The sequence below is a fragment of the Buteo buteo genome, chromosome Z (assembly GCF_964188355.1).
Source record: "Buteo buteo chromosome Z, bButBut1.hap1.1, whole genome shotgun sequence".
Classification (NCBI taxonomy): domain Eukaryota; kingdom Metazoa; phylum Chordata; class Aves; order Accipitriformes; family Accipitridae; genus Buteo; species Buteo buteo.
Genome location: NC_134204.1, coordinates 70059866 through 70348223, shown reverse-complemented (window position 1 = coordinate 70348223; position 288358 = coordinate 70059866). Strand labels below are relative to the sequence as shown.

The 288358-nt window shown below is 39.6% G+C and overlaps 5 protein-coding genes across 28 annotated transcripts; 4 read left to right on the top strand and 1 right to left on the bottom strand.

The window, feature by feature from the left end:
* Nucleotides 1-4511: 4511 nt before the first annotated feature.
* ATG12 (autophagy related 12) lies at nucleotides 4512-7371 on the bottom strand. The gene is made up of 4 exons (XM_075020466.1): nucleotides 7154-7371; nucleotides 6857-6993; nucleotides 5317-5379; nucleotides 4512-4945 (listed from the first exon to the last, which is right to left on the bottom strand). Exons 1-4 carry the CDS (start codon nucleotides 7326-7328, stop codon nucleotides 4886-4888), a joined length of 435 nt encoding a protein of 144 aa, XP_074876567.1. The 5' UTR covers nucleotides 7329-7371; the 3' UTR covers nucleotides 4512-4885.
* An 83-nt stretch (nucleotides 7372-7454) lies between these two features.
* AP3S1 (adaptor related protein complex 3 subunit sigma 1) lies at nucleotides 7455-54594 on the top strand. Of its 9 annotated transcripts, none has more exons than XR_012648956.1 (7): nucleotides 7455-7725; nucleotides 11067-11158; nucleotides 13710-13821; nucleotides 21788-21859; nucleotides 22513-22612; nucleotides 27753-27912; nucleotides 30535-30738. XR_012648956.1 is itself a non-coding variant. In XM_075020460.1 (7 exons), exons 1-6 carry the CDS (start codon nucleotides 7657-7659, stop codon nucleotides 42412-42414), a joined length of 582 nt encoding a protein of 193 aa, XP_074876561.1. In that variant the 5' UTR covers nucleotides 7487-7656; the 3' UTR covers nucleotides 42415-42428; nucleotides 54122-54594. The 9 variants fall into 9 exon arrangements, 7 of the variants coding, with proteins under 7 accessions (XP_074876566.1, XP_074876563.1, XP_074876561.1 ...); XR_012648955.1 differs by having other exon boundaries at nucleotides 30473-30738; XM_075020460.1 differs by lacking the exons at nucleotides 22513-22612; nucleotides 27753-27912; nucleotides 30535-30738 and adding exons at nucleotides 32858-32965; nucleotides 42286-42428; nucleotides 54122-54594 and having other exon boundaries at nucleotides 7487-7725.
* Nucleotides 54595-79132: 24538 nt separating this feature from the next.
* LVRN (laeverin) lies at nucleotides 79133-129929 on the top strand. 5 transcript variants are annotated; one of them, XM_075020285.1, is made up of 20 exons: nucleotides 79133-79826; nucleotides 87609-87751; nucleotides 88958-89097; nucleotides 91360-91486; nucleotides 93713-93867; nucleotides 95241-95354; nucleotides 107483-107626; nucleotides 107943-108008; nucleotides 108144-108209; nucleotides 109820-109989; nucleotides 111403-111479; nucleotides 114448-114587; nucleotides 116075-116130; nucleotides 117177-117330; nucleotides 118295-118343; nucleotides 119095-119173; nucleotides 123918-124088; nucleotides 126224-126364; nucleotides 127611-127686; nucleotides 129181-129929. In XM_075020285.1, exons 1-20 carry the CDS (start codon nucleotides 79189-79191, stop codon nucleotides 129325-129327), a joined length of 2853 nt encoding a protein of 950 aa, XP_074876386.1. In that variant the 5' UTR covers nucleotides 79133-79188; the 3' UTR covers nucleotides 129328-129929. The 5 variants fall into 5 exon arrangements, with proteins under 5 accessions (XP_074876386.1, XP_074876385.1, XP_074876387.1 ...); XM_075020284.1 differs by having other exon boundaries at nucleotides 118249-118343; nucleotides 119066-119173; XM_075020289.1 differs by lacking the exon at nucleotides 79133-79826 and adding an exon at nucleotides 80503-80766 and having other exon boundaries at nucleotides 118249-118343; nucleotides 119066-119173.
* Nucleotides 129930-138634: 8705 nt separating this feature from the next.
* ARL14EPL (ARF like GTPase 14 effector protein like) lies at nucleotides 138635-146494 on the top strand. The gene is made up of 5 exons (XM_075021095.1): nucleotides 138635-138724; nucleotides 140182-140263; nucleotides 144210-144329; nucleotides 145774-145913; nucleotides 146272-146494. The coding sequence occupies exons 1-5, from the start codon at nucleotides 138696-138698 to the stop codon at nucleotides 146492-146494; spliced, it is 594 nt and encodes a 197-aa protein (XP_074877196.1). The 5' UTR covers nucleotides 138635-138695.
* Nucleotides 146495-153981: 7487 nt separating this feature from the next.
* On the top strand, nucleotides 153982-281963 carry COMMD10 (COMM domain containing 10). 12 transcript variants are annotated; one of them, XR_012648859.1, is made up of 9 exons: nucleotides 153991-154658; nucleotides 154806-154896; nucleotides 157221-157331; nucleotides 159109-159264; nucleotides 178863-178973; nucleotides 204657-204702; nucleotides 207398-207651; nucleotides 267995-268054; nucleotides 268692-269164. XR_012648859.1 is itself a non-coding variant. In XM_075019722.1 (7 exons), exons 1-7 carry the CDS (start codon nucleotides 154627-154629, stop codon nucleotides 207115-207117), a joined length of 606 nt encoding a protein of 201 aa, XP_074875823.1. In that variant the 5' UTR covers nucleotides 153988-154626; the 3' UTR covers nucleotides 207118-207390. The 12 variants fall into 12 exon arrangements, 6 of the variants coding, with proteins under 6 accessions (XP_074875826.1, XP_074875821.1, XP_074875822.1 ...); XR_012648860.1 differs by having other exon boundaries at nucleotides 207398-207666; XR_012648861.1 differs by lacking the exons at nucleotides 204657-204702; nucleotides 207398-207651 and adding an exon at nucleotides 258768-258848 and having other exon boundaries at nucleotides 153993-154658.
* Nucleotides 281964-288358: the final 6395 nt, after the last annotated feature.

The following is a 288358-nucleotide window of genomic DNA, read 5'->3' as shown; positions in this document are numbered from 1 at the left end:
TTTTACAGAATCTAACTATTGGTAGGCATTCAGAGCAAGCATGTATGTGATGATTACATGGAGGTAAAGCTGGAGAACCATCCAAAAAGATTTCTGAGATTGCTCCTGAAGTTCAAAGAGGGACAATGTTTTTCTCCCCAAAGTTTAATTCTTCTCAATGTGCATGCAACAGATTAAATCTCACCCAATATTGGGACTGTGTGTCTACTAACAAATACCCAAGGACTGCCCTCGGGCAGAGGGGCCAACCTGGAAAGAACTGTTTACATCCACATTATTTACCTTTTAACCTCCAGAACAGGCTGGTCACGTCCGAAGTGCCCACCAGAAATGGTACCTTGCCAACTCCGGAATTGTGCACAGGCCAAAATCTGTGCCAGCAACTGTTCTACCAACTAACTGTACAGAGGACTGAGCAGCAGTGCCCCACAAAGGCATTACTGAGTCTAGTGACACAGATGTAGTACAACCAGCTTAATGTTAAGCTTTTAACATAGTTATTTTGGTTTCTCTCTAGTCAATAATGTGATTCATTCAAACTTTCTTAACCACCTATTTTAGGATGAAAAAACCTCTAAACAAGTTTTTGACTCTCTAGATATTTTGGCATTAAGTCAAAAGTTTTCTGACTAAAATACAGTAAGATGCACCTGGCATCACGTGGCATTATGGCTATCAAAACAAGTGCAAAGTAGGGACAAGAAAATATGTAGAATTTTATGGTGTTTAGCCTTGGGAGCATATGATGCTAGAAAAGCTGAAGCGTGGTCTCTGCAAATAAGAACAAACACATTAAACATGCTTTCTTGTCAAGTATTTTTCTTCTCTTGATGATCCAATACAAAACAAGACTGAAAACACTTTGTTTTTTAATGCACATGGCATTTTATACAAGCTTGTAATAGAGTCATAATCATCACGAAAAACCCAGACTTAAAGGCATTTTCCCCCCTTTTTTGTCTCATCTCCAAGCATGAAGATGTTGTAGTACGGTTATGACTTGAGTAACCTTCGTACAACACCCCTGAAGAGTACTGAAGACTTCAGGACAGTCAAGAACAGTGTAAACCACAAGCAGAATTTGACCTGCAAAATGAGCATGAACAGTAAAATGGATAAACAGAAGCTGCTTTAGAGTTGAGAAGGAGTTTGCAGAATGGATGTGTGAATTCCCCCCCTTCCCCGCTCTCCCCTTGAATTTACTGTAGATCAGCAAGTTATGTTGTGGGGATAATTAACACAGACACGTCTTCTGTTAACACCTTAGCAGTAGTTCTTCAAGACGTAAAAGTAAAGATTACATTTGCTCAATATGCACATAGGTGACATGACTATGTATTTTATCATTTCACTCGAGGTAACTTCAGTTTTGCTTAATTCCTTTGTGTTTTCCTTGTACTTTTAAGACTAGTTCAAGCTACAAATTAGAAATTTAGAATTAACGCTAGTCTCTAAACCATTATCTGAGTAAGAGTTCATATAAATACTGCCTTCTGGTTCAGAGTGTTTGAACTTGGTGACTGTTACTTTGAAAATAGGATAACTGAATTTTGCATAGCACTGTTTTTCTGTATCAGGATGTTGTGAAGTACCAAGTCTTTCATAAAACCAGTATAATATTTTTCCTTTCCAATACTTATCTTTATTTCTCAATCTTTAAAAATTAGTTTGTTTTACTGATTTTTTTCAATTTGCCTGTTCTGTTAATTCAATTACATAAAAGCAAGTTAATGAAATTATATTACAAATATTGGTAGCTTAGTACCGTAGCATCTTTGGGTGGAACTTCTAAATAAGTCTACATTTTTTTTGGTCTTGTACAAGTCTCACAGACTTGCCCAAAAGGTCAGCCCTTACTTTCACATCCTTTTTCCTCCCACTGTAGCAAATGAAGTCACTTAAAACTATACAGTCAACACTTTTGCTCAAGGCATACTGAATACCAAGAACATATTTCAGGTTCTACTTAAGCTTCTGATGTTTTCAATTTACTGGAATTATTCTTTTTAAAGAGGTAAGTACACATATTTTAAAGCATTTCAGGATCATCTATGATTTTAGATGCTGTAACTGTCACTTCTTAAAATATGAGATTTAACATGTCTTTCGCAACCTTTGTCTTTTGCAAATTCTACAAGCAACATGCTGCTAATAACTTAATTGTTCACCTGATACATTATCTACTTGACACATTTGCAGTCTAATCTGTTATTTAAGAATAGGCACAAGGAAAAGTTTCTGCCACTTAAAACAGTCACACCCTGATTCCAGATAGAGACCCCACGGTCCTTAAGGAGTTACCAGAGATAAACAAGCACTGACTACCTCCCTGATGCAAGAAAGTGGAAAACTACAGGGAAAAGTGGCAAAAAGGAGGACTCTCTGTGAAGAAGGTACAGAAGCCTCATGGGGGAATTAGTAGAATTGGAGCTGGCAGTCATTAAAAGGAAAGGAACAGAATAAAGGCAGCCACTCAGAGCATTCAGGAAACAGAAAGCAAGAGCTGGATCAGGTAAGTAGTAACTGTATACTGGTAAACTAGGACCCAAGAAATATGGGGAAATATGGAGAAAAATTAAGAACAGAAAAATGCTGGAACAAACAGTAATAAATAAATAAATATTGTTTGAGGAACAAGCTGAATCTTAAATAAATGAATAATTCAAATCTGCATGAGTAAGTTATCCAAGTTCAGAAATGCATGTGGTGAATAAAAGAAATCTAAACCATTACTGTGGGTTTTACCTTATTGGACTATTATCTTTGAAGGGATCAAGGCAAACATTTTTATTTTTTTTTTCAACTTCAGAGGATAAAAATTATCTGTAGATTCAACATGAAGGACAACCTTCTACCATTAGCTGGCAAGACACAATGACCTACAGTTCTCCTTCACCTCGAGATCCTAGTGGGTTTTTATTGTCTGTTTTTTTTTTTTTAAAACAAAACACAAAACCCCCCAAAAGACACATACACACACAAACCAGCCTTCTTGCATCACTTTTGAAGAGCACATTTCCAGTACAGCAGTAGCTTCATTTGTTAAGATCAAATGAGGTGAAAGGCACCAATAGAACATTCTTTAAAGAGAGACAGACTAGTAGCTTATCTTAGGTAAACATACTGCCACACAGAAGAGCAAACTACTTATATTTGTAAGGGCAGTAAGTGGACATATTACAAAAAAGACTGGGGGGGGGGGGGGAAGGTAGGAAAAACTATGCAAATACCTTTGTCGTTGTGTACCCTCTAGTGGCTGTGCGAGGTTACGCTGGCCTCACAGTAACCGAGCAAGCAATTTCCTCAAGAAGACAGAATGCTTACCTCTGCAATAGTTCTCTTAAATAGACAAAAATTCATGAGATCAGGGTTCCGAGCAGGCAAAAGTATGGATTATGTTAAGTGTTTAAGTTTACAACCAATTCTGCCTTGTTAGCTTAATCCAATGAAGCCAGGTTTTCCACTTAAAAAGCGGTAAAATATATCAAGCTATTCACATAGCAAACATTCAGGGCATGTGCCTGTGTTACTGTGCCATATATGCAGGCTGCATGCAAACTGCAGCAACACCATTAAGTCAAGCTGAGTATTAGTTCTCCAGAAGTTGTCTAAGGGTAGAAACAATGTGATACACAGGTTGCACAGACCACGTAAGAGCCACTTATACATGAAACAGCAACTAACGGCTTAAGAGTATCATACAAGAGTGCTTTAAACTAGAACAGGCTGTTATGCCTCCATGTGCTGAAGAAGTGGATTACGTCAAGGACCAAAACTGTCATCCAGCGCAAGAACAGTCTGCAACTGAAAAGCTAACATTTAATTTAGTTCAGCTTAAACAAATACAAAAGACTGTACTACAGACATTTAAGATAAACCCACAACCCCCCCTACACCCTCCCCTCCAATAAATAAAAGCAAAGGTCAGTATCCTAGTCAGGGTACCAAGTCCTCTCCAGGACGAAAAAAAAAATAAATCCTCATTATGTTACGACTTAGCAAAAAGAAATCAAGTGCATTCTATTTTGTTGATGGAACATGCAGCTGGTGAAATAGGAAAATAACAGCAGCCAGGAGAATATATAGAGTAGGTTTTTAGCACCTCATGTCTATTTCTTCATTAACTGAAGATCCAACAGCTAGTTGCATCATTCAACTAATGATGCTAGTCATTAAACAGAAATGCCAGAAAAAAACCACCCTGGCAACTGCTGAAGTGTTCAGTCTTCAACAAATCACTACACAATTTGGGAAAGAGGAAAGTATTTGAGGCCTATCATTATGCTGTGCCATATAAATGAGGTACTTATGCTACCATCACAATGAAGGCACAGGGTGAAGTAATTAGATTATGTACCAATACTACATATTAATTATGAGAAAAAATCAAAATACTGTCTTGAAATGACATGAGATAATAATGCATATTCAAGTTGAAGACTTCACAAAGAATAGAATGCACATAACAGATGTACAGCATGTCAGCAGTAAACTGAATACCAGGCTACATGTACAATAAACATCCCTTTTAATAAAAAGGAACTTTTATCTTCAGTACAGCACATAGAGCGACAGAGCTGTCCTGTCAGTCCTCCAGACAACTATGAAATAATTTCCCTTCAGATACAGCAACTGAGAACTCAGCAACAAGAGAGCTCACTCTACTCTACAGATGGCAGGTGCAGATTTTTTCCTGTACTTCAGAAAAAAGCTACATGATCAGATAGCCTAGGCAGCTCTTCTTTTATGTTGTTCACCTGCATAATTTTTATAAGTGTACAATCATAAGCAGAAATGCAAAAATCCTTCTTCCTGTGTGGTTACAAGTTGAGTTCAAGAAGTTAGCCCCTTTTCCATTTTTGAAAACAACTGTATTGCTTGTCATTCATCCCCATGCCTGAGTTTTGCAATAATGCAGTACAAGCTTGCCATCACTTCCAAAACACTGCAAGAAAAAAAGAAACCAAAACAACAGCTGTTAAGATTATTCATGGGCTAGCACATACATGAAGCAAAACAAAGAAAAAAGCCCCCTGCCAGATAACTGGGTCATGGAATACTGTTATGGATGACAAAGCTCTCCATCATAACGGAGGCATGACAATGTACTGCATGTAAAGGGATGCATTTCCAGAGATTGTACGAAGTCATGTCTCTCTAAATCATATTCATACAGATCTGTGAATATCAACTACATTACATTTAATGCAAGATATTACCAGCATAGTTAGGGGCAGTAACAGAGTTCAAGTGCCAGAATTGTACTGACAAATCCTGGTAAGCACATTTGGAAAGGATATTTAAGATGAAAATCACCTCATAGAGGGTCCCAACTTCCTGGTCTGGAGATGGAGCAAAAGACTGGTTTACATATATGAACTGCAAGAAAAGAAAACAGAAGATGGGAGATCTCCCATAGATCTCATAGATCACATAGAAGAAACACTCTGCAGCCAGAGGTGGGTAAATACACTCTCTGTTCACGATTTATAATCTTTACAGTTCATAACAAAATACCACAAATTATTATTTTCACTTCCATGTGGAGGGGCAATATGACTTCCATGAGTCACCTCTGACTGGCCAACCAGACCAAGCCAAAGCAAGCATGTGGACTTCCTTCTCCTGCAAATCAACCCATTAGTCTCCCATACAGCAGCACAATGTGAACTCACTGGTTTTGTTACTGCTCTTATTCCAAGTATCCAAACCATTCCCGCTATTCTAAACTTGCTCAACTAGAACAGCCATCACAGAAATTAGAATTTTGTTCTTTTTTGAAGTCATCCTTCTCACTTCCTGCTCCAAATGTATATACGCATATAGTAGCTAGTCCATAACATCAGAGGGCCTTGGGATCTGCAGTGCTAGGTGGCAACGTGTAGTAGAGTATCGTGCTATTGCCAAAGAAGAGTTACAAAATTCCTAGGGCTCTGTTTCTGTAAATACCTGAATTATTGCTCTTCTTTGAGATATTAAGCCTTGGGAAAAAAGAAACCCTTCATGATTTCCAGGTGAAAGAGATGGCTAGCGAAACTGTTTGTGCCAGTATGCTTAAACAATAGCCTCCAGACCAAGAACAGATGGATTTCATCTATGCTTCAGCTACACATTTGACTATTTTGATGAGTCTAGCTGTAACGTTATATCTTGACTGAAAGCTTTGAAGTGTATGGATGTTAAGAGTTTACTGCTAATTGCAAATTAGTACAATCATATTTCGGAATCTGTTCCAGCTCTTCCAATGTTATCAGAAGGCCACGTGGGCTTCACAGGAAGGAACATGTAAACAATACTGGTAATGTGCTGCCAAACTGCGAACGTTTCCAAGCTACCCATTTTAAAGCAGAAATCAGTCCCATGACAGTAGTTAAACTGTTTGAGAAGTAAATTCTGAAGGAAACAGACACCAATATTCAGAAAGTCAACCCCAAACACTTTAGACTTTTTCCCAAATACTCCTTCCGTATACCTGACTTCTACAGTTACACTGTGCGTATGAACTTTTCACTGCAGTGCATCGCTGCACAACGTGCACACAGCTCTGCACATCCGCATCAGACAAGAAGAAACCGAGACACTGCAAAAAGGCCGAAGGTGGGAGCTGAGCACCCAAGCATACCCATGCCGCACCGCTACAGCTCATCTCAACGTTATGCTGCGGTGTGTACTTCGAAGAGTTTTGCTGGTGCCAAGTTTCCTGCTAAAAGCCGCAGTCTAGACTCAAGACAGTCTCCCTGCAAGGCGTGACAGCTTGGGCCCCGGGTGAGCACAGCCCCCCGGCACGGCTGGCTCCTGGCCACCCCCGCCACACGCCGGGACAGGCCAGGCCGGGCCGCCAGGTGCCTGCCCCTACCAGCTGCTCGGAGGCCATCAGCTTGAGGAACTTCTTGATGAAGTCAGCAAGGCTCTGGATGGTCCGGGTCCGCTCCACGGCCCACTTCTTGGTCTTCATGATGGGGGTGTCAGCCACGGCCCTCAGCAGGATGTCAACTGCGGGGCAGGGGCAGGCGTTAACGCCGCTGGCGGCGGACGCGCCCCCCCGCTCCCTCATTGGCCGGACCCCCTCCCGCTCCCACCGCCGACTGGCCAGGGCACCTGCCCGTCACCGCACAGGCCCGCCCGCCCCGACGGTGACTTCTCGCCCCATTACTTTTCTTTTTCGTGTCGCCGGCGGGGTCCTCGGTGCCCGGGGAGCCGGCCGGAGGTGGGACCGCGTCAACAGCCCCCGCTGCAGCTGCAGCTCCGGCTTCCGGGGCTTCCTCCCCGCCTTCGCTTCGGCCCTTGATTTGAGGCGAGGCAGGCGGCTGCTCCTCCGCTTCTGCCATTGCTGGTCCCGGAGCGGCGGAAGTGACGCCAGGCGAGGCCGCGAGGCCAGGCGTTTTGTCCCTTGCGGGACGCCGCCTTCCCGTCAGGTGACGGGGAGGGGCGCGTCACGTGCGGCAGAAGCCGTTCCGCCGCTAACGGCCGCGGGTCGCCGGTGACGTGGTGCGCGTGACCCGCTGCCGCCGCCCCGAGAGCGAGGGGGGGAAGGGCGGGGAGGAGGAAGAGGAGGAGGAGGAGAAGGAGAAGGGGAAGGGGCGCAGCGCAGCGAGCCCGGCGGCCGCCGCCGCCCGCCGCCGCCGCCGCTCCCCCCCCTCCCCCCCCGCCACCACCATGATCAAAGCCATCCTCATCTTCAACAACCACGGCAAGCCGCGGCTCTCCAAGTTCTACCAGCGCTATGTACGGGCGGGCCGGGGCCGCGCGGGGCCTGCTTGCCGGGGCCGGGGCTGGGGCGGGCGCCGGGGGAAGGGAAGGGAGGGGAAGGGAAGGGAAGGGAGGGAAGGGCGGCCGTCCTCCTGGGGCGGCGGGTGTCCTCGGGACCGGCGGTTGCGGGGTGAGGCTGTGGGGGTTGGTAGGCTTTGAGGCGGCGGCGTGGGCCGAGGGCGTGGGAGAATGGAGGGTGCCGGGACCTGGTGAGGGCCGTCAGTCGGGGAAACGAGATTTCGAAGAACGCCGTTTTCCTAGCTAGCGTCGTTTTCACCGGCATTCGTCCTTTGGTAGTACTGAGGGTGAAGGAGGGGAGTCTCGTTCCGCGGCGGAGTCGGCTCTCTGAGCCTACCTGTGGAAGCGCTACTGTAAGCTCTGCCGTGCTTTCCAGCCCGACTCTCGGCGTCTCTGTGTAGTGCTGCGTGCCTCCGTGCTGGGGCAGAGGTGTTGGAAGTGGGAAGATGAGTTTTATGGGACTCCCAGGTCCAGTAGGCAGAGCCTTTTCCTTTGGAAACTTTCAGAGTACTGTAAGAGTACGGTTGAGGTGAAAAAGAAATGTAATGAAACAGAAAGGTATGTTCTTTTATGCGGGGGAAGGCAAGAAGCAGAGCAGCTCTGAAAGTGCAGCACAAGCACTTGGTCTGAATGAGGAGAAAGCGCAGCCACGGGGAGTTAAGAAACAATGTGGAAACAGTTGATTTAGTTCAAGGCTAAGAGATTTTAAGGTAGTGTTCTGACCACGTATTGTGTTTCCTAGCAAATTGGCTCAGCTCAGGTTGGGGTGGTGTTGGGCATTAAAACACAAGAAAACAAGTGATGCTTCCCAGAATTATGTAAATAAAATAATCACCTTCAGTAGTGCTATTACTTACTTGGATTTGTGGCCACTTACTTGCAATTCTGGCTATTACAGAAGTCATTTAACTTTGTCAGAAGGGACATATCTTACTTCTACATCTTGGAGCAGAAATGATGACTGTGACACTTTAGTTTGCACTGTCAGGCTTTTAATTAAAGGGTGTAACTGATACAGGTCATTGCTGTGGAAGACTGAATTTGATCCCTTCTCCTTAGAAAGGCAATAGTGGGAAATTCTAGTACAGGTGTTTGAACCTGTTTTCTTTTTTCTCATCAGTGCTGGCTTACCAAGCAGATGTCTTTTGTCTAGCATTTCTAATTTAAAAATTAAAATGGAATATTCTCACCTACACATACTGATAAGCGTTCCCTTTGTGTGCATCCCCACTCTGTTCTTGATCCATTGCAGAACTACAGTAACTTACTAACAAAGTTTCTTTTTTTTTTTTTTTTTTTTTTTACCTGTCACTGTGGAGGTAACAATTAAATAGGTAGATGAAAGACTTTGGAAAGGTATACAAAACTTGCATTAATGTGAAACACTTAACTTCCATTCTCATTTTCCATTCAAATGTAATTATCTTTTTGTGTTTTCTGTTACTGTTGTGTAATCAAAGTCCTGGGAGGGAGAAGCAGAGGAAGGAGAGGAGTGAATGGCAGGAGGTTACCAGATTTTTCTTGCCAGCTCCATTCTGCTCTACTACTTTCATAACTGGAATTAGAACAAATAAATCTTCAATGCTGAAAGTAGGGTAATACATCTGTATACAGAACACCTTGAAATTTTGAAAATGGAATAGCAAATGAAATTAAGAAATTATGTGATGAGGTGATTTCCCTAAAGCTTTGTGGTGCACAGAAACAGATGCAATTGTCTTGATTATCTTTTTGTGTGTGACTTCAATAAAACAGGTTTATTTGTGGACTTTCTGAAACTTTCACAGACATTTAATACCAATTGAACCAGTACTGAGGCAAATCTCAATTTTTTTTCTACAGATGGAATTATCTTCTGCTTTCTAGAGAGATTAGTTTGGTCGCATCTGTGAAAGGGGTATTTGTTTGCTTTGTGATACCAGAACTTAAAAAAATGTGTAACTTTTTTCCTTGATATATGTATGAGAATGGGAAGTGTTTCTACTGCATAAAATGAAGTTAATAATCTTTTGTAATAACTCATGGCAATTAAATAGGAGGACATACATGCTGTGGTTTTATGTTTCAGAATATAGACCTGTGGCCATAATTTCAAAGTTAAAAATAAGTTTCTGAACAACTTTGTCACTAAGGGCAGATTCTGAAAACAAAGGTTTTTTTAATACTCAGTATCTCAGTTTCTTAAGGAAAAAAGAAACATTGTCTCTTTCCTGCTGCCATAGAAAATATAGGGGAAGTAATGGAGATCACTGCAGTGGAGTAAGGCAGGCACAATTTAAGGAACACCAACTATAGAAACAGAGGAACCTGCACTTCATTGCTCTGTGTTTTATGGAGCAATTTACTTCTGCTGGAGATTTTTGCTGATGTCTTTGTGGATTCCAGAGGTTGGTTGTAAAATAATACATGAATTGAAGGTGATGCATGCAAACCACACGGATGCCAGGCTTTGTTTGCTTAGCAGTCACGCAGGGTACTACACTGTTCTAGCTGAAATCGCTTTTAAGGTACATGGCCCAGTTTTGCTCAGAGTGTTTGTTCATATAATGGTTTAAAATGCTGACTTACACGCTTTGGCAGGGATGGGGGCTATTTATACTTGATAGCTTCAGGGTTCTGTGCTATAAAACAAATGCAGGATTTTAGGAATTGTATTTAAATTTTTTGACTGTGGAAATACAGGCTTGTTAAAAATGAGTCCACTCTTACAGAAGGGTAGCAAAAGCAAGTGTGCAGGAATGATGGAGTCGCAGTGGGGACTCAAGAAGAGTCAAGCAAATTAAAACTTGGAAGTATTCTTTCCTTCTAGCAGATTAGTAACTTAATGGCTTAGGAGAACCTGTTGCTTATGATGCCAATATGTGTTATGTTTTTTTTTAGCTACCCCACCCCTTCACGCTTTTGAGAATTTTTCCCTCTTGTTCGTGGGTGAAAATAGTTTCAAAGCATGTCCGTAGCTGTTGAGGCTACGGTGGAGATACAAAAAATTCATAATACTTGAAGACTTCCTGTTTGCTTGAAGAAACTATTTTTACATTTTTTTAGCAGTTTCTTAAATACAATCACTTTTTTCACAGTTGTTTCTTAGTAATGTATTCTGCAACTTAACTTGTAAAAATGTCTTTTTGTGTTGAAATGACAAAAACAATATGCAGCTTGTTAATTGGCAGATTTAAGGCTTCAGAAGTAGACAGTTTGAGGGTGCTGATGTACTTTGTGTTCTATTTATTAGCTCTGTGTGCTATGCATTGTTAATTAATCCATTTCCGCTTGATAGCAAAATATGTTTTCTTTCATAGAGTGAAGATACGCAGCAACAAATTATCAGAGAAACTTTCCATTTAGTATCAAAACGTGATGAAAATGTCTGTAATTTCCTAGAAGGAGGATTGTAAGTATCAAGTTTGAAATAAATGCCCAATACTTACTGGCTAGCAAATATCACTACTGCTGATTGTAATATAACTGTTTTTACAGCTGTAATGTAAATGCCATGTCACTTGAGACATTTTAATACACAAAGAATATTATCATGTTGCACCAGGTATACATATTCTTTACAAACTGAAGCATGCATATATGTATCAAAATGATTTAGGCAATAAAACTTATTCTTTCTAGTGCTGTAACTGACAGAGAGCCATATCTGATGCTATATTTGTTTCAGACACAAGTTGGGGAAGAAACAGGCAGATGATACCTAACCGGTTTCCCTATAATCAAGCTAAAGATTTCTAGTGTCATTTGAAGAGGTATTGGCATTTGCATACCCACTGAGAAAATTAAAATATTTTGTAGCTGGTGTTTTGGCTTGAGCTCCTAAAATTTGAGTGGACAGCCTCTGATAGTAGGATTTCTCAGCCTTATTGTCAGGGTTCAGGCTTGCTATATGAACTAGGAAGGAAAAAGTAAGTTTTTAATGCGCTAACTAATGCAATGTCAACCAAGATTTTTTTATTAATATAGGTAGAGCAAGGTGGAAGGAAAGCCAGACGTGTCTTCTGTCTCTAGAAGACACACACAAAATATTCCTTCTTGAATCGTCTTGGTTGGTTTTTTAATGTGGTCTTGCTTTAGTTGAAGAGAAGAAATTCTGAAATGGAGAACTGTTTTATTTTGAGATATTAGTCATCAAGAGTAAGTAGTTACAAAGCCACCTTATAGGAAAAGGAGTCATAATTGATGGAGTAAGATCTTGATCTCCAGTTTAAACACAGATGTTGTCATAGCCTGTTAAATACCGTAATTATGGAAATTTCTAATTACTGCAAGTTAGTATGTTAATGCCTAAATTTTCTGTATGCAGAGACAGTTAAATGCTTAGCTGTACTGTGTCAGCTATGATGTCTTCTTTCTGATCAAGATGATTCCTGATTTTTTTATTTCATTATTTTTTAAACTAAAATTGTTCTATTCCAACTACTCAACTGGTGATTCTGTTGTTAGGTTCGTGGAGATGATTTCAAGCTGGAAACATGCTGGCTTGAATTCTGTAAGTGAAAGAAGCCATTTGGAGCCTTTTAGAAAAATCACAGCTGTGTAACAGAAAGAAACTAAGGCAGAGGACACAATTCTGGCTTTCCTCCTACTGCTCAATTCCAGAGTTACCATTTCAATATGTTTTTCCAGAGTTACCATTTCAATATATTTTTCCAGAGTTACCATTTCAATATATTTTTTTCAGGTGTGGGTGGTTTTTGTTTTTTTTTTTTAAGGACAGGGATCACTTTATAGTTTGCAGTTTACCCCAAAGGCCTCAACAGTTTATATATACTAACTCTGTACTAAAGTATTTGAAAGAATTGGGTAAATAAAGCACAAAAAAGGAAACTTTAATTGCCATTTCTTTCCACTTTCACATCTGTTTGTAATATTTTTGTCTCGTACCTCTTAACTGTATTTCCCGTTCCTCAGGATCAATTCCCCCTCCCCCCACCCAAGCATTAATGCAAAGCAATGTGCTTAAGCAAAAGAGACCTAAAAGATTTCTTGTTCTTTTTATTTATTGATGTATTCTCTCCCTATGATAGAGGCAGAAACTAAAGGGATGAGTTATGATACACCAAACAGGTGATTCAGTCCTAGTACAGAATTAAGGGAGAATTATGATGTTCATAGCCATGTAGCTTCAGGCTACAAAATATTTTCATTTTGATTTGAGCAGGCCTCCTACTGCTCAAAGCAGATATCAATGATCTGAAGAACATCTCTTCTTATGATTTATGTACCTTCTTTGGGAGGGCTATAGTAGAAGAGTGGAAGTAAATACCTGTTTAGACCTCCTCTCTTGCTCAGTAACTTGATGATCAGTGAGTCCATAAAAATATAATTGCTCCTGTGACTTTAACATTGCATCGTAAACTATTGCTTGTCATACAGTCTTATTTCTCAAGATACCAAACATTTTGTAGCACAAGAGTGTTACATGTTCTTGGGAATTAAGTGCAACATAAACCCAATTCAGGGCTTTTTCTGTAATCCAAATGCCAGTCTGCATTATAGTTTTCTTTTTCTGTTGATGCTCCTCTGAGAAGGGCAGGGAAGGATTCATAGGCATACACTCTGTTAATCTGTAAAGCAGATTAATCCCTGTACAGTCCCCACTAGTCTGTAATGGAAGTACTTTTAATACCCATTTTTTGGTGAAACTAAATGATCTGTTTGAATTGATTTTAATAAAAAGGTGCATCTGTTGATGTAATTGTTATCCGTATGGATAACAACAACTGTGCTTGTGTGGTAAATGTAACTTGGGCTGTCTTGGTACTTAGTTTTCTTCCATTGTAATTATATCACAAAATAAAAGTTGTGATATAGTTAGATTTAGGAAAGCTCCAGCCAGCCATTAACAATAGGCCTCCTATTAACTGAAATAACTGTGAGGATTTGCCCAGCTTATCCTGAGATGCTAACTAAGTTTTCCTGTTTTCTTTCCTGGTTAGATTAATAGGTGGATCTGATAACAAACTAATTTACCGACATTATGCCACCTTGTATTTTGTCTTCTGTGTGGATTCTTCAGAAAGTGAGCTTGGCATTTTAGACCTCATACAAGTAAGTTTTTTTGCTGCTTTGTTTTTTTTTTAATAAGTGGAATTCTACTTCTAAGTACCTTAGAACTTCGATATTTAGCTGTATCTTTTTCTGTAATACTTAGAAGCGAAGGTGGCTTTCATACTGTGAACAATGCCCAAAGTGCTGAGTATTAGTTTTAGATTGCTTGCAGTTTTCTGGACTGTCTTTGAAAAAGTTGTTTCCCAAGTTGATGAGAAAGTAAGGAAACAGTTCGTTTGGAACATACTGAACAATCAGCAGCTATTCTTTTTGCTGCAGCTTTTCAAGGCCTTGTTTTGGCTGCAGGTAAAAATGGCGCAGTTCAAACATTCGCTAGGCAAGTTTAGATTGTGAGAACCTTGACACATAAAGCTCTGTGTGTGTGTGTATACACACATAGATACACATATATATTCACTACAAATATAAAATGGATTAACACATCCAAAACCTCTTTGAATGAAACTTGCCTTGTTGCTTGTGAGCCTTTGGTCAGATATGCCTTAGAAAATGAGTGCAGATGCCGCCCTAGGCATGTCTTCTGCAACGGGGGGTGGGGTGGGTGGGAAGAGGTGAGGAGAAAGAGAGCCGGTACAGGTTCTTTGTGGATCTCGGTAAGAAAGGCTCGACAACAAAATGGCTTAGTATGATAACTGTTTGATAAAACCGAGTAGGGAGAGGAATCTAGACAGTAAATCTTACACCACTTCAGATGCTGGGCATCTTGTGTTCATGCAGCATCCAATGGAGCCCAAGTGGATTTTCACGTGGTGCACTGTGCAGAGCAGATCCTGTCCATGGAGTGGGGCTCTCCCTTTTTTGGACCTTTGAGTTACTATATAATTTCCTCACAAGAAGACAACTCTGTTCCTAAAGGATGTTCTTATGAGGACTTCTTGCTGTGCTTTGAAGTACAGAGAAGGCCATGCAGGTGGTGTAATCACTGGTACGGAGTGGGAGCTGCCTGCAGGCTCCTCTGTTACAGTGAGCTGCCTCAGTTTGTCCTGCAGCCAAAGAATTTGTGCAGCACAGTGCAGGGCTGTGCCTGCTCAGGTTATGTTGTGTGGATTACTAACTCCTAAACATGCAACAGTCTCTTGGTCAGGATCGAACCATTCCACTCCTTGATCCATCCACAGTTCACATATCCCAAAGACATTGTAAGTCATAGATTACATTAAGAAGATAGAAGCTTGTCAAGCCTAGTAGAGCAGACGTGGCCTGTTCAAGATCACTAACTCCTCAAATACGTTGTCTTCTGCACGGCTGCCAATACAGCATGTATGATTTAAACTGTTAAATATGTCTGTATCAACTCAGCAACAAAAATAATTTCTGTATTACAAACACTTATGTCAAGAGAACTCTGGCTACACCAGTGATTTTCAACTTAAAATTTGCACATAAACAATTTCACTGAGGATTGTTAGTATAGTCAGATGTGACAAAAAATAGTTTTGCACCATGAAGTGACGTATGTCATTACATAAAATGGGTCTCATATATATGTGTGTGTGTATGATTCACTTACTGTTAAGCCTTTCAAAAGCTTGCGCATCAAGAGAATTGATTTATTACATAAGTAAAATCTGTGGTAACCTGAGACATGAGCCTGTATCTATATATTATTTCACTGCAGAAAGCACTGTGAGCCTTAAAGGTTCAGTTCCCTGCAGACCTTTCTTGGAGCTGAATAGCTTCTCATAGTCACCTATTGGTGTTCAGAACTGCTGTTCAGTGTTTAGTGCTCTTCTGGACAGTAGATACAAATTGTATTTCCAAGTGGCTGTGTGGGTAGCAGGGAAGGAAACTTTTTTTCTAGATTTTTATATCATCTTTGGTCATAGAAACATTCTGCAATATGTGAACTGTGCAAGTTACTGAGTGAGGTATACAATGGCCTTACCTGTTTTTAGCAGTTTGTTGTACAGAGTTGCTTAGTTACTTGTTGCATAGTGTGTCTTCTTACTTGGAAGTGCTAAAATATTTATAAACTGAGAAAAGAAGCATATTAATATTTCATGTGACTTAGGGATATTTTTCAGATAAAGTGGATATTATAATATCTTATATTTAATCAGATAATAAGGATGGGAAAGACTATCTAGGTCAATTGTCTGACCTGTTACATTTTGCAGGGCCACTATGCAAGTTCAGCTAAGATTTTATTCATTATGGTATATTAAAAATGTAACATCAGTAGCTTCTAGTTATTTCCAGTTACACAGTGTAACCTAAATTTTACTTTAAGATGTTGAAGCAAATTGCTTGAGCTTACTACTACCTACATTTATTTAGCCCTCAAACTCTCTGAATCAGGGATATACTAAACTTTTCTCTAAATTGTGTTGCTTCTTGTGCCAGAAGTACTTCGATGGATTTCAATCTCTCAGTTTTTATATTTCACATCTTTTCCCTTACACCCTGGTGTTTAATTACATGCCAGTATAATTACTTGAAGGAAGCAGAAATAGTAGAAATGCTATTTCTATTTCTAGAAATGCTTTACTTTTTTCTGACCCATATGATTTTGAGTATAAATACAGTCTCACCACAGTACCTGCAGCTGTTCAGTATTCTCATTCTCTAGATCATTGTAATTCAACCATTTAATCATAGCAGAAAGTATACAGAGATTAATTAAACATTTTTCATTTCCAGTCTAGCTCACAAGGAAGATCTGTTTAATCCTCTTAGCAATAGCAATCAGAATTAAATGTATCTTACATTGGAAAACACCCTCAGAAAGTTTATTATTACATCTCAACCCCAAGTGCAATTCAGGCTGGCAGTATATAGACATACATCTACTCAAGCAAATAAGCTTTGTCTGTTTTTTATTGAGAAGTGTTGAACTGTCTTCATACATCTTTGTTTACTATAGTTCAGAGACAACACGGGTAACAGCCATCTGGAGTTTGTTATGAATCATACATATACTGAATTGTTAAAAAAGTAGTTGTGTAGAGGGCCAGTTTATGATCTCATGAAAATAAACTGGTGAAATGAACCTAGAACTCAGTCTAGCACTTAAAGGTTTTCTGTCTTGTAAACTATATAAATCTATAGTGGATTAGATTATATATGGCAGTCTGCAGTTCTTTTCTGCATAAAGTTTTTGTTGTAATAGATAAGATACTGCTGTGAAGGCCACTTAGATCACCATTAAGTCAGAGCTGTTTCACAGGTAAGTATTCTTGGCTCAGGCCTAATGAATACACTGCATGTGTTACAAATCGCAGACTCTGCCTCAGATTTCATACTGTGTTCAAACTAGACGTGTTTGAACTCCTCAGGCAAATTCATACTGTTAATTTTTGTCTGTTTTCTTTTTTTTTAATACAAACACAAGATTCTATTTATTGTTTTTTTATTAATTGGATGGGAGATAGGTCAGCATCGGTGCTACACTTGGTAGGTTTTGTAGTCTTTTGGATTCAGTGTGAATTATCTCACGAGTTGTAGCTATTTCAGACTCTTCTCATTAGCCTGTGAAGTGTAAGGCTATAGCGCATGGAAATAAAGTATGTCATGAAATATAAATAGCTGTAGACTGCCATGAGGAGAAATTGAGTGACATTTACAATGGTACCTAACTGTCTTACGAGCCTAAAAGCCTATGTCAACTCTAAGCATTTTTGAGGATTTTAGCCCATTGCTGTACTTCCAAGACATGTTGACTAAGTAAGCAGCTAAATCTGTGAGATCAATCTTTCATGAAAAGTTGCGTATAGGCTTACAAGGTAATGTTGTTCAGTAAGATGCATATGGGAAATGCAGTGCAGTTCATGAAAGATGTTTTTCTCAGTTCCTAAAGATAAATGATCCTGACCAGAGATGCTTTTATGCTAATTAAATAAAAAAAGAAGAGGCATATGACTGGTATACCTGTTTTGGCAGAAAAATCCCTAACTAGTTCTCAGTTAACATGATTAATTTATTTTAGAGTTGGGTGGAAAGTAAAGGGCAGGAATTAAGAACAAAAAGAACATTTTGACCTAAAAAGCCTTATTGGTAATGCATTAAGCCTATAGGTAGGTCTGCTTGAAAGACCTAACACACTTCTGTTTTGACTAATCAGCAGGACTTGTACAGTCTTTCCCTTACACTGTTACCTTGGCATTCTCTGTATAATCTATGAGTAGTTTAAAAAAAAAATTATTGAAAGAAAACTGGGATGTCAGTGTAAGTGTGGGAAAACACAGCAGCTGCTCCAAGGATTTCCCAATTAGAAAGGCTGTGTAAACACTATTTGATTTCATGTGCTTGCAGTCATATGTGAACAATGACTTAGAGCAGAAGAGAAACCAGTCTTGTGTATGGAGAACTGGCTATATGATCGGACTGTTATGTTCTAAACTAGTTGGAGTCTCAAGTAGCATTTGAACTGTCAAAAGCAGTGAAGGAGAGGACTCTCCATGGGCAGATTAAATTAATTCTGTCTTGAGGTTTACCATTGCTGTTTAGCCTAGGAAGAAGGATGCAATATTCTTGATATGAGTAGCTCCTGTTGGTTTTACTTCATTTATTGTACCTGCTTTTGTTAGTATTTGACATTATCTAGCATCAGATGCATTTAATTGATAGGTGTTCTGATTTTTCTGCTAGCCTTGCTATCTTCCCAATATTAATGTATATTTTATTCCTTTGTTGTCTTGTTTGCCTAATTAAAAAATGAGCCCTTTGGGGTAAAGGTGGTATTTTATGTTTGAAATATTACCGAGTATAGGAAGCTCCTGGCTTGTGTATATCCAATAACAATATGGTATTTTCATTCATGTACTTTACTCTCCAGGTGTGTATCTGGCTTTATTAAAGCATATTTACTACAAAAGAAAGGTGTGGGTTCTTCCCCCCCCTTTTTTTTTCTGTTTACTTGCATGGAGATGTGCATAGTTTTTTCTTTAAATATAAAAGATAATGATTTCAAAAATGAAGCACAAGGGGGAGCTAGTAATTCATTGTGCATGCATCTTTATATTCCTGCTATTTGACTCATTTATTTATGTTTATTTTCCAAGAACTTCACAAGGTGCTTTTGAACTGATGTGTGGTGTGTTTGTGTCCCGAAATAATTGGCGTGTTTTCTCTTCTGATTATTTTGATCTACAAGTCTGCAACATCTGAAGTAATTACTGAAGTACATAAATTCTAGCACTGCTTGCCATAGTGTGCAATTCATTTGACTCTCAAGTAAAATTATGATGAAAATGGCTCTAATTTTATTTGAAGGCATCTTAAAATAGGTCAAAGAATATTAGTCTAAAAAAATCTAGTTTACCTTGTAGACTAATGCTTTTAAAGACCAGTTATTTGTAGTAGACGTATACCTTGTCAGTGCTGGCATTACTCTTGAGTGAACTCTTCATCATGAATGGAAGATTGAAGAACTTTCTGTAGTTTCCATAAGAAATCCTTAGCCGGTGAAAAATCTCTCTGAAGAATACTCAGTGCCAGCTGATTTCCCTTAGGTTAAAAAATGCTTGCTTTGTATTACTGGTCATGCATTGCAAGCAGAGATCTGTGAGTTCAGTCTGTGGTGGTGTCACCATGTAATGGGTAAAGGTTTAAAAGTAACCGTTGTAACTGTGAATCAAGTGTTGTTGCAGGAGAAACCCTAGTTACTGGAAGAAGGTCACAGAAATAAAACTTCTGTGTTGTCGATGTGTGGGCATACATATGGCTACTAAATACACATATCTGTGGGGGCCTTTTTGGAAGATTTTTGAGTTTTAGTTTTTAACGTGTTCCTTTGTTTTCCAAGGAACTAGGTGGATGTCAAAGTCAGAGTATGTAAATTTGTGTGCAAACTTGGTGATGTATATGTGGAATATCTTCTTTTCTTTCAAAAATAGTGTCAAACTGTTAGCTCTTGTAACTGAAACCTTTGGATAAAGGTTACGTTTACACTCTATTTCCAATCTTCTTCCTGCAGCTAATACCAAACAGCACTGTCCTTGTAACCGCATTCTCCTAAGGTACAAGGAAAGTAAGAGAATGTCTGTGGTCATTTGTCTTGCTGCACATAGTTGTGAACTGTGTAATTCGTTCTGCTTAACATACAAGTTTTATGTTTGCTCGCATCCCTTCTTTATAGTACGTGTTATTATCACAACAAATTAACAAATACTTGAAGGAAAAAAAAAGATGTGGTTCACTTAGCTTCAGTATAATTTAACAGAAGCATATTCATTTACTTAGTTAACTGTTGTCAGTGAACCTTACTGTCTTGAGTCTGCCTGTGAAAATGCTCTATGTTCCTAGTTTAAGTTATGAATTGGTATTTGGTGTTAAAGTATAATCCTTGTTCTAAATGCATGGAACATCAGTTAGGTGTAGTTTGACTTTAAAATGGAGATTGATAATACTAGTAATAGCAACAGCAGAGTGTGATCCTCTTTATGGTGTAAGCAGGATCTGAGACTGGGGATTCAGATGTAAAAGTAATCTTTCTTGATATGCAAGGTAGACAACTGGAAATGGCCGATGTCAAGCAGACCTGTTTCACTGGGTCTGTAGACATAAATATGTATCTATAGAAGCAGCCCTTTTATCAACTTTATTTTTGTCAGCAGAACATGGCTTCTCATTCCTGTTTTTCTGGGCCTAGGTAGTCTGAAATCTGGTTCCTCTCAAAGACTAAGATGGGATTAATAAACTGTGTTGAAAAGAGAGAGAATCAAAACCAGGTGTTTGACTTCTTCCATATTGCTGCTATAAGGTTTGAGTTTAGAATTGCAAAAAAAAATTTAGATACAGTGACAATATTAAATGCATATTGTGACAAAACGGCCTTGAAACATATAAAAACTGAGATTAAAATTTCCCACAAGTTGCAGCTTATTTACTAGTCATTAATAAATAATCAGTAAATTCTTACAGAAATTCTTTTTAATTTTGAGGACCCTAAGCTCTCAAACTCAAGCATGTGTTTAACTTACAGGTCTTGACACATCTCATCTAGGTCAGTAGGAGTTATCCCTTGCATAAAGGGAACTGTGTTTATACCTCTCTAACACTGGATGGAGTCTTTGTTAGCACTCGCCACAAGCGCATAATGATTGGCATTCAGGAGCTTCGGGAGTGCAAGTACAATAATCTTTTCATTGTCTGGCCTAATTGGGGGCTGTGATGCTCTTAGGTTTCCAAAACTGGCTAACACAAGGAGGGAGGAATCTGTTACAGAAGTACCCAAAGCAGGGTAACGTGCTGTCCTTATCCAGCAGACATCATCAGTGGCTGGACTTCAGCAGCTGCTTGGATTTTTCTGCTTTGTGCACTTACATTCTAGATTCAGGGAGGGGTTATTTGCCTGGGTACAAACTGCTGGACTTTTCTAAATTTTATGTGGTGGTATGCCTGACAGGATAAGCAGGTGTGATATTAAGACAGCTACCTCTTTCCTTGGTCCATCCTGAATTCAGCAGGTCTAAACCAGGTGAAAACTGCTGTACTGTTACTGGAAGCCGTAATGCTGACAAACTTGCATGATGCTGACAGTTTGCATTGCACATGTGTCTCTGTGTGTCAAAGTTAACAGTCATCTGGTTAACTGGGAGATGCCTGCAATGTAGTAGTTTTTAAAAATAGTAATAATAATGAAGAAAACTAGCTGATTTTTTGCTTAGTAATTGGGTTCTAATGAAATGGAAGACTTTGAATCACGGCTGAGAAAATTGTAGCATAGATGATGTTACTGTTTTTTCAAGATGCAGCTATTGTTTAAAACTGTGTGACTTTTTAGCAGAGTTATAACATAAACTGACTTGTGCATACAGTTTTGCCCTCTACAGATAACATACTGTTGGCATAACAATGTTAACCACATAATTTCTATAGATGCTTTTAATGCCTTAAAATCTGCCCAGTGTTTATTTTCTGTATTTGCTTTTGTTAAACCTCACACCTAATGGAACTACTGAGTTTCTGATAAAGCTTGACCTCTGGCTTTTTTTCCTCTTTGCAGGTATTTGTGGAAACACTAGACAAATGTTTTGAAAATGTCTGTGAACTGGATTTAATTTTCCATGTAGACAAGGTACTGTGGTGAGCTCCTGTAATATTTCTTGTCAACTAAAATGTTTGGTTCAACTGATACTTGGTATTAAACTCTGCAGTGATTCTACTTTTATTGTCAGTGAAATCCAGACAGTTTCTATCAACATTATTTTTAAGACTTGAAGGCTATGGTGGAACATGTCTTTCTGAGCAAAAATAAAATAATGTGGGAGATTTGCATAGTGTTATTGCACATATAATTGTCAAATTGGAGACGTGAATATTCTCAGAGTAGGACTTAGTTTTGAGAAATAATTTGTTCTATTTTGTTTATTGTTAGGTGTTACATTACTCAGAACTGAAATTGTTACAGGATTTTCCAGTTAAGGCTGGCAGTTGCTTTTCAAATGCTATGATTATGTAATTTAAATGCTGTGTGGTTCTTTCTCTTCTAAATCTCAAACAGACATTATGTCTTTTTTCAAACATTTAGAGACAGTCTTGTTTGAATATTCCTGGCTATCAGGAACAAGTGTTTTATTAATCTAGTTTTGAGAAATGCTATTACTGTAGTAATCTGTCATTTAGAAGGACATTGGCACCTCTTCGTGTAATACCTAAAATGCTGAGAATTAAATACACAGAATTTATTCCTTCAGTTGCATTTTGTGCCTACTGTTGTTTTCTGTGCAGTCACCGTTCCCCATCTGTGAACATCTTTTTGCCATGACAGCAAACTATGCCAAGGAAAATAAGACAAAAATCACTGAAGGTGGACTAAAAATAGTAACAAGTTAAGTATCTGAAATAACCATTTGGAACTGACTTGGTTTGTTTCAAAATCAGGAAGTTCTTTTGGAAGAAACATTTGTACCTTGACCAGACAGTGACATGCAAATGACGTTGAGTAGGTGTTTGAACTGATTCCCTGCTCATGACAAGTGGTTAGGATTTCTAGCCTGACTGGAACATGTTGGCTGTTTCCAGAATGGCAAAGTACAAAGGAATTTGAGTGGTTTATATATTGGCTTCTGAGCTTGAAGAACCCAATTACTGTAACTGTTTTGTGGCAAGGAGTTTGATCTTTATCTTTAGCTGCAGAATACTTGCGCTGCTATGCAGTCCAAGCTGTTGCTCTGTAGCATGTTTCATTCAGTAGCATTCCTTAGCATAAGTAGTCTTACACTTCACAGGAGAAACATCTTCCTGATAAAATGTTGAGAACTGGGGTGCTTTAAAATGTTAAATTTCTGAAGAATGTTTTACTTTGTTTTGGGTATGAGATGGTATTTTCTTCTTGAAAACTATTTGTCAAAGGGAAGCCAAGATTTAAGTGTTTCATTTGATTTACTAAAAAACTGCATGAGAATCCCATTAAATGTTTAGGCTAGAACTTTCAAACTGAGGAAAATGTGAGCCCTAAATACTAATTAGATATTTTAGCAAAAGTTACCCATTTCTAAAGTAAAAGATAAGTGAAACCTTGTGTTAAAAATTTTTTTGAACATGGTACTAATCGGTGCAGTGATTTTTAACTTGAGCATAAGTCGACAAAAGAATACAATACAGAAAGCTGAACTTCTGCAGTAATGCAAAGCTACTACCAGCAGTACAGTAGTATTAGTTGTGCAGTTGTGACTGATCTGATGTCATCTCCATTCTTTTTTTTTCTTTTTCTCCAGTGTAATTGGTTTGTAAGAATTACTTTATACCATAACAGAGGATCAAAACATTTGATTTGGTACAGTTTAAGTTCATTAGTAGTGTAGATCTATCAGAAAAAAACAGTATCTATGAGAATGAAGTTACAGCATTAAATTCTCTTTAAACTGCTGATAAGGTCACCTTGTCAAGAAGCAAAATGCGTTGAGGCTTCTGAGTTAAAACACATCAACTTTCTTTTGTCAGATATTTGTGGCCTGGCTTGTTAATGGATTTCAAGTGTGCAGTAGGGAAAACCAGCAACTGCTGCTGGATGTTTGGTCTAGACAGAATCTTAGTTATAGTGGATGCTTACATGTGGGACCTGTTTGGGGTGAAACACTTCAAATATTTGTATTTTGAGAGGTCTGGTGTTGAGAAAAGTGGGGATTGGCTAATTAATTTGGATGAGAGTTGATCTGTGTCTTCAGTTCTCGATGGAATTGTGGAAGGTGACTTTCTTCCAATCATCTTGCTTGAACTACCTAAAAAACAAGAAATACCTTTCGTGTAAAAAATGATGTAGCATGTAAAAGAGTTAAACTATGTAATCTCAACAGCTGTTGCCTCTTTAGTAGCATTTTATGTGGCATTTCTATAAGGAAACATTTACCTTCATCAGGCTGCCATCATTATACTGGACCCAGTGATGGCTTATAGTAACCTGCAGGCAAGAGAGATGCTTATTCAAGAATGGTATTGGTATAGTACTAAGAATTAACTTGGAGAATGGAATATAGGTGGGAATGAGATAGTATTTCTTAAGTGCTGTAGCAGATGAGGACTTGGGGTGTTGGGGAGTGTAGTTTGTACAGGAGAGAATTGGCCTGCTTTTTTACAGATCAGCTGTATTAAAACCAAACAAACTTAACTTGCTATATCTGGAGCAAAATGTTTTCCAGAGGAGGAGGTTTATTTCAGTCCTGTACTGATTCCTACACTGAGTCCAGGAGTGTAATGCTTTCTGATGGAAAAGATGTCACAGAAAGCTATCATGAGGATCTTTTACAACTAAAATACTAGAATACATTCAGTTGGGGATGTAAGGAAATACTTTTATTTTTCTGCAAGTTTTTGGTGCCTATTGAAATACCCCTGGGAGTATCATGATCTCTTCCAAGAGTTTATTATCTGACCAGAACAGTGAACCCTCCAGAATCAGATTGCAGCTTGAAGACAAGAAAATGTTGCCAAATTTTCCTGGGAGAGTTTTTTCTTGATGCATTCCTTCTCCACATTGTTAAAGCATGCATTCATGCTTTTAGACAGTGCATGGAACAGAAGTAGGAAGCACTCTTATTGATTTTTGTAAAAACACCTGAAAATTATTATTACAAAAGGCCACTTCAGATTTTGAAAAGTTGATGTTCTCAACAGTCTGATTTCTTTTAGGATATAAATGTAGGAGCTGTATTCCGTGTGCCTTCAGTCTTAAACACTACTTTGAATACACTGTTGAAGTGTATTTTGCAATTCATTGCCATTCTATGCTTTTTTAATTCAGAAAATTTTTTGTTTCTTTAGGAAAATAATTAGTGAAATTTTTAGTTAGAAAAAAATAGAGGAAATAATGTGCATTTATTAATTTAAAATTTATTTGCAATGAAAAATGAAAAAAATAGTTAATATTAAAAATTTATGTCTTGCTCCTGCTTATATCTGGGCAAACTTTTGCTAGTACTGTTTTGTTCTTACAGTGTATTTAAGAGAAGGGAGTAAATGGATTACAATATTTATGTAACATTATAGGTCATAGTAATGATTTCCTTTCATTAAAGACTAACAAGTAAAATTAATTGTATTCTGTTATTTAGAAAATCATCCCTTTAGAAGAAAAATGGGGCAAGACAAAAAAAATGGTTAAGTTACTGTGTCAATTCATGCTTTATAAACATTTTTAAATACTGTGTGTTAGACTTGTATATTGCTTTCTAAAAGTAGGAAAAAAATACAGAGAAAGGTAAGAAGCATGATCCAAGGTATGGAACAGCTTGCATAGAAGAAGTTGTTAAATATTCAAGATACTGGAGGCAGAGAAGTAAGAAGTATGTAGAAAAAAAGTGTTGAAGGGTCTCAAGAAAATGAACAACTGTGTTTCTCAGAAATAAAGAATAGTGGGATATCAGATAAAATTTCAGGAAGTAATTTTGAAACAAAGAAGACACAGTTTTCATGACTGATAATTATGGAATGCCATTTTTCCATTTTATCATAGATACCAAGAATATTATAAATAGGTTCAAAAGTGATTAGAGATATTAACCAAGGGAAAATCTGACAGGGGCTATAAAATACAATAATATAGCAAGAAACAGCAAACTATCTGTGTTTCAAGAATCCGTAAGTTGGATTTGGAAGCAGAGAACTTATATCAGGATAAATAGTACTCTCAGATTTCTTGCATAATTTTTTAAGTGTCAACTGGTGAATTTTTGAAACCAGATAATAAACTAGGTGGATTTAATAAAGTTTTTTAATTGTGCTTAGGCATAAGTAGAAATTGTAACTTTCATGTTTTTTAAAGTAACTTGCATGATGGAAAGGTAAATACTATAGTGTACATCTTCTGTAATGTGAAACACTGAACATGAAATACTGAAACAACTGCTCAGCAGTAATTCATGGTGCTTTGATTTGTACTGTATACTTACTAGAGAACTTTCTGAGAGCAAAATGATAATTAAGCAATCCTTTAAAACACCAACATCTAGAGTAATGAAATAGTTTCTTTACAACTAAAAAGATTAAGGAAGGTATTTTCTTAATGTTTTGATGTAGAATACTAAGACTTCCTCTGTGGGCTAGTGTACTTTAGAAGAAAAAAAATTTCCTGCTGTTCTTTCTGTCTGTAAAGCCTATTGTATTATTTGTAAATCTGCCTATACAGTCTCGATTATGAGCAATTTTATTTGTGAGAAGCTGTATTCAGAATTGTATTCATTCTCCTTCTTCATTGCATCCATCGTAATAAGGATAATGGTAATAACTGCCAATGGATATTGATGCCAGTCATACAAGTATACTGCTGTTCTGTACAGTTATGGCGTCAGTGCTACAGCTGGCCAGAAACCTGAAGTTTGTGTTCTGCCCTTTTTTAACTGCAGACAGTGCTCCCTTGTCAATTACTTCTTAATCTGTAGCTTGCTGGCATGTTGCAAACTTCTTTCAGAACTTACACTGGGGGGAATTTATGCATTGGTAAGATGTACTCTTTGAACCTGTAAATCAAATTAATTCTCTGGGCATCATGCAGTGGTTGCCTTGTTCCATTGTGTTTGGACTACAACCTCACTTTTATAATCAGTGGTTTATGTGCTGAAGAAGCCTTTTTTTTTTTCTCCCCCCCCTTTTTAATTTATAAAACAGTAAAACCGTTGAGCCTTTTTGTTCTTAGAATCACAGAATAATTTACACTGGAAGGGACATCTGAAGGTCATGTGATCTAGTTCCTCTGCTCAAGCTTGGCCACTTCTTGAATTTGTCTGCCTTCGTATTACACAAAATGCATCAGATAGGTCATATCATAGAGTCGTTCCCTGAACTGTCATACATAATGTGCACTTATTGTAGAGACCTTGCAGTACTACTGTTTTAAGGTGATGTTACCAACTGGGCCTCTTACTGGCATCTATTAAGCAATATCTCTGCATATTCTGCCAAGTTGGAAAAAAAACCCCAACAAGCTGAAACCAACCAACCAACCAAAACTCCCCTAAACCAAACCCAGTCCACAGGCATTTGTTCGTGCTTTTGGTGTTTTAAAACCCTATGCAAAGATGCTACTGATGTGCTGTGCATTCATAGTTGAAGGCATGTGTCATTAAGTTATTTTCAGTGATGTCCAGTATCTCTTTCAATCCAGGTGATGATAGAGAACATTAATATTAATGATGCTGTTTTCTAAAACTTGGAGATTTGTTTGGACACCTGTATAACTGCCTGTGATCCTTCCACAGTTATTCTTTAAAATATTTATTACACTTGAGAAGTAGTAAGTGTTAGTATGTTCCTGAGCAATTTCATAGTCTGGCTTTTATGAGGTTGGCTGATGCAAAACCATTGTATTCAGAAATGCAATGAATCGATCTTTCTTAATTTCATATATGTATGTATACATGGGTTTTTTTCTTTCCTATTCATATATATATGTGTATATATACAGACACTTTTGGTACAATTCATATGGTGACATATGCATTACACTTAAATTGTTCTTAATTCTCTGCCTCTAGATTTTTCCAGAAATTTGGATTACCTGCCTGTAATGGATAGAGCAAGTTTCTGGCTCTGAAGCATTTGTTTTTACCAGTGAAACTCTCTCCACATCATGAAGTACCATATTTTTACTACAGATCATAAGATAATTCAATTATAGACCTCAGGAGGTGCCAGGTACAAGACACTGCTCCCAGCAGGGTCAGCCATGGGGTCAGGGTGGAAGCGAGCCTGCACAGCCCCCGGACATCCTCTGGCACTACTCCCCTGTCCTCCTGGGGAAAGCTTTCCTTACAGCTGGTCCCAGCCTCTCCCGTCCCTTGCCCCCTCCCACATGCCCTGCTGAGAAGAGCCCTGCTCCCTGACAGCCCATCGTAGGCACTGGGGGCTGCTGTTAGGTGCCCTCAAGCCCCTGCTTGTCCAGGCTGAACCAGCCTTGGTGCTCCAGCCTCTCTGCCCAGGACAAATGTACTAGCCCCAACCATTTTGGTGGCCCTCTGCTGAACTCACTCCAATTTATTGATGTCTGTCTTGCGCTTGGAGGCAGGGTTGATCTGCTTGAGGGTAGGAAGACTCTACAGAGGGATCTAGACAGGCTGGATCGATGGGCTGAGGCCAACTGTATGAGGTTCAACAAGGCCAAGTGCCAGGTCCTGCACTTGGGTCACAACAACCCCATGTGGCGCTACAGGCTTGGGGAAGAGTGGCTGGAAAGCTGCCCAGCAGAGAAAGACCTGGGGGTGCTGGTTGACAGCCGGCTGAATATGAGCCAGCAGTGTGCCCAGGTGGCCAAGAAGGCCAACGTCATCCTGGCCTGTTGTATTGGTTTTATGTGGCAAGGTTTTGGTAGCGGGGGGGGTTACAGGGGTGGCTTCTGTAAGAAGCTGCTGGAAGCTTCCCCTGTGTTCGAGAGAGAGCGAGCCCATACCAGTCGGCTCTGAGACGGACCCGCCGCCGGCCAAGGCCGAGCCAATCAGTGATAGTGGTAACGCCTCTGTGATAACATTTTTAAGAAGGGAAAAAAGTTGGGAGAGTGAGAAACAGCCGCTGGAGAGAGGAGTGAGAACATGTAAGAGAAACAAGCCTGCGGACACCAAGGTCAGTGAAGAAGGAGGGGGAGGAGATGCTCCAGGCGCCGGAGCGAAGATTCCCCTGCAGCCCGTGGTGAAGACCCTGGTGAGGCAGGCTGTCCCCCTGCAGTCCAGGGAGGTCCACGGTGGAGCAGATATCCACCTGCAGCCCGTGGAGGACCCCACGCCGGAGCAGGTGCGTTCCCGAAGGAGGCTGTGACCCCGTGGGAACCCTGCGCTGGAGCAGGTTCCTGGCAGGACCTGCGGATCTGCGGAGAGAGGAGCCCGTGGAGCAGGTTTTCTGGCAGGACTTGTGACCCCGTGGGGGACCCGCGCTGGAGCAGGGTGCTCCTGAAGGACTGCACACCGTGGAAAGGACCCATGCTGGAGCAGTTCGTGAAGAACTGCAGCCCGTGGGAATGGCCCACGTTGGAGAAGTTCGTGGAGGACTGACCCCGTGGGTGGGACCCCACGCTGGAGCGGGGGAAGAGTGTGATCAGCCCTCACCCTGAGGAGGTGAAGCGGCAGAAAATAACGTGTGATGACCGTAAACCCCATCCCTGTCCCCCTTGTGCCGCTGGGGGGGTTTGGTGGAGAAATCCGGGAGTGAAGTTGTGCCCGGGAAGAAGGGAGGGGTGGTGGGAAGGTGTTCTGAGATTTCGTTTTATTTCTCATTACCTTACTCTGGCTGATTTGTAATAAATTGAGTTAATTTTCCCTAAGCTGAGTCTGTTTTGCCCGTGACGGTAATTAGTGAATGATCTCTCCTGTCCTTATCTCGACCCGCAAGTTTTTGTTATATTTTTCTCTCCCCTGTCCAGCTGAGGATGGGGGAGTGATAGAACGGCTCTGGTGGGCACCTGGCGTTTAGCCAGGGTCAACCCATCACACCTGTATCAGAAATAGTGTGGCCAGCAGGAGCAGGGAGGTGATCGTCCCCCTGTACTCAGCACTGGTGAGGCCGCACCTCGAGTGTTGTGTTCAGTTTTGGGCCCCTCACTACAGGAAAGACATGGAGGTGCTGGAGCGTGTCCAGAGAAGGGCAACCAAGTTGGTTAAGGGCCTGGAGCACAAGTCTTATGAGGGAGTTGGGGTTGTTTAGCCTGGAGAAAAGGAGGCTGAGGGGAGACCTTATTGCTCTCTACAGCTACCTGAAGGGGGCTGTAGTGAGGTGGGTGCTGGTCTCTTCTGTCAGGTGGCATGGTTAATGGTTGGACTCGATGATCTTGAAGGTCTTTTCCAACATAAATGATTCTATGATTCTATTCTATATGTTTACTGTGTCAGTAATACTAGAGAAAAAAAATAGTCTGAGTGGTGTTGACAGGACTGTAATTGCTTACCTTTACTTATTAGGGGGAAAAAATTGCTACCAAAACTGGCATAATTTAATTACATTTCTTTTTAAATGCACCTTGTAATCTGTCTCGGAGAAAGCAAAACACCTACGAAAACCTAACCAGTCACTCAATTTCTTCAGTCATTTTGGTGTAGGTTTCATGTGGTGTTCAGCCTGTTACCTTAGACCTTTAGCATCTCAGTATTTCGTATCAGTAAGCTGTTAGAGATTACCTGAGAAAAGTTTGGGTGGGTTTTTTTGTTGTTTTTTTTTTTTTTTTTTTTTTGTAAAATCATCACTCATTATTTTTTGTTTTATTTTAAAACAGAAATGAATAATCTGTAAAGATCAAGACCTGCTCTTTTACATTCTTTTCTTCTGTGCTACTAGACTTCCACGGCTTGTTCTCTGAAGTTCTCTGGTGAATAAGAGTGAAATAAGCAGGAACTTACTGAGGTGTCATTTCTTGCCTCTTCAGTCAGAAATATGTATGGATTATTCCTGTGCTTTAAAAGCAAGGCCAAGTTCTAGAATGTACCAAGTTTTCAAGAATGTTAAGAAGAAATGGAACTAAATTCATTTTCTTCTCCAGGATGTAGGTTGGAATTTAATGTTTCATGTAATTATCAATGCAGTTTCAGGTATGCTCCACAAATTAAAATGTGTTCTTCAACAATGGAAATTTGCTTTTGACTTCAAAGTGAATAGTTTCTGAATTTTGGGGCTGTTCATTGAGGCTGAAGTTACAGCTAGAATTTCTTCCTTGACGTCACCAGCTCTGCCAATAAGAGCAAAATGAGAAATACTCCCCTAAAATCTGGAGGTGGTGACTGCAGTTGCTGTTTTGGAGCCAGGTGCATTTTTAGAAAGAAAATAAAACCCAAATCTATAATCTGCAGTAGCAAGTGATGGTATTTGCACTCTTATGCTGTATTTTTATTGAGAGATGGGAAAGAACCACTTCATAATAAATGCTCAGATTAGATAAGACTAGCCAGAAAATTTTCCACTTGTGTAGGGAGCCATGAATTATTTATTAGTCCTTCTATAAGTCTTTATAATGCCCATCCAGAAAATAGGAAAGGAAAAACCCTAAATTTCATAGCATGTGAAAAATACTTGCTTTAGTAAATTCTTGATAAAATAAAATAGAACCAAAATCACCACATAAATACTGTATTATGAAGACCTTTGTAGTTTTTATGTTTTGTTTTTGGTGGCTATGCATATTGTAATAGCTACAAACTGTTTCCTTATGCTATAAGTGAAAACAAGTTTTCAGTAAAAAGAGGTGAATATTGGCGATGTCTTTCAATGCATTTGGATTGTTGGTGTAGATTAAAATAATTTTCAATTACCATGTTTTTATCTTTTTTTTTTTTTCTGATTGTGATGCTAAAAAGCTTTTAAATTCACCTAATAACAAGCCAGGATAATTAATTATTCGGCACCACTTTTATATTATGCTTTTTAGCTTGCTATGTTACGAGGGGACATACATATGCCAGGAGTAAGGAGTGGCTCAGTAAGGATTGTTAATCTTTCCTCTAAGTGTTTGATTCTTAAAGCTCTACTCAGCAGCAATAGGCAGAGAGGAAGAGGTGTTTTCAGCCCGTTTAAACACATTGATTGTAAGTTTCTACTGAAATGTACTAATGATTTATCAAGGAAACAACTCTTCAATTTTGTTTTTGAAGTATGGCACAAAAACGGGAAGTGTGGTGGTTTTTGATAAACTACTTGCAACTCATTTTCAGAATTGTTTGATTTAGAGATTTACCTCTATCCTTGATGCACAGGGAGATTGCAAGAATATCCAAAATAATAGCAGAATTATGCTTTAAAGTATCAGACTGTACCATGTGTTTATTTCAGAAAAGTAATAAAATGTTCCTTGTCTTCAGAATTATAAGGGGATTAAAATATTATACATTACATAGTAACTCTGGATTTTTACTAGAAAGTATGTGGAAGCATGCCTTCTAAAAAAAAAAAAATAAGTCTTTAGATACAGTGCAAATACAGACTCTGAAGCAGAGATTTGTGAACCAGGGCTTGCAACCCCAAATCAGGGTTGCAGGGAAGAGGGATATTTAGACATGCCCATTTCATTAATGTCTGCAGCTGGCTTATGTCGTCCTTCAGTTTGAGTCCTAGCTGTCAATCTTAGTACTAGATGCTGAAGACCCCCTGTTTACGCTGTAGCTCAGGTATGGGTCAGCTCAGGTTATGTTAATTCTACTTCTAAGCCTAGCCTTGGTACCCATGGTGGGTGAGCATCACTATGTCTCTCTTCCTTCATTGCTATAGCCCAAAGTAGTTTTTGCACATCTATTTGTGAGCAATTTGTTTAATCTTGTAGAACCTGTTCCTTAGAGGTGTTGCTACTATTGATGCTAATTAGAAGTCTTGTCCGTAGTCCTTGAATAGAAAATAGGTACTGAAAGAAAGATCAATGTGGAAGTTTCTTCTAGCATTGATAAGCAAAGTGGTATAGCTGATGAGTTTGTAACGGAACTATGAGCAAAGAAGGTACTGGAGAAATGAACATCAAGTTATGAGCTTTGTTCCCAAAAGATTTTAAATAAATTGCTGACATTAATCAAGTGACTTACTGAATATATGTGTTCCTGTATTGAGGAATCTAGATATCATCTGTCCAGATGCGTGTAGGAAGTTTTGCATTTTAAAATTTTCTTTTGGTCTCTTTTAGGTCCATAATATATTGGCCGAAATGGTCATGGGTGGAATGGTTTTGGAGACCAACATGAATGAAATTGTGACTCAGATTGATGCTCAAAATAAACTGGAGAAATCTGAGGTAAGAGTGACATACCGTGTAGCTTCTAAACTAAAAACATGGTTGTAGTAAATGCATGCTATCTAATGCTGTTTGTCCTTCAGCAGCAAACTATATACAGCTTCTTGCTTATAAAGCTAAAAATTGACAATGTATCATTAGGTTAGGATGTCGTACCTTACATCATAAGTAATAATTGCTTAGAGTCACTGCTAATTAGTTTTTGCTTTTTGTATCTGATAGCATTGTGCACCATTGCTATTGAGATACTTCTGTAGTTCTCTAAGTTTCTCTTGTAGAAAGTCTTTTATTTCCAGTGTATTTATTATGCTGGACTAGTGACACTTAATAACACTTAAATGAAATGAGATAAAGAACCAAAGTGTGTATACAAAGACTACATATTCCTGTCTGCTAGTATGTTTCTAGCACCTGAAATAAATTGCAGCATATTTAGTGTCACAGTAATAATGCAACACAAAATAATTAATTGGACTGAAATGGTCTAGATAGAATTAAAATCCCAATTTTAGACACTTTAAATACAAATTCTGCCATTTTTGAAATCTGAACATTTGGTCTTCAGCTGAGTAGATTCGAGTGAGAAAATTGTTTTGTATATGCCCATAACAGTCTAAGTGAGGGACACTCATGTAAGTTGTGGAAATCCCTTTTCAATTCAACAATTTTTGAATTTGTGTTTAGGAAAGAAACTTTCTAACTAAAAGGATTTTAGAATTACTTTAGCTATCACATAGTACGTTACTGTTCCTTTAACATCACCAGACATGCCTTGTAAGCAAAATACTACTAGTACATCTTAGCTGAGTCTGTGATTGGTTCTTCCTGATGAGAGTAATTTCACAGAAGAACACATCATCTGATTTTGGAAGTGTAATATTCAAATTTCTAAACAAACCCTTGCTTAAATTGGAGACTGTTCCTAAAGTTGAACTCAGCTGAGTAGCTTGAAATATTGTAGGTGGCATAAATATGAACTAAATGACATTTTAGGAGAAGACCCAAAGGACTTACTAGTTTTAACTTAAGTGCAACAGAGAGAAATAAATTGTTCAGCTTTTTTGTGGTACAATGTATACTATTCTCCTAATTCTGCTATCTCACACTGCACCACCTCAGAGTCTTTTAATACATTTAGTGTCCAATTTGCACAATTTCCAAACTGTATCCAAGAACAGGACAACACTGTGTGAAAAACAGGAAAAAGCTAGGTACAATATGATGCAGTGCATAGCAATATACATCCAGAAGGATTCTATTGTAGATTATGAAGATGTTCAGAATGTTCATTTTAACATTTTTCTCAAACTCAGAATGAGCCATTGATCACAGAGATTAATATTTGGAATTATTGACATAAATTTTACTATATTTGAATAACTTCTGTATACATACATTTTTCTTTATTTGATGGAAAACTAACATAGTGTCCCAAAAGATGAACTTACTAAGCAGCAATGTTCTACTGTGTATTATGTGCGTATCAGTTTTACCTAAAAGTGTTTAATTAAGGTATTTATTCTTAATTATGTGAATTCTGTTACCAAATCAACTGTAGACCAGTCTCTGACTAGTCATCCTAAACATATGGATTCAATGCAGCTGAATTGCAGCCCAGCTGCAATACTTCCTGTTTTCTATTATTCATCAGTAAGTCATTCTTTCTTTTAAGATGCTTTTAGTATAAAAATAGGTGGTAGAAGATATAAAAAACATGTAGAGCTCAGAGCACGTGCAAGGCAAATAGTAACTTGTTCCTTTACATTCAGCAATGAATTATAGAAGGTAAAGAAGTAGCAGTGATAAATTAAAACACTTGGTGACTGGGATGGAGTAGAACATTTCACAGTCTGCTCACCACAAATGCTTTTTTTTTTTGTTAGTTCAGTGACTGTTTCTTTTCAAATTTAACAGTTACTGTAATGCTGAGATACTTCACAATACCTGGTAAATATTTCCTCAGATCATTAATCATTTGTTTCATGTATATCTACAGAAATTTCCTGATTGCTATTTCTTTTCCTTTTGTCTTTTTGATCAAGATTGTAAATCTTTCAACATGTCTTTCCTGAACATGTATTTTCAAGACACACGCAAATCCAGCTCATGTAAATCAAAATCAGTAATATCTTAATAATATTTCTGAATGCTGGTCACTAAGAAATCAAAACTAGTGGATCTTCTTAGTTCCTTTAACTTAAAAAAATTAATTATTTTTAAAATTTAGAAATTATTGGTATAGTCTGTAGTTCATAGGACTACCACCTATGCCACAGCACTCTTGTTTTAGTCTATTTGGCTTGTTAGACTCCTGTCATAGTTCTTGCATCCATAAAATAGCTGCTTTAAGGTTAAATTGCCTTTTCTTTTATAGCTGAAATGATGAAGCTAATGAAGTTGTAACTGAGCTACATTTTCAGAAGTATTTTAAATTTTGTATTGTGCCCACCTGGCTTCCCTAATATACAAAATTTAGCCATTTGACATCAGCTATTTATTTAAGTACATATTAAGTTTTTAAACAGGCTTTCAGTTAGAATTTAGTGAAGAAGATCAAATTTATTTATTAAATTCTGAAATATCTGAGCAAATTTACCAACTCAAAGAATTTGTTAATGCTTTCAACAGAGATTAATTATTTAAACGACTATGAGGAAGTCCCTAGCTTTGATTTCTGATTCAGCTCTTACATTGCTTGGTTGGGCTACAAAGGAAATTCTATTTCTACCCTGAGAAATGTTGTCTTAAATGCATTTCCCTACCTTTCAGTTTAGTGTTTATGTGTGAATGGATTTCTGGTCAATCCTCCTAAAGCCAAAGGATCATTGTCATTAAGGGAGGGAATTTTTGGGAAAGGGGTCATTGGGATTTTATCCAGAGCCTCTGGAAGTATTGTAGGTAAACCTGGGCTACCTCTTCTCTATTTGGAGTGTTCAACTGCGTGTGATTTAGACTTTTAAGTTGGACCTCATTTTTTCCGAACCTCCTGATCTTTTCTAGCTCTTTCCATTCTTCTCTCTTACAGACCTTTATCTTTCAGTCTCCCAGACAGGACAGGTAGACAAAGGTATTGCTGACTTTTAGAAAAAATGTACTTTTAACAAAAAGGGAAAGCAAAATGATGTCAAAGGCAATAAATTATGTAGGCCAGACTCAAAAATTATGTGTAAAAATACCCATACTAGTCCTTGTAGCCTACTTTTTGTGCTAGTTTCTTCCTGTAGTTCCCTCATCTTTTTATTGGCTATAGTGTATTTTACTAGCTTTCCATTGACATCATATTTTTTATTTTATTTCTCTTCCTGCATTTTAGAATTTAACTTTTCTTTGTATCATTGTTTAAGAAACAAAGGAGTATGAACCTGTATGAATATTAACAAAAAAACCTGCAAAACTAATCTGAATAAAAATTGAACACACAGATAACAAAATATGATGTGGTCACATAATAGAAATAGCTTCCTTATTGGGAGAATTTTGTACCTAATAATCTAAAATAGGTAATATGAACTCTTTTGCTTCACCATTTAGTATTTCCAAATGAGAACAAAGAACTTTTACCTGCTTGCAAAGAGAAGTTTCAGAATAAGTTTCAGGTGAACAAAACATTAAAAAAACTCCCATCAAAACCAACAGACTCAAATAGTTTTATACATACAGAATAAATTTATCAATGCAATTTGTAAAGATGATGTAGAAGTACCAAAGTTGATCTTTCGACCTTATGTATATCAAACATAAAATGAGAACGGCTGTCAGCATGTACTCAACTTCAGATGTACGTTTGCTGAATCACTGGATTTTGCTTTAAGATATCTTGGTAACTGCAGTCACTGAACATGAATATTAACAAGGAACTGAAAAAGGAGGAGGAAAATGTATGTTTGAAGTTCAGTTTATGGTTGTTGTCCCCCATCATTTGCTGTTTGAAACATTTAGTTCAGCTCAACAGTTTGAATGTCAGTCAATGTTAATAGCAGTACTTCAAAATTCATTTCCACTCATTTTAAGTATCTGTGTATTCAAACTGCAGGTATTTTAAACAGCTGGAATCTTAAGCAGATGAAGTTTATTTAATTTATTAATAGCTTTGCTCTTAAATTCTTACATGATCTTTCTAGTATAAAGTAATTTAATACCTTTAAGATTTAACAAATATAATTCTGTAATTGGATTTAATAGCACTAAGTTGTAAAGCATTAGCTAAAAATATTTTTGGGTAGTATGAAAGATTTTACCTAAATTTGAAGTATGCTATAGCACAGGAAGAAAATCAAGCAAATGACCTTCCTCTGCCTAATATGTCAACACTTACAACATGTAATCTGTATTTCATTGCAATAGTAGGGAGCTTGATTTCAGGTTTGGTTGTGGTTTTGGGGGTTTGGGTTTTTTTGTTTTTATTGTTTTTTTTTACTTGTGCAAAACTACTTTTCTTTTTCTCTGTTCTGCTCACACATATTCTGTTTTTATTTTTGGGTCTGGCAATGAAAAACAAATAAACAAATAATTAATCATTCTCATCCATTACTCTCTTTGTGATTCAAGTGCTTAAAATTTCTAAGAGTATGTCTTAAGTCTTCTTATCTGTTTGGCCTCATTTTGATATACTTGCAGACTTCATTTTGTTTTTTCTCTAATTATGTTCATTTATTTAACTTCATAAGCAGGCGACATGATCATTCCTTTATATTATGTATTGCATCCTTTCATGATTTCATAACGCTGCTGCTTTGAAATCATACTTGTTCTGGAAAGAAGCACTGGTATGAAACACCAGCAGCAGAGAGGTCCTAGTACCTCCAAAATATCTGGAAAAGGGTGGCTTATTTTGCAAAGCGTTAGCCTTCATTATTTTGTTTTCCAGTAGGCTGTATATTTTTATATGTTTATTTTAGTCATAGCTAGCTTTGTGTAGAGTTGTTTGGGATGGTGGTTTGAATCTTTTTTTTTTTCCTATTTGTCTGTGCAAACTACATTTGTGATGTGCAATAATTTTTCCAAATGATCTGAATTTCATTTTAAAGAGTAAAACAATGTTTCTGGGATCACTTTCATATAGAGTTATCAGTGGGGCATTATGAGAAAGGGTGATGTTAAGAATGAAAATAATTGATTCCTATAGTGATAAATAATGACCTAAGTAAACTAACAGCAGCTCATATTTCTCACTTGATAGACTAGGACCAGTAGAATAAAAGTTCTGTTATTAAATGTTTATTTCAGTCTTTAAAATAGCATTATTGTTTTGCATAAGTGGCATTGCTCTTTCACTCTAAAAGTACATGAACATGTTTGCAAGCATTTTTTACAGTAACTGAACCTAAAATTTTAATATACAGTGTTTCAACTTTAAAGTACAACCTTCAATAACAAATGAAATTGAGAATACAAAGCAGCTGTGGCAAAAATGTGGTGTATTGGCTTATTGTAGTACCAGCTGTATGCTATTCCTGTTGTATTTCTGAAATTTCATTAATATGTCTTAAGTTTCATTTTCACTTGCTTAAGTCATTTGCTCGCTGTGACAGACAATTCATCAGTCACTGCATGTTTAAAGCTTGCTACGTGTTTTGTTTTTTTTCAAGTGAAACAGTTTTTTCTTTGCACCTCACCAACTTACCTGCTGAATTATTTTGATAAAAAGGGCAGTTGAAACTTGTCCAGTTCAGTGTTACAGTGATGGCTCTTTTAATCAGGTACCTCTATAAAACTACTTAAAAGCATATTGGGCTGGAAGTACTTCTTGAAGTACTTTTGTTTTGGTAAATAGAGTTTGTTTTCTGTAAAAGAAATGGTAAATAAATGGAAGGACTGCATACTAGTTCACTGTTTGACATGCTGAAAAGGAGTGCTAAGGCATTCAGATATAATAGTGTTTAAAATAATGTATTAGTTACCCAGTTCGGGAGTTTAAGTACTTCTCAGTCATTTTATCCATTAAACATTTTTTTCATGAACTGTTTGCTCTTTCTTAGAAATACTGTATGACTGTATTGTGCTTGATAGGGTTGACATTAATCATGATAAATAGCATTCTGCTATGCATATGGTGTATACATTGAATTACAAACCTACTCACTTAATGTAGAGAATTACAGGAGAAGAGAATGTAATAGTTTGAAAACCTCTACTCCAGCATATGATAGCGAAAGACAATCTCACTGGCAAAAAAAGAGGTAATCTGAAATTCGCAGTACTTTTGTCAGGGATATTTGCTGATTCTCATCCAGAATGGTCCTCATGAAATGTGACTTGAAAGTCATGACTGTATAGGGGGGTGGAAGGGTCATGTCAACTGTGGTATTTTAAATAATTCTCAATTGTGTCTCCATTGTATCCTATGCCATTGGGGCGGGAGGCAGGGACTGTAAGTCTGTGTAAAGAGGATAGCTGCAGGTAGGTAAAAATAATGACCAGTTATACTAAAACTTTTATTTGTCCATTAAGAATAATTAACTTTCATTAAACTAGGGCAAGGAATCTCCATCCTAGTCACCTAGAAGGCATCTCTCTTTTGAATTGCCAGCCATGCCTGTTTGTGTGGACCATGTCCATCACTTACAATATTTTTCTGGTTTCCCATTGTTTCAGTTACAAATTGTATAATTCATTGCTTTTGTTACTACTTTATTAGTATTTTCATCTTCTCTATGGAAAACAGTTTACATTGCCCCACTTCTGGTTTTGCTTAAAGAATTTTTCTCCAGTTACTGAGTATAGAATTTCAAGGATAGAACCAAATAAAAAGGAAATGCATTTATTGTTTTATCTGATAAAACTTCACTGGTATTTACCTCCTGATTTCAAATTAGTATTTCCAAGTTCTCAAATATAAAAGGACAGTGTTGAGTAGCTTCATTATCTTCTGCACTGTTTTTTAATAAATAGCAAGAAATTGCAGTGTCTAATACTGCTCCTTTAAGATACTGCAGATTCAGGGGTGCAGATTTTGGATACTTGCATTTCTTAATATTACTAGAGTTAGGTCCAGATTTTCCCCTTCATGAAAGTATTGCAGTTGAAACAGCCTCTGAAGTGAATGACCTGATACACTGGGTGATGTTAAAGGAAACCAAGGAAAAAGAGGCTTTGAAAATACTTTTTTTGTACCTTTTTAGTTATACTTAGTCCGTACTTCTGAGAACCAATACTTTGGATGGTGTCAGGGCCAAACTGAGAGCAAATTATTTGGTTGCATTAGAGATATAAGATCTCCTGAGCTTTCTCCTCTACCCCCACATGCCCTTCCCAACTTTGGCATGTCTCGTATATAAGTGTTTGGAAGGGGGATGTTATAACAGATGACTCATGGCTTTCTGGTCTCTGTTCCTGGTATTGGGAATCCTCCTGTGACTAAAATCTAGGAATTTATGATGCTATAGCCTTTCCACGTGATATAAAAGAGTTAGTTCAAAATTGGAAACTTTAATTGTTTTTGACTATGGGTTATGTTTTTGAAGCGAAAAGAACAGTAGGTAGGATTTCGAGTGGAAATCTTACTTTAATTTGTCCGTACATTTATTTCTTATAAGAGAGCAGTAAAAGGGATAAAATATTTTTTTGGATAGCCTTCAAAAAGTAGAGTTGTTATCTGAGAAGTATATGAAGTGTCTGTCTCCTTTTGTACAATAGTGCAGGTGGACACCACGAAGTCAGGTGTACTCCTCAGTATTTATAATTGCAACGAATTTCAGTGAAAATCAAGAATCTGAAAAGGTTATGCTTTGGGCAGTAGTCACCTACCAACACTATTTAATAATCAAATGTGACAAATTTTTCCAGACTTTTTTCTTTTGTTTTGCTGTATTTCTTGCTCAGAATTATTTTATCTGCAAATGCACTGGTTTCCTCAGTCTTTGACACTCTTATTTATGAAAGATCTTTCATTTCTACCAGTTTAGTCTTTTGTTTAACCAGTTCTTAGCATGTTGCTTTGTTTCTTGTGGAATGCTCCTTTTTACTGGGCCTACAAGATGCCACAGTCTAAAACTGTAGTAGTTCTGAAAAATCACTTTGTGGTTTTTATTCTTTATAAGTATTTTTAATCCTACTTTTAAAACATCAAAGAGTTAATTTTTTTACATATTCCCAGAATTTGGAATATAATGTCTTTTTCTGCAATTAAGAGCTCTGTTTTTAAAATCTTCTAGGCTTTTTGGTTTTTTCCCCAGCAAGAACAAAAATTATTTTTACACTTTTGTGGCAAGCCTGAAGTAAAACCACACAGCTAATTCTAAATACACATAGAGTCTGAACTTTTAGGAGAAACATTTCCGTACTTAAAATGAATAGTACCTTTTCTACACAGCATCAAATACAGTAATAACTTAATTATTGGCCTTTTTTTAATAGTCCTTGTGATACTAAGGTTTTGAAGAGGTATGCTTCAGAAGCAATAAGGAAGGATCAGGTTCTCTATGTCTTCTGATCTCTGAACTGTCAATCTTGGTTAGCATTTCAGTAATATGCCCTAGTGTGTAAACCCAGCAGTTATTTTATTTAAAAGGCAGAACTGAATGGAAGTCAGTGATGAACTTACTTGTATATCGTAAAACTTGCATATTTATACAGAAAGGCTCTGACTTTAAATGAAGAGAGACTACATACAATAGGTCTTTAATACAAAATAAGTACTTCAGTGTTTAATTTCGCATAACAAGGTTATTATATAATGTTCCGTGTGCCCTGGGGACTACAAATATGTTAGCATATAATTAGATACTGTGGGACAACAGATTACTCCAGTTGGTCTATATAAATGATCTCTCTGCATGCTCTTTATCATCCACAAATGCAAGGTATTTATCCTTTTCATTTTAGGCTAAGCCACCTTGAAAAACCTTTTTTAAATACGCATTCATTTAGATAAGTAATATGGTTCAACTGACATTCAGTAGCTTGTTACTTTGAGGTTACATATTCTGAACCTATAACCAGTGTTAGTCAGCTGTGAACCATGTGAACTTTTAGAATAGGTAAGAGACAAAGACAGCACATTGGACTTCAAATTCCTCAAGATTGTTTTATAACCTATACATTACACATGCTTGGATAAGCCTCCTATTCCTCCCTGCATACTTTTCCATCAAGTTGACATTACATGTCTTACCATATTAAAAAGGAATGTGTGAACTGTTTTCTCCTTCTGGTTTAATATTTTCAAATAACCCATTTCATTCCAAACACAACTACCATCTGGTCTTTCTGATTGTGTAACCATGGAAATACTTGAAAAGTTAGTTGTCTGTGTATATTGCTAGTTAATCTTTTTGTGATCAGCTTTGCCTGACTTGCATTTTTCCTCACTTTATATACAGGCTGGTTTAGCAGGAGCTCCAGCCCGGGCTGTTTCAGCTGTAAAGAATATGAATCTGCCAGAGATCCCAAGAAATATTAATATTGGTGACATCAGTATAAAAGTGCCAAACCTGCCCTCTTTTAAATAACATGGCTACTCCAGGTAAAACCAAGGAAGAAATGTAATAGAGATTTACTGCATAATTGTTTACTAAATAAATGACATGTCTAACTTTTACTATTTGGATAAGACTCAAGGTACTGTATAGACATAAGTTGAAAAATCAGTGTGTGGGGTTGAATGTTGCTTTTGTCTTGTTTGTGAAATTAAAGGAAATGGGTAGTTCCGGTGTGATTTCTAAATTACATTCCTATGCCCTTGTAAGGCATATCACTGTGTCTCGGCTGCTGCAGTATTTTGGGAAAGTATTAAAGACGTTATTTACTTTGTATAACCTAAAATGCTGAGGTTTTTTGTATATTCACTAAGGTCTATAATTAGTGCATTCCTTAACTACTTCTGCTGTTTGTCATGATTATTTAAGACTTCAGTGCAAATGTTGCATGAAAACATTAAACTCTTATTTTGTTTAAATAAAATCATAACAACCTGGACTTCTAAATACCTGTTTTTCTGAAATCTACTCTTTGCAATAAATCATGTTATTTCCTATTCATGGAGCCAAGTGACTATATATAAATAATGTTGTAGCAAGCATTAATGTTGTAGTTTAATCTCTGAAGGAATTACATGGGGATATTGTGTTGAACATATTGGCTCTTTACACTTCTCACAACAGCTCTTCATTATTATTCAGAAGGAAAAACTGCCTTTACTGAAGACCCAATGACTTCTGTTTACATGTTGGTGTTGAGAAGATACTTACACAATCTGATAGACTTTCCCTGATGGTCTGACTTTGTTTTGGGAAAAAGGGTCTCTGCAATTTCTGTGTGTTGTGACGAGTACAGAATCGGCTGAGGAGGTTGGGCAGCTCAGAATTGTAAATGTGAGTGTATCAAGTAATGTGATAAAGAAAGGCACTCTGGAAAGATAAATGAGGGTACTTTAATAGGGCCTCTGTGCCTGGTGACGTTTGTGATTCTCTACTTCGAGAATTAGATTTATGAGATACTTAGTATTGTCAAGACCTCAGAAAATCTAAGTGCTATCACCTCTGTGTAAGTTGCTCAGCTCTTAAACTCTTTTGTGATTTAAAAAAAAATAAAGGGGGGTAGTGATTGTTTTTTATAATCATGCTTTTAAGCTCTGTGTGATGTACAAGTCTGTTTAAATGAATAATAAAACTATCATTGGGATATTTAAGAATTTCTGTAAAGTTTTCTTCTCCAAACAAGTATGCAGTTAATACTGTATATGAAAATACAGTGATACTGGATCAAGGATAACACATTTCAGGGCTAGTCTGAGAGGTCCTGCGTTACTTCAGGAATTTGGTTTTGATGTAAACCAAGCATTCTTTTCCTTTGAGTTGAATGTTAAGACATACCCCATAAGATAAACTTCGAGTCACATCACGTTCTCTGTTTCATCCATGGTAACTATCAGTGGTGCCTTTTGAGACCATTTGAGAGAGAAAAAAAGAAAGAGAAATTACTTTTGAAGTAGAAAATCTGATACAGTCCAAGGAATTTTAATGTATTTATTAAGGGGGGAGGTAAGAAATTTCATGTATATTGTTCATATTACATTTAATAACCATCAAGTAACACTATTTTATAAATGCTTTTGAAAACAGGATTGTTCTCTCCATACCTCTTGAAAAGAATATTTATTCTTCCAAATTAATTTTCTTTGGTTAAGGTTTCAGGAAACTTGAGGTAGGGTTTAAGTAGAAAACTGCAGCTTTCTCATTTCCTTCCACTGAAAAGAGAATGAAATGTGCAGCATTTTTTTTCCTTATGGAGTATTCTTTAGTATTCCCAAATTAGACAGCTTAGTACAAATCTGCAACTGTTATAATTTCACCTGCCTTTGCCAACTTTTGTTTTTCTGCTTAATGCATAGACCATGTGACATTCAAACTAAAGATGTTGCAAATTTTCCGCATTGTTCCCCCGTGAGGATTTAGTTAGTGCTGCTGCCGAAGGATAAATAGGAAATTTTGAAACATTTGGTACTCTGACCTACAGAGAGTTCCTCTGGCTATTTGTGAAAGAAGTTCACAATTTCAGAAATTCTTCCAGCTCCTCTATTTTTGTCTCACTTTTTTTTGTCTAGTTCACGTTCAGATTTGTAAGCTTATGTAGTTAAAAGATTTTTCATTCCTTGCAGAGAAATCTTTTCTGGGTTTATTTGAATCGAACATTTTTCCAAATCGTTAGAGAAGATATGTCTGAGATGCATCTTGATGTGAAGCATATTTCAGATTAATTTCTCATCTCTTATCTGTCAGTAACCAAACTTTCATTAACTTCAGTGAACCTAGATCTTGGCTCTTAAAAATTACGTGACTATTTTAAAGCTTTTTTTTTTAAAGTTTTGTGTTTTGCATTACTATTGTTTATACTGCCATTTTCCTACCTGACAACATGACTTGTGCTGGAAAAGATTCTCTGAACAGCTTTTCCATAGACACCAGACTTTTGAAGAAGCTTCTCTGTTTTTGACTGGTCAGCAAATATTTAATGCAAGGCTGTGACTAACAACTGGAGCTTCCTTACTCAGAAAATCTTTGGATGGGAAGAAATTCTTTATCAGACTTTCACAGTAAAATTGTACTCCTTTCAAAACAAATTCTCTCTCACACAGAAGAGGTACCGTACAGAAAGCCTGAATAGTAGTATTTTTTTCTTAAATAAAAACAGATGGTATGACAATGTGGGCTTCCTCAGGGTAGCTGAACCTATTTGCCACCCCTTTGCCAGAGGAGTGTCTTTAGTTTGCCTGGGGAGATAGTATTCTCTTACCATGTCATTTGACCCTGCCAGGCCTTAAACTAAAACCAGTCAGAGGAAGATGGGGTACTTGATTGATAGAAGTGACAGAAATGGTATTCTTACTCTTGACCTTCTAGGGCTTACCTTGTGTTGCAGACATTCAGAGGTTTTATACAGTGCCAATCTGCTTGTATTCATCACCTTCATGAGAATGATGTGCCTTTTGAATTCTTTGTCCTATTTCACCAGTGTCCTCTTAACTACTGCTTAGGATTTAAAATGAAAATAAGCTGTGGGCTGTAAATTATTAAACTCCTGAATATAATTTAAATGTTTTTAATGCTTTTGTAACTGCAAAACCCCCCACCTTAACATATATATATATATCTGTGTGTACATATATTTATATATAACATCAGTCTTGTGCGCTAGCTGTTGTTGAAAAGGAGAAGAGGTCATCCTTCAGCTGCAGAAGCCAGGCAACTAATTTGCAATACTCCACCTCCATATGGCCTGCCTTTTAAGTGATCATCACAATGCCAGCATGTGTAAATGAATCACTGAAAGCCATTTTTCCTAATTCTGGGCATTTCTTAGAACTGCAAATAAAACATTATTAAACAGTAGCTGAGACTGTTTGGTACTTACGGTATCTGACACAACACCTCATGTTGGTTTCCCACATGAGGTTTTCTTTTCTATTCAGTTCAGTTTCTCTGCTAGTGAAATTCTCTGGGGAGAAACCTTTTCATGTGATCATAGCAATTTAACTGTAGTAAGTATTATCTGTACTACTCTTTGATAGTCCTTGATAAATCATGCACAGAGATAACTTTAAGGAAACTTTGTAACATTAATAATACAAATTAGTAATTAAGCCTCCAGGATGTCTGAACTAATTTTTTTCCTGCATTTCCGTACACCTCCTGTTTATCTATTGTCAGAAAGTCCCTGTATCACAGGTGGTTACTTGTCTCAATATTCCACAAGATAAGTATTTTCCACATTTATTTGTATTCTGGGGATGCAGGGTGAAGTGCCCTCAGAAAGCACGTTTGAGGCTTGGGTGTAGTGGCAGTTCAGATTGCTTATCTCCAAACTCTGTCTCCCTCTATGAATTATGCCTTTTAAATTCAGAGATATTTATTGTGAAACTTAGTAATGAGGAGAAGATTAGTTCTGATTAGCCCCTGAGAGCAACTGCTAGTTCTGGCAAGTAATTTTTTTTTTTGTCTTTGAGAAGAAAAATTCTTTTCTGGGGTAGAGACTCCCTCTCAAGTATTGAGAAGAAAGGTGTTGGAAGCATATGCCTTTCAGGAGCCAAAGACTTTCTCTGAAGGCCCATGTGGAGCAGAGAGATTATTTTCTTCCTTCTTGCAAGATGGATTCTTCTAAAGAAGTGGAGAAAGGGCAGAAAGGATAAAAGTTCCACAGAGTGACTGGGTATTCCCAGCTGCCTCCATAGGCTTGAAATGGACCAGCTAGTTTTCCCACTGGGGCAGGGGCAATGAGTACTACTGAAAAAATCTTTTGACTCTTTGTCACTAAAAGAGAAGAATCTCATGTTAGAATCAGCTGAGAATGCTGTCTGCAGTATTGACAGCCCAGACAGTACAAGTACTGTGTCAATGCACTCACCTCTCATCCCTGAATAGTGAATCACTGTTTTGAATATATTTTGGGAAGAGGGAGTATTTTAGAACATTACAAGTGTATCAAAATTCCTCCTCTTAAACAGATGTTGCTGCTCTGATTTATTCTGCTTGACAGGAATGGGTGGAGGAAAGTGTCCCTTGTTGCAAGGGAGAAACAGGTTCAAGCCAGAAACTCAAACTGACACTGCCTTCCTGTGAGCACATTTGACCTTTTCTTTCTAATAGCACATTCCAATAAAAGCTAAAATTAGTCCTGAGTTTTATTTAGGCCTATCCTGACAGCAGAATGGGAACTTGCTAATGTTCTAAGGGTTACCTTATAAAGCCCCTTGGTACTGAATTACAGCATATGCAGGGCATAAAATACTGAAGGAACTGGAAATTAAAATGTCACAAATCAAATCATTGTCTGTTCAGGTCTGTTAAAGAAAAACAGACCCTAAGTCTTGCACAAAATACATTTCTCAACTTCTGCACAGTGTTCATGATTTTACTAGGAGCAAGGAAAGCAGCCAGGTACTGCCAAAAATGACTAAAGGTGAACAGTTAATTTCACAGAAGGGTAATCTTTCGTTACTTACTTTTATGATTATCATAACAAATTGTAAATCACTCTTCCTCTTTTCAGTTAAGGAAATGATCTGTCCTTTTGGTGTTCAGTGTTTACCCCAAAATGCTTACTGAGCTCAGGTCATGTTATTACCTCTGTTCCATGCATGGAATGGCAAAGGTAGTCACACTGCAATGTCAGCTTAGCAGCCACATTTCTTGTCTGCAGAAATTTTGGCCTTGTGGTGCATTAGGAGTGCTGTGACAGTGTGGTCTGACCAGGGAGGAACCAGAGGTCGAGTCATCCCCTTTTTGCACAGACTGAATATACCTGTGGCTGGAGTGCTAGAGGCATTTGAGTTGATCCATCATCCATATTGAAAGGCAGAGTGACAGGCACACTTGTGCCATATTCCACTGCTTTTCTGCCCAGTTTAGCTCTTCTGAAACTCAGCAGCACGCACAGGCTCCACGTGTCCCTTTCTGGGCTGGCTCTGCTGTCCAGCCAGCCAACAGGACTGCACCAGGAGTGGAGCAAATCCCCCTCCAGATCGTCTCTGAACATGTCACCACAGCTGAAGCTAAAACCAGGCCTGTAATGATGACTCTGAGCTGCTTTGGATGGATGAGTGTATCCCTGTTTTCTTTCAGCTTTCATGGTCCAATCCATGGGCCCTGTTGTACGATTTTCAGCACTCAGCCAGCAGAGTTGCTGTGGGACATAAGTTGAACTTCAGAAGCTGTCTTCAGATGTTTGCAGGGTACCTGCATGACCCATTGTGTACGGCGGAATACCTGTATGATCGGTACTCTGTGTGCATCTAAGAAACTTTTGCCTTTGGTGTAGCCATGTTAAGTTACACCCACATCTCCACCAAAGGTCCATCCCAACAAATTTGACCAATCTGCAAAAGTGCATAGAGAGAAGCAGAACTGGAATGGACTCTGCATTCCAGATAGCCTTTACAATAATTTGTTGTGCTAATGTGTGTCAGGACAGCAAAGAACTTTCATGATTCAAACACCCATCCCGTTCCCAGGTGAGGTGCCGTTTTGACGTCAGAAATTGTTTGGGTCACCCTAGGACAGAACTCATAGTTCTGTTCCTCCCTGAGACACCCTGGCATCTCATGTGTCATAGACTCGCCTGCCTATGTCTCTGTTGCAGTCTGCTTCACCAGGGAGGGCTGTCTGTCTGTCATTCTTTTGTGTCTTTTCAGGACAGGTATCATCACAGATACCTCCAGCAAAGTCCAGCAGGGCATATTCTGGCTGCCGTCCCTCTGCAAGGTGTTGTGCACTCATTCAAGTTGTGTTTGCCCAGGTGATATATAGAATATGTTGCTATATAGAAATATGTTAATACAGGCATCTGCATCCTGGTTCAGGTTTCCCCTGCTCACTTAAGGACAGATATGTTAGGGACAAACCCTTATATAGAACTGCATGGTGGAGTCGTGGTGCAAGCGAAGGAGGGAGAAAGTTAGTATGAGAGCCTCTTGCCAGAGGGTAACATTTGAGTTTGTAGTATAGGACTGGTTGTCTGAGGAAGCCTCATGAGGTGTTACAGTTCTCCTAGGTGGTATGAGGCTCCACAAAAGGCCTGAACTGCAGCTCTCCAGCAAGAGGTGCTGTCGCTCAGATGATCTTCAGGAAAAAAACAAGAGCAGGTAGGAACAGCCTGAACTTCTACAATTTCAAGTCACCCAGGAAATAGTCACTGTAGCAAGGTAAGAAGTAGTTAGCACTCATCCTTTTCCTCCTGGCATCATCGCAACAGATTGCAAAAGCTTAGAAGTGTCAGCCCATTAAATGAGACCCTGTGGCTGTGGAAATTTCAGTTCTTAGGAATCTGTTACGGCCCATTTAAGTCATTAAATGCCACTCTAGTATCTTCTTAGTTTAAGTTAGATTGCAGTTTACTAAAACACTCATATCCAAGCATTGTGGATCAGCACAACCAAATTACAGCTGTCCTGGCTGTGTCCCCTCCCAGCTTCTTGTGCACCCCCAGCCTGCTGCTGAAGGCACAGCGTGAGAAAAGGCCTTGATGTTGTGTAAGCAGTGCTCATCAATAGCTGAAACATGGTGTGCTACCTACACTGTTTTGGTCATAAATCTGAAACATAGCACCATATGAGCTACTGTGAAGAAAATTAACTTTAGCCCAACCAAAACCAAGAAAATAGTAAGACAGGTAGTAGGATGAAGGAAGAGAAGGTGGAAAGGTACAAACACAATAGGGCTTGCATCATGCATGAAGTTGTTACTGTAAATTCATTCTTTCATAAGTATGTATGATGAAGGGCTTCCTGCTAAATCTCACTTAGGTTTCCCAGGAGGGAAATATTCAGGAGAGGGCTTGGGTGAAGAGATACTGGTAGTTTGCAGAGCAGCTTAAAAAGAATGCTGCCCAAAATAAAAGCCAGAAGGAAAATAAAGGATGAGGAAGGTTATAAAAGAAGGAACGAAACAGGTTATTTTATAACCCAGGGATAAAAGTATGACAGAGTTGTGAAATAATTTATTAGGTTAACTGATATATATAGGAAAATGGACAAGCCTTTGCAAAACGAGATCTTTTTCAGGTAAAGAGAAAGGGAGCAAGCTTTAAACTGCTTGTAAAATATGTGTGTTTTTTCTGACAGTTGCTGGTTGGTCTAATTTTACTTTTATGACAAACATTTCTCTAAAGCTGGCATGAGTGATGAGGAAGCAGTAAGAGAAAGGCACAAGAAGGGAGCAAATGGATTTGCATATGAGAAAAGAGAAAACTTGCTGTTTCTTAGTAAGTGCTACATAATCTTAAAAGTTTGCAAACAAGCAATTACTTATACCATGTTTGTGCACTTTCTGATGCTTCATGCATCACTCATGCACCCTCCTAGCAGTACTACCTATTAAGTAAATGATAGCCTAAATGGAGAGGAACGTTGGATTTCTTCAGCGTGTATGTTAATTTCAGTGCCAAGAGTTAGATTCCCAAGTGGTATTTTCTTTTAAGATTTCTCTCCTATCCACCGAAAGGATGAACAGTATTCCAAAGTCACTTAAGTTTGCTTGGTATCCAGTTTTTTAAGTTTTTAGATATTATTTGATTTCTAACAACTGAAAATTAAAAGCATACAGGCAATGCAAAGTCTCTTGATCAAAAACAACAGCAAAAATAACAGGTTGTTTCATACTTTAGAGGTGTATTTAGCAATTCAGCTATTACGTGTTCCTCTCTGAGTTTGACTGTAATGGTGTATAACATCCACTCACTGATGGGCACTGTGGCAGTCATACCTGTTCTTAGAAGGACACGCTTGTGGAATTTCAAATGCCTCTCCTTGTCATTCCCACTGGCCTTCCTCATAATTTTTTAGCAATGAAATTCCAAATAGCAGTTCAAATATGTTGGAAAGATCGCACCATTTGAAAGGGCTAGAATTGCTAATGGAGATGAGAAGGGTTATAAGTGAGTTTTCAGAGTGAAGGCACACACTTTCTCCCAGGTTGATCCTGTGGATTTTATCTCCATTAGCTGGAGATGGCACCATTTGCACCAAGCCTGGATTCATTAGAAGAGCTAAGCAAACTGCAGTCTCCAATGAGCCCTGCAATGCACAGTGTATGTGTGTCTGTCTGCTTCATGTGGTTCAGTCATGCAATTGCTCTTCCTTCCCTTTTCTTTCCAGTTCGGATGGGGACTGTGCGGAGCCCCAGGATGCTCAGAGGCCTACGAGGGCCGAGGATGTGCTGCTGTGGCTTCAGGCTGCAGACCCACCCCACAGTGGATGGCAAAAACAGAGCTGTGTCTGGACAGTAATAGGGAGGATGAATCCAGGATGTTTCAAGTTAGGGAGAACAGTAAAGAAGAGAGAGACAGTCCATCACCAGAAGATGTGCTGCCAGTGGCTTTCCACTTATTTAGTCTTTTTATTACATTCAAACATTGTGCCGAAGGTTTGGGCGTTTCAGTGACTAATGACCAAACAAAGACCGGTTCAGCACACAGTTTCAGCACAGGGCCAGTGCAAATGAATTATAGTATGATTTTATGTTGTCCTCAAGTTAATTATTACACCATATGTTTCCTTTGCCTTGACAAAATTGTTCACCTTTCCCCTCCCTAGAGTTTCTGGGTTTCAGTATAAAAAAAAATAATCTATCCCCTCCTTCAGAGTTTTTGTAGAGATCTTATTCTTTGTAAAGATTTAGCAGGTGAGAGTTTTGGGGAGGCAGTTCCAGTGGAGGATTTGTTTATAGGAGGTCTGATGGACAGCTGGGGCTCACAGCTTCATATTTAGGCAGATCCTCTAATCCACTGGCTCACAGCACACACAGGGAGCTGCAGACTTCCACTTTAGCTGGAGAGGCAACAGTAATGCCATTTTTTCTGCTTGAGGGGCCATATTGCTTCCTTGCTTGCAATCAGGCAAGAATCTGTTTTTGACAAAATCCATTAATTTAATGGACTCAAAGGAAAGAAATAGAAAACTTTGGGATGGGAGTAGAAACTGAAAAAGGGAGTTTCTTGGCAAGGAGAGAATGGGAGTTGAGGACAGTGAGGGAAAAACAGTTTGAGAGAGGGGTGGTGGAGAAAGTCATGGGAAGGAGGACAGGCACATGGAGGGCATATGAAGAAATATCTGAAGAAAAAACAGAAGGATGACTCACAAATGTAGGGTGGGAGAGTAAGAATCAAGACACTACTGGAAGACTCTGCTGCACAGGGTGAAGTTTGCTGGAGGACTGCCTGATGAGAAAATCAGGAAGGGCTGTGACTTTGCTGCAGAAGCATTTGACTGGATAAAAATTATGGATCCTATCAAGCCACTGGGGAGGACTATGGGGGCAATTTTCTCTTCAGACTGCTCTGGAATGTCTTCTCCAGGTGGACAGACTTTTCTACCATAAATGAAATCTTAATATCAAAACTACATTTATTCTGTGAACACAGTAATTGCTCCAGAATAAAATCAATTTTATCCATGCCAGAGAATTTGCATGAGTTATGCTAGTGTATTTGCCAAAGTGTACAGGTCCAAATGACAGCTATAAAACTTCTTGGTCTTGGAATGAATACATAAAAGTTGTGTTGTTTTTATTAAGGCATTGTTTTAGTATAAACTTACAGTTAAGTGGTATTGCATGTGCCTTTCTGGTTGTGGAATTGTTTGGGTGGAGGGACTAGCAGAAAGAAGAATGTGAATCAAGGATGGGATCTGGGGGTTATTGCTGATCCTTATGGAGGAAAATGGGGTCAGAGATCTACTGGAAATTTGTTAACTTGTGAAATTTCTAAGCTTATGTGCTGGAGTGGGCTCAGGAGGGAGATTAGATAGATAGATAGATAGATAGATAAAACTACAATAATTTCTTTTCCTACTACTTCTCTAAACTCTTTTTCTAACCACGAAAAAGTGCTTTGTCCAAGCTGAATAAACCATAGCTGTACTTACATGAGAGTTTGCTGAGATGACCATGCAGCGTAGACATGTTCTACCATTATGTGGCAACTGAGGAATAATCACAACTGTCATAATTAAACTAAATTTATCATGGTGTCTCTGCAGTTTAAAACAACTCAGCCCCCAAAAAACAGATACGCACACAAAATTTCCAATTTAGGTAACCTCTGTTCTCTTTCCTGTATTTTCTTAATGAACAGAATCTTACAGAAGTTAAGCAATCAGGAAGTTAGAGTTGTAGCTGTATAAAGTGCACGTCTAATCTGAAAAATCATATGCCCCTAATGAAGAAGTAATAGCCTGCAAAATGTAGATCCATAAGAGGTTGTGAAGACCATCATACTTGAATCCATTTTGAAGTTTGTGTACTGTTTAAATCTGTTCTCTTTTCTGTCCCTTTTATTATGAGGATAGCCCTGAGAAGTAGGTTTTTAAATGTTTTTGAGCTTGAGATGGTCTGAGTAGGTGTGACTGGGATGTTTTCAGATCTGCTTACGTAGTATTACACTTAAGATCCACCACACACAGCACTCATACCACTTGGCACAACCAGCAAAGAGGCTGTGTTACTTGTTTGTGTAGCGCTTATGCAGTGACAGTATAAATGTCCCCATATAAAGGAGATTAAGGATTGTGACCTAAACTGTCCTGGCTGTGATGATGGACTTAATGCTGCTTAGTGATCAGCTGTGCTTGGGGAAAGGAAGAGGGGCAAGCACACTGTTTTTGAAAAGGTTGACAGACTTCAGGCACACAAAAGTATCCTATTAATTCACACTCTACTGTGACTCACTGATATAATTAGAAACACACTGTGTTTATTTGTATTCATAAAACTAATGAGCTTAACTCACTCCTCCTTTAGGAATATTGAGATCCATCTTGTGTTCCAGTGGATCACAGAGGATAGCATTTTCATACTCAACACCACTGTTAATTTAGAAATGTCGTAATTCCCTACCACATAGTAATTCCCGAATGCAACCACTCATAAATCAATCCAGAGCAGCTTGTTTATCTTGGGAGAGAGAGATCAATTCAGCAGGTTAGGAATTTTGCAAAATAAGGGGTTTGGAAAATGGTGATTAGATGTGACCACAGATGTTAATGAGTGAATCAAAGTTGATAGGAATTTTTGCTGAGGGTGTTCACTACATGCAATTTTTGCTTCAAACCAAAGGAGCTCCCAAAGCAATATCACTGCATGGACTGCTGATGCTCTCCAGTCAAATAGTAGTTCCAATAACAAAATGTTATTCTCTACTCTGAGCTTCTCATTCTCTGTTTCTTTGCAGGAAATCTTGAAGGATCTTGGTTTTCTCCCTGAATGGAAAAGGAACAATTTTCAAAGTTTAAAAAGTTTCCAGACACTCCTCCTAACCACCTCTGAACTGTAGTTGTCTTAAGTTACCATATATTTAAATTTTACTAGCAAAACTTACAAAATACCTGCCAAGTCATATTCAATAAAGGTGATGTACAATTTTCCTAGTGAAACACAAGTATGGGAATTAAGGTAAAATACTGTATCATGAAGACCTGGATCATGAGGAGGTTAGTGGGGTTCAGCAAGACAGGATATTTCAAATGTAGCCATTTTGAATGATCAGTCTGAATTAAACTCATGTAAGAAAATCATGTACGATAAACAAATTTTCACTATTAGGTCCTGGTCATAAGAAGGTTTATGCCAACATGCAGTGCAGGTTTTTTTCCTCCTTTGTATGTTATCATTTAGAAAATAAAGGTACATTTTTTCAAGTTTTCACTTTTCAGAATTGTTTCAAGGTTTTGTTACTGAGACTGTTTATGTTGGATGTCAGTACATTCCTTATCTTATAAATACGTGATTTTGAAATGCAATACATTACAGTGCTTGCTTTAGTGTAATACACTAGTCCACCATAAAAACAGTTTCTTCCCCCAAGATCCAAACAAACAAAATATGTTCTTTATTTACTTCATGGGTTTAACCACAAGAAATTTGACCTTCACTTATTTTGCATGTTTTTTCTCCATTTGAAAACATACAACATCCAATACATCAATCTATCTTGTATTAAAACCACTATAAAAATTATTGTTTCAGTATGTAACATTTCAAACTAATACAAGTGGAGCATTTTTATTTTCTGTATAATGCAATAGCAAAAATCTAATTTTTCAAAAGATAGAGAAGATTCTTAATTTCAAGTGGCAGTTAATGTTATACAGGGAGAAAGGTGTCTTTGTTTATGGTTACCATTATTTGTATATATAAAACATTATATCTTTACATCATTCTTCATATCCCTCCAGCTTAATATAGGTTATGAAGGTTGTAGGGAGAGGTTACAAACCAGGTTATACAATCTGCAGATTTTCTTCCTTAGTCTTTGGTACCAGGAAATAGTGGGATCAGGAAATCCAGAGCACTGACCATAAAGAATGTAGGTTTCAAAAAAATCATGCTAGCTTTAACAAAATACAGAGTTGAACTTTTCAGCAGTGCCAACCATTCAGGATTCCACACAGACTCAATGGGAGCCATCAGTCTGTATAGCTGCACTTTGGGAAGGAAACCAACAAACCTGCAAATTTCTGATACTAAGCAGTACTGATCAAACAAGCTTCCTTAACATCCTTGCACCTCAGTGCGTAGCATTGTGACAGGAACAATGGAAACTGAAAGCTAGATTTTGCTGTGAAGCTAGACCAGCTTTATTTAACTGAGTATTTATTTAGCTGGACTAAGGGGTTGTGCAAGTTTCATAAAGTGTCCTGAAAGTAGGATGGGGGGCTGAACCCTGTGATCAAATATGCCAGTGTTGCTCCATTCATTTTTGTACTCTTTTGTATTCTTTTGGGACTTCTGTAATTCTGGAAGCGTCTTAGATGTTACAATTTGCACAAACTCCTCTAAAGAGTGCAAAGATTAGCAAAGACTGGCAAAGAATGATCTAAACAAATCTGTCTGTCTCCCCAGGGTAACCTCAATGACAAGCTCAGCATCATTGAGAAACCACAGGCCATATCAAACAAATTATAACATTCCTAAGTGGTTCAAAATATGGCTGTGTGTGGAAAGACAGGAAGGTCCGTGAGGCGATGTTTAAAAGGCATTTGAACAACTAACTACTATTGCCAGAAGCCTAGGTTCATAAAGCAACTTTGAGCCTCTGTTTTTGGTGTTCGTTTTTTCTAAGTAGCAGTTTCTGTTTCCAGATAGTAAAGTCCTCAGAGAAGTAATCTAAATTAAAGTTCTCTCTTCACACAGAAAAAATCCCTGCCTATAATCTGCCCAGGTGTAGATGAATGTAGTAACAAGAGGCTCTGCCTTAATATAAGGAATTGCAGGTCTCTGTCTACCTACTTATGTGAATTGGCTTCCAGAGTCCAGAAAAAACCAAAATATTGAACAAGATTTAAAACAAGAAAAAAGGATTGGAGTGCCTTTCTGCTGCCTAGATTTCAGAGCCCAGCGTCCTCTCCAGTGGGTTCGGAGAGCTAGGCTTCTGAGAGTCTGTCCACCAAAGCAGGGTAACGCATGGGAAGACAATCTCTAGAGGTGCTGAGGAGAGAAATGAAGGTTAAGTGTTGGAAAAAGCCCAACAACCGATATGCGGTAGGATGTGTCTTCCTGAGCATATCATGTGCTCAAGTATACCCTTGTTAACCACTCAATGACAAGGTGCCAACATGCATGACATCAAAACAGGTGATTCTGGAAGGTGTTGCATACCCTGAAGCTCCCACTGACCTGGTGCTTTTCAGGGTTCACTAAGCACTAGAGCATCCTGACTTGGGATTTGGTCCATTGCCAAGCTGATCGGCAGTTGTGAAGGCAAACAAAACACAGGTTGGTTGGAGTGTCAAATGAGTACATGGGATTTTGAGAAGGGTAAAGCTGTACTAATATTTCTAGTCCTAAATTAATCTGAATAAATCTAAAACAATTTATCCTAACTGCAAGGGGAATGCGGACAGCTGCATGATAGTCTATTATTTCCTGTTAAATAGAGGTAAACGAATGACTGCAAAAGGGAGAAATTATCTGCCTGAGGTTTTTTAAGGGTGGAGAGACAGTTATGTGTTGCAACAGGGACATTTTTCCAGCTGAAGCCTTCCTTATTTGGAACCTGTAAATGTATTTGTCTCCTCCTTTCCACACAGCTGGACATGTGCGTTGTCTCCTGGAATTGGAATGACCACCTGTTCTATCCAGACAGTTTTAGCCAAGCATTACTTTTGAGCAGCAGTATCCCATGACACCTTCATCTAATGCATAACAACTAGAAAAAGAGAACACATATTAGAATGCAGCTCCTAAATATTTGCTGAGTTCAGAAGATGCTATTGGAATAGTTATGTTCCATATACTTGCTGAAACATGGTAAGTAAACCATAAGGGAGGACAAGTTATTCCACGAGCAGCAGAACTAATGAAGCCCGATTTCCTTTAAATCTGTATGCTCTGTCACCCAACACCTCTCCCTGCAATAAGCCAGTTTCCCTTCCAGTTTCCCATGAGATATTAATCCCAGTAACTTGAGATCTTCCTGTGCTAGCAGTGTTTCCTGTTCAGCACTTGCCTCCATGTTCTTGCCTATTTTTTCCCTGCCCTGTGTTTCTGAGGTAAGGGGAGAAACACAAGCTAGAGTTAGGAATGAGCTAATGAGCTAGGCAGTGCCATATGCTGGGGGGTCAGCTGTTGCATATGGGATAAGTGGCCTGCCACTCCATGCCAAAGGCAACAGGGAATAGCTGTTTCCCCAGCTTTGCCCTCAGAAAGAGTACTGGATTTTGTTTTCTCTCTATATAGATATGTAACATCTGGGTAATTAAATATCTTTGAGATGTCTAGTTTTGCCACACAGGCTGAAATGGATCAACAGGTTCAAAAGTGAGAAGAAGGAAGACTGAAAAAGCTTTCTTCCTTGGACAGGTATGCTGGTAATACTAGTAAGAATATCTGCCATTTAGCATTGATAGGCATAGCATATGCTATTTGAGACACTCACATGGCATGTAATGATTGTAGTATAGAAAACCAGATAAATAAATGTGGCTGGATGCCAGGTGCCCACCAAAGCCGCTCTATCACTCCCCCTCCTCAGCTGGACAGGGGAGAGAAAAAAATATAACAAAGAGCTTGTGGGTTGAGATAAGGACAGGAGAGATCATTCACCAGTTACCGTCACGGGCAAAACAGATTCAATGTGGGGAAAATTAACTCAATTTATTACAAATCAACCAGAGTAAGGTAGTGAGAAATAAACCCAAATCTCAGAACACCTTCCCTCCACCCCTCCCTTCTTCCCGGGCACAACTTCACTCCTGGATTTCGCTACCAGCCCCCCCCCAGCGGCACAGGGGGACGGGGATGGGGTTTACGGTCATCACACGTTATTTTCTGCCGCTTCATCCTCCTCAGGGGGAGGGCTCCTCACACTCTTCCCCTGCTCCAGCATGGGGTCCCACCCACGGGAGACAGTCCTCCAGGAACTTCTCCAACGTGGGTCCTTCCCACGGGCTGCAGTTCTTCACAAACTGCTCCAGCATGGGTCCTTTCCACGGCGTGCAGTCCTTCAGGAGCACACTGCTCCAGCGTGGGTCCCCCACGGGGTCACAAGTCCTGCCAGAAAACCTGCTCCAACGTGGGCTCCTCTCTCCACAGATCCGCAGGTCCTGCCAGGAGCCTGCTCCAGCGTGGGCTTCCCATGGGGTCACAGCCTCCTTCGGGAACGCACCTGCTCCAGTGTGCGGTACTCCCCGGGCTGCAGGTGGAGATCTGCTCCCCCGTGGTCCTCCCTGGGCTGCAGGGGGACAGCCTGCCTCACCAGGGTCTTCCCCACGGGCTGCAGGGGAATCTCTGCTCCGGCACCTGGAGCATCTCCTCCCCCTCCTTCTTCACTGACCTGGGGGTCTGCAGGATTGTTTCTCTTACATGTTCTCACTCCTCTCTCTGGCTGCTGTTTCCCGCCTGTCCCAACTTTTTCTCTTCTTAAAAATCTTATCCCAGAGGTGTTACCACTATCGCTGATGGGCTCGGCCTTGGCCGGCAACGGGTCCGTCTTAGAGCCGGCTGGTATGGGCCCTCTCTCGAACACAGGGGAAGCTTCCAGCAGCTTCTCACAGAAGCCACCCCTGTAACACCCCCCCCCCCCCCCCCAGCTACCAAAACGTTGCCACACAAACCAATACAATAAAAAAATGAGTAATCTACTAGAGTTGGGTAATTGAATGGGTAGGAAGTTTAGCATAAAAGCCAACAGGCTGCCCTCTCATGCTATTGAGCTGTTGGGTTCATTTGTAAATTAGTAAATGGAGTTAGTGTCTGCTCTTAGTTCCTTAGTCTTAACTACGTGATGTATAAAGAATAAAATTCAAGCTCTACAGATCCTTTTCTTGAAGTTTTTGCCCTCTTTAATAGAGTAACCAAAACTATCTCTGACTTCCCAGATGAGTTATTATTTAGGATTGGATAAATGTATTTAGTGTTTGGAAAGTTTTATTTGTTTTCCATCACCCAGTCATGCCAACTGTATTCTAATAAATAAACATTGGTATATGCAGTCTTTCAAAAAAAATTCTAATTGTGTTTATGGGGGTTGTGATGTCATAACCACACTGTGTATGCTATTATCATGAGATCTTCATCTACAGAGGAAAAAGAGAAGAGGGCTTTAACCCTTACATGAATACTAATCCTGATTATTCTTGTATGAATTTATTTCCTCCCATTCTCTGTAATTTTTGCTATGGATCTTCATATGAGAAAATGGTTTATTTGCAGTCCTTTCTACTATTTCTTGGTAGGATTTAAAATTTTACTCCTATGTTTTATATAATCCACATCACTGTAAGTGATGCAACCTGGTCACTCTCAAGAGGTCTTTCATGTTGATTACACTGGGAGAGCTTTCTTCGTGTGGCTAGGGCAATTATATTCAAGCCTCAAGAAACAATAATGTATGCTTTAAAAAGTGGCTATTTTAACTGGATCAAAAGTATAAGCTATTCAGTACAAGTAAAGACCATGTAATGGAAACATAAAAGTAACTAACTTGAAAAATCCAAAATTATATATGCAGTTGTTACAGCTCACAAAATAACTTTTAATAATTGCTGTTACAGCAGTTACAGATAAAATATGTTTCTGCTTCAGTCACTTGTTTATGACAAAGTTACTTAACTGACAGGCCTTTGCCATCAGAGGAGTTCAAAATTACAGAGAATTAAGTATCTATCTATCTGTCATCTACCTATTTATTGTGGAGAGAATTAAGTATCTATTTCAACTAAGATACTCAATTCATTCTCTGAATAAGACTACAGCAAAATCCACTACTCTGTACAGTTGAAAAATTCTGATCACTTTTTCTAAGGCTCAAACCCTCCATTTTCTGCCCTTCTCTTTCCTTTTGTACCAAACTCTTTCTGTTTGGCAAATGGATGGACCATCCATGTCCATTGTACCATTTCAATAACCTGTAGTATTTGTTGCCTCTACTCATTATTACCTTGACTTACTTGCCTGGAGAGGGGCAGCAGCTTGCTCTGTCTGTGTCATAAGATGCTCTTCAGAACTGGATAGATTTTACCATAACACATGACATTATTCCTTTATAAGGTCTCCTCCTAGGTTTTGTCATTTGTATGTGACAGATTGCCAGATTGCCCATCAGTCTGAGGATCTGTGCTGCCTGATTGTGCCAGAGTGTCTCATGCGTCTTGTCTCCAGTCTTGGGAAGATTCAGCCTTAGCAAACCATTAAAAAGTGCAAGAGTGAGGCAGGTAAGCTGCAAGAAAAGGTGGAAATGAAAAGGGGCTCCTGAGAGGATATAAGGAGACAGATACAGTATAGAAAGCATGACAGGGTAATTCAGGACAACAACCCTGTGCTGCTCCTCAGTTTTTTATAAGACCTGGAGCATGCCAATACACCTTCAGAACAGTATCTCTGCTTTTCCATGACCCCAGAGCACAGAAAAGAGTTGCTGGCCTGTGAAATACAGTGTGCCATATAACTGTATAGCTTAGCTATGTTTTGCGGGGTTTGGCTTGATTGGTTACTGAGTAACAATAACAGAACGTAAATCTGGGACTAAGCTTTCTCTCCAAGGCTCTACTCCCGTGATTTCCTGTCTGCAAAACCTCCTGCTGCCTCTGACCACAGTCTTACTCTCACCTATCAAATCCAGATGAATTAACTGTAGGATCACTGAACTCAAAGGGACCTCTTGTCTTTCCTGGTATTACAAATGAATGAATCTGATTATTACATCAGCCGTTTTACCAGAGCAATTTTTAGGTGCTTTTCTGAATCTTACATCTGTCTTGTGATGTCCATTTTAAGCAACACCAAATTAATATGTAGCGAGCCGAATGGTGGGCCCCCTTCTGATGCTCCTATGGCAGTATATGCTGTAAAATCTTTCTGAGAAGTTTGGGCATGCAGATGGTTTATTTAAGTATAACTAAGACTAGGGTAAAGTATTCTCTGTTAAACAGCCTAAGATGATAAATGCTAAAGTGGTAAAATGCTAGGTCTGGGGCCAAGTGTCTCCAAACACATGGTAAAGTCAGAATTGTGTCTCCACTGACTCCTATGTTTTTCTTACCATGTGCTGGCAAAGAGTCTGTGGTTGTTTCAGCATATCCTGTCTCTTGATCAAAAGCAAAAGCTTGCTATGGCCTATACATTGTGCAGAAGTCCTCCCAATCATTCCATAAATCCTTTACATTTTTTTCACAGGCAGATGGTTTACATTTACATTCTCTGTTATATCTGCATTGGGATAAAGTCTTTTATCTCACAGTGACTTCAACTGAAAAATAAACACCCATCCATTACACCCTGTTTCTTCAGTCAAGAAAGATTCTGTAAAATGCTTTCTCAGCTTATTACCTTTGCCTTAGAAATCTTAGGACTATATAAGCCTCATTGACATGAAGTATTCATTATAGACTCTGTAACAGCATACAGTAAGTTAAGAATCAAGGATAATTTATGTGAAATTCCAACAGTGCTTCCCACCTCAAAGGTGGAGGATGGTATTTTTTCTTGACTTTTCTGGGCTCAGGAGAAATATCAATACTGATGTGGCTGAGAAAAAGGTGATTTGGTTCCTTTTCCATCTGCTCCTCTGAGAATGCTTTAGTTTTACATTATTGTAACTGACAAGTGTCTTCTTCAGCCAATGCTCCCTAGAAGAAGTGGGTGTAACTCGCGTGCAAGTCATTAATTCGTTAATTCAACAGAGTCTAAACACGAAGTTTAGAAGGAAAAGTCATATCACTTGCACTAATTTGGCCTCATCCTAATATTCCTGATAAGAGTCCAGTTTTGTTATGCTAACCCAGGGTTCACTCTGGCTTGTCAGCCCGCAGATGTCTAGTTTTTAAGTGGGAAGAGTACCATGCCATGTGGTCACTCAGAGAGTGATACTGTACAGGCATTGACAATGTTTACATGGACTTTAGAAAAGCAAATAATTCATTAAATATGAATGGAAAGGGCACAATCAACACTTTATCATTGCTTCCCTTCTTCCTCTCTCTATATTTCCTCTTTAAGGTGATGGGGGGGGGGGGGGGTGTCATATTCTTTCCCATTGCTCTCACAGACCATAACATTGGCTCAGCACGGGAGGGGGAGAAGTGCTGCATGAGGGCAGGAATAAAAAAATAGTCAAGACTGAAAGAGGACGGGAAACTTTAAAACCAGTGTTGCAACTCAAAAGATGAAATTGCACCCTCCTTGATACCACAGAGATAAAGATTTGCAAACATACCAAAAGTTACGTGGTGGCATTCTTGCCTGTATATATCACATCCCCAGAAAGCACAGAGCTGGATGCTGCAATAAATCCAACTGGTGAAAAATTTCAGCATTTCTACATATTTTTCATTTCACTTCAGTTGAAGTGTTTTGTCTGAACTTTAAACGGTTCACTTCGAACTTAGAGCTTTGCAGATATGTTTTTATTCCTTATTTTTATGGTAGATATTTTTAAGTTATCATTGTATTATATCTGTTCATAATTACTTTTGTTATTAGAATTACTGTAGGTATTTTAGTAATAAGTATATTAAATTTTATTCAGTAAATTAGTTATGGAGGTTAGGAAATTATATTCAGGTATTTCATTGTTCACTGTTTCATAATTCATATTAAAAAAGAGAATACAAAGAAAATGACTGTATAAAATTAAAATGTGAACAATTTAAAATACACTTAAAAATTAAAATAGCTTTGCAAGTATACAGTCCAATACTTTTGAAATGGTTTACTTCATATTAACTCAAAGCGTCATTTTCATATTTTTCACTGAAATTAAAGTTTTCTGTTTGCTGCTGGAGATAGATACATATTCTACCACTGCTGTGTAACAAGATTGGCCTTTGTAGGTGTGCTAATAGCTGTACCTATGAACTTCTGTCTACAGTTGGCAAGAGTAAAGCTAAGGATTCAACCTTGAGCATGCCATCTCAGTATTGAGAGGCTCTTGAAGAGTAAGCAAAAAACCAATAGAATAAAAAAAAAAAAATTAAAAAAAAAAAGAAGAAAAAGCTGCCATATTAGCATGCCAGATGCAAGCCCCTGGTATTATTTTGCTACTTACAGCCTGTATCACTGAGTTATTTTGTACTTACTTATTTTGCTGGAACCTAGCAAGCTCTCCACTTGCACAGCTTTTCTTCATTTCACCACATGATCCCCGTGGATTGCATGGTCAAGATGTGATTTCTGAGGCTATTGGAGGGGGTGGTCCTTTCTGCATGATAGGAGGCTTAGTTAGCTCTATGTGTGCATTTTCTGGTACTGCAGTCATTTTGTTGTGGTAATCAATTTTACACAAAAGAGAAAAGGTAAGATACTTTTGGAAGCAACCACAAAGACTTTCTAGGTTAACTAGAAATGAGTGTGTTTGCACAAAGTTTTTAGCATAAAAGATGTAAGAGTGGACCTTTACTAATTTCTCTTTTGGTTTTGAGGCAACAATCTTTCTACACATATTAAACCATGTAAATAAGTGAAGCAGATGTTCAGAATTTCCTCTCTCTCTTTTTTTTTTTTTTACCCCTCCTGTTGGATATCTATTGTTCCAGTTCTCTGATTGTTTGGACCATTCCTGGAATTCTTGGTTTTAAGTTAAAAATTCCAAAAATGTTGTCTTGCTGCTTGTCTGCCTCTTTCTTTTGCAATTGCAAACAAAAGTGCTTTGCTAGCAGTATTTACAATATGGAATAAGAGAATCTTTAAATGACTGTAACCAGCTGTGTATGTTCACATTCAATGTTTTTCTTTTAAATAATCAAGTGTGTGCAAAAGATGTGGCATTTTGTAAAGGTATCCTGAGATCTATTTCAGGATCAGCCAGCAGAAAAGTAATAATGGATATATACCTAGAGCAGTGCAATGCTAAACTTTTAAAAAGGGTTCTCAGAAATTTTTTTCTCTCTCAGTTGGCAAGATCTATGACATTCCCTGTTTAGAGATACAGGAAACCCTCCTTTTACCTATAAAATTAATACTTTGCAATTCCTTCATCCCGTATTTCTCTCCAATTCCAAATTTGTCACTCAGTTCCTACCACAGTACCTCTTTCCCCTTCTGCTAATTTCAGGAAAGGACCTTTGTTTGGCACAACAGTCATGGCAATGGCAAGTGTTGGTGTGACAAACCACTGTACCAACCATGCCAGTTACCCTCAGATTTCTGCATGTGAGTCATTTGTGTGTGATTAGATACTGGGTTTGTGGCAGGTTTAATGGTAGATGAGGCAATAGACTTGTTTTGGTTCCTGAGTCCTGCTGGTTGCTTCAGGCTGCTGGTGAGTATCATTATTTCACAACTGCTGGAAATCTATCATTTATGAATGATAAAGATTTTGAGTTGCTTTTCAGTACTGAGTATATAAGCAACACTCTAATGAGAGTTCATGCAAGGAAAACTAACGGCTGTGCAAGTGGAAGATGTCTCCTAGATGGACTTTAAACTTGGCCCTGTCTTCCCTGTGCTGTGATAGCAACTGGTCCATTGAGCTGTGAGTTGCTGCGGTAGTGGGGAACCTACCTGATACAAACCACTCTGATGGTAGTAAGGGATACAGCATGGCAACAGAGATGGCAACAACAATAAACACAGCTGTTGGGCAAAAGTCAGCTTGGTTGCAGTTTCAGAAGAACAGTCATTATGTTAAAATGAAGTCACCATTCCCCATGGTGAAGTCTTTCATTCTTGCCTATTATGATCACACCACTTTGCTTAGGGATGACACAATGAATTTGGGGAGAGTACTGAGATAATTCTTGGGATGCACTCCAAGCTTCATTATTTCTGCTGCATACTACCCACAACAAAGAACCATTAAGATATTTGAAGCAATCCTGGATTGTCATTGTATGATACAATAAAATATGTTTATGCAACTGAAGTATCTATTATGTGAGTGAAGGAATCATAGAATCATTTAGGCTGGAAAAGACCTGTAAGATCATTGAGTCCAACCATCAACCATGCCCCCTAAACCGTGTCCTGAAGTGCCTTGTCTACACACTTTTTGAATACCTCGAGGGATAGTGACTCAACCACTTCCCTGGGCAGCCCGTTCCAATGCCTGACAACCCTCTCAGTAAAGAAATTTTTCCTAATATCCAATCTAAACCTCCTCTGCCACAACCTGGGGCCATTTCCTCTCATCCTATTGCTTGTTACTTGGGAAAAGAGACCAATACCCACCTTGCTACAACCTCCTTCCAGGTGGTTGTAGAGAGCAATAAGGTCTCCCCTCAGCCTCCTTTTCTCCAGGCTAAACAGCCCCAGCTCCCTCAGCCGCTCCTCATAAGACTTGTGCTCCAGGCCCCTCACCAACTTGGTTGCCCTTCTCTGGACACGCTCCAGCACCTCCATGTCTTTCCTGTAGTGAGGGGCCCAAAACTGAACACAGTGGCCTCACCAGTGCCAAGTACAAGGGGGATGATCACTTCCCTGCTCCTGCTGGCCACACTATTTCTGATACAGGCCAGGATGCTCTTGGCCTTCTTGGCCACCTGGGCACACTGCTGGCTCATATTCAGCCGGCTGTCAACCAGCACCCCCAGGTCTTTCTCTGCTGGGCAGCTTTCCAGCCACTCTTCCCCAAGCCTGCAGCATTGCATGGGGTTGTCATGACCCAAGAGTAGGACCCAGCACTGAGCCTTGTTGAATCTCATACAATTGGCCTTGGCCCATAGATCCAGCCTGTCCAGATCCCTCTGTAGAGCCTTCGCCCCCTCAAGCAGATCAACACTCCCTCCCAACTTGGTGTCAGCTGCAAACTTACTGAGGGTACATTCAATCCCCTCGTCCAGACCACTGATAGAGACATTAAAGAGAACCGGCCCCAGTACTGAGCCCTGGGGAACACCACTTGTGACTGGCCGCCAACTGGATTTAACTCTGTTCACCACCACTCTTTGGGCCCAGCCATCCAGCCAGTTTTTATGTAGTGAAGAGTACACCTGTCCAAGCCATGAGCAGGCATTTTCTCCAGGAAAACACTGTGGGAAATGGTGTCAAAGGCTTTACTAAAGTCCGGGTAGACAACAGCCACAGCCCTTCCCTCATCCACTAGGCGGGTCACCTGGTCATAGAAGGAGATCAGGTTGGTCAAGCAGGACCTGCCTTTCATGAACCCATGCTGGCTGGGCCTGATCCCCTGCACATGCCATATGAGTGCACTCAAGATGAACCACTCCATAATGCTCCCTGGTACCGAGGTCAGGCTGAAAGGCCTGTAGTTCCGTGGATCCTCCCTCTGACCCTTCTTGTAGATGGGCGTTGCATTGGCAAGTCTCCAGTTGTCTGGGACCTCCCCTGTTGACCAGGATTGCTGATAAATGATGGAGAGTGGCTTGGCAAGCTCCTCCACCAGCTCCCTCAGTACTCTTGGATGGATCCCATCTGGTCCCATAAACTTGTGAGTGTCCAGGTGGCCTAGCATGTCATTAACTGCTTCCTCCTGGATTATGGGGGGTATATTCTGCTCTCCGTCCCTGTCTTCCAGCTCAGGGGGCTGAGTACCCTGAGGATAATTGGTCTCACTATTGAAGACTGAGGCAAAGAAGGCATCAAGTACCTCAGCCTTTTCCTCATCTCTGGTGGTAATGTTCCCCTCTGTATCCCTTATTGGGAAGGAGAAAAATGATTAAGCAGTAGAACAAAAGTGGCATGCTACCAGGGATTTGGCTCACTTGCTTTTTTTTAAAATACAATTGTGTTAACTAAACTTTGAAAATATTTCCAGTTTGAGAAATAAAAACCATCAAAGTGAATATATGCAGTTGTCCTATTCAGAGACAGAGTCCTGTATGGCTGCATTTGGTTGAACAAATTTGTGTGGGATATTTCCCCTAGTAGTCTCTCGAAAAATTACCCACTGTCTGAGAAGATTCTCTAGCAATAGGATTGATCCCATAATATACTGAATGTGAACAGAGAGAAGTAAAGAAACTGAGAATGGTGTAAAACACTGTAACTTGGTGTGTATTACCATTCAAACAGAATTATTAAGGGGAAACTTAATTACCAGGGGGAAAGAAAGTGACGTCTATCAGGAGAGGTAGCTCCTGAAGGTGTAATGGACCAGGTAAGATGAGGGCAGATCTTTCTTTGGAAGGCGTATTGTCCACTATGCTCTACGTTGCTTTTTCAGTTTGACATCTTTCTGGCCCAGAGAGATGGGTACACCCATATAATGCCATATTAATTGTATTGCTGTCTATACTTGTTTCCTGACTAGTCTGCACCCACTCTGTATCTTATGACAGCATTGGCCAAGGATTACGGCCCCGACACTTGTGGAAAGAACACAGCTGATGCGAGGACTCCTTTTTGCCCTTTGTGTTTCCCAAATCCAAACGAGGACAAGATGTTACGTTTCAACATTTGAGATTTCTATGTCTTTTGAAATGAGACTGGAAAGATTATTGTAAAGGGTTGGGTTCTAATGTATTATTGTTCATATCCACTTTAAGAAAATACAGACAGAACAACAAAAATATGAAAAGGGGAATAAGGATGAAGGAGAATAGAGCCAGATTTGGCAGAAGGGTCAAAGGTTGCACTTGGGGTTATTAATATTTTGCAAAGTCAGCCATCCTGGGAATTGAAGAAACATCTGTAATGGCTACTCCACATTGTATGATACTAGTAAACAAACCCAGAGACAAGAAACTGGAGTTTTTCAGATCATGGCTCATGAATCATGTTATCATGATCTTTCAGCTCCACCTATGAGTTTTGTGACTCACAAAGATCTGCTCACACAAACACAGAGCAGATGGTGCCTTTGAAGAGTTCATAATGAGCTGTCTGCCTAAACGAATTTTCAGGGCCTAACCCCAGGGTTAGCAACACACAAAAGTGAGCAGAGAGAAAAGAGTTGTGGACAAAAGGGATGCATAAAACACAAAGTGATTATTTTTGACCAGTGCTTTTTCATCCTTTACAGAATCCATACTCTTTTTGCATATCAGTATAGAGCAGAAATTAATCTGATGGAATAAATGGGATATATGTCTAAATGAATACAAGACAAGAAAGGTAATACTCTCTGTTCGATGTAGTGAGATGTCTCAGCTTTTGCCTGTGCAATGTTTGGGGAAAACATTTGCTGAATATCCTTTTATGTAATCCATGCAAAATAGGTGTGTCCCAACTACATGTTGTGGGTCATCTTCACTTTGTAATATGTTATCTCCAGTTTGATCAAGATGCAGAGAAAGCAATGGGAGTATCAGCAAAATATGAGTGATGTTATTCTACACAGTGGTCTCCAAAACTTTGCTGCAGTAGAAGGCCAGCACTGGTGTCACTTTTTGTGAGCCCTAGAATGACATTCTTGCTTTCCACAATTCATGCCAAAATTATTCTGTGTTTTTGTATTTTCACTTTTCTTGTCACTTATTCCTCTGCATTTTGAAACGTCTTGATTTATGGAAACATACCCCATCGAAGCTCAAGGTAGCTGTAAACTCAAGATGTTGTTGAGATGTGAAGCCACCTACTTTTTATGCTGAGATTCATCTTTGTGCATCAACCACAGCAGGAAAAAAGCCTTTGCTGTGAAGTGTCTTTACACCAAGTGTTTATTTACACCAAGACGCTATCAGCTGAAGTAGAGTATGGAACAGGAGCCATCTGAAAGGGAAAGAGAACGCTTTGTTATATTACACAAATAAACACTTCAGAGTTCACATTTTATTGGCACAGGCAATATTTTGAGCACATGGTGAGGGAAGAAGTCATGCAAAGAGGGACTGAGGGAATATTAAATGGATGGATTGAGGGGGTGCTTGAAATGGGTAATCAAAACCAGAAGGGTTTGATACTTCAGAAAAGGAACACTACAAAGCATAGACTGTTCATCCTGGACATCATTTGGAGAGGCCATGAAATGGGTGTGGGGCTGGTAATAAAAACTGAGCTTACTTGAGAAGCTTCCAATAGCTTCCTATGAGGTCCCCAGAACAAAAGTTATTTTAAAATTCCTTTTTGTAAGTGAGCCCATGATAATCCTGGTATAGTTATGTTGGACATCTGCTTGGGCTTTGAGGTTTATCTCCAGGGTCAGCTTCAGGGGGTAGGACATAGATCTTATGGGATTCAGGTTTTAAGTTCTGGTTAAAATTGCAGTTGTGTTTGTAGGGTTACTTCATTCCCAACAGGAGTGACCCCAGGGAAGAAAATAAGACCCGTTTGTAATGTTAGGGGCAGGAACTGAAAATGTGTGCATATGTCCAACTGTTATCCATTATTGTTCTTACGCAAGAGCCCTTTCTTCTGTTACAGCACTGGAGCCTCCCCTGGAAAGGCCTCCATCCATTTTCGTCATTTTGCTGGGTACTTCTCTAGATCTAGGCATAACAGTGATGCTGTTGAGACAGGATGTGATCCCCTCCTTTCCCAAAACCATAAGGAAATATATGATCTGTGCAGTGGTCACTCCAGAACCAGGTGTGACTGATGTAAGGCCAAGAGTGATATCTGATGCTAGCAATAAATCCTTGAAAAAGAGGGAGATATGGTGGCATGGTGGTATTTAAAGATGGACATGACACTGAGTCAGTATGATACCAGAGCAGTAAAAGAAGTATAGTGAACCAAAGAAGTTCTTCAAGATATGAATGAAACCAGTTTGGGACAGCTGTGGGAAAAATGCCTTAAGGACTAAAGTTCATGAAGAATACAGCAAACATTTTTCTCTCCAAGTAACTGAGTGGATTATATAATTTCCCAGAAGTCACTAGCTGACAGTGTAAGAAATAATATTGGTATGTGATGTAGACAAGCTGTAAGAGAAGGACAGGTACCTTATCTGGTTTGCTGTTGAACAGCTTCTCTTTCTCCATGCTGAGTCCAACAATGCAATTTTCTAAAACCTGTCTGACTGGCTTACTGCATGAGGTCCAGTCACCACTAGCAGATCATCCCAAAGGCTTGCCAGATGGTGGGGTGGGAAGAATCCCGGAGCCACCCTTCTTCCAAGTGGCTAGCACTACAAAACTATGCTCTTCCCCAGTGTCAGCACTGAGCTCTTCATAGCCTGAAGCTTTGAACGCTTTCCCACAATGTACTTGCTTTTTCCTTGCTATTTCTTTTGGTTTATCTGCCTGCTAGACTTCCCTCTCTTCTTGCCTGGCAGCTAGATTTTCTAATTTCAGAGTGAAGTGTGTGGCCAGCAGCCCATTTCTGTACTTCACTGGCATAATTTTTTCTGTTTTCAGAACAAACTAATAACATATGTTGTATGCACCCAAACTTTCTCAGGTTGAACTTGCCTTAGTCTTTGGTCACTTCTTCTTTGTTGTTGTTGTTGTTGTTGTTCTGTTTTGGTTTGTTTGTTTGTTTGTTTGTTTGTTTGTTTTTGGTGGGAGGACTCTGCTTCTGTCATCCCTGTAGCAGACATGAAAAATTTGGGATCCTCCTTTTTGTGACATGTCTCTCTGTCCCTCATAGAGATTTGATAATGTGATGCTGCAAGTTGATTATAAATGGCACAGGTTCCCCATCTTGACTTTCTAGTAAAACTGTAGTATTCCTGCAGCTAGACTCTAATCAGTCAGAAACTATCCCCTGAATAAACTAGTGATACAACCTGCTGCTTTCTAAGCCCTGTGACTTCCTACCATTTCTCCTCACCTGCCATCAGCTGGGAGTTTTCTCACTGATCTTCATATCACCATCTCCATCTTCCTCAGAAATGCATCCTGACTGTGTTCTCCTAATGCCTTTCCAGTATCACCTCGGAAACCACCACAGCACATTTAGGAGTCAGTGGCATGGATCAGCCTGCAGTCCCAGCTCTGCAAAAAAGAAAGATCAGAAATATTTCCCCAACCCTATTGTTGCCACCGAGCAATGCCTCTGAGGCATCTACTATATAATTAGTCCTGCAAGAAGCTCTGCCTTTTGTAACTATAGTTTTTAGAACACAGACAAATGCACAGAAGTGGTTTTTTTATTAATAGAAGGAGCCATTCAGAGGCTGATCCACATCCTTTACTCTGTTATGATCTTTTCTGCACTGAAGACAGGGTCTAGTAGCCAGCAGCATTATTGTTTTACACACATAAATTTTAGGTGAAAACTTTATTCCTATCCTATCGTAAGTAGGGATGTCCCATTTCCATATCCTATTCTATGTCACATTCGCTGTAGGAAACTGATTTGTACAACAGCACAGGGTACATCCCCTTCCCAGGTCTATCTATGCAAAAGATTTATGATTTATATTTTGTAATTCATGCATTGTGAAACAATTCCATGACTTCTGTCACATATAGGTTTTCTTGTGCCATGTTGCATGCCACCAAGTACAGACATTTGCCAAAAATACTGAAATTATTTGCCAGCCAATCATACAGACTTCAGCAGAGATCTTCCTCTTTTTTGTCTGAATGGATCAGAGTGTTTAGGGATCAGGTGAGATCAGATTTAGGGTTTGCAAGAGCAAACCTGGTGAGTAGGAACAGAGAGCTGCGATGGGATTGCAGGCTACACCAAGAGAAGAATGCTAAACAAACAGGCACGGTGCTCTGAGATGCAAGAACAACTTGGGGTTGAACATACTAAAGGGTTAAACTGGAGACCTGTTTTATTCCATTTATAAATCAGGCTCAAGCCTTAGTATGTTTCTGCCAAAGGTCTTCCAGAAAGAGGCCCTGGAAAACAGGCTGTCTAGATTCTGTAGGGATACACTGTGCTCTGGCCAATTTGATCACAAGTTGACACGTAGCCACATTCTGCAGTGAAGCACAGGTTTGTTGGAAAAATAAGGATTCAAGGAGTGTTTTGTGAACTTCTTCAAGAAGTGTATCTTGCAAAATATAATACCCAGATTCTGCCAATAAAGAATACCTGTAAGCTTTAAAGCTGTTGAAGTCTTGGGTGTTTAGTTCTCTGACAGCATGTGAATTCGTACCAATAATTTTCAGGGGTTCTGTAGTCTGACTGGTTTAATGAAGATTTTAATAGGAAGAAAAACCAGTGAGGAAGCAATTGTCCTCATTTCTCAGTAATTTTGGAAAATTTGGCACATCACAAAATGTAGCAAACATCTTGAAAACATTTAAAAACAATCTTTCAGTACCTGAAGTGTATATTTTTTTTTTTTATGATGATGATGATCATGATCCAGTGGTGCTTGCTGTAGGTGTGCAATCATAACACTTTGTTGCAGAGCTAACTCTCAGCACAGAAAAAGCAGGTAGTTTCCTAGGACACTGGGACAAGAAAGGTTAAGTTGAGGTATACAGATAGGGTAGCCCAAAAGGAGTGGATCTGTAAGGCAAAGCAGTTGTTACAGAGGACCTAGTCCTCAAAGCATATGCATTTCCAGGGAGTTAACTTCAGATTAGCTGTGGTGTGCAGGACCTCTCTCTTCTGGTGTCCTGGACTGAATGCCCATCACTCTTTGGAGCGCATGAGGTGCACCAGGAGACCAGTTTCAAAAGTTCTGACAAAGACTGAACATTGCCCACTGTTGCAGACAGCCAGGCTGGCTGACACCTGTCTAATGTGGATAAAGAGGTTATTTCCAGCAGGATCAGCCATTGCTCTCTCTTCTGCTATCCTCCTCATAGTAACAGGAAAGCAAGACAGATGCTTTAAGGTTCTGCTTATTTCCCTTTCAGCTCCCTGTGCAGCTCTAGGGCTGAAGTAAGCTTCATGATGCATTTCCTACACTTGGCTGTTCCAATCTCAGGCTTGCATACCATCCAAGAGACCTACTTGCAACAGAAGCAGATGAGATGAGAGGAGACACGTGTCCTTGGTCCAACTCCATTGGTCTAACTCCATGGGTGAGAAATAGTTTACAGTATCTCAATATGTCAGTTCTTCAAAATTTAACTTCCTATTCGTCCTAGAGAGCTGATAAATCTCAGTATGACTAGCACTCGGGACAAATACCACATTCCTGCTTCATTTCAGTGAAGCTGCCAGAAAAATACTGGGCATCTGAAAGCTTGTAAAACACTTAATAAAAAGGGCCAACAACTTCTAATATACCCACATTCATCATATTAAGCAGTATCAACCTACTGACATTTAATGCCATTTAAAAAACTTGCAAGTTATTTCTGGTCAAATGTTTGCTCACTTCCATACAGAAGACTGAAAATGTTGGCATATTTGAAGAAAAGCTGATACCTATTCAAGTTGTTTTTAAGTGCAGTAACAATCAGAAATCATTCAACAAAAGTTAAATGCCATCTGGAACAAAGTTTCACATGCTGCAAATGATTCATGCATCCACTCATCTTTTTCTTTTTAAATCCTTAATATTTTTTTTTTTCAAAGCTTCATTCCAATTAAGAGTGCATGGTTACATGTATTTTTCTTGCTAAGCAAACTGGTGAAAAAGTGATATACTTCTTTCCCACATATCCTCAGTTGCAAGACTTGGTTATCAGTCCTATAATTGCCTGCCACAGCTTAGAAGCCAACTGATAGAGTTACCAACTATACACAAAAATTACTGATAAAACCGCAGCCTCCTTACTTCCTGCTTTGGTGTAATTTTTATCTCCTGCTCATATTCTGGATAGTGTTTTTCACGTCTGCTGTAGTTACTTTTTGGTTACTTTCCATACTGTTCTGTGGATCTCCTCCTGTCCCTTGGAGATGCTTTCCTGACCTGACCCTCAGAGGAGGTTGCTCTCCCAGGTATCACACACCTTCAGACAGGGCTGCAGGCCTCTCTTGCTCCTTTGAGCACCCTGAGCTGTTTGGAGGGAGTCCTCTCCAGCTCTGAGCACAACTCTGCTCATTGGACACATAGGTCATTTTGTTAACACACAGTTTTATGGTTCATCACTACCCCATTTTACGCATACCATTTAGGGATTGTTCTGTTGTCCTCCACAAGTGGAAGTACCCAAAGAAATCACTAGGTTTTGCTGTCTTTGCTGTCTTTTCTTCATTGGTGAGAATTGTTGCTACTACCCACCATTTGCTGTGTAGATCCAAACCATCAGATTGGTACGTAGCTCCATGGAGGCAGTCAGCGAGGCCCTGGTAAAAAGTTCACAGCTGGTCCATCATATGAGAACAGAATTTGCAAACAAATTTTTGCATGGTTTGGTAGTCTGCACTACAGAGGATTATCAGTGGCCTGCTGGTCCAAACCACGAAGGAACATCTTTTAATTAAAGCAGGAGTGAAAAATTACTTCAATTACAGTATCAGACATCATTACCAATAATGGCAACATTTCAAGCATGCTTCCCTACATACAATTTTTTAATTAGATGCATGACTTTCTATGGTGAAAGCACTTTCTTTGCTTACATAGTGACCACCATGCAACGACATGTCACTCCAAACTGTTAATCTGAGTTTTCAATGTCATGTTTTTTGATGATACTCCAATGCTTGGTCAAATTTGACCCTTTTAAATTGCAAGTCTCCACGTTGCCTTTCTGTACTGTCCTGTACTGGCCAGTTAAGACAATCTTGTCAACACAAATATAGATCCACACTCAGTTGCTACTGTGCCAGCTTATAAACCTTATATGCACTGACAGATAAGGTGTGGGAGTGTACAAAATACAGGGAGTGTACAAAATCTCTTTAGGACAGAAACATTGAAACAGAGGTTTTGGAGGTGTTTTTTTTTTTATCGTTAGTGAAAGGAAACCTCGTTCTTTCAAGTCTAATTCCAGTTACTTGGTAACTAGTATCACCTGTGTTGACTTTGATATTGAAGATACATACTCCATGAAGGACGACATAAAGTGTTCATCCTGAGCCTGCAGGAAAGCTGAGGACTTCTTTGACATGTCCAGTAAGAAGTTATGGTCCTCAACTGCTCATGCTTGGCTCATGTATTGTACTTATTTGCAGCTATGCTAACTACGCATGTCCACCTATAGCTCACACTTCTTAATTCAGATGGCTGGGAAGCCTGAAATATTCACTAAATCAGACCTCCAGAGCAATAGTAAAAGTTGTGACTTCAGATCTCCTATGGAATATACTTCCAGCAGTTACGTTTTCAGCTCTGATAGATTATTGGCTCTGTTAAAGAATGAGAAAAAATGATGCAGAGCAAATTACAGCTCATAAAATGAGCAGACCAAGTTAAAAAAAAAAAAAAAAAAAAAAAGGGACTTCACAGATCCCTCATGCCTAGACAGACCATTGGTCTGACTTTGTAAATACAGAAAAAATCAGGCACCTCTCCAAAATCTGAAAAGGAAACAAGATCTACAGTTCTGCTAAAAACAAAGTTTCCGGAGTGCTGATGACCCCCAACTCCCACTGCTGGAATTGCCATACATGCCATCACTCAGAACTACTCAAATTAGGTTGCACAAATCACTAATAATGCGATTTAGTGAAGCATCTTTCAGCCTAACAATTACTTCACATTGCTTAAACACATGATTATCCTTTTTTCTTAGCATTCAGTATATATGATATATGGTGATATCACAGTATTTTTTATGAAAACAATACTATTAACCTGAAAATCTTGATGAACTTTAAGAATGGGTCATTTTAATATTTTGCTAACTGAAATTACATGTTGAATATCCCAGCCAGCTGCCACATGAAGTGTTGTTTACCTTACTGCACCTTAAAGGATAATAGATCCCGTGCTGTCATATGTGACCTTTCTCTGTTGTTTAAAATTTGGTGGACACCGACAGGACTTTGAACAGTTAGTGAGCATGGCACAGACCCCTTCATCTGGAACAAGATTGTTAAGTTTGTCAAATGCTTTGGTGTCCTTCAGAGTAACAGAGCTGTCTGACTTCCTTTATAACAGGTGATTTGTTTCTACCTTCAGATGTGTACTAGAGGCTTCTGCTGACTTAAATACAAGCCTACTTTTTCCATCCAAGGTCAGGATCTGGGCTGAGCTGTGGCCTGAACAAAAGACTGTGCCTGACATGCTGTAGTCAGAGTGCCAGTCCGGGCCTAGGACCTCCTGCAGCTTTGGCTTCAGAAGTGTGTTGTTCAGACATCTTAACTCCACAAATAAGTTCAGCAGGATGGTGAACTCTAATATATGCAACAGAAGCTACTCACAAGTTTTGTACTGCATGCAAAGTATTTTCCCATTTCAAACACGTCAGTGTGTGTGATCCCACCAGGACGGGAATCCAGAGTCATGGACTGGTAAAAGCCTTCACCTATCAGTTGCTTTATAAGGTAACTGTTACAAATTATTTGGGAGGAAAAGGTAGTTAAACAGCACTTCTTAAAATATTTATTGTAAGTCGTAACTATTGTGTTTTTATTATGTGTTGAGGAAAGGAGCAGGTTTGAATTCCCCACTGCAAACAAGAGAAAATAAAGTACAGTTTATGGATATGCACTGTAAACTTTAAAACATATCCTGCACCATTAAGAAGGCCAACCTTCTGGTAGGGTCTGCACTACTTACTGGCTTATTACTGAGCAGTTCTGCTTGTTTTCACAGACATGGGAATAAATGCCTCACAGTTTTGATTTTGCCTGTGTCTTGTTTTGAGGAGGTGATTAATGAGCATGGTTCTACTGAACAATGTCAAGGGTGTATAAAAAACATTTGGAAATCAGGGCCTTGAAACCCTCCATAATCTTCTATGACATCTGGGCTCTTGGCTTAGAAATACTGGTGCACTTCTGTGATTTCTTCCCGTTACCTCCTTTTTTGCAGCACTGTCTTTCCTGATCTTTGTGGGAGCTCTTGATCATTCATCTTACCCAGTCTCTGTAGTGTGTCAGCACTCCTGTGGGATGGAGCAACTCTGCGGACTGGCACAACAAACTGCTTCCCAAAGTTACCCTTACAATATGAGGGAAAAGATACTTTCCTAAACAATTGAAATCATTTTCTGTGAAATCTTTTAAGTGACATGCAGAAGGTCAAACTTGTTTAAAGGCAGTCAGTTCAGGGCTGCTGTGTGGCTCCAGGTCCAGCAATCTCCCAGAAGTTTGTTGGAGATTGTTGTAAAGTCTTAATATTAGAGAAATACAATGAATGTTGCAGAACATGCTAGGAGAATAGGAAGAAGCTGATGATGTGCACGATGAAGAGTAAAGGTATGTGAAGCATGTGCAAGGACAGAAGGGTGAAAAGATGATGGGTTGTGTGGAAAGAGTACAGAGGCCTGAACTGAAGAAACAGAAACAGGTCCCAGGGCATGGGTGGGGAAGACTGGGGTAAATGAGAACAAAATGCGAAAACTAGCACAGAAACAGAAACATACAAGTCAAACTGTGTGAAAGAAAACAGCAGAAGATGGGCCAGTGCCAGAAGACAGCCTGTTGGGAAGCTAATGGGTAACAGCAGCAAAGGCATTGGGGCAGGCAGCAGATTAGGTGAGAAGAGTGGGGGAGCCCACAACCAGCAGGACCTGCTGGCAGAGGGGATCCCCTCCACCCCTCAAGTGACCAGAAAACAACAGATTATGGTCTTCTGCTGGAACCAGACACTTTCTTTGTTCAGTGGCTCCAAGCTATTTTCTAGACCTGTAACAGCCACCCCTGCTGTGCCCAGCATGAGGAAAGCAATAGCTGTATTCTGTACAGGACCACGAAAAGGTCTCTTTCTCAATTAACAAATAAATTAGCAGGAGGCATAACCTTTAGTATTAAGCCATTGAGGTGAATTTACTTCAGTCAGTTTAGCTTTAACTCTGGCAACAAAACAGACTAATATCTAATCCAATGCCTCGATTTTGCAAAAAAGAGCTCTCTAGAGTTGAGGGTGGCTGTTGTGTGAAATATAAGCCCAAGGGACATGACTTGGGTTCAGTGCGGGGAGGGGTGAGGGGGGAAGTGAATTTAAAAAACAAAGGAGGGGGAGAACCTGCTTGTAATCCAGATTAAAAACTGTCAGGGGCAATGGCATGGCAAGGGCCACTGTTCCTGGCTACTGCTCCTGTTAACGCATGGCTCATTGTGATTTGAAAGAGGAGCTGCAACTGAGCAAAACCAACAGGCAAGTTTCACACGGTGACAAAGGTTTAATTTTGCAATCTGGCTGGCAATCCGGCCTCAGTTTGGCACACCCTTTAAGTACGTGTTTAACTGGGAACACGGGATTAATCCTATGGATTGTAATGGGGTTAACTATGCACATAGAGCGCGGTGATGTTTATAGCCTCGAGTGAACTAGTCAGGGAAGTGAGGCTCTAAACGAGGACAGGAGGATGTATCAGAAACCCACTTTCGTCGTGCTTTTTTTATGTGCCAAGGATCCTTCAGACTCGACGGCTTTCCCCCACATCTTTCAACACGTAGATTTCCCTCAAGAGCCGACCCGCTCCAACTACGACTCTGCACGCTGCCAAGCAGCGAACCCCCGTTTTCTCATCCTTTCTCTTGCCATCCCTTACGGCGGTGAAAAAGCACGAATACCCGAGGGTTTGTTGCCTTCCCTTTCTCCGGCCTCCGCTCCCGCCGGGGCGCGGGGATCCCCCAGCTCCGGCCCGACGGCCGGCCCGACGGGCAGCGCCGCGATCGCTCATCCCCCGGCGGTCCTCGGGCGCGGAGCCCCCCCAGCACCCCCGCCCCCCGCCCCGGGCTTTAGGAGCCGCTGCTCAGCTGCCTGCCGCCGCGTCCCCCCGCGGGGCTGCTCCCTTCAGCCCGGGGGGCGGCTGCTCCCCCGCCGCCACGCTGCCTCCGCCCGCCGCGAGGGGGCCGGGGGCCGCCGGGCGGCCCACCCCGCCGGAGCAGCCCTCCCGGCGGCGGCTTCCCCGGCGCGGGGAGGGACCCATCTCCCCTATGCCGGCCCGGCCCGGCCCGGCCCTGCCCTCAGACGCGCTCACTCCGCCGCGCCGCCGCCCGCTAAGGAGCTGCGCGGCGCGGGCCGGCGGGCGGCGCAGAGCGGCGGGGATGTGCGGCCGCGGCGGCCGCGGGCTGTACGTGGGGCGGAGGGCCGCCGCCCTGCTGGCCGCGCTGCTGCTGGCGCTGCTGGCCGCGCTGCTGGCGCTCGCCGCCCTCTACGGGCGCTGCCGGCAGGAGGCGCCGCCGCCGCCGCCCCCCGCCTCGCCCGCCGGCCCCGGCCCCGGCCCCGGCCCCGGCCCCGGCCCCGGCCCCGGCCCCTCCGCCGCCGCCGCCGCCCCGCCGGCGCCCGGCCTCGGCCGCCGCCTGCCTCGCCACCTCGTGCCGCTCCACTACGACCTGGAGCTGTGGCCGCGGGTGCGGCCGGGCCAGGCGGGGCCCTTCGCCTTCACCGGGCAGGTGAACATCACGGTGCGCTGCCGGCGGGACACGGACGCGGCGGTGCTGCACAGCTCCGGGCTGCGGAGCCGCGGGGCCGCCGCCGTGCGCGGCCCCCTGCCCGAGCCGGGCGCCGCCGTGGAGGTGGCGGGGCTGCGGCAGGAGGCGGCGGGCGAGGTGGCGGTGCTGGAGCTGCGCGGCCGGCTGCGGGCCGGGCGCCGCTACGTGCTGCAGCTGGGCTTCCAGGGCCGGCTGGAGGAGGACCTCGACGGGCTCTTCCTCACCCGCTACGCCGACCAGGGAAGGAGCAGGTAGGCGGCGGCGGCCGCCCCGGGGACCCCCCGCGCCCCTCCGCCGACGGGCGCCGGAGGCCCGCCGGCCCCGCGGCGGCCTCACGCGTGGCGTGGAGGCGTCGGACGCGGCGTCGGGAGCTGCTGCGTCTCCGCGGAGAGCGTGTCGGGCGGTCCCCGGGCAGGGCGGCACTTGGGGGAGCGGCTCGCCGCCTTGGGCGGCGGGAGGGAGGGCTGCCCGGGGCGGGGGGAGCCCCTCGGCGCGGTCCGCACCCGTTCGCCAGGGGCACGTCGCGGGCTGCGAAGAGAGCTCGTCGGAAATGGGGGTCCGTGCTCCGTGATGGTGGCTCTCCTCTCCGGAGAGCGCCGGCGAGGCTGCCCTGGCTTTCCTTCAGCAGCTGCCTTGATCCGCGCCAGCGGCTGGCGGCGGCGGCTCGGGAAGACCATGCTGAGGTGGTCTGCGGAGACCTCCATGCTTGCAGGGGCTGGTGAGGGGCCGCTGTGCCGGAGTTAGTCCGGGAGGGCTCACTGGGCGTCTGTCAGACAGAGATCTGTCGTCGGCAGAGGAAAGAGCCTATCTCAGCTGGCCAAGCGACGTTTTCTGGACGGTGTCAAGCCTCTCTTTCCGTGCCGTTGAGTGGCAGCGAGGGCTCAGACAGGACCTGCGCCCGGTTCCTGGGAGCCACCGTCTGCCTCGGAGCCTTCATCCCGGCGCCACGCGCACCTGTGCCGCGCCGACCGCTGACCCCATGTCCGCTGCCTGTGTCTGTGGGGAGCACGTCTTTATCTAGAGCCCAGGATTTCAGATGCGTGTTTGGGCATGAGTTTAGAGACGTCGACCCCATGCAGTTTCAGGAGTGTGATGGAGTGGGATGGGTGGCCCCTTTAGACAGCTGGACTTTGTAGGTGCTGTTGCACATGAAGTTGTCGGGCTGTCATCAACCAACCAATCTTTTCCTTAGTAAGTGCTGTTAGGATCCTTTTCTTTTTTTGTTTTCTTTTGAACTGCAAAATCGGCACTGGGGCATTGTGAACTCGTCAGGCAGTCAATCTTCTAAAACATATTTTCGCCCTTAAAAACAATGGTTGGTTGTTTATTTTTTAATTGGGAATCTTCTCATGGGGAATTGCATTATAAACTTCTGGATGTGAAACTTGCTAAAGAAAAGTAAAACTAAAGATTATGGTTTAAATAGTTCCAGTGGAAGACAAGTTTCTCAAAATAGGTGTTTAAAGAAGAGGCAGATAAATTGCTTATTTTAAAGTAATTTAGTTTTTAATAATTAAAGATGTAGTGAATTGCTGGGGATCAGCAGTCAGTGAGTCGAAAGGAAAACTAGAGTTAAAATTCAAGTGTTCTTGGCTCCCAGCCTACCGATGAGTCCACTAAAGTAAACGGTATCTCAGCAGTCCATAGATTTCTTGTTCAAGCAGGTAATATTCAGTAGGAATAATATGAAAGCACAAAATTAAGTTAATAGTTTTTATTGAAATGATGGAGGACTCTGTAGTTTTTCTGCAACAAGTTGGCTTTTCAGCTGCCAGCTCTTACATCAGTCTTCACTGATACCGTTGTCTGCCACATCTGGAAAATTTAACTTAGGCAGACTTTTTTTTTTTTATTAAGAAAAAGAGGTAAGTTGGTTAGCCTTAGAGAAAAATGAAGTATGGTAATAAGTATTTTTAGGAAATATATTCTGTTTCTCTTCAGTTGCTATTTCTTCATTCACTGATTGTCATTCATGGGATTATTTGTGCAACTTTTGAGTTAAGGAAAATCTAGAACGCTGTGCTTAATTTACATAGTTTAAAAAAAGTCCAAATAAGTAAGAAAGGAACAAGCACTTAATTACTTAATACTCTATCAGTGTGCTTTCCAATGCTGTATTAGTTCAGTCAAGTCCTGTCTCAGAAACACTGAATTAGACTATGACATTTTTTGACTCAGTCTGTGTAAAACTCAGAGGATCAAAAAAAAAAAAAAAAGCTATTGTCAGCTGTGCTGCCACAGTAGAAAATAAGAAAAAAATGTTTTTAAATCATTAAATTAATGATTTCAGTTCAGTTTCCCATTGTTTATAGGATTTGTGACAATTGTTCCATTTCATTCTTAGCTCATCATAAAGCACTAATGAAATGTGAGACCACAGTCTGGTTAAAGAGATGCTAGTGGTGTTCAGACACTAAAATAAATCAGAGGAAATCCACTGATTGCAGATATAATGTATTGTTTTGGTTACTTGTTGCTGCCTACATTCCTGATATTCTTGAACGGATTTTGCTTATCTTTTCTGCTTTAAAAGGGTTTTCTCTGGATCGAGAGTATGCAACAGTATCTTGTTATTTTTTCCTTCACTAAAAATTAAGTCACCACCTTACCAGACATTTCCTAATCTGATGGGGTCCAGTTACACTGAAGGGATTTTGCCTTCCTCTTTTTTTTTGGAGGGCATGTGTTTTGAGGGATATAGTCTGTAAACTCTAGCAAGCTGTTAATGATGTAAAAAGTTGGATTCTAATGGATTATATAGATCAGGAGCAATTTAAAAACATTCAGTGCCCTTCAGCTGTTGGTGTGAAGCCCGTTACTATTCTGCGAGGAAATCGCAATCTCCAGCAGACTGTCCTGTAGCTCTTTTAAAGTGTCTTGTACCTGGCTCTGGCAGACTTTCAGGGTCTGATTCCTGAGCAGCCTTCTGACTGCAGCACCTAACTTAAACTATCAGCTGTAACAGACAATGTGCCGTTTATCTGTGGTCATGCAGACTCCTGTATTTCTTGCATGCACTAGAAGTCTTAGTGCTTTTTGTAATTTGTGCATATGGAACCACTAGAGACCTCTCGTTTCAGAAGAGTTCAAGCAGAGAAGGGCAAGGTTTCAGTAGACAGATCCTAAAGGGAAGCGAAGTCCTTGAAATGTTTGTTCCATCTGGGCGTTGGCACCAGCTTTTTTCTTGGTCAGATATCCCCATTGCTCTCGGCAGGTTGGCAGAATTAGCTAGCTGACACAAAGTACTGTTCCCTGTCCTCTCTCCAAGTTGGAGCTGGAGCACACTGGCAAGGTGGTGTGGGAAAGCTGTTCGCAGAGACAGCTATTTTCAGAAGTGTTAACCTCACCTCCGTGGAAAACAGAAGAAACCAAAGCGCAAACTTCACTAAATTTCCAGCACGGAAGTTGTTATCAGTTTGATCATTGATGACTGCATATGTTTTTACTGTTGTTGACAATTTGTACTACCCACCTGATCAGGTCTTACACACAAAAGAAAACTGAAAAATGGGAGCACTCTTTATGGATAGTGCACAGCCCATATCTGCAGTGCTTGCGAGAGCAGAGGAAGTAAAAAAGGAGGATGCTCCCACTTCACTAGCACTAAGTATTTGAAGGCTTTCCTGTTGAAATAGAGAATCTGTATTCTGCATATAGCTGGGAGAGTCCATGCCAGGATCTGGGTAGGCGGAAAAACCTTTGCCCTCCTTCTCTAGCAGCGCTGGCTCAAACAAACATATACGATGCAGGAGGTTTGTGGTAGCATCATTCTGCATACAGATCTTACACTGCTGTGAATGAGCTCATGTGTACTACTCCAGGGTCAGAGGATCCCCATGGAGTGTACTATAAAATGCAGGCTCTATGTCACTGTTCACATCAGTGTTTCAGAATCCTTTCAGAATTTTGCTCGGTAGCCATTCTGCACATGTCCTCTGCAACTTCTATGAAATACTTGATTGCATAGGGCTGGTATTAACAGGCATCCCAAAATGTAATCAAACACAGTATTTGTGCTGATTTTTATCAGTTGCTTCTGCACCAATTACTAGAATGAGGACAGAGGGGATTAGAACAGCATCGGTGCAGTTAATTTTGCCTCAGAGCAGGGGATCTGAAGTTCTTAGCTCTGTTTTATATCAATGTGTGGGTAAGACCATCAAAGGCATAGGACAGAGATCTGAGCAAATAACAGGTTTGGTGTTTTCTTGGGCTGCATCTTAGTATTGAGCACCATTCACCTAAAAAAGGGACCAGGTGCTGGGGACAGCTGCTGCACAGAACAGGATTCTGCTCACTGTAAAACTCCCTTACTTTGAGCCACTTCAGGGTTTGTGTTACAGTTTAATTCTTACGTATTTTAAAAATGGAAGAAATCAGATATAAAAGATGTTAACACAAAAACCCGTTATGCTATCAGTATGACAAATAACATTATTTTAATGAAAAGGCATTTTTAGAAGAATAACCTTTTTTTGCATCAGCATAAAACATTTCTTCTACAATTATGCTGGGTTTTTATCAGGTTAAACAGTCTCCACTGGATGTTCATGTACTATACAGGATACATTCCTGATTTTCCTTTTCTTGTTTTTAGACACTGAAAAAAAAAAGAACCCATGTAATATAAATTGTCAAAGATTTAGGCTAAGATATCCTGTTATCTGTTTGTTTCTCATTATTTAAAAGTATTGTGGCTTTTATTTTGTTTTACTAGGGGAAGGAGGCATTATATGATACTTACGAAAAAAGAAAATGAAATCTATCCACAAAAGTGTAGGCTTAAGAGAGGAATTTATTTGTCTGCTTAGGCAATGTTAGGCTTTTTAAAACAATAATTTCCTTTGGGGTAATTTGTTTTGTGAAAAAAGTTTGCTAGTAATTCAGTTCATGCTAATACCTTCACCTTAAAAAAAACCCCAGCAAACAAAACCAAGAAAAAAGCCCCAACAATGACTCATTTTGACAAATGATATGAGGTAATGTGTGTTTGAAACACCAGTTATTTGTGTATCATGCATGAAACATTCCCATTTTTCTTTTTTATTTGGAGTCCTGCTGAAAAATAACACTTAATCTGTCCTCATATTTCTTTTTTATCATGATGCTTTTGCCTAATATATGCTGTTTTGTATTCTGGAACAAGAATGTCTTGTGGGCAAATTTGCTAAGTGTCTGCATCAGTTTCTGCTGGTGCAGAGCCTCCTGAGGCAGTAATTGCACTGGTGTGGGGGAACTTGCAGTCGTGGGGTTGCTCAGTGTTTCCTAGAATGAAGCTGCAAGTGATTGCATAACTGAATGCGCAAAAACATACTTTGCACGGGTGGAAGGAGATAAGAGTATTTTCAGTGATTAATTCGCTCAATGAAGTAGCCTGTCACTTTTGCTGCTCCTGTGCAACCCTGGCAGAAGTTTAAGTCACTTTTCTGTCATTGGACAGGGTAAAGGAGGAGAGGAGGTGATACTTCTGTCTCAGGTGGAGCTTCAGCTGCATTCAGCAAGGCAGCTGGTGGCTGGCACAGCACACACTTGACCCTTCAGGGAATCAGGTCCATAAAGAAAATCTTCCTGCACTGACAGTCAAGAAGTCAAATACACTGTGTTGCTCTCTCTCTAGCTGTTCCCCACTTCAAAATAGATGTCATGGTCCTGAAAGTCGCTGTGCATCAGCATGTGTTCAACATGGGTTCTTTTAAATGTCATAAATTGTGTTACAGTACAGCATTAGATATGTCTGTTAAATGCAAAATATACCATGTTTTGAGAGTATAGTGCTTTTACAGGGTCGTTCTGTTGATATTAACTCAGTTTTCCAACATCAGCAATGAGGATGACGTAGCGTAGATGAGCTGCTGATGCTTTCAGCACTGGGTTGATTAGATCAGCTTTGAGCAGTGTTAGATAGCACAGCTATTAAAGTGGCAACAGCCAAACATCCTTCAAAAGAAGAGGGCTCCTGGAGGCCTGGCCGTGGCAACTGGGTGGAAAGCATTGTTGACTTTTGTCAATGGAAGCAGGAAGCTAATGACTCTGTTCCTTGGGTTGAATGGCACACAATGCAGTATGTCTTCTGCAAAGTGATGTAAATATCAATGGAAAGCTAATCCATTCATTTCAGGTCCCAAGAAAAGGGAATCTTAAAACATGCAACCTTAGGTTTCAGACATGGTTCAGTTTGTGGTGGGTTGACCCTGGCTGGGCACCAGGTGCCCACCAAAGCTGCTCTATCACTCCGCCTCCTCAGCTGGACAGGGGGGAGAAAATACAACAAAAGGCTTGTGGGTCAAGATAAGGACAGTTTAATAAAGTGAAGGCAAAGTTTGCATGCGAAAGCAAAGAAAAACAAATGACGTTATTCTCTACTTCCCATCAGCAGGCGATGTCTAGCTACATCCCAGGAAGCAGGGCTTCAGTATGTGTAGTAGTTGCTCCAGAAGACAAAAATGTCCCCCTTCCATCTCCCTTTACTTAGCTTTTATATCTGAGCTGACGTCATATGGTATGGAATATCTGTTTGGTTAGTTTAAGTCAGCTGTCCTGGCTATGTCCCCTCCCAAGATCTTGCCCAGCCCCAGCCTGCTGTTGAGGGGGGCAAAAAAGTTGGAGAGACAGCCTTGATGCTGTGGCAGCAGTGCTGGCTGCTACTTGGCTGACAGGTATGGAGCTTTGAGAACCACTGCGTGTGTATTTTTTATAATTCCTGGTAAAGATGCCCTAATGTGAACAGCCCAGATGTACAGCTCTTCTTTGAAACTTTGGCCGTTGGACACAGTGATTTATCTTTTGATTCCAGCCAGTGTTTGTCACAGAACAGTCAGAGATCACTCAGACAGATCTGATCTAGTAGTTATTTTATTGAGTTCTAATCAGGACTTTTAGGCACGTAAAATATTTAATAAGTACAGATGGATTGGCGGTCAATACTCTACTATTGACTACACTTCAAGTTAGTATGGGGTACAAAGATTACCACGTAAGCTTACTATACATATCTTAAATGTTACATGCATGCAAAAAATGTCACTTACCAACCCATCGATGTCTGGTGTTAGGTAAGGGATCTCTCAGCCTTGAGGGGTAACCTTGAGAAGCATCCCTACTCAAGGGGACATCAATGCTGTGCAGCCACCTGCTATGGAGGGAGAACTCAATGGACCCTGATGGCTGCAGATATTTATAGTGTAAAGCTGTTGATTTGTAGTCGGATCTTCTGCTGTTAGTGCAGTTTCAGACACTTATCAGCCCAGTCTCAGCCAAACCTGTTTTTTGGGTTTGGTGCTGAGTTCTCACCGATAGCCTCACACAATAGGATTAACTTCGGTTAGGCATACTGGCTGAGCATCTGCTTGGACCAAAGTTCAGTTAGTTCAAACAGGAGGAGTACATCTGTCACAGTGTGTCATGGAGATCTGCCCCAGGTGAGGCAAGGCTCCATAGCATAAGGTAGAAAAGGATCCTTTTGAATATTTTCCTGGGCTTGCCGGTGCACTGGGACAGCGCTGGTGCTGCTTTCGCTTGGGTTCTTCTCTACGTGATTTGACAGGAGTGTGCAAGTGCATGTATACCCAGTTACCTAACAGTTACAATTTTTTATTAAAATGTACTGTTAAAGTAAGAGTGCATGAATTAGAGTGAGGAGCAGGTGTACGGAGAGATCCTAATTATGAAATTAAAGTTGGACATTGTATCACTTTTGAGCACTGGCCTGCTGCCTGCAAAACTTTAATCAACTCCATCTTAATAAACAAACTAGAAAAGCTCAAGTATTTAAAATATGATATCTGGAAAAGGCCTGTGAGGAAAAAAAAACCCCAACCTAATTAAAAAAGACTGATTTTCTCTAGAAGCATCCAAACTGTCTGTTGGGCATGGGGATTTAATCATGGCTTTAAATAATAAAAAAACCTTTTCCAAATCTGCATACCTATGTGATTCACTTCTTGCTTTTTCTGATTTGGTGTTTTTATGCACTATATATTGATTTTGATCAGCTGTAGCATGCTGGATTAATCTTACTTGTATTTTTAATACAGTATGGTGATTGCCTCCCAACTGGAACCAACATATGCCAGGACAGTTTACCCATGTTTTGATGAACCTGCCATGAAGGCCACATTTAATATCAGAATTGTCCATGACCCAAGCTATGTGGCTCTTTCCAACATGCCTGCTATTGGTAGGTAAACAGCAAGTAGACTTAAGTTTTTTTTTCCCCTTGAATTGCTTTTAAAAAGGCTGTAATTTATCTAAACAGACTGTATCATCCAATACAGCAGTCCATGTACTAATGCCTTGAAAATGCACAAAAAATCTGTGTGTGTGAACTTAAAAATTTGGAGACAGTTATTAATAATTAATGTCTCTGATGGCAATAATTCTGTAGTTTTGTCAGTTGCTGTGTGCTCTCCTGTGGGTGCTGGACTTGTGGTTGCGCAGGGTTTGATTCCTAACATTTACTGCTTAGTCAGCATGTCTGTCTTACTGCGTGACATCTGCTTAAAACAAAATGGCAGTCCCAGTATGCAAAGCCTGTAATTGTGGTATTAAGGGATTCCTTTCATTCTAAGTAGATTTTAAGACATATGTACAACATACGAAAAATTGTTTTACCAGACAGAGACCCTATAGCCTCCTGTGTATGTGCAGAATAAGAAATAGAGGACTGTAAGGCTCTAGACATACTCCTCCCATCCCTTGCTGGCATCTTGTGTGGGATGCAGGTGGCGTATAAAATTCAAAAAAAATTCCATAAATTAGTATTCCTACAGAAATCTGTTGGATTACTTGCCTCTTTCTTAATGGCTTTTTTTCTGCAGTTCAGTGCCATGAATCTTTTTTTTTCACCTAAATAATTTTCAGCCAGTAAAAGGAATTTTTATGAGATTTGCAGGGAAGCTAAGTAACTTAGGAATTATAGTAGATTGGCTCTCTGTGAGAATCACTTGAAGCATTTTCCTCCCCTGAGAATCTTGTCCATGTCCCCCGTATTTAGAAGGAAAGTATCTGATTAAGTATTTCATAATTCTCGGGCACACGTGACCTATCTTTGAATCATAATAGATCATACATTTTAGAGATATGCAACATGGGATAAATTGTCCACAGTTTGCCCATATCCTGAAACTGATGCAGTTTGATATGGTTCCAAGACTTCAGTTAGGAAGCTCAAGAGTGGATTTTTAGTGTTTGCATGGAAGGTCATGACTCAGATACGTGGCAGTAGCAACGAGTCTGGCTGCTTGCCTTCTACCAGAAACATATGAAGTTAGTGCAGAAACACAGTATATTGAAGAGAGGTGTAAAAAAACATGCAGAAAACACAAAATTCCTTGTTTGTTATGGAAGAGCAATGGTTTGAATATGTCTTTGATATTTTTTCTAGATGTATCTGAAATGAAGGATGAAAATGGAAGCCTGTGGGCTGTTACCACATTTAACACTTCGCTGAAAATGTCAACTTACTTGACTGCTTTTGTGATTTGTGATTTTGATTATGTCACCAGAACTGAGCGGGGAAACGAGGTAAATAGGGGGCTGCATAGCATATTATAGCAGTTTACAACAGAAGTTGGCTCTGTGGTGCATTGTGCTTCAGAAGATATCACAGACATTAACTGTGCTTTCCGTTCCAAACCTATTTGCTTATGTGGCAAAACTACTAACATTTATCCTGCAGATATTTCTGTGGAAAGCTTTCCTTTAGGACAATTAGTTTATTGTCCTGTCCTGTTTCATACAAGTTCACAAGTAGGTATGGGCTCTGTATCTTAAAACTTTAGGAGCAGCTACACTGCAGAAAGTACTGGTCATAATTCAGGGTCTTCTTATCTTCTTAGCAGTCTTAGTTGGAATAAATAGCCATTTCCGCTGCTGTGACAAACCCACTGAAGTTCAGTGCCTTGTTCTTCAAGGCCCTTTGGAGAGCAGCATCATGACATCAATAGGACCAATACTGTACTCCAAGCATTTTGAATACTAGTATTTTAACCTTTTATTCTGCATGGACATATATTTTAGCCTCCAAAAGTGACTATTTTGTGTTTGAAGCTTATTCATCAGTGAATATTTAGTTTTTCTCTTACACTACAATGGCCAAAGCTTCTTGAGGGAAGCTGTAAAAAAATATACTCCAGTGGCGCCAGTTGTTCCACTTTCCTTCTTACGCTGAAAGTCAACAGGGAAAAGATGTATCAAGTTGTTCCAAAATGAATAGTAGACTGAAGCATAAAGCTATTAAGGGTAGCATATACTTGCTCTCCTTAATAAATGAGAGCACAATGTTAGCTTCATGGTTACTTCACTGTCATCCTCCTGGGGAAAGGTGGGACAAGGTGGGAGGACAGTGCAGAGGTGACCTAGGAAGCACAATATTAGCTCCTTTTTAAAGTGAAGATTGGATTTGGTATGTCATTATCTGTATAGAACATGCTGGATGCTTACAGCTTTGACTGTGTTGTCTTTTTCCTTGGGCTGATGTGTACTGACAGGAGTCAGCAAAGCAAAGCATTCAAATGAGCGTTATTCAGAGGGAAGAGGCACCACCTGTGTTCTGTGAGATAGAGGGGAGAGGGTGTTTTGCCCTTTGGTTTCAGACAGAGATGCTCAATTTACACCTCCACAGTATTTGTGTGAGCATGTTAGAGTAGAATAAATAGAATAGAATAGAATAGAATAGAATGATTAAGTTTGGAAAAGACCTCTAAGATCATCAAGTCCAACCGTCAACCCAACACCACCATGTTCATTGTGTCTGTTTTGTGATTTCTGGTAAGTAATTTACAACCTGAAACACAGGTATTATAACTCAAAGCTTATACTAGGATTAGGATTTTAAGTCTGCCCATTGTGTTTACGTTTTGCAAAATGAAGTGATCTGGTCTTTGAATTTCCTCTGAAGCCTTGGCTGAAAAGAGGGGCTCAGAGGCTGAGGGTACTCTGTTGATTGAATATGCTTTATTTTTTCCCTTTTAAATTAAATCCTGATGCTTCCCAACTGTGCTCTCGGGGTTTGGCTGTGCAGCTACTTGTGAGACCAAATGTATTGCATTTAGATGCAAGAAATGTGGGAGTTCTGAGCTGCTAGGCACCTGGAGGGGTCTCACATCCAGAGATACATGATAGAGACAGAAACCTTTTCTCAGTCTACTCCATCACCTTGGACAAGCAGCTGCCCTTTTCAGTACTGCGTCAAAGGAAATGGGCACGTCAGCGGGAAGCTTTGCTTGCTGCTTCTGTCTCCGTTACTTGGAAGTACAGATGTCATCTGCTGAGATGACATCTGCTTTCTCCAGCAGCAGTGAGAGGCCAGTGGTCTGTTTTAGTCTGTGAGAAAGTTCAAGAGGAGAGATGTGTATGTTAGAACAGCAAATGCTCTCTGAACATCCATTTCTCTCTTTTCAGAGAACGAGTGGTGGGCTGAAGGAAAGTTTGTCACCCGGACTTACTGGCTGGAATACATTGGCTTAAGATGTCTGATTATAACTAGTTTTACAGCATTTCTCATTTAATAAAAGAAAAACCAGGAGTCCGTTTGTTCCAGCAATGTGTAGTTGGATTCAAATCTTGGCCCTTTTGGGGCCTCTCCTAGATTTTAGCAGGGTTAGGCTCTGTGCCACATTTTGTTAGGTCCAGCAAAACTTGAGTTGGGATTTTTTTTCATTAAAAGCTTCATTGCATGGTCTAGTGTGGATGGACAGCATTTTCAAACAATGATTCACAGAAGAGAAGCAAAGAAAATGAAAATATGAGGGTTGTCTAAAGTAACACTGCCTCGTTTTATTGCAGATACGTATTTGGGCTCGGAAGGAGGCAGTTAAAAATGGGTATGTTGACTATGCTTTAAATATCACAGGCCCGGTATTTTCATTTCTGGAAGACTTACTTAATGTCAGCTACCCTCTGCCAAAGACAGGTGAGATTACTTATTTTCTTAAATGGACCAGAATTGGCTGCTGATGGTGTAACATTCACAGAAGCAATGGGTTCTTTTACAGTATTCTCTTTTTACAGCTTACCACATTCATGGAGTAAAAACCTTAAGCTTTAGCTTACTGAATTCTCCTTTCTGCGTTTTGGCTCTTATTAACCCATAACTCAGCACTTTTAGCTTTACATCCCACTCTTTCTTTTAAAGCATCATTTCCTAATAAAGGGGCAGATGGGACTACAAAGTGGATAGAAAGGAGTTGTTAAGTCACGTGGCTATTTCTGGGATGCACAGACCATGCCAGGCAAGGATGTTTTAGTCCCTACGTCTTCCTAGTAAATCCACGCTTGCTGTAACCCATGTCTTCCCAAAGCATTCCTTGCTTTCTTCAATATGCTCCTGTCTTACCTGTGAGTTGGCTGTATGTTCCTGCACACTCCTCCCCAGAAAAAAGACTCCTGCAGGAAAACATTGTTTCTACTTAAAATGGACATGGGGTAAGTCACTTAAGGTTCAGTCAAGAAAAAAGGGTGCCATCACGTAGTTCCACTGTACAGTTTGTCCACTACTTGTACTTGGATTCCCAAGACCTTCAGCATGAATATTATCGGGAAACATGCTCTTTTAAACAGATTTTTACAATAGTGAGGACACAGAAGACAGTTCTTATTTAAAATGAGTTTTGGACCTGCACATGATCTTAGCAGATTGCAGGACTGTGGGGGAAGAATTTCCCTCCTTTCTTGACTAGGTAATTTGTTGATTTGTCAAATCTGTATTTTGGCACTTGAAAGAAATAAATTTTCATCTTTGTAAATGTATTATCTCCCAGTGTATTTAGAATAACTTGCAGAATTACTCATTACACTTCTTATGGAAAAAGTAACATATGCAGTCTTCACTCTAAATTTTGTTATCTTTAGTAATCATACCAGCTACTCAAGGGCTGTAGACAATCCTATTTCATGGTTGTGTTCTTCTGTTTAGCATCAGTGTCAATACGCTACTTCATTAGTATAAAAATATTACAAAATTGAAGTAGAAGAACAGTATTGCAGGCTTCCTCTTAGATAAGATTTCAGTTTCGCAGAATGCTGTAATACCATTAGAATCCCCACTGTAATGTCATGCAATACCAACTGCATTTCCCACTTTCTTTGAAGTTTTGCTTACAAATCAATGGGATTAGATCATCCAAGAATAGCTCCTTGTAAATGCTAGACATTTCTATTGCAAACTCAAAATGTGAAATTAAGAATAAACACATTTAAAATCAGGGATGTTTAAGGGTTTGTCTTCACCTGATCTTGATGCAGTTATATAAGTGAGCTCTCTTGCCCCAGGCTGGCTAGATGAGGGCTGCCTCACTGAAAAGTGAAATACCTTTGCTGTAAAGCTGAGCTGATAAGCCCTGCTGAGATGCAATCTAGCTTTTCTTGGGTTCAGCACCATGCTTACGTTAACTGCTTAGCTTTCGGACTGAAACTGGCTCATGGTCAGCTGGTTTGGAGTACAAGCTTGTGTCTGCTTCCAAAATGTTCTGTGTGTCTTTTCCAAATTTTGCTCTTTGCTTCTGAGTTTAAACACTATATCTTTCTTTGAGATCCTTGATGTTTCTCTCTCACATTTGAACTGGAAAACTCCTCCCTGTGCATGAGGCAGAAGGGGAGGACATAGGTAACAACCATGCTGTGGAAGCAAAGAGATGATGTTTCTAAGGCACCTTTCAACTAAGAGTGGAAAGGATCCCTCTACTCACAGAGCTGAAAGAGCAAGATTTTTTTTTTATCAGTTGCTAGGCTGAAGAAAGATGTAAGTATGATCTTTCCCAAACATGGGAGAAACTCATCCAGAGAGAGATTTCTGAGAGCCAGAAGTGAATATATTCTCTCCTAGCATTGGTAGAATACAGCCTTCATTTTTGTTCAAAACACTTGTGTATACAAGATACAGTACAGATCTGGGCGGCTTCGTGGGGATTTATTACGTGGCTCCCTGAAAGAGTGGCAGTCATAGATGAAAAGTATGGCAAGAAGAAATTTCACAGACCATTTGCAAGAGTGTTGCCATAATACTGCAAAGAACCATTACAATGTAGTATCCTTTAATTGTACACTGAGCCAGTGTGAGCATTAAAATCGTGTGAGTATTTTACTTCCAAATATTTTAAAGACACCTTTTTTTTTTTTCTCTGTGTTTGAATCAATTTAGATCTGGTTGCACTGCCTGATTTTGGAGCAGGTGCTATGGAAAACTGGGGACTAATGACTTTCCAAGAATCATCGTTGATGTTCCTCCCAAGTGATAAATTCACAAGCAGAAAGGCAATGATTGCCATAATTGTGTCACATGAGCTAGGACACCAGGCATGTGGTAAAAAATTCTGTACATTTTTTTGCCTATGAGGTTGTTTCCTTCCGGTTGCTGGTGATGCAGTCACTGATGAGTAGAAGAAAAGTCGTGATTTGACAGTAGGGGGTGTGAGCACTAGAGTACTGCAGGACTATTTGATCATATGTTCCACTGATAAATCAGTATTAAAAGCAGATTCTGTCATATCACAGACTGCATAGTGACTGCACAGGACTCATTGATACAAAATTGTTAATGGGCTACTTATTCTTTTTCTTACACAATACCTGAATGTCATACTAGAAGATCTGTAGGGATGTAGGAATGACACAGTGCTCTCTATATACAGTATATTTAGTGCTTCGGTGAGAGGATTAATGGACTTGATAAGTATTCTTTTGTAGTGGCAGTGCATGTACATATTGCAAAAGGTATTTGTTTTTCTGTAAGAAACAGCCTATGGTATGATAGAACAAAATTAACATGAACACATTTTAAACCGTAGCTGGACCTTGGTCCAGTTTTTGTAGAGATTTTCAAAATTTTTCTTACTTGGTTTGGAGTGATAATGCAGTTTCACTTTTTTATTGACTGTTTAATTTACTGTTGTTTGCCACAGCAACAACTGTTTAGACTTAGTCAACAAAGTTAGTGAAAGAGTTTAACTTGGCTAGTGCACTTGTATGCCCTTCTGACAAGGTCTGTAACTTGCCGGACCTTCAGATGAGCAGAGTGTTTTTATTGCAGGCCAATGAAACAATAGTCAGTACTTAATTAAACTCTATTTTAAAACAAAGCAGTAGTTCAAGTTTTTAAGAATTAATGAATAAAATACAAATCCACAAGTGATCAGTTTTTTGTTAAATATGAGCTGCCAAATACAAGTATGTAAAAGCTGTTGTGGAAGTTTTATTGCTTGCTAAGGTAGGGATTTGCTGATTTTGGAAATGGTTATTTCCCCAGTTCTGTTTGTCTTTCCCCTGACAATTTCCTTCTGTTAAGAACATGGAAAAATGTTTTTGTAATTGTTTGATAAATGCCCTACTTTTAATCATAGCCTCATATGATCTTTCAGATATTTAAATTTTATTGTGAAGTGTTTAAAATTACATAGAGTAAAAGAATGACATAAAGCACTGACATCCATACTCATGGTATGAAATTGTGGGTGAAACAATTAAAAAATAACTGCCCTGAACCTCTGACTTTTTCCAAGGTGCATCTTTTTCTACTGTATTTGACTCTCTGAAGGAATATCCAGCATCTTATTCAGTTGATGTGTATACATTAAATAAAGTTACTTCAGCATAGGTATGTGTGTTTAACCTGTAAAAAATGAAAACAGCAGTCCAAAGAGATGTTGAGACATTTTTTCTTTCTATTTCAGTGGTTTGGAAATCTGGTTACAATGAACTGGTGGAATGATCTGTGGCTTAATGAGGGACTGGCATCTTACTTTGAGTACCTGGGAGCTACCTTTGTTGAACCTAAGATTTCACTGGTAAGTAGTAACGCTTACTGAAGTAAGCTAAAGTAGCAAAGTTCCAGCACGTACAAAGAAGAGGAGGGTGCAGGAGATGGGATTTAATTAAGCCGTGGTGTTTTAGGGTGGTTTTGAGGATTCCCGAGAAGGCAAACACACATACACTGACTATGAGGGAAAAAGCAAGCGTTTTATTAACTACAGCCATGCATTACACTAAGGGTATCTTACAAAGCAAAAAAAAGCAGTTAACATACCGACCCAAGGACTGTGAAGAAGATGAACCATCTGTACATTCTGTACATTCTTGTGCCGTCTTGTGCCACAAGCTCAGCCCAGCAGCCGGTAGGTGCCAGCTTTACGTGGGCGTCCCCATGGAGGCAGCAGTGACCTTGCCGTACACCGGCCCACTGCTCTTCAGAAAACTCCAGTATTTATACATTTGCGGAGGAACGGGTGTTGACAGTCGTGACCAATGAGTGCTGAAACGTCTCAATTGCAACATAGGAAGCCTATGGCACATGTGCCCGCTGGTCAGGCGCGCTGCACGTGCCATAGCCATCCCGTCTGTTGGTTCATGGGCTTTGTACACGCGGCATGTTACCATAATCCATCAGTCACGTCCAGTATGCTCTAGCCAATCACAGGATTTTTACAAGGTAAGCAAAATTATGTGTTATGCCTTGTATTCCTCCATTGCTGCACGTCTTCCCCTCAACTTTCTTACTCCTGTGGTCAGCATTTCAAACAACAGTCAAAATAGTCCCTGTGCTGACTGCGCTTTTCTCAGTTATGTACTTCTTACCTAGTGTTCATCCACGGACCAAAATTCCATCTTTTAATGCTTCCGTACACATGCCACTGCCTGGTCCATGGTTGGAACACGACGGTATTGTACCATTTGTATGACATGTTGTTGCAGCAAAGTATCAATCATTTTTCGTATTAATTGGATAATGCAGGGGGCAAAACACATAATACATAAAAAACCAAGACATACAAAAGCTAAACCTAAAATAAGTTGTCATAGCCATGGCCACCCACATGTCCACCCTGCGAAGGGGTTCCAACCCATTTGTCTAAGTCTTGGCAGCCATGTCCATAAGCAAGTAATAAAAAGTCAATTGCAGCTTTATTTTGTAATGTTGCGTGTCTAATACTATCTACATCTAACAATAAATCAGATAATGCTAAACTAGTGGAGTTACTATATTTGGCTAGCCAACGTCCCAGTTTCTTTAGTTAAGATAGGGCTGCAGTGCTTGCTACTCCAGGTGCAAATATAGGTGCTGCAATAGTCCGTGGGGCATTCCAAAACTCCACGTTATCGTTACAGTTGGGATCAAATGCATGTATTTCCTGTGTTTTTTGAGTATGGTTTCTCTGCTATCAGATCGTAAGAGTGACATTCGGGGCTAACAAGGTGAGTCGGCCCAGGGTACATGGCCCTCCTTTGATGGCTCGTGGTACTCCTAGCCAGGCTTGGTTACCACATATCGAAAACAGTCCCGATGGCAAAGACATATGCATGGAAAAACTCTTTGTAACACTTTTGGAGGTGATGTTACACCAGAACGACGTCATGGAATATTTTGGTAGAGTGGCATTAACCCACCATGATGCATTCTCTTTACCGGTGTAACTAAAATAGGTACACTGTCTGCATTCAGGGACCCCAGAGTCTGCAGTTCCTGGGGTGGCAATGAAAGTGAATGCCCAATTTGTGGAAACCAAGCATTCCAGTCCATTGGATTTGTAACTGTATGGTAGCTGTTGAGATCTTCAAACTCCATTGATGACAGTGGAATCCCTATTAGACATGTGAGACAGGCATTATTTGGAGTTGCTGTACTGAGGCACAAGGAATTTTGTCCGGTGACATTAGCCAGGTTCACCCAGACGTTTTCCTTGGGTTGCGGCAGTATCCATGACTGCTCCCACCTGTAAACACAAGAGGGGAGGGGAAACAGCCTATACCCTACTCCTGTCATGTTAAGTGCTGTGCTGGTATGTGCCACCACGCAGATTGTCCCTGCACCACAATAGTTACAGCTTGTGAGTCATCAGCGGCTATAAATTCGGCCGCAGCTGGTTGTCATAACAGGGGCTGATACCATACCCGCACCCCAGCAAACCACCGTGTGGTCTTTGCAGTTGGTGGTGCACTCAGGACATGATATACCAAAACCCATGGGGCAGCAGGTAGGATCACTGCCTGTGAGGAGGTATTTTTAATTCCAAGCATGAGTGGTCTTCTTCCAGATTCCTGAGTTGGGTTCATTAACACAAGGCCCTGGGCCAAGAGCCCTGGGGTCAAACACAATAAACATAGCCAGTTACCAGAGGCTGGATACAGCGTGGTGTCAGTGTGGAACCACTGCATCTCTTGGCTAGCCATGGTTATATCTGCAGTGCTTTGCATGGTGTATCCACCGCCTTGGGGTGTAGCCATGAAGGCCATCCCTTGTAGGACGGATATTCCTGGATTTGCAACCTTGGTGGTTCTGATCTGCCCTTGCTTCATCCGTAGCATGGGGGTTGAGCTCTGGCTAATAATACGGTTATTCAAGATGTGTACTGCCTCAGTTAGATGGTCTACCCACCCAATAAATGTACCACCCCCCAAGCACTTCAGCTGCTCTTTCAATAATCCATTAGTGTGCACTACTAATCCTGCCCCCTGGGGGTGGTAAGGGAGATGCCATGTCCACGTAACTCCTCGGTCACTGGCCCACTGCGCTACTCTGGTGTTTTTGAAATGTGTCCCGTTGTCAGATTGAATCTACAGGGGTACCATAATAGAGCTCTATCATCTCTAAGCATTTAATTGTAGTGTGCGCATTACTATAGCGGCTAAGAACTGCTACTACTAGTCCGGAATATGTGTCCACAGCTACACAGATATAGCATTGTTGCCTGTGTTCCTGTAAAGGTCCAATATAGTCAACCTGTCATACTTCACCCCCAGATGTGCCCCGCCATATGTGCTCCAACTGGTTGGTCTAAATAAGGATGCCTTTTTAGCAGTTGAGAGGTTTCTCATTGGGCAATACATGTCTGCACATCTTTTACTGAAAGTTGTATACCCTGGGCCTTGGCCCATGCTATGGTGGCGTCCCTCCCCCCATGGCTGGCCTTTTTGTGGGCCCACTGTGCCAATGCAGCGTTACTCTGTTCCTCTAGTTTTACTGACTGGACCTTTGCGAGAGCATCAGCTTGTGCATTCCCCAAATGTGTCTCAAATTGTTCTTTCTTGTGTGCATCCACATGAAATACGTGGACATCCCTGTCCTGGAGGAGAGCCCAAGTACACTCCCAGTAAGGACAGCCCCATACGTCTTTAGTCCCAGTTTGCCACTGGTCGGCATGCCATTTTGGCAACCAATGTACAAGCCCCTGGGCTACAGCCCAAGAGTCAGTGTAAAGATAACAGATATGATTGGGTGGAGTAGCGTCTATAGCTTGCCAAGCTGCTACTACTTCTGCAAGCTGGGCACTGCCTCTCTCACCCTCAATACTGAGAGTTGTTCTAGTAGCAGGGTTGAAGGCGATGGCCCGCCAGCATCCTTTTGCAGAGCAGCTGCCATCAGTAAACCAGGCAAATTCCTTCTGTTCCTTTGTAAGCTCTTCGTGTGGCACACCCCACAAACCCAATTGTTAATTTACCACATCAGTAGCTGTTTTCCCTTCCTCAAACACCCCATTGCTCACTGCTTCATGGAGTTGGTGTGTACCCCTTGGACCTGGCTTGGCTCTCTCCTGTAGGTACCACCGCATTTTGATAACTGTGGCTTCCTGTGCATGGCCGATCTTACGTGTTGTGGACGGGGTGATTGCCCAGGCTATCACCGGTGTCTCTGTCTGAACTAAGACATCGTGCCCAAGAGTTCTGGCTTCAGTTTGGAGCAGGGCCCAATAAACAGCAACCAGTTGTTTTTCAAATACAGTATACCGCAATTTGGCCCTGGTAAGCCAGCAGGACCAGAACCCCAAAGGCCGTCTGCGACCATCCTGTAGTTGCCACAAGCTCCAGAGAGCCACATCACACTCTAGCGAGACATGTAGTTCAATGGGCCCATCTTGGATAGGATGTAGTTCCAGATATTCCTGGACTATGTGTTTTGCTTGCTCAAAGGCCTGCTGTGCCTGTTCCCACTGGAAATGAGCCTTCTTCTGGGTCACAACATATAACAGCTTCAATATGATGGCCAGGTGGGGAAGATATGATCGCTAAAAGCTGAGTGCCCCCCAAAATTGTTGCACCTGTTTCTTGGTAGTTGGCTGTGGCCACTCCTGTATAGTTTTCAGCACGGGTTCAGGGATCTGTTGCTTTCCTTGATGCCACTTGATTCCTAAATATTTAACAGTGTCTGAGGGTCCCTGGACTTTCTCGGGGTTCACCACCCAGCTGTCCTGTTCAATCTGTCCAGGACATGGTCAAGTTGTTGTTGCTCTTGCTCTTGGGATGGTCCCTGAATCAAAATGTCATCGATATATTGTACTACCTGGCTTTCAGGTTCCAGGCTGACCTGTTGTAGAGTTTTGTGAATGGCTTGGTGACAAAATGTCGGGCTGTGTAGTTACCCCTGGGGTAAGCTGGTAAAAGTATACTGGGTCCCACCCCACGTAAAGGCAAACTGCTCCTGGGCAGCTGGAGGAATAGGAACAGTGAAAAAGGCATTGGCTGTATCAATTACAGCATACCAGGTGCCTGCGTACGCCTGGATCTGATGTACCAATTTGGCCACTTCAGGAACAGTGGCGGTTATCGGTGGGGATATCTTATTCACTCCTCTATAATCTACAGTCATCCTCCAGCTCCCATCCGGCTTTTTTACCAGCCAGATAGGACTATTAAATGGGGAGTGTGTATAACACACTATGCCAGCTTGTAGCAGGTCTTGTATTGTCTGCTCAATTTCAGCCTTCCCTCCCAGAATTCAGTATTGCTTTAGGTGTACCACCATGTGGGCCACAGGTATATTTGCCTCATCAGGGATCTTTCCTACTTGGATATCCTGAAGTTGCAGTCACTGTGCTGAACCGAAATCCCACAGACCATCAGGCAATTCCAGGGTCTGGCCCCAGAGTGTGTCCATACCAATAGTATATTCTCCAATCTGAGCTATCATAATTCTAAAAGACCTGGGGGGCCATTCCCCAATTTGCAATATTACATGCATTAAGCATCTGATAACTGGTTGGTCTCCCAAACCCCATACAGGGCTTGTTTCCCCTTTATGTTTGGCTGGGTTGTCATGTATAATCGTGACCTCCTCGCCGGTGTCCACTAGAGCTTGCACTTGCTGTTTGTTTGTAGGGGACCACCAAATTGTGCAAGCTACAAAGGCATGTGGGTTATGATGCTGCACACGGCAACTCAGACCTGGGGCTTGGTCTGACCTTCATTCGGCTTTTGGGTGGAACTGGGCTACAGTCTTGTCTAAATCATTCCAAGGTTATTGTGGAGCCTGTTCACAAGTGTCAAAACCTGGATGGGGAATGTCCGCAAAACCCGGAGTGGTACTTTGGAGTTTATGGACTTGGTTTCGGTTTCCCTGTTGGGCCAAACGGCGCAGCACTGATAGGGGTTGTCCATCTATCTCTGTTTTTGGGACACCTTGCTCCAACAGCTGTTTAAACAAGCAATTTCACTCTCCTGACTGTCCTTGCTCACGGCATAGTTCTTTTGTGATTTGGGATCGGGGAGTGTTATTTTCTGCTGTTGCAATGCCTGGAAGGTCCCCCATTTGACCCAGCTTTTCTATTACCTGCAATATGGGGTTCCCTTGCTCCACCATTAGAAGGGGAATCAAATAAGGTCTCCATCCTGCCGGACGACCTTTGAGAAGCAAATTACAACTTCTGGCAGAAGTGGTTGGTCAAGGTATAAATGTGGGTCTCCCATCGATACTGCTAACTTCATACCTTCTGTTTTTAAAATGGCAATAGCCTGTTGCAGCGTAGCCCAGCTTTTCGCCTCTGGAGGCCATGCTCCATCACTGGTATGTCTATTATCAAATCCATTAGCTATTACAGTAACCAAGGGTATATTTCCTCCTTCCCAGGGTATCTGCCGTAAGGCTGATTGAACATATGGGTCCATCATAAGCCCCAAGAATTTGGTTGCATCTATGCTGTCTATCAAAACCGTGTCCCCTCCTTCCTCCATAAGCCATACCAACCAATGCTGAGTTTTTTCTCCTGGCCTCTGTTTATATTTCTCTAAAAGGTTTTTAATATCCTCAGGGGAATAATCTTCCATCTCATCCTGCCGGACAAATACATCGTTAGGATTGGCCACCACCTTTCGTTTTACTATGGGAGTGGCTCGCTTCCCTGACTGAGGCACTGCAGAGGTCAGGGGTGCTGCCTCTTCCCCCTCCATCTCTGTGGAGTCACCATCACTACTTTCCCATATGTTACTGTCCCATGTCTCTGGATCCCACCTGGGGTCAGTTACAATTGCCAGGACATGATGACCACCCTTCGGCTTTCGGGACCCCTTTTACCTCTGGTGGGCTGCTCACACCACGAAATGGGTAGTGAGATTGGCACATTTCTGCACCAACTTCTCCCCCTCTTTTGTTTCACTAAGGAGGGCTTCTTGTTGTAGGACTGTAGTCGCTTTAAGCTCCCGCAACTGATTCTCCAGCTGTTCAACTTTTGCCTCCAATTCCTGTGTTCGCCCCCATTGTACTTTATAGGCGAATAGGAGGGCACCCCCCATCTGCCCGGTGTGGTTAAGGCAGTCCTTCCCGTTAGTATGTGATGTTTCTACGAACCCTTCCCAATATTTTAAAACCTCCATAGGGGATTCATTAGTCCATGGTTCTGGGCTTGCCTGAGTACAGGTTTCCCACTTGTCCCAAAGGGTATTGCAGGGTTCCAGGGTCCAACCTGGTCTCTCAGTTGGGGGTGCAAACCCACCGGTACCCATCCCAGATTTCCAGGGCATTTTTAGAGCCATTATTTCAAGTAAGCAAAAACCTCTTTCCTATATCTTACACAAAAACTAATAAAGTACTCCACCATGTGTCAAAGGTGTAGTACAACCGCAACGGATACAAAAGAACTCTTGGGATTTATTCAACAGTAGATAAAATGTGCCATCCGCACCAACCACAGTCTATATTAACAAAACATGAACAACTCCTACACAAGCAACAAGGACTCTGTCCCACAGTAGGCCTTGTTATCGGATTTCTCTTTAATCCTTCATGCGGAGAGCCTCCCGTTCACTCCCTCTGCAGCTGAGTGGCACAGCTGACAGATAGCTACCGGCTCCACTATCTGCATCCCATGCACTTATGCCTGTATGCCCAAGTGGCGCAACCGACGGATAGCTATCGACTCCACTATCTGTGTCCCACCCACTTGTGTCTGTGTGCCTCCTTCACGGGAATCCCATCTTCATCGCCAATTTATGTTTTAGAGTGGTCTTAAGGATTCCCGAGAAGGTAAACACACATACACTGACTACGAGGGAAAAAGCAAACATTTTATTAACTACAGCCATGCATTACACTAAGGGTATCTTACAAAGCAAAAAAAAGCAGTTAACATACCGACCCAAGGACTGTGAAGAAGATGAACCATCTGTACATTCTGTACATTCTTGTGCCGTCTTGTGCCACAAGCTCAGCCCAGCAGCCGGTAGGTGCCAGCTTTACGTGGGCGTCTCCATGGAGGCAGCAGTGACCTTGCCGTACACCGGCCCACTGCTCTTCAGAAAACTCCAGTATTTATACATTTGCGGAGGAACGGGTGTTGACAGTCGTGACCAATGAGTGCTGAAACACGTCTCAATTGCAACATAGGAAGCCTATGGCACATGTGCCCGCTGGTCAGGCGCGCTGCACGTGCCATAGCCATCCCGTCTGTTGGTTCATGGGCTTTGTACACGCGGCATGTTACCATAATCCATCAGTCACGTCCAGTATGCTCTAGCCAATCACAGGATTTTTACAAGGTAAGCAAAATTATGTGTTATGCCTTGTATTCCTCCATTGCTACACGTCTTCCCCTCAACTTTCTTACTCCTGTGGTCAGCATTTCAAACAATAGTCAAAATAGTCCCTGTGCTGACTGCGCTTTTCTCAGTTATGTACTTCTTACCTAGTGTTCATCTACGGACCAAAATTCCATCTTTTAACCCTTCCATACACACGTGGTATTAGCAATTTAACTCCCCGGGGAAAGCCCAGCAGGTCTTGATTCTTCCCTGGAGGGTCTCCATCTGCTGGGGGCTGTGATCATACCTAGCTCTTCTACAGCTGGCGCAGAGTATGGGTGGACAGCTCTGTTTCTGCAGTGACAAGGAGTTGGTGTTTTGCCCTAGATGTGTCGTGTAGCAAACCCGGCCTGCTCTCCTGGGTCCTGTAGCTGATGGTTTGTCTCCCTGCCTGTCCAAGCTCTTTTCCAGGCATCCCATAGCTCAGGTATCTTTACCAGGCAGTGACTAAGATGTGCCATTTTGAGTCTCTTTACCCCACTGCGTCTGTGGATGTCTGGTTGTAGGTAAGACAAATGTAATGCACATAGCTAGTCCGACAGCAGAGTAAAACTCCCTCCTGTTCCGCACAAATGGGAATAAGCGTAAATCCCATAGCATATTAGAAAACTCCATCGATTGTTAAACGCTGAGACAGGATGGGTGCTGCTAACTGTAGCCATGAGATGAGGTGTACTCACCTGTGCAATCACAAATGTCTGTGCACAGTGCCCTCAGCTTCTGAAGAAAGGAGAAGCCTTTAGTTTGGGCAGGCCCAAGACTGCGGTCAATCCAGTTTGCTTTTTATTTGGCTCAGATGAAATACTGTTTGTCACTTTCCTTTTCTAATTCACCAAAGTCATTAATTACATGCTTAATTGGAAGCTAATACAGGCATGTCAAACAGATTCTGTCAGAAGGATTTTTAGGTCATGGGATATGCTAACCTTCTGGTTTGAACTTCAACAACAGCTCACTTTAATCTCTGTAATGCAGTATTTTAATATCATTGAAAAGTGTAAAGGCCACCAAATTTCAAATTGGAAATAAATCCTTGTCTCCTTTTAAATTTTAATCTTTTCATTTAGAAGCTTGCCTTTCTAAAAATCAACAAGTGCCATTTTATTTACGTCCATAAAGTAAATTTTAATACTGGGTAGTAATTTGATTTGATAAATTACAGTTATGTGGTGTGTCTTGGAAATCCAGAGTAAATTACACAGGTGTGAGAATACAGGGCTTTCTTACGCAGTTTTGTGGGCCATACACATTCACAGGATCACAGAATGGCTGAGATTAGGAGGGACGTCTGGAGATCATCTGGTCCAACCCTCTGCTCAGGCAGGGCCACCTACAGCCAGTTGCCCAGGACCATGTCAAGGCAGCTGTTGAATATATCTGCAAGGTGGGAGACTCCACCATCTCTCAGGGCCACCTGTGCCTGTGCTTGGTCATCTTCAAAATGAAAAAGTGTTTCCTGATGTTCAGAGGGAACGTCCTGTGTTTCAGTTTGTGTCCATTGCTTCTCGTCCTGTCACTGGGCACCACTGGAAAGAGCCTGACTCCATCTTCTTTGCACCCTCCCTTCAGGTATTTATATACATTGATGAGATCCCCCTTGAGTCTTCTCTTCTCCAGGCTGAACAGTCCCAGCTCTCTGAACCTTTTTCCTCATAGGAGAGATGCTCCAGTCCCTTCATCATCTTTGTGACCTTTGCTGGACTCTCTCCAGTAGCTCTGTATCTTTCCTCTGCTGGGGAGCCCAGCACTGGACCCAACACTCCAGGTGTGTCCTCAAATAGTGCTGAGTAGAGGGGAAGGATCATCTCCCTTGACCTGCTGGCAATACTTCTCCTAATGCAGCCCTAGATACCATTACCCTTTTTTGCTGCAAGGAGACATGCTAGTTCATGTTCAGCTTGGTGTCCTTTGTGTCCCCAGGTCCTTTTTTGCAAAGCTGCTTTCCGGCTGGGTGGCTCCCACATGTACTGGTGCCTGGGGTTGTTCCTCCCCAGCTGTAGGACTTTGCACTTCCCCTTGTTGAACTTCATGAGGTTCCTGTCAGCCCATTTCTCCAGCCTCTCCAGGTCCCTCAGGATGGCAGCACAACCCTTTGGTGTATCAGCCACTCCTCCCAGTTTTGTGTCATCTGCAAACTTGCTGAGGGTATGCTCTGCACCATCATCCAGATCATTAATGAAGATGTTGAATGGGACTGGACCCAACATTTGCCCCTGGGGTACAGTGCTAGTTATGGGCCTCCAACTAGACTTTGTGCCACTGATCACCACCCGATTACAAATTGAACCATGAAAATTAAATTTACTGGCTGTTTACAAGGAGAAAAATGGTCAACAAATTTGATCCCATTGATTGGAAACCTGTGTTTTTCTCCTTAAGAAGCAGAAGTACTCAAAGTGGCCTGCAATGTTTTAAAAATTTAGGGTTTTTTCTTTGCCTTTGTAATTATGTCATTTTCCATCCCATCGTGGGACAGATACTCAGCTGGGGGAAATTGAATCATCATTTGACAAAAAGAGAACTTCACTGATTGACACCAAAGGACCCATTTCCCCTCCATATTTCTCACCAAGTTACAGCAGAAATGCTGCACTGTTAAACCTTACTACCCTCAGTAGCTTAGTTTTTAGGTTATTGCTCAGGGTTGCAGCAGGAGAAACAGAGAATTTAGGAGAAAATGCTGCCATATTAATGACATACAGATGTAAATGAGATACAGGTTTTCACTTCCCAGTATTTGTTCATTTGCTGTTTAATATAGTTGACTTACTTTTCCCTGAGGATTTGTGGTGGGTTAACCCTGGCTGGACACCAGGTGCCCACAAAAGCTGCTCTATCACTCCCCTGCTGAGCTGGACAGGGGAGAGAAAATATAACAAAGGGCTCGTGGGTCGAGATAAGGACAGGAGAGATCACTCGACCAATTACCATCACGGACAAAACAGACTCAACTTGGGGAAAATTAACTTAATTTATTGCCAATCAACCAGAGCAGGGTAATGAGAAATAAAAACCAAATCTCAAAACACCTTCCCTCCACCCCTCCCTTCTTCGCGGGCACAACTTCACTCCTGGATTCTCTGCCAACCCCCCCAGCGGTGCAGGGGGACAAGGAATGGGGGTTGCAGTCAGTTCATCACACGTTGTCTCTGCCACTTCATCCTCTTCAGGGGCAGGACTCCTCACACTCTTCCCCTGCTCCGGCGTGGGGTCCCTCCCATGGGACTCAGTCCTCCATGAACTGCTCCACCATGGGTCCTTTCCACGGCGTGCAGTCCTTCAGGAGCACACTGCTCCAGCGTGGGTCCCCCACAGGGTCACAAGTCCTGCCAGAAAACCTGTTCCAACGTGGGCTCCTCTCTCCACAGATCCACAGGTCCTGCCAGGAGCCTGCTCCAGCGTGGGCTTCCCACGGGGTCACAGCCTCCTTCGGGAACCCACCTGCTCCGGCGTGGGGTCCTCCCCGGGCTGCAGGTGGAGATCTGCTCCATCGTGGACCTCCCTGGGCTGCAGGGGGACAGCCTGCCTCACCATGGTCTTCCTCACGGGCTGCAGGGGAATCTCTGCTCCAGCGCCTGGAGCATCTCCTCCCCTCCTTCTTCACTGACCTGGGGGTCTGCAGGGTTGTTTCTCTTCTATGTTCTCACTCTTCGGCTGCAGTTGCTGTTCTGCAGCATTTTTTATTTTGCTTCTGAAATCTGTTATCCCAGAGGAACTATTGCTGATGGGCTCGGCCTCGGCCAGCAGCAGGTCTGACTTGGAGCCGGCTGGCATTGGCTCTGTCGGACATGGGGGAAGCTTCCAGCAGCTTCTCACAGAAGCCACCCCTGTAACCCCCCTGCTACCAAAACCTTGCCACACAAACACAGTACAGGATTACACTGTAATTGTCTTTGCCAGGCCCAAGCTCACAGTCTTCTCAGATGTCAAATTTTCACTGACTGCTAATGTTGCTTTTGGAAAGTGTTAGGATTGGGTATACGGTCCCTTTTACTTCATGGGAAAGTTAGGGAGGGGAGAAATAGATTGTTCCTTGTTTATTGGCAGACTATTTCTGTTAGTGCTAATCCCATAATCTACATTCTGTCCTGAGAATCTGTTCAGCTCACCTGGATTTGTCTTCTTCTTGCAGGATAAAATCTTTTATGATCGTGTTGTACAACCTGTCTTAAGGGAAGACAATGAAATAGGAGTCCGATCACTGTCAGAGAGTGAAGACAAGATCAAAGGATCATTTTCTTTAATGTCTCTGTTTGACAGCATCACATACAACAAGGTTAGAAAATACAAAATTCTTCCTGTTTCTTGTATATTCTAAACTAATGGTGCAAAGTAGTTTTGAGAGGAACTGTTGAATTACAATGCTTTTTGTACATTGATTTGTCATTCAAAATCTGTTTCTGCTGCACACACAAGTTTATTGTATGTTGCAGATCCATTTGGCTATGAAAAAAATGGTAAAACATTTTTAACTCCTGTGAAATATGAAACATAGGAGTAGCCTAACTTCTCTGGAATGTAGTTTGAAAAAATACTGCAATAATAATTGCAATAATAATTCATGTTTTCTCACAGCTTTTTTTGTACTCCAGGGAGCTTCTATTACCTGGATGCTTTCTGGTTTCCTGACTCAGAAGTTGTTTATCAGAGCACTTACTGTAAGTTTGAAAAACTAACACCATCATCTTGACTTACAAGCTTGAAAATTAAAATTGTACAAATTGCTGTTTGCCTTGCTGATGTTTTTCATCGAACCCTCATGAATTCTGATGCTTGTGTTTGTTTCCCTACAGTTGTATCTGAAAGAATTTTCCTTCTCAAATGCTAACCAGGATGATCTCTGGACCCACATACAGATGGTACTAATTTTATCTCTACTATTCTTGGTCTGGTGTTTGGCACAGTCCAAATTTAGGGGTGTCGTGGTTTAACCCCAGCCAGCAACTAAGCACCACGCAGCCGCTCACTCACTCCCCCCCCATCCAGTGGGATGGGGGAGAAAATCAGGAAAAGAAGTAAAACTCCTGGGTTGAGATAAGAACGGTTTAATAGAACAGAAAAGAAGAAACTAATAATGATAATGATAACACTAATAAAATGACAACAGTAAGTAATAAAAGGATTGAAATGTACAAATGATGCACAGGGCAATTGCTCACCACCCGCTGACCGACACCCAGCCAGTCCCCCAGCGGCCAAAATCACTGCCCCCCCCCTTCCCAGTTCCTAAACTAGATGGGACGTCCCATGGTATGGAATACACCGTTGGCCAGTTTGGGTCAGGTGCCCTGGCTGGGCATGAGAAGCTGAAAAAATCCCCGACCATAGTCTAAACACTACTGAGCAACAACTGAAAACATCAGTGTTATCAACATTCTTCACATACTGAACTCAAAACATAGCACTGTACCAGCTACTAGGAAGACAGTTAACTCCATCCCGGCTGAAACCAGGACAAGGGGATATACTGTTTGTAGAAGACTGCACTGGAATTTGGCTATCCCTGGTGCAGTCTTTCTCTTCCATAGAATTTGCTTTGCTGGCTCTTTTGGCTATTGTCTTCACAAGTGTTTATTTGGTTGCTTTACTGCACCTGAGATTAGTGGAGCTAAGTACAAGGAGTAGAGAGATGAGATGGGAAATGAGAGCCAGGTGGAGTTTTGGGTTTCACGGAGATTGCCTAAGCCTACATGAAATTGCATAGCCTATTCCTCTGGAGCTTAAGTTTCGCCAGATCAAAGTATGTGATGCTCTGGGCTTGATGATCAAAGATGCTGATATGTCACAGATCCAGCAATGTCTATACCCAGGGCAGTAGCTCAGCATTTTAACCTTTGCTGGTTTTGGCAGAAATCTGAATAAGAAAACAGGTGCTAATAATAGGTTTATTTTTTAAAATTCCACTTTCCTGTTCCTCTGAAGAAGGCTTCCATTGTGTTGCAGACTCAGTCTTAGGTTAAGAACGGAGTGCCACTATTTCAGATATGCAAGGCAGCCACGTCTTTTAAGCCAACAAGGAGTGTACCTATTCACAATAGTTGGGACTCTAGCTTCATATCTTTTTCAATTTGTGTTTACTATTCAGTTTGTTCATTACATAGTCACTTAAAAATCTTTGTGTTCCGGCAGCTTTATTTGAATGAAATTAGCAAATTAAGTTTGTCATAGCCATACAGGGGTGTAAGTATATTAACACTAAAAAGAAAAAGGCTAGCAGTCAGGTTATAAGAATGAGAAATGTCATCTCAGTATTTCATAATTCCTAAAAAGGCTTATGCTGTCTTTATTATAACGTCAATAATGTCCTTGGGACTTTGTTACTTCTTTTTTTTCATGAATCCAAAAATAGCAAAGTGCTAAGCAGTTACATTTTCTCTAATATGTTAGAATAACCCCCACAGTGTTGCTGAAACACTATCAGTAAGTACCTGTCCATCATAAATATTTCTAATTCCTATTTCTCTTGCAGGTCATAGATGCACAGGATGAAGTTCAGTTGCCAGCATCTGTAAAACAAATAATGGATTCCTGGACATGCCAAAATGGGTTTCCAGTTTTAACGTTAAATCTAACCACTGGCACAATCAATCAGGAACAATTTCTCAATAAAAAGAATGAAAACAGTACTGATTCTTACAAGTATGTTTAGCTTGTGTTTTTATTGTATGTTTATTCCCTATTTTTTGCAGGAAACTCTTCAGTTAGGACATTATGTTTTGACCATCTGATTTTTTAACTTTATGTTTTTTCTTGTCATAAGCTGTCAAGTAAAATCTGTATGAGACTGGAGTTTGCAATTGTTCTGCAAGTGGCTTGTTTTCCCAAAAGGTTGCTTTCCTCTGGAGTAGTGACTTTTCCAGCCACATAATGACTTTTTAAGGACAGCCACAGGCCATGAATAGGTTGCAGGGCAGGAGTTTTGCCTGGCATTTTCTTCTTTCCTCATCCCTCAGTTATATGAACTGGGGACCTGGATGAACCATGCTGTGGCTTCTTTCCAGTGCACATATTCTCTGCTTGGCAAGGATAAAGGGGTTGGTTGCATTTAAGTACTTATATAAATGACCCCTTTCTCGGAAAGTGCTGAGTACCTGACATGCAGCTCTAACCTTCCTGTTGGTGAGCATTGCTGAGTGCCTGGTGCTTCTGAAATCTGTGCTGCTTATTTAGATGCCTAAAAATAGTGATAGAAGGAGCTGCCTTTGGTCACCCACTTTGGAAACTCATGACTAGAGTTTGAACTTTCATGAAATTCAGCAGCTGTCATGAGTGTTGGGATGCATGGACAGGGCCCATGAGATGGGTTCTCATGTGGGGAAGAAGCATAAAGGGGAGCAAAACCCAGAGCAGTTTCTCCCTGGCTGCTATTGCTGGTCATACAAACAGCCAAAAGAAATGTTGATGAGAAACACAGACTTTCTTTTGGTCCCAAGCTCCTGGAATTGCAGACCGTTGGTCCATTCAGCACTTTTGGTTAGCTCAGGTAAGGAGTTCCAAGTTACAAATGTTACTTTACTGTAGTTAGCAAGAGGCAATACCATGTGAACGTAAGAAAATCCACAACATGTGTTACAGAATTTTTCAGGGTTTTGAAGCTCTCATCTGTTTTTGCCAGGAGTTTTACATTCCTTCAGAAAGGAAATTGTAGTTGTCAGAATTACAGTTGCATTGCTTGCCTGGGGCTTTCCTGAAAAGGAGCTTTATGTTCTCTAGAAATAGGGTGAAGCACAATAAGTGAGGAGAATAAAATTATTGCCTGAAGAAGGAAAGCCAGAGCACAGAGATACAGTGGTATTCAAATACCTAGCATCGAACAATATACTAGACGTGAGTGCCTATTTAAAGCCATGCTAAAACTCCCTTATCTTTAATGAACCTAAGTGCTGATCCAGCATAAGTATCACTGTCTGAGGAAGTTTTGTGCATCAGGGAAGAGAGAAGGTAGATGGAGATTCTTGTAAGAAGGAATTCATCTGCAATCTAGTTGAGCATCAGCTGAGAGGTTTTTTTTAAGCATAAGAATTAATAATATTATCTCTTCTTTTTATCAAGTAACACATGGATTATTCCTATTTCTTGGATGAGAAACGGATCATCACAACCCTTAATGTGGCTAGATAAAAGCAGCAGTAAGTAATGTATTTGTTCACACATGCTAAAACCAAGCTGACACCTAATTCTTCTATAAACAGAGGATATATTTGAATTGAATAGGGAGATAAAACTTTATTACAGAAATACCTATGTTTATCTGTTGTGCTAATTTTGTGTTACAATAGCAACAGATTTTCAAATAGATTAATAGAATGGTTTTTTCTATGTTGCATCAAACTTTAGTGTATGTTTTTAATAATACAATGGAACACGAGTAGAGATTTCCACAATAATTTTGATTTCGTCATTTTGTACACAAATCCAAACTCTTAGCTCTTCATGCTTCTGTATTATTCTTAACCCAGCAGATCCCATTGATGTTAATGACAGCTTTTGAGTATAGGTAGGATCTCAGCTGTGATATATCAGCAAATGATCAGCTCAAATAGTAGATACAAGACTGAAAAAATTAAAACCATCTGTGTGAAGTGACCTAACATTGTCACACATGGATATCTATAAAAACAGGAAATTAGTATTTTCAACACCATTTAGTTTAATTTGTTTATGCAAATTAAATGCAAACCCCCCTCTTATCAAAAGAGTAGGATTTTTAAAATTTTTAAAAGTTTACGGTAGAAAAGTGGGTTTATGGGCATCTCCAATCAAATACAAAATTCAGTTCTTCCTCATCTCAGTGTTTTCCAATAAACAGCTATGATTTTTTGAGAAAGAGGAAATATAATTACTAGAGTGGAGTAATAATTTTTCTTTGGCAAGTCAGCCCTGAACTCCACCAGGTTTTGAATCAGTTACAAGGAAATGCAGAGACTGATATGTTTGTGGAATGCTTAAAGCAAAACTACAATATGCTGTGTGCATATTGCAGCTCTCCACCCTCTGTTTGCAGTGGTTTGAAGCTACTTTCCGTCTTTTTCAGGCAATAAGATAGCTTGAGTGATGATTTCACAGTATATGGACAATAAGCAAACAGTGGATGTTTATTCCTCTGAATGTTTTAAAGTTAAATAAACCAGTGTTTGCTAAGGTGAAAATTTAGAAAATTTGCGGAAAAGAATTGTTAGGCAGCACTTGCTTGGAAGAACTGGGTTATGTGCTAAGCTTGTGTTATTGAAGTGATACCAATTCTGTTTCCTCACCCATTGTGTGACTTAAGAGCTACAGAAGTTATTAAAAAAACCCATCATGTTGCATCTGCCTGAAGGGACTATGATGAAGTAGAAATTCAGTCTTTAAAACACATTCCACTTGTATTTGAAAGCCATGTATCAAACTTACCAGAGACTACTCAGTCAAGGAATTTGCATTCACATTTTAAGATTAAAAAGATAATACTTTTCTTTTTTACTTTTTCATACATAAATAAACCAAATGGTTTCTTACAATACTAGAATTGTTAAGGGTAATTTTAAATTCAGTTACCATTTTGTTCCTGTGAGATTGAAATGGCTTCTGGTGGAGAACTGTTAATGTTATCATTCAGAGCTCTTCATCAGAATGGTTTTGATAAATGAAAATGAGGGATTTGGTACAAAGTACAGTTTTAACTTGAATTTTTGATTAGTTGCTGCAGTGGCGTAGCAATACATAAAGAGGAGACATCTCAAAAGTGATTTTGCTTATGTGTGTTTTTGCTGCAAAGAGCTCTGCAGGAGCTGATTTATCTTACTTCTAAGCACGTTAAATTAAACTCCAGGCTCCAAGCTGGGCTGCTACCAGCAGCCAAGTATGTTCATTCAGTGCTGCACTGTACAGTGTTAAAAGCCTGTCCTGTTGTTTTAGGGCTCTGCAGACAACACCTGCATACTTAGCTTCTGCCCATGTAATTGTGTTGGTCACTGGCCCTGAGTGAGATGTCTGCACAGCAAAAGAAAGACACACTAGGAGGATACTGTTGTTATGGTAGAACATGTTTCACTCAGCCTGGGGAGTGGAGGAGCATAGTTTTGCTATTTTAGCCGGATCTAAAAGTGCTCTTAATGATTAGTAGAGCGTTGAACCAATATGCCATTATAGAAGAAGTACTTCTAGTGCCATATTCTAGTCACCCATGCTGTTTTTAAATGGTTAAGCCAGCATCTGTCTTGTGCCACTTTCCCGTCTCATTTAACTTGTGAAGATGACTGAGAACGAATCCTGGAGTACTTGCTCTATCAAAACACATTGAAGTCTCAGTCTTCTGTTCACAGTAAAGCAGTGCTGGGTCTGGACTACTTGCCAGTGTTGATTTATTGTCTTAAGAGAGTTTGCCTTCCTAAATTGGGCTGATTGTAACCAGTTAAAGCAGCATTTGAATCCTCTTCTGATGAGGCAGCTTAGAGCCTTCAGGGCTGCACTGGCTCCTTCCGAGGTACTGTAGGCTATCAGGAGCAAGTAATCAGACAAGCACACGTGAAGTAGGTAGTAGTGAGATGAAATGGGACTGCAGAAGGAGGCTTTCAGTGAGTGATGTAACTCAAAAGGACTATGGGACTATTATTTAAAATAAATGTTTTTGATTACTTGTCTCTTGCATAAATTTAGCTGTTTTGCTTTCCTTGATCTCCACTTATGTGAATACTGGTAGGTGGTTGGTTCTTCCTTAAGGTACTGAGCGTTGTGTTTTGGAGCAGCACTTGCAGGTGTGCTGGGGGTGCATTCCCTGCAGCAAGCATGTGAGGCCATTGCTCCTCCTCCAGACTGTTTATTCTTGCGTAACCTTTCTGAACTCTGTGAGCTAAAGGGTAGGAGCAAAGTGGGTCTTCTGCATCCCCTTTGTCATCTCAAGGTGCTCAGTACCTGAGGGATCAGTTGCTTGATGAAGTTCTTCTGCTGTGTAGAGCAGAGTTCAAAAATGCACTGAGCTTTTGGGGAATTCTCTTTGAGGCCAACCTCAAAATTGCCTCTCAGGTCTCAGAGGAGCACCAAGTCCAATGTTTATAAATGCAAGAGAATTTAGCCGTGCACAGAAATAAAGTGATACATTTTAATGTCACTTTACAGAAGTGTTTCCTGAAATGCAAGTATTGGAGTCAGAATATGACTGGATCCTGCTCAATGTAAATTTAAGTGGATACTACAGAGTGAACTATGATCAATTAAACTTAAAAAGATTAGCACGCTTGCTTGAAAATGATCCAAAGGTAAGATCTTTTTTTTTTCTCAAGCTTATAAACAGAGTCTTTCCATCTATTTCTTCTTGCAGTTCTTACCAGTAATCATAGTGATGAAAACCTGAAATAATGAGAAACTCACATATCGCCTAAGAAGAAATGATCCACTGTTGCATCACTAAAGCTACTGGCAGCCTTCCATAGTGGAAGAGGAAGAGGCCAAAATAGTTTCACATAAGCATGAAAATGACATGAGATGGCATTCTGTCTTCAAAGTTGTCTTAACAGCTTGTGGTTCTTCCAATCTCTTAAATTTGGCTCAAAGGGTTATCGGTATGGATGTGTGACTGAGCTTTAACTGCTGTTAGGTAACCATGGAGAAGGAAAGCTGGAGAAAGCTTTTTATTTCCACATTTCCTCAAACAACAATATTTCTGCCAGTGAAATTTAAAAAAAAATCATCTGACTGGGGCTTTTTGGTTGGTCTTGGGGTTTTCTTTGGTGGACATTTTTCTTAGAAGAGAAGATCCAATCAGTTCTAATTGGGCTCTTTCAGTCCTCTATAGACACTATAACTCGGAGTAGATTTCATCACACCTCTGACTTGCCACAGCTTGGGCTGAAGGTGAAGGTGGCACAGAACAGCCTATACCTGTGGCTGTATATGTGGTTGCATAGTACTTAATGTTGCCTAACCCTAGAAGCTCTAGTAGTAATGTCAGCTCATTCGTTTTGGTAACAACAGTGAGAAAGCTTAAGATTTCAGCATAATAGTAATCAGTGCAGCCAGGCGACTTCTCCAGGTCTGGATGCGAGGCCGAACAGAGCGTGCAGTGTGGTTAAAACCTTTCTACGGCACACTGGCTTCCTTTCTTCTAGGCTTTTTTCTTTCACAGCATTTCTAAGTCAGCAGGAAATTAGGTGTGTGCTGACTTGGGGCTGTTTTTTGGCACCAGTTGGTGGGAAGGTTTGCTCAAGCAGCGGCTGAGCTGAAGGGATGGAGTTGAGGAGGGACCAGCAGTCCTCGTGAGAGCAGGAGCTGTAGGCAGGGGTTCACCCACGGCTCTGCCTCAGTCATTTAATTCATGATAGAGCCAGACACTCTGCTCTGGACTAATTTGAGTACATATTCTGAACTGAAGCCTCAAAAGGAAAACAAGTACTGAAACTATATAACTAGGATATTTTTAGGATATGTAGTGTTTCTGTATTTAAATTTTCATTACAGCATGCAAGTAAGAGGGGTCTTGAAATTCCACGCTTAATGTATTGTAGCTGTACATTTATATATATAAATATATTATGTAACTGTATATTTATATATATATAAACATCCCTAAAAGCACGTACATTATTTTAGCTTAAAATGCATGATCCATTTTATGATGTTTTGTAGAAGATTTCAGCTTAGAAAAAGTGTTACGGACTTGTCTTACCCTTCTGAAACATAGTAAAGATTTTTTAAACTCTTAATGACATGTTTAGATCTATTAACACCACATGAATGCTTTCTGCAGGCTATTCCCGCTGTCAGCAGGTTCCAGCTGATAGATGATGTTTTTGCATTGACACAGTAAGTATGTTTTGAATATGTCATAGAAAACGATTAAACTACATGACTGCATTCAACGTTGCTACTTCTGCTTTGTTCATTCCTACCCATATGTGCATCAGAAAAACAACAGCTGTTTTGACAAAATGGTGAGGGAGTTAAGTATTTAATCCATTCTTCTATCAGTGGTCAGTGATTTCTTTCAAAATTGCGTTTAACTTTTGTTCCAGCTCTTAGGAAATATTTTAAATAACGGGACTGCCATGAGTTTTTTAGGGACGAACCTACATTTGTTGTAACAGAAAAAAGATTCTGAATGAACAGTCTGGATTTCCCTTAATTTATTCTGGGCTATTTCAGCTATGCTGTCCTGCATCACTCTTAATACCTCTTTCATTTCCCTTGCTGATGGATGACTCAGTTGTTTGTGTCTATGGTGCTAGAGAGATCACCAGTACTGTAGTGAGCTGAAGAAGCAATAAATACATCTGTGCCTCAAACGTACCAGAGACCCCAAAAGCATCAGACACCTGTGATGTGGGAGCTCAGGGAGGAGGTGGCCAAAGCCCTCCCTCAGAGCTTGTGGAGGTAGCTCTGAGACCAGGAATTAAAAATTCCCATTCCTCCTCTCATAAAAATGTCCTTTCTTATAAGAGAGCTCAAAACTACTATTTAATAGTAGTATACAACTGTGCTCCTATGTAAGTACACTAGAAATGTTTTTGTTCTGGAGGAGAGGGGCTTGAATTGGAATTTTATTGGGAAGAAATTAATTCTGTGCTAATTCCACACTAAGGCACAGAAATGGCATGCTGAAGTTGTTAAATCTAACATTTGTCCTGTTAATTTGATAGTAGCACTGTGCTCTGTAATAAATGTTTTGAGAGTTCAGCTCTTAAAAGCACCATTGTTTTATATTTACTTTATTTTTCCAATGTCTTTTCTAGATCACTTTCCATGCAGTATCTTGCTGTTTTATTGTCAGTTTCTTAAATAAACAGATACTTGTGGTGGGTAATTAATGTGAATAGGTATGTTCAAGTATGAGGTTTTTTATTTTCAAATAGGTTTGGATACATTCAGATTGAAACTGCGCTTGAACTAACAAAGTACCTTGCCAGAGAAGATGAACTCTTCGTATGGAATGTGGTCTTGTTAAACCTAGTACCTGAGAATTTGGAAAGTACTCTGAAGAACTATGAAGTATATCCACTTTTAAAGGTACCACCTTTTTTGTTAGTTAGCAAAGATACTAGGCCATTTAAATAAATCAGACTAAAATGAATGCTTTCTAAATTCTCAAGAATGTCATGATGACTATGATGGGTGATAGTTCTTGTCATTCCCTTTGCATGATTTTGTCAATTATTTTTTTTAAAAAGGAGGAGGTACTTTTTTGTATGTATTAGTCAATGATAAATATCATTGAATCTTGAGCCATTCTTATTGTAAAGCAGAAATATATTCACATTCTTTATATTAAGCTTGATCCTAGGTTTTTGTAAAACTGAGGATCTGGAAAATACAGCTATCAGTCAGTAGTAAATAGTCAGTAGTAAGTAATGGGAGTAACACTGCTATGTATAAAGGGCATATGGTATGCATGTGCTCTGTGGTTTGTACTGACTTCCAGTTCATCTTCATGGAGAGAAAGAAGGAATTGGGTTTGGATACTAAATGAGATGATTCTCTCCCATATTTGAGCTACCTGAGATGATACTGTCTTATTTATTTCCTTGACTTCTACTTGAAGAAAATTTCCCTTTTGTTTGAAGTACAATTCCACAATAGTAGTTCTCTTAAGTTGTAAAAATTAAGGTATGTTTGAAGTATGTGAGAAGAATGAAGTCTTTTCTGTTGAGAAATTCTTTTTCTTTTTTCTCTGAGAATGAGAATTTATTTTCTTTCATATCATGAGTTCAGAGGTCCTGGTGATGTGAAATGGTAACTTCCCCGTTTGAATGGATGTACAGGTGTATTGAATTTTAGACCCAACTTATATACTTTATTTTAATGTGCTGTGTTGTCAAGAAATTAATAGTGGCAAATATTTAGGATAAATCTGAGTAAAGATAAATAAAGTAAAATAAAAAACTTGTGTCTAAATTAAAGTAATTTTTCTTTCCCTTCTTTTAAAAGAAATACCTTTTAAAGAGAATGTTGCCAATATACCATTATTATGCAGGTTTTATTCGTCAAAATGTTGATGCTTTGGAAGATGACTATTTTGCTCAGTAAGTATTCTGGTTTTCTCAAAAGTTTGTTCTGATGTGATTGGATCTGATACACTGCAGTTTGCTTCTGTAAATTTAAATACAAGATACCAGAAGAATGGTCTAATTAATTTGAATGTAACTCAATTTTTATTTTTACTGTCCTATAAGTGTGTGTTACTTATGATGACACCTCCAATGAAACTGCAGTATCAGGAGAGTTTGGGATATTTTCAGTCTATTTGGTGAGCATAAAAGATGATAGTTTAATGATGTGAGTGGTAGCTTTTGTTTAGTGAAAAGCAGGCTCAACAGGCTGCTGCTAGTTGGGGAAGAACTCACAGGAATGAATTTCAGATATGATTTATGTGTCAATCACTAGAACGTTAAAATACTTCATTTTGCAGGGCCACTGCAGCCACAGTTTTGAATGTCAGAGATTTGGACTAGATGCAACTAGTCTTTTAAAACTACCAAGAGGGATACAAACCACACAAAAAACTAAGACAAATTGTAGTACATGGGTAGCTTCACTAATATTCAATGAATATTGCTGTCAGGAACCCATTATTAGTAGTTTAATTTTTTTTTTTTTTTTTTTAATTAAACCTCAACTGTTTCTAGTAGAGGTTCTCCTGGGTTAGCAGCATCATGTGCTGAAACTGTGCTGGTCAAACACAGTTCAAGTACTCCAAATGTGGAATATGTGTCTTTTATTCTTGCTGTTTTGGCTTCCCTTCAAGAGTGTATTTGGAAAAACTTTTTGCAACAGCATGCTGGCTGGGCCTCCAAGACTGTTTGAACCTGTCATCTGAACTGTATGCTAAGTGGATGGACAACCCTGAGTACAAGTAAGAATGATAATGTGCTTTTAGAGGTGTGCATGCATAAGTGAGGTAGAAAGGTAAAGGGGTTTTATATGGGGGAGGCAGAATGAGAAATGCTTCCGTAAACTGCTCTTCTTCCTCGACAGAATGACAGAATTTAAGCCTAACTGGGCACCCACCCCCCCGCCCCCCACTTTCCAAAATCCCAACTTTATGATGATTTCATAATTACTGCTTTTTACATAGTCTTTACAGGCTGGAGGATGCAAATTTTTGCCATGGAGATCAAAATCTGTTTAGCCACATAACAGGTGAACCTCAGATTAGGGCTAATATCCTTTATTGTCCAGTCCTGTTACTGCAGTCCAGCTTTAGGGTTACTGTGTATACCAGTTTCTAAACTTCTCTTAGCAATACTGAGTGAAATGATGTTTGTATAATACAGGCACCTGCCCATGGTGAGCCCATCAAATTGCCTTGCATGTTCTGTATTCACATAAAGAGGTGCTGGCAACAGCTGTCAGTTCTTATGCTGATATTGGAGCCAAGGGGTCAGGTTTCTGGTCTGTGAGGATGGAGCCTGGGCTCTACCAGGATCAAACTTTCTGTATTTGAGTATTGCATTGTTAAAGAAAATTTATAATGTATTGAAATTCTTATTCTCTTTTCCTCCCTCTTTCTTCTGATGGTTTTCTGTGCAATAGTCAAATAGTATTGGCACCGGTGAGTGAATATTTGAAGTTCATTATTACTTTTATTTGTTGTAGTTGTAATAAATACTTTGTTGTTACTTGTATAGCTGTTGATACATGTAGTTAGCTAAGTAAACTGAACTTGTACTTTTATGTTTGTGTTTTTTTAAATAGCTTTGTAGTGATCATCCTCATAAAAATGAAATTGTGCTTTGCAGTTAAACTGAAAAATTTAAGTAGCCTAAATATATTGTTATATTCCAGACAGAATATTCTTACTATCCCACACTAAAAGAAAAAATGCTATGCTGAATTCTCAGGCTGTTTTCAAAATAGTCACCTATCTTCCCCTATTAATAATAATTGGATTTTTTTTTTTTCCTTGTGGAATACTACATACCTTATCTCAGTTGAAAAGCTGAAAAGTCTGTGAAATATATTAGCTGATCGGGTTTTGAATTAGATGGAGAAGATTAATTTTGCTGTCCTTTCTGGCACTGAGATAAGTTCAAAGGGACTTTAGAGCCTCACACTTCTATAAGTGTGGGAAAAAATACAACTATGAATTTTATTAAGTGAAAAAAGTGAAAAAAATGATCATGTCTTAAGGAAATAACCCCAGGAGTGTGGTAGGTTGACCCTGGCTGGACACCAGGTGCTCTCAAAAGCTGCTCTATCACTCCCCCTGCCTCAGCTGGATAGGGGAGAGAAAACAGAACAAAGGGCTCGTGGGTCGAGATAAGGACAGGAGAGATCACTCAACCAATTACTGTCATGGGCAGAGCAGACTCAACTTGGGGCAAATTGACTTAGTTTATTGCCAATCAACCAGAGCAGGGTAATGAGAAATAAAACCAAATCTCAGAACACCTTCCCTCCACCCCTCCCTTCTTCGCGGGCACAACTTCACTCCCAGATTCTCTACCAACCCCCCCAGCGGTGCAGGGGAACAGGGAATGGGGGTTGCAGTCAGTTCATCACACGTTGTCTCTGCCACTTCATCCTCTTCAGGGGCAGGACTCCTCAGAAAGCCTGCTCCAGCGTGGGCTCCTCTCTCCACAGATCCGCAGGTCCTGCCAGGAGCCTGCTCCAGCGCGGGCTTCCCATGGGGTCACAGCCTCCTCCGGGAACCCACCTGCTCCGGCGTGGGGTCCTCCATGGGATGCAGGTGGAGATCTGCTCCATCGTGGACCTCCCTGGGCTGCAGGGGGACAGCCTGCCTCACCAGGGTCTTCCTCACGGGCTGCAGGGGAATCTCTGCTCCAGCGCCTGGAGCATCTCCTCCCCTCCTTCTTCACCGACCTGGGGGTCTGCAGGGTTGTTTCTCTTATATGTTCTCACCCTTTGGCTGCAGTTGCTGTTCTGCAGCATTTTTTATTTTGCTTCTGAAATCTGTTATCCCAGAGGAACTATTGCTGATGGGCTCGGCCTCGGCCAGCAGCAGGTCTGACTTGGAGCCGGCTGGCATTGGCTCTGTCGGACATGGGGGAAGCTTCCAGCAGCTTCTCACAGAAGCCACCCCTGTAACCCCCCTGCTACCAAAACCTTGCCACACAAACACAATACAAGGAGGTAGGACACTTCTTAGGTTTTAAATGAGAGATCACAGTTCCTGTTCAGTTAAAGAGGCTTTTCATATGCTGGATAGAAAATGAAAAGGGCATAATAAACTTTTGACTCATATTTCACAGGCAGTTTCCTTTAGATGCTCTTACATTCTCCATTCTGAGAGCAAAATTCATAACAGCACACTATAGCTGTTCTGCCACAGGTAGAACCCAGTAGGATTCTCATATCTTTGGAAGGGAGTAATGCTTTTCCCTTTCAGATAAAGTGATCAACTTTCAGCTGAACATTTCCAGACAGTTCCTGGCAGAACTTAACTGGACTTGATACGGTGCATTTTTATCTGTTCTGTGGAGATAATGAACTAAGAGCCGTGTTTCCCAGCCAGTTACTCAGTTTTACTGGTTTTTGCTTTAGGAGTGAAGTGGAGCTAGCTAAATTAATGTATTCTCTGTGCTGCTATACTGGCTTGTCTAGGAGATGTCTAGGAAATTAGTCTAGAGAGAGGGACAATGTTGCTGTACATTTTAGTTATTTACTAAAGGTAACCACATACTGCTGTTTTTCTCAAAAGTTAAGAAATCACTATGTCACTTCTGCATTGGCTTCAGGAAAACAATGTAAAATAATCCACCCTTCTTCCCAGCAGCTTTTTGCATCCTCCCCAAGATCCAGAAACAAGAGAATCCTGGCAGGCCAGTAATATCAAACCACACAATCACTCCCAGAAAAAAAATCAAGATTAATAAGCCCCACCCCTCATCTAACATAACCTCAAGCTTCAAAGTCCCTCTGGAACACAGTGGACTTCCTCTGTGAACTGAACAACCTAAACCGCTTCAGGGCCACTGTAGATGTTAGCAGCCAGTAGACTGTTGTTGTCCCATAGTAGGCTGCCTGTACAGCCTGCCTTGAATGCTGAACATCAGAGCTGCAGCCAAATGATACACAGAGCTGTCTATTTGCTCTTCAACCCACAACTTTACACTCAGTAACCAACATTTTCTTGAAACTATTGGAACAGCTGCAGTAGCAAAATAAATAGCTGTATTTTAGGCAAAGCAGCTTTACTCTGCTGGACTGTACCGTGGCCTCTTTCTGCAATCTTATGGAATGATTATTAAACAAATCACTAAACTCTGTAACTCAAATAAGATCTGTCGTAAAAGGATTCCTCGCAGGACTGTTCTTTGCCTTGACATAACCACTCAATCTCAGTAAGCATCATTCTCGGTGGCAAATCCCTTATGTTCCAGCACATATCCAGCTAAATGAATCCAAATTTTTTTTGCAGTAAATATAAAACGTATCCAAGCTTTCTGTTATTATGCTGGTGAAATCCCCAACAGGACTATCAAAATCACTGCGTCTTGCACTTGTTAACAAGTGGTGTCTGTCATGCAAAACACCTGACTCTCTCCCTCATTCCCACTAGTCTTTCTTAGTTTCCAGAGTTTATAACTTACTTGTCTCTACCTTTTGCTTTGAGGATTGCTGTCATATAGCCTTCCTTCTGACAAATATTGTCTCTTGTTCTGCTGGTATCATCCCCATTTTCTCTAGGATGTTCTGCTGAAACTCACAGGAGTTCTTTGCAAATTACATTTAAATTTGAATTTGCTGCTTCCAGTTTTGGGCCTGAAGAATGGCTTTTGTGACCAGAAACTTGTCTGTTTTTCCAATTCTATCTCCTGATCTAGTGGAAGACAGTTTTTACACCTCTACTTACAATCTTGGTCTTATGTAATGCTAAGCAGATTAACAGCATGCCATTGGGAAGTTAAACATTTCATTTGTAGCAATGGGACCCATTCTCCTACATAGAATTAGTCCAAAATACCATTAATTTAAACTGTTTTCAGAGAGCTTGCATAGTATAACACATTACTATCACTGGAAAGCATTGACAATGTCTTAATGTCAGGGACACATCATTGCCACAGGAGAAATTTTCTATTCAGCCTTTGCACACGAAGTGAAGTATTACACTAATAATGTTTGGATTTAGTTTCTCTTATGAAACTCATCACCATGTTGAGGACTCTCCCCTGGGGTGGGAGTAACAGGAGGCTGCCTGCTGCATGGAGAAATGTCCCTTCTGTTTCCATTTGTGCTGCAAATGGCTCTTCCTACAGGATGCATTCACTGAAGAAACTTTGAAAGGGCTTGTCTGGGATGATGCTTATATGCAGCCATACACTCTTTAATGGTGTGATCTATGTCCTAGGCTCAGTTGTGAGAGAGTGGCAGTGACACTGTATGTACACAAGATAGCTTGATCCAATTGTTCTAAAAAATGTTTTTGGTTTGCCTTTAAACTGCATGCTTTTTAAATGTTTAAATCATGAATAAAGCAATCAAATTTCCTAGCTTTATTTAGATTGCTATTTTATATTTCCTTTCTTGTGAATCTTTTAACTGTAAACAAACATTTGTTTTCAGTTATGTGTTAACTGCTGGTTTTAACTTTACAACAATACAGTGCCTTTTAATCATATTTTGCTTTGCAGAATTCCCTTTTTAATTAGAAGAACAGTCTGCTGCTATGGTGTTGCAATGGGAAGTGATAAAGAATGGAATTTTGCATGGGAAATGTATAACCATACTGACTCCACAAAGGAGGATAAAGACATCCTGCTCTCTGCCATGAGCTGTGCTAAAGAGTCATGGTTACTTTACAGGTGACCTTGATCAAAGTATATGTTTGTGTATATAGAAGTAAATCATAAGAACACAAATACTGTACTGTGCAAACCTGATGGAGGTTTCCCTGCCCCAGAAGCATATGTCTTACAGACCACTGGAAGAGTCTCAAGACTTTTCTTATGGAGAAAGTATGATAAACAGGGCAAACACAAATGATCCTTCTGCTGGTATAACATCCCAGATACTGGTATTCACTGAGAAAGGGATTTCCTGAGCTGGTAACTAGTGTGTCATGTCTAACACTGGGCCTGTCTTCTGTCAATGTATTTAGTGACCTTTTTGAACTAAAAAGTATACCTTCAGGCTTTATAGCAGACTATGGCAACACATCCCGTAGTATAATTGCATGTTGTATGAAAACATGCTTCCTTTTGGTTTGTTTTAAACCTATTTTGTGTTGTTTTTTTTTAACTTGGAACCCATTGGCTGCCCTTACTCTCTGGTAAGAAATGGTAATTATTATAATTTGCTTTGACATTTTTCCCTGCTATTTATGATTTTATATCATTTTCCCATACTCCTTCTCCCCTGCTTATTTTGTTTCCAAGCTAAAGTGTCATAGTCTATTTAGCCTCTGTGTGGAAGCCAAATCACCCAGGTTAAGGGCAAAAATGAAAATAGTCTCACTAGCAAGCTGTTCACCATTTGAAGTGCAGGCTTACACTGGAAAGTAATTTTTTAAATTTCCAGCTTCATAGAATCATAGAATAATAGAATATCCTGAGTTGGAAGGGATCAACAAGATCATCAAGTCTAACTCCTGACTCCTTATGGGGCAACCTAAAAGTTAAGCCATATATCAAAAGTGTTGTCCAAACACTTCCTGAACACAGTTTGGAATACTTTATTTATTATCTTGCACTGACTTCTGTATAAACTCTTTTCACCACATCAGTAAAAAGATGTTGTAGCTGAATTCTCGAATCTGTCATGTCCACATTACCCAAAGAATTCGTCAAAGGACAGAAATTTGCCAGTGATGGCCTAAAGAATGATCATCCAAGAATTGGCATAAATTCAATGGGTCTAAAGCTCTGCAAGTAGCAGAGATGTTTCTCCTGCCAGCCACCTGCTCTTGTGGTGGCAGTCATTTGAGAAGACAGAACAAATATGCCTAAGAAGAAGGCAAGATGGGTTGCAAGGAGATGTCCAGTTAGCTATGCTGATACTCCACCTAACCTATGGTCCTTTATTGACTTTTTCATTCGCTCAGGCTAGCACTGGTCCTGGACAAACTCAGGGAGTGGTGATGACCTCCTTCCTCCCTGTGCCTTTGTAGTTGATAAGCCAATCTATTTTTCTAAATGACACCCTGAAAGTCTTTTGGGGTGAGGAATGTTAAGCTGGGCTTTTCCTGGCCCTCAGTATGTTTTGTCCACGCTGTCAAGCATGGTGGTGGCATGCAAATGGGCAAAACCCAGCTCACCTACTCTACCCATAAAGCAGCTGCCTGCAAGACCATATGAGAAGATAACTCTTTAACAGTGCTCCTTGAAGGTAGAAGCATGCAAGGTGATACACTGAGGCAGCAAAGAGAATAGCTACTTACTTTTTCAAGATATTCAGGCACTCACTGCCACTGACATCATTGACAGGTAGTTCCTTAAGTACTTCTGAAATCATGCCTTAACCCCCATGAAAGCATCCAAGACCCCTTGTTATTGGGTCTTGTTATAGGGGACCCTATGAACAGGTCCCTTTTGCATAACAGAGGGTCTTGCTGCTAGCTTACTCTCTAGGCTTCATCTGTGTCACATCAAAGTGACAAGTTTTCCTCCAGAAACTGAGGAGCAGTTTGGCCTTCCACAGGGTTGGCTGGTAGGAGTGGTTGACTTTCTGTAACACAGATAAGAAAAGCACATATATCCATCTGATGTGCTACACCCTCACTTTACTGAGTAGAGAGTTGATGTGCAAGAACAGGGGATTTCACCAATGTAAAGACAAAACCCAAGCTGAATACACAGCTCAGAGTGACACCAACTTTGGTATAACCTTCCACACTCTGGTATTTGTTGAGACAGGAATTTTCCTGAACTGCATGATATTTCCAGACCGTCACTGTTAAGCAGCAAGTGATAGGTACAATTATTACCTTCTTTTCTAACAGATACCTGCAATATGGACTCAGCGATACATTATTTCCCTCCAATTGTACTTCAGTCATAATCTTATATGTGGTAACTAAGGATATTGGGCACCGTATAGCCTGGGAATTTGTTACAGAAAATTGGCCACTTTTAAGTGAAAGGTATGGTAAGCAACAGCTTTGGGTTCCCTTTACTTCTGTGGCCCTTTGGCTTCTTCCTCCATCTTTATGTTTGAGCTGTAAAATCCAGGTGCACATTTTCCTTCCAGAGATGGCTTTTTTGTAATGATTGATGGAATTCCTTAAGTATGCAGAGCAGGGTTTTCAGAGGATTTGACTCTGGTCAGGGCTTAATGTCAAAGAAGAGCTCGTGTCAGACACAGAATGCTTTAAAAATTGGTCTGTTCATGACTATTTCAGTGCTTTTAGAGTGTTAAATTTCCTGGAAAGTCTGACTCTAGAAATGGGTTTATCTACTAGCATTTCACAAATGTGGGTGTAAAATGCTGGAGTAAGATTGTAACCTTATTTCCAAAGAGAGTATGGAGAGATGGGGGATTGGAGCATACAGGTTATGAGCACTGCAAGGACCAACTACAGTATTATTCCCTGACTTAAGCCCTAACCCATCTCCAGCCTACCTGCACCGATGCAGGTAAACTGTAGGTGAGCTTGGCTTACCTGTCTCGAGCAAAGCAAGTATTCTGATGTCTGTTCGAAGACTCCCTCTCTCCTTGGTGGTAATGGTGAAAAGCAGCATGTGTGTGACAGAGTACATTCCTGCTGCTCTTGGTGGCAGAGGAATCCATTGGGAGCCATTAGTGGCAGCATAACCAGAACTAGCCATCTGGGAGCATTCAAATGTGTATCTTTATTGTTAATGCTAGAAAAGGCAAGTTGTAGCAGATTTGTGTCACACCAACTTATTCCCTTACAAAACTCTTCTGTGTTCCATACTGATGAGGAATTTTCTGGGAAACTTATCCATTATTTTCAAACTAAAAGACTAGTGTGGGCATTAATTTATATGCCATCCTCAAGATACTAACAGAAACATGAAGTTGATAGAATCATTATTGGTTAGACTTTCTAGCACAGTTTGGCTGTATGGGCTCACAAAGATTATCCATTTTAAGCAAAGAATTCACGTTACCAAAGTAGAAATACCAGATCTTGCTGGGAAATGAAAATTAAGGGGAATTAGTGTTTCATCCTGCTCAAATGTCTAAACTGAATGTTAATGGTATTTCTTTAGAAGGGGAAAAAGAGTACAGAGTTGCAAACTTCAGCTTAGCTGGTATTTCCAACATGGTAAATAATAACTAAGTAGTGGGAGTATTTTCAAATGAGATGAAATGTAATGTATTGCTAATATGCTGTTTGAAGGACCTTTATCTCAATTTTACAGGTATGGGAAGGAATTATTACATGATGTCTTAAAAGTCATGGGAAGATATGTCAATACAGATGTACAGATCCAAGAGGTAAATCAGAGAAGCAGTTAGTTTTAACTTTTATTGTCAGTTTGTAAATACAGCTTTTTAAATCTCTCATTTTTTAAAGAAATGATAGACTGTATTGTATAACGTTGCTGTGCTGAGACATTGAGAAAAACTATACTTCCTCATCTGAGAAATAAACATATGAACATGCACCCACAACCCTGCAGTCTGTGTGTGCAGTTGGTTGTTGAGCATGGCATGAAAGTGGGCTTTTGTGCGGGGATGGACATTGTGCTGCTCTGTGTGGTTGCAGTGTAGGAGGTTGCCTGCCCCTGTGCTGATCATATGGCGTAGATGTGTGACACAGTTCATTCCTTTTGACTGTGTGGCAGCCCAGGTGAGCCCCTGAACATTACTTTCTAATTGGGCTGCTGTACATCTGGTAAAAGGGGATGGATTTTGGGAAACCTGCTGAAGGGTGGAAATCTGTGGGAGGTGGCTGTAGGCTGTCTTATTTTATTCCCCACAATAATCCACATTAGTGCCTGTGAGTAATAAATATTGCTGCTGATTTCATACTCTTTCCTTGTTCTTTCACCTCCAGTCCAAATGTCCCCAGATTCATTCCCAAAATACTATTTTCTTTTCTCAACAGCTCAGCTTTTGTGCTGTCTGCATGTGATCCACATTTCTGTGCCAGCCCCAAACTGCTAGTATCTGTCATTACAAGAAAATATTTGCTTCCCTTTTTTGCTGTTGATTGATGCATGCGTACAGAGAGTAGCTGAGAAGGGATGCTTAATGAAGAGAGCAATACAGAGAGTTAACTCCTAAAGTGAAAGAAACCTCCCTTCGATGTTCATGAACTATAAGTTTTTCACCTTTTGGTCTTTAGGGGCAAGTTAACTCTGCAGGATGGCGAAAGCAATAGCCCAGTGCCAGCCTTTAAATTAACCTTCATGTTTGGAACTGGGTCCCAATAAATATTATCAAAGCTGTCTCATTTTCCTCTTTAAAATCTGTCTGTAGAGATCACCTTTGCCATGATGTCTCCAGGAAATATACTAAAACTTGGGCTGCTGGCATGTTAGGTTGCTGGTTGTCACGCTGACATCTATCTCATTACTCTTATTGTTTGTTTCCCGCTCCCCCCATATATTCCTTTGCTATTCTTCAGTCCTCTCCTCTTCTGCTCATTAGACTGATGGGAAAGATTTATTGTTCTGTGACTGTAGAACAGGCAGCGCAAGAGGATTCTGCTACCCAACTAGTCCTAGACACTGTGTGGTACCATCAGTACTAGTGAAGTCGGCTGCATTTGAAAGGATTTTTAGAGGGACAGCAAAAGGGCACATTCCTGACGTGCAAGGAGCTTTCCCACTTTAGTGTAAATCAGTAAGCTTGTGCCATCCTCTCTTTAGTCTCTGCTGTCTCCCCCTTTTCTGTACACTTCTGTCTAAAGCATCTGTCAGGTACACAGTTGCTTGCTGCAAGTGAAGTTATGTGAACTAAGCTCATGTGTTTATATGTCTTCAGTTGCAGGTTTTTTATAATGCTACACTGGAAGAGGATGAGAGAGTGGCTACTACTTTACTACTGGAGTTTACAAAATTTGAAAATATGGAAAGGAGAGAACTGCTAATCAAAGTTGCCAGCTGGTTACAGAAAAATGTAGATGATTGACTTGGAAAACAATTTCCAGTATATTTTAGAGTGTGATTCACTAGCATTTTGGTATTCATTTTAAGATGTAATTAAAAAAGCACATTTTTATGAGTCCCGTGGTTGTCTTCCCACCAGAAAGTCAAGCTAAAATCATTCACAAAGAAAAGAAATATTCAGCAAAGGAAACGAGATATAGATTTTCATATTATATTTTTGTAAATTAATTTCCTACTGGATGAGTTGTTAGTAGGGATGTGTTGCTAATAATAACCTAACATATAGATACAGTCCTAAATCCTTTGTTTTTTCTGAGTATCAGAATGAAAGGTGTGGTACAAGTTTGTGGAAAAAACACACAAGGAAGCTGCAAAAGTTTTATATTCTATTTTGCTCATGATTTTTATTGTCATCTTGGGCAAATCATTTAATCTGTCTCTCTCCACTTCTATGTTTGTAAATTGTGAAGAGGACAGTAATTTAGAACACTGCTATGAAACATAAACTTGAGAATTACTTCAGAGCTGTAGGGGGGAAGGACTAAAGAGACCTCCAGTTTTCATTGTAATAAATGAATACCTTGTCATTCAAACTTTATTTTTCCTTAGCAGGTCTGTACTTAATGTGTCTACATTCATATTGGTGTTTGATTAGGAATGTGATTTTGAGGACACCCTCCCAGTTGTCTCCATTTAGCATGCTTCAACTCCCAGGACAGTCTTGGAGTGTGTGAACTGGATACTTTTTGGATGAAATTTATCTAGGAGATGATGAGCTCCTGGTGTGCAACTGATAGACACCACCATCTGATGGTCCTTTTGTCCATGGCACTAGAATGCAACTAGTCTAACTAACCCCTCTGGAACATCACCAAGTGTTTCCATTCTTACTGGACTGAGCTGCTCACTGATGTAAACATAGGGTTAATCATCTTGGTTACGCAGTATTATTTTGAGGTGACAGACAGACAGAATTCAGTCCATTAGTATTAGCCAACCATACTAGCTTGTGTTTGAAGAAGTATGGGATCCTCAGTCCATGCAATTTGTTTATTTGTGGGGTAACAGTATTATGACAAAATTACTGTACTGGTGCTCAGGTTAATGTAGAAAACAATGTTTTGTGAGAATGCAGGAAACCCAAGAAGCTAGAGCACTGCACTATGAAGAGAAAAGGAATAAAAACTCAGACTTGTTAATACAAAGAATTTTTCACTGGCACCCTCTAAATACATTTAAGGAAAACACTGTCATGTTGGCTGCAACATATCTTCTCTGCGCCCCATGACTGAAAAGAAAAACTGTAGCTATTTTGAGACTACCTGAGGACCCCTTTAGTGTACAAGAATTACCAACTGGTGCAGCCAGGTTTGTGCTGGAGTCATTTGACCTCTAGCATGTGATCCAGTTAAGGGTAATGCCAAAGAAAATTGTGTGCATTCTTGACAAATCTTCATCAAGCTGATTCAGAAAGCAAAGGAAGTCATCAAGGCTGTGATGAGTTAGAAGGGTTTTGCTTCAGCATTTCCTGTGATTCCCACTAGTTAATCACTAGCTCTGCATATCTCATCATACGGGCTATGCAAAGCTCAAGAAAGTAATTGTTGCAGGATTTATGGACTAAACTTCCCGTAACAATGTTTTACCCCTAAACCCAGTAGGTGCAAACCATTTCCTTCCAAACATGAGTAACCACTCTTCCTTTCTAACCACTCTTCCTTATTATTCTTTTGTTATCTTTTTCTTCTTTGCACTGAACAAAACTCTTAATTAGAAATGCCAGTATGTAAACAATTACTAAAACAATTTTAAATAAGAATTATTTTCAAATAATGGCTCCTGACTAATGTATGCCTTTTGGCTGACATTCTGTATTGCAGAATAGGAGCACAGTTTTCATGGCAGAGGCAAATAGTGAAGATGATTGCTAGGCAAGCTGCCTGAATAGGAGCAAATCTGAATTGCTCTTGCTACCAGAGTCCACACATTTCCACCTGGTGGCATGTAACATTGACAGCTGCACAATGGCAGTTCTTGCTGCTGTTGTGTACAAGTTGAGCACAGAGGTTTGTAGAGTGGCAACTGGGATGCAGCAAGGGAAGGAGAGGCGCCTGGGAGGAATCCAGGGCAAGCTGGGAAAGCTGCTTTATTGCAAAGGCAGTTGGGTGAAAGGAAGTTCATTGAAAATGAGTATGAGGATATGGATGGGACTTCAGGAAATGAGCTTGTACAGAACTTAAACAGATTGTGTAGGTGTTATGGAGCATGTAATTGTGAAGATGTGTGTGTGTATGGGGCAGTTTCCAGTGAGAGGTGTGTCGTTGATAGACAGGTGGGATTTAGTAGATTTAGTAGTGAGGGGAAAAAAAAGTAGCTATGATGGGAAAAGACCAGCTTTTTGCCTTAAGTCCCGCTCTTTGCCCTGAGAGCACAGAAGTCAAAAAGTTACACTTGTTCTGCCTTTACAGCATGCATGTGTGACAGGGCAGGAGACTCAGGGGAGATGGCAAGGGTGGGGAAGAGATTGTACAGTGGAAGAAGTAAGGGAGAATTAGGACCTCAGGAAGAGGTGGAGTGGTTACACATGGTTGGAAGGAAATGGCTTGGACCTACTGGGTTTAGGGGTAAAATGTTGCCATGGGAAGTTTAGTCCAGAATAGTTGGGAAGGGAAGATGAAAAGAGGTGAAGGGACCAGGGGTTCAAACAGGAGACAAGATGAGAAAGCAAATGAGGGAAGCTACAGGAGCAAGGGAAAATCCAAGGGGGATGAGGAGAATGGGATAAAGAGGGAGAAGTTCAGGATCCTCTTCAGTGCATTGCTTGCCTTGCTTTCGTTCCCCAAAGAAACTCAACCTGAGGTATTTCGAAGGATTATGCTGTGTTCTTTTGGATCCTGTGTTGTTCATCTAGAACAGGGCCAATATCCCCTCACCAGTGTCCCTGCCCTGGCATACGTTGCCCACAGCCCTCAGTTGCCTTGGAGGCATCAAGCACCTTCTCCCAAGTGTGCATCTCCAGCTGTGTCTGCAGCTCTTCCACATGTCTCCTCCAGTATGTTTCTTTCATTTTCTCCTGCCCCCCAACTGCTCTTTCTTAAATATATTTGAGCAGTGGTGCCATGTGTTCCCCTGACTGGCTACAATTCTGGTGTGCAATGGGCTGTTTTTGTCAGAGGCTGGTGCCATCGGTGGAATTTTGGGTTTTTTGCTCATGGGGAGGTTTACATGGCACCGGGCTTGCTGGCAACAGATGGAGTCCAGCTATCTCAAAGGGGGAAAAGGATTCTTGCTCATGAGATGGTGGGGCTCGTAGAGTGGGCTTTAAACTAGGTTTGAAGGGGGAAGGGGATAAAACTATGCTCACCAGAGATGAGCCTGAGGGCAGCATGCCAATGTTGGGGGTGGAATCGATAGTCCAGCTCAAGTGCATCTGTGCCAATGCAGGCAGCATGGGCAATAAACAGGAGGAGCTGGAAGCCATTATGCAGCAGGATAGATATGACTTAGTTGCCATCATAGAAACACAGTGGGACGACTCCCATGGCTGGAGTGCTGCAATGGATGACATCTGGATGGATGATGCAATAAGCTCTTCAGAAGGAATAGGCAAGGAAGGAGAGGTGGTGGGGTGGGTCTCTGTGTCAGGGAGTGTTTTGATTGTACAGAGCTCCACGATTGTGATGACAAGGTTGAGTGCTTATGGGTAAGGATGAGAGGGAAGGCCAACAAGGCAGATACCATGCTGGGAGTCTGTTATAGACCACCCAACCAGGTTGAAGAGACAGATCAAACATTCTATAAGCAGCTGGCAGTAGTCTCACTATCGAGTGCCCTTGTTCTTGTGAGGGACTTCAACTTTCCAGACATCTGCTGGAAAAACAACACAGCAGAGAGCAAGCAGTCTAGGAGGTTCCTGGAGTGTGTGGGAGATAACTTCCTCACACAGCTGGTAGGTGAGCCTACCAGGGGAGGAGCCTTGATAGACCTACTCTTTACAAACAGGGAAGGACTGGTGGGAGGTGTAATGGACAGAAGCCATCTCGGGCTTAGCAACCATGAAATGATAGAATTCTCAATTTTTGTTGAGGCAAGGAAAGTGGTCAGCAAAACCACCACTATGGACTTCTGGAGGGCAAACTTTGGCCTTTTCAGGACACTGGTTGAGTCTCTTGGGAGACTGTCCTGAAGGGCAAAGGGGTCCATGGAGGCTGGACATTCTTCAAGAAGGAAATCGTAATGGCTCAGGACCGGGCTATTCCCATCTGCCGCAAGACAAACCGCTGAGGAAGATGACCAGCCTGGCTGAACAGGGAGCTTTTGCTAGGACTCAAAAAAAAAAGGAGAGTTTACCATCTTTGGAAGAAAAGGCAGGCAACTCAGGAAGAGTACAGGCATCTTGTTAGGTCATGCAGAGAGGAAATTAGAAAACCAAAAGCTCAGCTAGAATTAAATCTGGCCACCATCGTAAGGGACAACAAAAAATGTTTTATGAATATGTTAACAGTAAAAAGAGAGCCAAGGAGAATATCTATCCTTTATTGGATACAGAGGGGAACATTGCCACCAGAGATGAGGAAAAGGCTGAGGTACTTGATGCCTTCTTTACCTCAGTCTTTAATAGTGAGACCAATTATCCTTAGGGTACTCAGCCCCCTGAGCTGGAAAGACAGGGACAGAGAGCAGAATATACCCCCCATAATCCAGGAGGAAGCAGTTAATGACATGCTAGGCCACCTGGACACTCACAAGTTTATGGGACCAGATGGGATCCATCCAAGAGTACTGAGGGAGCTGGTGGAGGAGCTTGCCAAGCCACTCTCCATCATTTATCAGCAATCCTGGTCAACAGGGGAGGTCCCAGACAACTGGAGACTTGCCAATGCAACGCCCATCTACAAGAAGGGTCAGAGGGAGGATCCACGGAACTACAGGCCTTTCAGCCTGACCTCGGTACCAGGGAGCATTATGGAGTGGTTCATCTTGAGTGCACTCATATGGCATGTGCAGGGGATCAGGCCCAGCCAGCATGGGTTCATGAAAGGCAGGTCCTGCTTGACCAACCTGATCTCCTTCTATGACCAGGTGACCCGCCTAGTGGATGAGGGAAGGGCTGTGGCTGTTGTCTACCCGGACTTTAGTAAAGCCTTTGACACCATTTCCCACAGTGTTTTCCTGGAGAAAATGCCTGCTCATGGCTTGGACAGGTGTACTCTTCACTACATAAAAACTGGCTGGATGGCTGGGCCCAAAGAGTGGTGGTGAACAGAGTTAAATCCAGTTGGCGGCCAGTCACAAGTGGTGTTCCCCAGGGCTCAGTACTGGGGCCAGTTCTCTTTAATGTCTCTATCAGTGGTCTGGACGAGGGGATTGAATGTACCCTCAGTAAGTTTGCAGCTGACACCAAGTTGGGAGGGAGTGTTGATCTGCTTGAGGGGGCGAAGGCTCTACAGAGGGATCTGGACAGGCTGGATCTATGGGCCAAGGCCAATTGTATGAGATTCAACAAGGCTCAGTGCTGGGTCCTACTCTTGGGTCATGACAACCCCATGCAATGCTGCAGGCTTGGGGAAGAGTGGCTGGAAAGCTGCCCAGCAGAGAAAGACCTGGGGGTGCTGGTTGACAGCTGGCTGAATATGAGCCAGCAGTGTGCCCAGGTGGCCAAGAAGGCCAAGAGCATCCTGGCCTGTATCAGAAATAGTGTGGCCAGCAGGAGCAGGGAAGCGATCATCCCCCTTGTACTTGGCACTGGTGAGGCCACTGTGTTCAGTTTTGGGCCCCTCACTACAGGAAAGACATGGAGGTGCTGGAGCGTGTCCAGAGAAGGGCAACCAAGTTGGTGAGGGGCCTGGAGCACAAGTCTTATGAGGAGCGGCTGAGGGAGCTGGGGCTGTTCAGTCTAGAAAAGAGGAGGCTGAGGGGAGACCTTATCGCTCTCTACAACGACCTGAAGGGGGTTGTAGTGAGGTGGGTGCTGGTCTCTTCTGTCAGGTGGCTGGAGACAGGACAAGAGGAAATGGCCTCAAGTTGAGACAAGGGAGATTTAGGTTAGGTATTAGGAAAAATGTCTTTACTGAGAGGGTTGTCAGACATTGGAATGGGCTGCCCAGGGAAGTGGTTGAGTCACTATCCCTGGAGGTATTCAAAAAGTGCGTAGACAAGGCACTTCAGGACACGGTTTAGGGGGCATGGTTGACGGTTGGACTCAATGATCTTAAAGGTCTTTTCCAGCCTAAATGATTCTATGATTCTATAATTTCTGAGATAGCTGGATGCAGCTGTTAAGGCACAGAGCAGTTTCTGGCCCATCAGCAGCCACCGTTGCCTAAACCTTGACAGTGCTGATCAATACAGTCCCATAGTCTCCCTTGCAGCCTCCATCACCACCTGTCCCACAGCACACAGCTTGCAGCTTTCCTCCAAACACCAGGGCTGGCACTAAGAAATATGTGTTGCCGCTTGTCCCCCTGCTGCCACGCGCTCTCCCTGCCAGTTTCTCCATCACTGTAAGCCAAGCTGTTCCCAGTAGCAAGAGAGACTTCAGAGCTGTATTAATCGAGGTCCAAGAGCACCAGCCAACTGCTCCTCTGCACCTCCAGGCACAGCTGCCCTGCTGCCTCCCTCTGCCTGTGCCCCCTTTCCTCCCTGGCATCCCAAGGAACCTCCCAGGCAGATGAAGAGAAAGCAGCTGGTTGTGGAGCCTGGGTGGTCAATGTGCAAGCTACATGCCCCCTGGCTGCACTGATAGCACACATGGATGAGGCAGGTGGAGCAACCTGCTCCTTTCAGGATTGTTGCAAGTCCCAGAAGGGTGAGTATGGGTTAGGGAAAAAGGGGCAGGGGTTAAAGTGCCATAAATGAACAGTGATGTAGCCTTGCCACATTGGTGTTGTGCAGTGACACAGAGGACAAAAAGAGCTGTCACCTTTGCATCCCCTGGGCCAGAGGTGCAGGGGCTCCTGGAGCAGGGTGTGATGGATGGACCCGACTCCTTGACCAAACTGGTGGTAGTTTGATTCAAGCTCCAAAGGCAGTAAAGGCCTAGGCCTTAACTGGGCCAAAAACTTCACTAGTTCCAACCTGTTCTCTGAAAGCTCACACAGGAACAGGATGACATGGTGAGCACTGATGCGTATGAGCTTGGAAACTGGAACACTGACCGTGTGATTAACACAAGAATAGCAGGTGGTTCTTCCAAGACTCATTTGTCAAGGAACAAAGGAAGTTGTGGGTACAAGAAGTCTCATGCTTACCTTTTCTATTGCATGTAATTTGACTGTGAGCCAACCACTTCATTCCATAAATACTACAGCCTAAGTGAGCCTTCTTTGAGCTCTCCTTGCTAAGCAGCTGGCTGCATGGCGGTGATCTCCTCACTCCTCGAGGCTGACAGACCCCTTACCAACTGCAGATCTTTGGTAAGTGAAAGATACCGTGCATAACATTGTATTATAGTGCACTAAGATTTTGTATCAGTAACTTTGAATCATTACTCTATGTTCTGTGCAGTAAGTGATAGAGTGAACCTTGCCATCTGTTAAGTCTCACTTTTGTAATATCTCACTTCAGCAAAACCACTGTTGCTGCTACTTTTGGCGATTCTTTAACCAAAAAGTCGAAACCTTCCCTGCAGCAGAGGGACAACGGGCTCTGGTCTTTTGGGGTCTGTTGTCCATCATTTTTTGTGATGGGATGTTCTCTGAGGCAAGGACCTGAGCGGGGATGGTGGGCTGACCTTGGCCAGCTGCGGGATGCCTGTCCTGATGCTCTCTCACTCCTCAACTAGGCACAGGGAGGAAACGTGGTGAAAAAGCTCGCCTGTCGAGATAAAGACAGGGAGATCATTCACCAGTTGCCGTCATGGGCAAAACGGACTTGACTTGGGGAGGTTGATTTGATTTATCGCCCATTAAGATCAACTCGGAGGGTGCAAAACAACCCGCCAAATTAAAGCACCACCTCCCCCCACCCTCCCTCTTTGCCAGGCTCGTCCTCACGCCCGACTCTTCCACCTCCTCCCCTCGCACAGCCCAGCGGGAAGGAGGAAGGGGGGTCGAGGTCAGCCCCTAACCGCTCCTCTCTGCCGCTCGTTCCTCCTCACGCTGCTTCCCTGCCCCAGCCTGGGGTCCCTCCCGCGGGCCGCCGTTCCTCCAGGGCACGTCTACCTGCTCCACCGCGTCCTCTCCAGGGGCTGCGGGGGAGCTCCTGCTCCGGCGCCCGCAGCGCCTCCTGCCGCGCCCGTCTCGCTGACCTTGGTGCTGTTCCTCACTTTGTGGGTTTCCCCCCCCAGTCCTCCGCTCGCCTGGCATTTCCCCCCGTTCTTAAGTAGGCTTTCCCAGAGGCGCCGCCAGCTTGGCCCAGGGGCTCCGGCGCGTCCCGCAACGGACTGGAACCCTCGTGACCGGCACGGGGCTGCCCGCGGCCTCCGCCCGCACAGCTCCCCGCAGCCCCCGCTGCCAGCGCCCGGACGGAGCCGGTACAGAGGGGGAGGTAGCGCTCGAAGAGGGGACGCCGTCGTGTGCGACAGCGGGCACAGAGAGGGAGGAACGGCGAGGAAGGCGAGCGCGGGGGGAGGGAGGTAACTGGCAGAGGAGGAAAGCGGGGAGAGCGACCTCGCCCGCGGGACGCCCAGCTGCCGGCCGTAACGGCGGGCTGTTGGGGGCGTCGGGAGGTGGGCTCGGAGCCCGCTGCCGAGGCAGCAGCCCGCCTGAGACCGGTCAAGAAGATGCTGAGGCCAGACCTCTGGCTCCGGGCTTGGTAACGAGGCGGCGGGCAGGAGGAAGCGGCCGCTTTTGCTGCCTCCCTTCGGCCGTGTGGAAGGCAGGGCGCCGGACAGGCCGTGAGGTGCTGTCAGCACCGGAGTGCCGGGCTGGCCGGCGGGGAGGACCTGCAGTCTTCCCTGGAGGAAGGGGTTTTGTTCTCCCCTTGTGCCCCTTCTCCTTGGCGTCTCAGCCACTAAAATTAGCTCCCTGCCTTTCGTGTGCTTCCTCCTTGTCAGGTTCACCGGCTCCGTCCCGTCCCGTCCCGTCCCGTCCCCCCCTTTCTGATTTGAACATCCAGAAAGGAGAAAACAAGAGGCAGAAACACCTGATAAACCCGGCAGTTTAGAACAAATGGGGCGGGGGGGGGGGGGGGGGGAATGAATTAGAAAATCGAGGAGCATCACCAAGACCTCACTCTGTGTTAGTGTTTTAACACTGAAGTCATAAAGCCCCAGGAAACCGTTTTCCAATGGGGTAAGAACATTACAGATTAATTTTTAACACTGAAAAATGCATATTATTTTTTTTCCCTTCAGCTGCCCCGTTTGTACTGGCCACAGAATGCTACTGAGCACACCGTGTGGCAGAGAGGACTGAGGTGTACAAGGAGCAATCAGCTTGACATTGGATAATGCCCAGGAAGCTTAAAAGAAATTTAACGTATCTGTAACCATTTCTTTGTTTTTCTTCCCTCCTTTCCCCCCACAAATACTAGGGACATTTTTACCATATCTCCAAAACTTATTTACAGTCACATGCTCATGGTGGGGAAGACTTGTCCCTGAAGGAACCATTAGGAGTTTCACCACCAGAATCAATCTTTCTGAATGTCACCTAAGATTTTAATCTACATGTACACCCTCACTTACTCGTCCCCTACCACCCACTCAGTAAAAACTGTTCTGAGTAGATTGCAGGCTGCACGTTATCATGTATGCCATGATAAATAAATATCATAACTCATGCACAATTCAGAAACAGTTCAGCTACACATACATAAGTATTAGCAAAATGGAAGAAAAGAAGTTATTAAGTATAAGGTGGCTTAATCATAATTTTCATATTTATAGAGTTAATAATTCCTGTTTTCTCCATTATGTAGAATATGGAGAAATCAGAAGAACATTGGAAAAAATCTAAGAGAATAAAACAGGTTGTAGGTTTTTGTTTGTGGGTTGCTGCTGTATGAGTACCTTGGAGATGGTGAATTTTTTTTCCCTTGAGGGATTTCTGGTTCATTTTTCATGACAAGGAAAACAGCCTGTGGAGCAAAATGAAGGTACATGTAGCAGCATTTAAATCACCTAGCTAAGGTCTGCTGCTAGAATGTTACATCAACTTTTGGTTTTAAAAGTGTTTGGAGGTAAAGAAAATAGTGTGGTAAATAATAAATTTACTTGTCCTCAGCCTGGGTTGTGAAATACGTCAGAGAGTGGATGGATACTGCTGATGAAGATATAAAAGACATGTTGGACTATTTGTCTAAGTGCAACAGGAGAATTTATAAGACTTGACAGTTTTGGATGTTTATTACGATTTAGCTGTGTTCTAGGGAAGAGTAATGAAAGCCATAAGTGATTCCAGCGTGATGGAAATTGGCATCTGGAGGTAACAGGAGGAGGCCAAGTTGTCTCCACTAGTGCAACAAACAACCCTGAAAGGCAGGAAGCTGAACTGTGAGGTTGCATTGTCACTTTACCTATTGGGGAGCATATTTATTTGATGACTTTTGTCTGTTGGAGGTGGTGAACAGAATCCAGAATGTTTTGTCTGAAGTGGTAAATTATTCCTTTACTACATCCATGTCCTAAAAAAAAAAAATCTCAATTTTTGTAAAATGCAGTAGTTATTACAGTGTTTTTGTTTACTTACCTTTAAGAAAAAAGACCTCTAAGAAATACATTTGCTCTGTGAACATACCACAGATACAAGTAATAAATGAGGACTCTCATCACAGTTTATATCATTTCTCAATTCCCCCTCTTTGTGCTAAGTACTATTTAAAAGCCATTATTAATGAGACAGAAAGTGTGAGGTCCTTTAAGACAGTTACCTGGCACTGTCTTCAGCTTGCTTCTCTGGGGAGCGCTATTTTGATTATTTGTCTTCTGTTTCAGTCGCTCTGGGGCTAATGTCGTACTTCCACTGTCAGAGGAATTGTGCAGCAGTAAACCCACGCTGTGCCAGCCCCTTCCTTTGGTAAGTACAATTTAAAATTCTGGAGAACCTCCTTTCCCTCTTGCTGTCTGCTCTGAACTGAACCTACACCCTTTAGAACTGCAGGTTTTCAAAATGTAAGTCTGGCAGATCTCTTCTGCCTATTGCATGACAATCAGAAGACGCACATGATTTTATAATTGGTTGGTAAGTTGCCTTTCCACATCTTTACAGCTCAGTCCATAGCTGATCCTGAGGAAGATTAATTTATTCTCATTCTTAATTTGGCTGGCACCAGATGTCCTATAGAGATTTCGAGATGCATACTTGAATGTGCCACACACCTGACTGCTGGTTTCTGAGCCCACAGACATCTCTGCAGAGCTAGGCTATGAGGAAGATGGGACTATTGCACTGGGTCAGTCTAATCCATGTGGGCAGAGGGAGATTAAAGCCATAGGGACAGCATCTTGTCTTGCCCTGGTGAAGGTGGTGAACATGCTTACAGATCTCAGCCAGAAAGTCTCCAATGGCATGAACAAATACAACTTGAAAACAATGTGCCTTCACTCTGGCAAGCCCTGCAGACATAACAGCTTTTTAGGCTGCTGAGATCAAGCAGCCTGAAGTGTCTGGAATGTCAGTCACCACATTTCACACCAGCTGAAATATTTAGCAGTGCAATCTGCAAGGATCATAAATACAAACATTAAATTCTTGAAAGAGCAGATACAGAAAAATATTTCTTTTATGAAAATCATAAACAAATGCAGTTCCTTCCAAATCTCAACATCTTCTGAAACTGTTCTCTGACCAGAAACATCTGTCTCTTGGATAAGACCAAGTCTCTTTTAACATAACACAGCCTCTGATTTTCTTCCTCCCTTAATCTGCTTTTAGCCTTGTCAGCTGTGCCAAGGGTCTGGGATGAAATTGCCAGTTCTTAGCCATATGCTACAGCCACAGTGGGATGTTGAGATGTGGATGATCATCTCCAGGAAGTACTTGCTGTATTCAAAAGGTGTGGGAGAACACAGGTTTTGGTGGAGGAAAAGTGCAACTGATGGTTGTCCTCAAGAGTTTAAATTTTTATGGAAGAGACCAGTGTTTAGTGCATTCCCCCTGGATTATCAGTACAGCCAGACCAAAAACAGTAGATGAAAAAACTCTGCTTCAGGACCCAGAATACTTTCCTTTGGATAATTAGGTTCTGCAGACTTGAGAGTGGATGTCTGAGACTCACAGTCTCCCTTGTTCCCCTATCCTCTTTCAGAACATGCTATGGAGGATAACCAGTCCTGTGAGTCTCAAGCAATTTCTGAATCTTGCACAGTTTCCTAGTCACACTCTGCATCATTTTTTAGTATCTTTCCTGGAGATTAAAACTAACACTTTACCATATATATGGAGACAGAAATTCACTACATTTTCTGTGTGGGATATTGTCACTGAGGTGCAAGGGAGTTTGAAACATGCGTTTGGAACAAGATGCTTGCTCCTTTTCTGCTGGTATTTAAAAAGTGGCTTCTGATTTTGGGTGTTTGGCTCCAGGTAACTGCTATTTTCCAAAGGAGTCAAATATTTACACCACCAGAGGACATGTGGGAATTCTGTTTTACCTCTTACACTGGTAGCTGCTGATGGCTGTTCTGCTCCTGGACCCTGCACACTGTAATAAAACAGGCACGGATGATGGTCATGCATACTCATAAAGTGCTTTAACAATGCTGGATGCATGGTTGGACACAAGAGGAGATGTAGGAAGCAAATCCTTGTCAGGACTCCAATTTGAGTGCAAATGAAGAGCAGTACTCACTTTCTCTGGAGCAGTAGCCTTCATTCTTGTTTTATTTGTGGGTCCCTAGCAGATTTCCAGTAGGAAAGCAGGCTCACCCATATAGCAAATATTAACTGCATGGTAATAGCTTTCCTTTTCTAATCCTAAAAGGATGCTCAAGTGCCAGGACTAAAATTGTTACTGTAGAACATCCCGTTGTGAATAGTGTCAGAATCTCAGTCATTCTTAAGGTCACTGAAGAGGAGAAAGGGAAACCCTCTCCGAAATAGGCTAAAGGCTGTTCTTTTCATCTGTCCAAAAAGTGTCCCCTTCTGTTATGAGGTCTCTCCCTTCTCATTGCTATTCCCACTTTGGCTGTCACCCTGCAGGGCTGACGTGCGGAAAACAGACTCCACAATCAGTGAGATTGTAAAGTAGGTATGTTCATTCAGCACTGGGCGGCACGGGGGGTAGTCCCACCAAAGTTGTGCGCGCCCGACTCGGCAGTTTGCCTCAAGTTTATCCAGTCAGGTATTACATATTCACAATACGCCTATACATATGCATGACCTATCCCCGCTTCATATTAAAGTTAGCTCCGAGAGGTCATTTCCATAGTCCCCTCCCAACTGCGCCTGCGCAGGGCCTCTTTATGGTGGTTGTCTGGTGGTCGCAGAGATGAAGATAGATGACTCCTCTTCGTCACCGCTAGTAACCTCTTTCCTTGCGCAGGCTCAGTGATTTCTAGGTATTCACCCAAGCCGCAAGACCAGTCTTAGCTGGCTCTTGGGGCCTGCTCCTGCTTCTTATCAAGGACTGTCTTTACCTCATTGGCTGGGTCTTGAGATCAGCTCTTCTTATCAAGGACTGTCTCTACCTCAGCTAATTTCAACAATGTAAGCAGTAAACATCATCTTTCACCCCCCTTTATTATGTCTACTGAGATTCTTTTGACTCCCCTTGTCTCAGGGCTGGGCTGCAACAGAGGGAACTAAAGGCCTGGACTCCTCTCCTGCTTTTCTCAGAGAAGTGCTGGCCCTTTTGGCAGTGGTGAAATGAAGATCTCTGGGACAGGGTTTGGGCAACAATCCTAAAGTGCCAGATAACCTGGCAGAGGCCACTACACCACCTTTCAGAGGCAATGGGAGAGACATGGCAGCACCTGGGGAAGGGTTGAAGGAACTCCCCAAAAGGTTAAATATTTCTGGTGGTGTTTGGGGTTAAAGCGTGAGGCACTGGAACTGCATATATTGCATAAAAAGCTTTAACTAAGTACCTTCACAAGTTGGGTAGGAAGAAGTAGCTAACAGCCATCCCAATCAGTTGCCTCCACCATTTCTGTGTGACGGGGTAGAGGTGATGGATGGCCTTTGTAGGAAAGACTCACAGAACCCGTAGTCCTCCCTGGGTGCTTTGTAAGCAGTGTGAGTGATGCACTTCTTTGATGCACTTCTTTTCTATTAAACCTAAAAGTTACACGTTCTATTTATACACAAAATCTTTTGCAAAGCTAAGGACTGAGATTTAAAAGCCAAGAAGTTTACTCTTAATCCATTGGTTGAAGTCTTCAGGAAGAAAATTGTGAATCTGCAGGGAATAGTCTAGTTGTTATGGTCATAGCTTTGACACACACTTTGGGTGTCTATGAATAATGTCACAGAATCTGCCCAGGCCGCTCCTGCTCCCCCTCCCCGCGGCCGCGGCCGCTGATTTTTGGAGCTTTGCGAACAGAACCGCAGCTAGGACAACAGTGTCACCTGCTGGTGAGAGAAACGTGACTGTCGCCGCGTGCTGTTCTCTTCCACTGCGCATCGCCCACTGCTTTTATGTGTTCTGTGAGAATACCGCTCCTCACCTTTACATTAAAGGTGACAATGCGGTGAAGCGGTGCCAGTAACAGATTCAGAGATGACAGTATTTCTTTCAATTTCTGTGTTATTTAAACACTAAAGATTTTCCGAGGTTTGCTTGACAAATTATAGAGTGGCTTTGATGATACAGCTTTTGTTTATGTTAGTTATATTATTTTAATACAGTTTTAAAATCGAGGCTGATATTAAGCCACATTTTGTTCTGCATTTGCTGTTGGTTAAGAATACATAAAAACACAGTATGAATATCACCTGCTCACCTTAAAACCTTCACTTAAAAGTCTGGGAATCTCACACTTCTGTATATGTCTAACACACATGTATGTATGTATTTCACAAGGGTAGTCAAGTAAGTGATCATGCAGAAGAAAACTGCAAGAAAAGCAATTCTGCCCAGGAAACACCTGCAGAAGGAAATGTCTCTCCTGCTAAAGACTGCTCAGCATCACAAAAACAATTGGTATGATTTCTCCAGTACCATTTTATTATCAAGATACTTACCATTGCCTTTAATGTCTTCTATAATTACAAAAATAAAAAGCTGGAATCATTAGGGAAACATCAGTAATAACAACAGTGGAATAACTCAAGTTTGCAGTGCAGTGATTTAGAGGGCTAAGAGCACTTCTGAGATCAAATGAAATAGTAAGTAGGGAAATAGGAGAGTGCTCTTAGAGGGAGGACTATCTCCATAGCTTATTATTTGTTTCCAACATGAAATTGCATAATTCATGATCATGGACAATGGTGATGCTGAGGCATATTTTCTGCACTGAAAATCTACCCCAGACTCAAAAGCAGAAATGTCTGAATAGTGTAGGTGCATGAGATAACCCTATAGGTTTTCAGGAGGATGCAACTGAAGATGCACAGCATGGACAACTTTGTAAATAAGTGCACTCAAGTGCACAGTTATTTCCAAATCACCGTATCAGCAGATTGGACTGAACTGCCATTGCTTTCCCCATGAGAAGCAATGAAGGCACTCACTTGTTCGTAAAAAATGACTGTGGACTCTGAAAGGAATGACATACACCAGGAAAGCTGAGGGGTGGCAAGTCACCTCCATTTACCAAAGAGGAGAAAAGATAAATTTGTATGTAAGTTTGTGCCTTTGCATAATGAATGACAAGTGTATGTGCAATGTCCACAGTTATTGTCCAAAGAGAAATTGTTTGACAAAATGCCTATGATGGTTTGCATTGACTTCAGGCATGACTTTCAACCTACATGGGCTATGTGGAATGGCCATACAGAGAGCTGATGTTTTAACCTCCAAAACTATTTAGCAGTTTTAGCTAACTGCAAACACAAAGTCCATAAAGTAGGCAAGAAAATGCTCCCTCCTATTTCTCAAAAATTTTTCTCCGTTTAGCTTCTTTATTTTTGTCTATGCTTTTTTCATACTCCTCACTTGTGCAAATGCTTCTTTCCTGCACTAGTTGCCCCTCCAGACATTTCTTTTGCCCCCAGATTGTTTGGACAAAGATGGTTTCTAGGCATCTGAGGGAGCAGTGAAAGTAAGTGTGAATCCAGCTGAGATGCCTGTAATCATAGTACTTGTTTTTACATTATAGATAAAGTAGAGGAAAAAAAATACATGGTTCTCCCTCCCACAAGACAACTTTCATACTCTATGCCACTGTACCAATCATGTATTCAGGGTCATGGTTCCTTTTCCTGTCATGATGCACAGTCGGTCAAAGGAATACTCAATTAACAGTTAGACAAGCAAACATTTTAAACAGTGTGATCTTAATTTAGGTTGCTTTGTTTTCCTACCTGTGTTAAGTTATCAAGAATATTAATTTTAATGTCATTTGAAAGCAAGTGAGGACATTTGGCAGCTAGTAAATATTTGTTCTAATTGTACTAATTCTAAACTTTGTGTTGTTTCTTCATAGCAGCAACTTGAGAGACAATTAAAATGCTTAGCTTTTCAAAATCCAGGACCTCAGGTAGCTGACTTCAATCCTGAAACTAGAGAGCAGAAAAAGAAAGCTTGCATGTCACAGATGAAACAAGGTCTTTTTAATAAGCGCAAGTAAGATGTGCTAATTTATTACTTATTTTATTTAAAAAAATGTCTAGTATGCTGTTTACTGAATATAAATTAAATGAATAAAAGCATAATATTTTGCAGACATTTCTTATTACACATGAAAGCTGTGTTGGGAAAGCAAGTTTTTTTCTGTGTGACGAGAATTTTGATTTACTTCTTTGGCACACTTTCATTTTTAATAACAGTTGCAATTAGGATATAATACTGGTATTTCATTATGCTGTGAGGTTGTTAAAGAGGAAATATTTGCTCCTGGACAGATGTTTTCTGCATTTATTTGGTTTAGTCTTTGAACATGTTGGAGCATTCTCTGAGAATCGCTTTTTCTTCTCTTTCGCAGAACTACAAAGAAGTATGACAAACATGGCAGGCTGCTTTGTAATAACATTGATTTGTGTGATTGCCTGGAAAAGAACTGCCTGGGTTGCTTCTATCCCTGCCCCAAATGCAATTCAAGCAAATGTGGACCAGAATGTCGCTGCAACAGGAAATGGGTTTATGATACAATTGAAACTGAAGGTGGGAATGTGATCAGTGTATTGCCATTTTCTGTCCCTGACTGATTTTGTTCTGGTAGTTTTTGCACCTGAGCAAAGTTCTTCTTCACATTTTATTAAAGTAAATCTTGGCTTTATGAATTGTCTCTAGTGAAGTGCCTGGCAGTGGGGCTTGTGCTTCTTTATTGCTGCCTACCTAGCAGACTTTAACCTTCCCCATTAAGCAAAAGTATGCATTTCATTCTTCCTCATCCTTGTGAGCTTTACTGAGGCATCTAGTCAGTCCTCTCTAAATCTTGACTTTCTAAAACTGAAGGTGATGGGACTGCTGTGGGAAGACAATTTTCTTACCCTTCGAAGTTGAACCACATTACTTGTAATGAGTTTTTTTTCTTGTCAATTTCTCTGCTTGTTCATTTACTCAGATGTGTGACACAGCTTGCTCTTTTGTGAATGCTTGTCCAAGTGTCTTTTCCTTCTGATGCATTCATGTCTGGTATAAATGAGGCAGGGGTCATTTGAAATAACAGTTCTTTGAAACTAGGTCACAACTTTCCACGTCCCTCCGTATATAGAGGAGAGTGGAAAAGACTACAATTCTTTCTTGCTGCCCAGGCTACAAGACTGAAACCAACATGTTCAGTCAGCATTTTTTGTTACAGCATATGGCACACTCAACCTTGATTGGTTATTAATTATATAACTAGAGATAAACGGATTGGATATTTTTTCCTCTGAACAGAGAAGTCTCTTCAGTTCCAGGAGTTTCATCTTCATGCAAGACATGACAGATTTCAAATACCATAACTTACACCCAGTCTTCTTACTAGGTAGGTGTTCTCATTCGTGATGGGCAGTCACAGCCTTTTTGAGGAGTGAGGGTCCCTCTGGATCTTGAAGGGGGGAAGGCTGCAGATTGCCACAGGCAATCTCCAGGAGTGTGCTGCTAGTGGAGAATCATTCATTGGGCCCAGTGCTTGCTGTTTTTGAGGAGACTCTCCCAACTTCAAATGTGGCACCACTTTTCTGACCTACAGAAAGTCATTCTCTGTGGACAAAGACCTCCTGCTCCAAGGCAGAGATATCTCCCGGTAGAATAAACTTCCTGGAACAGATCCCAAGAATTCCTTAACACCACAATCTCCTTCTGACTTGATACCTTGGAAAGATTTGTTGTTCCTCTCAATTAATGACACCTCAATACTTAAGCCTGTAGCATGAAAACACCCAGTACCAAAAAACTTCATAAGAATATTTGCTGTGGTGGTTAAAACACTCTCTCTGTTTGGCAGTTGGATCTGGTGCTGTTCTGTCATATACCTTACTGGTCCCAAAGTATCCTTTGACTTGTGCCAAGAGTCCAAATAGCCCACATCATCTCTGAGCTATATTTCTTAAGGTAGGTGGAAATCCTGCCACTGTAGTCAGGGATTGGTTTCTTGTTCCAGGTGTGCCACAGACTCATTCTGAACTTGATCGAATAAGCAGCTCTTCAAGAAGTTAGAGTTGATTTACATGGACAGGAAGATGGCAGCCTTCCTTTGTAATGACCTCGAGATCTGAAATGGACAGGTTTGAATTAGCTTCACTTTCTTTCCACTTAAAGGCAAAAACCCAAATAGTTTCTCAGGTGGATTCCTGTGGTAAGGCTACATGTTAAATTTTCTGAGAAATGTGATTAAACCCAGACTGGCGTAAATCTTTAGAATCCCGTTATTGAATTCCTTGGTGTTACTTTGTGTTTTTTAACATGGACTATGCCTCTGCAACAATCATAGCTAAATGCAAAACATAAGAGAATTCTGTCACAAACACAGTGCAACCTTGAAAATATAGTGCAAAACCTGAAAAAAACAGAAGTGAGAGCCAAGATAAGGATATTGAAATAAGAGGATGTTGCAGAGTCAGTTCTGCTTGGTTTGAGAATGACTTTTTACCACTGCAATGATCCTGCTAACTTTTCCCCCAGTTCCAAATGAGCAGCTGACACTGCACAAGTATAATCCCTATTAGGACAGCTGTATGGGGGGTGGGGGTGGTGGGCAGAAAGAGGAAGAAAAATTCTAGTGTCATCCATATGTTTATACTGATTGTGAAACTTAGTGGCAGATACATGTATATAAAAACAACAACAGAGTGCCCATATCTGATAGTTTTTGTTAGGCAATTACATAATGCCACACTGCATGACATTGTGGTTTTAAATAAAATGCTTTCCCAGAAAAGGCAGAGAACATTTCTTAGTCTTTTATGAAATTGGCCACTCTCCAGATGACACTAGATCATCTTTCTACTTTATCAGATGTCAGTCTAAACAGAAGATGTTTTTCCCTATGGAATAAGTTTGTATTACAAGGCTAAGGTTTAAAATAAGGGCAGCAGATCAATGAACTGTTCCATAAGGTCTGTCGGTCCTTCTTCTCTCTCTCCCCTCTCTGGCCTCCCACCCCAGATTATGCAGGTTAAACAGTCGTGACACTGTGAATTTACTTTGCCTGTCTTTCCCTTGTCCATGTGGCTGCTTTGCTCATGGCTACCAGTGATCCCACTGTGGCTTAAGATGAAAGCACAGGTACCTACTAAACTATAGCCTAGCTAAGATATCACCTCTCAGTTTCTTGTCTAAAAATTGATTCAGTTTGTTTAATTTGAATTCATCGTGCCTTCCACTGTATTTCCCTTGCTTACAATCCATATCTATCTGGCAGGAGATATAATCCTCTGCTTTCTAAGATATTATTAGTACAAAGAAGTCAATCTCATGGAAATGAATAATGTGCTCCTGTGTGATTTTTCTATAGATAAATATGGTTCTTTCTCTACTAAGCTCATATGTGCTTGGGCATTTTCTTATTGGGATCCTCTCAATTGCAAAGACTCCACTGTGCATGTCCTGCCAGTTACAAACTTGAAAACTCAGAAAACAAAATAAGAGTTATGCACAGCATCTTGTTGTTTGCCTTCGTTGCACTCCAGTAGACTTTAAGGCAGAAAGTTAGCCACTGAAGACACTCATTATTTAACAATTTGCGTATACTTCTCAATATCAGAAGTTGTCACATCTTTGAGTAAAAAACCACAACAGCTGTCCTTGTGTATTGCATTGGATACTTACAGCTGCTCCTAAGACAACAGCCAATTTAAAGGAAATATTAATAAAATTATTATCATGTGGCTCAGAAGAGGTCACAATGAAAGTGAAGGACATTAAATATTATGACTTTCAAGATGTGAAGGTGTGCTAAAGCCAAAGAACACCCGAGGCTTTATCAGATGAGTTGAGATGGGAGTTTTGAATAAGAAGGTAGACCAAAGCTGTATTGGGGCATGAGGCTGACTAGCTAGTCAGCTGTAACAAGGTCACCACTCCTGTGCCTGCCTCTGTTTCCATGCTAATAAATGGGCAAAATTATGCTGACTTTTGTCTTGCTTAGTGTTTGCAAATCCTTCATGCAAAGTTTCACAATGAAAACTTAGAATTATTTCTATAAATCCTTTGATGCAAAGGCTCCATGATACTGATTTCCAGTTACATATATAGCGTAGCACGTCTGAAACACAGACAACGAATACAATAGATTATAGCACTGTAAAACAACAGCCAGAAAATGGAGGTCTTTTTTTCCCCAAAGCAAGCTCCCAAATTTTGTATGAAAAGTATTACTGGATTCCTGTGTGCATGGAGACTTAATGTTAGGTAACTGCAGTAAACTGCATGGTATTCATTTTACCTACAGGGCTTTAAAATTAATGAAGGACAGTCAGCCCTGGGAGAAGTTAGGTTTGTGGTTCCAGAAAGTCTAGATATTTCAGTCACAACCTGAGATCACTAAACCATTCCTCCTGGCTTAAAAGGAACTTCTGCATATGGCAAGGTGCCATTCAATCCCACCACATCACTGAGAGGAAAATACGTCCATACTGTTATTGAACTTACACTAGTATGTGCCAGCATTTGTTGAGGTAAGAACTCTACAGTTAATATTTGCCAGCCTCTGTGATTCATACAAACACAGGAAGGCATTAAAAAAAAGTAATTTACTTTGAACACTTTTCCAGACAATTTTCATGATCCTTTTAACACCTTCTGTAAGAGCACAATTGAACTTTCACTATATACATCCACAGCAGAGTAGAATACAGATTTCATTCAGTTCAGTGGGAAAACCAGAAGAGCTTGACTAAAGAAATATAGACTAATACTTTCTGGATAAATATGCCTCAGATAAACATCTGCATCAAAAGCATTACAGTTGTTGCAGCTCTGTTGTGTTTCTTAGCTACTGATAGCAATATTGATTGTAGCTTCTCCTTTGACACATTTTTCATGATCTCAAAACATTTTAAAGCCAATGACGCATGTTTCAGTGGACTATTTTGTTTGACACATTCTATTTGGAAAACAGACATATCAAGTGTGAGCTAACTGCAACTTTGAACGTTAGTTAGAGCATGATACCTGCACTTCATTAACCCTAATTTGTAATCTTGGCATGAACCATAGAAAGATTTGCCTTCATATCGTTTGCAGAGGGCAGCACATCTTTTCTCCATTGACCTGGCCCTGCAAAGTACTGACCTGCTTCTACCGCTACACAGGTGCAACTGTATGAATGCTGGTCTCTTACGGGATCATACCCGTTTGTGTTATAATGGAATAAATTAAGGCCTATTGTCCACAGCTGAATCTCCTGTATGCTCACAGGTGCCTTTGATCAAAGGAGTAGGCTATGCAGCCCTGATTTCCATTGTCAAGCAGTGTGCCACCCACTGTGTCTGACTCCCTTCACATGACTAGATGTAATAGTGAAATTTCACATATAAGCACAAAAATAGCAAACAATAAGCCAGCATACAAAACTAATAAATTAAGAGCACCCCTCCTTTATTCATAGTCCCCTGCCCTTACTCTTTCTGAGCAGAGTTCAAGTAGTCTTGGTGATTTTAATGAGATCACTCATCCAGTGGAATGCAAATAATGACACAGAAAGAATGGCAGATTGTTTCATAATGATAACAGTCACAGAGAGCAAGAGAAGAGTATTTATTTCTGATAGATGTAACTTAACTGAAACACTTGGAACACACTTTACAAAACAGAACTATTTTTTCAACAACAGTTCAAAAATTGAGCTATTTAATACTAGTTAAAAGCTACAATTAAATCCCTGACCCACAAATTTATAGTTTGCTAACTTCAATTGCTTAAGCCACTTGCAAGTTTAAGTGAAAATTTATGTGAAACATTATTGGTTTATTTTCAGTCAGTCGTAGGACAATTATTTAGTCAACAAATAGTGTCAGGGATATTGCACAACGCAGATCTTGAAGGAGTTCAGCATGTTCTTTTGTGTGTACCTTCAGAAGTTAGGAAAAATAACAGAGATGAAGATGACAGGAAAAGGAAAGGCTTGAGTGTAGACAGAATGGCATCGCAAGTAAAAGGCTATGGAATACAAAGAGGATCAAAAGGAGCCAAGAAAAAAGATAAAAATAATACATCCAAAGAAAACAGGTCCTGGTAGGATCTTGAGAGCCTGTAGTCCTCAATGCTGGATCAGCTTTACTCAGTTTCTACACATTTACTATCCATTTTTCATGACAGGTGTTTGACCCTTTGTGCTTTAAAACCTGTAATGAAGGAGATTCTTCAACTTTCTCATGCAATTTATTACAGTTCTTAACTAGCCTCGTGTGGAAAGTATTCTGTAATTCCTAACTTTACATCCTTTTCATGCTCTATATAATCAGTTTCATCTGATAACCACAGAAGTATTGTAAAAAGCAGAGCCTAAATGAATTTTAACTGATGGGTTGGGTGGTGAGAAAAGTCTGTAAAACAAACCGTAATCAAATAACATGAAAGCTTTTTTGGTCTTTGTGAAAGAACAGAATATATAGTTCAATTTCTGGAAATGCAAAGTAGGGAAGACAGAGCTTTTCAAGACTGTTGTAAGGCAGTAAGATTCCCAACTTTCATTAGCAGCTAAACACTCTAAACTCTCAGTCACTGATGCCTAAGATTTTGTCATAGGATGTGAGCCCCCACAACATCCATTTGCATGTCTAAATGGAGTATTTTGAGTCAAAATATGGCTAACATTTTGACTCAAAATATCTCTTAACTAGATGGATAGTTGAGACAACTGATAAAATACATTAAATTGTGTAATATCATTAGCTCAGTGAAAAAAGCTATTATTCACATTGGAAAAATGGATCATGGACACAAGTACAAAACAGTATTAAAGAAATGGATGTATGAGAAGTCACAACTTCTTATAATTCTTTTTTAGGATCAGAAAATGTATTTGGAAAAAAATGATTTAATTGTGCACTTGACAGCACCTTGTCAGGTTAGCTTCATTACTTATTATTTCCAATCAGCTGCTCTGTTTCCTGTCTTTCTTCAGTGAGGCTTTGAACAGAGAATCATACAGGGTGGAAGAAGACTCCAGAGCTCTCAGGTCAAACCTCCTGTGTGAAGCAGGTCCAGCTGGAGGAGGTTGCTCAGAATCCTCTCCCGTTGAGATTTTAATGTTCAATGTTTTAACTCTTCATTTTTAATATTCACTTGATGCAGCAAAGTGTGAAAGAAAACACTTTAAAATAGCTCCATATGATTATAAAACCAGAGAATTGGCAGCAAACCTGAGTGGCGCATCCAATACCTATATCAGCTGCAACTTTTTAAAATAAGTAAGCAATTGTCTAGACTTCCAGTCGCCCTCGCTCGTTTTGACTGAACAAACTTTATAAAATTCTGCTCTCAGGGGAGATTTCCTAGAACAAGAAGCTACATTATTTCAGCGTGGAGTGAAACACTCATGTTTCTTTTCCAGCCAAATAAATTTCTTGCGAGAATATTGTCTTTTCATGTTTTGTAAGGGTACAGAAAAACAGATGAAATAGTTGAATGTAATTATATTTCACCCCAGAACAATAGGATGAGAAATGTAGCTGCCTTTTGTGACAGTGACTGTGGGTCCAGCTTCTGGTAGGAGGTACAGTACAAATGTTGTTGAAGTGTCAGACAGGAATTCTCTGCTTTAAAATTCCCGTTGGAGTACAGCCAGGTTTGTCACTCTTTTTTCCTGAAGTTGGTTCTTAAGGCTGAGTCTATTTAAACAGACATTATCTTTCCAAACTTTGTGGCTGAAATCCTTGCCCTATTGAAGTTAATAACGAAATTCCCCTCTCTTCAACAGAGTCAGGATTTCAGCAGCAACTGAACTGTGTTTATAAAACATTTCTTTACAGTACCTCAAAAAAGCCAAGTCTTTTCCCTCCTGCCTCTTGACCCTGCCATCATTTATTCCCACACACCTAACCCTTCGGACCACATCTTACAAGCCTTTACAACCACATTCAGAAGCCCTTTGCACATTTTTAATATTTTTAGCTTGCTTCCTAGGAAAACAAGGCTGACACAGTCACGCTCCCTGTTCCTCTGTTTGCTGGTCCCATGGTCTTTCAGCCCATCCTTCCACTTCAGCCCACTCCGACGGGAACCGGAGGTCCCACAGACGCTACGTCCGTTCCAGGTAACACCCGCGCGGGGAGGGTTTGGGGCTGCCCCCGGGGAACAGGTTATTTGGGGAGGAGGGACAGGCAGCCAGCCGCCGCGGGTCCCGCCGCCTCCGGAACACGCTGCCGTGAGACCGCGGCCGTGACCGCCGTGTCACAGGTTCGCGGCCCGCCAACAGGAGCTTCGCGGACCCGCGGCTCGGAGCTGGCTGGGCGCTCCCGCACGGGAACACGGAGGCTCTGTGGGGCCGGGAGGGGCCGAGGGGCTTCGCACCACCCACGCTTCTGCGGTGCGGTTCGAATACGGGCACGGGCGACACGCGAGAGAGGGGGCAATGCCGCTCCCCGGTACTTTCTGCTGGGCGCCGGTACGTCCTCAAGACTTTCAAACCCGAGGATTTCAGCGACGGGCTTCCCAGCGGTTGCGGGGTGCCGCCGACCCGTGAGGGAGGCGCCGCCGGTTTGCTTCTCACCGCTCCCCCCAAGCCCCGGAGGCCGCCGCGGGTTCGCCCTGCCTTCAGCCGGGACCGTGCGTGGGGGCTCGGGACCCTCAGCGACAGCGGCCTCGGCCGCCGGCCTGCCCGCGCCGGGGCGAAGCGGAGCGGCGGCGCTTGGGCCCGCTGGGCTGCCGTCGCGGGGGTGGGGCGGGAGGCGTGGCCGCAGCCGCAGTCATGGCGGCGTCCGTCGTCCCGGAAAGTGACAGGTACCGGTCGCTCCGGCGGCAGCGCCGCTCCCGCCTTTGCCTGCGCTCCCCCCGCGGCGGGGCGGGGCAGGGCGGGTCGGGGACAGGGCCTCGCCTCGCCGCGGCACGGTCTGGGTCCCCCTGACCGGCTCCTCTCCTTCCGTGCAGCATCCGCAGGGCCGTGTCGCTGCTGAACGCCATGGACGCGGGCCGGTTTCCGCGGCTCCTCTCCCGCCTTCTGCAAAAGCTGCACCTGAAGGTTGGCGGGGCGGGCGGCGGCGGGGCGGGGCGCGCCAAGTTCGGCAGGCAGCGGTGCGCGGCGTGGCGGCAGCGGCAGCAAAGCCGGGGGGGAGAGGGTCCCGCCGGGTCCCGCCGGCGCTTTGGCGGCGTTGCTTGGGGGCGAAGCCGCGGGAGCGGGTCCGCGACGGGCGGTCGCGGTGTCCCCGAAGAACAGCGGCGTGCCGGGTGCCGCTCCGCTCCCGCCCTCGGTGCGGCGGCGTGGGCAGCCTGGCCTTCCCTGCTGTGGGACGGGACGGGACGGGACGGGGAGCCTCGCCGGGAGCAGCTGCGTCACGCCTCTGTCCGTGCGCCGCCGAGCCGTCTGCGTGGGGCAGAGGCGGCACTGCGCTGAGCTAAGGGACAATTGCTTCCACTTTAAATTTTTTTTTTTTTTAAAGTACTTTTGATCTTAATTTCATTCATCGGTTAATTGTTCAGAGCTGTGTCAGGTGAATGGAATGAGAGCCAGCAATGAGCGGCCGGAGGTGAATGGCGTGAGGAGCGCCTGTTACAAACCGCTTCCATCCCCTCCGGGTGCTGGCGGCTCGGAGGACGCTCTCGCAGGAGACGCTGCTTCCTTGTGGTTCCTTGGCTTTTTGCACAAACTCCGCTCTTGGCCTCGCAAGGGAAGCGCTAAATGCCTTTTTTTTTTTCTTTTAATTTCTATCAACCAAAGCCATCAGTGGAATTGAGATTAAAAATGAAGTCCCTAAATTTTCGTGAAAATGTTTGTCATCTTTACAGGAGGTGTTTTTTTTTTTTTAATTGCAGAATAAAGAAAGAAATAAAATCAGTAGTCAGTTTCACTGCGCAGTGCCAAAAAGTGAAATGGAGACTAAATCTAACCTTTGGACTAAATATTGCAGGAAAGATAAATGCTAAAACAGAAATTACTTTGTTGATCTTCTTTATCTTTCAGTGTCAGCTTTTGTTTATTCCCATGTTCTTTCCTAGAAAGAAACACAGAATTTGCTTTCTTTACATGTATATATGCAAAATAAGCGTTAAAATATTACAGGTTAGGAGCAGCACAGGTAGAAAGTACAAATGTATTAAAGGTCATAATTCTGAGACTCTAAAGATTGTTTTGATTATTTGATTCAGGTGCTGATTTTTTTTTCATACCAAAATTACTAGCTTGGATGTCACTGTTATTGCAGAGGGTTTTCTCAACTGTTTTGCATGGATATTAATTCACTGTTAACTGGAAAGTGTCACCAACTCACCAACTTTTTTTTTTTTTTTTTTTTACTCCTCATTAGCAGTTAAGTAGCTCTTCACAGTTTTAATCAGTGTTTAGGTGAGCTGGAGTGGTCTTTTTAATTTAGCCTGCTGAGTCAATCTCATAAATTGTGCAGTTGGCCTTTCCAAAGTATCTGACTCTAGGGCATGTTAGATTGCTGGAAACTTTAAACTTACTTGCCTTAACAAAGCAGATTCTCAGAGCTCTGCATTTCCTTCTAACAGCTAATGATTCAAATAATGTTTCCATTTTGATACTCTTGCCACAAACATTGCTATCATTGAAGTTTTTGTATAATTGCCTCATTTTGTTTTTTCTGATAGCTGAATTGCTTTTTTGTGTAGCTTTGCAGTTTTGGATTACTAAGTGGTCTAAATATGGTGTTTTGATGTCTGTAGCATAGATTTGTTAGTAATTACGTTTTAAAAGATGGCAATATCTGCATTTAAATTACTATTTAATTTGCTGTAGTATAATAAATATAACTGTGCTATTTTAAAAGCACAGAACATTCTTAGTAATCTTCAGTAATACAGTAGGCTATAGATTCAAATCTGACTTTCAAGATAAGCATACATTAGGCCTTTATTTTTTTTGTAACAGCATGGGTGATTTTCAGGAGAATATCCAGAGTGTAAGGAGCATATGTAGCTAACTTCACTACAGTTTTGCCTTCTGTTTTCTTTGGAGTCTGATTAAAGTAACACACTTTGTACTTTTCTTATTTTTTATTTATGAAAGGTTGATGGAGATGGTGTGATGGTTGAAAGAAAAATGTTTCTTTAGTGTCTCTCAGGTGCAAAGAGAAAGCTTTTTCTTGTGATGTACTTCAAGTAATCCTAATAACTTCTTGTGTGATACTGTTGGCTTTTAATTTTGATTTTCAGTGAGAGGAACTGCATTGTATTTTTCTATTGGAAAAGAGCTTTACTTTGTTATTTCTATTTAGAAACAACTGGACAGCCACTATGTTTATAAAAATGTGGAGAAAGTTTTTGTTTTGACAGGTATGTTTTTGGTTGCTAAATGGAATGTGAGGACTAACCATTTTTGTGCTTCAGACTGAAAGTATCTTCAGTGAAGAGGAGGAAGAAAAACTTCAAATAGCTTTTTCATTGGAAAAGCAGGATCTTCATCTAGTTCTTGAAACTATATCATTCATTTTGGAACAGGTACCTTGTTTTTATCATTATGAATAGATGAATATTTTGTTTTTATTTGATTGTAGATTTAAAAAATATAAAAGTCAAGTTGAAAAGGAATTATTGAAAATATGTATCTGTAGTATATTATGTATGTTTTGGGGGCATGATTTTGCTGCTTTTGTTTGTATGCCTTCCTGATTCAGATTGGACTCATTGCATTTGTGGAGTGAGTTTCCAGCTGATGTAAATATAGGTGGTGGAAGTGAGCTCTGCATGACTCAGAGAAAAGTGCTGATAATTGTGAGTTAGTCTTATTCATTGTAAGCAAGCCAGACATGCGTTTTTTTAATTCCTGTAAGGAAACTGTTAGATGGCATTATTGAGCACTGCTTAAGTTACATGACGTGTCAGTTTTGGAAAATTTTCATGCACAGAAGCAGTCTGTACTTAGGTGAACAGATGCAGCTGATGTAGCTCTAGTATCTGAATGAGTAGGTGACTGCATGGTGTAGAGCTAAGTGTCTTGTAAACAGGGAAGGTTTTCCATTTCTACAGTCTACCACTACTCAGGTTGCAAAGCCAATGTATTACCTTGTAAATATGGTAACTTTCTTAGAAATTGTCACAGCTGTGATGTTATCCATCCATTTCATGCAAGTATAGTAGGTGTAGTTGATGCAGAGGGCCTGCATACTGATGGTCTGTTGTAGGATTTGGATCTTGTCCTTTCTTACACGTCAGTTTACGATTAGTTCACTTAGTTAACACATTCCACAGCATTAGAAAGGAAACAAACAAACAGTCGTCCCTATGGCTCCTACGCACAGAAAAGTCAAAACAAAACCTGAGGTCACATACAAACTGGAATTTGGAATTTTCATCTCAACCAAACAGCAAACTTACCTGTTTTATTGTCTGATCCTAATTTCATCAGACTGCTTCATTTATACAATGATTATTGAGGATAAACAGAAGAAGCAGTTCAGTTTCCTCTAGGAGTTACTTCTTTGGCATTTAAAAAAAAAAAAAAAAGAAAGAAAGGGAAAGATATTAATATCTGCCCAAAGAAGAGTGCCAGATGGAATGTGTTGTATGAGGACTCTTTTGCATTCCCACTGACAGCTATGCTTCACAGAGTAGCTGCTTGTTCTGTCAGAGCGTAACTTTTTTAACAGCCCTGTGGTCTATGGACACTATAGATAATAAAAATGCTGCATGGTCTTTGCTGCATGCGTTGTTTCTTTTTTCTTTTTTTTCCCCGCCCTGGTGCTGATCGAGTCCTGTTTTGAAAGTGGAGATGAGGATACTAATATAGAGTATTTACCACAAAAATTGACGTTAGTAGGGAGGTTATCTCTAAATCACCTTTTTTGGCAAACTGTTCCTGTCTTTTCAGAATATTACCTTGTAGTTCAGGCTTACTTGAGGAGTGTGAATTTGGAAAAGTTGTCCTTTCTTCACGGTCACAATTGACTTCAAAGCCCAAGTTTTTTTCAGTGATAGCTGCTTTGGCATTATGTACAGTGGAAACGTACATATACTTAGATCTAGCTTGTATATACATTTTTTCACAGTTTGTCTTCAGACAAGTCACTTGTAATGTTGCATTTTGAGATGCAATTGAAATAGTTACACTTCTCTGTCTTCTCAGTCAGGGGGTTAAGATGAACAGGATGCTTGCAGTCCCACAGTAGAGTTGCTAGTAAAAATCTTGTGTGAACACTGTGGCCATCTGTGGTAGAATGTATGTGGCACAAGTTGTAGAGCAGTGCTTGACAACAGCAGTTATTTTTCCTTTTAACAGGCAGTCTATCATAATTTGAAACCTGCTTCATTGCAACAACAGCTGCAAAACATTCACCTGGATCAAGACAAAGCTGAAACGTTTGCCAGTGCGTGGGCAGCTGCAGGTCAAGATACGATTGAAAAGTTCAGGCAGAGGGTTTTGACCCCTCAGAAGGTAATGTTTTTTTCTAAGAGAGAATAAAGCTGTGTAGGTTTGTTTTAAAGCAAGGAATTTAGACTAAGATACAAAGTTTATGACAAGCCAAGGTACTGGAAAATAAAAAGGGTACTTACTAGGTGGTAGATAAATGTGACTGGGGCAGTGGAGTTCCATTGTCTTAAAGAGATGTTGCATGTTAGCTGAGCTGCTGTAACTGTTGGAAACTGACTATATGTGCATTGTTAGCAATGTAAAGTAATGCAACCTACATACAATTTGGAGATGTTTGTGAACATGCTTTACGATAGGACAAGGGTAAAATGTGCTCATGAACACTTGTAGTGGTTTAGCTCATCAGCCTGTTGATTCTCTGTACTTAAAGTGTATCTGAGCTCCTGCCATCTTTAGTTTTGCAAGCTGGTTGGATGGTGCATTTTGTGAGGTACTTACTATGATTCTGAGATATTATTATGCCATGGTAAAAAAGTCTTGCTTCACCTGTGCCTGTTACCAGTTAAAACTTTGGTACATGCTGTGGAAGTCTCAGTGTGTCTTTAGGCAAAATGTCTACATCTATGAGCAGGTACAACAACATCCTTCTGTGGATTCATAATAAGCCTTCCGCTGCAGTGGGAGATGTATACAGAACACATCAGTGACAGCCAGGATCAAATGGTTCAAAAGAATTGTGGAACACTGACTCAATTATTCTCGCTTTATTTTTATCATTGCTATATATCTTGTTGGGATAAGATTCAGTTTGTTACTTTATGATTTGGTTAGTAAAATATACATAGAAAATAATTTTATATATAAGGTACACATGATACACTGACAGAAGTAGAATAATATAATTTATACCAGCAGGTTTACACCTAAATAAACCTAGCATTTTATTTAGGTGTAAAATGCACTTTTTGAGAAGATAAAATATGTCTGTGAAGCAGAGTAAAGATGTTCAAAATTGCATCACAGGTGACTTTTCCAAAGTATTTAAACTTGATCCTTTGTAAAACCAGGTAGTTTTAGACACAAAACTTATAGGATTTTAATCTGCAAAATTATAGTGATTCATGAACCTAACCAAGTAAATGACTGATAATGTAAGTATGCAAAAAAAAAATTGAGCTGAACAAGACACTTTGGGCTTCTGTCTTTTTGCAATAATATTTACAGTGCCAAGCGTACAAGTCCCAAAGTTTAAATGGTCAGCGATACTGTGAGTATATAGGCAAGTATGACTCTCCGTTGAAGGAGGTGAGTAATTTGAAAACCAAGTGAAATCACAGAAGGTGATAAGGCAAACTTTTCAGAATACAGTATATGTGTGCAGAACGGAAGGCAATTCTGAAGATAACCCTACCAAGCACCTGTCTGAGAATTTACTTCACATGGGCTATGCGGCAATACGTATTTTACTGCTGGGTCTTCAGCATATGAGAAACTAATAAAACCACCTTTGATCCTCTTTTATTCGGAGCTAGTACGATACACACCTGTGGTCCTTCTGTTTGGCGATGACATTGCTCTGTTTCTTGCCTGCAGTTTTGTGAGCCCTGCAACATACAATGCGTCTGGTGTATGTTACAGTTTTGGAGATTTTGTGACTTCACTGCAGTCTTATATAATGGAATGGCATTTTGCTAGTGTATTACATCCCATATAAAGCAGTTTTAAACTGTCATTTGTAATAAAGCTCATAGAAAATCAGCGGCCAAAATATCATAGTGCAACTTACTTGTTTTTTAGCATGAAAGCAGGTTTAAAATAGGTGTGTGCCTTTACATGTGCTTAAAGCATCATTTCACTCTCTTTTCTTTCCTTTTCCTAGCCTAGATGATGAATTGAGTATCAGTTTGAGTATGAGTGTAACCTGAGTTTGAACTTGAATTTACTTTCTCATTTTGTTTTGAAAACATCTTAATCCTGTAGATTTTAGTTGAGTGACAAACTTGAAGTTCAAGAGAACTTTTCCTTAACCCAAAGCCTCAATTCACAGAACTAATTGCTAAATGAGGTATTTATTCTGCTGACAAGGCACACAGAGATAAAATATTTTAGAAATTGCATGAGATAATGGAAGAAGAACTTGCCATCTCCTTATCTTATGAATCTCCTTGTAATGTCTTATGAATGCAGTAGATGACTGCATGATCCCTTCACTATTTCCTTCTATATTCTATAAATATTTGTGTATCAGGACGTATTTACTGTATTATCTTTCTATACCTTGAGAAATGGTGGGCAAAATATTCTCTTACTTGTGATACATTGTTATAGTAGCCAACTTGCTGTAAACTTTCAACATGTCGAATTAAAGTTAAAAAAAGTTAGAATCCTGAAAAATACTTAGACCAGAGTGCTAGCTTTTTAGATTAGATTCACAATTTAGGTTCTTAGATTGATGTAGAAATTATATTAACTCATTTCTTTGTAAAAAGAGATGTGTATCCGATTAGCAGTACTCTCTGCAACACGTATATATGTGTATAACTTTTAAAACAATTGACCCTAAAAATTTGCCCTCTCTGTAAGTACTTCTTTAAATGCCTGTGTGTAAGTTAATGACTGGCGCTGTTCACTTCTCTCACAGAAGCAATATTAGGTACATAGAAAGAATATGACTGTTCTGTTGTCATAATTGTCAGCAACATAATCACAGAATGGTTGAGGTTGGAAGGGACCTCTGGAGGTCATCTGGTCCAGCCTCTCTGCTCAGGCAGGGCCACCTACAGTCAGTTGCCCAGGACTGTGTCCAGACAGTGTTTGAATGTCTCAAGGATGGAGACTCCACCATCTTCCTGGGCAACCTGGTGCCAGTGCTTGGTGACCCTCAAAGTGAAAAAGTGTTTTTTTGTGTTCAGGCAGAGCCTTCTGTGTTTCAGTTTGTGCCCATTGCCTGTCGTCCTGTCACTGGGCACCACTGGAAAGAGCCTGGCTCCATCCTCTTTGCACCCTCCCTTCAGGTACGTGTATACATTGATGGGATCCCCCTGAGCCCACTCTTCTCCAGGCTGAACGGTCCCAGCTCTCTCAGCCTTTCCTTGTATGTGAGGTTCTCCAGTCCCTTCATCATCTTAGTGGCCCTTGCTGGACTCTCTTCAGTATGTCCATGTCTCTCCTGTACTGGAGAGCCCAGAACTGGTAATAGTACTCCAGATGTGGCCACATTATTGCTGAGTAGAAAGGAAGGATCACCTCCCTCAGCCTGCTGGCAATACTCTTCCTAATGGAGTCCTAGATAGCATTAGCCCTCTTTGCTGTAAGGGCATTTTGTTGGCTTATGCTCAACTTGGTGTCCAGCAGGACCCCCAGGTCCTTTTTCACAAAGCTTCTTTCTAGCTGGGTGGCCCCCAGCATGTACTTGTTCTCGAGTTGTTCCTCCCCAGCTGCAGGACTTTGCACTTACCCTTCTTCAACTTCATGAGGTTTCTGTCAGCCCATTTCTCCAGCCTCTCCAGGTCCCTCAGGATGGTAGCACAACTCTGGTCTGTCAGTCACTTCTCCCAATTTTGTGTCATCTGCAAACTTGCTGAGGGTACACTCTGCCCCATCATCCAGATCATTAATGAAGATGTTGAACAGGACCGGACCCAATATTTGCCCCTGGTGTACAGTGCTAGTTACTGGCTTCCAACTAGGCTTTGTGCCATTGATCACCACCCTCCATGCCTGGCCATTCAGCCAGTTTTCAATCTGCCTCTCTTTCTGCATCATCAGCATACATCAACAGCTTGTCTAGGAGGATCTTACGGGACGCAGTGTCAAAGGCCTTCCTGAAGTCAAGGTAGACCCTATCCACTGCTCTCACCTTGTCTACCAAGCCAGTCATTTTGTTGAAGAAGTTTATCAGATTGGTCAAGCATGACTTCCCCATTGTGAATCCACGCTGGCTGCTTCAAGTCACCTTCTTGTTCTTCATGTGCCTGGAAGTGGTTTCCAGGATTAGTTGTTCCATCACCTTCCCAGGGACTGAGGTGAGGCTGACCAGACTTTAGTTCCCTGGGTCCTCCTCCTTGAAGACAGGAGTGACATTTGTTTTCCTTAGCAATCTTAAGGATTGGTGTTTGTTGGGGCTGATTTTGGATTTTTTTTTTTAATTGGATGGTTGGGGTTTTTTTAAGACTCTTGATTTATTCATGCTTTGTGTATGATTGAAGTTGCATTCATAATGATCAGGTTTTTTTGTCAAGTGTACCTTGTAGTTTTATTAGTGATTCAGATTCCAGAAATATGGGAGTTGCTGTACTAGATCAGAAAATCTGTTCATTGTGTGTCCTGTCTTTGGCACCTTGGATGGAAGTGTAGGGGTGGGATCCTTTAGTTAATCTGTTTGATGAAAACTTCTGCCTCAGCTTATGACTTAGGAGCTGTCTTATACCCTCAAAGATGATTGATTGTCACTTGTGAAATATCCTACTTTAATGAACCTGGAGGTTTCAGTCTGTGTACTTGCCTGATTTCTGATTTTCTACCACTTGAGGGAAAGGTGATATGTATTGATGTTTTTAAAAAACAGTATATCTGTTATCTTTTGATTTTAATGTGTATCCCCTTTTTTATTATGAGAAATACTAAAGAAGACTGTGGTCTTGTTTTTATTTTGAGCTGCACAGTATGTGATTTCTCACTCCCATTCCATGGAAGTTTCCTGTTTGTCATCCTTCAAGTTATCTGTCTCTGACATATTTCTGCTATATTTTGCAAGAAACTAATGTGAATCAAGTATAATACGGGCTTGCCTGAAATATTAATACTTTATGTGGTGGCTTTAATAATAAAGGTCTCCCTCAGGGGTCTGGACTGGGACCAGCACTATTTAATGTCTTCATCAATGCCACAGTGGTAGTGAGTGCACCCTCAGCAAGTCTGTGGATGACACCAAGCTCCATGGTGCAGTTGATTTGCTAGAGGGAAGGGATGCCCCTCAGAGGGACCTTGACAGCCTTGGGGAGTGGGTGCATGGGAACCTTATGAAGTTCAACATGGCCAAGCACAAGGTCCTGCTCCTGGCTCGGGGTAATCCCCAGCATCAACACAGACTTGGGGATGAAGGGATTGAAGGACTTGGGGATACCAGTGGATGAAAAATGGGACATGAGCCAGCAATATGTACTTGCAGCCCAGAAAGTCAATAGTATCCCAGCTTCTGTAAAAAGAAGGGTGGCCAGCAGGTTGAGGGAGGTGATTCTGCCCTTTTGCTCTGCTCTAGTGAGACCCCACCTGGAGTACTATGTCCAGCTGTGGAGTCCCCAGAGCAAGAAGGACGTGGCCCTGTTGCTGCGGCTCCAGAGGAGAGCCACAAAAATGATCAGAGGGCTGGAATGCCCCTGCTACGAAGACAGGCAGAGAGAGGTGGGGTTGTTCAGCCTGGAGAAGAAAAGGTTCCGGGGAGACCTTAATGGAGCCTTTCAGTATATAAAGGCAGCTTATAAGAAAGACGGAGAGAGACTTTTTACCAGGGCCTGTAGTGACAGGACTAGGGGGATTGGTTTTAAACTAAAAGAGGTTAGGTTTAGGTTTGATGTAAGGGAAGAATTTTTTACAATGAAGGTGGCGAGACACTGGAAGAGGTTGCCCAGAGAAGCTGTGGATGCCCTGTTATTGGAAGTGTTCAAAGTCAGGGTGGAAGGGGCTTTGAACAACGTGATCTGTTGACAGATGTCCCTGCCCACAGCAGGAGGGTTGGACTAGGTGATCTTTAAATGTTCCTTCCAACCCATAATATGATTCTATGAATACAGATTTTTTTTTCTTTCATACACTTTTAAAAATATGTATGGGCTTTTTGGTTGTCACTGCATCTTTGGTAAGGCCTTTACTGTCCTGTTCGGGTGGTGTGCAGGACTATATATTAATTTAGAATTCAGAGTATGTGTGAATATTTCATGCTTTTGCTTGCCATATGCTTTTCTGTATGCTTACCAACTCTGGATTTTCTTTGTAACAGCTTTAATGGGTGTATGCATGGGATAGCTCACCTGGTTCTGAGTGCAGAATCAGGGTCATGATTATTATTACTGAGATCCTGATAGTTCTGTTCCAGCATGAGAGGGTGTTCTGGGAAACTGTGTATAAGATAGAGTTTGCAATGTAACTAAGCAAGATCTAATTGGAATTTTATCTTTGTTTTAAAGTGTTTTACTAAAATCCAAGTGGCAAAATAATTCTGAGTCTCTCCTGGCATCTGATACTTAGCTGTGTATTTTGGAAGTACTGAAATGCTGCCACTAAGTCTGTTTCCTGTAGTGTACACAAGAAGGACCAGGCTCTAATCTTGCATTTCTGTTTTAAGACAACATAAAATGGTTGATAGTTTTTTCTTTTTTTATTTAGTGATATGCTTTGCACATTACGCAAACTTTGGAACCTTTGGCCAAATTGAAGGAAGAACTGAGGATTCATTAACTTATGGCCAAAACTAGTGGGTAGTTGACTGTCCGGGATTATAATTTCATAATAATATTCATAAAATTACTTATTCATTTGGCTCATCACCATTTTTGAGAGAGTAGGCCACTGCACCTTTGGATTGCAGCAGTGCTCAGACTGGGACTCCAGACCACTAGTTATTACAAGAAGTAATTTCTTACAGATATTTCACTTGTATTGCCATGTTATTTCTCTTAAACCAGATTTTCTTCTTGCTTGCAAACTACAACTCGGTAAAAACTAGTATTCTGGGTTCTGGGTCTGTCAGTTCTATGCAAGAGATGTAGGTGGTAATGTGCTGGTTGATAGCTTCATTAGAGTGACAAGCCAGACTGAGTTTGTTAGAGCAACAGAACAAGTATTTCCCAGAATACTGATTAGGTGAAGTTTTCTGTGGCATATTGAACTACTTCTAATTGTTAGAGAAAAAATGTTCTTTTTTGAACATAGGTCTTTGAAATTTTATTGGTGCAGACTGCTTAGCTGATAGGACATTATTGTCTTGAGAAATTAATAAAAACTGTGGAGTTAAACTAAAGCTGTACTGCTAAATAGTATTTATTTTCTCACTTCATCTTTTCATTTTCTTCACTGAACTATAGGCAGTCTTCAGCTGCACAGTGTTATTAATTATGTATTCTCCTGTTGCATTAATTAGTTCTTTGAATTTTTACTTGTATGGCAGTCCCTTTATTGTATTATTTCTGCTGTATAATACAATCCTAGTCAATTAGGATGATAGTATTTGTATCAGTTTTTTCTTTGAATGTGTTCTTAATTTGGCCTCTAGAATGATAGGCCAGTGGTAATGGTCTGATATCAATCTGATCCAGTTTTTAAGTCTTTGCTGGCTAATGTATCAGTTTAGACATCAGGACACATATTGATCAGATTAAAATGTATTTTTTTCCTCTCTGTGAAGAAGAGCTAGTTTTTTATTAGGATTCACTCCGAATTCTCATTGCAATTTTTCATCAATGCTGTTGCTTTTCTCCCCCTCCCCCTATATTATGTTCTCTGTATGTTTTTTTGGTACTCTGTGTAAAGTACTCTATCTGTTTTAAAGGCAGATAAATGCCTCATAGCTTTCTTGTCTTGGAAAACTAATGAGGGTATCTTTTAAAAAAAAAAAAAAAAAAAAGATAAGAATCCTATGTTGCCAACCAGGAGAAGTTTTTTATAGCCTTCAGACAGCATTACTTAATATAATGATGCGTGGGAATGCAACTAGTGAAATTACATACCTAAAATTCTTGACAGAGCTGTCAATTCTGTATCTTGACTGGCTGTTTGAAGCCATATGGGGAAAAACTCTGCAAGTATTTTTCTCAGAAACTGGCCTTCTTGTTAAGGGGTATATATGTAATGTGAATATGCTAAATTCCCTCTCCTAAACGCTAGCAAATCTGCAGAAGTATTCTGAAACACATACATCCTATGGTGGTTATGACAAAAAAGAACAGAATTGGTGTGCTCTCTGTGCATGTCGTGAGGGGAAAAAGTCGTTCTGATACCAGAAGATATGCAAAATAAAGAGGAATACAGCTCAAACAGAAAGAATCTCTCAGTTTTTTGTTAGTGTCTGATCCACTAGTCATTCTTACAGTGACAAACAGAGGTCACAAAGACCGTGTCGTACCTATGGGCATTGTCACAGTGAGTTGTGAATTGCATTGTATGATGCCATCACAGACAGTGGCAAAGAGAGCACAAATGATGAAAGATGTAGTAAAGGCATAGTTGTATACCTACTGAGATTTATTTTAATAGCCAGCTACAGCACAACTGGGTCTGTTTAATCTTCCACTCGCCCAACTTTGTTAGTAGGTATTTTAATTGTTTACAATTTTTAGGTACTACTTCTTGAGGATTTTTTTAATGAGTTTCTTCCTATCCTTCTTACCCTCTTATATCTTCTACCAAGAAAGTATAAATAATAAAGGTTGGAAGAAGGTACATTTTGAGAATGTTTAAAAACATCTGAAACATTTGTTCTGTTCCTACATGCAAAATAGCATCTTTTAAGGTTATAAAAGAGTATCATGATTATCTTGCCTAAGTTCCTGTGTAATACAAACTGTAATTTTTTCCTTCAATGTGTAAAAGAGCTTTTGAAATGGGTCTGGTTGTGATTTCAAGGCTTGAAATGACAGGTAACTTCTGGGGTATTTTTTATGGTTAATAAAAATGTGTGCTTTATCTCTGATTAAAATCTGTCTAACTTCATCTTCCCACTGTTGGATCTTGCTATATATTCTTCTGCTAGATAAAAGAGCCAGTCAGCTATGAGTTTTCCATATGAGCACTTGTAGACTGTTGCATATTTTTACCGTAACTCTCTGCCCACAAATTTCCCAGAAAGGGACAAAGCGCAACAACACTTTTATCTTTTGTACAAAGTGAATCCCTAAATACTAGGGTGTTGGAACCTCGAACGCTGTTTTTAATGTTTGTGATACAGTCCCTTTCTGTTTGCTTTCAAGCTAGCTGCTTATCAGTTAAAATACATGTAAAGGTGAAAACGTGTAGTAACTTCAATTAGGGAAAAGTCTTTTGAAGTTGTTGCTTCTTAGCATTAGCCTTGCTCTGCCAATTTCATGTCATATTATTTCTTTTGTTTACTCCCTTCTGAAGTACACTGGTACTTTTTGGTGTGTGTTTCTTTCCTTTTTTAAATTCAAAGATTAAATATATGAGTTTTAGTTTGATTATTGAATGAAGAAGTCTGAAAATACCACTTTGCCTGGCAGATGTGCTAAGTAAGGTTTGCTGAAGAGCAATAGGACATTATCCTTGCAGACAAAAATGGGAAGTCAGAGGAAATTAACCCTCCAGGAGAGAGCCAATCTTAGATGAAGAATCTAGTTCATCTTACATATTCACCAAATAAGATAGCTTTAGGTATATAATTTGTGCAAATTTTCCTTTTAGAGTTAAATCTCAGTCTCATTTTCTATTTTTAATACCCTCTTAATATTCAAATCCTCTCTGAGAGGTAACAGAGGTACTGGCTTTTTGGCTTGCTCCCCTTGCTATTTCTAGTATTAATTACAAACTGGAAGTCCCAGTTTACAAAGTTAAAACACTTATTGCTCCTCTTTTTTTTTTTTTCTTTTTTTTTTTTCTTTCCCCTGCCTCCTAAAGTTGCTGATATCATTAGGGGAAGTTGTGGTGAGGGATCTGAGAGTTGCCCAGCAAACATAATCCATGGCCTGTGGCACTCTTCAGTGCCTCCCTGTCCCACTCACTTGAATGACCCATGCGACTAGGGGTCTGGCCCAACCTATCTTCAGTCCGTTGGTCTTACAGTGCCTTCTTTCGAGGCTAAGACACAAAGCCACATAAATAGTTTCCCCTTATTTTTTAAACTTTCAGAATTTTTTCCTTTGGGAATTGTATTCTATTAGGTCAGTCTTTTTACAGGATTCTCTAAATTCATTGTCTGTCTGCCTGACCAAATCCAACCCTTTCCTTGCCTTTATGTTACAGCTACCACTATTTCTAGTTAGAGACAATTATAGCATGTGGACTACTTCAGAGCCTGGAAGATTATTCTTGTCTACTAGTGAAAAGCATAGTTGCTACTTTCCTGTTTGTTTTGTTTGTCTGTTTACTGATGGTCTTGCAGTATCTCCAAGATTAAGGCAGAACTGGATTTGACATTACGTTCTAGTATTGTGACTAGATAGATAAGATCCATCCAGTGACTCTTACTTTCTTATGAATACATGACTGAGATACATTGCAAAACTAGCATTAAGGTTGCGAAGTCTGGTCTTAAAATTTAGTCATAGGCACTGTAGTTGGCTATGCAACCTCTGCTTAACTTGGCTGTGCGTATGTGTTATGACTGTCTTTAATTACAGGCTTTCATGCTTTTTAAAAAAACCCTACCCTATTGTCCTGACTTTGTGTGGGTGTATTTAAGGTTTTATTGATAGTTACATACTGTTTTTGTGGTGCCTGCTCTGACTCTTGGGTTTAATTTGAAGATTTGCCTAATAATGGCAGCTGAAGATGCTGATCGTTCAATTTGTGACTCATATTTCTGGATAAAAATTGAGTCTTGCAGATCTGCCACAGAAGAGTACTTTTCACTGAAGTGACAAAATGCCTCAGTAATCCATTTATAAAATGGGGGTACTGAATTGTGTTGAAGTTGAGTATGTTTGTACAGTAGGGGGACAGCTTTTGAAATAGTGTATACCATCAGGTTTTTTCCATTGTTATTCAAATTGTAGTAGAAGACTGTAGTCAGAAACTATATGCAACCAATGTGAAAATCCAGCTGTTTCACTGCGGACAGCTTGCCCGTGGAGCAGTTGTAACCCATGGAGGCCTACAGAAAAGAGGCTGCAACACCCAGAACTTCCTTCACAGATATTCATGCCACCTTAATACAACTGAAGTCAGTAGCAACAACAGAGAATAGAAATCAGTGTGCTTATGCAGTCATTGCCCCTGCCCCCAGTGCTAGAGCTTCCCATCAGTACGAAACTGATGTTTGATCTGGGGCTTATCTTAAAGGAAACACTCTCTTCCTAATTACAGAATATTTCTGTGATGAAGACCCTACCTGTGATGACTGGCTAATTGTGCCTGTCGCTCATGGCTTTCCTCTTAAAAATGTGCACCTTTTTTTCTTCTTTAATATTTGTTTGCTGCATTGCATACACTTTTGGCTTCATCCTGCTGGTGTCTCCTCTGCGCTATCATTCTTTTCTTAAGTAGGCAGGGAGAGTTTTTGAAGGAGTTCAGTCATACATGTTTTGTCATCCTTCTCTTGGCCTCTTACCTAAATTATTTTCATCATCACAGCAGGCACAATTGACATTTTCACATCTAATTTGGAGGTTTGATTCTGCAGTGCTGAGTGTGCTGATGAAGAACAGAATTGGCATCTTAGGCTGTAAATTTTAGAGAGCAGACTTAATGGTTTGCTCTAGTTTTATGTTGGTGTGATTACACAGGTCTAAAGTTAGAGGAGTGCATTGTAGATCAGTGCTTTTCGTCACAGGCAATATACCTTTAGTCCTCTCCCATCCTTACAAAACTGATAGTTAATTTATTAAAACCATATATATGTGTTGCGGTGCTTTATTTAAATGAAAGGTATTCATCTGTGTAACTCTGACTTAGTACTTTTTGTCTAATTTGATTGTTGAAAGATGAGTGGAGGAGACACCCAAACTTTAAAATGTGAGTATTCTGACTTCCTACAATGAAATGAGGAGTACTCGGTCTTCAGCGGAGGAACTACTGGAGTTATATTTTCACGAATAAAAACCTGAGTGAAAGGATGGCCATACTCATTTTCCTCTAGGTTATTTGGTTAGAACAACTGAAATAAGTGTATTGTAAGTGAAAGATCTGCACCAGAAAAATCCTTATGTTATGGATTATTTATTTCCTTAAAATATTTTGTTAGTTGGAAAACACTCTTAAATGTTTTGTGTCAGTGTGATATACACTATTGTAATAATTTGAGAAAAAGATTTGCTGAATATGTCTTTCATATCCCATTATCTGTCACTTCAATGGTTGTAACAGCTTCAATGAGAGTAATACTCTGGATGTCTTAAATTACATAAACAGCTCTTTCAGATGGTTCCAGGAAATGTTTTGATATTTAAAGTTGGACTATTCCTCTCAAACTAGAGGGGAAAATAGCTGAACTGAGTGAGTTAGTATCTGAGTTAAAAAGACAAAATTCTGATTTCATTTGTTGAAACAGGACTTAATTCTTCTCATTCTGTAATTGTTGCCTTTGGGGGCAGGATAGGTTCATTTCTAAGGTACATGTGGGCAGAGACATTGAGCTGTTCATTTTCCCTATTACTGCAAGCAGCCACATCATGTAGTGACTTTCTGAATTTGTCAGGCTCCATCTTTAAAGTATCTAATAGTTTTTGCTCACACTGGTGCTATTTGAGGGTAGCTGTTGAACCTTATTTCTCCAGCTATCATACATCTACTTCTTCAAGAATGGCCTGAAGGCTGGGTTTTCATCCCCCTATTATGCACTCTCCTACAGTGTTAGTTACTCACTCTTAACACTGTAATAGTAGCAGTTTAGACTTTGGAATCTTAAGTTATCAATATTTACTGTAGACAGTGAATTAAAGTAGCCTTTTAACTAAGTGAGCACTCCAGCATTGATGTAGTGAAGCTGAACTTACTTCCAAGAGTAGTTGCTGCGTGTAAACTGATACAGTGCTCTTACAGAGACACCATATTTGGTACAAATAGATGAGGAGAGTGTAACTCTGAAAAACAGTGCCATTACACTTGCATATTATTTTGGTTTTTTACAGAAAAAGCTTTATAGAAACAGACATGTATATTTTTTTCTCAGGATATGAAAGGCATAAATGTTACTGCACATGAGATTAAGTTAATTAAACTATTTGAATATCAAATGGGTGGGCCTATATACCAGCGGAGCATGAAACTAATTTCTGTATTACCGCAACCGTCCTACTTGTTAGGCTTCTGCCTAACAGAAGACTGTTTTCTGTGGTACCTGTAAAGAATGAGTCAGTAAGAAGTTCTTTTTGGCATTCTATTTCTATTATGCAGTTTTTAAAACCTCAAAAAAAGAAGTCAATTACACTGCTTCAGCCTGTCCTTAAATTAATCAGACTGCCAGTGAAGGAAAGTAACTATAGATGCACTTAAACTACCTTGAAGCGGCTCTTTGAGTATTGACTCAAAGTGAGGAGACTTGGATGTTAGATCTCAGCTATGCAAGTGAAAACCGGCATTTTGTGCCATAGGAAGCAGCTCGCAACCAAGAACAGGGATGTCCATATTAACCAAGTCCTTTGGCACCACCAGTACCACAAGAGGTGGTACTATTAGAACCACACGGTTTTGTGCCAAGATTTGAATTTTCAGAAGGGATGTTAAGATTTTATTTTCAGCTGTGCTCAAGTTAGTAATGTCACTAGAGGCCAATTTGACTGAACTGATAAATGCATTATGAACTAGATGAGTAAGATTTAGTATCATACCATAATTTCCTTAGTACATGTTCTTCTCAATATTCACAACATGTGATCTAGTTATTCTAAAGGTTACTCTTACTGGCTTTTAATTCTGACTGTGGGCTACAAGCTCAGTTTGCTTTAAAATTCGCATCACTCATGTTGGGAAGCTCCAACAGCCCCTTAGTGACTTCAGGGTAATGAAAACATTTTGCTCTCTAAAAAGCCACATGTTGTTGGGAGGATTTGTTGCTTTTAAAAAGAAGTCCAAACAGACAAACTAAACCATAACCCATTGACAATGGGAGAAATACCAAACTGAAATAATACAATTGAAAAATTGTATTATTGCATAGTTGATTTTCAAACATTACCAAATGTAGGGGTAATGTTACCACTCCTTTTTACCAATTTCCTTTTGGCAATACTGAAAATGTTTGTTGTAACTGTAGTAGTAGACTTCACAAATTGCGTATGCTAGTTTGTTTATGCTATGTGTTCCTTTCCCATCCAGGCTTTCATGAGCTTTTTCCCCCCATAAACATAAAAGTACAGAACACTGCTACTAATTTAGAATTGCTTCTGCATTTTCCACCCATCAGGCTTGTTAACAAGTTCAGCCCAGAAGTCTGTTTTTCTCACTTTTTAGACTTTAAGATCAAACTCTAATTTTGCGAATTCTTTTTCTTGCTCTTTGCTAAATGCTGATCGCATTTCTCTCTCTCTCTGTAGAAATGCATATAACCATTTGATGCTAATAAGGGATATGCCAGGATCTTCATAATCTTTCCTGTAGCCGATTTATCTATAGGGGCTTGTTAAGTCATATTTAACCTATAATACTGCTTAAGTGCATTTGCCCACGTTCTGCATCGTGTATGTGCTCTGAATATAATTATTCTCTCATTAATTGAAGATTATGATTTTATGTTTTAGTATTACACAGAAGTGAAGTACATCATATTTATTCTATTTAGAGAAAGTGAGGTGTTCTGAAAGCAGCAAATCTTCCCGAGAGGATGGAGTGCAAGAATCTGAGTGAAATAATTAGATCTTCATTATACGTTAAATTTGAGCTGCAAAGTCATGTCATCAGGTATTTCATAACTGTGTTAATGTCTGGTGGTTATAAAAACCTCAGTCATGTTGATTTTCTGTGTCCAAGCAGTATTTCCATATTGTAATTCTTCCAGGTTCAGTTTACTCACTGTTACTCCTACCTTCTCTGAGGTCAGTGCTTACAGCACTTTCTAAGGGACAAATAGATGCCAAATCATGGATTACCCATGGAGGAGAAATAGTGGTTTGCATGGTATTACGGCATCTTGCTTGCCTTGTGGTAAGAAGTAAGCTGTGCCACACTGGCAAGTCCTGAGGGCAGTAATACTGATTTTGTATAGTTTCTGTAATGATTCATTATGATATTACATGGCCTTCTGAAAGTTTCACCTTCTAGAAGTGGGTAATTTATATGAAAATTCCAGTTTTCGATGTAAAATTAAAACAAGCTTCCAGTCTTCATGGGTGTAGAGACAGACAGGAGATGTGATCTCAGTATATCACTCCAAAATCAGAAAATATCCCCTTTCCCTGCTCTGGTACTGACTAAGCATTTAAACCCCTTTTACCCTCTCCTCCCCTAAAAATGCTGGACCCTGCTCCAGAAGTTTTGAATGGTTGAAGTTGGAAATATTAGGGAAGACATTTTAGGTGCTTATGTATTTTTTGAAATTCTGTTTCCACTCTTAGTTTACCCTTTTTTACAATATTCCCACTTTTTTTCTTTTCTCAAATCAAAGTCCTTGCCAACATTTTTTCCAGTGTGAGTTTCTTAGTCACTTTGGCTCTGTTCTTGGTCCTCAGGTTGGAGCCCTTCAACATGCCTGTTCTGGACATCCAGTCTGCCTTCTTTCTCAAAGTCGTAGTCCTTTGTTTTTGAGTCTGATAGGCTGGCTCTTGTATAGCTAAGATTGTTTTCTCCGTGATGTTTTTAGCCTGATTTTTTTTTTTTTTTTCAGAAGAACATTTATTTGATTTCTCATGAAAGAGTATAAAATAAATATCTTTATGTAGTTGACAAAGGAGAATTATTTTGATTTTTTGACAACTAATATAGAAACTTGTCTTTATCTGATTTCTTGAATTTCTTCTCAGTTTTGGTTTAATTTGTAGAAATGTTTATGGGCAGTCAAAAGTGAAAATACATGAGAAAGAGACAATAGTATGTAAAAACATAATGGGCTGTAAGTGATGAGGGAAATGGTGTATTCTGTGGACATTAATTTTGGCTGTGTGAAATCCTTTATTTGGTTGGAGATAGTGCTTAACGTTTATATTGGATAAACTTGTGAAAGCTGATGACATTTAGTGCACATGGGCTTTTTGCAGAGGGTGACTTTCACCCAAGCATTTCACCATGGTAGGATTGCTGATGATCTTGTGCTAATATGTAAAATACTACACTCTAGTATGGAAAGCAGTCTGGTAGGCAAGACAGTGGGCATGAGTCAGAAGTTCCCATGTTTTACACTGGAGAAAAGTGACTGTTGGGTATCATAGACAGAGCAAAGTCTTGTAAAGTTGTTAGTGATCTAAAGATGAAGGGTCAGGCCCTTTCATATTAGGGGAACTGGCAGCTCTCTAGTGTGGATCTGCACCTGGGACAGGCGTGGGTTGCCACTGAGAAGCACTATGATTGTAGGGGGTACAGAGTTGGTTTAGCAGGTATAACACCTTATCTTTTCTACAGCTAATACTGAGTGAGTGCTGGAAGGGAGAAAGAAGTGCATAGGTCCTTCCATGCCTGTTAGTCCTGGCTGTCATGGTGTCCTGTTCAGAAGCCTGAGTGGAACAAAATAGACATGGGAACTGAGGATTACAGTGGTTGTTGAAAGCTTCCTCATATCTTTGTTGCCCTGAATCATTTGCCGTAGGGTTCATGGAGCAGATCTGGAGCATTTTCATACGTGCTTACTGTTGGTCTTATTTATTTTCTATGTTTTCTTCCTTACCTTGTTTTCCAGCTTGCACCTTTTTTAAACATAATCCTGAGGTTAAGTAAGTGCCAGAGATACTAGTGAGAACTTACAGTGCTAAATAGTACATTTTCAATGGTGTTTATTGTTGCAGTGACAAGGTAGCTTGTACATTTCTAAACTGCTGAGAAGAAATTGTAAAAAGAAGATAACGGTCTATAGTAACTAAAACCATGGCTTTATTTTCATGCTAGTTATGGAGAACTATTTCCCCCTCCTCCACAGTAAATGCTTTTCAAGTAATTTATTGCAGATTCTGGCATCATATAGTCTCTCCCAACATTCTGTTTTCTGTAACAAGTTTTATATCAGAAGTGAAAATAATTTTGTAGTCCTTTCATTTTTGAAAAAATTGGCCCTAAAATATGTACCACTTCGTGGCTACCAAATACTGTCCCTTGACACAAATGCCGTGCAGAAACATGTCACCACTCTCAAAAGGTTAATTGATATTTCAGGATGTTGAATGTCTTCTAAGTAAACATGACTATGACCAAATACATGTTACATTTTTCTTTCAAGAAAATAAATAGCCAGACCATTTTGAAGCCTTAGGCAGTGTACTATTTGTTAATCAAAACTTGTTCTCATACAACTGTATTTAAAACAGAAAAGACACATGAATCGTATAGGAAAACAAAGTAATTTTAAGGTAAAGCAATATAAAAAAAGAGTTATGGCTGCTGTTCAGCTATAAACTCAGGCCACTGTGCTGCCACATATATTGTATTTGTTCTGAGCCCTCTACAATATTCCTGGATAGATGTGTATTAGAAGTGAAATAGAAGACATAAATTTGAATTTCTTTACTTTTGATGGTTTGTTTTTCATGCTACATACAGTACACTGTTTAACAGCTTTAGAAAAGTCTTAAAAGTCAGGCTTCCTAGGATATTGTTCTTGTCTCTAGTGGCAGTTTTATAATCCTGTATAAGCTGCTAGTCTAAGGCTTGGCTTCCATACTACTATAATAAACTGTTTAAGTAACTGAAAGTCCTTTCTAAATAGAGGAGTATGGGGCTTAAACCTTAGTGACTGCAGTGTGAAGAGCCATTGCATTCCAGAGCTTGCACACTGTCCCTGACCTTAGTGGTTAGGTGTTTCATCAAAATAGGTGGTACTGTTCCCTGTTGTCTGCTTCAGGCTGCTCCCACCACTAACCTCTAAGTCAGCATTGGGGTCCTTCTCTGTTGACCATTATTGATTTTGATAGGGTTCTTTAACTGAACTGAACTTCTTTCTTGATCTAAAACCTAGAATAAGGCAAGACGCTAAGACCTTTGTGCTCCTGAGAGAACCAGAGGTAGTTTCTTTACTTAATTTTATTGAAGTTTGTGGAGAGAAAAATGTTTTCCAGCTGTGTCATTCTGGTGTAATTTGCTGGAAGATTCCAGATACTGGCCAGCACAGGGGCCTAGCAGACTTGTCCATTAGTGTGATTCACATCAGCACGTCCACGGAATCCACTTTGGATTGTGTTGTACTTCTGGGTTGGATGGGCAATGCCCTATTATTTTCATCAACCAAGATGTAATCAGGTTAGAGGAAATCAATACAGAGAATTATGATTAAAAATTAATCTGCTTCTAGAATTTATAAAACTTGTCTTTTAAAACATCTTTAGTTCATAGGCTGTGGGCATACTGAAACTAAAGGTATGCCTACCACAAAATAAGCTAGACCAGATTTACAGCATTTCAGCTGTGTCTGTTTGTGTTGTATGCATGCTTTTATTGATTTGATTAATGTGTAAACTTCCTTATTTTCACCTCAGAATGAAGCCTGAATAGGGGCTTTTATTGCAGAGTGGCTGACAGGCTGCAGGCTGACCTGCTGAAGTTCTTCCTCCTGTCTTGTTCCTATAGCTGTATACAAAGTCAGTCTGAGACTGACTGTGTCCTTCTGTTAACTTTGTTTGGCCTTGGCTAAACTCCCTAACCATTGTGCACTGGCAGTGGTGGTTAATAGGTCATGATATGTAATTTTCGTTTTGATATGCTCAGTCCTATGGCTTTCAGTGTTTGTTACATAATTGGTATAATATTGATGCAATATACAAAGAAATGCAGTAGAACATACACTAACGTGTAAATGTAAATGGTATAGCTGCAACAAATTTTGAAAGTTCTGTCTTTGAGCTGTGCCCATGGAAGATGTTTCTGCCACTCACTTTCTCTCCTATCTTTCATCTAGAGATTACTGTCGCTGTAGGAGGCAGGGTATGTATTGGCTTCTTTGCTGTTCACAGTACAGCGCCTGTGGGATGACTTTGTGCTATTGATGATTTTAGCTGAATTGTTGGACTGGTAAGAGATTAACTGAGATGTGGCACGCTTTCACTTTTACCAAGTCAGCCACAATATTTACTAACAGAAGGGAGACACTAGATTAAAAAGAACTTGTATGCAAATTAACTTGCCAGATGGTAAGACTTTATAATTTGACTTTTCTTTATTCAAGAAAGTGAGGTAGGTTATTTCATGAAAGACTTGTAGTTCTGTTCTTGCATACTTCATTTGTGCGTGAGGTGTAGCTTGTTAATGTTTGAATATCATTTTAGATTAATGATTAAAAAGCAATTTGAATTTTTTTTTGTGTGTAACTTTCTATTAAAAATTCTGTTGCTCACATGCTTAGCTGATTTTTGGCTTTTCAGTAATAACAATTTATAAAGCAGCACAGAATTATTTTTGTCATTAACATCTGTATACGGTAGAACACCCATGAATAGATCTGTTGATTTAAGAAATTACCATTTTTAGCTGGTTTACCATTTATTGGTAATTTTTTTCTTAAAAGAAAAATAAATACAAAATAAAATTGAATCCACAGCTTTGCTGATAAACTTGCACAAGGAGGGGGAAACTATCTTATTTTGGACCCTTCGTTGTATTTTATGGATTGGTTCCAGCAGACCTGAGGCATATGAAGTAGCTTTATTTTGGGTGGTCACAGGCAGGTTGAACTGATAAATTTGGCAAGAGGGAGAAGCAAATCTGTCTTGGAGTCCAGGAGAATTTGCAGAATGTGTATTGTATAAAAATGCTTAACATTTATAGAGCCTGACATTGTGATCACTGACACAGACTGTTCACAGTATTGAAAGTTGACCTGAGTGCTTCTGTACCATCTGATTGTAATCTAAATTTGTGTTTTATAGCTTGAAACAATTGGATGGCAGCTTAATCTTCAAATGGCAGAGTCCATGCAGGCGAAGCTGAAGTCTCCTCAAGCTGTGCTAGAGCTGGGAGTGAGCGACGAAGATTCAAAGGTAAGAAATACATGCCCGGCAGAGTTGGAATGAGTTGTGGTGATGGCCTTGTGTTCAAAGTTCTGAGGCATCCATTGGAACTCTTGATCATTGTTAGTCTTGCCAGTGTTTTCATAAAATTATATTTCATAAAACTATAGTAAGCATTTGGAATTGTAATAGCATACATGTTAGGTGAACTGAGAGCTGTGTTACCAGCTCTTTGGGCTGTAACGTAATAGAGGAATATAATGGAATATGGTTAGTTTAGGTCTCTCAAATATCTTTGTAGATAATTTATTTTTATCATATAGCACGTGATTGGTACTTCTTATACTTTTAATGCCTAGTAGCCTGCAGCCCTCTACCATGTGTGTAGTTATGTAAGATACTACTCATCACTTGCAACCTTTCAGTGCTAATGATGTATTTATATGAATGATGACATAGTATGTGAAGCCACAGAAACCCAATATTTAGAATTTTTAAGGTAAAGTCTTAAGTTCAGGGATTTTAGCGACTGGTGGTGTTTCAGTGCCAAAACCCACTAATGAATGTAATTTTTTATTAATAAAATCTGTATCTTTTGTTAGCTAGCATGTTTTAAATTAAATACATGATTTGCTTTTAACCTTATCTTGCTAACAGAAATTAGAGTCTTTACTGCTGTGGTGTCTGTCAGTGTTTATCTATGAAAAAGTCAGTATAAAAGATTTGAGGGGAAAAATTGGAACTCAGTTCTGCTTTAGCATTGCATTTAAATCACAGTAATTTTACTAATGTGAGTGGAATTTCTGATTTATGGTAGAATAAAAGAGAATATATAGCTTACGTTTGTAAGGTCGTCACCAGGACTTGCAGCAGTTGTATTTTTTTCAGCAGTTCACTGCAATCTGCATTTTTGAAATGCAAATACAGGAACCAGACAATATGTCCGAGCTGCACTGGGCAGCACTGCATACAGGTTCAATTCTGTGGCAAAACAATTTTTAAAAAAATGAGGAAAAAATGTCACTTTCACATGACACACAAAGTTTGTCTGTTTTCTTTACAAACAAAATTCAGCAAGTGGATTTTTTTGATTTTCCTCTCTATTACTTTTTGTGGGTATAATTACCCACAAGATCAGAATTATTTTGCAATAATTACAAGCCTAGAATAGACTTGTAACTGGCATTTAGATAGAACAGTGCAACAAGAAAAATATACTGATGCTCTCACACTACAGACACTAAAAATCTGTGTTGGTGTGAAAATAACTACAGGTTGTTTTTTTTTCTGAGAGATTCCTTCCTAGTATAGAATAAGTTTAAGACTGGCTAATATCTGCTTATATACTGACAAAAACGTTGGAACATAATTTTTGTGCAGTGTTTTGCATCTTCATGATCTCTTTCTGCACTAAGTTACCTGAAAATCCTACATACTAGATGCTTATTCCTCCCCCCCCGCCTCAAATTTATGTGTGTGTGTCTTTTGCGCAGAAATTTGGTATGAATATAGCATATATGTTCTTAATTATTGTCTTCATTTCTCACAAAACTTTTTTTTTTCTTAATAATTCATGGCTATAATTTGCATTTTTTCCGGAAAGGCATAAAACGCTGTTGCAGAGGAGCTTTTGCGGGCTGTCTCATTAGGGGGCAGTAGTGCTCTTTGTCACACTGGCACTGAATGCTTTTTTGAGATCCTGCTCGGAATCAATTTTGATGATGTGGGGAGTGTTAAGTGTTTACACTGCGAATCTGTATATAACAAAAGAAGTTTGTCTTGCTCATCTGCAAAACTAAAGCCTATTAATAAAAAAAAAACCCATACCGAGCAAGGTAAATGAAATTGGCCATTATTTCTGCTTGTGCTAACTAAAAGTAATTATACTAGTACATTAATGTTTACTACAACTCACTCCACTTAAAGATCATTTAAACAGTTCTTTGTCAGAAGCAGACATTGAAAATTAGTATTTAAATTATCTCTTCAGGAGAGGTGATCAGAAAACTGTGGATATATAAATGTTATTGGTGTTTTGTGAAATAAAAAGTCAAAGAATCTGCTATATGCTATATAAATATTTATAGAGTATATTCTGTCAGCTTCAGATGAAATGCAGGGTCCCATAGGTATTATACCATGAAAATTCAAAAGTAAGGTGGCCTTTGATTCTTTCCGGTGGTTCAAGCTGCTAATGACATTTGCATTGCCCAGTAAATAATGCTGCTTATGACTAGGAGTAATTGTGATCAGATGACATGATTTTTGGTAAACTGGTTTTTCCTGGGTTTTGTTACAAATTTGCCGTTTGCTTATACTCAGACTTTGAATTATGCTTGATTTCAATCTAAAAAAATATTTTGCATATGCCATGAAAAGTTTTTCACCATGGAGGTGATTAATTACAGGAATGAGTTACCCAGAGAGGTTGCAGAGTTGCCAGCCTTGACAGGAGCCAAGGGGACAAGTCCCTGAGTATCCTAACTAAGCATGGAGTTAGCCCTGCTGTGAGTGGGCTGCCAAACCATGCCTTCCAGCCCAAGTTGTCCTGTGAGCTAGGCTGCTTTGCAGCTTGGTTGCTGCTTGTGTTTTGTATGAGGAAGAGAAAAAAGGAGCTTTCAATTAAAAATCCAATTAACAGTGGCTTCTTGCAATGATTCAGAATTTGAAATGTTTAATTGCATTTTTAAATCTGAGGGAAGTGGAACTTCTATCAACTAGGCACACAAAACAAGCTGGTATGATAGAAAACATCTTTTTGAACTGCAAGATCCTTTTGCTTCCATTCTGACATTTTAACGAGCTAAGGTGACATTTAGAACTGATGTGTAACATACCAGCTGTGTATAAGGGTTTTCTTTAATAATATAATTTGGTTTCAGATTTTTTGTGCTGTTGAGTTGTAACATAGCAATCTGGGGATTTTTTATACTTATTATTTTTGTGGCTATAGGGTGAATTAACCAGTAGAGGGAGCACAAATTAACAATCCTGATAATTTGTGCTGCTAATTATGATTTTGATTTGGAAAGAAAGATTGATCCCAAAACATGCTGTGTTTATTTAGTATCTGTTTCCTTCAGTAATTTATTTAATACTTTTCCACATAGGCACACACTCGCACATTCTTTCTCGCTGTTAATAGCAGTAATTCCTTAGGCCGCCTAGTCCATACCTTTCTAAACAGCTGTGATCATATTCTATAACCATAGGAGCCATATAAAAAAAATAGATTGTGGTAATGGCCGTAGAAAAGGTCTGAGGGCTTCAGAAATTTCACATCATTGATGCTGAATATTCTTCTGCAGAGGAATATGAGAAGTAAGAGTGTGTTCTTAGAGTTTCTGCTATGCCTCTTCACTAGGAAGATCCAGTAAAGTGCATTACTATATAAGGTATTTATTATTATGTATTTTTACACACGATCTGTAGTTAACATTTACGCTTGAAAATTGTTAGGATAAATAAACTGTTCTTGCGCAGTGTTGTCTCTCGATAGTTACAATTTTTTTCTGTAAATTCATTCCACAGGTTTTATTAGATTCAGTTATCTAATTACAATTTGTCCTATGGAAGACTTTGCTCTTTTCTTGTTTTTCCTTCTCTTTATTTCATTTACGATTTCATTCTTAACCATTAAGGACTTCTTGGGGGAGCTCTTTTTTTTTCATTGTGAATGCTGTGTATAGATTCTTTGTGAGAATTCAATACTTTGTTTATTTTGTTCCTTCTTTATACATGTATTTGAAGAATTTTGTTACAGGATTTTGTCTGCCAATGCAAGACAAAGAATAACTGATAAATGTGCTGGTTTGTTAAGCCTGCTAATGTAATGCTTTTGACAGAAGACAGATAATATTAAAATGTTACTCTACTAATTTAATTTTATTTCCTTTTAATTCATATGCCCTAATTTCTAGATGCTTTAAAAGCGGAATATAACAATGGAAATATATTAAACTATTTTTTTCTGCAACCGTTTGTTCAAAATCAAAATGGGGTCTGACTGCATTTGAAGCTGAGATTGTAATACATATTCATCATTCTACAGAGTAAATAGAAGCCTGGAAATCTTAAATGGTTATTTTTTACTTGTTAAAATAACAGGACATGCTTTCTTTTTTTTACTCCTGGTTTTTACAGACTTTCTGTACATTTCTGAACTGCGAACAAATCTAGACCTTAGGTATTTTGCTCTGTTTACTTCAATAAGTATGCCATTCTGCTTTCTGAGTTTGCCATTATGAATACTTTCCACAGCTTTAACAGCAAAGCAGAGCAGAAGAGAAACAAAGCTTTTCTTCTAGCCGGGGCTAGATCAATCACTCAATTCAGGCTGTAGATTCTGTGCAGCCTATGTGGCATGCAGGACATGCACTTGGATGGATATTTAAGGAAATATGGTTGTGCTTTCCCTTCCCTCTCAGTTTAGCCCTTTGTTTCCTTCTGAAATGAAGTTCTATTTGTGGAGTGGCATAACAGTGAGAACTAGTGGATGATAGTGATATGTTCCCACTCCAGAGAGGTAGGAGGTGGCAGGGTTGAGCATCCATACCGTGATGTACCCCCTTCATTTGCCTCCTCAGTCCTCAGCTTTTGGGGTGATGCATTTAGGTGCCAGTTTTTTTCAAAATAGAGGAGTAGTTTGCATCTATAGGGCCTCAAAGAAAGAGGACAATTAAAAGACATGATGCTGGAGGAACTGTGATGAGGTGCAAAGACTAAACAATTGTAAATTGCTTCTTGAATTCATCAGCTACTTCTCTGTCACTTTCTGTTCTGAGGAGGATATCACCCATTTCCTTCTCAGAACACAAACAAGCTGCATGTATGCTCTTGAACTGAGTTTATTCTTCTTGTCAAGCAGATTTGTAAGTCTCTAGCAATTGCAAAAAGTAAGTGTCGTTGGGTGAATGCAAAAATGTTTAAGGATGAGATTGAGAGAAAAGGTTTTTTCATTCCTATTTGGAGGAGGTGATTGGAGGCCTGGGTAGTCTCAGAAGCACAGTCCTGGTTTGAGGTCTTTCTGAACTTTGGTATAGAAGCAAGTTTGCTGCTTTTGGCAAGGTACATCATGAAACCAATTTTGTTCAGAGAACTAAAATCTAGTAAGTACTGCTGCTGTTAAGGAAGCAGAAACTTCCCTGAGAGGAGGTTTCAGAATGTTGAGAAAAGTCCTCATATTTGTAGGAGCTATATTAAGAATGACTGCATAATCTTGAGTGTGTGAAACTTTTGCCTGAAAACCAGATTCATCCCCCAGTGTGCAGCGAGCCAATAATCACACACCTGGGACAGACATTATTTATTTCATATTTGCACAAAAATGGGCGCAAGGTGGTAGTTCCACAAAGCTAGCACACCCTGCAGTTAAACAAGCAAACAATTTTATACAGTTTTAGATTCACCTGCTTAGTTTCCAAAGTCCTTCCCCAAAATCATTATTGGCAGTGGCTTATCTGCTACCATTTCTTTTGGGCTAAGGTTTTCCCTGCTTCGAATTAAAGGTACAGTGTTCTTTTATTCTACAGCGCATGCTCAAGGTGGGGATGGTGGTGGTAAGTCTTTTAGGTCTTGAATTGAGTCGGTGGTCACGATCTACCCCGATGCCTTTACTTTTCCCCTAGTTCATGCTTCTTTGGCAATCATCCGGCCTTCGGTGCCTTCTGGGGCAGGATGTTCCCTTTTACCAGTCTTTAGCTCCCCTTTCAAGGGCATAGCCTTAGCAAAGCCTGCATGGTTTACACAAACTAATGAGGCCTGCATAGTGAAGCCGTTGAGTAGTGGTCCTCCTTAAAGGACAGTGCATCGTGTTTAACCCTAAATTGAGCAGTATCACCACAGTTAGGCCGTAATTCAAACATATGACTACAGAGCAGCTCAAAGAATGAGCCTGAAATTTGTAATTTGCTTCCAGGCTGTCACGTTGCTACAGAAAGCTGTCAGAAATTTCATTGCTCAACCACGAGAGCCAGAAATTCTGGACTTGTAGTGCACAGCAATTCTTGCATTAGACTGTTTTGGATCTATCATATCTATTATCTCTGATTAAATCCATCTGATTAGAGGAAGAAATGAAGCTGCAGTCCAGAATTTTCAAGATGCTGAGAGGACTTTTGTTTTCTTACGAGTGTAGAAATGGATGGCAGAGCAACCCATGTCCTGTAAGTTGTGAGTAGTTTGACATTTTACTTAAAAACCATTTACCAGATGGTGTGACTCCAGGAGTATGCACTCACCTCAGGCAGTTGTACTGCAGGGTGTAGTTAATTATCTGGCTCCATTTGTGATCTTACATGATTTAATTACCCACCTTATAGTGAGGATCTCTTTACAGTGCTCTCTTTACAGAATTCTTCTGTTTCACCTGGCTATATACACAATTTATGAATACAGTCTGTAACACATGAATTTACAAACCCTGTAACTGGCTACAGCCTCTGCATGTGCTCTGTTCCTGCTAAAACACTTATGACTTTGTCCATGTGTCTTTGTGTCATGGAATTAAAGAGGGGAATGGTCCCAGTTGACTGTGTACAGTTGGTTGCAGCCTTGGGCAACCTCAGCCTGTAGTTAGTACTGAAACTCTGGTTTTGTATAGGAGTAAATCGCATTGTCCATAATATGTAAATTTACCACTATCAGTCCAAATAAGCAGAAGAAAAGTAGCTGAAATACTTGAAAGTTAAGTTTAGACTTGGTGACCCATTTCATTGCCAGGCAGAGTTAAACTTTAAGGCCTTGAGGGCAGTTGAAAAACACAAAGATCTGGTGAGTTTTTCCTCATTTAATGCAGTTGTGTATGCCACCTTTTTTCTTACAAAATTTCTTTCCTGTTTGCCTCAAACCAGTTTTGTAGGCTTGGTCCTTCAGTCTTTTCAGATGAAGAAAAAGCATTCATGGAATTCATTGCAAATTCTCAGGCATCTATATATTTTCCTGCCTGCTATTCTCATAAACTATGCAGTGCTTTAGCAAGTGAACTGTTGTCTTCATTTGTCTGTAGCAATAGAAAATAACCCTGGTTTTTTCAGTACTTTTGCTATGCTTTTGCAGTACTTCCAGGCAGTACCAATCCCCCTGCTTTTACTTAGGCAATAAGCTCTGTGGTTCCTTCACAAATGTGTTAAAAACTGGCATCTCGCCCATATCTGTTTCTTCCTGACTCTAAGGTAGAAAGATAAGGTGGTGTAAGAAATGGGTGAGATTAGGGAGAGGTGAACATAAAAGTTGAACCTTCTCTAACAGCAAGGCTCAGTCTTACCAACATAGCTCTTTTGGATGTGTCCTCTGTTACAACGAAGTTGACTGCTGCCTTTGAGAATTGGAGGCAGAGGCAGAGGAAGTCAACATGTAATCTCCAAGTTAGCAGCTTTCTAACGTGGATGTTTAAAAACAGATAATTCTTCTATGTAGAGATACGTAAAAATTTCTGCTGAATGTTATAAGGTATAAAATTCAGAGGGTCATAAGGCCTTTAGATATAAGTATATTAAGTGAGTAGCATTTCATGGCATTTAAATTGGGTACGAATACTTAAATCAGGTATGAGTGGTTGTCTCTTGCACTATTTGACAATTAGTAGCAAGCAGAGAAGAGGTGGAATATATTTTTTATAAAAGTAGATTAACTTTCTACATATGGAAAGCCTTGGTGTTGGGGAAGCTGTGCAGATCTACCTATAAACATGTGTCTGTACGTTTTTTGAGTACCATTGGAAATGCTTCTCAGTTTTCCATTTTCAGCTTCTCAGTTCTTCCATCTGTAAAATGTTGGACTTGTTACTGCTCAGCAGTTGCAACTTGGAGAGACTTGCTTGTGGAAGTTTTTGTTATCTATTAATCCTTTATTTTTCCTTTGAGGGTTTCTAAATGAGAAAAGTTATGAGAGATGTGGAATTTTAAAAGAGGAATTTCCATGTGTTTTTTCTCAGTAGACTCATGCTTCAAAATACTTCACATCTTTAAGAGCCAACAGTGTTTTATTTTCCTGTAGCTGGTTCCCATCTAAAGGATACCTTCAGAGCTTGTTGGAAGAGGTAGGATTGTCTTCTACAGTCATGATTACTGCCTGTTTTTCATTTATACTGACGCTTCAGAAGCAGTTGCCTTGTTCATCATTACTGTAGCGGTAGCTTAGGAGCAGACTGTGCTTTGCTGTTCACTTCTTGAGTTGGAATGGGAGAGGTGCACTCTTCTTAATGCCTTGTCTTCTGGTAGTGCGTACTGTGTTGGAGGCACTCTCTGAATATGAGATCTTTAGTTGGAGAGAAGCAAATATAAAAAAGAGGGAGTTAAAAGTAAGATCTAAATGTATACAGAATGTTTTAATGGAAGTTGTGAACTTACCTATAAATGCCTCTAACTTTTGTAGCTGCACCAGAGAAAGCATTTTTTGGAGACACTCCAAAAAGAGGTAGGTTAATGACCTTGCTTGGGGTATCCAGAAAGAACAGTATGGAGTGTTCAAAGAAAGCTTTAAGTCTTATGCAGCCTATTTGTTAAAAATAGCAGGCTTGTAGAAGAGAGGGAGTGTGGTGTCCACACCTGCCTAGACTGACTACAGCACTCCACCTTTTCTCTGCATAATTTCCTGGTTTTTTCAGGTTTACTGTGGTTGGTTAGTATTTCTTTTCTCACCACTGCATTGTACTTCTGCAGCTGTGGCAGGATGGGCAGAAAATACAGGAAACTTTCTGCCTTCTATTCCTGTGTTAAACATGCTGTTTACTGAAACACTGCTCAGAAGGCTCTGCGATGGGCATGGATAGAAATGGAACTCTTGTGTTGTAAGGAGAAGAAAGGAAATTCTGTGGAGAAACAGAAGAACAAACCTAATACAAATACTAATGAAATGGGTTCTTACTGTCCACCCTAAGCAGTTCTTTAGTAATTTGTATAACTTTTTATTCCATTTTTTTCATAGAAGAAATAATGATACTGACTTTGTTGAACTTGAGCTGTTGAGGAACACTGGCAGGAGTTTTATTCCTTGTTTTTCCCAATATTTCACCTGCCTTTTCTTTTAATGGTGCACAAAAAAGCATACCTGAACAAAATTCTCAACTTCTTTTTTAAGATGGACTTGATTATTTTGTCCTGAGACGTGGATTTTCCACCTTTGAAAGTTAAGTGGATGGATTGGCTTGGAAACTGTGATATTATGTTGCTGTTTAAATTATATGAGAGATACTCTAAGAGGAAGGAGGATAAGCAGGAAGGTATACAAGGCACGGAGTAGTCACTCAGCCTGTTACCGTCTTACTTATGTTGATTCTCTGTGCAGCTTCTGAAAAGCCTAGCTGCAGGCTGACATATTTTAATCCAAGTCAGACACTGATCTCGCTGTTCTCCTGTGATAAGTCTTTGTTACCTTCATAAAAAAATCTCGTAGACTACAAGTCCACTATAGCTAATTTCCGATTTGTACAATGTAGTATTTTCAATCCATTTAGCTTAATTATTGCTGTAGGGCAGGTTTTAATAGGAAAAATTGATAAGAATGTTATATAAATGAACATTTTTTTAAAGAACCATAATATTTGGGGTATTTGTTTTCTTGCTGAGTGTCATGCTGCCTAAATAACTTCTGCTGTGTTACATCTTTTTGCACATCAAACGAGTAATTTTAATCAGTCTCTAGTTCTGTTTTTTCTCCCTACAGTATCAAATCACTCGCCTGATCTTCAGTTACAGCAGACCTAGTTATTCCAGTTCTTGTATTTGTAAAGTTTTTTTCTTTTGCCTATTTATAGTTATATAGTTACGATGTGTGTCCTGACAAAATAAGGTCAGCTTCAACATCAAATCCAGTTAAGACATTTACATTTCTAAGGCAGTTCTGACACTAAAGTTGTGTATAATATCTGTCTTATACAGGCTGGAATTGATATATAAACTTATAAAAGTCCATTGCGTATTTGTAAGCATTTCATTTGAAGCCTGAGTGTAATTACATGCTTATAAAATCTGTGCGAGTGCCCTTAGATGCTTGAAGAAGACAGAAGAGCTGAAAGTAAATTATGTTCAACAAGTATGATTTTGCCTTTTTAAGTTTCTGAAGTGCAAAAAGGAGGTTTGGCCAAATGGATTAAAAATCTTATAGGTAATTCACAACATTTAAATAACTTCTGAAATCTGGGAATATTTAGCAAAGTTAACGTTCATTATTCTTTAACTTCTTGCATGTCAAATCTCGGAATTTTTTTAAAAATTCATTTCTAATTTGTTTTGTCCTCTCCAACAAACTTTTCAACTCCCTTACCAGCTGATGTGCTCTGGAATGGGCACACAGAGCTGCGTTTGAGTAGCTAGTATGTTTGCATGGAGGAAGATCAGCACCAGCATGAGAGTCAGAAGCGCACTGCTGGAGTGGGGAGCTTCAGATGAGCCATCTCCTGCTGCTGAATTGTGTGCTGACCTGTTAGGTAACAGCGAGGTCCCCATCCTGGGAGAGAGCAAGCCAGGGAGCTGCTCTGGGAACAGCTGCCTACTTTCCCTTCAGCATCTTGACTGCAGCGGTCATAACTCCATCTTCTGCACTGGAAGGGACAGAGGTATTGGTTGAGTGAGGGTAGAGGCTTCCTATCAAAGTAGCTGCACAGGACTTGAGAGACTGGGTGATATCCCTTAAATTTATGTAATGGGACAGTTTACCTTTCTTCCAGAAGAAGCACTGCTGAGTGTCTGAGGGCAGAGGGATGGTTTTGGTAAATTTACAGGGGCTTTAACTCTACAGTGCCATAAGTACCCTTCTAAATGAAGTTGAACAATTGTGAGATTCTGCTTCAAAATATGAGTGCTTGGCAGTATTTTCCTTTCAGACTTTCTCTGTAATCCTTTCAAGAGTAGAGCTAGCCACAGAAATGAAAAAATGAACTGTTTGAAACATTTGAACATGGTGTCTCTTTTGTAATGCTAAAAAGTGAGGCCATCACATGGGAAACTTTAATTTAGATTAGGAAATTACAGATTCTATTACAGTATTTTTACAGTGCAGCCCAAAGGAGAGAAGCTGATCTGTGTCAGAGCATTTGCATCTTGCCAGGGTCAGGTCCCTTACTATGGGACCACTTTGGGGCTGTGCATCCTGCATCCAGTCATGTTTCCCCCCTCTCTGTTGTCATTATATACAACCTGTCACGTGTCTTGTTGAACGACACACATGCATACCTTTTCTTCCTAACCCAACACTTATATCAGAAGAGATTGTTTGGGTGTGAAAGGATGGCAAGGAGCAGCTGCCAGACCAATTCACATACTGTGCAGGTTGTACCTTGCTTTTGTTTCATGCACCTTTAGAAAACATTATGGTGAGGAGAATCATATCCAGTTACTCTGTTGGTTCATACCTTGCCAGCAGCATTGTATTACTTAGACTGTTACAAACTAATTAGGTATTTTATGTGACAAGCATCTCGCCAGGTCTGCTCCAAGTAGTACAGAAGGACCTCATGCTTCTTCATTTGCATTCAGTTTACGTTTGTGTTCACCATCATTGTGATTCTCCCTATGCTCTGCTTTTCATATGTCAGTTCTTTAAATGCATTGTTTCATGAATTTTGCTACAAAATGGTAATGCCAAGAAAAAGTAATCCTCTCGGTGATTATGAGTTTCCGACCAAGCTGCTTTGTGGGTTAACAGCATGTTTTTGAATTTAAAAGCAATTGGATTGTTCTGTATTTTCAGTCCACTTTGCAGAATTTCTGGGCTTACTTTCCTGTTACTTTTGCTAATTTTTTTGTCAATGAGCAAACTAATGAAATTGCCAAATCTGGCTTCCTGGAGAAGTAGTATGTATATTCTTGAAGGAGTACAAAGTGAGCATCTCATGCATTGCTAACATCTGTCCTGCTTAAGGCAATAAATATACAATACACGCTGTCAAACAGTATCAACGCTGTGCATTTGACATTGAACAGGCATCTGTAGCAATGCTGTGACACCCTTTCCAGCCATGCTTCAGGTGGAAGAGGGTGGGTCATCACCTCAATTATATGCAAAGGTGGCAATTTTCACTCATCTCATTTCCTGTTGTTTACAAATGACAGGAGTCTGGTATCTGGAACTGTGTGGCATCTAATTTGTGCCACTTGGATTGTACGAACATTTAGCAAACTTTAAAAGCTGCTATGACAAGTGACCTTTTCCACTGGTTAAAATACATGAAATATGACCTCTTTTACAGGAAAACCACAACCTACAGTGTGGCCTACATCCCCTGAGCAAATTTTGTTCAGTATGATTGTATAACATCACTACTAATGAAATAACAAATACATATTTCTAGGAATGCATGCTCACTGGCAAGGCAGTAATAGAAAGATTTCAAGGGGGAAAGGAAAGTGCTTTTTTTTTCCGTATTGAGACAGATCTTGTTACTAAGAGTACGTTTTGAAGCCTTGTACTAATGAAAGGGCAATACAAAACCAAAAATAGAGCCAAAGTTAGTGAAAATGCTTGTCTATCTTGAAATTTGTACGTGAGGAAAAGCTGCTGCTTTTTTTGACCCCTTGAGCAACATTTTTGTACTTGCATGTAGGTAGTCAGAAACTAAGTTGTCCAGCCAGCCCATGAGATGGAACCATACCAGTGGGTCAAAAGGAAGAGAAAACTGCACTGTGATGCTTTCTTGGTGAGTTTATAGGTGTCTCAGTGTAAGGGGATCACAATTTCTGCTGCGCATGTAATCAAAATATTATGCAAATTGCTTTGTAAGTGGTGTTTGTAAATGCTTTCCTTCCTCAACAACATCAGCATTAGGCACTGAGTTTTTCAGTACTGCCTGGTTCGAGGCTTATTGGATTACTTCTGGTGCATAGAGGTAGGCATCAGAGTTTTAAAGAAGGCTGAAAGTGCTACATTATTTATCTGTTCTCTTTTCCAACATCAACAGAAATGAGGATCTAGGAGGTGCTTATGCTTGGGAATAAGTCATGTTATGAGATTGGGAATTTGACAGTAAAACAAGTTGCCAAGGGCCAGATTTGTAAGCAGCTCTGGTCGATGTATATTTCTTTGATCAGGTACTTCAACACCAAAGGGTGCACTTGTCTCCTTCATGAGATGGAGAAATGTATTTTCCACTGTGTTGGCATAGGAGAGTAGCAGGCTGAAGCTTTCTGGAGAAGGACTGATGCTATACCTTAGGGGGCTGCCCACTGGTGGCTTAGGAGTGCTGTCATACCTAGTAGTCCTGGAGGGTTTTAGAGCCCAGAACTGAGTATAAGATTCATTAACTGCACAGGAAGTACAAATTCATGTTGTCTTTCCTTTTCTCCTATTCTGAATCCTAAATAAAGGAATTTCAAAATCTAACTGTACACACTTGAAAATAAAGACCTATCTTTGTTCAAGAACAAGTGTGTAAACATTAAAAATACTGCCTGCAAATACCTGAAGCTACACTGGAAAGGAAGTATGTTTTATTAGGAGATCCTAAGAGTAGTCAGGAGGAGGAGGTTCATTTGAAGATGCAATTTAAAGTTAGGAAGAAAGGTACCTGTAGATTCAGGAGAGTCCTTGTGACAGCTAAGAAACAGAGTTCCTGAGCTGTTTTTTCTTGTTGTCATTTCTAGATCACTTTTTCTCTTCACATTGCCATTCCTTCTTCCTTTCTGTCATCCCATCTTCATAGGAAAAAACAGATTATGCTCCTATCAAAGAAATGCTACGGATTCCAAAATATCTTTGAAATTCCTCTAACAGCAGAGTTGCCATCAAAGTGGGACAGAATTCCTGGGGTCGGTGCTATATCTAAGATGTTCTACTACACACTTTCAAGTGCTGCCATCATATAATTAGTATTTTTGTTTCATTGTTGCTTCTGTTTCTTTTCTTTTTGAACAAAAGTTAATTAAAGAATGTATTGTTATAATGCTTTATTAGATTGGTTTCCTTTGTTCTTCAGTCCATAAAGCCCTTCTTGTGCTGTAGGGTATCTTCTGCTCCTAAAGGGATAGCATGGAGTGATATAAATGCAAGACAGATGTTTAGGCAGTGTTTAGACAGTTTCGGAGTTCCTGGATGGCAGTCTATTCCTATCTGTACTTTTGGAGACTAACGTTTAACAAGTTCTTGAGTGAGCATTTTAGTTTACTCTTTCTAAGTTTGTATCACGTTGAGTGAAAATGAAAGTCTTTCTGATGAGTACCAAAGTGGTTTGTAGATAATATAGTTGAGATCAAGAATAGCCAGTTTTTAGTATTGAAATTGGTACTATTTGATTTCTTTCTAAATGCAGATGTATTTGAGACAAAAAATAGGAGGAAACGTTTAATACTAAACCTTTTCAGGAGAACTGCTTTGCTGCAGCAGCAAGGAGCTTCTTTGTTGGAGTGCATTGATTTGCCAAGGGTGCTGTAGCCAGGCAGACTCAGGTAAGCTGGCACAGTGATGTTTGAGAACGGTATAACATAGAACAGAAGTGGGGGGGAGGTGGAGGCAGTAAGGGCAATTAACAGCAACAGAGGAGCAAGGAAGTGTGTTGTTCATTGAGAGCTAACTGAAGTAGAGGTGAACCTGTACAGCTTTGTCTGGGTAAGGTTGAGGATGATTAACATGCAGGGAAGCGATGCACTGTGAGAAGCATTATGCCACGTGATGCAGTGCTTTGTTCTCAACCTGGTATCTGAAAAGTCGTTCTGAAAGGCTCTTAAAAATTCAAGTGTAGCATAATTTGAATTTATTTTTTTAGTGGAGTTGCATTAAAATTCACATTACCATTTCAAACAGCAATTGTACACTCCTGTGGCCTTGAGAGAGTCACCAAGAACTTGGAGCCATCCTTGACTTTAAGGTTGAGGCCTGTGATGCCTGCCTAGGACAGAGTACACTTGTTGTGTTTACTGCTTTTTGACGACTTTGGCACATCTGTAACTGAGGGAGCGCGATCCAAGGGTGACCCACAGACCAACAGCAGGTCTTTCAAAGATGTGTGGAAATAGTAAGGCAGAGGAATGATGTAACAAGCACAAAAAAAACCAACCCCAAGCCAAACCCAATAAGGCATCTAGTATATCTGTTCTTTATGGATAGAAAGATGAAACATATTTGTTAGAGCTGAGCGTGAGAGGTGCAGTGCTGTAACTTAATGTCTCACTGAGGTTCTTAAGTTGTGGATACTTGTTCTAAATCCTTTCCTCCCTTCTTTGCAATAAAATTGTTTTCAAAACATTCCAATTCAACGTAACCCAGCTTTGAATTTGTTGAAGTAACTTGAATGTTTTTGTTAATGTGACTATTTTTAAGATGCTCAAAAGTTGCAGAATTGAGAGACTACTGGCTTTTTATAGCAATGTGGCTTCAGACAATGGGAAAAAAAAATCAGCATTCTGTTTTTCCACTGTTTTCTGAAGCACTTCAGTAATGTGCTTTCAGCATTAGCTTTTTTTTAACTGAAGAAGGAAATAAGAATTGTGGACCAAACATGAGTCAGCCTATAAAACTGCAGGAAGAGCTTTGTAGCTCGAAACCAAAATACTATTACTTGAGTATGTGTCTTCATATAAAAATAAGCACTTCCCATTTTCAGAGTTCTGTGGAATTGGCATGTGTTTAATTCTTTCACAAAAAATTGCAGGAGTAGGGAGAGTGTGAATGTTAGGAAGACTGCAGGTTATTATTGCCACTGGAAACAATATCCAGTAATGTGCTGTTCTACCAACAGATCTGGAACAGGTGCAAAATTTATCTGCCATTGTACATGTACAGCATATGTTAATATCTTCATATTACCTCAGAGATGGAGAAAATTAAATTATTCTATGGCTTTGTGGAAGTAAAAGTTTTAAAAAAAATAGATCTAGTTACATGGAGTCACCATTTCTTTACCGTTTGCATCTAATTCTTACACTTCCATTAAAAAAATCTTTGCAGTTTTTGGTGTGGTTTTTTTTTTGTTGTTGTTTGGTTTTGTTTTTTTTTGTTGTTGTTTTTGGGTTGGTTTTTTTTTCAATTAAAGAATGCTAACATCTTTACTGAGTGTAAAAGCATTTGGAATATGTCAAGGAAAAAGCCTTTGGGCTAGAAGAGTATCTTTTAGTTTGTCCCACGAAATCCCTTTCAAGTTTAATTTACTTAAACTGTAAAAATTACCATTTCATTTTTTCTGATTGTTTCTCATGGAAGCCCTGGACTTTTTGCCCAAACACTAACTGATTATGAGCATTCTGATTTAAGGTCAGGCTTTGCTGTCATTAAACACCAAGCACATAACACTTTTGAGCATTGTGGAGAGCACACAGTCCAGGTGCTGAAATAATGCACCTGGGAGGAGAGTGCTTGGCTGAGCTTCCTTCTAGTCTTTAATATAGTACAGGGAATCAGCAGTATACTCTCCACTTTCTGAAGGTGGCGTATAAAATAATGTAGAAGGTGGTGACTGATCTCCCCCAGGTAGATGAATGCTCTACAGAAAACAGAAGAAACCATTTCCAGAGAGTGTAAGATAGAATACACTCATGTACTAGCAGAAAGATGGGTGAGGTGACCAAAAGGATTTTTCCAATGATTTTTTTGATTGTAATAAAAATCCCTATTTAAACTTGTAAATCTAAGAAATATATATATATAGTGAGGGACTGCAGATGTGTGGGTGACAGTAAAATCTATTTTGCTTACAATTACATTACTCTGTGGGCTGGACGAAGCCTGGAAACCAGTTTGGAAAGGGGCAGGAAATCCTTGACCAAGAAGGAGGAGAAGGTTACCCTTGGAACAGGCATCATGGGGAGCAGCACAGCATGGGATTGAATTTCCTTGGCTGTTCACGTTAGAATGTTGAATGTGTTTTTATCCTGAAGTTACTGATACAGACTGTAGACCTTAATGTTGCTTAAATTAAATGGGATTTTTTTGCATGTGAACAGATACCAATGTCAACGGTTGTGAAGCATCCTTCAAAGCAAACATAAAAGCAGTAGAACAAACTGTGGCTGCAGAGATGAACCTTGGAAATAAAAGCAAAACAAAACAAAAACCCTTCATCCTGCTGGCTGTTGAGAAGTGTATTCACTCTCCCTCTAAATCCATCGAAATCCACCTGTGTGTTTTCTTCTGTAGTAGGTGGAAGAAAGGGTGGTGAATGAAGTTCACCACTCTCTGTTGTGTCGATATGTTTGTAAAACTACACTGCAAAATGGATCCCTAAAATGAATTGGAAAATGAAACAAAGCCAATGTCCTGGACATTTCTAGAAATCGTGAGTGCTTAAGTTACCAGTGGGCCCTACAAAAAAATTGCACTGACAAAAGGAAATAGACTGTGGTTTTCAGGTGGTTGAGAGTTGTTAGCGTGAGGAAGGGTGTGACGTGGTGAAGAAAATGCAACTTCAAACTATGCCCTGTTCTTAACTATTACACTTCTTTTTCATGATTGCTGGGCTTGTGCTTTCCAAAATCAGAGTTGTGTCCCAGATTTTAGCAGACAACTTCAGACTTGCATTTTGCTTTACAGATGTAGGTAGAAATGAGACACTTCTGCATCTATGTTTGTGCCTTTAGTATTGCTACTGACACAAAGATCAGGAAGATTTTTGGTAAGGTCATAAAACTTACTGTTTTCAGAGGCAGGAGAGAGAAATGACTTGCATGGAATTTCTTAAGGCTGATGCATTGGTGTTTCTTGTTAATGAAATCAGTGAGATGGAAAGACAATTAAATATTTCAAGAAATCCTACAAATTTAAAAAGCAGGACATTGCTAAGCATTTTTGTTTTTGTAATTGTGTTTGTACGTTTGACTGAAGTGCCATTTGATTAGATTCTTTTTCTTAGTAGTGTCATTCATATCCTCAGTCTTAAAATAATATAGTTTTTATCCCAAGCAATTCACAGTCTCAAAGAGCTTTATGTATAAAGTTTGCATATAAAGTTTTATAGATGGTGAGCTTATCTTATGCTACTGAAGCTGTTTTAAAATAATTTTCTCTTGTGTCCAAACATAAACTAAAGAATACAATAAGAAGAAAATGATTTGTAAGTAAAGTGCATATAACTAAAATGTACAGGTATGAAATAGCAATGATAAGAAAGTTACCTGATGGTAATCAACATGTATTATGAAAGAGAAAATAGGAGGGGGAGAAGAATGGAAATTATGGAAATGTCAATATGGAACACATTTAGAGTAGATATTGTGCACATTAGTAACAGATAAGGTAAAATTGCCAAAACAGATTCACTTAAAGGATCAAGAGTGGCATGGAATGTATGGAATTGACCGAGGCAGGAAATGAATGGCTGAGGAGGAAAACCCTCTTTGAGCTGCAGGAATTAGCCTACCACTTTGTTTTCTTAACTAATAATTGATGTGTAGCTAGCTAAGGAAATCATAGAAATAAAGGAAGTTGCTTGTAACATGTGCAGTGATACAAAAAGCAAAAAATTATAAAGTCATGAAGAAAAGATAAAAAGGAATACAGTGATTAAGGCAACCACAACTCAAACTCAGAGATTCTTGTCTGAGATGATAGTGAATATTATCAAAAGGATTTCAGTGTATTCAATTAGTATTTTAAATAAGATTTTCAAGCTGGAGGGGAGAAAATTTAGAACATCACTGAAAGTGGCTGAATTAAATTTGGAAGGAACAATTTATGTGGTTCTGTAGCTGGAAAGTTTAAAAGAGATTTAAATTTTCACAAAAGTGGTGTCCTTGAGTAAGATGTCAGAAGTGGACATTTCTGGAGAAGCTATATGTTGAAAATTCACTGTAAAGCAAAATACTTAGACTTTCAGAGTTACCCCTGCTTTGAGCAGGGTGGATGGTGATGGTTGGGCCAGGTGACCTCCTGAGGCCCATTTCAAGGTAAATTATTCTGCAGTTATGGAGAGAGATCAGTTACGAAGGTGTTAACTAGACTCTTCTGCACAGTATTGAAAAAGAAGCTGAATAGGGTCATGACTAGTTTAGTATTTAATCTGCTCTGTTTTGTTGACACAAGAAAAGTAAGCAAGAGTGCCGAAATTCCAGTGAGGATAAAAAGTGGGACCACCCTTTTGGAGGAGGAAAGCAACAGAGACATTGAATCCACAAATCAAAAGGTCTCTTTCCTAGGCAGAATTGTACTTAGCTTTTGTGAAACATTCCTAATTTGTTTTGGGCCTTCCTAAAACCCACACAATTCTAGTAAGTTTGTCACATTTTCCATTCTGGATATTATGTTAAGATGTCCAAGTGTATTTTTGTTAGAAATGCTACTCAACAGGAAATGTACAAAAGTGCTATAGCATTGCAGATGAGTTCTTCAATGAAATTGATTCTCATTAAAATCACTCAGTCTCTACTAGATAATGGAAAATAAGGAGTTGCTCATAACCTGGCAGGCTTGGGACCTATGTCAAGCACTAACCAGTATTACTATAGTTAGCATAACCTGGCATTATATTACTTATGTGAAACATGCACAGTAAGGAGCTGTTTGATGAGAATGAAAGCACTGAAATGAGGTAAAAACAATATACAGGATAAAGGACCAGAGGCAATAGTAACTCTGTGCTTGGAGTGCAAATTTTGTGGTATTCCATATTTAATATTATATTGAAATAGCATTTGGGCATACATTTGTGGTTGCACTTACTCTGGGCAGAACTTGTAGTGCAGGATACAAACAATTGGGGACCTGCAATCTGATGTCTTTGCACTCTTTATGATTATTGACTTATTTAATTTTAAGAGTAATAGTAGTGATTTAAGCTTGTTTAGGACCAATAAGCAGAGTAGCATTTCAAGGAAACTTCTTTTTTTTCTATTTCTTCTATAAATCTGTAATCTGATTCCACATTTTACAGTGTAGGATTTGGTGAATGGGACGTGAAGATTATATGCTAAAATTAAGTAATGGTGCATCTCTGAAAAGCTTCAACATTTTAAATGCTGACCTTAATTTGCTGCAGACTTCTTTCTAAAATCTGCAGTGTTCTGCATTGAGAAAGTATGCTATTGTGATAGGTAACTTTTATGATTAATTTCCTTAAGAAGGTCTGAAATTAGTAGGTTTTTTTAACTTGTTGCTTTGTGTCTGAATAAGATGTGCATTTATAAATTCCTTGCAGCCAGGATCCATTTTTCCTATACTTAAAACCAGCAGATTTTTGCCATAATTGGAAAATGTTCCTTCAGACTATTGCTAAATGCAGTTCTTTATTTTAGTCCAGGACTTTCATATTTCCTCATATCAGTGTTTTGACCTGCTAACTGATTCGCCTTGTAATTCTGCAGTGCTTTGTTTAGATACTAATTTTAATACAGTGCTAATGCTCTGTAGAAAAAGCTGTGGAAGCGCTGTGGAAGCACTGTGGAAGATTTGGATTCTGTGTAGCTTTGCCCCTCCTGTTCACAAGTAACAAACTGTAATATTCTTTATTTTAATACACCGTCTACTAAAATTGCATGTTGCCATTCAGTGTGACAAGCTGTGTACCTAGTTACACCTACACCCAAGTTGGTGTGTGACACAGGAATGACCATAAACCTGTGGTGCATTGCTGGCTCAGTACTGCTTTGTAGAGAGGTCTGCAGGCAGCAGGTTGGTGTGATAAGCCACAATTAGGATGCACAGTCCCCAGTACTTTGAGGTGTGCCATCACGTGGCACCTGAGGCTGCGCCTGTATGGTTGTAATGCCTCTATAAGCGATTCGGGCATAAGGGGTGGTGTTGATGTGGTTTCCCTTCAAGGTGCAGTCAAAGCACTTACCTTCTTTCAGTCCGCTGCAAACACGAGCATGAGAATGGTGAATGAGGATGGAGAACCTGGACAGCTTGCTAGGGAGAGCAGAGTAGTGGGTGGCTGCATTTCTGTGGCATTGCTGTCTTGTGTATGTAAGGTTCTTTTTAAACCTATTGGAAGATGATGGTTTCTAAAACCGAAATGTACAAGCCAATTATTGACTGAATTCACATTTAGTTTTCATAAGCTGTAAGGGACAGAAGGATGGTTGTAAAATGTTATATTGCTATATTTAATAAATTGAAAAAGTTTACAGAAAGCATATTATAAAATATAACCTGTTAATTATTGTCAAGCTAAGCCTGGAAGCAGGATTTTGCTGGGAGGCTTTTTAACAGTGGTTATTCTGTCAGTGGAATTCTGTCACTGCTCAAATTTCACATGAAACTGCATACTAACCTGCAGTGTTCACTGGTGATAAAAGTATGTTGCGCTTGTTACAGAACATAGCAGGAGTAATAACACTGTTGCCTTTCTCACTTATTTAATCTAAAAATTATGCTTTGTTTAAAGGAAAAATAATCACGCACTGAAACATTCTACCATTTGCTTCTAATATGTGCCCCCCTCCCCTTGGGGTCTTGTGTATTTTATTGATTCAATTCTTAAATTAGACTTCCGAAAAGTTTTGGAAATGCAAAATTAACCCTTTCTTTATCATAATGAAACAGAGTCTTTGCAGTAAAGTAGGGATCTAGGTATTTTTTTTCCCCCTCTGTTAATGCTCTTAAAGACAAGATGGACCTTTTAGGTGTAACAACTTAAATAGTAGCAGGCAATTGTGAATTAGGAGTGGAATTATGTTTTTAAAAGAATATATTTTTGAATAAAGTCTCTTGGATTTCTGGCATACTGTTTTCAATATGATTTCTGTTTGTAAATTGTTAAAAACTTTACAACAAAAACGTATTTAAATTCTTTAATCAGAAACAGACTAATGAACACGCAGGTAAAATATTAGCAGAAGGTTACGCCACACATTGATGGTAAGTTTGGGAATAGAACCCAAGCACTGTCTACTGGGAAGCAGCATGTCTTAATTCTGGCTCTTGTGAGCAGAGGGGAACAAGGATATTTATAATGTGTGTTGTAACAGTTGACACAATCTGAACTATCCTTACACTGTCAGATACTCTGAAGTAATAAGTATGTCTGAGACACGGCCATACTTCCAAGTGGGAAATCCACACATTCTTTTGTTGTCTTTAATTTTGTGCTGTAACCATTTGCAAGTCTGGACTGTATTACTGTTTACTCCTCTGTGTTTTACTTTTGGCAATACAAGTATGGCATACACAGCAGACTGGTGGGTGAGTGGATGAGTGGGTTTTGCCAATTATGATGTTTATGGCTTAGTTAAAAACAGTCTAAGTGGAACTTCAGATTTGCATCTCAGTATGGCTATATTTTGTAAAATGAGGTTTTATAGAAGCAGAGAATCAGGAGCAGTGAGGGAAGAGGTGGGTAGAGGATGGAGCTGGGCTAGTCCTAAAATTGCTGGGGTGTGTCACCTTGCTTTCTCTAAGAGCTGCTTTCACATTTATTCCTACATCAGTGTGGCAAACATGCAGGAGATGTTTTGGAGCTTCTTGTGGTGTAGGAGTTCTGTGCCTTCTGATGGAAATGAACAACTGGCTATAATTTTTAAAGTAGATTTAACCAAATACATAAACCTGTCTTTCAGGTCTTTGGATCCCAAACATACTCATTATTATTTGAATAATTTATTATATACAACCTCATGAGGATATCAAGGCTATAGAAAATATGTCTTATGGAGAAAGATTCCCTGTGTAATGGGAATCTTTTTGCATTATTAATAGTCTTATATTCTTGTTTTGGTCATTTTCATGTTTGCGAAGGCCCTGTGGCCAGATTGAATACTTATCATATTCCAGATACATTCAGTTACCAGTGTAAGCAGTTTTCTATATTTCTGCTAGTAACTTTTTTAACCTCATCATCTGATAGATAGCTTGCTTGTTGAAAGCAAAAAGCTTGTGTATGTTGGTTTTTTTTTTCTTGATGAATTTTTTTAATGAGCAAGGGACTAATTCATCCCTTGTGCTCTATCAGCCCGACTGTACTGGTTTATTAAATCACATCCATGATACCCATGACCTTGGAAAAGTCATAAAAATTTCAAATGCCCTCTGCTGTTCTTCCATGTCACTTTAAAGGACTGTCCTAATGGGGTAAAAGACAGGAAGCAGAAAGAAATATGCTACATGGATAATTAAAATTGTTTGGTGTTTTTTTTTTCTTCTTGGTGTTCTATTTAGTTTAGAAGACTTCATTTGTATTTTGAGAAGCCAGGTTTTGTAATTCAAATAACCTGGGTAAGCTGAATTCTGCTTTTGGAAGATTTGTTTTAATAATTGACATTTATATTCATTTCCAGACCACATTTTGGCCCCTTTGCAGAAATCAGAGAACTAAGGTTTCCTCAGTGCAACAATTATTATGAGCCTGGTACAAAATCTGAATATATTTGTGGAGGTGGTATGATAACTATCTGTTGAGGAATACTGTTTTACTTTGTCCTGAAAGATACTTCTTAATTGGTGTTTAGAGGGAGTAAGCTCTTGTTTCACAAACTGTGAATATTTGGAAACAGGATATGTGGTTAAGAGGAACTATGAATAATGTGGCAGACAGTTGCTTAAATTCTGGTGAATTTAGCAGGTTTTTTGGCTGAAGGACAGTTGTTTTTTTTTAATACACTTTCATTATCAAGGAACCATAAGACATGGAGGGAAATCAGAGCAGAATTTGTGTGCACAATGGAGATACCCAAATATAACTTTACTTCTCTCCAAAATTATATGAGTCATCCACTTAGCAGAATTGCGTCCAGCACTGGCTCAAAAGAATGGTTATCTCTTCTTTACCCCTTCCCTGTGGCCTCTTCTTTTCAGCTGCAGTTAAAGAATGTGTTAAAATCAAGTGAAGTGCATTGCTGGAGGACACATGTGGAGACTTTCTTTCCTTAATCAAATACTACTGCTTAACATCAAAGACTGTATAAAAAAATTTAATGTGACACTGTTTCAAATTTAATGTTTTAGTTTTTCCTGGTATATGAGCACCAGCCTTTCTACACCTTGGGTTTTCTGTAGCAGTGGTAATGTAAAAGGTTAAGGAACATTTTCACCTAGAACTGTATGTTTCTGACAAAGTCCCATGTTCCCATAGCAATTTCAGTAACCACACGCTGTTTTACTGGAAGAGCGACTTGAGGATATTGCCTGATCTCTCTCTACCTCCCATGGTAAACCTTCTGTTTGTTTTGTGAATTTAGTAGTCAGAGGTGCATGATAAAACTTGCCATCTCTTACTTAATGACAGTTCACAGCCAGTAAGACTGCCAAACAGCTATACAACTTTCCTTTTTACTTCATTAAGCAACACAGAGGAACAGATCACAACAATTATTTTCTACCCTAATGCCTCATATTGACTGAAACATTTAAGTCTTAAAAATAGATAAGTGCCATAAAATGAAAGGCTTAAATGGGGGAAGGGACATCTTCACAGCTCCAAATGGGTCTAAACAGAGGAAAAAGCAAAGAAGGACCTAAGTCAAGAAAATGGAGCTTCTTCAGATGAGTGAAGCATGAGTTGGAGACGGGGGAGAAAAGGTTAAGCTATACTTATCATAGAAGGTTAAACTAGAAATAAAACTTAGGGGTTTTTTTTTTCAGCAAAACCACACTAGAGGAAGAAACTGGAACAAAGTGTTTCTGCTTTCTCTAGTGGCAACAGTTAAACTGTAGTGACACTTAAAATAACCTGTGTGCCATTTTGCAGAGAACATTACTGTCTCAAAAGTCCTTTAATAACTGGCTGACCAACCTGCATCTTTGTGCTTTAAGGGTAAGGGAGCAGTAGTCTGATACTCCTCCTCACATAAAAAAATGACTTGCAATAGAAATTGTTTTCTTGTGGTTATGGAGTTTGTGATTTCCCCTGTGTTTTCTGGTTTTCAAGAGTTGTAAATGCAAAAAAAGTAAACACATTTCCTCCTTTCTCCCTGCCTTCTCTCCAACCAAAAAAAAAAAAAAAAACCCCAACAAAAACCCCCCACCATTCACCTACAGTAGTGCTTTGGCACATGGTATCTTATTAGTTAAAAGGCAAATAGAATCAATGTTTGTATTACCCTAGCTTCAGTTTTCTTTCTGCAAGCAGCAGACCAGACAAAAAGTTCAAGAAAAGGAGGTGAAGGGTGGACAGGGAAAGAGAAAATGTGCTCTCTGGGCAAACCGTTGTACCCCTGGAAAACACTTCTGTGGCCTTGGAAGAAGCCTACAAGTCAGTAAGAACAGAAATTGATCTCTGCAGTGAGTGGTTGTGAATCTTTAATATGTATACAAATTTGAAAAGTGTGGTTTCTCTATTGTGGGTGGGTGTAGACCACAGTTTATGGCTAAAGACTGTGGTGTTGGTGATGTTAACTGAGCTTGTGTCTTACTGAGAACTTATTATTTTGCTTGTGAGTTCAGATTTCACTGGAAATTCAGCAATCATTGAGGTGATGCATTTGCAGAAAAAATTTGCCAAAAAAATTTGCCATTTCAATAGGCATACAATGTGACCCCACAGATTGTGGACTGCACTTGGAGGGGGAGGAGATAACCTGCTATTGTTTATATTATTTTTACATTGCATTGAGGATAGATAGTTTGTAAAGCAGAGGATAAATATGTAATTACTTTTTTTTTTCTCTTGTCCTATAAGGAGAATAAGTTCTGGAGCCTTTCTTTGGTCCTTCACTCATTGCAAACAAATGAAGACCTGCATTACTTCTTAATTTACATACTGATGGAACTTCCAGCCAGCTGGAAGTGTAGAATGGGGAGCATACAGATTACTGCTATAATATTGCCTGAAAGTATTCCAGAATGCACTGCTGTAGAATACACTGAAATAATCTTGCACTTGAAAATTGGCACTCTACAATTCTGATTGTTTCTGTCTTTCAGGCAAAGTGGGACAAAGACAACATAGAAGATCTGACTTTTCCAGAAAGTAATCGTGAATTATTGTTACGGATTTTCACTATTCCTTTTTTTTTTTGTTATTTTAACCTACTTATCAGTTTAAATTTAGGTCATGATTTCGTAAGTGGTGTCTAGGTTGTCAGGTTCAGTTATGGCCTTTTTATAAAATAATGTTTGAAAATTTGACATTTCCTTGTCTGAGATTTCCTCCCTTGTTCTGGCTTCATAAATCTTGCCCTGAATCTCTTGCCATTTCAACTTCTTTTTTCCAACATAAATCTGAAATATTGAAAATACTGACTTGAGAATACTGAAATATTTCAATTGAAAATGCTGAAATTGGTCTTTGTGTACCAAGCTGAGCCATGATTCGGTATGTAATCCTTTTCCCCAGTTCTACATTGAATTAATCTAAGAGGAAACCACTGGGAATTCCCTTCTGCTGTGCTTTGGGATTCTTCCTGTATGATTTCCTGTCAGGATGCACAGAGTTCACTTTAGCGAGCAATTGGTTAATGTAATTAGTTAAGTAGACATAAATTCAGCTTCTGCATTAGCACTAATGAAACTGCAGAGGCTGATTGTGTTCTCGTGCTGCAACAAGAAAAACCAGGACCATTTTTGTTGTGATTTTGAAGAAAGTGTTGAGTATGTACAGAAAATAGTTACTGTCACCATGACAAAGGCATTACTGATGCCGGCTCTTTGTCTGGGGGAAATTCCATAGAGCATATAGGTATGTCTATACCGTATGTGCTGACTGACACAGTGATAACTTGGAGTACTCATGCAGCACCCCAGTGCTGCAGTGACTACAGTGGAAGTGGACAATGACCATGCAGAGCAAAAGAGAGCAAGATTTTTGAATAGAAGATGACCCACAAAGGTTCTCATGTTAAAATACTAGATGACATTTGCATAATGTGTGACTTAGTCCCATAACTTACCTTTTTAGAGCTGGCAAATATTCAGCCATATTTCTTAAGAAAATTTAAAAAACCCAACAAACTAGAACCAAACCCACAACTAAATTTCTGGATTATTTTTATTTCCTTGCTTCAAGAGGTTAAAAAAAAATAGATCAGTGTGGTGGGTTGACCCTGGCTGGATGCCAGGTGCCCACAAAAGCTGCTCTATCACTCCCCCTCCTCAACTGGACAGGGGAGAGAAAATAGAACAAAAGGCTTGTGGGTTGAGATAAGGACAGTTTAATAAAGCAAAAGCAAAGGTCCTGCGTGAAGGCAAAGGAAAACAAAAGATTTTATTCTCTACTTCCCATCAGCGGGCGATGTCTGGCCACTTCCTGGGAAGCAGGGCTTCAGTACACATAGGAGTTGCTCCAGAAGACTAAAGTAAATAACAAATGCTCCCCCTTCCTCCTCCTCTTACTTGGCTTTTATTGCTGAGCAGATGTCATATGATATGGAATATCCCTTTGGTCAGTTTGGGTCAGTTGTCCTGGTTGAGTCCCCTCCCAAGATCTTGCCCCAGCCTGCCAGTGAGGGGGGGAAATGTTGGAGAGACAGCCTTGATGCTGTGCCAGCAGTGCTCAGCAGTAGCCAAAACACTGGTGTGTTATCGACACCTTTCTAGCTACTGATGGAGAGCACAGCACTACGAGGGCTGCTACGGGGAGAATTAACTCCCTCTCAGCCAGACCCGAGGCAATCTGTTACTCCCACTTCTGTACCAGGAAAGGAACCTATTTGAACAAATATGTGGGGAGCCAGTAATAAGACAGTGCTACTTGAAAAGACACACAGTACAGTCTGCTAATTGACTTGAGATATCAGGCTGAAAAAGTTAAGCTTTTTAAATAGGACTTTTATTATCCCATTATCTTATTTCTTAATTAAACTGTAAATCAGGGGTTGTTTTAATTACCACTGGAGGTTTAAAAAAAAAAAAAAAGTATAAGCTGATATCTTATTAACTTTGCACTGGTAGTCTGCAGATCTGGTAGCACCAAAGCCAAGTTGTAGAACCCCATTCATTGTTGAACACCAACATTTTAGGTCACAAGATGTAAACACTCTACCACTTTCCTTCATCATAAACCTCAAATGTATCCAATGTGTATGTTTTAAAAGTGTTTTGGCTTTAATTAACTCAGCTTGTAGGAGGAAAGAGTTGTAAGGTAAGAGGAACAAGAATACAAGTGGTTTCTCACAGTTGCCAAATTTTACTGTGAGTACTAAAACTTGCTTTCATATAAACTCACAGAATAAAATAATCATGAAGTAAAGCTTAAAAATGAAGGCAAATAGTTTGTCTTCATGTTCAGCTATGATTGACTTAGTCTCTCTTATGAATTTGTTATGCTGAGCTTGAAGTACTTCATGTTTTTACAAGATATAAATAAGATTTCTTTCACAATTTGCTAGAATATTGGAGCATGGGAGTACTTTTAAAAAAAAACAACAACCCCCTGAAGAATAGTTGAATGCTGAGGACTAAGGTAACATTTGCATTTGTGGCCTTTTACTTCCATTTGGGTTTGGAGACTTTTCTGAAAAACATCATCATATCAGAGAATCCTGGAACATTTTCCCCTAACTTGAGATTTGTGCTTTGAGCAAGTTTACCTTGCCGTGCTTGCATGTACAGCTCAATGTGAGTGGACGTGCTTTCGGAGACCAATGCAACACTTGCATTAAGTGCTTACAGTGCTGCAGGCTTCGGTATTTTTAACATGAATTTTTCAATTTGTCTTTTTCTCCCAGGTTTCATGTGAGAATCTTAGGTTTCATTTCTTCTGAAGAGGAATGAGCTCTTTCTGAACTGAGGCCCAAGTGCCTCTCCTTGTTGTCCAAAAGGACAGGCTTCACCATGGTTACCAGATAGAAATATGAGAACTTGCGTACTTGTTTCCATTGTTTCTTTTGAAAACTGACATCCACGTTGCTGTTACTGGATTCCTCATAAGGAGCAATTCTTTGTTGGAAAGTAGTGAATCCTTTCCTGTATGAAGAGAATGGTGGGTAAAAAAAAGGTAAAATTTAGGTCAGGATTTATTCCAGCTCTTAAGAATTTGAAGCTTTCAGGTCGGAGATTCTGTTTGCATGTTATGTCTGATTTGCTTAAAGAAAGAAAGAGGTTATTAGAATGTGTTTATAAAGTATGTTAATAACTCTTTGATGATTTGAGCATTGTGTTGTCTGGAAGTTGGATAAAATACTTACTGAAACAGACCTGAACAGCTATTCAAACATTCTTTTGTGCAGGTCCAGCATGGGTTGATACAATTTTTATTTTCATTTACAATTTGAGGTGATTGTATTTTAAAGTACAAATAATCTACATATGAAAATCTGTTCCCCTGGATAATGTAGTATTTTTAAAGAAATACATTTGTTGTAATCTGTCAAGATTGTATTGAAAAAATAGCCTCCAACCCACTGAATTGAAAAATAAATAATAAATCACTGAGTAGTAGCATTTTTTAAAAAGTGAAAACAAACAAAAGCTTAGAAAATGCAAATGTTCGCATCAAAGTAAGGGTACATGGCACATGTAGCTTTCATAATCCAACAAGTATCCGTGCTCTGTTTTTTTGTACTTATTAGAGTTTCTTCTACTTTCTTGTATTTTGCATTTAATTAGGTTTAATCTTGTGAAGGGTAAAACTATGGTTTAGGTCTAAGGGACTTCTTAGGTGCTCTAAGTTTGAACTGCATGAAATTGCATGAACTGCATTTTCAGTGGGAAATACTGAACAATACATAAGGAAAACTGCATGTACAACTGCTTCAGTGCAGCTAATTACTTGCAGATAGAGGGGGCAGTTTTAGTGTGGAGAACTGGTATTCACACCTGCACCTTTGTGCATCAGAGAACTGTCTGCTGTTTCATTAATGCCTGTTTCGGCCAGGTGTTTGTTCTCCTTGTTTGAGCCATTACTGTCACTACCCTACAGGTGGTAGAGTGGTAGAAAATGAACTTTATCATCTAAAGTCACTAAATATAGGAAGGAGAGAATGGTGCATTTAAAATGCTCCTGTTTAAAATAAGTTCAGCACAATTAAAAGTTGGTTTCTAATCAAAGTGTAAGGCTTCAGTGCACAGAAAATAAAACCGACTCCAGAAAAAAAGCAATATAGGAAGCAAAGCCACTTTCAGGCAGGTTTATCAACACACCTAAGCTTCTTATCTGGGTGTCCACCTTTCACAAATGCATACAGTTGTGGCCTACTTACTTCTTCCAATTACTTTAACAATTTTCTAAATGCCCATAAGCATTGGCTGCTATATGAAAAAAAATATTCTCCCACAGTGTGCCCAGTTGAAATGCAGTTATGGGTTCATCAGCTTTTTCCTATTATAGCATCTTCGGCTGTATTTCAGCTTAATTAGTTTCAGAACTCTGTTTAAAAGAACACAACTATATTTCATGTCCATTGAAGCTTTCACATTGCTTTGCAGTTTTCACAGTATCTAAAGAGTAGGAAAGGAAGTGCTTCATGAAATTTTGCAACAAAAAGTATTAAGAATATTTGATAGGCTGAATAATGATAGGAGAAAGGGTGTTTTGGCTGGTTGTTTGTTTCATGTGTGCTTTTTAGGATTATACTTTTTTTTGACTGCCACGGTACTCTTATTAACATTGAATAATAAAATATTTTTCTGAAAAACACCAATAACATCCAGTGTTTAATACAACACTGATTTTAATTTTAGTTTTATAGTGTTCTTACTGTGCATCTTATTCCAGCTCAGCTTCCTATTAATGGTGTATTTGTTGGAATTTAATTTCATACCATATTTTTTTGTAGGAAATATATCAGCAGCTTAAACATACTTCTGGTTTTAGGGAAGGGTTTTTTGGGGTTTTTTTTGTTGGTTTTTTTTTTTTTCCCATCTAAGGAGCAGCTTGGTGCTCCTAGTCAAATTTCATGGCTTCCAAATTAAATTTCATATTAAGTGTAGGGAGGACAGATCATTATGGTGTTGTATGTTTTCAAAAGGAAGAGTCCTAGGAGGGAAGCCTTTCTTAATGGCATCTAGAAATCAGAGGGTATTGAATATATTTGTTTTGTTTTGTTGTTTGTATTGTGCAGTGCACCTTTGTGCTGAGGTATTATCAAACAGCTGTCATATTCACCACGGGTTATGGTTTAGGATTACTGGTCTGGGCGCTGTTCGCAACACACTGTTGATCTCCATTCTCTGCTATCTCAAAAGCATCCGATAAGTCTTTACATCAGAGGGGTAGTCCTAGTCAGACATTGCAGGATGCATCATGCTGTCCAGTCAACTGCCTGATCCCAGTGAGGTTGCTTTGCTGGTGCTTCCTGTGGTTCAGGCAATGCCTTCAGGGCTTCCTCTGGCTAGTTGTTTTCTGTGCTTTGAGCCGGTGCTATCTGCAGCAGTTTTTCTGCTTCTGGGATGAGTTTTATTCTTTTTATATTCCATCCTGAGAAGAAGGAGTATTACAAAGGAAGAACAGCATTAATGTATGTTTTACTTCAGGCTAAATATTGAACCATGATCTTCGGAGTAATTGAGACTTGAGCTTTACCACAGGTAGTCATGTTGGTCTTGCAGAAAAAGGACATTATGAATTTTTTCTGGTCATGTGGTGTGCTGAAGTTATTGAAAAATTCCTTTGGGTAGAATAGCAGGAGAACATGGCACTTTGCTGTGCATTTCTACTGCTTGTAACAAACTATCATTTTATCTGTGCCATAGCTTCATCTGAAAGTAAGTAATATATTTTACTTAAGCTGAGTATTGAAGTAGTATACATAAGGTGGTACGTGATCAGGGACCTAGAGGAAGGCATTGAAACTTGAAAATTACAGTGGAGATGTATGCAATGGGCAGTTTCTCACAACTTCTTGCTGGCATGCTTCAAACCTGTGTTTTGGACAGAATAAATTACATTTAGAAAAGAGAACAAAAAAGGCAATCTTTGGAAGGCTGTCATCTTGGGATGCAGATACACATTTTTAGGGAACTAGTCTGAGATTATGCTTTACATCGCCACCAGTAGTTGGTGGATATTATCAGCTCAGACATTAACATATACTGCAATGAGGTAAAGCTGTCCTGTGGTTGTGTTGCATGGTTAGAGAATCATAAAATCATAGAATGGTTTGGGTTGGAAGGGACCTTAAAGACCATCTGGTTCCAACCCCTCTGCCATGGGCAGGGACACCTTCCGGTAGACCAGGTTGCTCAAAGCCCCATCCAACCAACTTGAAGACTTCCAGGGATGGGGCATCCACAGCCTCTCTGGGCAACGTGTTCCAGTGCCTCACCACCCTCACAGTCAAGAACTTCCTCCTTACATCCAATCTAAATCTACCCTCTTTCAGTTTAAAGCCATTACCCCTTGTCCTGTCACTGCATACCCCTGTAAAAAGTCCCTCTTGGGCTTTCCTGTAGGCCCCCTTTAAGTACTGGAAGGCTGCTATAAAGTCTCCCTGGAGCCTTCTCTTCTCCAGGTTAAACAACCCCAACTCTCAACCTTTCTTCATAGGAGAGGTGTTCCAGCCTTCTGATCATTTTCATGGCCCTCCTCTGGACCTGTTCCAACAGGTCCGTGGCTTTCCTGTGCTTGAAGACCCCAGAGCTGGACGCAGTACTCCAGGTGGAGTCTCACCAGAGTGCAGTAGAGGGGCAGAGCTACCTCCCTCAACCTGCTGGCCACACTTCTTTTGATATGGTTGGCTTTCTGGGCTGCAAGCACACATTGCCAGGTCATGTTGAGCTTCTCGTCAACCAACACCCCCAAGTTCTCACATCAGTGAGAAGTTGAGGCAAATGGAAGAAACCACCAGAGGGTGGAGCTCAACTCCTGATCCTCTGCAGATCCACACTGTGATTTAAATAATCATAAATGCCTAATTGGATTTCCATGGGGCAGAGCACCGAGATAACCTGTGTTTTTAACCTTGTGGTTCTTCTTCTTGTGTAAATACTAATTTTTAAAAATGTATTCACTTGTATTAGTGACTTTTTGTTTTCTCTCCAGAAATGCCTGCTATTCTCTTGGAATTTAAAGAAAGAGCTACACAAAGAATTACTAGTTTTTCACTGTCACATTTGATTTAGCTATATTATTTTAGCTATTTTCCTCAATCTTTCTTCTTTTTTCAAAGACTGCCATTAAAATAAAAACTCTTTTTTTGATCTGTTTCAAACTAATGAGCAAACCCTATGTTAGGAAAATAACATACTGTCTTTTTGTAGCTCTCACACCAATAAGAACGTCTTCTTGAGGTTAGCAGCAGGAGGAAAGATTACAGTGAAACAGAAAATCAGTGGTGTACTGTTTTTTAAAGTGGCAAATTTTAGAAAAAATATGTTCATTTATATTAGCGTTATACCTTCTTCATTTCTTGTCAAGGAATCCTTTGTAATGTTAATTAGTAAATCAAGTAAATTCAATAATCATATAATTCTTGTTAAATGAGTGATTTTTAGAGAACCAGTGAAAATACTGGTGCCTACTGAGATTATTGTATACTTCCAAAGAAGGCTAAATAAGTTTAAGTAGAGAATGCTATTTAGCCTGCAAGGACAAATCACACAGTGAAAGGTCATTGCCAAAGACACTTAATGTGCCGGTTACAGGTGAAGGGCTGTGTGCCCACAGAGTTGAAAAGGAATCCAGCACGTATGCTGCTCAGTCTAATTATAAAGTTACAGATGGTCATTACATAAGGAATGCCTCCAAATCAATATTGTCCATGCAGAGAGACTTCTAAGTATACCTCATCCTGAATGAGCAGCAGCTCACTATTTCTCTCCAGGAATATAGCTCTTGAAGCAGCAAGGTGCACCTTCCCTTCCAAGTTACCTTCTCTCTCATACCAACTCAGTATTTACAGTCGATTTTCTCTCCCTGATCACCATGCTACCCTCCTTAATGTTTTTTTTTTTCTTTACTGTATGCATGCATCAGGCTAGACTGCATATTAGGTGGAGACAGTTACATTTTATTAAAAATTAATGACATATGCCCTGCTTAGGATCTTTTCATTAGAGGTAAGAGTATGGTGATGCAGAGACTGAATTTAACTGAAAGGGAATAACCCTAGCTAGCAAGGGAATAGCATACAGAAGCCATAATTGCCCAAGCCAAATGTGGCTTCAAGTGCCTACGAAAACTGGCACTGAGTTTTCAATAACAGCAGTACTTAGGATCAGTGTGTTAGCACAGTATTTGGAAGTGCAAGCTCTAGCGAGCTGCAGGGAAAAGTACTTCCTAACTGTTGTATGGTCAATACAACAGTGGTTGAAATTGGGGAAAAAAATTAGCAGTTTAAATGACATTTAGGAGTAATAAAAGATTAGACATTAAATATACCTGTCCTATTTTCATACTGAATGAAGATGCCTCCCCATCCCTAGATGAAGAGCTCATCGCCTTTCCTGTCTGCATGGACAGTACCTAAAGAAGAGGCTTGTGATTGTATCAGTGGTCCATATAGTTCACATTTTTAACTAAGCATGCATTTTTGTGTTTAGATATGTCCGAATTCTAGTACCATCCACTTTTAAAATACAAAATGCATGCTAGCTTGCCCTCTGAATCTGCTGCCAGGTTTAAGTAGTGTAGTCTTCCACCAGCATCTCCACAGTTTTAGGATATGTATGTGTTTTCCTACAGCTGACTGGGTAAGAATCGTGAAGGGTCTGGACACAAGGGATTTGGGGTGTGCCTACATGTCTGCTTTGCTGGATGCACATTCATGATCTAGCCAGACTAATGTAAATAACTAGTGTGCTAGATACTTGGGGTCATTGCTGAGGAAGGCTATTGCTAGCCTGCTCTGGATTTCTGGCTGTGGATCTTTCATAAAATGGCTTTTCATAGCATAATGCTCTTCCTTAGGATAATGTCCAACTTCTGGGTAGGACAAGCAGTGTTTTGAGAGTCCACTGCCCCCATGTTTGAAAATAATAACTTCCCTGAGAGGCTGCTAACTGTAGGTTCATTTAAGTATTACAGGTGTAGTATATAGAGTAGATTGGAAAGATTTAGGTATGAGATAGATTGCAACAGCTCATATCAAGCTATTGTCTGGTCTCTGTTCAGGTACACGGTGTTAGCTGGCTCTAATTAGTGGTGAAAATTTACTAAGCAAATTGAAGAGAACTCACTCTTTTCCAGTGTTACTACTTTTAAGCACCCTTATTTATTTATTTACCTTCAAATTGGAACCTTATTTTTAAAATGCATTAGCTTTTTAGCATTTTAATACTAAAATTTATTATTGGAATGATATGGTTTTTGTGTTTCTGTTTAGTGGCATGTCACATGACAAAGTTATGTGTTTCTTTAAAGATTGAAATCTTTACATAAGTTGCCCAGGATGCCAGAAGCTTGCTTACATTAAATAGCGTGGTTAGAGTGGTTGACTAGTTGATTTAGTTTGTTCTACAATGCGGCATGGAACAGATGTTAGTTTATTACCAGCTTTCTGTGGAATTACAATATAAGGAAGGGGAGAAAAGGCTAGAACTGGCAGACTGGTTAATTATGCAGAACAGCATGATCTATAAAGTTACTGTCTGGTGCTGCTGTATTTGGGATGTATTGCAGACATTAAAAATATGCTGGGTTTTTGTTTAAGGGAGAGCCTGTCAAAATTTCTTCTACACCTTTAGGTACACTAGTGGTTAAGTCAGAAAATGCTAGTGTTTTAGTCTTCGGGCTAGAGTCCTTGAGCTTAGGAATACCTCAGAGTGAGGAGGTTTTATAGGGAAGTGCATGCAAATAGTCTTGTGCTTCTGCACTATATGTAGGAAAAGGGAAGACGTGGAAGGAATGACAGTCAAAAAAGTGGCGTCCGAGCTTGGAGTATGGGTCGTGCACAGGTCTGTGGAAAAGAGGACTGCCGTGATCTTCTGGCCCTCAACAACAGTAGTGTTGTGTATAACCATACAAAAATGCCTCTCACTCCTATGATGTTTCTTGCCCCTATTAACTACTAGTAAAAACTGTTCAGAATGTTGTTCACCTGATGACAAGGGCTTCCGGTTCCCAGCTTTGCTTGTTAATATCCACTTCTTATGTGCCAGTGTTGTCTATAGCTTTAGAGTTTTTCTCCTTCCCTTTTCTTACATCTCTGATTTGTTTATAGACAGCACTCTCATTGCCTCTCAGCCTTCATTTTACTAGTCTAATTAAACCAGGGTCTGTTAGTATGGTCTTTGTACTATCCTCTCCTTGCTTCCCTGGTTATTCTCATAGCTTTTCTCTGCACATGCTTCAGCTTAAATCATGGTTTTTTTGAGGCAGGTGACCAGAAATTTTCACAGAGTTCCAGCTGAGATCTTACCAGTTTTTTGTAAAATGGCTTTAATATGTCCCCATCTTGCTGAAAATTTCTCCCTTGATAGAGTCAGACTGCAGTTGCCTTTTTTGCAACTGTATCTCTCTGACAGTTTGTATTAATCTCTGACAGTTTGTATTCATCCCGATTGATTAATGCATCCAAGTCATTCTCCTCCTCTGTTATTCCAGCTGATGATCCTTTAGCTTACAGTAGAAGTTCTCCCTGTTCCCAGAGTGCTTAACCTTAACTTTGTGCTATTGCATTGTGTCATTACTATCACTAGGTCCTTGAAGGCTATTCAGTTCTGTCAATGTGATGGTCTTCCTCTGTAGAAATAGTAGTTCTAATTTTTAATTTTTTTTTTTTAACCATCATCAAGTGTCATTATTGTGATCCAATTTTTTAATTCCTTTTTTTTTTGCTCTAAGGTCAGTTCTCAGAATGGTTTGTAAGGAACATCACTCAATCTCATTCTAGTCCAATAGCTTCCTTCCACATTGTAGCCTTACTTTTTCTTAGTAAAGCCCTTGCAGTTTTGCATTCATTTTGTCTTTTTCTGTTGTATTCACTGGTGTCTGTACAGTTTGGTATTGTAGGACTTACTGAAGTACCTATTTTTAAGACATTTCATTTCAGTGATCTAGAATTTTAGTTACTTCCACAATATAGGAGGTTAGCCTGAATTATCTGCTTCTGAGTGTGACCATATCTGAATTTTTTGTTTGGGTGAGAATCTGTCCGCTAAAACACAACATGACTTGATGAAAATGCCAAATGAAGAAAATCAGGTTGTTCAGTGTCAAAAGAACCACAAGTGACTCTTAGCAGTCTCTCTGAATAGCTTATGAACTTTTCTGAATGTAAAATATGTTTGTTTATAAGCTTGTCTAGGCCTTTTTATAAGGCCTTTATTTATAAAACTGTCTAGGCCTACCTTTCAAAAATGTATTAGGCAAGTAATTGGTGATACTTCATCTTTGGGTTCTAAAAATTAATGTATAGATAGACGCAGGACTACATTGAGTTCTGCTTGATGCTTGCTGCATGCTGTGAGGAAGAGGCAGAGAGAGGATTTTATAAAAGTTTTTGTGAGATGCTGTTTTCCTCTTTATGATGAAAAAGAATTTCAAATATTACAAAAAAATCCAGTAATATTCCTCTAACAGGCCAGCCAAAGGATTACAGAACATCTTAATGAAATACAATATTCAAGCCTGTTTTTCTTGCACAGAGACATACTCTGCAAATCTGCTGGAAAAGGTCTGTAGTGGTGTGTGCCTTCCTTAACCAACATGATGGTTAGACATAAATCCTACCTGTGTCAATCTTGCTAGCCTTCATCTTGATAGTACCTGACTGTCTCCTTTGTATTTAAAAACAGAAATGACAATCTTTCTCCCTCTGCTTTTTTAGCTGGATTAGTTCATAGTTGAAAGTGTGAGACATTTGGGGGAAAAGCTAAATTGAAGGGTTGAGGCTCCCATTCTGAATGTGGTTAAGATCCATTGTTCTTCTTGCAGGAGTGCTTGCTGCCATCTTTTGTCAAAGTCACATGAAAGTCTTCGTTTCAGTGCTTTTTATTGTTTGGCAGTTTTGCTGGTGCAGAGGAGCGTAGCTGTTGTGGTGACAGAGCAGTGAGCAGTGGGTAGGGAGATGACTCCTTTGGTGCTGTAGGAAACACTGGGTACTGGAAGATGCTTAGAGTTGTGCTCAGAACACAGAAAAACCTATGCCAGAGCAATGGGTGGTGACCATCCTGTCATTTAGGCTTTCTAGGCTCAAGTATACATGAACTGGATTTTTGTTAATGTGCTCACATTTGTTTTTCACCACAATGATTTAAATAATTCAAGGTGGAGGTCAGGCATATGTGATAGAGTATGTTTTTGCTCTATCACATGTAAGGATGGAGTGAAAGGTTGCTGATTATAGATGGCTGTGAGTGGTTTTTCTCTTGTTTCTATTTTAGTGTTTAGTGGCACTGACACCATTGACAATGTGTGATGCTAAGCAGCAGTGAAGAACACTTTCTTTGCTTTGGAGAATGTAGATGCATCTATGAAACAGCCATTTCAGTGATTATTCAACAGAAATTGGTGGGATGGGAGTTGTGCAAAGTAAGACTCAGATTTTGTTAGGGTTGAGTATTATTTAAGGGGAAAAGGAGTAGGACTTCTTAGGGGCATGAAAATACCTCCTCCTTCCATATACTGTATTGATCCTGTCCAGACAAAACAAAGTGCATGTTTTGTCCTCTCTCATGATTCCTCACTCTTATTTTTTAACACTGGAAATAACACTTCTAATTACTCTCTGTCTCTAGTCAACCTTACTGTAATTTCTTCACTTAATGTAATTAATGTTTTTTATGATTCCATAATTTTTTTGTGGGGGAAGAAGGCTGTGATTTAACATATTAGTAGCAGCTTATGATCAAAGAGAAGAAACAGATAAACTGTTGATAAACTTACACATAAACCACATTAATATTTTGAATTCTCTATATTGCAAAAAAGTAATGCAGGGTTGTCCTGGTTTCAGCTGGGATAGAGTTAATTTTCTTTCTAGTAGCTGGTATAGTGCCATGTTTTGGATTTAGTATGAGAATAATGTTGATAATACACAGATGTTTTCAGTTGTTGCTAAGTAGCATTTAGATTAAGTCAAGGATTTTTCAGCTTCTCATGCCCAGCCAGCAAGAAGGCTGGAGGGGCACAAGAAATTGGGAGGGGACACAGCCAGGACAGCTGACCCAAACTGGTCAAAGGGGTATTCCATACCATGTGATGTCATGTCTAGTATATAAACTGGAGGGAGTGGGGGTGGGAGGGCAGATCGCTGCTGGGAACTAACTGGGCATCAGTCCACAAGTGGTGAGCAATTGCATTGTGCATCACTTGTTTTGTATATTCCAATTCTTTTATAATTATGATTATTGTCATTTTATTATTGTGATTATTATCATTATTATTTTCTTCCTATCTGTCCTATTAAACTGTTCGTATGTCAGCTCACCAGTTTTACTTTTTTTCCAATTCTCTCCCCCATCCTACTGGGTGGGGGAAAAGTGAGCGAGCGGCTGCGTGGTGCTTAGTTGCTGGCTGGGGTTAAACCATGACAAGGGGTTTGTATTTTTTAGTAACTAAAGCTATTTTAAAAGATGTATTTTGAGCTTGATACCATCAGAGGGGTGCAAGTGCAATATGGTTAAGTCTAAGGTCTTTGTGGAGCTTGGGCGGGCATGGACGGGAATGTTTAAAAACAAGACAGTTCTGAGAAAGAAACACTAAAAAAATGCATATGTATCACTCCAAGCTATGTATATAAATACAATCTATGTATGTTCCTCCTCTCCCTCAAACAAATATGCTGTTTTCTTGTGGCATCAGAGGGTCTTTAAGTAGCTGTGTATCCCTGCACCGCTGTATTGAGAATTCTTCTACTCAGGCAGGGCAAGTTGTGATGCTTCAGTGCTGTGTTAGCAATTATGAAATGCAGACCGAAGAGGGAGAAGATAAAAGAAGAAAACTTGTACATTTTCTCGTGGGAGATAGGACCCAAAGCACAATGGGGAAGTCATTACAGTGATGCCAAACAAACTTCTGGGGCATTCAAGCTCAATTTAACCTCCAACAGTAACCCTGCTTTTGTGAAAATACTCCCAAGTGTAGCAGGGAGTGAGCCTGGCCAACCGTATCTTCAGACAAGTTTGTTTTAACCACTGGAATTGAATGTTAATAGATTAATTTGGAAATCTACTCAACCTGAAATTTCATTTAATAGAAAAAATGCAGAACTATAATATAACTTCGGTTGAAAATATTTATTTTGATAAACTTCTGCAGATGCCGCACATTAATAACCCTCTCGAAGTGGTGTATCTAAGCCTTGTATATCTAGGTTGCAGACTGTCATGGGCATCTAAGTAATTGGGTGGTCCTGCCCTACAGAAATGCCCGTGTTGTCAGAAACATGAGATAAAAAAGGGAGTTTCATGAAGCCATGTTATCAGTGAGTTGTCTCTGTTTTTTATAGGCATAGAGAGCCTTTATTTTTAGTATTTCAGAAGCATGGGAAGTTTATGCACAAAGGTGTAAATATGAGGCTCTTTTTTGGGTTTCTTGTTTTTTTTTTTATTTTGGGCTTGGGATTTTTTTTAAGGTGTGAAACCTGATGTCTATCTCTGTTTCTGTCTCTTTTGTTTTTCCACCTGAAAAGCCAGTAATTCCATTAGACCTAACACCCAACTATCTCTTACATTAAGAGATTGTTTTATTTTTTGTTGTGATGTGCTTGAAGGTGATTTATTATTAATTGTTATTATTATTATTATAAGTAGTAGTAGTATTCAGATATGCTTGAGCAACAAGACCTTAGTTCATCGCATTTGGTAGCTACCACTGTTTGCAGTGACAGAACAGAAGTGACTGTATATGCCCTTTTAATACAGTAGGACCTTGAATCCTGGTAAGTTACACCTAGATCATAAAATGAAACTCAGGACAATCTTGGATAATGAAGAAAAAGGAAATTAAATTGAGAGCTCAGGAGTAAAAGAGGTGGGTGCATACAGGATAAAGCTATCTCTTGAGTAGGAGGGAAATGGGTGTGGAGAACTGCAAGATGTGCTTCTACTCAAACCCCATATGCTTTGGAAGAATGTAACTCAATGGGTAGTTTGCAAAACTCAAGAGGTTAGTTTGGACATCAAAGAAGTGTGAGAGGTATTTTAATTCCCCTGAAAGCTCGAGATTACAGAACACAACTAACTTACTGGAGTTACTGTTGTGAGAAATTTATGCTGTTGTAACTCAGAAGAGGAGGCCAATTGCGTTTTTCTGTGAGATGAAGGACTGATTGGAAAACCTAAGTTCTATCACTCTTTATGTAGCTAGGGAAGATGGATTATGTTTCTGTCTGATCCTAGACAGAAGAGCATAGCATTTAAAATATTGACCATCATAGCTATTTTCATAAAACCCACCAAAATACCCAGTACAGTGTGTACTTACATTTTTATTCCTAATTTGGCAGGTCCCAAGGTCAGTATTGTCCTTGGTCTTATTTTCCAATCGTCCTTGTAGTTGATATTTAGTATATCCTTTACATAAATATTTGGTAAAGAGAAATATATTTCAGTGAAATTGCTGAAATATAGCATTTAAAGTTAGGAGACTTACAGGTAGCTTATAGGTAGGTTTGTATGGTTTTGGATTAATCTAAGTCTAATTTACTGTAAATTTAACGTGCAGATGAAAGAAGTCCCCATTTAAAAGAGTTAATAAGAATCAGTCTAGCAGCAATGTATTCATTTTTAGATAAGTATTATAGGTATACTTTGTGTATGTATTCTGGGCTGACCATATGGCTCAAGTATTCATTAGTACTTTAGATATTTAAACACTTGGTATTTGTAGTCACTGTTAAACATTCCTATATAAACATTCATATATTGTAAATGTAGACAGAAAAAAAAGACTAGCTTCCAAGTCACTCACTAGATTATTGAAAATAATCTAGTTATGTGTTACTTGCTGATCCTGCAATGTACTGTAAAGTTTGTGTCATGCTTACTGTCTGCCATTTGGTTGCTGCTGCTAGCAGTGATGTAATTTCATCTTTCTGTCATGGAATCAGATGCAACTAATTATTTTAATTGACTTCATTGCTTCATATAGCTTAAAAGAGCTCCTAGTTTGATTGCAGGGAAGTACCTACTTTTTAAAGTTTTATTTTAATTCACTAGTTTGAAAGTTCATGTGTTAGTTGCTTGAGGACTGAGTTATCCTGAGTCAAATTACACTGATGTGGTATGTTGTTTTCATGCAGCAATTAGAAGCTCATGTCATCTTACCCATGGTTGGCAGAAGCTAGAAGTACTGCTCCAGTCTGATTGTTTCCTTGCTATTCTCTTTTATTGAAGTATTCCTTTAAAAAAATCTACCTGAAAGATTTGCTTTAAACCTTCAAGACTTTAAAAACTACATCCAAATTTTAAAAATTTTCTCTATGTTATTCATGAATAAGACAAGTATCTTTATGCATCACCTGTGTGTAACATTGGAAGAAGAATAACATTTTTTATGGCTATCATTTATTTTTGTTTCCTTTTTTTTTCTTCTGAGTACAAAAATATTGATAAATTGTCTTTTGAAGAGCACCAGCAGATTTTGTTCTTAATTGCATCTCTAGATATGTAGCTTTACAGTCAAAACAGGGTCTAGGTTCAAGGATAATAGACTGGTTATCAACAGAAGATGTGACTGGCCTAAAGGTGTAAGAGACTTATAATTTCAAATGAATGAATGTAAACTAATTTGTCCTGAGTCTTGTGGTCTCATCTGTGACATTTGTTACAGCATTATGTATATTTATTATATGTTTCAATAACCTGATCAGTGATGTGTAGGCTTCCCTGCTACCATCAGTTTTGCAGTTCAGAAGAACAGACTTTTCATTTTGCAGTATCAGATTTCTTTACTACCATCCCCTCACTCCCAGCAAAAAAAAGACCAGAAAAAGTAAAACTATAGTTGTTATAATCCAGACTCATCATTATTTGCAAACCAATAGGAACCAGACATTATGCTGGGGCAAAATCACTTAGGAAACTCAAGGTACTTTTTCACCATGCTAATTTGATCTTTTATAAATGTCACCAAGAGAAAGGGAAAGTAAAACGCTACATGCAAGATGCACATATATGAGAAGCTGCTATAGGTAACAATGACTGTAGTTTTTTCACCACAAATGCTCAACCTTGAGAGTTAGTGCACTCGTTTGAAGTGCTGGTGTTGTAAGAAGGAAGATTCAGCTGTCATTTCAATTAATATCTAATTGTAGATTGATGGAGGAGCAGTCTATAGAATTGATGCATGTTTAATGAATGATCCAGAATTAATTACTTATATAGCATTATTGAGCTAAAGCTGCAGATTCAAGCACAGAAGTTAAGAGGACGTGTCTGCTTGTAACTATCATCATACTACATTCTTTGACTACAGGACAATAGCTGGTTTTCCATAGCATTTCTCTCTTTTGTTGTAGAAGCTGTACAGTGAATGAGTCAAAAGGTAGGAGAAAGAGAAATTGACAGTCTCGTGACAAAGAAATTAGGATGTTGCTTGAAAATTCTTGGAAAAAGCTAGATCATTTTTGCCAAAAATTGATTAAGTAAATTTAAAAGCAAAGTCTGAGGCAGACACCTGCATGGAAAATTTTAGCTCAAGTATTATTCTTTTTGGCAGTGTTGCCAAAAGTCTCCTTAAAAAAAAAAACAAAAAAAACCCAAAAAAACAAAACCAAAAAAATTATTTGTATATTCTTGTGAAAACTGGGATTGGATGAATTAATGCAGAGTATATGGAGACATGTGGTACAGGTAGCTTGAATGTATGGTATGTAAACTCACAGGAAGTTGATTTATTTATTTCAAAGGTCAGTAGATCTAAAGTAATTTTTAACAAATTACTAATACCTTGGAAGTTTATTTTAAATTGTACATAAGACCTTAAATCTTAGTTAGAAAGAAACTGTGTTACATGCTGGTCCATTCCTCTTGAGTTTACAGTGTTGTCTGTATATGTCACTCTGACGATTTCTGTGTTAGTTAATATCTAAATACTTCAAGAATTTTATTTGTATGGATGGCAATAATGGGTTACTCAGAACTTTTGAAAATCAAGCTACCTTCTCTCTCTCTCTCCCCCTCTCTCTAAAAATAAAAATTCAGAATTTTAAGTACAGTTCTGTCTTTTTGGAAACTATCCTTTTTAATATGTTCTTTGTTGTTTAAACTTTTCTCAAAATTCACCCATAAAATAAAATCTGCAAGCTAACAATGAATGCCATTTCTAGACTATGAATACATTTCAGGAACCACCAAACCCTCAGGTGAAAGGTGGGGAAGTATGAAAAACTGACATCAACATTCTCTGTTCTCAGTGCAAACCCCAGCAAGCATCCTGCCCCTTAACTCTTACTCATTTGAACCTTGTATATATCACAAGGAAGAAGCTTTCTGGAAGAACTTATTGGATACTTCTCTAAGGTTTACTGTAATTTGACCAAATATGCAGTTTAGAGAGAGAAGCTGTTACTTTTTGGGGACAATGCATCATGTTCTGCTGAGATTCAGTGCTTTGTAGCTAGTGACTAAATTTATGGCACTTCTAAAGAGCTTTACAAAAAGTTTTAGAAATATTTACATCCTGTTTTTACCACCTCAAACATGGTTTAACCCCCCCCCCCCAACCCCACAAGGCTCCTAGTTTGAAACTGCAATTATGTTTTATTTTTCTTTTCTTTTTAGAAGGGCAGGATTTTAAAAAAATCTGTTTGGGACATCTTTTACTTTGTTTTGGTTTTTTTTTTTTTTGCTCACACAGAAATAGTGGTAAGCACTAAATAGAGTCTCAGGTTTTGTGAATTGACTTAGAGAAGAGGTTTTAGTTTGCATTGTGATTTGTGAGATGTGGGATTTTCATGTGGTAGTTGTCAAGTATGCATTTTAAGTACAAGTCTAGAATAGTTTTGAAGTTGATAGTAATAAAATATTGCCTGATTATTAAAACACTTCTTAATAGATACACACCTATAAATATAGCTGCCTTTCATTTTTTTATTTCATAATTATTGCATCATTCATTTTTATGACTTTCATGGAACAATAAATAATAAAGTTTATTACTGAGGAGAGATCTTCCTCTAAAAATCTTTCTCTGCATATTTTAAGATAATTTAATCTTTGTTCTTGTCCTCTTCACTCTTCCTTTTTGTGATTTGTTTTGACTACACCATTTGTTACATTGTTTTAGAAAAAAACTAAGTTTAAAAAATAGTGAAAGTCTCTCCCTACAGAATTGAAAACCCTAATAAATTATAGATAATGTATTGAGTACAACAAAATTAGTTATACCTTTATAATCTGTATAGGGGCATTTTCAGCTGCCCTGCCTTTTTTACTTGGGGTTTGAGACCAGTGCTTAGACTTAAATCGTATGACATTACTTATCATAATTTTGCAATTTTATTTCACTTATAGATATACCCAGAATATAGGTTGACTAATCAAATTCAATACACGTTTACAGTGTCAGACAAAAAAATAGGCTTTCTTATATATCTAATGAAACTAGTAGTGATGCCTGACTGCAGGGGTCTTATTGGTGTGACCATACAGCTCTTAACATGTCTAGAGGCAGTGTTCGGGTATTTAAATAACTTACAAAAGAATGGGTAAATTGGAGGGTAGTTTAGACTAAAAGTCTCATAATGTCAGCAGCTAGATAATGGGACATAGAAAGATACATTATAGGAGAGAGAGGAAAATATAAGGGGAGATCCCTAGGTAGCAGAGTATTACAGGAGAGCAAAAAATAGAAGCTGAGTAAATGAAGAGGGAGCTTGGCCACAATACAATTTGTATGGTGATTTTATAGAAATCCAAGCTATGTTTTTGGTCTCTTAAGTTCTAATTGATGCAGTCCATTGTCTTTGCAATGTCTTTGTCCTGAGTAGATTTACAAAACATTAAGCTTAGACTTTATTGCTTTGTAACCCATTCTTTCAAAATTAAGGTTTTTCTCTCCAGGATTTAGGACAGGGTGTTGTATATCAGAAAGATACAACACTTTTTGGACAAGAAATATTGAAAGTCAAAGGCAGCTTTTCTACTTACCCTCAGTTACAAGTAGAAAAGCCTTTAGGATTTTTTTTTCTTTATACTAAATTCTGTGGCTTGTGTACCATGTATGGTAAACGTGATCTTGAACAAATGCCTAGTTAACACTTACTTTACCATCATCCCATGCATTGCACCTTTTTGTATTTGCAAAATGGGCTGCATAAGATTAGATGGTTATTATGGTTTTGAATTGATGTTGAAAAAGAGTTTGTGAAGAGGACTGTTTCTAGTGCTGCTTCGTACTGCATTTTGTTGGAAAATAAAAGGAATATATTGTTTATTTTTTTCTTTTACTACGTAGTCATGACAGTATGTTGGTTTTTTTTTTAGCTGTTCGTCTTTCATTTAATCAAATGTAGCCTGAAATTGTGGCACATATGAAAATATACATTAATTTGGGGAGAAGGAAGAAATTTTTCATAGTGACTCTTAATTCTTCATAGGGCATGTTAATAAATAATTTCTCATTTATTAACCAAATCCTTCATTTATTTGGCAAACTTGTTTGCTCCTCCTGGATGGCAGATCCAGACCTTCATTTGAAACAGGCTGGGAGGGATGGAAGTTGTTGAACACTTGGATCAATCCATTTTTGACAGGTGGAAGGGAGAAGCGTTGAGCAGGCAGGTTGGAATATATAGTCTCCAGAGGCCTCTTCCATCTTCACCCACTGTGTGACTCTGTGAAGGCTTGTGGTATTGCCTGCTTAGATGAAAAAGCGTAAGGACCTGCAAAACGGGATCCTGCTCAGTATTGCTGGATTTGCATTTATTCTGCATTACTGCAGAAAGTTTTCTCATGATTGTTTCTCTAGATACAGGTGTAGGTGGCTGCAGGCATTTTGGGTGCCATGTGTAGTGGGCTGGCCTGAAGTGCTGCAAAGATCCTACAAGCAGCAAGGTAGAGTCTTTGTAAAGATGTAAAAATACCTATTCTAACTGTCCCAGCCGTACTGGAAGCTGGCTGTGGTACCCTATATTCTCACACTGCTCTCAATGCAAATAGAGCAGGTGGTTAGTAGGAAGGAGTCTCTGGTCTCATTACCTGTGTTCGTCCTTTTGAACTTGCATTGTAGGTGACAGGCTGGAAAGCAAAAGCAAATTGATGCAAAGATAGGTTGTGCTTAACCCTTCCTCAGGAGATATTTCTTAACTGTTCTTTACAATTTCCCAGTGGCAGAGATTCCTTAAGTTTCTTACATACTTTCTACTGGAGCAAATTATTCATATAGCTGGAAAGGAATCTTTCCAGCTATATAGATACTGACACTAAATCTCCCTTACTGCAAATTGGTCTATTTACTAGCTTTTACCATGTGAAGTGGCCATGGAATACAGATCTCTTTTATAACAGTCTTCTGAATATATCAAGATGTGAAGTATATGCCCTTGATAATTTCTTTTATTCTAAACAAATTATTTTTTTCAGTTGTTTAGTAAATCACATTCTCTGAATGTTACTTCATGCTCTTTTCAGTTTGTCTACATTTGACTTAAAGTAACTGAAATTGGACACAGCTGATGTCTTACTTCTATAAAAAAAAACGCAAACCAAACCCAAACCGAAAAACCTCCATGTGTCTTCTATACAACACTCCTGTTAATGTACTAGAGAGGGCAGCATCATCCCACTGTTGATTCAACTTGTGGTCAGCAGTAGGTTCAGAATCCTTTTCTACAGATTCAGATAGGTCACCTCTTGAGTGAACATTTCAGTATTAAATTTATTTCAGTGCTGCAGAAGAAGGCATGGTGTTTTGGTTTTTTTGTTGGTGACAATTTTGGGTTTTGTTTCCTCAAGTCTGGAACCATTTTTCATCCTGTAGCAAAAGAAAGGGAGAGGGAAACTATCTATTTTTGAAATACTTGATATCAGACTTCTGAGAGGTTGATCATTTTCTTTTGTTTTTCTTCCTGTTTCCTCTCTTCTCCATCCCCTGTTGCCCCCACTTCCCCAAATCTGTGACACTGAAGTAGAAAAGATTAAAGAACAGAATAAAGAGCTCTGCAGAGACTGACTGCAGAGGTCACTCTTCTATAGAGAAAAAAATTCTAAGACTTGGGTTTTTTTCCAAGGAGAAAATGAAAAAGAGTTTCAGGAAAGAGTACCATAATGCAAATCTTTCCACTGGAAAGTCTCTGAAAAGAACAAAACCCAGCTTAGGAAGATCAGAGAATTCTTCGTTCATTTTATGGGAGCAAGGATGGCTCTTTAGTCTTGGGGTCAGAGTTTATGGAGGAGAATACAGCTTTTTCTTTTTTTTTGCTAGGAGCATTTGAATCTAATCCTTGGATTCTGTTTCAGATCATATTTCCCAAAGAAACATATGAAAAGGAATGAATACATCTACATGTAAATCTACCACATTTATAAGAAATTGTCATTAAAAATAGTAAGCAGAGCCACCTCAACAGTTTCCAGAGCATCTAGTATTCTCTGCATCTCTTGCAGATTTCATCTACTGTGAGTAAATGATCCTCTATGGCAGGAACCTTGGAAAAATAAAAGTGATAAAATGTGTGTATGTTATATGGATACTGCATGAGAGAGGGGAAAAAGGAGGGAGGATGGAAATTGCTAGTCTGAGTGTCTTGTCTGGATTGCACTTCAAATGCAATATAACTCTAATGTAAAAGCAGTGATACAGATTTGTTAGCCTCAGTAAAAGCTACATGCAATTGACTTTACTTGTGTGCATCATTGTATTAAGTTTCCAGGATGCTTTTCCATGGAGGACTGATATTCATGAAAGAGTGGCTACAAGGCGTATCTCATTTTTAGCCAGTCGCATTTGTACCAACCAAGTGGCTGAGACATGCCAGTGTTAAATATTACTCTGTCTGGGTCCTCATCAGAAGCTTCTGATGAAAAAAGATCACTTTAGAACCCATTTTGGATGAATAAAGCACAACAATAAGTAGTGGTTAACTTAGTTCAGATAAAAATGAAATGTAATTGTGTTTGGAGTTTTCATTAAACTCACAATAAGGTGGTACGCCTCCTATTATTTAGCTTGTTGCCTTCTCTGTGGCCATGAGCATAGGATTGTGTGAGGATGTAAAAATGCTCATTTTTTACATGAAAAAAGTGCCTGAATGCAGACCTTTTACTGAATGCCCACGTAGCCTTATTTTTGTTTCCCTCTTACAAACATTTTGAATTTCCTATCCTTTAAAGCTTGTTATCCAGCTATAATCACTTTACAGACTAGTGTTTAGGGGAGGATAAGGAAACAATGGCATTGTTATTCTTATGAGGGTAGAATTCTGTTAAGGATCAACATAGTATTTATTGCAAAAACAAACTTGGTTGCAGGAAATTCTGTCTCGTTCCTGTCCCCTGTCCCGCATCCCCACCCCCCCAAACCCCCTGCATTTGCCCACATGCAAAACAGATTTAAAGTAAGTAAATTAATTAATTAAAATATAAAGCAAACAAACAAACTGACATATGCCTCTGGCACACTTTTAGTTTCAGATGAGTTCTAAAATTCCAGATTGAATGCAGCTTCTTTTCCAGAAAATATCTAGCTATGCTGGTTTATAACTGATATTTTATCATTAGTAACAGCTGCCAGGATGTGAATTTTCATATGCCCCGAAAGGTGCATTTTCAGTTTTTTGAAGGTTAATAAGAGGTGTTTTTTCTCTTCAGTCTTCATGCTCTTTCATTAAAGGCTATGAAAACCTCTAGCCTGGGAGACCATATGGAACATATTTAAAACAATGGTGAACAGTCTCTTCCTAACGGTACTATTCTGCATTTTTAATTTGCAAAATGGAGTATCACTAGTGTTTCTCTCTGAAAGCAGTATCTATTTTAAAAAATTGGATCTTTGTCTTTTTAATCCTTTTCTATCTTTGGTGACACACTGATGTTGGACATCCCATCAGGATGGAGTTAAATGCTTTCCCTACAAAGTGGAGGAGAAATACTGTATTTCTTTACTTAAGTTTATTTAATGGAGAATATTTGTGGATCCATCTTGTTCAGCAGGGTAGGCTAATTCTGAAGCAGACTGGAATTTTCACTTCTGGGGTAAGCAATGCTCCCCCCCCCCCCCGTTTTCTGTGATTCTTTTTATTCTATCTATTAGTCATCAAAGTCATTTGTCTGAAGAACAGCGTTGTCCTTTATTCCCCTCGTTCAACTGGAGTTCATTGTCAGATCTTAACCTGCTATTCCACTGTCACAAGAGCTTCTGTTACTATTTCTGCAAACACAATGTTCTTGCACCAAATCACTAATGCACAGGCTCATGCCTCAGGAGGGGCTGCCTCGCTCAGTGCCGCTGCCTGGGACAGTTGATTGCTGCGGGCAGTGAAGTTACCATGACCTTGCTGTGTACCTTGCCAAGGCCAGCCACAGGAATGCTGCTGCTGCCTGGTGAGTTGGCTTCCACTGGCAAGCAGGAATATTTGCTCTCATTTACAGTAGTTGCTGTCACAGTCCCTTGCATCACTTCCAGTGGCAGCATGTAGGTTAAATACTCAACCAATAATAAAAACACGCAAAGCAGAAAATCTGCATGCATTTCAGTCATTTACTAGTAATTGTGTTGCAAAGATTTTTCACCTCTTTCAAAAGCAAGTTGAAATAAGCTCTTTTTTAGGAGTTGCTGAATATTACAAATTCAGAACATATATGATGGTCCCAATAATGGAATGATTCAGGTGACAACTCAAACTCATGGTTTATGGAAATTATTTGTGTTACCAGCGACTGTGTGCACAAGTGTGAGAAAAAGCGCAATACCTTTGTTACAGAGCAGGGAAATATACACAGGAATTGGAGGGACAGGAATGCCTAAGAGAGTCCACAAGGTTATTATCCAGATCTTGGCCTTGGAATTTTGTATTTCTTAGCAGAAACCAACAGCAAAGAGATTTCATAAAGATTTCTATTATGACAGCTGCTATGCTTGTGGTTTCATTTTGTGAAGCCTTGCCGTTTTGAGCAATACCTTATTTTTCAGTTCTCAAAGTTTTACTCAACAGTGGATATTTAAGGAGTTGTTCAGCTTTTTGTATGAACTGTGCCATTCCCAGAGGAGAAGAGTTGGCTGATATATCAACACCGTATGTATTACTCCTGCTGATTCATTAGATCTAAAATAGTTCAGATGTTGGAGTAACTCTTCTCATTGCTAATGGGTATATGTTCCAGAACCTAGTCTGAAAGGGAATCTTCTGGAAACTTTGATATATATTTTGGAGGTTGCTTAGTAGAGTCCTCTAACCTTTTCCCATTTTCTGTATTTAAAAAAAAAAAACCACACACTTTTTAAAATTAATTACCAAAGCCAGATTTCTCCCCCCTGCCCCAAGTTATTCAATACCTGTTATTTTTGTTACTCTTATTCTTGTTTAGTAATCAGATTCAAGAGTTGCTAAATCATATATTGAAAAAAATTATTTTCTTTTCATCCTGGGGGCTGGTGGCATAGCATTTACTTGTTTTCATAGCAGAATAATAAACTGTAGAAACTAAGGCCATGGTACTTCAGTGTATTTACTGCCACAACTTTTATGGCTACATATTTGAATGTTGATGCTAATTATGTGATACACTTTGGCATATTGAAAACAAACAGTCACCGAAGGGAAAAATGAAAAGGTGGAGAATGAATCTGAAAGACATCTCCTAGCTGTGTGATACAGTTATATGTATCTTTAGCTAGATGGTTTACCTTTGCTGTTGCTGCTAAGTGTTTGACCAGAATCTCTACTCTGAGGACAATGAACCTTGTAATATTTGGTCTCTTTTCGAAGTCTACCCTCCTTTTTTTTTTTTGTCTTTTGTGTGTGTAAGACTTATCTTTCATCCTAAGAGTTTTTTATGACACTTCCTCTGATATTTAAAGAGCAATCTGACTCCCTACTTGTCATTGTATTGCAATCCTTATGTAAGCCAAGCTGGTTTTGTTGCTAATATAAATAAGCTTTCAATTCCCTGAAATTCCTAGCATCCTTTTCCTCTTCTTGTGCCAACTTGAATCCTGTTTCTTGCAAATGGACAACCAGATTTGCATGTAGTAGTTCTGGTGAGGTCTTACTGGTACCCAGTGTTGTGGCCTGCAAAGTGTTCCAGCAATTTAATAGCTGGGTTCCTGCACTTGTCCTGATGAGTCCTTCTCTCTAAAGTAGGAAAACTTGCCTCATCTGTGTAGTTAGTGTTTGTCTTCCTATCCCCTAGCAATTTGAACCTAGTATTTGTTTTCTTCTAGGTTTGGAAAAAAGAGCAGAGGTATCAAAGATAATTTCTTTCCTGCTTATTTTGAGTGCAGGACGTACTGCTCCCTGTAAATCCTTGACTAAATGAAAAGCTGCAGAATGAGTTCACATAGTATCTGACAGAAAGAGTCCATATAAGAAAGCCTCAGTCTTACCTGGACCACACAAGTGTGTGCACACAGGCACAGAATCCATTAAGAACCATACTTAATTATTATCAGTACGTTATTTTTTCAAGTTTTAGTTTCTCTGCTTCTTCAAGAAAATTACTTATTCACTTAACAGTATGAAAGATCTGTTTTCCTCCTTTGATTGCCATACAAGTTCTTCAAATATTTGGGTTGTTTTTCTAATCTGTCTTAAAGAAATGCCAAGTTTTTGCTATTCAAGTCCTGAACTCTTCAGTAAGTTTTCATTATTTTTGTCTTACATGTTACTGTGTGGGAGCTGTAGTCCAACAGACCGTTTACATGTGCTTAACTTTGCATCTGTGATACTTCTGTTGTCTTCCATTTAGTACTCAGGTATTTAAAAGTGATTGAATTTGTACACTCTATTGGACTGGAGCAACCAGGATCAGAAGATAAAAAGTATTGCATCTGCCTCAAAGTTGCATGGGGATTTATGTTCCCATTTTACATTTTCTTAAATGGACAAAAGTTAATCCATTGATCACCTCAGTGAACTAATGAGAATAATGACATACACTTTCTGGTTTTTGGTTTGGATTGTTTGGGGTTTTTTTTGGTACTCTTGTTGGTATTTAGGATGGTAATATTACTTCTATACCTGAAAGCAAGAGAGTCTTGGATGCTAAATGCATATGCTTCAAAACAGTTTAGGGTCAGCTGAATGGTTAGTCTAAACAAATGACAATATTAAACAGATACATACTTTGATAAATGTAGTTTACTAGCTGTTCTGTTAGAAGTGATGAACTGTTAAAACCTGTAGTTAATATACAATAGTATTACTGCAACAGAAACTGCATCTGTTGAGTCTTTGCACATTCTGGCACTTTTCAAGATGATCTTCTGAAAGTACACTAAGCATTTGCTGTATTTCCAAAAAAAACTGTCTCTGAGTTACATCTCTCTTCACAAATTTCCAGTTGTGTGTGAGACTACATTGACTCACCAGCCCTACACAGACTCAGTTTTTCCCCCTGAAATTTCTGAATGAACAATACAGGTGACTTTTTTGTTTGGGCTTTTTTTTTATCTTTTACTCTAATAAATAGATCACTATGTAAAGTCCACTTTAAATATATTGGAAAAGCAGTCTAATTAAAGAAGTCAGGCTATTTAGTGAAATGAGATTGAAACTGTTTCCTTGAAGAATAGACAAAAGAAGTTATTTTTGGTCTTAGGAAAACAAGCAGCGCTTGAGGCTGGCAATTTTACAGAAGTGAAGTTTGTGAACAATAGTATTACAAGAATTCCTCTTACAAGATAAGCATTAAGACATGTTAGCTCATATGTCTTTCATGGATATCATGCTTAGGGAATGTTTAAGCATAAATGTAAAATCAATGTTTTAGATTTGTCATGGTGATAATGGTATCACAAGATCTGTGCCTTACTGTCTTACTGAGAGGAAAGTGGACTACAAGTATAGCCCAGTTCCAGAATTATTTTAGGTTTAAAAATACATACGATGTCCTCTAAATGGTTTTATTTTTTTATTCTCAACATTCCTTTGTATTCTTTTTTCTTAGCATTTTGTATATTTAAATGATATTAAAGATATTAAAAGCTGGATTGAGAAGCATAAATTCACCTTACTTTTATGAAGCTCTTACGTTCAAGAATAAAGCCTTTGTTTAATATCAATACAAATCAAGATCACTTTTTCCCTAATTCTAACACTAAAATTGGCTTTCACTCTGCTCTTCAGCAAGTTGTAGGTCCCATGATTCTCATGAGGTACTCTGTTTTATTTAAATCTGAACTGAGGCTAGAAGGAAAACTATAATTTAACTTTATTGTGTAATGTTATAAGAAGCTGAAGCAGACTAATTAGATGAAGTACTATTCATACTTGTTCCTGAAAAAGTTACCTGTTTGGTTCTGAAGAGAAAGATACAGTGGGTTGCAAATCCAAAGAAATTTGCCCGTGTGGAAGGAATGGTGTGAATGATTGGTGTCTGTTATAATTTAACTTTTCCCTGGATTTTCTAAGAATGTTTTATGAGAAGGGCCATAGATACTGTGATTGACAAAATGAAAATGGAGGAGAGACAAGAACTACTAAAAATGTCCCCTGCCCAAGAGTGGAAATACTTCTTCTGTTCAGTCTGAATTCCTCTGGGATCCCCTTTGCAGTTCTTCTGAGCAGCTGGAGAGGTGCATGGCTGATGGCAGCAGCCTTTGGCTGCAATCCTACTGCCTTGGAAAATGTCCAAGTTCATGGGATGAAACAGGAGGGGCAGTATTTCATAAATACAATGCTGTTCCTGCCTCAGTGAGCCTGAATGTCCCCTTCTTTACAAATCCTTACTCTTCCTTGTCCAGTCAGCAACTCTCAAGCCTCCACTGAGTAAACTCACACACTGGGATTTTCATCTTTCTCCAAGCCACATGGTGCTGTGCATTGCTGTATACTGGAGTAGTTAACAATGAATCAAACCCTTTTGCCTGGAAGCTTTTTAATAAAGGTGAATTTTAGACTATGACTATCATGCAGGAATGGAATGACCGAATCTCCTGAGGATGACAGGAGACTGAGTGGTATAGAAATGTAGACAGGACAGTAGGGATGGCTGTAAATAGACAACTTTCCTTATTTCTTAGGAAGATGGTGTCATGCAAGTAAAAGAGAAGTACTCTTGGAGCAGAAAAATTTCCCCAAATTGGATGAAAGAACAAGGGATTAAGAAAAATAATAATTTCCTTAATGAATTACATTTTGATGAGAAATTTTGCATTTTTATCAGTGTGGCTTGTATGACTTACAAAAGGGCAGTAATCTTCATGAGAGATGAGGTTCAGTAAGCAGCAATATGTGTAATTTTTTTCTAGAATTGTGCCCCTTGTGCTGTCCAAGTAGAATACTGCTTCCCCTGATGCCATTTTATAATGGTAATTATAAAAGTTTTCTGGAAACTCTACAAAAGTTGTAGTTTGGATGAAACTACATATTTTACAGGAATTATTCTTTCTTATAAGTCTCATTTGAAAGTTCAAGGATGCTGCATCCTGCTGAGCCATTGGGTGTTTCTATTTTCAGTACTTTGTGTGCTACTTGAGTCATATTGATTTCCAAATACTGTAAAACTGTAAAAAACAGGAAGAGTGTAATAACCTTATACAGTAGCTGAGATTTTTTTTTTCCTCTAATCAAAGTATTTATTAAAATTGAACAGGAATAGCTCAATGTAATAAGAAGCTGCATTTTCTCTGTTTGCAACCAAAGCTACTGTTTGAACTGATTCCAATTGTTTCAATTGTTCAAATGTAAGCTTTATCTGCTGTGGAGGAAAAGTAAGGGAGAAACTTTCTTTTAATGTCCTCTCAAAAGTAGAAATACAATTTGTGGAGGTCAGAAGAGATGAAGTCTAACAATAACAAATTGCTGAAGAAAGAATAATTTTCCTTGTGCCTGTGTTATCATTGCCCGATCCATTTATCTGTATTTTGTTACAATAATTAATATTCTAGAACACTAACTTGCTATAATTAAGCTACTTTTTGTTTCAGTTACCCTGAATGTTCTAAAATATGAAACTTGTGGTTGTGAAATAGTGCTGGCAGTTCACCTTTACTTTTTTTTTTTTTTTTAAAGTGAGGATGCCTGCAATATTTTTACTTTTAAAGTAAGTTGAGAAATGTGGCAACAGTATTTTGTGCTTCTAATATATACAGGTACCACAATACTTCCCATTTGCTTTTTGCAAAAAGCCCCAGAGTACCTGTTTGGTTCCCCTCTGGAGGTTTTAAGTTCTGAGACTTGATGGTTCCACGTAGCTGGTCACTTCCTAAGAGTGATCAACAGTCTGCCAGATTTCCTGCACAGACATTAACTAGTCTGGTGGAAATTGTCCAGTAGGATTTATTTTTGTGCTTTTAAGAGACTTTATTCATTTCTTCCCCTCATATATGCCTGTGCCTTTCTCTGAAGGACAGGGACAAATGTCACTGGCGGAAGCCAGCACCATCAGTGTGCACCTCCCTCCCATAATGCAGAAAGCCTGCCTTCTGCTGGTTGCACAGTCCCCACACCGAGGGGGAGAGCCGGGCTCACACGCAGTGCTCTGTGTTTTGGCTAACAGCATTTTACAAACATGCACTCAGCCTCTGTTTTTCGTGTACCCTGTTCAGGTACAGCTCGTACCCCTGAGTCGTGTGTGGTTAGACAGACCTTTCTGATGTAAAGATGTCCACCTGAAGGCACTGGCCATTAGCAGTTTAGGTCCTACAGACATATCCTTTATTACTACTGGTGAAATTCTTGGTTTAAAGAAGCAAGATAGCAGCGAGAAGGTTATATTTGTCGATACAAAGGCTTTATTGATCTGGGTGATGCAGGATGGTTTGGACCTTGTCCAAGCCTTGATAAGGTGACCGGGTTATTTCTATAGTTCCTTGTGAACTTTAACGGTAGTGGCTTATATACAGGCAAATCTCAGTCTAACTTTAAGCATGAGTATGTGTTAAGCAATTTGCCCCAAACTGCATAATAAACTTGTAACAGCAGAATATGAAGTCAGAATTTGCCAAGGCCTAAGTCCTACCTCTATCCATCTTCCTCTGGTACTGCTGGTTCCTGCTCTTTCATAACCTTTTAAATACAGCCTTGTTCCAAACCAGTCCTTTGCTGTTCTCGCATCCTCTGCTCTTCAGTTCCCCATACCTTTACTAAGGTTTGCCTTTCTGGGAAGATACCTCAGGAGTGTAAGCCAGGCTGTGCTGAGCAGCAGAGAAATGGGAGGATGATGTAAGGGCAATGAAAGGAGTAATTACAGCATTCTGTATTCAGAAGTATCTCCTCAAAGAATCCACATAAATGGATAGAAGGATTAGGCCTGTGAATTAAGGGCCTGCCAGGAAATTTGTTGCTTTGAAGACCAAGGAAATAAATGAATAAAAGCTTCACTAACATGGGGTTAAGATTATTCACTGGTGCTCTGTAGTTTTTGAGGATGTAGAGAATAGCTAATACAAAGCCTCTAGAAACCAGAAAGTGGATGATTTAATGTGTTCAGCTTCCACTGCAGGATTTAATTCTACTTTTCTGGAATGATGCCTCGCTGTATCTTCACATGCTTGTGCACAGCCTCTGCAGGTGCCCCGACAGATCTGGGCACAGAACACCTAAGCTCTCTAGGGCAAAGCCCTAACACGTCCTTCTTTCCTGGCAAAATTTGGATTTTTAAATAGGTATGGCGAGTAGGGGCTTTTCCCAGCACTGGCTTACTCTTCACAAATTACACCAGACTTGCCTGGGGTTTCATTCTGAGATGCTCCTTTCACTTACCCCTCACTATACTTTCAGGATTCATTGTCATATATGCCAGTAGGCTATTAGTAATTCCATGACATGAAGGCATTTTTGTTCATCTCTAGGGAACCTTTGTAGCTGAATCATTCCCACACAATCAATTCAGTTCAGCCCTGAAAGGAGGCATTCTTAATTCCTTGGGATAAATATATACTCTTTTCAAATCACAAGATGCAGTTCTTCCAGGCTGCTCTCACTAACAACTCCACTGGTTGCCACACTGAGCGTTAACATAGTGAATGCAGCTGGAGTGTTTGCAAATATGTGCCGGAATGTAAATGTGTGAATACAGCATAAACAATAACACATTGTTCTAGTTCATTCACATATCTATTCATGTATCTTGTAGCAATTTTCAGGCCCCTGAGAACCATCATCTAGTCCTGCCTCTTGGCTGTCCTTCCTGTATGGGTTTCTCAGATGGTAGCTTTCTTCAGGAGTTCATCCTTTTGCTCTAAAGAAATCAAAAGATGGACAACCTCTACTAATTGCAGAGGTTTTCCTATCTGTGAACCCTTGTCACTGAACCGTTCCCAGGGACTGTTGGCAGTTCCCTGACTTCATAACCAAAGTCATGTTGCGGGGGTGGTAAGTACATTATTTTTCGTAGCCTAAGGCACAGTCTAAAAGATCTGAGACACCACTGGCCCACTTGAACTGTGCTAACTAAGCTTTGGGACTTTCAAGACATATAAAGAGTGGGTTTTTCCATATATTTTTCTATCTTCACTTTTCATAGGAAAACCTGGAGGAGGGCACTAGGATTCTTTGAATAAAGCTTTTAGGTCCAGGTATAAAATTGCTGACGTTCTCTTGCTTCATTCCTGTGTACATGGCTCAGCAAGTTCTTACAGGCTGTAATTCAGATGGAGAAGCATCTAGGAAGAAGGAGTTAGCACATGAGGTGCCTTAAGGGGAAAAATTAAAAGCAGCCAATTCAGGAAGAATACTTTTGTTGAACTTGAGTTTTGAGTACTCAGTAATACCAACACAAGGGTTGGAATATTAACTTCTGGACTGCGTTTTTCCAGAGTCTCAAATATGCCCTTCCTCTGTTCATTTTCTGTATGTGATTGAGCTGTGTTTTGGGAGAGCCATAGTCTCTAAAGCTTTAATGTTTTGTATTACTTTATCCATGGTACTTTGCTGGCTTATTATGAGAACAACGCTTGCCAACACTCTCTATTAACTTTCATAGTTATCCTTACAAACAGTAATTGATCTTTTGGTGAATTTAAATGTCCTTCTTCAAAGGCATGCTGGGAGATATTTTTCTGTGGCTGAGTGATAATCTTCTTTATTATATTTACAACTTTTAACAAAGCTCTGGTTTCTCAGCTAATTAAATTGTGTGGGTTTTCTTTCTGTTTTTCTTTTGATAGAAGTATTTTCATCTTTAGTGCTTTTTCACCTCTTGAGATATTTTGAAAATTAAAATGATAATATGAAAAAGCCACAAGACATATGTTATCCAGTCTTGGTTTAGATATTTGTAATGGATTCTTGAGCCTCAAGTGAGAATATATCAAGAAAAGTTTAATTCACTTAACCAGAACAACGAAGGAAGTTTGTTCAGAATTATACTTCATTTTGACACAATTCTATTCACATTTTCATAGAATTAACTCATGATCTGTGTAGTCATGAGTTAAGACTATGTTAACTTCCACTTCTTTATTCCATTTGCTGCATTTCCGAAACAACATTTTAAGAGCAGCTGTTGAGGGGTGCTACATCATGCTCCTATTCTGTTATTTCCAAATGCTGCAATATAGATTGCATTAGTAGAACTTATTTTATTTGAAATAGTGTCTGAATATATTATTTTTAGTAGCATATGTGTGTTTCATAACATGTAATATTTATGCATTCTTTTAAATCATTGGAATGATCTATATTGTCAAGCTGGGTCAAGTCAGCAGAAGGTTTTTCAAATTTGTTCTGGGATCCATGAAGAAATACATGCTATGTTTTCTTCTTGAGCAGGCGGATTTTTTTTCTGTTGTTATGTAAAAAACCAAAAATGCACAGGAAACACTGTTTTTCCTAGTGCAAATGTGAGTTCTGTCTCACTAACTTCAATATTATTATAATGATCAGTTCTACATGGATTCACTAATCTGAATGCTTTCTTCAACAAAATGTACCAAACCATTTTAATTAATAGGCTTTAGGACCTTTTCAGTATCCTGTCCTCAAAGCTGTAAAGTGGAAGGGTTTTGCTGTTTTTTTTTTAATTAGGAAAATTATTTTTTTCTTAATCTTACAACACATTTCTCCTGTGAAATACTGTGCAGTGCCATTTTGTTCTGTTGATAAATGAAATATTCTAGAAATTTGTTAGTTGAAGTCATTTGGCTTTGTCAAGCTAAATACTTTGAACGTGTCAGTATGCTCTTTGTTCTCCTTGATGTTCGGTATTTTGAGGAGGGGCATGGCAACTAAGGCCGCCAAAAGTAGAGACAGTTTTGAGGGGGATTTTCCATGTTGGGCATGGCATCAAGCTTTTGGTTCAAGCAAGTGGAATGCTTGAATTTTCAGGGTTGAATTTTGATTTTTTTTGATGAATTATTACAAGAGGTGACTAAACAGTAAAAGGATAAAGGGATTCCCTTTCTGGAAGCTGCATATGAGAAATGTAGGTAGAAGGTGGGAGCTTCACAAGTTGGAGCGAAGTCTGCTTTTGTTGGAACTGGGGGAATAAAACTTTTTTGGTGAGCAGCATGAGTGAGGGACAGCAAAAAGGTACACCGTATTAGAGGCAGGGTGCCAGAAAGTGGCATGTTTGTATATGGGCAAAAACAGATTCATGAAGGCTGAACTATGATAGAAAAGAAGGGATGCAATATTGAAATGTTTGAGATAGGTTGCTCTTCATCACTCCATTTGAGGTAAGTATGCTTGCTAAGGACAAGAATCCCTATGGTATAAATAAAAGTATGTTGTAATTAGAGAGGCAGAGGGTTCTTTGTGATGGCCCTGGACTCTACAGTTCAAAATAATAAATATGCTATTCCTGATCACAGGAACAGTGATATGGTGCAAAAGTTTTTCACACCTGTCTTACAGAGTGAGTTCTTTTACAACTAGGTAGAATTCATTGTTCTACTGCAACATTTCTTCTCTCCAGTGAGGCTAGGATTGAAAATATTCAAATGTCAAACCCCAAAAGAAATCAGTCTGAGGTCCAGTATCTGAATTCCTTCTAAAAGCAGTCTGAATGTTCCTTTTCAGTGTCTGAAGGGTGTAAGGTGGGACAAGCAGTGAAGAGACCACTGGTCCCATTGTGGTTTTTTTTTAATTCTGGGTAGTTAGTGTATGAAGTCTGTCTTATGATACAGGCTCCGCATAGGCTGCTGAGAGCGCGAGACTGTATGGCTTGTGGGATAAGCAAGTGTACCTGAGTCTCAGGCACTGATTGTACTTTGTAGAGTGTGTAGAAATCTACCAATGCAGACCATGCTGTGTCAGTGTGAACGTGCATGATGCTTTAGTAGTTGTATTTTTCCTTTGGTTTTCTTAGAGAAAGAAGAAAGACTGTCCATTTTTACAGTCTCTATTCAGGAATATTTTTAGGAAAAATAAACTCTGTGATCAGCTGTCACCTAGGCAGTGTACAGGAGTGTTCTCAGCCATTTTATGGATTTAGAAGAAAAGGAACTGAAACTGAGGGAGACTTTGGATTTTAACACAGCCAAAATAATCAGCAGTTTTTAAGCCAGCGTGTGCTTTTGAGCTGCTTTATTCAACTTGATAAATTATTCACAGATGACTGTAAATTCTAGCCAAATTGCTTATTTAAATGCATCATTACTGGACACCTCACCAGCTTCTCATCCATTTCAGTGCAGTGTACTTCTACTTCATTTCAAAGCTTATTTTACTTAAGAAACCACTTTATTTTTCCTGGCTTACTGGCTGTACTCAGAAATGATGATTTTACTACTCTTTTAAACCCATTTATATGTTGCTCACATTGCAACAGATACAATGTTTGACTATAAGGCTCTTTTCCTGCTTACCTGGTCCATTTTATGTGGTAATACCTAAAGTAATCTGTTATTTAATGAATAGTTGTTTATTCATTGATTCTCTAGATTTTAGCCTTCAGATCTGGTTACTGGCTATTTCATACAGAATGGCTTAGGATTTCTGGTTACAACATGTCATAGTATATATAATGCCTTTTGCTATTTAAATGTTTTAACTGGAGTGTAAGTAAAAACAGCCTGGATTTGGTGTCCAAAACCAAATTTTAGGTGCCAGACTGGTTCCCTTGAATGATACCACAGTTGTGGTTCAATCCATAGCACTGCAGAGTAGGAAATCAAGTCCTAATGAGGGGGTAGGGAAAAAAAAAAGATTAACTTATTACTTCTTCTTTTATGTTATTTTTTTATACTTACAAAACCCACCAGCAACACAGATGAAAAACAGATACTTACCATGCTTTGTCCTTTGCAAGAAATGACAGTTGTCTTTATCAAGCAGGCTGAGGACCGTAATAACTACAAAGTCTTGTTCAGGTCTAGCAGTAGTTGTGGGAAAATCACATAGAGATAAGGATCTTCGTTTCTTGCCAAGGAACATATCAGACTCTGTAATAACCTGGATGACTTTGTACCCTACCCTGTATGACAGAGTAGCAGATGTTTGGCCAGCTGCCACCCAGAAGCAGTGGTAGCCTTGAGGGTCTGGCTGGCCACCAGGCAGCCTGTTGGCAAGATTTTGGAAGCCAAAGCTTCCAGCAGCCCCTGATGGTGCTGCTGTTAGGCCTGGACCTCAGAAACCCCAATATCTTTGTCATTCAACAGCCAGGGATGGCAGTGGTTTGGAAATCCAAAACTGTCGCTGTCCTGGTACTTTCACTCTGCAGCAGCCCTCTGGACAGATTGGTGGAAGATGTGAGAACCTCATTAGCCTTGTGTCCTTGGCAGTCTTCAGGCCCAGGGAAGCAGGCAGAGGAGCTGCCAGAAAAGCAGACAGGTTTCTAGCTAAGCTTTCATTAGAATTAAAATTTTCTGCAGTAACATGTGAAATTCAGCATTTTATAGGAGAAAGTTGCTATAATAGAGCAATCTTAACCAGCCTTATTAAAAGCTTACATTCTTTCAGCCTGCAGAAGAAAAAAAATTGAGGCGGCTGGAAGTTGGTGATACCTCTTTTGCATTTGTGCGGTTATGATACTGTTCCGGTAACATATAGAATAGGTCAGAAAACCGAAACAAACAGAATATCCAGAAGAAATTAAGGGTTTGCATGTTTGGTTGCCAAGAAGGAGCTTGAAACGGTCTAAAAAGTTTCACAGTTCATTTAAGAATTTTTTTCAAATTTGAGAGAGAAGAAAGAAATTATATTGTGCATCATTTCTTAGCCTCTTTACATTTTAATCAGATCACAACAGAGGTTTGCAAAGTGGTGTTCCACCGGAGACGTTTTGCCCGTATTCTGTAGTTGAAATCTGAAACATTTTTCATGCTTACATTTTTATTCCTGAATATTTGTTCGACTTCTAAGCTGCTGGTTTAAAGTTTTGTAAAAATTACAGAGTTTAATAATAAAAATTTCATCTTAATTAATTATTTGTATTTTAATTACTACCATACCAGAGAAGGGGAGAATAGTTTGTGATGTTTCCGTATATGTTGTAAAGCTTGACAAGACCTACTTTCAACTGAACCGTGATCACTGCGCATGTTCCTGACTGAATTTTTACAAGGATTACCTTGAACACAACTGTTATCTTTGTGTTATATTAATTAAGTGATATATCCCTAAGCACATCAACAGTGAACAAATAAAAACCCAAATGAATTGCTACTCTCATTAGAATATCTCCTTTTCTTTCCCCTCCCCTGTCTGCCTAGAATTGATATTTCTAATTGGAAATGCCAGATCCCAAAGTGGATGTTTTGAAAAGTGAATGCTGTTCTGTGGTAAAGCAGATTTATCATTCAAAGAAGGAAAGATAGCCAAAGAGGAGGAAAAGGCAGTTGGCCAGAGGGCGGAGGCCCTCTCGCCTGTTGTACTTCATCCTTTTTGTGTGTCTCTATGCAAGTCCAGTAACCTTTTAGTACTAACAACATGTTGGAGTCTAATACTACATAGTTCTTTGTCCCGTAAGTTGAGGTGATTATGTAAACATCCACATCTAGGGATTAAGAATCAGTAAATTTTGATTTAGAATGGAGGACAATATTGAAATGTCAACTATATAAAAGTAAAAATAATAATAATAAAAAAAAAAATCTTGTAAATCTTTCACTAGCAACTGCAAATGGTATACAATACAGAATTAAACATCCTGACCATTTCAAGATCTGTTCAGATTTTTAGAAACTCTGAATTGTTCTCACATGCTGGGACTATTCTTTTCTTCTGTACCAATATCTATAATGTGTATTTTACAGGTGTTGCTTCTTTTGCATCTCTTCTCAATAGAGAGCTCTTTGTAAGTAGCATGTAAAGCTAGGCATTTCTTTTAGTGGTTCCATGCAGTGTTAGCTCTTGCCCTGTGCTGAGGAACACTACTCCTTTCCAAATATTTTTGAAAGCACACATCCCTTTTGTTTTTCATCCTTTAAAGTAAGTTATTCAGGCTTGATCCTAAGCTGTGGCTTCCATGAACTGCTTAGCTTGAATTTGCATACTATCTTGTATTTTATTTTTCTTAGTGCTCATCCCCTCGATACATGAATTTACTACTTACTCCATGTTTGTTCATACAAACAGGCATCTGACAAGAAATTTGCGGCAAGCTTTGTCATTGTTTTATTTATAGCTCCTCTTTCTTCTAAACCAAAAAACTAAAGATGCCAAAGACACTACTACACATCAGTTTTTTAAAAGTTTGCTTTTTAGAAATCAGAATGTGCCTCAGTTTGCAAAGCGATTTTTGAGGAATGGGAAACTTTTCTTACTATTTGAGGAAACTTCCATTAAAAACAGTGAAGCCTGTTTTCAGTCAAGTACAGATTGTTTAGTTATATACAATTACTGAAGTGTGAAAGGATCCTTCTACAAAATCTTCTAAATTCAGTAATACAGTTTAAATGTTCTTTATATATCTGTTAGCAGAATGAAGGCACAAGAAGAAAATTAAAATTAGTTTCTGTTGTGCATCTGAAACAAGCGTCAGAAGACTACATTTAAAGGAAAATTTGAATAAAGAAAGCTTTGGGGGGTTTTGGTACAGAAGCAGTAGGCTGTAAGAGATGAGGTATTATGCAAAAAGATATGAAGATTGGAGATTTTCAATTTGGACAAGAGCTGACTGAGAATGTTTTCTTCCTGTTGTGTGGAAATCAGTCCTATGATGATAGCAAAATTAAATATTCTCCCTGTGTTCATTTAGCTACAGATTGGCCCTTTTGGGACTCAACTCAAATCCAGGCATAAAACTGAAACTACTTCTCAGAGTTTTGAAGACTTTGTCTTTCCTCTGCGCCCAAGAGAATTAAAGGAAAAAATGTAAAACATGGATCAATGAACTCTTTTTTCAGTTATTTTACAAAACAATACAGATTGCAGAGAATGAATCATCTAATGATATTTCACTTCTTAAAAATTTAATGAAAGAGATTATTCTCTGGAGTAACCTGCTGTGCCTGTTTCACAGTGACAATATACAATATTCCCTGAAGCTATTTCTGACATCACTGAGTCTAACATGGTTTAGGATGTTTGATGGGAAATTATGTGTAGGAGAGATGCTGGTTAGAGTACCCACTAATCCCGGGGATACTACACTAAACTGAGAGTCTGGGCAGAGTGGATTTTTATCTTACCAGCTGTCACAAATACTAAAGCAAAATAAACAAATGGACTGTGTGACAATATGATATACTATTCTGTCACTCCAGAGCTGCTTCTGACATTTTGTAGGTTTGATAAAGATAAGGTACATGTTGCTATTTATGATGTGTTGGATGTAGAACTGAAAGCTTTATGTTGTGTTGGGCAGTATTATCAACGAAGCTGCAAACAATGGGCAGAGAGCAAGGTACGTGGGAGGCTGCTTCCTTGTTAAGTCTTGAGCTTCATGATTTTAAGATTCAAGGGAGGTTTGTGGCACTAACTGACCTTAGCTGTCAATATACAGTGGATTTTTGGCTTATTTTTGATGTGGATTAATATTTAGCGTGCTTTGAGAAACTAATATTCTCTAATACTTTTGAAAGTTGCTTTGTTCCAATATATCCAGTGATATAGTGCCCAGAAGTGACTGCTGAATTGGGGTACATCACTCTTTGGATGAGAATTTAAAGTGATAACTTGTGCTACTATTTTCATGCTTTCATGAGATGGCTATGTCATATAGCTCCTTCATAAATTCTGTGATCTTCATTATAAAATTAGTTCTGATTTTTGGCCCCATTATTTTGATGGGAAGACTCCTCTAGGTTTCTCTGTCATAGTGTTTAAGAACCTTCGTTTGAATTTGAGCTGAATATTTTGTTAATTTATGTCAATTTGTTTTCATTCCAATATTCTTTTACCCTGACAGCTTTCTCTCTCAATAGTGTTTAAACTCCTGTTGTATTTATGCTCTGTAAGAAACTTAAGGAATCCTGCAGTGTAAAAGAATTTGGAGGGCTGATGTAAACCATCTTCAAGCATCTCAGTGATTGATTACTTTTGATTTGTCTTTGCCTTTACACCTGTCACTCCTCTTTACTTTTGGTGTGTACAGAATGCAAGTTTTAGTAATATAGGATTATACCAGTGATGCAGTGTTAAATACAAAGTGTTCAGTACTCCTTAGGATCTGTACAGTACTCCTTAGGATCTGTATTCCCTTACTCTTTCTAGATGCCCTGCACAGCTTCATGCTTGGCAGTGTAGAAAACTAAACATAGTATTTCTCTGCGTATATGGGCACTAGATTTGCAAAGACCATCCATGAGGTTTGGGCTTTCTAAATATTCAAACTAGCTAGTGCTATGTAAGTCTAAAGTGATATTCAATGCAGTGGTAAAATTACTTATTTTACTTTTAAGGGAGCACTACATTTTCCAGCTAAGATGACGTCCATGTCATCATCACAGATTGCTGTTTGTTCAGTTCCTTTTATTTGGATGAACCTTAGAAAAGTATGTATTATGTATGAACTCTGTAGATGCACTATGAAATCATAAGCCATCCAAATGTTGAGCTGTTTTGTATAACACAAATGCCAGTAAATTTGCAAAGTTACCAAATACTAAACTACTTCTGTACACAAGGTCTAAGGCAGCATGTACATTCAGCAAGTTCTTTGTTTTCTTTGTTACTGCAAAGACAAAAAGAAAAACACAAAGCTGTCAATGAAGAAGAGTTTGCTAAACGAAGAGCAAAGATTGCCTTTGCAGCCTGTGCTTGAGATTGTTGCATAGGCAGCTGAGGAGACACAGCAAGATCTTCAACTAGAACTGTGCTGCTGTTGTGTTGAATTTTGTAAGCGTAACAGGCATGAGCCAGAATAAATTCAGAGAACTGTTATGCTAACATTAACAATAGGATAAGTATAGATACAGATTCTGAAAATGCTGTGACAGATACTAAGGGAGAGAAAATCACTTTCAGCATCTTTAAATATTTCCTGCAGAAATTTCCTGCTTTCCTGCAGAACATTAAACTTAAACATTGTTATTTTATGACTCGTTTCATCAAGTTTTTAGAGCAAATTATGGTTTTATAGTGTTCTTGTCTTTTTTTTTCATATTAGGAGAATAACAGTCTTGCTTATTATTTATTTCTATAAAAAAACAGGGGACATAAGTGTATGCCCTTATTAAAATAGTTTAGTGTTAATTGGTGTTAGCCGGAGTGATGTTACTGCAGTTGCAGGCTAAAATAACAGAATTCTATTAAAGGCAATGAAAAATTTTCTTTGTTCTTAATTAGAATTTTTACATAGCCTTAATGATGTTGCTTGTGATGGGGAAAAAAATACAACCTTAGAAAGTAAATAAATCTGGATTTAAAAGTTAACATGTATGAATGATTATACATTTTTCTTGTTTAGCTTATTATAAACTCCAATGAAGTTTAAGAAACTTAAATAGTCTGCTTATTTGTCCTTTAGATAAAATTTTAGGTGCTCAGGTCCTGAAACAAACAGAAGAAAAAACCTAACAAAGAAACCCCAACCCAGTAATAGTGTCCTTGATTGTGTTAAAAACATAAGGCAAGTTAATGGGTACTAATGCTCTGTGTGCTATAAACAATATTTTGGATTAAATACTTTTATTTTGCTTTCAATACATATGAATTTACTTGCTTCGTTATTGAAAAATTTCTCTCTGAAGTTTTGGTAAAGAAAAACAATCTGTGGTATGTTCAGTTTTAGGGTGGCTAGGTGACACTACTTCCTATCATGTCGTAGTGTATCAGCTTTGTAGTGATTAGAAGATGCTAAGCTATTATGAGAATGTAACGTCTACATTCTACCAAAAAGTCTGCATTCTTCACGGTTTTGAGAAGTTTACTCACATTACCCAGTTTACTCTTACGGATAAAAATGTCAGCTGAACTGTTTTGAATTGTGCAACTCTAACCAGTTGTATATACATAGAAATCAGCTGTTCTTTTAACATAAGCTGATAAACAGTTGGCAACTATTGCAAGTCATTACCAGATTTGGCTAGATGGAAATCCTTTTTGTGTTAATCTAAATGCTGTCACCTAAAGACATACGAACTTTTGAAGCGTATTGGAGTGGTAACTTGCAAGGGGTATTATGACAGAAGAAAGCTGGCAATGCAGTAGCAGTTGGCCAACATTACATTAATTTGGGAGTTGGACTTGATGATGCTTATGGCTTCCTTCAAACTCAAGATATGTTATGTTGTTATGTTGTGTTGTGTTAGGTTATGTTATGTTTAGGCAGAGTCTAGTTTTTTGTAGCACGTTGCTGGGAGGTTTCTACAGTAGGGCAACAGGCTACATTTTTATGAAATAAGAAACTAAGCAGATGCATTGAAGTGATAACCTTCATAGGGGTTTTGCACGAGGAAGGAAGAATATTTTACTATCTAGAGATAGAGTTGGCGCTTTGGCAGCAAGAAAAATAATTACATCCTTTTTGCAGTCTGACTATGATTTTTAGTAGTTAGTCCTGCTGCTACTTAAATTTAGTATTTTTACTGTAAATTTAATAATAAGTAATGTTTATTAATAGTTAACACATTTATTATTATCCATTATTTGATAGAAAAAGGAATCATTGGGTTCATACATTTGCAAAGTGTAAGTGTAAAAGAAATAATACGTATTTACTCTGAAGAAACTGTAATTGAATCAGTTACTGTACTTTGTAATTGTGTTTACTTAAAAATAATGTAATGTTCTGAAATTCCTAGCTATAAAGGACAGCAACCTTTTTGTCAAAAAAGGGAGTTTGGCTTTAGGAATGGGACTGCAAAATTGAAGGAATTATCCAGGTGTTGAAAAAAATAAATAAGAAAAGAATGGATGTTTGCAAGATGGTTGATGGTGAGCAGTAATTCCGTTTCATTAGCAACATAATTTCATAATAATAACCCCCTCAAAATTCTTTTTTCAGAATCAACATGTGATTCTTACTTTTAATAATTGTATATTGATTACAACTAAAACCCAGGAAATCATGCTTTTCTAAAGTTCATTTCCATTCTAAAGTCATATTTTGCCTATTCTTGGAGTTAAGGATCTTCTATTTTCTGAAAGGAACTGAAAGTCTCCCAAATCATGAGTTCTACTTGTAGGGAGAAAATTGGATTCTTCAGTATAGAGAAGCTGTACTAAAGGTGGAGAAAAACTGAACTAATGGATAAGGTGCTTTGGGAGTTGAAGCAAATCCCCTATTACTGCATTATAAAATACGTCGTTCTAAAGCTCAGTGGATAAAACGTAGTATAACCTTTAAGTAGCATCTTAATATATTCCCCTCAATTTGACAATAGTATGACAATTAACAGATGGAGGGAAGGCATTTACTGAGATTAGTAATACAACTGTCATTGACTCATACTAACTTTATAAAAGGAGCTGATATGTCAGGATGTGTTTGGGTTTTTTTTAATTAAAGCTGAAGTATTGATTCATTTACATAAGAAGTAGTAGTCCTTTGGAAAGCCTTGCCCAAAAATGTGGTTGCAAACATTCTACTTGGGCTTAAGGGAAGATGCGACAAGCTTCTGATTAGAGGTCTACTGAGGATTATTAGACAGATAAACCCACTTGAGGCTCAAGAAATCCAGCTGGAGTCTGGGAGGTTGTCTGATAGGGATGTATATACAACTGCTACCTCTAAAGTCATTGGTTTCAGACTGTTCACAGTGAAACAGAAGAAATCTGAAAATGAGATTTATTTTTTTTTTCTAAGCTGGAAAGCTAATTATCTTTTAAGGGAAGCTTTGCTTATTCATTTCCGTTACCTTTCTCTTTCTGCATCTTTGTTCCATAATTACTGGTGTTTCATCCATTGTGTGACTTGCTTGAGAATTCACCAGGCTTTGTGTTTTGTGGTAGAAATAAACTGCAGGGACAGCTGGGTCTATTACTTCAGTGCAAAACAAAAATTGCAGTGGTGAAGAGTGTATTTCTAAGCTTATTTTGTCAGTTAAACAGACACACATGCAAGGGTTCTTTCCATACTGTAGTTAGATTTGTTAAAAATGAATTAATGGTTGATGACTTCTGAAGGCCAGACACCCTGTTTCAAGAAGCAGTTTCAAGGAGCTTTGACAACAATCCCAAAGTGTTTGAAGTACTTACCTGCAAACAGATGAAGGGAGAAGAGAAAGTCTGACGAGAGGTTACCGATTGAAATTGATGGAATATAAATGGAGTTGAAGTTATGGATAGCAGAGTGTGACAAAAGGTACTTCTTTCTGCAGTGTTGAGGTGCTTTCAAGTTTGAGAAGTAAGTTTTTAAAGGGAGTATGACTGCGGCTTTGGGATCTCCTTGGATTAGGAGTGGAGTCTAGCGTTAAATATGCCTGTGTTTTCTAGATCCTTTGATTTTGTGGTATTGCAACAGAAAATAGCTTCCTTCTCCAAGTTTGTATCTCTGACTTCCATGGCAATGCTAGATATTCCTATGATGTGCTTTAAAGTCTCTTATGAAGTCATCTTTAACACAGGAAAAAATTGCATTTTGTATCTTAGATTTCTTTAATAATAATTTTTTCCCTATGGAATTTATTTTTCTGTCCTCTGCCAGTTCTTCTTGGTCAAAAACAGATAAAGGCATGTATTTTAAAAATAATGCCACTTACTTGTTTTCTCATGGCTGCATAAAATGCGTGCGTCACAATTGCCACAGAAGTAGTTTGGGGCAAAAGATTTGCATATTGAGAAAATTCATATTGTCAGTTAGCTCGCTGTATAGACATGTCACCTACTCATGTTAAGACTGGCATTCTGATTCCATGCTAATAGCCCCATTGTTATTAATATATGCTGCCTGATTTTGACCTGCTTTGTTTAGAATGCATGTTGGTTTTTAATGTGCATGACGTTTAAGGGTTATGGATTAAAAAATTAAATTTTCCAAAATAAAAAAAATCTCATACATTTTTAATAGGGTTTACAAAAGAGCTGCTCTTCCCCTCTAGCAAGATGGTACAGTATTGAATTAAGTGTCAGTACTTCTGTGGTCATGTAAGATTTAATATTCTGGGCAAAGCTATTAATTGTCTTTTGGAATGGACAGATGGATTTGCCTAAAACCTGCTTGTTAATTAATTGGATTTTTTGAAAAACAAGTAATTTTCAAATGAAATTTCAGACTTTTAATTCTTTGATAGAGACATTTTTCTATTGTAGGTGTGTCTTTTTTTTTTGTAGAAGTGTATATAGAGGGCCACAAGAAAACATTACTTTGTGTGATTTATATATTTTCTATATGAGTATGAAAGTAGAACCTAGGTAGTGTAGAAATTCAAATCATCTCTCATGCAAAACATGTCCAAGCTTGGATTGAAAATAAATAAAAGTATCTCAAGAGTCAAGCTGTTACTGCTCTTCACTGCAACACGAGGGAACTGAATTTACCACTCATTTATACAAATCTGCACTTTACTCCTAATAAAAAAATATAAATTGCTGCTACGAAATTATGTACGAGGCAAGTTACCACTCTTACAGTCTCCTAAGCTTTTTCAGAAGTACCACTTTTAAAACTTCAGCTTTTAGTGTTGAGGATCCGGAGGAAAATGAAGTCAGCAGAAGCGTGTGCAAGCCATTTCATCTTTCAGCGAAAGTGAGAACTGAACATCAGAGCTGTGGCTAGGTAAATGTATCAAGAAAGCATTAGGCTGTAGAGCCAATCTAATCTCACGCTGTGCTGTAGATGACACGCAAACCTGTGAACAAAGGTAGTATATATTTGGTAAATTCTCAGGGATCCTGGAAAGCTCAAATATATATATTTTTACAGACTTTCATTTACCACTGTTGCTCTTTTAATCTACACTGATGTAGTATTAATTCAATGCATACATTAAAAGCTCTTACTTTTCTCCTGTTCCATTCCTCCCTTTCATCCACTGAAATTATCTAAACCATAAGTTCTTTGGTGCTAAGCATTTATATAAAGTGTGTATGCCCATGAGCACCTTTCATTTTTGTTAAAAAGAAAAACCTCTAAAATTTACTTATTTCAGGTGCCTTTTTCCTCCATAAGAGCTTGAATTGAAAAAAATGTTTAAAAGGACAGAATACAAGATTTTAAATAACGAGTGCTGCATATATGCACCTAATATTTACCCACAGGTTTTAGAACAAGTTTTTTCCACTGATATTAGATTTTCTACATTACAGTAGTGTGGAAGGAACCATTTCTGATATAGCATGAATAGGCTTCCTGATAGGGGACCAAAAAAGAAAGAAATTAAAAAGCCCAAATAATACTATGTTCACTGCAATTCACTGAAAAGCAGCTACAAAAAAGCCCAAATAATACAGCGTTCACTGCAGTTCACTGAAAAGTAGCTATACTGGCAAAAATATTGGGCATACTTCGAGACTTTAACATCAAGTGAATGAGAGATTTATGGATTTTAAAATTTGTTTATTTAGTTGAAGGCATTAAATACATTTATTGTACAAATGGAGCAGAAAGTTTTTATCACAGCAAAACATAACATCTGTATTTAACTTTTTTGAAAATCTTTTTTTTTATTATTTCTCTATGGTACTAGTGAACCACTCTGGTCAAATACTTATTCAGTAGCAATAAGCTGATTGTGGGTATATTTTTTTAATATATGGACTTTATGTTGGTCTATGACCATAGTCCATCAAAATTCCTTTTTAGAAGTAGAAAAATTCTGCTGGTGGTATCTGCCGTTGTCAGGCCCTTGCAGTAAGGAAAGCAGTAAGCTTTTCTGGCTGTAAGAAAGGTCTCTGTTCCGCCTTTCCTGTATTATACATTGTTATTTTGCAGTTCTGTTGTTCTTAATGCATAACAAGACTACGCTTCTCTTACGCCCTGCTCTTCAAACACGCATGTGGAAGAACAGTGTTTGTTTCCTGTACTAAGACTCTGTCTTGGCTACCTCTTTGGATGAGTGAGTAGTTTATCTCTCACTGGTTAAGTGTTTAGACCAATAAAACAAGCAAACTTCGATTGCTTTTTTTCTGCATGGTGTGGGTTATGACTGAGACCCCCTACCTCATTTCACACAGCTGCCAATGTAGTAGTCTAGAAATATAGGGAGAGGCTGTTATTGAAGGCCAGGTATCACCTAACTGGGAATTACAGGGATGGTGAAGGAAGGACTATCTTTTCCTTCTGGCTCCTAGAGCACAGAGTGATGGCAGGGCTGCACAGCACCTGCTGTTGCAGTCTCTTGATCCTGAGGTCGGCCTTTTCCAACATCTACGTCAATTTCTGAATTGATCTGCGTAAGCTAATTACTTTCTTTGTAATCCTCAGTCAGAGTTATCTCACACATTTTCTAGACTATGAAACCATTGCATATTTAAACCCCTGTGGTCAGGGTGGAAAACAGGATTTGTGACAAAGCTATATTTTGTTTTAAAATTCTTGTATTATTTTGTGCTTTCAATTGTAGTCATTCAACTGGCGAGAATTTAGGAGCTTTATGTAGTCAGCAGCTAGAAGCAGTGGGATGCTGGGATTTTATGAAGTAGCCAATGTAAATTGTCTTAAAATTTCATTAATTTGTGTAGGTTTTGAATGTGGATCTCTGACAGTGTTTAGTGTGTCTTGGTTTCTGTAAACACAGTGTTAGCAAAATGCATTATATAGGAAAATGCAACTGCTAAGGAGATGATGCCATGCTGCATTAAACAGAAGTGTAGAAAATGCAGCATCTTCTAGTAACTATTATTATTATCTGAATAATGCCCTATGAGATTCCTTGTGGTATGGCTTCACATTAGTGAAAAATTCCAGGGAGCTTTTGGGTAAGAGCTTTCAGCATGGTAATTTACAGCCCCATTTTGATAGTTATCTTCACTTCTTCATTCTCTTGTTTGCTTGGAAATTTGCCACATACTGGCCTGTAAATAGTGTCTTCAGTTCAATTCACAGCCAGTCAGTACCTGGAGAAGAAATTAAGTCTAATGCCATGGTTTCACAATTAAGTTTACACCATGGAGTCTAGGCATGATTTCACAATCATAGTACTGTATCTCTGCACTAACCAGATTGCTCACAGAAGAGTTGTACTGTTGGGTACATGATTGCCATTCTGTCACATTATCTAGAATATATGCAACTAATACAGAGTTTATGCCAGCCTTGTGTTTTTATGCTGTCTTTATTCTGAGAGAATGGGCTATGCAACCACTAATGCAAAATTAACCTATTGACTTTCTATTAAACACATTTTAACAGTTGAAGTGAATCTAGCACCTTGTATTATCTGACCATAGCATTTTGATTCTACACCAAGAGCACTATTGGCTAGGTGATGCTCTGAATGGTAGTATCTAGAGGGGTAACTGACTAATAGCGACAATTTTTTATCCAAGAGCTCCGAACCCTTTGGGTATTCAGTCCTATGCATCACCTATTCAGTCTTACTCTTTATGGATGTTTTAGACTCTTTTTAAAGTTTCAGAGCTATTGGAGATTGTGCTGGTACACTTTTGCATTGTTTAAAAATCATTAATCAGACTCCAGTTGCAGCACTTTTAAACTGGTGGTGATAGACAAGCAAGAGGTTAGGCAAGTCTTTGGATCCCAAGATTGACCATTCAACAGCCTTGTCCCTTGTGAATTTTACTGGCCTACTACCAAGTTATCTAGATCATTTTCTGCCTAATGTCACTGCTGATCAGCCAATATCTGTTGAGATTACTTGTTCGATGTACATCCCGTTCCATGTCTTCTAAGAGTCAAGAACAGTGGCCATTTAAAATGTGTGATTGCCAACTTCTAGGGATTTCATTTGGGTCGACTCCCTGTGAAAAAAAATCAGAGAAATTGAATCCTCATGGATGGATTGAAAGTGCATTCCTTATCAACTCTTCAGCTAAGGGATGGTTGTTATTTATTACCAAAATCATTCTTTGTATGAGGTGGGGTCTCTAAACAGATAAGATCTGTAATCTTTAACAAGATAAACTAAAATCACCTGTCACAGAGGTACAATTTAATGCTAAAACTGTTACAGATAGGATTGCAGTTAGATTCCCCATTCTTAACCCTGTTTCAAACTAAGCAAACCCAACTTGTCCTAGTATCTCCTCACATGCGGTGCATCCAGATGATAACCATCCAGATGATGCTGAACTCCCTCCACTTTCTTAACATCTATCCAGTGCTGGGGGTGTGAAAGGCTGGATGCAGTGTCTCAGATGAAGCCTCACGAGTGCTGAGCAGAGGAGAATCACTTGACTCTGCCTGATGGCTGTGTTCTTGCTAACAGAGATAAATGCTCTCTTCTCTTCCTCATACAATGGGATATGTTTTAAGACAAGAAGTCTCTTGTCTTACATGTAGAACTATTGAAGGATGTATTTCAGAAGCAAAAGTTTTAGTTCCCAAAGAAAAAAGGAATGGAATGGATCTTCAATAGAGGATCTTCTGGATATTCAGTATCAAAAAGTTTTCATTCGTTGCTGTACCAACCATGGTTATTGTTGAACGGCTTGGAGTTTTTGACCTCCCATGTGTTTACTTTCACATTTCAATACTTCCAACACACAGAAAATGTGGACAATTCTTGGAGAAACAGTTTAAATTCAAAAACTGACTTTGTGTATTTACCAAAGTTCTTGCTGATATAGAGATGCAGTTTATTCAGTTGGTCCTTCCTCTTGCAATCTCGGGCTGTGTTCTAACATTTTGGACTTTAATATCTCTGTAGGCTGCATCTTTAGCAAAACCAATGCCACAAAAAACCAAGTACTGCATTTATCAGTTTGAGAACTGGATTGCCAACTGTCAAATGAACTGTTGGATCTATGTATTCCTTAGACACCTTCTGATCCCACACTGCCTTTGCCTGACCACCAGAGTTCTGGCTAGTTTATGGTTGCAGACAAGTTAATCTGTTTATCTCCAAGATGAACAAAACAATCCAAACAGAATTGATTCTCCTACACAATAGTGATTTAATCCTTTTAAAATAATGGTCCCAAGCATATTGGACTATTTGTTCTCATTAAAACAGCTATTTGTTCTCATTAAAACAACTGGTTTGCAATTTTGGTAGTTCTTTCCTCTGCACAGGGCTGTGGAATTACTCTCTTTTCAGCAGTCACAAAATTTTTCTCATGCCTGGAATCTAATGGTATCTCCCTTTAGTGTCTGTTCAACTGTTAATTCTGTCACTCACCAGTAAGAGAGCGCAGACACTCGTAGTATGCTTTTTCATAAGACTGCTGTCACCCTGAGGCCTCAGCTGACTACCTGACCAGGTTAATGAGGTTATCTTTCTGGTTCATCAGTTCATCTGTCAAGCATTTGTTTTCCCAGTTCATTTTTCTGCCAGTTGGTGCACAGTTTTACACATTGAATGCAACTAGAGGACTGGCTTGGTACTAAATAGGAGGAAATAGGAAGTCTAGAGTCTCCATTTTGTCTCTGATGTATGCTTAATTTGAACTTGAGATAGTTCAGTCCTCCTTACTTCCTCATTTTTCTTAGGAAAACAGTGCAAAAAACACAGAATCTTGCTTTAGATAGAAGAATAGGTGAATCATGAAGATTAAAGACAAAGCAATTTACTGTACATGGATAGTCATACCCTGAAGGTGTATAACAACCAAGAGTATGGGAGAATGTACAGTGTGTTCAAGATAGTTACATTTTCCCTGAAATTGTTGGAAAATATTTCTGTTGTATAAAGGAAAGACAGACTTAACAGTCCCCATTTAGCCAGTGGGGAAACAACTATTAACAGTCCCCTGGTAGTACTCTTCACCATCATATTCTTCTTTCCCTCTTTAAGCTAAAGTCCCTAGTCTATGTAAAAACTGCATTTATATGTATAACATTGTATGTGTCATTATGTCAGGTTAGAAATCAGATTTTTTTATAACCTACTATACCTGCATATCATTCTTCATTGTTCCTTTTACCATTACCTCATTACTTATGTCTTAAGAAGAGAAAATCGAGCTGTTTTGGACTTGAGTATTTTTGAAGTCAGTATTAAACCCAAGCTATTTCAGTATTAACTGACATCATTCTAATTTGTCTGAATATTGTAGTACAAGTACTAAAATGTATTTTTGTCTGTAAAATAGTGTCCCATGTTAAGACATGTATCTTTGTATCATAGAATGGCTTGGGTTGGAAGGACCCTTTAAAGATCACCTAGTCCAACTCCCCTGCCATGGGCAGGGACATGTGTCAATAGATTGCATTGCTTAGAGCCCTGTCCAGCCTGACCTTGAATGTTTCCAGGGATGGGGCATCTACAACCTCCCTGGGCAACCTGTTCCAGTATTTCACCACCCTCACCATAAAAAATTTCTTCCTCTATCTAGTCTAAATCTACCTTCTTTTAGTTTAAAACCATTACCCTTTGTCCTGTCGCTACAGGCCCTACTAAAAAGTCTGTCCCCATCTTTCATATAAGCCTCCTTTAAGTACTGAATGGCTGCAATAAGGTCTCCCTGGAGCCTTCTCTTCTCCAGGCTGAACAACCCCATCTCTCTCAGCCTTTCCTTATAGGAGAGGTGTTCCATCCCTCTGATCTTTTTTGTGGCCCTCCTCTGGACCTGCTCCAACAGGTCCATGTCTCTCTTGTACTGGGGACCCCAAAGCTGGACACAGTACTCCAGGTGGGGTCTCACCAGAGCAGAGCAGAGTGGGAGAACCCCCTACTTCAACCTGCTGGCCACACTTCTTTTGATGCAGCCCAGGATGCGATTGGCTTTTTGGGCTGCAAGTGCACATTGCTGTCTCGCATCCAATTTTTCATCCACCAGTACCCCCAAGTCCTTCTTCACAGGGCTGCTCTCAATCCCTTCATCCTCCAGTCTGTATTGATGCCAGGGATTGCCCCAAGACAGGAGCAGGACCTTGCACTTGGCCTTGTTGAACTTCATGAGGTTCACATGGGCCCACTCCTCAAGTCTGTCCAGGTCCCTCTGAATGGCATCCCTTCCTTCTAGCTAATCAGCTGCACCACAGAGCTTGGTGTCATCCACAGACTTTCTGAGGGTGCACTCAATCCCACTATTTGTGTCATTAATGAAGACAATAATGAAGATATTAAATAATAGTGGTCCTGGTGCAGACCTTTGAGGGATACCACTCATTAGTGGTTTCCACTTGGACCTTGAGCCATTGATTGTAACTCTTTGGGTGCTGCCATCCAGCCAATTCCTTACCCATCTGCCAGTCCATCTGTCAAATCTGTATCTCTCCTATTTAGAGGTGGGAATGTTGTGGGGAACAGTATGCATGTTGAAAACCTTCTTGTGACTAAAATGAGGAGAAAAGTTGTGTTAAATTCCTTTCCATAGTAGCATATAAATACTATTTCAAGAGAAAATATTTTAAACCATTTCCTATATTTATTTTTCTTTTAAATTTAAAAACCTTTGGTAGTCAGCAAATACTTCTTAGCATTCTCTCCATGTATAAGAGGAGATGTAAGAAAAATCTGGAAACATGTTAGGTTGCTTTAAAAGTTTCAAAACTTCTTAGACTGCAAATCTAAATATCAATGACTAACTCATATATTACACTTTTAACCTGTGTTATAATCAGTGCAGACAAGACATTAAACAAATCATAAGCTTTTAGTATTTTTTTTGAAGAAGTGACTTGGTATCTTTAACATGGATTTAAACAGCAGTTTATAAAATTGTTCATACAGAAAAAATAGCATTTGCAAACTGGCCTGTAACACCTTACTTTTCCTTTTTTCCCTTTGAAGAACATGTATGTTAAAAAGGTAAAAACCTGAAAAGCATTAAGCATAGTTTCAATATTAATTTCATGTCTATCTTTATGAAAAGATTATACCATATAATACCACTTTTTATTCTTTGCTTTAGCATTTTAGGTTTGCATCATGCAGTGCTGGCTGGAAAGAGAAAAATGTAATTAATTTGGAGCTAAATGGATTCATTTTGAGAGAAAAACATAAAAAGTATCTTTGTTTTGATATTCACTGAGACTGTTGCAGCCAGCCTGAGTACTGCATTGTACTCCAGCCATCTGTAGAATAATCCAAATCTAGTAGTGTATTCCTTCATGTTGCTCACTCTCTTTTAAAGCAACCTGTATGAACTGTAATTTGATAGCACACAGACTTGAAGAAAATAAAAAGGGATTTGATACTTTCTTTCAAATTGCTTATGTTGGCCAAAAGTTGTTTTTTTTCTTCCCTGAGAGGGTATTACCTGTATACTTACGTTCATATTCTGGCTTTGAAGGAAACTGTGGATGAGTGGTTTATTTCATCTTCGGTGTCTGTGAAAACACTTACATGATACTTGTAGTATTTTCTGTACTTAGCACTCTGTCCAGTTTTCTTTGTAAGCAGTGAGAATCCACTCTGCACCACTGCATCAAGCTTTAAATAACTTTTCAGCAAAAGTAACAAAGCAAGAAGATCACTGAAATTACATTGTGTAAAATCCAGCATAGCTCATTTTTGCATCATTAGAACTTGTGTAACCTTCAGCGACAAACTGAGAAAGAAAAGTTGGTGGTGGATTGCTTCGTAATAAGTGGTTGTTTCCACATTCTTCTTAATTTTGCAGAGGCATAATCGGAAAAGACTACCCAGTCTTTTTTTTTTTTTTTTTAATCCTTGTAAAAAGGAAGACCTTTTTTGTGTAATTTAAGAAACTTTGCTCTCAAAGACCTGTTCCATTTTTGCACTGTGCCACAGTGCCTGAGAAATGTTGATGTTTGCTTGTGTCAGCATGGTGATGTCTTCTTCATCACAGTCCAACATCAGTATTTCCTTGATCCAAACAGGTAGCCCAAGTTCAAGGCCTTGCTAGTTGCTTCTGGTGAGGAAGAGATACTGGCTAGAAGTCTGGCATTTATTTGTAAACTGTGAGTATTGTAGCAAAAGCTGTACATCTGTTCTATTTCTTAGAATACAGTAAAAATAGTAGGTGGCTTCCTAATAAAAAAAGAAAAAAAGGAAATCTACTTTACAAAAAAAATCTACTTTTACAAAAAAAGGAAAGCTACTTCACAAACAATCTTATTCCATAAGAGCTCTGTCTTTGATCCTGCTGGGGACTAGACTGCTAGTTAACACCGCTCACTCCCGCATGGCTTTCCAGTCTCTTTCAGCAACTGAGGCTTGTGTACAAGCACCCAGTTGCTAGCTGCTAGAGTAATTTGCCTGCTGGAGATCAGAGATATGCTTGCTGACACCCTTTTAGCACAGAAAAAAACCCAAACATTTTATCTTTGCTTGTCAGCCTAACAAAATCCAAATTGGTGATGCTCTGAGTGACCCATCCCAAACAAAAGGACTGATTTACAAATTATCTGATCTTGACATTTTGTAAAAATTTGTGCAGATTTTTTAGAAGGGGTATTTTCACATCAGTTACATTGATTTCATGTGGATCTGAGCTTCCTTAGATCTTTCCTCTCACTGCTGGCATCTTTTAGCCAGCCTCTTTTCTTGTGCCTCCGTAGAAACAGTGGATAGTTTCAGGTTTTCTGGTGGTGAAGAAAGGCCTTCCGTGGTAAAACAATGCAGTGTTGCAGTATCTTATTGAACCCGGTAGGCTCAGAAGCTAACACTACAAAAAGATGCCAGCTTCCTCCATTCTTCTAAAATCTTCTTAAAGTGTTACACATCTGCATGGCTACATCACATAAAATTTCTGCCAGAGCAGTTGCTCTAGATGTGGATGCAGACTACAATAACCCAAGTTTCTGCCCCTGGACAGAGGAGGTTTTGTCTGGCTTTTAGTTCAGACCAAAAAGGTGGTTTCCTGAGCAGTTTGGATCACAACTTGAGCTTTCTTTAAGTCCAGCTTTCTTCAGACTCAACATTAGATGTGTTATTGATTTGAATGTAAAGGATTTACAACTCCATGTTAATCACATCAGCTACAAGCAAGCTGTGCGAGAAGCTCTCTGAAACATTCTGTGCATGTTGTTGAGCTGCTCTCCTTGCTGTAGGAGGTTTTGACCACTGTATATCTACATACAGATCTGTCTCAGTCTGCCTTCGATGCTGTAGGGCTGAGCTTCACTGTTTTAAGATACTTATCTAAGTTGCAGTGTTTGCCATTTGAGTCCATAATCTTAAGTTTTCAGATGCCAATGCTAGGCTAATGTTGCCCTTAAAGTTTACACTCAGTTCTCTTAGCTTCCTAGAACTGGATTATTTTCTGAGTACAATAATGGAAATATTTTATAACCATGCCTACGTGACATCTTGTTCATGTGTAGTTTGTAAAAAATGAATTTGGCTGTGATTAAATCCAGCGAGCACATGAGGTCAGAAAAGCTTGAAAGCATTTCTGGAGCCAGCATGCTTACTGCTGGGCTCTGTTTCTTCAGCAGTAGTTCTCTGTGAGTACAAGCATAAGAAGAAAAGTGAATTCCTTATCATTCAAGGTGAATGTAAGACTATTGTGTCAGTCTTGATGTGAGTTATCTTTAGAATAGAAATGTGAACTCACTGGTCTTCATGGTGTTTGAAGACTTACATAATAACCCTGGCTGAAATAAATGAAACATAGAGTTGTAACTCCCTGTTTTTCCTTGCAGTGTTCATGAACTTGATTTTTTTTTTATATCATAATTTCTGTGCCAAATGAGCTGTACCAAAACATGGAAGATGAAAGAATTTAATTTCTTTTCAGGAGTAAAATTATTTAGTCATCAAAGTAGCATTCTGACTAAAGAAGAAAGTTGTATTCTGACAGCTACAGACTGTACACTGTATAAGCAATATGCAACAATTAGTGTGTATGTGCTTTCCCAGAGACTCTTTTTTCCATATGTGATACAGTGAAATTCAATAGGAAGAAAGAGTATATTTGTTTTAAACTTTTAGTGAGGTTGCTTCTTCAGAGAGCTTTCTACAGTATTAGGAGCACAGTATAATTTGCAAAACTAGGTGAGAGATGAAATAGGAAAGTTGTCATTATTAGGACCTGTGTTCCTTAGATTAATCGGTGGTATTCTTAGTAATTGTGTGGTAGCCTATTAGTGAATGAAACTAACAATTTTCAAACACATCTTTTCCTGGATACTGTATTTGGGAATTATACCTGCAAGTTTTCCTATTGAATCCTGAAATTACAATGTCACATTTGTGTAGATGGATGCTTTATGCTGTTAGTGACTGATGTCCTGTGTGGAGACTAGTAAGGAGTCATTAATGAGCTTGTAATGTGTAGAGTTGTCTTCAAAGAAAGGAAGGGCATGTGACAGTATATACAAAATACAGAACAGGCATAGAAGGGAGTCAGCCTTTCAACAGATCTTCTATGAGCCATTTGCTGTATGTAGAACATATAGGGAGGTATCAATACAAAAGACCTGCTTTTAAATATTTCTTGTGATAGGCATGCACTGATACACGTTTACCACCTATTTCCCCCAAAATCCTGTTTGTTCCTTGTGTTGTTTTTGTAAAAGTGTATTAAACATAATCTTTGCACAGAAGTGACAACCCTATAACTCTAGATTTCTGGTTTTGGGAGGTTTCCCATGCAAAAGTATCATTAAGAGACCAACCAACCTAATGTTATTTATAGGAATGTAAATTCCTAGCACATTCAAGGCAAACTGTTGGAAAAAAAAAAATGCTTTGCTATCTCCCCTTTTTTTTAGCAAGATGGTGTTTACTCTGATTAGGTGTATTAAGGTGAAAACTGTAGTTCTTTGTTTCCAGACAATTGTGTCAGTTTTAAAAGCCTTTTCTCCCCTACTGTGAAGAAAGGGGCCTGTTTGCCTGTAATGCACTGTAATCTTCCCAGCCTATGTGGTCTTTTTAGTAGTTGTGTCCCATTTCTTGTCTGTAGCTTTGCACCAGTTCAGCCAGCCAGTAATGGATATTTTCATGAGGGTGAAAGGGAACAGGAGGAGTGAAAATGGAAATGACTGACAGTTTTTGTTGCTGTTTGGAAGCATGTCAGGTCTTCTGCATGTCTCCAAATGCCTGCAGAGTTTGTTGGCTCACTGTCGGATTGGGCAATGAATTTATTCTAGGGACTTTCCATGAAACATGCTTAGATGGTCCTGTATCTGCTGGAGTAAGATTATCTGTACGTAACTCCAAACGATCAATTTCCAGTAACATGCTGTTGGATCTCAGGAATCAACACAGAGCTTTGGATAGGGAGCTTATGAATACATTGCAGAGGGAGGGAAAGACATCCTCAGTATGTTGCTGATTTTGATCTCCCTAAATACCACAGGGAATTTGAAATTCTTAAGCTTATATGAAAAAGAAATGCAAATTTGAAAGGTAGAATGCAGTGTATGTGCAAACTAAATGTTAACGTATCGATCAGGGAAAGAGGGGGTTATTATGAAAGATGTTCTCTTTTGTAACAGTTGCACACTAAGACTTGAAGATGCATGTAATTCAGTCATAAGGCACACATTTTTTTCTCTACAAAAATAATTATTTGGTATTGCAAATGGAAATAAGCTTGGAAGAAGAATGAAGTTTGAAGGTCACATTTTCTGATGATGTGAAAGAAGTGTAATTAGGAATATATAAGTCAGTATTTAACTCCCTGTGTTCTGCTGAATCTCTGAGCTGAATTACATCCATCTACTACTGTAAGAATATAAAAAAGTCTTAATTGCTGTCTCTTATGTAAAGAGAGTTAAGGAACAGGTATGCTTTTAAGTAATGCTGGTCTGTTTTAACACATCTGCTTTTCTTACCATGCTACAATTAATCTTTCTGACCAAGCAGCTTAAACTTGCTGATAAATTCTGTGAGATACAACTTATGACCCTCTTCCCATCTGTAAGTGTCTAAGCGAATGCATCATTCTCCAGGGTCCAAGGAAATTTAAAGGAAGTCTGAACTGATGTAGCACAGAAACTGATAGGTCCAGTGGGAAATGCAGGCTACTAAGAATCAACTGGGGTCTGTTTAGGAATGCATCTGAATTTGGCCATAAACTGATTAGTTTAATTATCCATATCCTTCCCTTACATCTGAGATTTTAAGGATATCTAATAGGAATAAATTGGAGAATGGAAAGCAAATGTGAAAATAATCTTCTCTTAAACCTAATTGAGATGTGGCTCAAGATAGTGTTAAAGGCTATGTTAAAATATGGACACTGGGATATCTGTTGCTTCAGCTAGTTACTGTCAACAAACTTCACTGAATATACTGTAATTTTTTACATGTGCTCAGTCATAGAACATTATCATTATCAGTAGACATTTAGATATACAAACCAGCCTGCCTCTCCATCTGCTTGCTTCAGAATACTTGGCATTTATTTTGCAACATCGTAAAAGTAGTTACAGCTTTGCAGTTGAGAACTATTACAGCAATATCAATTTTTCATATTCAAGTTAGCTTTAAAACTAGAAGTTTGCCTTTTATTTATAACTCCTAGTGCCTTGCTCTATGCTTATGCATGGGGTGGGGGAGTTAAATGTGTGGAATACAGCTGGGCAATAAATAAGGTTGCAAAACTCTGTCATTAGTAAAAAAGCCTTTTGCAGTAGTACATTAAAATAAGAAGTATCTAGAGCACTGGATTAAAAAACCCAAACCCCGCAACAAGCAAACCAAAACCAATTCCTTTGATTATAACCAGGAATTTGCCTCTGCTTTCCAAAGTATTTTAAGAAGACATTTTTTTGTGTGGTTTCCACAGAAACATTTTGCAGCAAGAAGGTATTAGTGTTTAAAATAAATTGTTAGCTGAGGCAATGGGAAATTGGAGACTCTATTTACATCTTGTGTAGTTGAATCTTCATCATATTATGCTGATGATCATGTTCAGCTAAAAATTTGCCTAATTGTTTTCTGGTGGTTGTAAGCTAAGTGTATATGAAATGATTGTGGCTATTTTGTAAAATTAACCATACATTCAGAATGGCTGTTTTGGATAGGATAGCATATTAATGTTGACTGGAAGCAGGAAGTTTTTATTTTCATTTTCCTTTCCTTTCTCTCCCCCCACCCCCCAAGGAAATTTGTTTTTGAACAGCTGTTTTAGAGACTGCAGAAGCTGTTACATTTTTCAAAATTATACCAGACAATAAATGAGAAGATAGGTAAGGGGAGAAAACAACCCTAATCAGTTAAATTTATTAGAATTTCACAGTTCTCAGGAGGCTGTAAATTGTAAATTGATACAACCCTGGAGTGAGAGAAGAGGTAGAATGAAATCAGATTCCATCTAGATCTATAAAGGCAAAATGGCACTAAAATTTAATTTTAACACTTAAAAATACCTTCAGTGGTGATATGTGGCCAAGTATGTTAAACTGTACGTTTCAGAAAACTTATTACCGTATTCCTTACGACGGATTCAGAGTGATGTAAAGATTTTTCTTGGGCGACACCTGCAATTCATGCAGACTTTTCCAGTAGTAAATGCAATGCTTTGTCATGTTTAACAGGAGTTGAGCACACTGAACTTAACAGCAACTTCATTTAGCTGAAGATGCTGCACATCACCTCTTTAGCTATGCTCATTGAGCATATCACTCCAGTGCTGTCCCTGCCACTCTTCATGGGTACTGAATCAGACAAAAAGCCTGTCTCCAAGTTTTCAAAGCTGCCCAAAGAATGAATGTTTGGTATTTTAGAGATTTCTTTGTCTTCATAAGAATAATATCTTCAGTTATGTCTCTCTGATGCTATGAAGCTGTCACCCTCAAGGCTAAAACTCTTAGAAGTATGAGCTAGGACTTTTACTGCCACAACAACAAAGTTTAGGATGTAATTAGAAAAAGTACTAGAGTGGCTGAGTGTGACAATGGGAATAAATTCAGTTTAGTTTTCTGGTTACTCTGTTTAGTTTTCTTTCACATGAAGATGATAACAGCAAGGAGAAAATGAGATGCCAGAAATGAGGGAAAGAGTAGAGCGAAAGCAAGGAATGGGAGGAGATTTATCAGGAAAGAGGAAAAGAGAATGATATGCTTCATAGAAGGAAGAAAGAAGTTAGACATCCACCAAATTACTCTTTTCTTATTTACCTTCTGGGAAAAACATACTAGGTTGGAGACAACATCTGAAAACCTGTATGTGCAGATAAAAGAAAGCAGCTTAGCTGCACTTTTCATAAATAGGCTGAGACTCTATCTGCACAAAGTGACATTTAATTAAGTCAGTAAGCTGAAAGTGTGTTTTTTTTTACCCTATGTTTTAGTTATGGCTAAAAAATTATTGCAGTTTGTAATTTTGTATCCTTATCTGAGCAAAATTCCATAAACTAGATTAGGAGTTTGCCTACTCTGAAGTCTCTATCAATAGTCTATCTATACAGTAATTTTTAATACTATTTTACTGAGTAATTACAGAACTAGATGGTAAGCTAGTCCTGTGACACATTGTTTTAATTACAGTTGTTTGTGTTCACACAGAATAAAGCAAATAAGTGAATAATTGATAACTCAGCTAAAAATGGGGGGCCATCAGCCTGCTCAGATGTAGCTTTTTCTTGTAGGGACCTAGTTATGATATGATGTTTTTGTGGTCTTTACAGGAACTCCTGATCACATGACAGTGATCATTTGGCACCCTTCTCAAGGGACTCATACTAGTGAGAAATGTAATATTGTAAAAATAACATTTTTAACTGGTGCCACACTTCTGCACATTTTTTTGTGACACTGCTCTCTGCTGAAGTGGTGTAGTAGATGTACCAGGTTTTTACACACAGAAACAATTCTGTGTTAGCAGAGGATTAAGTGCAGATAAATAACATGTTTCATAAAAGGTTGTTACACCCTCTCTCCCATTGACACTCCCACCTGCACACCCAGATCAGAAACACAGCCTGGCACAGCATGCTTTCTTTTAGATCTCTGCAGACATTTGCCTGCCACAATGCAACATAAATTTTGTCTTAGTTATCAGACTGTGATTATTAAATAATAATGGGAAGAGAGATCTCAGCCTGTTCATAAAGCACAGTGATTTTTTTTTTTAGTGTAAAAAGAACCTGAATTAAAAGGGCCACACTTTTTTCATTTGCATATCTTATAACTTACAGTAATTAATATACTTAGAGGAAAATATGAAAGACAAGTGTTTACATTTCTTTTTTTGTGTGTGTGTGAAAAGTTGATGTTGCTTGCTGATCAGAAGTAGTACTAGAAGATGCCCATCTTGAATGAGACATAGTGCTCAGAGAAATGAGATCTGGTGCTTGGAGGTGCTATGCACCCACTGTCACTCTCTGGAGGCATTGCAAAACTGTCGTATCGAAATCCAGCAGGCTTTTCTGCCAGACACGATGCAAGAGATGACCCTGACTATTCATTGTGACTGATAAACTTTAAGATATACGATATCTTCCTTTTATTCTGAACGTCCTCTTTTCAGTTCACTTCCTTCCATTCGAACACCAAAATCCTTCTGGAATGGCAAATGCCAAACAAACATCCAGGCTGAAATGGTAGATCCATTTGTTATTAGTGTATCTTTCTTTCCTCTACCCCCTTTATTTTCTGAAGAAACCACTTGTTTGCTTTCTCTTTGTTTCTTAGCTGTTAGAAAGCCTTTAAAAATGCTTTTACTTCCCTGACATGGCATTATGCTCTTTGGAGGGAGGATCAGCTGGAGTCATGGCAAAGAGAGCTGCTGTCCTGGAAGTTTTATTTTGTATTCACCATATGATTCCCAGAATTGCATTGTTCCTTCCCAGAGGGGGAAGATTGGTCTTTCATGCAAATCACTGGTCCTTTTCTAGGCTTTTGTAGCCTTCCTGAAATTGTTGGAAAGGATCCTTCTTTCTGCAGAGCGGGGAGGAGGAATTGCACCAGACAGGCTGGCCCCAGTCATTTTATCCCTTTCCTGTGTCTTACAACTCCTTTTGACGAGCAGGCACCAGGCAGTACCTATCCTGAGTTCCCAGGGCTTCTGCTGCTCTTGTGCAGTTGGTGCGCCAAATTCAGCAGCATTATCTGACTTAAATCGAGACTTGCATCTGTATGAGAGTACACAGAATCTGGCCCACAGCCTTGTCTGTATGCAAAAGTATCCCTGCTCATTTAAGCTGAATTGATAAATAAGTGGTTTTTTACTAACTTAAGTGGTACATGAAGTTGATACCAGTTAAACAAAATTATCATGTGTACATTATTTCAGCTGATAATATTTTGTGAGTAGAGGTGTCCACAGATTGAGTTTTCACAGAGCCTTGTTAGTGCTTATGGAAGTGCAGCTGTTATCCTCAGGAATACCTCCAAGCCTTGGAAAGTCTAGCAACAACACAGACAATGTGCAGTAATAGTTAGGAATTTATTTTAAAAGTAGTAAAGTGACAAAGTGAAGTGAAAGGAATAAGACTAGAAATTGTCTGGACAGATCTGCACGGTGATTGAAAGTAGCAGGCATTAAAGTACCTGTTTCATGCAAGCGAATTAGGCAGGACAGAAATTTTAATTTAACCCTCATCTCTACAGACATCAGCACATGCAAGCAGAGAATTATTACCACCATCTGTTTTATCCACAGTAGTTTCCATCAGTTGTGTTACTTTGCTTTTTTAGTGTTTAAGCACTGCTTTGAAGCTGTTGTGTTAATTTTTAACTTGGGCTGAATCTGTGCATAGATGCTTATAGCAGTGTCAGCATGCTAAGATCATAGCTGTTAGTTTAATGAATGGAAGTATTAGCTCTGTGCTGGTGCCGTACATTAATAGCTGTGCAAGTTCAATCAAATACAGTACTGACTTTGTCATTGTGTAATGGTATTTACCAGATCTTAGATGGACTGCTGAGAAAGATGAATGTAATCTTTCATTTTTGTCTGACTTAAAAATAAGGTAACAAAATCATTTTCATAGAATATTTTATTATTATTCTTTGCAGCAGGAGAATAAATGTGCCTGTGGACTTATGTATGTATGAGGGACATTGTAGTGAATGGAGGGAAAACTAACTGTTGCAACTGTTATCTTTCATGTAGCTTAATCTCATATACTGAATTAGTGGAATTAATACCAAAAGAAAAGAAAAAAAAAGTATGCTTATTCCTTCCTTTTTTTCCCCTTTTTCCTTCACAGAACCTCAAGAAAGTGTTTGTAGAATTTAGTCATCAGGAGCTGTTTGAGTTCTATAACAAGGTCTGTAGATTTTACAATACTATAGCTTCTTTGTAAACACCTTATGCTGCTCAGCAGGAAGTGTTGCCTATATGAATTAAATCTAATGAAACTGGAACGAAAATGGATCCAACTTTAATTAAGGCTGTTGGATTTGTTTGATCACATAAAGCATTTTCAAGAAGAGTCTGTGCATTCAGATTTGGCATAGGCAGGGCTTGGGTCATTGTAAGCATACCTGGCAGTTAGATCGAGAGGAGTAGCTGATGATTAACAATGAGGAGCTCTCTGGAAAGAGCATCTTTGTGTTACGTCTTCAGTTGAAATGCCAGGCTCGTAATCCAGTCAAAATGAACTCTATTATTTTTTTTCTTGTTATTATGCATTGGAAATTCACAGAAAAACATCTGTGCATGTAAAAAGGCAGTATTTAGACAACTGTTTCTTTAAAATTTGAATATTTAGACTGCAGCAATGAATTCTAATAGCTTCATGTAAAAACAAATATTCATGAGTACAGGTTTTTTTTATTGCTATGTGAATAGATTTAGTATGCATAGTTGAAGATATTGGAATGTGGTTTTTTTCTGTTTGCATGTTTCTAAACAACATTTTATATGAGTGGAGTTTTTTCTCTCTTTTTTGTTCCTTTAAATAGCTGGAAACTATACAAGCACAGCTGGATTCCCTTATGTGATGTTTTTGAAGACTTATTTCTCCATCACACTCCTGCCACCTCATTATTTTGAATTGAAGATAGTTTGCCAAGCTGTGTTTGCTGAAGGATTCAGTGGGTTGCTTCCTGTAAAATTATATGGCTTATCTCCTTTTTAGACCAGTAACATTAGCCAAGAGCCTTTGTTAAGAGTCTGAAGATTTTAATGGACTTCTTCTTGTTTTCTGAGCAATTGTGAAGAATAATTTTACTTGCAGAAAGAAAAAAGAATGCTACCATGCTTCAGAATTTTAATTTTTTTTTTTTTGTCCTGTTATGTGTGTTAGTTGATTCTGGTAGAAATTTGCATACTAGTGAGGGACCAAGAATCAAGTCTATTTCTTAGACATAAAAGGAATATAAAAGTAGTAAAAAAAATACACTGCTAATAAAATCTCTATCATTTTAAATTGTTATTCATATGATTGATAATGCTTATTTCAAATTTGTCAAAATAAATTCACAATTTAAAAATTAATTGGTTTAGTTTCGGCTATTTTAACTTCATTTCATTGTCTTTGTTCTTTTTTTATTTTGGTTTTTTTTTCTTCTACATAATCAACAATGTCACTGATTTCAGTGTTTACTTTTGGCACAGAGAATAGATATGGCTTCTTGGCACTGCATGCATACCAATGAATCTAAGTAGTATGGTGTATAACTGGGGGAAGAAGTCTCAGAGTATGTAACAAAGAACACTGAAATAGTCTGACTATCAGATTTCTGAAAGCTATTTGTTGATCCTACCACCATTTTTACATCAAACAGGAAGAAATAAAGTACAGTGACTTAAAGGCCAAGTTACTCGTATTTTCACATGTTAATTCCAGATGAATGGAGATTCATGAGCAGTATGAGGAGATACTCATCTTAGTTCTTGTTTGTTGCTGTTCATTGACAGGCAACTTCATTGCTGCACCTTGATAATGGGCACAATATACAACTCTCTACTCCAGGCTAATAGAAAGTGAGAGGAAATAAAGAACTTTGGCATTAGCTTGTCTTTCTTCCTCCTTAAGGGATTCCCTGAACAAGGCTTTTTCTTCCAGATGCCTAAACCAGGGTTGGTTAGTACCCAACCAGCCTGTTTTCTTTTGAAGTTTGTTTGCTCATGACAGCAGATGTAAGTATAGCCAAAAGGTATGTTTTGAATAGCTAGTGTTTAGGTCCTCTTGTGCCAGATTTCTTGCTTTGTTGCTTTTGGAGGGTTGTTTTGGGCTTTTTGTGTTGCTTTATTACGGATTGTGCTGTACTGAAGGTGTTTGCACCAGTTGTCTAAGCTGTGAGATAATAGATTTAGAAGATAAAGTCGTTAACAGCCTACATGTGAGTAAAGGGCACTGAAGAGAAAAAACACATTTATCATAGTTCTTAACTGAAATGCCAGACAATACTGTACCACTCTGGTAAGGTAACTCTGTTACCCTGTTGAAAAGAAGAAATGAATCACTGTTGCAGGGCAGAATCTTACCCTCTACACCTTGTGAGGCTTGCTGCCAAAATCAAGCCTTGTCTCAAACTGGTGGCAAACATGCCTTATCTTCTGGGGATGTAATACTCCCACCCACAGACACCACATTCTTAGTCTGTCTATTCAGCAACAGCTCGATGGCTCAGTCGTCTCAGGCTGCATAGGTTGGTGTGTGTCTGCAGGTGACCACATACCCACCATTCCCTCTGCCTGCCAGCATTAGCAGTGCTTTGTAGTTAGCCCAGCTAGCAAAATCCCCTTCTTCTTGACAGTTAGGTCGTGGCTTCTCCACTGGTCCTGTGGGACAGTATGTTGTGTGCTAGGACACTGCTTTTCAGTGTTGTCCCTGTGTTTCCAGAGCTTAAGTTCTGGAAGTCAGGTCTGAATTGAATTGAAGACTCTCCCGTATGGATGCAGGACATACTAAGGCAGTTGTCCAAATGTGAGAGAGGGGTTAAGTTATCTTTGTGAATGTAGGCGGTGGTGGATGAATCCTGGAGGAGGGGGTGAAGGCAGGACTAGTTTGGAGTGCAAGGAGCATTGGACAAATTAGCAGGCACATCTGAAGAAAAAGAAGTCAAAGACAGAGTAGGAAGAAACTGGGTGGGGGAAAAAGGAAGGAGACAACAGAGTAATGGATACTCCCAAAGGTGGAATTTGGGAGTTGGAAAACTATAAAGAAGAGACGAGGAACACTGGAAAAGGTGGCAAAAGTATATATACAAAGAAAATGTTAGGCAAAGGGGGAGAAAAACCTTATATACTAGGGGAATGGGAAGAAAATTGGGGAAACAAACCAGAGTTAACTATGAAAACTGTGGCCAGTTGTGGCCAGTTGTGTAACTGTATCTAGTATTTTGAACTAGCCCATAAGTGTCAGCCTTGGTGCAAATTTGGCCAAAATCAAATAAAAGTTTGCAATAACAAAAAAGAGCATTTTAAATCTAGCTTTAATAGGAAATATTTTAAAAGTGATAAAATAATCTTAAAAGGAAAGCCAGAAGAAACTAAGCCTAAGATTGCAAGGATTCTGTAAAATTTATTTAGTGATTGTCCTTGTTTGCAGGTGGATGAAGAGATTTATGATTTCTTCAGCAGTGGCTGCCTTTTCTTTTTTGCTAAATGTACCAAATGTCTTACTGTCAGAAGCCATAATAAAAGCCATAGTATACCTCACGGTAGGAAGTACACTTGTTATCTTTTGTCAAGGAACGCTCAGAAATAAACAGTTTAGAAATACTTTTCTGTGTGTAATGGGAAGCTTTGGGGTTGAACATGATTAGGTAGCAAAGGCATAACCAGTACCATCTTAGGGAAGAACATTGTCACTTATTTAAGTGCTCCTGAATAAGGAGAGAAAATTGACCATGGAAAAGCAGAACTATTTAGGAGGGTTTTGTTAGGTCTTTCAGAAAAGAAGGCTTTTATTCTGGTTGCTGCTTCCCTGGGCCTGAGTGGACCTGGAGAGGGGAAGATTAGTCTGACCCTGAGAGCAGCTTCCCCTGCTTAATTTGGATAAAGTCCTGGTGTCCCAGCAGTGTCAGGGAACGAGAGAAAAAGAAGCACCAGCACAGACTGGGGGATGCCTGGAGAGAATGGGAGATCTGCCTGCAGCAGGGACTAGAACCCATGTCATACCTCAGAGGCAGTGAAAGAAAAACACTACTGAGAGGAAGAAGGCAGGTAGCCACTTCAGAACTGAATGCACCAGGTTGGTGTGGAAGCATAGGCAGGGGTGTGCATGCCAAAGGTCTTCAAGCTTTTGTTTTGCATTCTGGTAAAACATAGTTTTGAAGAGTGAGTCTTGTGGGTATTTTGGAGTTTTTACTGCAGGAAAGGAAAGGGATACGTCCCAGGCTCTTTTCAGTTCAGAGTCCTAGCAAACCATTGGTCTGTAATATCCCTTGGGCATGATCCAGAACTGAAATTACCAAGGCTTCTGATAATGTTGAAGGAAAATATTTGCAGAGATTTACTGAGCTCTAAAACTGGAAATTTCAATGAGTAAGAATTAGTAAATCTACTTTCAGATCTTTCAGTGCATTTTAAAAACATTTGATTTATCAGACATTAAAGGTAGTATTTTCCATGACTGTACTTCTCTCAAAGCTGTAATATCAAAATCTGCCTCAAATGGACTATTAGCAAAAGAAGGAGATCTTTCGGTTTGGGTGTAAACAAGCATCAGTATTGTTTTGATGTGAAGACTTGGAATTCTGAGCATAAAATGAAAACCAGTGTGAGAACTACCTCAAAAATATCAACTTACTGGTAAACAGCAACCACTCGTACATCACTTAGCAACACTAATAGCACATTAGTGCTTGTTAAGTACAAATGCATTAGATTATCTTTGCCCAGTTCAGCCTTAGGCATATACTTCTTGTTTCTCAACAAAATATGAAATGTGTGTAAGTTTCTGCATTCTGTTTTTGTTAAAATACATAGCTAGATAGACAAATACAACTTTACTATCTCAAATTTTGACTAATTACCAAACTTGCTTTGGCTCTACAGAGGAGGCTTTCAAATTCCCCTTTAATTCCTGGGTTTATTGCTACATCAATTTTGAGTTATGACTTGCAGCTTCATTTCCTACAGTCTGATTTTAAAGACTCTGAATTCTTGTTCTTTCAAAGCATAAAGAATTTACTGAAATGCTAAGTCTTACATTGGTTAAAGGAAGAAAAGTGTTTATTGTGATAGAATGGTATAAGCTCTCCTTCACACTTGTTTCATCTCATGTTCTCTGATTTCCAACAACATCAGTAATATTTCATTGTTTGGCTGTATTGGCATATCATATCTTCAAAGATTATGAATTCACTCACATTATGGTAAAGAAATGGCAGCTTAATAATGCCTATTGCCCAGTGAATAAGTATCATATCATTTTGTGAGCATTGTGTAGCTTATTTGACTAATGAAAATGAACAACATTTGGAGCCAGTGTGAGAAAGTTCCTTTTCTATGGAGCAGCCAAACAGGCCTTCTGAATAACAGTGATTTCATATAGGTGGATGAACTACGCTGCTACTGTCTGATACACTCTTCATGGTGTCTCATAAACTAGTAAGATGCTTTTATCTGCAACTCTTGCATAAAGTGATTTCTAATTTCCATAGTAATGAATCAATTTTATTGGATTTTCCCTTGGCCTTTGTAATCATGTTGATCAGACCCAATTACATGCTGTAGTTTTAACTGAAATAAAGTGTTTAGATGATCCCTTCATTCCTTCTTGAGTTTTTCAAGAGATAGGGGAAAATATTGGTCTGTTACAAATCAGATGCTGTCCAGCTGTGTTGAGCTATGTATCCAGGAAGCACTTGTCCCTCTCACTGACAAGATCAGTTCCTTCTGTACTGAGGCCAAAGTATCTACCATGGTTTTCCAAGCTTTCCTCTATTTACTGAAATCATAGAAAGGCAATGTGGAGCTCTACACATGTTGGAAATATAACTGTCTTGACCAGCTCTTCAAATAAGATGATCACTTCGTTAGAGCAAATTCTTCTTCCAGTGGGACACTTTTAATTTCTTGTCATCAATGTTATCTTAACTGTCCCTTTATGGTAATATACAGCATACATTCAATGGATGAATATAGTATCTGTCTCTGAGATGGCTGTAGAGTACTTTTCTGTAGAGAATGTTATAGAATTGGACATACTGGAGCATCAGATTGTGTTTTTTTGAATTCACCCTCTGGTCATTCAGGACAACTGAAGGGAGGAGAAGCAGGACTCCCTGGTCAGTGCTAATGAGATTCCTTGCATCTGCACTGTGTGGGAAGGTTCATCCCACGAGGGTTAATATGAAGGGCTCTGCGTACAGGTGAGCTGACTTTGTTTCTTCTCATTCCAATCCATAGGTTCAATAGTAGGACGACTTAACTAAATTGCATTTCATGGGCAGCATGAGATTACTGTGCTTTTTCCATCACCCGCTTGTTTGTTTTTCTGCCTCCAAGTGTTAAGAAATGCAGCTTTGTTCAAAGAAAGAAAAAAAAAAGGCAAAAGCAATTTGATTTAAGAAATTATGCAATTAATGTATACAGTAAGCATTTTAAAGAAGGTTTGCTTTCTTGGGTTTTTTTTCTACTTTTGAAGTGTTTGCCATAGCCAATATCCTTGTAGGCAGCTGAGAATGATTCTGAGCAAAGCCCAGGGGAGTGAGGAAAGGACCATGTTTCCTGTTCCACCCACTGCTCCCTGTTGAGCATTGGGGTACAGCTTAGGCTATAAGCCTTGGTTTGCATCTCAGACTGCCAGTTAGGTGAGCACTTTGTCTTTCCTGGACGACAGTGAGTCAGGAAAAGATCAGAGAAGCTGACTGCATTGGGCAAAAAAAGCCCATACTGAATGTTGCTAGCTTAGCTCTTCAATCTGGAAGGCGTGAGAATATTTTCTTGATGACAAGCAGCACTTTTGCCCAGATCTCCTCCATGTGAAAAATGAGGTCAGAGGAGTAGCGCTTTGCATCCCAGATGAATCCCTGATGTCTCAGTCAGGAGCTATGCCTTGTGATGGTGGGTCTCTGCCATCTTTTCTAATTCCTAACACATTCCTGCCACTTCCAGCTCATACACAGCCTGGAGACAGGCACTACAGACCTCGAGAACTAAAAAGGACCTTTCTCTTCCCCTGCTTCATCTCTGCTCCCAAGGGGACCGTCTATCTCAGGCCAGCATTCACCACATCTCCAGGTAGGGTAAAGCTTTCATGGAGGTTGTCCTAGCACCCCAAGTTTAAAACTCACTTTGAGAGAGGGCCAGAAAAGGTCTGTGTGGGAAGGGAGGTAAAACAGGACCACCAGTCTTTCAGGACAGGGGGATTATTTACCATTTGGCCATTTCTGGAGCAAACTTTCAGTCCAACCTGTGAGTGATCCAGTTTCTCTTTTGCAGTCAAACTCCTTACATGAATAAAATCATCCCTGTTTCTCCCCATCATTCTTACGGATTGCAGCAAGCTAAGTCATCCTCAGAATCTGATTTAGAGCAACAGAAGTGAAGTACATCAGATAAATGTAGAAAAAAGAAGCCCATAAACATGAGCTAGTCCCTTCAGAGCTGTGTTCACTCACTGTCTTTCACAGGATGAATGGCAGTGTAGTCATATGTTTGAGTTACGGGCAAACTGTGGTGATACTGCTCAATTTAGGGTTAAACACGATGCACTGTCCTTTAAGGAGGACCATTACTCAACGGCTTCACTATGCAGGCCTCATTAGTTTGTGTAAACCATGCAGGCTTTGCTAAGGCTAAGCCCTTGAAGAGGGAACTAAAGACTGGTAAAAGGGAACATCCTGCCCCAGAAGGCACCGAAGGCCGGATGATTGCCAAAGAAGCATGAACTAGGGGAAAAGTAAAGGCATCGGGGGGGATCGCAACCACCGACTCAATTCAAGACCTAAAAGACTTACCACCACCATCCCCACCTTGAGCATGCGCTGTAGAATAAAAGAACACTGTACCTTTAATTCGAAGCAGGGAAAACCTTAGCCCAAAAGAAATGGTAGCAGATAAGCCACTGCCAATAATGATTTTGGGGAAGGACTTTGGAAACTAAGCAGGTGAATCTAAAACTGTATAAATTGCTTGCTTGTTTAACTGCAGGGTGTGCTAGCTTTGTGGAATTGCCCCCTTGTGCCCATCTTTGTGCAAATATGAAATAAATAATGTCTCTCCTGAGTATGTGATTATTGGCTCATTGCACACCGGGGGACAAATCCACTTTTTGGGCAACAGGTTTTGGCATCCCAGATGGGACAGCTGTGAAACCTTGCCCAGATCAAGTTGCTGGCTACCAATGGGGAGAAGCTGCTCTTCAGACTCCAGTGCACACCGACTTTTTGTTTCGGGGACTCCGCGAGTACTCTTCCCTTCCAGAGCGGGTAAGCGACACAAAGGTGTAACACGCATATTAGAGACATTGCAAGGGGGGTACTACTGTATATGATAAAGGTATATAGAGGTATTTTATAAAATTCATACATGCTTGACAGTGATGACTGGAGTGCATGAAAGTGTGGATAAGAACGTTCTTTTGGGGTAACAGTATGGGAGCAGGACAAGGGGCAGGACAGTCTGCAGAGCCTCCCCTTTGCTCTCCATTAGGATGCATACTAAAACATTGGAACAAGTTTGGTGGGGATCCCCTAACAAAGAAGAAATTAAAAGAGTACTGTACTCAGTGGTGGCTGGTGTATAAATTAGGTGATGAAGAAAGATGGCCAGAAATGGGAACTTTGAATTATAATACTATTTTATAGCTAATGTTGTTTTGTAGAAGGCAAGATAAGTGGTATGAAATCCCATATATGGATTTGTTCTTTGCTTTAAGAAACGATTATGAAACAAGAAAGAAATGCAAATCATCAGTATCTGATTCAAGCGTGTTAATGAATGACAATATCTCAATTGATTGAGATTGCTTATAAGGTATATAATAACGAAAAGAGTTGGAAAAAAACAGAAGCAAAAGGAGAAACTAAAAGATCAGAAGCAAAAGTCTGCTATTTTAGCAGCAGCATTCACTCAAGTGCAAACATCCTCCAGGGTGAGGCGTTTCCCTGGAGGACGGGAATGTGGAAGAGAATGGGGAGAAGGTGGAAGCATTGAGAATAGAACCCCTTTGGAGTTCAACCAATGGGCCATTTGTAAAGAAAGGGGACATTGGAAAAATGAATGTAAGAAAAGACTGACTTGGTTTCCCCCTTCTGCCCCTGTCCCTGAGGCTGATTTACTAATGATCAGTACAGAGAGTTCTGATTGATGGAGACTGGGAGCTGAGGAGTTTAATTCCCCAGCTGAGCCCCTGGTCTCAGTCAAGCTGGGGAATGGAATTGTTAAATTTTTGGTAGATACAGGGGCAACTTATTCTGTGTTAAATAGCTGTAAGGGACCTATGTATAAGTTCTCTGTGTCGGTGTTCAGTGCCATCGGAAAGTGAGAGGTTAGGCCCTTTCTCTAACCTATGATGTGTGAAATTGGAAATAAAACATTGATGCATGAATTTTTGTATATGCCAGAATGTCCATTACCTCTAATGCAACGGGACTTACTAAATAAATTGGGAGCACAGATAACTCTTGAAAAAAACAAAATTCAAGTGCATATTCCTCAGAATAATGCCTGGGGAGCGCAAGTTTATATGTTACAAGAATCAATTGGAATCAAGGACATAAAAAATGAACAAGTTGAAATCCCCTCTGAAATTATGAATGTGGTGGTCCCCTTTCTGTGGGCAACAGAGAGGCCTGGAAGACCTAAATCAGCCTAACCAGTGAAAGTAGAATTAAAACAGTGAGCGAGCTGATAAGATGTAAACAGTGTCCCAGGAAATTAGAAGCTTGCAGAGGACTGGAACCTACAATAAATAACTTTTTGAGGCATGGACTGCTACAAGACTACCTATTAAAAAGCTGTACTCTCAGGAATATCATCTAGTACAACATCTAAGTGCTATTAATCAGATAGTGACTGATGTCCATCCAGTGGTACCAAACCCATACACTCTGCTGAATGCGATAGTTGATTCTAATGTTTATTTTACAGTTCTGGACCTAAAAGATGCCTTTTTTCTTTATTCCTCTGGAAGATCAGAGTCAAAAACTGTTTGCCTTTGAGTGGGAGAGTCCTACAACGGGATGCAAGATGGAGCTATGTTAGACAGTAATTCTCCAGGGATTTAAGAATAGCCCCACCATCTTTGCTAATGTACTGGTGAAGGAACTGGAACAATGGCTAGGTAAGAACTCGTTAATTACCTTGCTAAAATATGTGGGTGATATCCTGTTGGAAGCAAATACCGTTGAGGAGTATAAAGAAGCAACTATTAGTTTTTTGAACTTTTTAGGGCTGGCTGGATATCAAGTGTCTCAGAAAAAGTTGCAGATTGCACAGAAAAATGTGACCTATTTTGGTTTTGAAATTTCTCAATAAGAAAGAAAATTGGAGATTGAGAGAGAGAAGTGGTTTGTCAGATTGCCCCACCCAAATCAAAAACAAAGTTAAGAGGATTTCTTGGAATGGCTGGGTGATGTTGCCTTTGGATATCTAACTTTGGATTGATGGCTAAACCTTTGTATGAGGCTTTTAAGGGACGAGGAGAAGTGTTGGAATGGACTCCAGAATGTCAAAAAGGGGTTGACCATATAAAAGTTGCTCTTATGAGGGCCCCTGCGTTAGGTGTCCCCAATTTGACATAGTCTTTTGAACTTTATGTGCATGAACAAGGACATCAAGTGATGGGAGTGCTTGTGCAAACTTTAGGGGACTGGAAAAGACTGGTAGCTTACTTTTCGAAACAACTGGATAAAGTAAGCTCTGGATGGCTGGGATGCTTGAGAGCTGTAGCCACAGCAGTGATGTTAATACAGGAGGCACAAAAGTTAACAATGGGGCAGAGAATCACTGTTTATGTGCCACATGCAGTTATAGCTGTTTTGGAACAAAAAGGACATCATTGGCTGTCTCCAAGCAGGATGGTACAGTATCAAGCAATATTGCTTGAACAAGAGGAAGTGGTAATGAAAATATCTAATACTTTAAATCCAATGTCATTTTTGCCCTCTTGAGAAGAAGGATTAGCACATGATTGTTTACAGACCATTGAGCAAGTATATTCTAGTCATCCAGATTTAAAGGACTCCCCTTTACAACATCCTGATTGGGAGCTATTCACTGATGGAAGTAGCTTTGTAAATAAAGGGGAACGGAAGGCCGGGTATGCTCTTGTGACTTTGGAGAAGGAAATAGAAGGGGAACCATTGCCTGTAAATATATCTGCCCAGAAAGCTGAACTGATTGCTTTAACTCAAGCTTTGGAATTATCAGAAGGAAAATGAGTTAATGTGTATACTGATTCAAAATATCCCTTTGGTGTGATACATGCTCATGTTACGATTTGGAAAGAAAGAGGATTATTATCCTCACAAAGAAATCCTGTAAAATATGGCAAAGAAATTATGGAACTGCTTGATGCAGTTAATAAGCTTAAAGAAATAGCAGTTATACATTGCAAAGCCCATCAATCTGAATGTACTGATGTGATTAAAGGAAATGAAAAGGCCGATGAGGCTACAAAGAGGGCAGCTTTATTGATAAATGTGGCAGCATTAATCCCAGAAAGAGTTGTGAAAATTGAAGTACCTGTATACACCGAAAAGGAAAATAGACTTGCAGAATTACTCAAATGTAAGAAGACTCTGGAAGGATGGTGGGTAACCTTGACGACTCAGTGTATAGTAACTTTGCCTATAATGAAGGAGTTAATGGAAAGGACGCATAAAAGTACACACATGGGAGTTGAAGCTTTGCTTGAGGCAACTGGATGATATGCTGTGGGAATTAATATGTTGTTAATAGCTAAAAGGATTATACAGAAATGTGACGTTTGTTTAAAGAATAATCCTAAAATTCAGAAAAGGCCCCCCCTAGGAGAGGTAAGAAAAGGTTCTACACCTGGAGATTACTGGCAAATCGATTTTTCTGAGCTACCTAGTTGCAAGGGATATAAATATATACTGGTGATTGCGGATACTTTTTCAGGATGACCCAAAACTTTCCTGTATTGCATCAAAAGGGCAAGAGAAGTAGTAGAGGTTTTATTGAAAGAAATCATTCTGAGATTCGGTGTAGCAGAGGGATTCTCCTCAGATTGAGGACCGCACTTTGTAGCAGAAATAGTCCAAGGGGTATCCAGATTTTTACAAATCAAATGGGACTTGCGTATGCCATGGAGGCCGCAATCAAGTGGGAAGGTAGAAAGGATGAATCAAACAATGAGGAGACAAATTAGTAAATTGTGTCAGGAAACACACATAAAATGGCTTGAAGTTTTACTATTAGCATTATTAAGAATTATCGTTACTACAAGGGTCAGAGAAGGGGTTAGCCCTTTTAAGATCTTGTATGGAAAACCTTGTATAACAAATTTAACTGGAAAAGGCAATCAAATGTGCCTAAAAGGTGACCAGATACTTAGTGGTTACCTCTTGTCCTTGGCAAGAGTTCTTTCTTCCCTCCACAGGTATATCCAAATAAGAACCCCATACCTTTGGATTCGCCTGTGCATTCATTTAAACCAGCAGATGAAATATATGTGCAAACTTGGAAAGAAGAGGCACTAGCAGAAAAATGGAAAGGACCTTATTTGGTATTGCTGACAACTAATACCACTGTGAAGCTGCAGGGAATTGACTCATGGATTCACTATACCTGAATGGAAGCAGCACCTCCTAAAATGTGGAAAGTTGAGAAAACTGGACCTTTGAAGCTGAAAATACACAGAGATACATGAACTGTACTTGGATTAATATAAAGTCCATCCTGCATTTAGAGTGTGTACAAGGGGAAGTGTTTTTCTACTGTCTTACAGGAATTATTTTAATATTATTTTTGTTGTGTTTGTACAAGTTTACTACCTTTTTACAACCTAGTAATGAGAAGAATGTTGTGGTTAGTTTTTCTCACTTGCATGAGTCACGTGAGTCAAGGGAACCAGGAGGGAAATGATGGTCTGTGGGGAAACAACCTCCATTTGGAATAATTGTGGAAACAAACCCAGATATTACATGAAGCCCAAAAGGATGGCACTTCCACTGGAGTGGAAGAAATATTTAGATGGTTAACTTCCTGGTTCCCTGAGTTAAGAGTATGGGTTAAGAAACTGATAACAATCTTAACAGTTGTAGTAATGGTATTTGTCTGTATCTATGTAATCATACGATGCACTTTTAAATACAGTTCTAAATTGCTACATTTAGAATAAGACTTATATGAAGAAGATTCATACGAGTCTCAGAGGGGGGGAAGTGTAGTCATATGTTTGAGTTACGGGCAAACTGTGGTGATACTGCTCAATTTAGGGTTAAACACGATGCACTGTCCTTTAAGGAGGACCATTACTCAACGGCTTCACTATGCAGGCCTCATTAGTTTGTGTAAACCATGCAGGCTTTGCTAAGGCTAAGCCCTTGAAGAGGGAAGTAAAGACTGGTAAAAGGGAACATCCTGCCCCAGAAGGCACCGAAGGCCAGATGATTGCCAAAGAAGCATGAACTAGGGGAAAATTAAAGGCGTCGGGCGGGATCGCAACCACCGACTCAATTCAAGACCTAAAAGACTTACCACCACCATCCCCACCTTGAGCATGCGCTGTAGAATAAAAGAACACTGTACCTTTAATTCGAAGCAGGGAAAACCTTAGCCCAAAAGAAATGGTAGCAGATAAGCCACTGCCAATAATGATTTTGGGGAAGGACTTTGGAAACTAAGCAGGTGAATCTAAAACTGTATAAATTGCTTGCTTGTTTAACTGCAGGGTGTGCTAGCTTTGTGGAATTGCCCCCATGTGCCCATCTTTGTGCAAATATGAAATAAATAATGTCTCTCCTGAGTATGTGATTATTGGCTCATTGCACACCGGGGGACGAATCTGGTTTTTGGGCAACAGCAGTGATCCCAGTTTCTTAGGAAATCTGATACTAAAACATAATCTTAAAAAAAAAAAAAAAAAAAGTTATAAGGAGCCAAAAAGAAAAAAATAAGAAGAGCAGAGCCTCCTTTAAGCAAGAAAGCACAGTATATCACTGACGACACTTGCAGTGAAACGGAGTTTTCTCAGTTCTTATTTGGGCAACACAGACTGTGTGCACTCCTCATTGCAACACCCAGTGAGTGACTTGGAGTCCTTTTAAGGTCCTTCTACAACTGAACTGCAGTTTCCCATACCCTGTCAGATGTCACCCCTGCATCTGCCCATCAGAAGTCTGTTTGGTAGCCTACTGTTTGATTCCTCTGTGTCTCTAGTCAGTAGAAGGAGTGCCCTGAAGCCCTTCTATGTCAGGACAGAGGATACAAGGCCCTGAATGAACTCATGCACAGCTGGGCAGTGCTGCTCTTACCTGCCTCTGCAAACAGCACCCAACTGGGAAGGCAAAGCACCTTGGGCAATTTTAATGTCTTTCTGGCTGAACAGGCTATGATTGTCAGGGTTGACAAACCAAATTTTGGACTGGTGAATGTCTCTTTCTCAGCACTGAAGTCAGTAAGTTTTTGAGATCAGTCTCCTCTCTGGGAACAGAGGGGTTTTAAATGAATATTTAGTTGAAATGGACCATATGAAAGAGAAGCCAAAGGTGGAGCTTACTCTGGTGCCTGGAGCAAAGTTCATGGTTTAACTACTATGTTAGATGAATAAAATCTACCCTTGAGTTCTTTCCAAGAGGGCCTGGATATGAATGTGTAAGAGTATCTGAGCAAAAGGTCATATCCCTGTGGTATAATGATCTCAGCGTATTGGAAGAAAGGAAATTTCCTATTAATCAGCCTTATTCCAGCGTGCAAGGTCACAAAGTATGAACTTGGAATGTCATTCTGCATTTCATAGCTCTGCCTATATCAAACCCAGGCTGCAGACATGACTGTACTTCATATTTGCCAGGGTAGCCCCTTCATCATAGCTATCTTCAGTCAAGTGATTTCAATGGTTTCATATCAGATAGTGCCTTCAGCTGTGTTAGCCAACTTCTGCATCAAAAGTAATAGTTCCTCCCTTGAAAATCCAGCCCTTGAGAGCTCTGTCATCCTCCAGATAAAGTAGCCATATCTCTTGTATAGATACAAGAGATCTTCATATCACTTGTATGAAGGTCTGCTCTACCTCTTGACTGTCAATACTTCAGTGAATACTTGATACTGGCTTTGGTTAAAAGCATTTCATGATTTTCTTTGGTTTGACAGAATCTTTCCAATGACTTGGTGACCAGGAAAGGATGCTGCAGATTTCTTTGCATAATCTTTTCTCCTTATTTCTCCCTTTTCTCCTCATATTTCTCCTGTATTTGAAAGCTGATCCTTTTCCCAGTCTGGGAATATGGTGCTGCGGTAATCCACTGGTAACTGTTCAATGGGCATGAGCGTGAACAGGAAAACACAACTGCGCCAAGCTGTAACAATACTTTGTCTTCAAGGAAGAGTGTGCTTGGAGAAAAAACAATTAGAGATTGATTTGCAAAGATTTAGATTAATAGATATGAAATGGAATGGCTGTCCATGCCTCTCCCTGGCTGCAAGTTGGCTGAAATCCTGCTGGTGTGGATCTTACTAACAGCACATAATCTGAAAAGCGCAGATACCTTTCCCTAGTCTCTAGTCGTTAAGCCATCAGATTTTATGAACATGATCTCTGAGGACAGTTCTAAGGCTCCAGCAAGAATGATGCATCCCACTAAACCATGAACTGGAGTTCTGATGCTCCCTCTGATTTTGTGAAAACCTTCCTCCAATTTACTAGTTTCTTCTTTGACCTCTTTGCTGACAGATTCTGTCTTTTACTGTTTTTACCGTGGCTCACTGTGCATCTTGAGCTGGTTTTGCCCACAGTTTGCCCTACACTATTGGATTGTAATTAACATTTTGCTATGTTCTTTCCCTATTTGTAACATATGTACCCTAGCAGCTTTTCAAAAGAAGGATCAGGAGATGCCCTTTTTCTGTCAAGAGTCCTCTGTTGGTGTGCACTTTCAAAGGACTCAGTACAGATCTTAAAGCCAGTAAAACACCATTCTCAAATGGATTATACTGTGTAAAATTGCACTGTTCATCACAATGACACCCAAGGTCAGTACTGCTGGTACGGGGAAGTGCCTAAATAAACCAGCCAAACACCAGAGAAGATCAGGAAACAGTAAGATAAAGAAAAGCCTGTTAAAAAAAAAAAAAAGAAGAAAAAACAAACATCTCTGGACACCTGAAGCACATTTCTAATCCACCTTTATTAGAAGATCAGTCCTGCTAAGAAACAGATGTTTCCATTGCTTCCTTAAGTGATCACATAAATTTTTTCTTTATAGAGGTTTTGTTGCATTAGGAAAAAGATGTTTCTGTTTGCTGCAAATACATTCTGTTTATTTGGGTATTAGTACACAGTAGTTTTCAGTCACTTCATTGAAAAGCAAATAGGTCTGAGCTTGTTCTAGAGGATATGGAACAGCCCTATAGATTAATTTTACCGTCTATACGGACTGACAGGAGCATTGTGTTCAAAGGAACAGAAGGTTGAAAACACGATGCTTCAGAAGTACCTATATTTGAAACAGATTTTTATAATCAGATAAAAAAGGCTAACATGTAACATAGCATGGCAAAAAACCACTCAAAAAGTTATCTGCAAGTCTGATGAGATTTATGATCCATGGTCCTGGCCCAGGCATTTTTGCAATGCTGAAAAAGCAAACACAAGGTAATGGAAAACAATTATGAGTCATTCCTTTACTTCAGAGGTGATTAATGTGACACGGTCAAGTTAAATCCTCTGAAGAGAAATCAGCAATGCTTTTCACTGATGTGTTTTGTAAGCATGGATTTGATACTATTCCACAAGAGATTTTAATTTCCTGCTAAAAAATATGGTTCATGATCAAAACTGAGATATACATAAATACTAGCTGCTGAGCTTGCAAGACTGATGCATTTCTTATCAGCAAATGATAAGAACATAGAACATCTTCAGTTTTATGATACAAATAATCCTGTATTGCCAAAAACATGCAGAACTGAATTGAAATATTCTCATGGAGTGTGCTGTGAAGGATCTGATAGCAGCACAGCAGACTACCAAGTAGCCTCTGCCCATATTCCAGAGGGTCTGTGTGTACTCCCAATTTAAAAACTGAAAATACTTGCTACTTTGAATGAAGCAAAGAGAGGCACTTAGAAGTTTGAATGGCTTAATTTTCTACAGTGAATTTGTGGCACGCTCCGATTGCTGGGCTCTGAGTCCTTTGATGTCTAGTATCCTGCATTATGAAGCTAGTTCAGGTGCACATATACTTCATTTTCATGTAGATACTGTTTTAAGTCTTAGTTTGCCATTGTTCTGATGCTTTTTACTGAATGCAGATTAACCTAATAACTGTCAGGATACAGAACATCTGAACTCCGAGAAACCAGCAAATTTTAGTGCTTCAGGTGTCACAGCCCATTACCTCAGCTGAACAGTGTGCTGGCATACTCCTTTTGACTCTGTATTGCCTACACTGGCACGTTTTTACAGAAACATTTTTGTTTCGTGTGTTGGGTTTTTTTGTTTGTTTAGGGGTTTTTTGGTTTGTTTGGTTGGGGTTTTTTTACCAGCTTTCAGTGTTAGTATTTATACAACCTTTATTCTTAACTTTTAATCTGATTGCTAGGAAGGTTGTTCTATTTTTGCAGGAACCCAAGTATCGGGTGTTAGACTGTAGTTATTCCTCTAGTACGTCTCTGTTATATTGGAGGTCCATAAAAGAAGGATTGCTTTAAATGTGCTGCCTACTAAAGATACAGATATCTCTTAATCCACCTTTTTCCTGAGAGACATCTTCAGGCTGTGAAAACTTTTACAAGGGTATAAGATGATAGGGAGTTTCTCGTAAAAGAAAGGCCAAAGGCTGCTTGAACTAAAGCTAAGCCACATCAAATTTCAGTCCTAAAGATTTTTGCCTCTCCTTGCAAAAACCTGAAGCAAAATCAAAGGATGAAGCTGAAACTTGTATTTATAGCCATATAGTTACTCACAGCTTGCAGACAGATCTACAGAAAATGCCGTTGTTGATGAAGTTTGAAGATACCCAGGAACCATCCATCTGGTGGGATGTTCAAGTGGGATAACTTTTATGCATAAAGAGTTTGAAATTGCTTTGGAGCAGATATAAGTTTCTGTCTGTTGTTCAAGGGCAGATGTTTTCTTGTTGTGCTTACTTAAACTGTTTATTTCTTTTCAAATTAATATGTATTCATAACCATAGTCCTTAGGGTCTGTTGCTGATTTGGAGTTGGGGTGGGGTCAGGGGTGCGAGGATAGAGAATTTTTATTTGAGGGGAGTTCATCAGGAGGCACTATCAAATTATTTATCAAATGTCACATATAGAAAGTGCAGAGAAAATTATTGTAGTGTTACAGGAGTCTGGCAATCTCTAAAAAGGTGACAGAAAGCTAATAAATTGGACAGAGAAATAAACTATTACAGGATCTTGTCTACTGCCTCTGTTAAGATCCATTTTAAAGGCATTACGTCAGCTTAAATAGAGGTAATACTCACATCCCCTGTTGGATCAAGAAAGTCAAATGGTCAGGAGAGGAAGGAAGCAGATGAAAAATTATTTCCTACTTTGAATTCCATCAAGCTTCATCTGTGGACCTATCTTAACACATTGTAAAAACCTTAACAGTCAGTATGTGTGACAGTAGTGTCTAGTAATATAAGCAAAAAAGAACAAGAGGAACAATTTATTCCCTGACAGCAATAAAATCCACATGCAAGGCAATATTTATTCCTTGATCCATAAAAGCCAGATATGCAAAGTATAGCTTCAGTGTCTGCCTCATTAGATAAAATGGAGCCTAAATTGAAAGGGAAATAAAATGTTTGTTTGCTTTGGTATATTTCTCAATGCAGATAATCTTTTCAAGGGAAATTGACCAAGCAGGTTGGCTTCTGCATAGTGGACTTGATATCTGAAAAGAATAGCTCTAACTTCCCAAGACTTCTGTTTTAAAATCATGCCTCTCATTGAATGCTATAAATGTAACTAATGCTATTTAAAATTAAAAAAAAATCATACCTAAGAATTTACATTGTTACAACATGTATCCTAAGACCATAGTACTTAAATTCAGTTAAGTCCAGATTTATTATGTAGAGCTCATTAATGCAGAAGGATCTATTTTTCTAGTGTTCGCTGTCATTTGCAGCCAATCTTATCCTAATTAAGGAACCTGGGGTGCTGCCACAAAAGATTTCATGAGGAAAGGATACCCAATGTGTGTTCCACAGCAAATGAAAGTGAAAAATGGGAACACAGGCAGATTGAAGCAGTGATATGTACAGATACCTGGGCTAGCTGAGGTGCTGAAGTAGCCACAAAAGAGCAGCCCACTATCCCAGCTAATATATTTTGCTTCTCAGCAGAGTTATTTAGACAGACTGAGCAACATGGGAACACTACAAAGGCAGGTGAAGGTAGCTTTACATAGCCCTGCAGTGGACCATGAAGATGTCATCCATTAATTGCAACCGAATAAAACCCTTTTGTGAAATAATTTCCGGTGCTGTGATGATGTAGAGTTCATTTAGTCTTGGCAGATTGAAAGATGTTATTGTTGAAACAAGAATAATGTTTTATCCAAAAGAATGGTTTAAGATCACCATTTTTTGGTGACCAGTGGTGACAAATGGTTCATCATTTAGAACTCTGCAAAAATTATTTATATTCTTCTCCCTCCCACTGCTGGCTTCATCTTCTAAGGCATATATAAGCCCCCTCTAGTACTTTTAAAATAATTTTAGAATAATTTCCATTTTTGTTTCCTATGAAGCTTGTCACTCATGCAGGATTCAGGATACTGTGTGCAGCAGTTTTTATTTGCACTTGATTTTTTCTGACACGTAGTCTTTTTATGGGACTTGGTTTTTTAACTTTTGGGATAGGATTGCTTGTACAATGACAGAGCAAGGCAATCCTGATCCTGAAAGGGGCCTGTGGGTACTACTGTCATGTGAACAATGCTGAAATAATTCTGTTTTGCACTGAGATTGCTTTCTTATTTCCTAAGCTTCCCAGAGGAAAGTGGCAGAAGCAAGGGCTCTGACTGCTGGGTGCCATTCATCAGGATAATGTCGTGCTAAGAACTGCCACAGAGCTCACTCTTAAGGTGAATCTTATACCCATTAATCTCCAGAACTAGCACTGTCATCATTTCTCTCTGGATCCTACACATATAGCAACGAAAAACTAAGGTGTGTGTTGGCTGTTGGAAGACTTAAGTACATCTGCAGATGTACTTAAAGAAGAAAGCTTTCAGAGTTCAGAGATTCAGACTTCTAGTGTCTGTGTTTGTATATCTGCATGCTACATATTGCTCACACTAGATAGTCACTTAAAAAACGCCTATCTGAAGCCTATAAGACCAAAGAGAAATCTCCAGCAGAAGTGATCAAAGCCCCCACCAGAAGTTCATTTCCAGCCTCCTGGGCTGACAGAACAAGCTCTTCTGCAGAGGGAATCTGAAAGGCAGTTACCTGTTTTAATAGCCTGACTGTTTTATAAACCGTTATAAGGTAAGTCTGCGATGTTCAGCAGATGTGGTGTT

Excerpts from the sequence above, each read along its gene's own strand:
- LVRN (XM_075020284.1), top strand. The coding sequence starts at position 79,189 with ATGTGCGGCCGCGGCGGCCGCGGGCTGTACGTGGGGCGGAGGGCCGCC. Across the intron at positions 117,331-118,248 it reads AAGTATATCCACTTTTAAAG|AAATACCTTTTAAAGAGAAT; the intron begins GTACCACCTTTT and ends TTCTTTTAAAAG. Across the intron at positions 119,174-123,917 it reads ATGGACAACCCTGAGTACAA|AATTCCCTTTTTAATTAGAA; the intron begins GTAAGAATGATA and ends TTTGCTTTGCAG.
- ARL14EPL (XM_075021095.1), top strand. The coding sequence starts at position 138,696 with ATGCCCAGGAAGCTTAAAAGAAATTTAAC. Across the intron at positions 140,264-144,209 it reads TGTGCCAGCCCCTTCCTTTG|GGTAGTCAAGTAAGTGATCA; the intron begins GTAAGTACAATT and ends GTATTTCACAAG. Across the intron at positions 144,330-145,773 it reads CAGCATCACAAAAACAATTG|CAGCAACTTGAGAGACAATT; the intron begins GTATGATTTCTC and ends GTTTCTTCATAG.
- COMMD10 (XM_075019725.1), top strand. The coding sequence starts at position 154,627 with ATGGCGGCGTCCGTCGTCCCGGAAAGTGACAG. Across the intron at positions 157,332-159,108 it reads TATCATTCATTTTGGAACAG|GCAGTCTATCATAATTTGAA; the intron begins GTACCTTGTTTT and ends TCCTTTTAACAG. Across the intron at positions 159,265-178,862 it reads GGGTTTTGACCCCTCAGAAG|CTTGAAACAATTGGATGGCA; the intron begins GTAATGTTTTTT and ends TGTGTTTTATAG.
- AP3S1 (XM_075020460.1), top strand. The coding sequence starts at position 7,657 with ATGATCAAAGCCATCCTCATCTTCAACAACCACGGCAAGCCGCGGCTC. Across the intron at positions 11,159-13,709 it reads AATTTCCTAGAAGGAGGATT|ATTAATAGGTGGATCTGATA; the intron begins GTAAGTATCAAG and ends TTTCCTGGTTAG. Across the intron at positions 13,822-21,787 it reads GCATTTTAGACCTCATACAA|GTATTTGTGGAAACACTAGA; the intron begins GTAAGTTTTTTT and ends TCCTCTTTGCAG.
- ATG12 (XM_075020466.1), bottom strand. The coding sequence starts at position 7,328 with ATGGCAGAAGCGGAGGAGCAGCCGCCTGCCTCGCCTCAAATCAAGGGC. Across the intron at positions 6,994-7,153 it reads CGGCGACACGAAAAAGAAAA|TTGACATCCTGCTGAGGGCC; the intron begins GTAATGGGGCGA and ends CCTGCCCCGCAG. Across the intron at positions 4,946-5,316 it reads AAGTTGGGACCCTCTATGAG|TGTTTTGGAAGTGATGGCAA; the intron begins GTGATTTTCATC and ends TTTTTCTTGCAG.